General features: G+C 38.5%; 4 protein-coding genes across 8 annotated transcripts in view; 2 read left to right on the forward strand and 2 right to left on the reverse strand.

Moving 5' to 3' along the window:
• SLC5A8 (solute carrier family 5 member 8) overlaps positions 1-45,743 on the reverse strand; it is a 68,762-nt gene extending 23,019 nt beyond the window's left edge. The window contains exons 1-10 of the mRNA XM_032416768.1: positions 45,393-45,743; positions 39,711-39,776; positions 38,133-38,184; positions 32,251-32,318; positions 31,082-31,236; positions 21,872-22,012; positions 18,774-18,903; positions 15,482-15,570; positions 14,498-14,610; positions 10,723-10,790 (exon numbers count right to left, since the gene is read on the reverse strand). Coding sequence (XP_032272659.1) covers positions 10,723-10,790; positions 14,498-14,610; positions 15,482-15,570; positions 18,774-18,903; positions 21,872-22,012; positions 31,082-31,236; positions 32,251-32,318; positions 38,133-38,184; positions 39,711-39,776; positions 45,393-45,743 — 1,233 coding nt within the window. The remainder of the gene's footprint in view (positions 1-10,722; positions 10,791-14,497; positions 14,611-15,481; positions 15,571-18,773; positions 18,904-21,871; positions 22,013-31,081; positions 31,237-32,250; positions 32,319-38,132; positions 38,185-39,710; positions 39,777-45,392) is intronic.
• A 73,694-nt stretch (positions 45,744-119,437) lies between these two features.
• On the forward strand, positions 119,438-219,543 carry UTP20 (UTP20 small subunit processome component). 4 transcript variants are annotated; one of them, XM_032416153.1, is made up of 62 exons: positions 119,438-119,641; positions 120,570-120,650; positions 123,584-123,650; positions 123,775-123,907; positions 124,786-124,974; positions 128,263-128,344; positions 129,022-129,159; positions 129,627-129,782; positions 130,356-130,502; positions 130,586-130,720; positions 131,933-132,010; positions 133,675-133,853; positions 138,677-138,832; positions 138,975-139,063; positions 140,586-140,691; positions 142,611-142,761; positions 143,633-143,695; positions 144,458-144,616; positions 145,702-145,778; positions 148,929-149,008; positions 149,242-149,482; positions 153,326-153,511; positions 157,668-157,758; positions 158,777-158,862; positions 159,435-159,560; positions 162,955-163,121; positions 165,063-165,271; positions 169,895-170,038; positions 170,726-170,805; positions 175,014-175,231; positions 175,742-175,886; positions 177,136-177,223; positions 178,073-178,216; positions 178,413-178,463; positions 178,592-178,744; positions 180,456-180,611; positions 180,958-181,098; positions 181,543-181,680; positions 184,903-185,042; positions 185,281-185,363; positions 187,468-187,757; positions 188,800-188,939; positions 189,168-189,324; positions 199,057-199,155; positions 200,019-200,186; positions 202,330-202,496; positions 203,171-203,312; positions 204,205-204,321; positions 205,929-206,099; positions 206,336-206,467; positions 206,947-207,057; positions 208,986-209,065; positions 209,763-209,832; positions 209,954-210,136; positions 210,849-210,980; positions 211,509-211,641; positions 212,926-213,113; positions 213,865-213,936; positions 215,840-216,139; positions 216,356-216,482; positions 217,922-218,067; positions 218,348-219,543. In XM_032416153.1, exons 1-62 carry the CDS (start codon positions 119,597-119,599, stop codon positions 218,501-218,503), a joined length of 8,379 nt encoding a protein of 2,792 aa, XP_032272044.1. In that variant the 5' UTR covers positions 119,438-119,596; the 3' UTR covers positions 218,504-219,543. The 4 variants fall into 4 exon arrangements, with proteins under 4 accessions (XP_032272044.1, XP_032272042.1, XP_032272043.1 ...); XM_032416152.1 differs by having other exon boundaries at positions 119,445-119,641; positions 187,441-187,757; XM_032416151.1 differs by having other exon boundaries at positions 217,922-218,439.
• A 457-nt stretch (positions 219,544-220,000) lies between these two features.
• Positions 220,001-233,525, reverse strand: ARL1 (ADP ribosylation factor like GTPase 1). 2 transcript variants are annotated; one of them, XR_004300902.1, is made up of 7 exons: positions 233,308-233,525; positions 230,303-230,440; positions 228,311-228,392; positions 227,197-227,308; positions 224,094-224,272; positions 223,267-223,354; positions 220,001-220,817 (listed from the first exon to the last, which is right to left on the reverse strand). XR_004300902.1 is itself a non-coding variant. In XM_032416154.1 (6 exons), exons 1-6 carry the CDS (start codon positions 233,309-233,311, stop codon positions 223,324-223,326), a joined length of 546 nt encoding a protein of 181 aa, XP_032272045.1. In that variant the 5' UTR covers positions 233,312-233,525; the 3' UTR covers positions 222,353-223,323. The 2 variants fall into 2 exon arrangements, 1 of the variants encoding a protein (XP_032272045.1); XM_032416154.1 differs by lacking the exon at positions 220,001-220,817 and having other exon boundaries at positions 222,353-223,354.
• Positions 233,526-272,425: 38,900 nt separating this feature from the next.
• Positions 272,426-282,368, forward strand: SPIC (Spi-C transcription factor). The gene is made up of 6 exons (XM_032416134.1): positions 272,426-272,483; positions 274,090-274,115; positions 275,594-275,690; positions 276,419-276,531; positions 278,141-278,249; positions 281,941-282,368. The coding sequence occupies exons 2-6, from the start codon at positions 274,113-274,115 to the stop codon at positions 282,366-282,368; spliced, it is 750 nt and encodes a 249-aa protein (XP_032272025.1). The 5' UTR covers positions 272,426-272,483; positions 274,090-274,112.
• Positions 282,369-288,358: the final 5,990 nt, after the last annotated feature.

The raw sequence follows: 288,358 nt of genomic DNA on the forward strand, positions 1-288,358 counted from the left end.
CACAAAGTACAACATCCATTCATGATAAAAAAAAAAAAAAAACACAACTCTGAATGAAGTAGGTTTAGAGGGAACATACCTCAACAAAATAAAGGCCATATACAAAAATCCCACAGCTAACATCATACTTCATGGGGAAAAGCTCAGCTTTTCCCTTAAGGTCAAGAACAAGACAAGGATGTCTCACCACTTTTTTTTTTTTAAAGATTTTATTTATTTATTTTAGAGAAAGAGAGAGAGAGTGCACAAGTGGGGGGAGAGGGAGAGAGAGAATCCCAAGCAGACACTGTGCTGAGCATGGAGCCCGACATGGGGCTTGATCCCACGACCCTGAGATCATGACCTGAACTAAAGTCAAGAGTCAAATGTTCAACTGACTGAGCCACCCAGGTGCCCCCACTTTGACCACTTTTATTCAATATAGTTATGGAAATCCTAGCCACAGCAACCAGACAACAAAAAGAAATAAAAGGCACCCAAATCAGTAAGGAAGAAGTAAAACTTTCATTATTTGCAGATGCCATGACACTATATATATAAACCTGAAAGACTCCACCAAAAAAAAAAAAAAAAAATGCTAGAACTGATAAACAAATTCAGTAAAGTCACAGGATACAAAACCAATCTACAGAATGTATTGCATTTCTATACACCAGTAATGAAGCAGCATAAAGAGAAATTAAGACAACAATCTCATTTACAGTTACACCAAAAATAATGAAATAGCTAGGAATAAACTTAACCAAGGAGGTGAAAGACCTGTGCTCTGAAAACTATAAAACACTGATGAAAGAAATTGAAGATGACACAAAGAAATGGAAAGATATTCCATGCTCATGGATTAGAAGAACAAATATTGTTAAAATGTCTATACTACCCAATCTACACATTTAATGCAATCCCTATCAAAATACCAACAACATTTTTCACAGAACTAGAACAAACAATCCTAAAATTTATATGGAACAACAAAAGACCCCAAATAGCCAAAGCAAGCTTGAAAAAGAAAAGCAAAGCTGGGGGCTTCACAATTCCAGAGTTCAAGTTGTATTACAAAGCTGTAGTAATCAAAACAGTATGGTACTGACACAGAAATAGACGTTTAGATCAATGAAACACAATAGAAAATGCAGAAGTAAACCCACAATTATATAGTCAGTCAATTTTTGACAAAGCAGGAAAGACTATCTACTAGGAAAAAGACAGTCTCTTCAACAAATGGTGTTGGGAAAACAGGACAGCAACTTGCAGAAGAATGAAACTGGACCACTTTCTTACATGATACACAAAAATAAACTCAAAATTGATTAAAGTCCTAAATGTGAGAGCTTAAACCATAAAAATCTTAGAAGAAAGCACAGGCAGTAAGTTCTCTGACATGGGCTGTAGCAACTTTTTCTAGGTAGGTCCCCTGAGGCAAGGGAAACAAAAGCAAAAATAAACTATTGGGACTACATCAAAATAAAAAGCTTCTGCACAGTGAAGAAAACAATCCACAAAACTAAAAGGCAACCTACTCAATGGGAGAAGACTTTTGCAAATGACAGATCTGATAAAGGGTTAGTATCTAAAATATTTAAAGAACTTATAAAAGTCAACACCAGAAAAAAAAAAAAAAACTAATAAAAAATGGGCAGAAGACATGAACAGTCACTTCTCCAAAGAAGACATCAGCCAACAGACACATGAAAAGATGCTCATCATCACTTTTCATCAGGGAAATGCAAACCAGAACTACAATGAGATATCACCTCATAACAATCAGAATGGCTAAAATCAACACAAGAAACAATAGGTGTTGGTGAGGATGTGAAGAAAAAGGACCATTGTGCACTGTTGGTGGGAAAGCAAACTGGTGCCACCCTTGATGGTAATACATATTTGGAAACTGTATGGAGATTCTTCAAAAAGTTAAAAATAGAACTATCCTATGATCCAGTAATTGCACTACTGGGTATTTACCCAAAGAACACAAAAACACAAATTCACAGGGATATATTTATCCCTATGTTTATAGCAGCACTATTTACAATAGCCAAGATATGGAAACAGCCCAAGTGTCCACTGATTGGAGATTATATATATATATTAGCCAGCCATAAAAAAGAAAAAAGAATGAAATCTTGCCATTATTAATGACGTGGCTAGAGCTAGAGAATATAATGCTATGAAAAATAAGTCAGAGAAAGACAAATATCATATGATTTCACTCATGTGGAATTTAAGAAACAGAACAAAGGAGCAAAGAAAAAAAGAGAGAAAGAGAGACAAACCAAGAAACAGACTCTTAACTATAGAGAACAAACTGATGGTTACTAGTGGGGAGGTATGGATGGGGGGATGGATTAAATAGGTGATGGGGATTAAGGAGTACACTTGTCATGATGAGTACAATACCAGGTAATGTATGGCATTGTTGAATCACTATCACTATATTGTATACTTGAAACTAATACATGACTGTATGTTAACTAACTGGAATTAAAATTAATACTTTAAAAAAATTATGGGGCACCTGGGTGGCTCACAGTTGGTTAAGCAGCCAACTCATGATTTTGGCTCAGGTCATGATCTGATGAGTCATGGGACTGAGTCCCACTTTGGGCTCCGCACTCAGTGGGGATCTGCTTGAGATTTTCTGCCTCTGCCCCTCCCCCCAATTAAGCTCACTCTCTCTCTCAAATAAATGTCTTTAAAAAAACTTAAAACAAATTTTTAATTATAAGGTATAAATCTCACCAAATATACACAGAACTTGTATTCTGAAAATTACACAATGGTTATGAGAAAAATTAGAGATCTAAATAAATGAAGAGATATACTATATTCATGGATTCAAAGAGTCAACATAGTAAAGATGTCATTTCTCCCCAAATTGATATATAGGTTTAGTGCAATTCTATCAAAATTAAGCATCATTTTTTTTAGATATACAGATTATTCTAAACTTTATATGGAAAGGCAAAGGAGCTAGAATAGCTAAAACAATTTTGAAAAATAAGAATAAAGTGGAAGGAATTAGTTTACCTGAGAGGGGAGAAGCAAGATGGCAGAGGAGTAGGAGACCCAAATTTCATCTGGTCCCAGGAATTCAACTAGAAAGTGATCAAACCATTCTGAACACCTACAAACTCAACAGGAGATCGAAGAAAAGAATAGCAGCAACTCTCTGAACAGAAAAGCGACCACTTTCTGGAAGGTAGGACGTGCAGAGAAGTGAATCTGAGGCGATATTTGGGAAGATGGATGGCAGGGGAGGGGGCCTCCATCAGCTGCTGCCAGCAAGTGATAGAGCAGCAGAGCACAAAATCGGAACTTTTAGAAGTCTGCTCCATTGAGGGATGTCACTCCAGTGGCTAAGCGGGGGGTGGAACACTTGCTGGGACAGTGTGGTCTCAGGACCCTTGGGGTCACAGAAAGACCGGGGGTGCCTGAGTGTGGCAGAGCTCCCAGGTATCGGAGCAGGGAAGCCGGCTGCAGAGATGGAGCCAAGGAGTAGGCTCTCGGCTCAGGGTTGCCATAAACCATGATCCGCGGCACAGTCGGGCCACTGCTCTTCCAGCAGGGACCCAACAAGCAACAGATCCTAGGAGACTCCCCGTCGTCCCCCGGGAGGAGTGGCGTGGGAGTGCACTGCAGGGATCTGCTGGGTTTGGAGACTCCACACGGGGTTGTGAGCCAGAGACAGAAACGCTTGGTCACAGGCCGGGTGAGCACGGAGTGGGGCCGGAGACCGGGGAGATGGGAGTGATTGACTGCTTTTCTCTGGGGGCTCACTGAGGAATGGGGCCCCGAGTTCTCAGCTCCTCCGGGGCGGAGATTGGGAGGCCGCCATTTTCACTCTCGGCCTCCAAAGCTGTAGGGAAAGCTTGCAGGAAACAAGAGCTCCCGAGAGCAAACCCGAGCAGATTACTTAGCCCAGATGGGCAAGGGCGGGGCAATTCTGCCTCCGGCAAAGACATTTGGGAACCACGGCAACAGGCCCCTCCCCCAGAAGATCAGCAAGAACAGCCAGCCAAGACCAAGTTTACCGATCAATGAGAACACCAGAACTCCAGAGCTAGGGGAATACTGCATATAGAATCCATGGCTTTTTTCCCATGATTCTTTAGTCTTTCAAAGTTTTTTTTTTACCTTTTTTTTTTTTTTGAAATTTTCTTTTTCCCTTTTTCAACCAACATCTTATCAATCCCATTTTTAAAAAATCTTTTTATTTTTCATTTTTAGAGTCATATTCTATCCCTTCATAGTAGTTAACCTTATTTTTGGTATATATATATAAGTTCTTCTCTCTTTAAAATTTTGGGATACAGTTTCTTCTAACAGACCAAAATATACCCTAAATCTCTAGTGTATGGCTTTGTTCTAGTCTCCTGCCTGATCACATTCTCTCCCCTGCCTTTTTTTTTAAATCCTCTTCTTTCTTTTTTCAACCAACTTCTTATCTTATCAATTCCTTTTATAAAATCTTTTATAATTTTCATCTTTACAGTCATATTCCATCCCTTCATCATATTACCCCTAATTTTTGTACATATATGTTTTTCTTTCTTTAAAATTTTGAAAGGCACTTTCTTCTAACAGACCAAAATACTCCCAAAATCTAGTGTGTGGCACTGATCTATTCACCAGCCTGATCATATTTGATCATATTCTGTTTTTTTGTTTTGTTTTGTTTTGTTTGTTTTTATCTTTTTCTTTTTCTTTTTTTTTTCTTTCCCTTTCTTTTCCCCCGGTTTCAGGTCTCTTCTGATTTGTTTAGTGTATATTTTTCTGGAGTCATTGTTACCCTGTTAGCATTTTGTCCTCTCATTCATCTATTCTACTCTGGACAAAATGACAAGATGGAAAAAATCACCTCAAAAAAAAGAACAAGAGGCAGTACCGACTGCCAGGGACCTAATTGATATGGACATTAGTAAGATGTCGGAACTAGAGCTCAGAATGATGATTTTAAAGATACTAGCTGGGCTTGAAAAAAGCAGGGAGGATATTAGAGAAACCCTTTCTGGAGAAATAAAAGAACTAAAATCTATCCAGCTTTCACTGCTAGGATAAATGAGGCAGAAGAGAGAATTAGTGATACAGAAGATGAAATGATGGAAAATAAAGAAGCTGAGAAAAAGATAAACAACTACTGGATCACAAGGGCAGAATTTGAGAGATAAGTGATACCATAAGATGAAACAATATTAGAATAATTGGGATCCCAGAAGAAGAAGAAAGAGAGAGAGGGGTAGAAGGTATATTGGAGCAAATTATAGCAGAGAACTTCCCTAATTTGGGGAAGGAAACAGGCATCAAAATCCAGGAGGCACAGAGAACCTCCCTCAAAATCAATAAAAATAGGTCAACACCCTGACATCTAATAGTAAAACTTACGAGACTCAGAGACAAAGAGAAAATCCTGAAAGCAGCTCAGGATAAGAGGTCTGTAACCTACAATGGTAGAAACATTAGATTGGCAACAGACCTATCCACAGAGACCTGGCAGGCCAGAAAGGACTGGCATGATATATTCAGAGCAGTAAATGAGAAAAATATGCAGCCAAAAATACTATATCCAGCTAGGCTGTCATTGAAAATAAGAGAGATAAAAAGCTTCCAGGACAAACAAAAACTAAAGGAATTTGCAAACATGAAACCATCCCTACAAGAAATATTGAAAGGGGTCCTCTAAGCAAAGAGAGAGCCTAAAAGTAACAGAGACCAGAAAGGAACACAGACAAAATACAGTAACAGTCACCTTACAGGCAATACAATGGCACTAAATTCATATCTTTCAATAGTTACTCTGAATGTAAATGGGCTAAATGCCCCAATCAAAAGACACAGGGTATCAGATTGGATTAAAAAAACAAGACGCATCGATATGCTGTCTGCAAGAGACTCATTTTAGACCCAAAGACACCCCCAGATTGAAAGTGAGGGGATGGAAAACCATGTACCATGTTAATGGACACCAAAAGAAAGCTGGGGTGGCAATCCTTATATCAGACAAATTAGATTTTAAACCAAAGACTGTAATAAGAGATGAGGAAGGACACTACATCATACTTAAAGGGTCTATCCAACAAGAAGATCTAACAATTTTAAATATCTATGCCCCTAACATGGGAGCAGCCAATTATATAAGCCAATTAATAACAAAAGCAAAGAAACACATTGACAACAATACAATAATAGTGGGGGACTTTAACACCCTCCTCACTGAAATGGACAGATCATCTAAGCAAAAGATCAACAAGGAAATAAAGACTTTAAATGGCACACTGGACCAAATGGACTTCACAGATATATTCAGAACATTCCATCCCAAAGCAACAGAATACCCATTCTTCTCTAGTGCCCATGGAACAGTCTCCAGAATAGTTCACATCCTAGGTCACAAATCAGGTCTCAACTGGTACCAAAAGATTGGGATCATTCCCTGCATATTTTCGGACCACAATGCTTTGAAACTAGAACTCAATCATAAGAGGAAAGTCGGAAAGAACTCAGATACATGGAGGCTAGAAAGCATCCTACTAAAGAATGAATGGGTCAACCAGGAAATTAAAGAAGAATTAAAAAAATTCATGGAAACACATGAAAATGAAAACACAACTGTTCAAAATCTTTGGGATGCAGCAAAAGCAGTCCTAAGAGGAAAGTATATAGCAATACAAGCCTTTCTCAAGAAACAAGAAAGGTCTCAAATACACAACCTAACCCTACACCTAAAGGAGCTGGAGGAAGAACAGCAGATAAAGCCTAAATCCAGGAGGGGAAGAGAAATAATAAAGATCAGAGCAGAAATCAATGAAATAGAAACCAAAAGAACAGTAGAACAGATCAACGAAACTAGGAGCTGGTTCTTTGAAAGAATTAACAAGATTGATAAACCCCTGGCCAGACTTATCAAAAAGAAAAGAGAAATGACTCAAATAAATAAAATCATGAATGAAAGAGGAGAGATCACAACCAGCACCAAAGAAAAACAAACAATTATAAGAACATATTATGAGCAACTATATGCCAGCAAATTAGATAATCTGGAAGAAATGGATGAATTCCTAGAGATATATCAACGACCAAAACTGAACCAGGAAGAAATAGAAAACCTGGACAGACCTATAACCACTAAAGAAATTGAAGCAATAATAAAAAATCTCCCAACAAACAAAAGCCCAGGGCCAGATGGCTTCCCAGGGGAATTCTACCAAACATTTAAAGAAGAATTAATACCTATTCTTCTGAGACTGTTCCAAAAAATACAAATGGAAGGAAAACTTCCAAACTCGTTTTATGAGGCCACCATTACCTTGATCCCAAAACCAGACAAAGACCCCATCAAAAAGGAGAATTACAGGCCAATATCCTTGATGAACATGGATGCAAAAATTCTCACCAAAATACTAGCCAGTAGGATACAACAGTACATTAAAAGGATTATTCACCACTATCAAGTGGGATTTATCCCTGGGCTGCAAGGTTGGTTCAACAACTGCAAATCAATGTGATACAATACATTAATAAAAGAAAGAACAAGAACCATATGATCCTCTCAATAGATGCAGAAAAAGCATTTGACAAGGTACAGCATCCTTTCTTGCTCAAAACTCTTCAGAGTATAGGGATAGAAGGTATATTCCTCAATATCATAAAAGCCATCTATGAAAAACCCACAGTGAATATCATTCTCAATGGGGAAAAATTGAGAGCTTTTCCCCTAAGGTCAGGAACACGGAGGCATGTCCACTATCACCACTGTTATTCAACATAGTATTAGAAGTCCTAGCCACAGCAATCAGACAACAAAAAGAAATAAAAGGCATCCAAATCGGCAAAGAAGAAGTCAAACTCTCACTCTTTGCAGATGATATGATACTTCATGTGGAAAACCCAAAAGATTCCACCCCAAAACTGCTGGAACTCATACAAGAATTCAGTAAAGTGGCAGGATATAAAATCAATGCACAGAAATCAGTGGCATTCCTATACACCAATAACAAGACAGAAGAAAGAGAAATTAAGGAGTTGATCCGATTTACAATTGCACCCCAAATCATAAGATACCTAGAAATAAATCTAACCAAAGAGGCAAAGAATCTGTACTCAGAAATGTATAAAATACTCATGAAAGAAATTGAGGAAGACACAAAGAAATGGAAAAACGTGCCATGCTCATGGATTGGAAGAACAAATATTGTGAAGATGTCAATGCTACCTAGAGCAATCTACACATTTAATGCAATCCCTATCAAAATACCATCCACTTTTTTCAAAGAAATGGAACAAATAATCCTAAAATTTGTATGGAGCCAGAAAAGACCCCGAAAAGCCAGAGGAATGTTGAAAAAGAAAAGCAAAGCTAGGGGCATCACAATTCCAGACTTCCAGCTCTATTACAAAGCTGTCATCATCAAGACAGTATGGTACTGGCACAAAAACAGACACATAGATCAATGGAACAGAATAGAGAGCCCAGAAATGGACCCTCAACTCTATGGTCAACTAATCTTTGACAAAGCAGGAAAGAATGTCCAATGGAAAAAAGACAGTCTCTTCAACAAATGGTGTTGGGAAAATTGGACAGCCACATGCAGGAGAATGAAACTGGACCATTTCCTTACACCACACACAAAAATAGACTCCAAATGGTTGAAAGACCTAAATGTGAGACAGGAATCCATCAAAATCCTAAAGGAGAACACAGGCAGCAACCTCTTCGACCTCAGCCGCAGCAACTTCTTCCTAGAAACATCGCCAAAGGCAAGGGAAGCAAGGGCAAAAATGAAGTATTGGGACTTCATCAAGATAAAAAGCTTTTGCATAGCGAAAGAAACAGTCAACAAAACCAAAAGATAACCGACAGAATGGGAGAAGATATTTGAAAATGACATATCAGATAAAGGGCTAGTATCCAAAATCTATAAAGAACTTTTTAAACTCAACACCCAAAGAACAAATGATTCAGTCAAGAAATGGGCAGAAGACAGGAACAGACATTTTTCCAAAGAAGACATCCAAATGGCCAACAGACACATGAGAGAGTGCTCAACATCACTCGGCATCAGGGAAATCCAAATCAAAACCTCAGTGAGATACCACCTCACACCAGTCAGAATGGCTAAAATTAACAAGTCAAGAAACGACAGATGTTGGCAGGGATGCAGAGAAAGGGGAACCCTCCTACACTGTTGGTGGGAATGCAAGCTGGTGCAGCCACTCTGGAAAACGGTATGGAGCTTCCCCAAAAAGTTGAAAATAGAGCTACCCTACGACCCAGCAATTGCACTACTGGGTATTTACCCCAAAGATAAAAATGTAGGGACCTGAAGGGGCACATGCACCCCGATGTTTATAGCAGCAATGTCCACAATAGCCAAACTATGGAAAGAGCCAAGATGTCCATCGACAGATGAATGGATAATGAAGATGTGGTATATATACACAATGGAATATTATGCAGCCATCAAAAATATGAAATCTTGCCATTTGCAATGACGTGGATGGAACTGGAGGGTATTATGCTGAGCGAAATAAGTCAATCAGAGAAAGACATGTATCATATGACCTCACTGATACGAGGAATTCTTAATCTCAGGAAACAAAGTGAGGGTTGCTGGAGTGGTGGGGTGTGGGAGGGATGGGGTGGCTGGATGATAGACATTGGGGAGGGTATGTGAGCGCTGTGAATTGTGTAAGACTGTTGAATCACAGACCTGTACCTCTGAAACAAATAATACCATATATGTTAAAAAAAAAAAAAAGAAGAAGAAGAAGAAGATAGCAGGAAGGGAAGAATGAAGGTGGGGAGATCGGAAGGGGAGACGAACCATGGACTCTGAGAAACAAACTGAGGGTTCTAGAGGGGAGGGGTGTGGGGGAATGGGTTAGCCTGGTGATGGGTATTAAAGAGGGCACGTTCTGCATGGAGCACTGGGTGTTATATGCAAACGATGAATCATGGAACACTACATCAAAAACTAAGGATGTAATGTATGGTGATTAACATAAAATAATAAAAAAAATTAAAAAATAAAAAATAGACGGAATTAGTTTACCTGATTCTAGACTTATTATAAAGCTACAAAAATCATGACTATATATTACTGGCAGAGGGACAGACACATAGATTAATAGAACAGAAAAGAGAAACCAGAAATAAGCCCACACAAATATGCCTAACTGATTTTTTTTAAAGATTTTATTTATTTGAGAGAGAGAAAGCACATGTGCAAGTGGGGGAAGGAGCAGAGAGAGAGGAGCAAGCAGACTCTGTGCTCAGGGCAGAGCCTGGCAAGGGGCTCAATCCCATGACCCCAAGATCATGACCTGAGCTGAAATCAAGAGTCACACGCCGAACTGACTGAGCCACCCAGGCAGCCTAACGGATTTTTGATATAGGTGCAACTCAATGGAAGAAAGACAGCCTTTACAATTGTACATCTATAAAGGGGGGAAAAAAGAACATCAATCTAAATCTCACACCATTGAGGAAAATTAGGTAAAGGGTATATGGGATCTTTCTGTATTATTTCTCAAAATTGCATATAAATCTACAATTATATCAAAATAGAAAATTTAATTTAAAAATTTTTAAAGAATTTAGTCAACTGTTCCTTGATATGGCTATGTATAGATGGATAGAGAAGTCTGGAAGGACGGTCACATTAACATTTAAAAAAAGGACGAATTCAGTGTTTATGACTCAAACCCTGCAGAATCAGCTCTTACCTGCAGCAAAGCTCCCATTAGTGATGCCAGTGCAGCCATTCCAATGCACAGAGCTCCAAACAGCACACCTAGATGGATGATGTAGAAGCCAGTGTAAAATTCAGACCCAGAGGATTAGAATTCTCAATAGAATAAGCTACCCACCTTTGATTCAAAGTAATTAATATGATTGTGGTGAAAAATGGCCACATACATCAGAGCCAGCCAAAAAAAGGGAAGGGGTGTTTTCCTACAGGATCAGCAGTGTGCAAAGGGGAAAGAAAACTCTGATATTGTGTCCTGGGATTAGTGACAACATTAAGTTATATAAGTAAAAAAATCCCTAGCATTAACCATAGGGATTTTAAGGCTAAGAACTATTGTGTCATTAATCTAATCCTCCATAAACATTTGTTTATAAAGGAAGGCTCAGGTCTCTGTTTTCAGTTTGCCAGAAACGGGACACAGTCCAGCTCTGCTCTGTATGACATGATGGGGGAGGGGAGTAATAAACTTCAGAAATTAGAGTCATCTGATTTGATGTATTCATTCCTCCTGGGAAGTTACAATCCACACCAAGGGGTGGTTTATGACCTTTAGCCCTTTTGTAATCTCCATCAACATCCCCAAGCCTTTCCTGTTAAATTACAAAGAAAGATAGTATCAAGTATGATATTACCCATTCTACAAATTGTTTTTCCAAACTTTATAGAAATTCTCAAGCCACCACAGCTGGTCAGATTACAAATTATAGAATTTTTTTTCTCTTTTGGCTTTCAGTACTTTCCAGATTTTCTCCAAATACATTTTTTTAATAATTCTTATGACTTGTTTGGTTAGTAATATTTTTTATTATGTTATGTTAATCACCATACATTACATCCTTAGTTTTTGAAGTAATGTCCCATGAGTCATTGTTTGCATATAACACCCAGTGCTCCATTCAGTACGTGCCCTCTTTAATACCCATCACCAGGCTAACCCGTCTCCCTACCCCCCTCCCCTCTAGAACCCTCAGTTTGTTTCTCAGAGTCCATAGTCTCTCATGGCTCGTCTCCCCCTCCGATTTCCCCCCTTCATTTCTCCAAATACATGTTTTACTTTTTAAACTATAGGAAAATTTACACACATGCCCCCAGATTTTTATTTTTGAAGATTTCCATTTAGCACAAATCACCTGAAATCAGTCAATATAATTTCCCACACATAAAAATCAAAACACAAAAAAAGGAATGATAAATTTGCTCATATAATTAGTGCATTCCTTATATCTATCTAATTTACACCAGCACTCACCCCTTTGTTAAGTATATTGGGTAAATAACCTTATTGCACCTGAATGGAAACCTTACACTAAATTTGTACATAGAGCTCATGTCGCAATGATTTTTTTTATGCCTCCAAATCCTAATGTAAATAGTATTTCCAACATATTTATCTTGAGTCTTCTCTATCTGATAGCTCATAAATGGTCACCACTGTGGGTTTTTGGTATTCAAAGTTGATGGAAACACATACAAATTATTTGCCATGTTCTTCTCTATGATGTCCTTACTGTACAGACCTCAAAATAATGACTTTATATAACCCTTCAAAGTAAATGAAAACCTCATCCACACTAGCAGAGTTAATTTGTTATTAATGATCATCAACATCCTTCCTTGAGCACCAGCTAGTGCTTCCTATTTTATATGTATTATCTCTAAACCTCATAGTACCTGCAAGATGAATATTTTTTGTAACATTTTTCATACAAAAAATTCAAGCTGTATTGGGTTATTGGGTTTGTTTGAGATTAGTAAACTGGTAAAGCAAGACTTGGTCTGTCTGGCTTCAAAAGCTTCTATTTAAAACCATATAGCTTCAATAATCCTATAATGAATCAATCTAAATACTCTTTAGGAAGAATTGTATCATTCTGAAATTATGCTCCAGGATTAAAATTGGGCACATAATAAGATGATGCAATGTTATTTAAATTCAAGGGACACTGAAGAATATAAATTAAGTATTTATTCCAGGCTATCATTAAGACAATTACATATAGAATTGTGGTTCAAAATAGAATATTATTCACTGTTTCTTTGACAGTCTAGTGTTACTGGGTTCAAGTTAAACACTCTTTTTCAAAAACAAGTTTGTTAGTCATTCATTCCAGAACACATATAACCAAAATGTCAAACACAAAGAATGAAGTACACTAGCCAGATTTCTTTGAGTCAGATTGTTATATTTGGGATATCTGGGAACTGGGGTCTTTAAACCTTTCCATTCACCTGATATTTAACCCCTAATAAGGTCCTACAATCTATCAATAGAAGTTGAACATTCCTTGTACAATTTAATTGACTATCTCCAGGGCAGTCTACGTGTACAGATAGAATAGACAATAAAGATGGGTCAAAAATCACAACACTCTGTTTCTTTATCTTCAATTCATACATACAGACTATGTATTCTATTTTTTGACTTAGGCTTTTTTTTATTTAATTTTTTAAATTTAAATTCAATTAGCCAACATAGAGTACATCATTAGTTTCAGATGTAGTGTTCAATAATTTATCAGTTGTGTGTAACACCCAGTGTTCTGTACTTTAAACTGACAGTGCCCTCTTATATAATAAAGAAGAAGTGCGGCTCTTGGCTCCAAACTAAGGGTATTTCTTAAAACTGTTGGCTAAAGTTTGAAAAGGAAAAGTGTTGAATTTTTTTCTGTGGCTAAGAATTTTAACATAGATTTGGGAAAGGAAGAAGTGAGAAAAGAAAGACAGCCAAATAAGGACCTCTGAAAAGATGTTCAACATCACTCATCATCAGGTAAACAAATCAAAACCACAATGAGATACCACCTCACACCTGTCAGAATGGCTAAAATCAACAACACAAGAAATAACAGGTGTTGGCAAGGATGCGGAGAAAGGAGAACCCTCCTGCACTGGTGGTGGGGATGCAAACTGGTGCAGCTACTGTGGAAAACAGTATGGAGATTCCTCAAGAAGCTGAAAATAGAGCTACCCTATGACCCAGCAATTGCACTTCTAGGTATTTACCCAAAGAATACAAAAATGCTGATTTGAAGGGATACATGCACCCCAATGTTTATAGCAGCATTGTCTATAATAGCTAAATTATGGAAACGGCCTAAGTGTTCATCAGCTGATGAATGGATAAAGAAGATGTGGTACATATATACAATGGAATATTACTCAGCCATAAAGAATGAAATCTTGTCATTTGTAATGACATGGATGGAGCTAGAGTATATAATGCTAAGTGAAATAAGTCAGTCAGAGAAAGACAAATACTATATGATTTCACTTGTATGTGGAATTTAACAAACAAAACAAATAAGCATGGGGGAAGGAAAGAGAGAGGCAAACCAAGAAACAGACTCTTAACTATAGAGAACAAGCTTTTGGTTACCAGAAGAGAGGTTGGTAGAGGGATGCATGAAATAGGTGATGGCAATTAAGGAGTACACATGTTGTGATGAGCACCAGGTATTGTATGGTAGTGTTGAATCACTGAAACTAATATTACACTGTATGTTAATTAACTGGAATTTAAGTTAAAACTTAAAAAAAAAAAATAAGGACCCCTGAAAATTAATTGCTTGAAGTGTCTCTCAAATCTGGATTGCAAATATGGCATAACTGCATTTAGTCATAGGCATGCATATGTATATGTACATTTACACTTGAAGGTTCTTACTCTGTATCTTCCATGGAAAAGATTTCTGGTATTTCTAAAAATCATCTCCTGGAGGTAAAAAGGAATTGTGAAAATGGAAACTCACTCATTCCTTGGGAAATCCAAGAGAGAGACCTTTCTGAGAGCGATCTGAAGTGAGGTTTAATTAGATCTTCCACAGTTACTGCTGCTAAAGCATTAATACTGGAGGACACTGTGCTGTAAGAGAAAAATCAATCTTTTGATTTATAATATTTTAACTTTAATAATACTTTAAGTAGGAATAAGAAAGGGGGAAACAAACTGTCATTTCTGAAATATAACCAGATTTCTACTATATTTTAATGATCACAACATCCTCTTTCTGGAAGCTGTTATCATCCAAGAATGATTCAGGTAACATCCATAGGCTTAATAGTGAGAAAACAATTTTATGTTGCTTCCGCTTTGCAATAAATCCTCAGTGTCTATGGAAAGAATCTACACAGACTACATAGTACTACTATATAATGACTTCTTTGTGCATAGAAAGGACTGTCATAAATCCTCACAAACATATGCCATTAATATCAATAATATTAATTTCCTGGATCCTTACTAACATACACTGTACATGGTAATAATAAGAATTCCCTGGCACAAACACTGGAAGAAAGTGCAATGAATAAGTTGAAACACAGAACAAGATTCTTTGGACAGTGTATATTACTCAGCACATAATAGGAGATTTTAATTATAATTTTCCATTTGACCATGCTTTAGCTATACATACATTTTAAACCAAGACTATAGGCACCCATTTTTGATAATCAGTGAGAACTACCATCAACTGATCATTATTATGGTGACCCTACAGAGTATGTAATGATGTATTACAGTAGAGACCAAGTTAAAAGTGGAGACTGAGGATAATAGACTGATAGTCCACATGGATAAAAGTGAGACCAACAGAGAGGATACATGGAGTAGATTACCCACTTTGGGCCATTTGTGCTCATGTCCAGAATTCAGCTTTATCCCCAAAAATATCCAATAACAAAAGAAAGATCCCAACAGGGAAACCATGTATTGTTAGAGTCACAGTACATACCTTAATGTTCCACTGTAAGCACAGGCCACAAAAAGTCCAGGAAGTCCCGGAAAATCTTGCAGAATGTCCAGTACCAAATAAGGCATGAGCTGAAAAATTCCAAAATTGACTTCTGAGTGCTATTTGCTATCAAATAAAATTAATTAATGCCTCATTTATCTTGTGTTCTTTAAGAACTAAAGGAACCTATTCCATATAATTGAAATTTCCAAATATGAAAAATCAAACTCTTTTATTGCTAACACTTAAAAGAATAGCAGAGTAGTTAAGGATACAGGGTCTGGATTCAGACAGAAGTGGTTTTTGTTACTTCTCTAAAACTCAGTTCCCTCATCTGTAAAGTAGGGATAATAATACTAACCTCATAGACTTGCTATAAAAGTTAAATTACATCATCTATGTAAAGTTTTTAATATAGTACATGGAATATCGTAAATGCTTGATAAAAGGCAGCTGTTCTCATTCTTTGGAATAATAAATCAATTTAAAGGAAATATTTTACATACCTCTATGCTTACGTAATAAGAAGCATTCACTTAACTTTACTTGATGACTCAAAGTTCACCTCTAAGAACGTTAATCACTACCCAGGACTGAAAGTGTAATTATAGTTGCATATAGTATGAGACATAGTGACAAGTGGAGAGTAACCTTGGGAAGTTCCTGAAACTTGCTTCTTTTTAAAAAGTTCCTGATACCAACTTACCTTTTGATAAGTTACTTTTTAAAAAATAAATATTAAATAAGGATGGGAAGGTGTGTTACTTCCATACTATGTCACGTGACAGTCTTTTGGCAAAACTGATTTTTAAATCAAAAGGGTCCTAAGAGGATAATTTTCTAGAAAAAGTCCCCTCACTTGCACTGAAACAGCCTCGAGTCCTTCTCCGATAGTATAGAGTGGATGTCATGTCCTCTCTTATCAGCCTCTTCTGATTTTATTTGACGATAGTTTGTTATGGGATGTTGAAGAACATCCTCCACTGTGGCAAGGATCTGTGTTGAGTTGTTTTAAGAATGTCTCCACTTTATCCAAAGCTTACTAATTTTTTATTCTCAGAAAGAGAGAATAGAACTTATCTCTATATGAAATCAAGTTCCAGTTTTCCCAAGGTATCTTAAAAGTGTAACTTCAAACAGTATTCCATACATAAGCAAAAGTCAAAGTTTCCATCGTTACTGTGATAACAAGATCTAAAATCCTCTACCATAACATCAACTTTCTCAAAAGTCTTTGGTGTGATATTTCATATTCTGAGTGGCCCCCTCAGGTATAGGTAGAACCAGCAAGGTGAGACTGATAGATAGAAAAATAGTAAAACTCTATCTAGACACTAATCTTGCTTCCCCAGGGTGAGCTCCAGCAGTGTTGCAGAAATATATCTTTGCTCTCCTTGGGTTAAGATTTTGACCTGACTTTCTACTACTGTGCCTTATGTGCACTGTATCCCTAGGGAAATGTTAATTGAATTAACTCCTCAATAATCAACATAATACCAGAATCATCCAATTAGGAGGAAACCTCTTTCTTTTTAAAAAATTTAGCACAGGCTCTCTAAAGGTGCATGCATGCAAGACACCACTGAATGCATTCTATGACAAGAAGTCTCAAGGATAGGAAATTGTAGGTATTTTTTGTTGTTGTCTAGGGATCGGGGAAGATATATGAGAAACATTTTTAACATCCCTATTATCTTCATGATATAAACTATAGACAAAATATTCCTCACTAGAAAGAATATAAGGAAAGAGTGCCTCCATCTTCAGAGTAAACATGATTATTAGATTCTCTGAGCAAATAGGAAAGATCTATTTATTAACAGGAGGACACATGTGAATACAGGGTTAAGATGCACAGCTCAAGGAGGTTCTCATTTTCTAACCCCACAAAGTTGCATTTTTTTCCAGGAGTATGTGATGCATTTATGTCAGCATAAATTTCAATCTATCTTCAATCTAAAGAGTACCCTGGACACTTAATTTGCAAGCCAGTCTTAGACCATAATTTTGGCAAGAACTCAAGCTTCGGAGTCTAACATTGAATTCTAGCTATACTTTCTGAAAGGTGGTATATGGCATAGAGGTTCAAAGTTAGGACTCTGGGGGCGCCTGAATGGCTCAGTCGTTAAGTGTCTGCCTTCGGCTCAGGTCATGATCCCAGGGTCCTGGAATCGAGCCCCGCATCAGGCTCCCTGCTCCATGGGAAGCCTGCTTCTCCCTCTCCCACTCCCCCTGCTTGTGTTCCCTCTTTCGCTGTGTCTCTCTCTGTCAAATAAATAAATAAAATCTTTTAAAAAAACCCAAAAAACAAAAAACAAAGTTAAGACTCCAGTGGCAGACTCCCTGTGCTTGAATTTGGTTCTAGGTTTACTAGCTATTACACAGTTTGTCTGTGTCTCAGTTTCCTCATCTTTGAAAGGGAGAAAATTATAGCACCTACCTCAGTGTGTAGCTGTGGGGATTCAAAGTTGAAGTTTATATAAAGCACTTACGACAGTATGATGAATGCTTGCGGCTATACTTATTTATCAGCTATGTGACCTTGAGCAAGTAATATAACCTCTCTGCAAGTCACTCATTTCCTCAACTCTAAAATCAGAATTACCAGGTTACGAGAATTAAAAGAGATAAAGCACGCAAAGCTCTGGGCACAGAATCTCACCACGTAGTTGGTACTCAATAAATGTTCACTCATTAGATCTGTTTCTCTATCATTTAAAAACTGGAAGGTAGGGACGCCTGGGTGGCTCAGTCAGTTAAGCGTCTGCCTTCGGCTCAGGTCATGATCCCAGCGTCCTGGGATCGAGTCCCGCATCAGGCTCCCTGCTCCGCGGGGACCCTGCTTCTCCCTCTGCCTCTGCCTCTCTCTCTCTCTCTGTCTCTCATGAATAAATAAATAAAATCTTAAAAAAAAAAAAAACAACTGGAAGGTAAGCTGTTGATAAAAAAGTGATCTAAGAATACCCACAAAATATTTTACACTACCATGGTTTACATGTTTTTTTTTTTTCTTTAACCGTGTTTACATTTCTACTCCCAGTCTTGACCTAATTCTATTTAACAATGGGCTTGAAATTTTCCAGGTATTTCAGTATTTTAATCTTGGATACAGCATTCTTCATTCTTGCTATATCTGCTAAAATAAATTTTGCCAAATGCTTTCGAGAAATTAAAGATGATTATATTGTTCTCATTTGCTGTTTCTCTACAAAAACATGAATACTCTTTCCTCCCAACTAATCAGCTTTCTGGATAACATTAATGCACATGTAAGAAAGACATGGTACTGAACCTGGTCTGGTGCAGATATTTTCTTGGCTGTCCAAGGATCACAGTCACGGTACCTGGAATATAGGGCAAGCCCACATAACACTGAGCAGGCGAGGATTGCCCAGAGCCCCAGAAGATTGATGTAGAGAGACCTAAGGAAGTGAAAACAAACCAGCAAATGTCAATTGTAATTTCCATCCCAAAGATTAGGAAACTTGTTACACAAACAGAAGAGACCTTCATGATTACTCAATAAATGCACATTATCTTTTGGTTATCAAAAATGCTATCTGTTTTATTCTAGACTAACCATCTGCTTATGCTGTCAATCAACACTGTATTTGGAAATACTTGGAATAGATGGGGGATTCTCTATTGAATAAATGTATCCTCCTGGTCAGAGTTCCATGGGCATTGTCAGCTTTATAATGGTATCCAATTATACTACTTCAGGTCTTCTTGTCATGAAATAAGGATTTTTTAATGGTCAACAGAGCAGTAACTATTATTCATTTTGCTTTTAGAAGTAATGCAGTTATAGACTGCTAAACATTGTTAGCATCTACATAGAAACTCATTAAACTTGTTTAAATGTGGTTTGTAATATCACCTAATAAGTATGAGAGGCAAACCTGCATTCCTTGAACAGGTATCTTCCCAAACAATGTTCAGCATCATAATACATGGTGTGTGCTCCAGGAGATTGTAAAGGTTTGTATAACAGCACTGGAGTCAGACCTGAACATAAATCTTGGTTCCATCTACCATATGTGACCCCGGGCAAGTAATTTAGCTTATCTGATCTTCAGCTTCTTCATGTACACCTATAGATAATGATGCCTACCTCGCAGAATTTTAAGATTAAGTGAAATAGTATGTATCATATACACAGTGCTTGGCATGTAATAACATTTGTTAAATGGTAATTATTGACATTATGAGTGCTAATGGCATTGAGTTCTATGTCTTAATAATCAGTTGAATAGTAAACATTGTTCTAAGGTGTCTACATTTTTTCCCAGGAGTGCTGTAGTGGATATTGTAACAAGCTGCCCTAGGCTGAAGAGAGGTACAATCCCCAATGTCACGCCTCCTTCTTTGGGGCACCTGTGTCCAATGACTACTGGATTCAGAATCTTAAAACCCAGTCTCCTTACCCTAACCTGGGACAAAACTGGAGTCAGTTCAGCATTAGGGCTTTCCCTAAGGCCTTGGCTGAGAATGCATTACAATCCAACTTCTCTCTCGGGCCAATTCTGCTTCCTTCTCTTCTCTTTCTTCTACAGGTGGTGATTCCCTCACAGACTCTGGAATGCCAACCTCCATCTCAGAGTCTGTTTCAGGAGAACTCACCTTCAACAGCTACCAAACAACAGATTGCTATAGCCTTTTCCCTTGATTGACTAAATTTACTGTATGTTTTGCTATTGACTAAAAATAGTATAAGTAACTACAGCTCATCTCCAAATCATCAGAAAACATACCCAGACACTTTCCTGCTCAAATACCCTTGTTCATATATGAGGTTAATACTTTATTATATAGTTTTATTTAACTTTAGTGCCACTCAAATAGATCACTTATCAATAACATCTGATACTGTCCCCAGTCAATCAATGTCAGTAGGTCTTAACTCTTTGACTGGGATTCATTCTTCCTATGGAGCCAGTGTTAAAAAGTAGGAGAAAATGGTTCCTCTCAGCGCAGGGAGTCTGCTGAGGGCCATTCCAAAGGAAATTGCTTCTTATTAAGAAAGATCTAAAGCTCTAATGCTGGTCTCTTAGTTATAAAATTGGGCCCTTTGAGTTTCATGTTCCCAAAGAAACAGAAGAGCATATGCACAATTAATTTTGGAGAAGCATCAGCTCTAATATAGATTTAAAGTCCAGTGGATTATTGGATGGATAAATTACATTCCTTCAAAGTTCCTTAAAATACCAGAACTCCTAAGCTCACTTTTGGGGATTCTATATCCAGTTACTGTGCTGATATTTGTGTAGATCTTTTACTATGGAATTTTCCAAAGACAGATAATGTCTAAACCAATTTACTCTCAATATATTGAGTTTTAACATGTGACATCACAATATTTTCATGTTCTTCTTTGAATAGAAATAGAATTGCCATTCCTTGTCCTACTCTAATCACCCTGTTACTCTTAATCTATTTATAATTTTTAAGTTCCTAAATGCATGTGGGTCCAGTCAGCTTTATTTATCAGCATAGGGAGTGGTGGTCACCACACTGATCTGAGGCCTCCTGAGAAAGAACCAGCGACCACTCATACTCTTTCCTCAAGCCAAGATGGGCTTGACCATGTCATCCTTCTGACCTCTGGGCTGTGTCCAAATCAATGTATATCTGGAATTCTTTCCCACTATTCTCCACCTGCCCACATATGGTCATTATTCAGGATCTGCTTGGTTGATAGGAATCTCTCACCCATTTTCTGCCCTCACGTCCTATGATTTGAGGTCACATTTATTGGATCCCTACCAAGTATTTGCGAAGCATAATATTTTACAATACCTCTCATGAGATATATAATATTTCTTATGCTCAATTTATAAGTTTAGAAACTGAGATTCAGGGAGACTAAGTAACTAGCCCATTCAAATAGCAGGTATTAGAGCAGAGTTATAAACCCATGACTGTGTCTGAAAATAAAATATACCAGCACATCTGGCAATATAATGTCCTTGACCATTTATTCTATCATTATATTGTTCAATGGGACTGTCATACCTTTCTAGTGTTATTTCACTTTTTGCACACTTGTATATATTTTCCTAACTAGATGTTAAGTTCCTTCATTATAAGAGCCATATAATTCTAATTTTTATCCTCCATAACTCCTTATACAAATAGATATACAATAAATGCCTTTTTATTTAATAAGATTTATTTTACTTAATAAATCATATAAATATTTCAAATATCTGATTTAAAATATAAGTACCACTTTGTTTTACTTGATCTTTTTATAACTAAGTATATCATTTATTTCTTGGAATTTCATGATACAAAAGGCTTAAACCTGAACAAAGCTTGACTAATTAACAAGTTTCAATAAAGACAACTGATGGTTATTAATGATTTCCATACCATAGTTTGGCTTACATTTTTGCCTGGAATCTGCTTTTACAGGAAATATATCTCTGCACTTGGGATTGGTTGACACCATAGATGCTGGTCCATGTGAAGGTCCCTCCTATAATAATTGTCCAGAATGTATGTCTTTGCAAAGGATTGGGATCAAAACTAAATGAAAGGAAACAGAAAACAAATTTTAACTATCAGCAAAAAACTATAGAAAATTCTCCTAGAATATTTTTTGGAAGCAAGCAATGTATATCTATGTAAATATGCATACAGATATAAATATGTACAAATTTATTAAATAATAAAAAAGGCAGAAATATTCCTAACTTAAGTTCAATGAAATAAAAATGGATACTTTCAGAGAATTGGAAATTCTGGATGGGATTGAAGAAAAATTAATGTTCTAATTATTCTGAGCTTTCATAAAAATTGTTCTCCTGTGGCCTTAGGAAACTGTTATTTAAACAAGTCTGCTATGGTGAAATCAGAGAAGAGCATGAAACTAAAAAGAGAGAGAGCAATAAAGACAGTAAAGTTCCTAAGTGCATCAGAGCAATAGATATGGTACTGAAATGAACACAAAATTGACACATTTTGCATATATAATTTCTCTCCTAGCACATGTACAGTCATATTTCTAATTTATATTCAAGCTCAAGAACTCAGTCAATTAATGCAATTTAAAGGCTTTCATCTTCTAAAATTACCATGTCATTATAATCATGCTTTCTTAAAATGCTGTGTGCACAAGTTAAATGCTAATAGTGAAAAGTCACTTTATGACATGTACTTAAATCCAAAATATTGCTACAAAGAAAGTTCAACTTCTGTATTTAATATTTCTTTGACTCTTCTTTTTTTTTTATTGTTATGTTAATCCCCATACATTACATCATTAGTTTTGGATATAGTGTTCCATGATTCATTGTTTGTGCATAACACCCAGTGCTCCATGCAGAACGTGCCCTCCTCAATACCCATCACCAGGCTAACCCATCCTCCCAACCCCCTCCCCTCTAGAACCCTCAGTTTGTTTTTCAGAGTCCATCGTCTCTCATGGTTCTTCTCCCCCTCCGATTTCCCCCCTTCATTCTTCCCCTCCTGCTACATTCTTCTTCTTCTTTTTTTCTTTCTTAACATATATTGCATTATTTGTTTCAGAGGTACAGATCTGAGATTCAACAGTCCTGCACAATTCACAGCGCTTACCAGAACACATACCCTCCCCAGTGTCCATCACCCAGTCACCCCATCCCTCCCACCCCACCCCCCACTCCAGCAACCCTCAGTTTGTTTCCTGAGATTAAGAATTCCTCATATCAGTGAGGTCATATGATACATGTTTCTTTGACTCTTCTTAATGCATTATCTTGGAAGGAATGATTCTGTTCATCCATGATGAGGTTGACAAATTTCTGCAAAATTGGCTTTCATAGAAACTTTCTAAAAATTATGAAATTCTGCAAATCCATTTCAATCTTATATTTAAGATTAGTTGAGTAAAGTGTTCTGATTTCATGTATATCCCAGCATTCCTATGGAAATATAAGAGCCTCTATTCTATTCTTTAACACTTCATATCAAAGTTTAAGTGTTTCAAGGGTGTTGACCATTTAACCCATAGAGAAAACAGCTACTATATTAGCTAATGGAAATCAAGAGACAAAAGGATTCAGGAATCTACTCGAGGGAAGTAAGACAAGATTTAGAACACCCAATTTAGTGGTTTTAGGCCATACAGAATATATAAGACAACTATAGACCATACAGAAAATACCAACACAAAATCCTTCTCTTGGTTTATCACCACCAGAGCAGATATTTTGCCCACCATATTCTCAAACATATCAGACTCACAAGGGATATACAATAAGGCTTTTCATTATTATTTAATGGTTGGCAGCCTCTAAAGTAAAAGTCACAAAAGTGTCTAATCTTTTACTTTTAAGAATCTCTTATTGGTGTACAAGTTGTCACTTCAGTGCAGCAATATGGATTGCCTTTGTACAAAGTGACAGTTATCTTGCAGAAAAATGATTGGTTCCATACCCCCTCCCTTCAGTCTTGCCTACTAGGAAACTTAGGAGTAATCAAGATCTTCTGAGTGGCCACTGGTTGTTTCTGCTTCTTGGTATCCATTCTCCTGTCCTCTAGTAACAACAACCCAATTTACTTTGGGGAAAAGACCATTTCACCATAAAATAGTCTAAATGGTTGTCAATAAAATGTCCTGCTCCACCCCTACTAAGGGATGGAATAATGCCCAAGCTAGGACAACTGGAGGTGCTCTTCCTTGGAATCTGAATCCTGAGGTTAAAAAAAAAAGATTATTGAAAATAGTTGAAGTTGATTCATCATAATTCAACTTTCTCTGCAAATTAACACATTGTCCCAGTCCAATTTCTGAAAAGGCTCTTCTCAAACATTAGCACCATTTTCAGAAAACTAGAAGAGAGTCACCAAGTAAGAAATTTTTTTTCTTTCTTCTTGCCAACGATTTCGGCTTGCCTGTCTCAAAGTAGGACTGCTTAAAGAGGAAATAAGCCAGTCCATGTCAAAATGAGCCCCTCCCCATATTGAACATGATAACAAGAATGACACTACTGATCCACAGTAGAAGGTGTTTTAAATATTCCTCTAAGGGAGAAGGAAAGATGGCGGAGGAGTAGGGGACCCTATTTCAACTGGTCCCCGGAATTGAGCTGGATATCTACCAGACCACTCTGAGCACCCACGAAACCAGCCTGAGATGTAAGAAGATCTGGATCTCTACAAACAGAATATCGCAGGCGGTTGGTTTTGAGGTACGAAGCGGGGAGCCCTGATTCCGCGGGCAGATATCGGAGGATAAACGGCAGTGGGAGGGTGCCTGGCCGTGGGGATCCTACACAGCCGGTGAGTGACAGCCTCGCGCGCTGTGGACGGGGCACAGACTTGCAGACAGGTAGCATGGGGAAAGGACTTTAGGGCAGCCCCAGGGGTGGAAACCTGGACTGGTGGGGTCACGCATGCGTGAACTGGGAGCAGCTGGCGGTTTTAGAAGCACAAAGGGCAGAGACGTGCTCGGACCTGGAGGCAGGACTGGGGGTGCTGTGGAGGGGCAAACAACTCAGGCCGCTGCAGTTTATAGCAGCATGGACAGAAACAGAGACAGTGTGGCCTGGAGAGCTCATTGAAGAACAGACTGCGATCTTTCTGCTCTGAGGCAGAAGGTTGGAAACGGTCTCTTCTGCTCTGACTCGCGGAAGAGATGTGGAAAGCCACCAGGGAAAGCCGCCAGAGAACAAAAGCCCCAAAGACTGATTCCCACTGAGCCCATCCCCCGCCACAGGGGGGCAGGGCAACTCCGCCCAAACAGGGTTGCCTGAGTAACAGCGCGGCAGGCCCCTCCCGCAGAAGACAGGCTGGGAAAACAAGCGGCCAGCAACCCTAAGGTCCCTAGAAAACAGGTGCATCTTGCTTGGGTTCTGGTCAATAATTTGGACTCTATACATTCCCTCAAACACCCATCAACAGAATGACTAGGAGGAGGAACCCCCAAAATAGAAAAGACTCAGAGATTATGACTTATGCTGCAGATTTACAAATGGATGCAGGTATAACCAAGATGTCGGAGATGGAATTCAGGCTAGCAATTGTGAAGACAATGGCTACAATGGAGAAATCAATTAATGACAACATAGAGTCTCTAAGGGCAGAAATGAAAGGTGAATTGGCAGAACTTAAAAATGCTATCAATGAGATCCAATCCAATCTAGATAATCTAACAACTAGGGTAAGTGAGGCAGAAGAACGAATAAGCGACCTGAAAGACAATATAATAGATAAAAAGGGAAAAGAGGAGGCCAGGGAAAAACAACTCAGAATCCATGAAAATAAAATCAGAGAAATAAGTAACACCACGAAGCGTTCCAATGTCAGAATAATTGGAATCCCGGAGGGAGTGGAGAACGAGAGAGGACTAGAAGATGTATTTGAGCAAATTGTAGCTGAGAACTTCCCTAATCTGGGGAATGAAACAAACATTCGCGTCCTAGAGACAGAGAGGACCCCTCCCAAGATCAAGGAAAACAGGCCAACACCCCGGCATGTAATAGTAAAACTTGCAAATCTTAGAACCAAGGAAACCATCTTAAGGGCAGTTAGGGAGAAGAGATTCCTTACGTACAGAGGGAGGAACATCAGAATAATGTCAGACCTATCCACAGAGACCTGGCAAGCCAGAAAGGCCTGGCAAGACATATTCAGGGTACTAAATGAGAAGAACATGCAGCCAAGAATACTTTATCCTGCAAGGTTGTCATTTAGAATGGATGGAGAGATGCAGAACTTCCACAACCGGCAGAAACTGAAAGAATATGTGACCACTAAGCCGGCCCTGCAAGAAATATTAAGGGGGATTCTATAAAAGGAGAAAGACCCCAAGAGTGATATATAACAGAAATTTACAGGGACAATCTATAAAAACAACGTCTTCACAGGCAACATGATGACAATTAATTCATATCTTTCAATAATCACTCTCAACATGAATGGCCTAAATGCTCCCATAAAATGGCACAGGGTTGCAGATTGGATAAAAAGACAGGACCCATCCATATGCTGCCTACAAGAGACTCATTTTGAACCTAAAGATACATCCAGACTGAAAGTGAAGGGATGGAGATCCATCTTTCATGCCAGCGGACCTCAAAAGAAAGCTGGGGTAGCAATTCTTATATCAGACAAATTAGATTTTAAACTAAAGTCTGTAATTAGAGACACAGAAGGACACTATATCATTCTTAAAGGGTCTATCCAACAAGAAGATCTAACAATTGTAAATATCTATGCCCCCAACATGGGAGCAGCCATCTACATAAGCCAACTGTTAACCAAAATAAAGAGTCATATTGATAACAATACGTTAATTGTAGGAGACCTCAGTACTCCACTCTCAGCAATGGACAGATCATCTAAGCAGAAAATCAGCGAGGAAACAAGAGCTTTGAATGATACATTGGACCAGATGGACCTCATAGATATTTACAGAACATTCCACCCTAAAACAACAGAATACTCATTCTTCTCGAGTGTGCATGGAACTTTCTCCAGAATAGACCATATACTGGGTCACAAATCAGGTCTCAACCGATACCAAAAGATTGAGATTATTCCCTGCATATTCTCAGACCACAATGCTTTAAAACTGGAACTCAATCAAGAAAAAATTTGGCAGAAATTCAAACACTTGGAAGCTAAAGACCACTCTGCTCAAGAATGTTTGGGTCAACCAGGAAATCAAAGAAGAACTTAAACAATTCATGGAAACCAATGAGAACAAAAACACATCAGTCCAAAACCTATGGGATACTGCAAAGGCGGTCCTATGGGGGAAATACATAGCCATCCAAGCCTCACTCAAAAAAACAGAAAAATCCCGAATTCACCAACTAACTCTACACCTTAAAGAACTAGAGAAAAAGCAACAAATGATGCCTAAGCCATGCATTAGAAGAGAAATAATTAAAATTAGAGCAGAAATCAGTGAATTACAAACCAGAAACACAGTAGATCAGATCAATGAAACTAGAAGTTGGTTCTTTGGAAGAATTAATAAGATCGATAAACCACTGGCCAGACTTATCCAAAAGAAAAGAGAAAGGACCCAAATTAATAAAATTATGAATGAAAGGGGAGAGATCACAACTAACACCAAGAAATAGAAACAATTATTAGAAATTATTATCAACAACTATATGCCAATAAACTGAGCAATCTGGGTGAAATGGAGGCCTTCCTGGAAACCTTATAAGCTGCCAACACTGAAACAGGAAGAAATTGACAACCTGAATAAGCCAATAACCAGTAATGAGATTGAAGCAGTGATCAAAAACCTCCCAAAAAACAAGAGTCCAGGGCCTGATGGATTCCCTGGGGAATTCTACCAAACATTCAAAGAAGAACTAATACCTATTCTACTGAAGCTGTTTCAAAAAATAGAAACAGAAGGAAAACTTCCAAACTCATTCTATGAGGCCAGCATTACCTTAATCCCCAAACAAGGCAAAGACCCCATCAAAAAGGAGAATTTCAGACCGATATCCCTGATGAATATGGATTCCAAAATCCTCAACAAAATCCTAGCTAATAGGATCCAACAATACATTAAAAGGATCATCCACCACGACCAAGTGGGATTTATCCCCGGGATGCAAGGGTGGTTCAACATTCGCAAATCAATCAATGTGATAGAACACATTAATAAGAGGAGGGAAAAGAACCATATGGTCCTCTCAATTGATGCAGAAAAAGCATTCAACAAAATACAACATCCTTTCCTGATTAAAACTCTTCAGAGTATAGGGATAGAGGGAACATTCCTCAAGTTCATAAAATCCATCTATGAAAAACCCACAGTGAATATCATCCTCAATGGGGAAAAGCTGAGAGCCTTTCCCTTAAGATCAGGAACACGTCAAGGATGCCCACTCTCGCCACTATTGTTCAACATAGTGTACTAGAAGTCCTAGCAACAGCAATCAGAAAACAAAAAGAAATAAAAGGTATTCAGATTGGCAAAGAAGAACTCAAACTCTCTCTTTTCGCAGACGACATGATACTCTATGTGGAAAACCCACCCCCAAATTACTAGAACTCATACAGCAATTCAGTAATGTGGCAGGATACAAAATCAATGCACAGAAATCAGTTGCTTTTTTATACACTAACAACGCAACTGTAGAAAGAGAAATTAGAGAAACGATTCCATTTACAATAGCACCAAAAACCATAAGATACCTCGGAATAAACCTAACCAAAGAGGTAAAGGATCTATACTCTAGGAACTACAAAACACTCATGAAAGAAACTGAAGAAGACAGAAAAAGATGGAAAAATATTCCATGCTCATGGATCGGAAGAATAAACATTGTTAAAATGTCTATGCTTCCCAGAGCAATCTATACCTTCAATGCCATCCCGATCAAAATTCCAATGACATTTTTCAAAGTGCTGGAACAAACAATCCTAAAATTTGTATGGAATCAGAAAAGACCCCGAACCGCCAAGGAAATGTTGAAAAAGAAAAACAAAGCTGGAGGCATCACGTTGCCCGATTTCAAGCTATATTACAAAGCTGTGATCACCAAGACAGCATGGTACTGGCACAAAAACAGACATATAGACCAAGGGAACAGAATAGAGAACCCAGATATGGACCCTCAACTCTATGGTCAAATAATCTTTGACAAAGCAGGAAAAAACATGCAATGGAAAAAAGACAGTCTCTTCAATAAATGGTGCTGGGACAATTGGACAGCCACATGCAGAAGAATGAAACTCGACCATTCTCTAACACCATTCACAAAGATAAACTCAAAATGGATGAAAGACCTTAATGTGAGACAGGAATCCATCAAAATCCTAGAGGAGAACATAGGTAGTAACCTCTTTGACATCACCCACAGCAACTTCTTTCAAGATACATCTCCAAAAGCTAGTGAAACAAAAGCAAAAATGAACTTTTGGGACTTCATCAAGATAAAAAGCTTCTGCACAGCAAAGGAAACAGTCAACAAAACAAAGAGGCAACCCACAGAATAGGAGAAGATATTTGCAAATGACACTACAGATAAAGAGCTGGTATCAAAGATCTATAAAGAACTTCTCAAACTCAACACCCAAAAAACAAATAATCAAGTCAAAAAGTGGGCAGAAGATATGAAAAGACACTTCTCTGAAGAAGACATACAAATGGCTAACAGACACATGAAAAAATGTTCATCATCATTAGTCATCAGGGAAATTCAAATCAAAACCACATTGAGATACCACCTTACACCAGTTAGAATGGCAAAAATGGACAGGGAGAGAAACAACAAATGTTGGAGAGGTTGTGGAGAAAGGGGGGCCCTCTTACACTGTTGGTGGGAATGCAAATTGGTACAGCCACTTTGGAAAACAGTGTGGAGGTTCCTCAAAAATTTAAAAATACAGCTACCCTATGACCCAGCAATTGCACTCCTGGGTATTTACCCCAAAGACACAGATGTAGTGAAACGAAGGGCCATATGTACCTCAATGTTCATAGCAGCAATGGCCGCAATAGCCAAACTGTGGAGAGAGCCGAGATGCCCTTCAACAGATGAATGGATAAAGAAGATGTGGTCCATATATATAATGGAATATTACTCAGCCATCAGAAAAGAAGAATACCCAACTTTTACAGCAACATGGATGGGACTGGAGGAGATTATGCTAAGTGAAATAAGTCAAGCAGAGAAAGTCAATTATCATATGGTTTCACTTATTTGTGGAACATAAGGAATAGCATGGAGGACATTAGGAGAAGAAAGGGAAAAATGAGGTGTGGGGGGGAATTGGAGGGAGAGATGAACCATGAGAGACTATGGACTCTGAGAAACAAACAGGGTTTTAGAGGGGAGGGGGGATTGGTTGGCCCAGTGATGGGTATTAAGGAGGGCATGTACTGCATGGAGCACTGGGTGTTACACGAAAACAATGGATCGTGGATCACCACATCAAAAACCAATGATGATTGTATGGTGACTAACATAACATAATAAAATTTAAAAAAAATAAATAAATAAAAATAAATATTCTTCTAAGTTGTGTGGTATATATGTGATAAAATATCTAGTTTCTCCACTGGTCTTTCTCTAGGAAACCTAAATAGCTGTTTAAGAAATGCTATATCATACAATATACTGACACTTTAGGCATTAGTCATAACTTTCTAGTCAATCTTCTAGAAATAATAGAATATTATAAAATATTTATATATAATACCAATAGAAAAATTCTCTAGGCTACTTGAAACAAAGAACTGTCAAAATGACAGCATGGCCCTTTAGTGTTTTTCTCTTAAGAGGTTTCCTTTTCTTATTTCTCCACTATCTCTTCCCTATTTACCCTACCCCACCCTTTGACCAATTCCAGATTTTAATATCTGAAAGAAAAACACTCTTTTGCTATCAATCCTTTCTCAGGAGGAAGTTACATTCCATGTACCTAAGTAACCATCTGACTGCTTTAACCCCTTAAAGACCTGGTGGAAACCCCTCACACATTAACTTACCAGCTTCAATTTTTTGTACCACATTCTTAGCCATCTATTTGTTTTCTAATGTAAATCTACTACTTCAATAATGAGATTATTTTTACAGAAAAAACAACAACAACAACAAAAGGAGTGATCTATTGACCAGGAGATAAATAGCAACTTACTTCCAGAAGTTTAATCTTCCACCATTATAGCAATCATTTAGAATAGTGCTGATCCCACCTTGAATCACTGTAGCCTGTATAATTACAGATGTAAATCCAGCCACCATGATCCCAACTTGAAAAACATCTGTCCAGATAACAGCTTTAAGACCACCCTTTGAGGAAAAAGTATATTAGGATTAATGCTCTTATCAGACATTATTAATCATCTACATGGTTATATACTATGCTGGACAAAAGTAATGAAAACATAGATCTTGGCTAAGGAATAGACTCAAGGTGGTAGATAGTAAGGTTGGGAGAACCTTCAGGAAAAGGTGTGATTTAAGCCAAGCCTCCAGACAGAAGCAGAGGCAAAGATGGAAGGTCATCCCAGAAGAGAAAACAGCATGGGCAAAAGCATAAAGAAGTCAAAGTCCATGACATGTTGAGTGTGGCCAGATATACCTTTTGGAGCAAAATGAAATGGTAGAGGGAGATTGCTGGGAAGAAAATTCAGAGTAAAATTGCAAAAGGCAAAATAATCATAGATTTTATCCTATTGGCAGGGCTGCTATTCAATCAAGTATGCACATAGAAGGTCATACCAGTTGTTGAAATACTAAAATTGTTTTGTACTTGCCACTGCCAAAAACTTCCCAAGTGTCTCCCTCCAGGTCCTATGTCCTTGGCTGAACCATCCCCTCCCTGAGATCCCCATCTTCTAAAAAATCCACTGAAGTCTTAAGACCTAGTATGTCCCATATGCCATAAGAGTTGTACAACTGCTAGGGACTAGCATCCATAATAATATCATTGTCCATAGTATCTGGTTGTTACATATTTTGACTGTGATTCCTGCTTATAGGCAATGGGAAATTAGGCTTCTAAGCTGAGGAATAATATGAATGCAAATATAATAATTTAGCAATAGTAAGGATTAATTAGGAGACAACACTGAGGACCACTGCAATGGTTCATGTAAAAGAAAAAAGTTTCAGTTATGATCAATGTTCTATAAAGAATCAAATTTTTCCCTAGACGGACTATTTTTTATAAAAAGTTACACCGTGGGAGGTAGGAGTAGGGGAGGACATATGAAAAACCTAGTTTGCAGAACACAACTATTGGAATTTTCAACTTTGGAAAACAGTTGGTAGAGTAAAGAAGAGATAATGTTCTTGACATACCAGTGTGCAGTAGAATGTACAGACCACCCCTGTTGCCACTACTGCGCCCCATAGATCAAATCCTGTGACTGTAAAAAGAAAAAAAGAAAAGAAAATGTCTGCATAACTGCGAAACATGTATAATAAAAATATTTCTCAAAAAATCATCAGTAGGAAGCTATATCATTTATGGGGCACTATCTTTCTACATACCTCTCTACTCTTGCCTAGAACTAGGTCCAAATCTCATAAAATGCCCCCAAACAAATTTACTCAATAAGTTAAATGGAACTGGTTTCTACCCTCAGAGAGCATACCTAGATCCAACATTGCCTAAATTAAATACATGAAAAAGCATTTATATTGTAATGAAGCTAAGAAACAACTTGATACTATGAGGTAGTTATCCAGACTGAATGGGGTCATAGAGTATGTGTCATCATGGTTCAAATAAACACACTATTCTACCAGTGCTTGAAAGACAAGTTATGCATGTAACTAAGATGAGACCAAGAAAGAGAAAAGTTGTATAATTTGCTACCATTTATCTAAGAAGCAGAGGGGCATATTATATTCTTTTTAAATGGAAGGATAACAACTCTACCCACATATGTGATAATCTATATAAAATGGACCAATTCCTTGAAAGACAAAATAGGCCAAGACACTCATGCAAAAAGAAATAGATTATCTAAATAGGCCTATATCTATTAAAGAAATTATAGATAATTAAAAACCTTCCAAAACAGAAAGCTCTAGGCCCAGATGGGTTGACTGGTAATTTCTACCAATTTAAGGAAAAATTATACCAATTCTCTGCAATCTCTTTCAGAGAATAGAAGCAGAGGGAATACTGCCCAACTCATTCTATGAAGCCAGGATTGCTCTAATACCAAAACCAGATAAAGACATTACAAGAAAACTACAAACAAATATTTCTCATGAACACAACTGCAAAAATCCTCAACAAATTGAAGATTAGCAAATTGAATCCAAAAGAGTATAAAATGAATTATACACCATGACCAAGAGGGATTTATCCCAGGTATGCAAGGCTGGTTCAAAATTTAAAAATCAATTAATGGAATCTATCATATTAACACACCAAAAAAGAAATATCACATGATCATATCAAAAGATGCAGAAAAAGCATTTGACAAAAGGCAACATCCATTCATCATAAAAACTTTCAGTAAACTAGGAATAGAGGGGAACTTCCTCAACTTGATAGACTGTCTACAAAAATCCTACAGCTAACATCCTACTTAAGACTGAGAGACTCAAAGCTTTCCCACTGAGATCAGGTCCAAGATAAGGATGTTCCCTCTCACTGCTCCTTCTTAACATTGTACTGGAAGTCTTTGTTAATGCAATAAGGCAAGAAAGGAAATAAAAGGTATACAGATTGGGAAAGAAGAAATAAAATTCTCTTCTGTTGATAGATGACATGATCATTGATGTAAAAAAAAAAAAAACTGGAACTAGTAAGTGATTAGAGCAAGGTTGTAGGATACAAGGTTAGTGTACAAAAGTCAATTGTTTTCCTATAAAATAAATTAGCCCCAAATGTGAGTGACATAATTGGTAACTTTAAGATGTACCTTGATTCAAAGCCAGGGCAGAAGCACAACTGGAGTAACTTGGACATGCATACATTGTGGAGTGGGCATGTAAAATGGTACAACCATTTAGAAAAATTATTTTCCAGTCTCTCTTAAATTTTGTACCTGCATCTGCCCTGTACTGGGCTATAATAGGTGTTATGTTTAAGTACACTGCTTCCAGGTATTCACCCAATAGAGATAAAAATATGTGTCAAAAGCAAATCCTCAGATACATGCTATCAGGATCTACAGGATGATTAAACTTGGTCTTGGTATTGACGAAGATGACACTACTGCTCATGATAACAATGTTGTCATAGCCGAAGAGATGCTGTTCCTCAAAGGGGATAACAACACATCGTGCATGGAAGAAGTAGACTAAGTGCTGTCCCAAGAATTATTTGTACATGTATTCAATACTTTATCTTTATTCCCTCTGGTAATATATTTTCAAGAATGTTTTTCTTTATTTTTGTTAACATTTTAAAAATCTATATGATGTGTCAAGAACTATTTGAGAAGATAAGATTTATTTCTGAGTGTGATGCTGTGGTATTTAGGAACTAAAGCCCAGCTAGTTTTTTGTTCCTAGTTCCACATTGGCTTATTTTAACGGAAGGAGATAACATTTGTTGTAAGATGTATGTAACCTAATGTTAACTGTGTGGTCTAAAGTGTTTAGCAATCAAACAGATTTCTTAGTAAGACCAAATTTTTTTGTCAGTGAAGTGTTCTGAGCTATACCTTGATGTTTAGAAGAAAAGTATTGGTTAAAACAATTTTCACCTTCTAGGATCTACTTTTTAAATCTTCTATCCCCTGTAGTTATCAACTGCATGTACCAGGCATCTAGAAACTAGTATGTTAAACTGAACCAACTTGATGGGAATAACTATCTATAGGGCTTGTTTTCCAAAGAAGAGCATTGTTTAGAGTAGCAAAATTGTAAGCCTATTTACGTGTGTTGTAAAGCTGTTCAAAAAGTAACTCAGCAAGTTTTGTGAGTGGAAATGTAGTGTTCAAGTCACATTCTGCTTTAAAAGGTTGTAAGAAATGCAAATGAATTAAAAAAAAAAAAGCAAAGCAAGACAAAACAAAACCTGTACAAGAATGATCTTAGTAGTCTTAATTCATAATTGCCTAAAACTGGAAACAACCCAATGTTGTTGATGGATAAACAGATGTAGAGATACAGATGATGAAATATTAGCAATAAACAGGAATGAACTACTGAAACATGTAACAACATGAATGAATCTCAGAAACATTTTGTTGAGCAAAACAAACCAGTTACAAAAAAGGCACCATTTGATTCCATTTATATAAAATCTAACAACAGGGAAAACTAATCTATGGTGATAAAAATCGAAGTGGCAGCTTGGGTTGGCAGGGGGGTTTATTACAAAGAAGCATAAGAAAATCTCCTAGGATTAGATGGTGAAAATAGCCTGGGGGCGCCTAGGTGGCTCAGTCGGTTAAGCGGCTGCCTTCGGCTCAGGTCATGATCCCAGGGTCCTGGGATCGAGCCCCCACGTCGGGCTCCCTGCTCAGTGGGGAGTCTGCTTCTCCCTCTCCCTCTGCCTGCCTCTCTGCCTGCTTGTGCTTTCTCTCTATCTCTCTGTCAAATAAATAAATAAATAAAATCTTAAAAAAAAAAAAGAAAACAGTCTGTATCTTGAGTTGTGTGGCGGTCACACAACTATGTACAATTGTTAAAATTCATCCAACTGTACACTTAATTTCTGTACATTTTATTATGTATAAGCTGTATTTCAAGAAAAAAGGGTTTTTAATTTTAAAAAGCAAAAGGGGTGCCTGGATGGCTCAGTTAGTTAAGTATCTGACTCTTTATCTCAGCTCAGGTCTTGATCTCAGGGTTGTGAGTTTAAGCCCTGCACTGGGCTCTATTCTAGGTGTAGAGCAAAAAAAAAAAAAAAAAAAAAAAGTTTTAAAAGCAAGAAAGAGAAATTTAAGAGACAAATCAACTAATTGCAATTACATAAACTTATTTGAATCCTAATTCTAACAAACACTGAAAATGATTTTCAGATCTCCTTCTCTTGCATTTTGGACCACATTAGAAATGGAAATAAGAAAAGCTCTCTCCCTGCCATATTTTACAATGGAACTGAGCTGAGTAACACAGAAGCCTCTTGACTATGGGCTCCAGATTACAGCCACCAAGGAAATCTGAACATTGACTTCATATTGATATTTTTAAAAATAATGTTAATATTTTAGATATGATATAGTATAATTGTGTTTACAAAACACATCCTGGTACAACCTTCCAGTTATAAAATACATAAGTCATGGAGATGTAATGTACAGCATGGTGACTATAATTAATAATCCTGTATTGCATGTTTATTGAAAGTTGCCAAGAGAGTAAATATTTCATCACAAGAAAAAGAACTTTTGTAACTATGTATGGAGACAGATGTTAACTAGACATAGTGGTGGTCATTTTGCAATATATGCAAATCTTGAATCATTATAATAGAATACAATGTTATATGTCAATTATACCTCAGTGAAAAAATTAGCTTATTTTTAAAAGACATTGAATTCAGATGAAATGATGAAATACTTCAGATTTACAGCAAAATAATCTAGTGAGGGAAACAATGAATTGAACCAAGAGTTGATAATCTTTAGCGTAGAGTTAAGGGTACATTAGAGTTCAATATACTGTTCTCTTTTTTTACTAGCATATGTTTGAAGTTTTCTATATATTTATTTTTTTAATTTTATTTTTTTTAATTTTTTTTAAGATTTTTTTTTATTTATTTATTTGACAGAGAGAGAGACAGCGAGAGAGGGAACACAAGCAGGGGGAGTGGGAGAGGGAGAAGCAGGCTTCCTGCTGAGCAGGGAGCCCGACGTGGGGCTCGATCCCAGCTTCCTGGGATCATGACCTGAGCCAAAGGCAGACGCTTAACGACTGAGCCACCCAGGTGCCCCTCTATATATTTTTTTAAAAAGGTAAAAGGAAAACGATTGGACCTAGAGAACGTTAAGATCCATTTCAGTTAAACAAGTTTCTGTGGAGCATCTGTTGCACACCAAGTACTATATTTATCCTTGGTCACAGTAAAATACGCAGTTGATATTCAAGTGGTCAAAATGCAGCAGCCTCTTGGGTTCTAATTTCTAGGGAGTAGTCCAATAAACTGATGAGAGCAGAGTCCTTGAGTTCTTCATAGATAGAAGGCAGTACTCTCTTACTGCCAGAACTGTACTTTAAAACCCTAAAGCCACAATTTTAATTACACTTACATTATACTTACAGCCAATAGGTAACTTATAAAGTTTATAGCTCAGCTCTTTATACACGAAATGACCCATTCATGATGTTGGTAATATTGACATGGAACATGCCTGACATTCAGAATTCAAAAGCATGTTATATAATGGAATTCTTTGTAACGATACTATTGTACTTTATAAACTTAGGTAATAATTACTATCTATTTACCATGAAAGCAGGAAATTAGAGTGTGGGTTTAGCAGGGCTTTTCAATTTTATATGAACTCCAGGAACTACATCACATTTTTCCCATCAGAGTTCACTTGTACATTTCATAAGGAAGCTTTAGAGATAAACTCACATCTAATTGATAAGAATTCAAAGGATATGGGGTTTTCCCAAAGCCTTTTGAGGATATGACTAAAATGCACTTTTGCCGAAGTAAACTATTCCAGTTTCATGGCTTTTATCTGCTCAAAACCAAAGAGTATAGGAATATGTCAATCACACCATCTTCATATATTTGTTTAAAAGGACACCATAGCCATCTTTCATCTTGTCGCTAGGAGCAAGATGATATTTCAAATTACACAGATCTCCTTCTCTTGCATTTTGGACCACATTAGAAATGGAAATAAGAAAAGCTCTCTCCCTGCCATATTTTACAATGGAACTGAGCTGAGTAACACAGAAGCCTCTTGACTATGGGCTCCAGATTACAGCCACCAAGGAAGAAAGTGCAGCCATTCATGTTCGAGGTGATAGACCAAAGGGGCTGTTCATTCTGAACTAATGGAGCATGGCAGGTTGGCACTTCAGAGATTCACTCCTCAGGGAGGTCTGCCCTTCTATTAATCATAGATCTTTTGGAGCTATCGATCCAGGAATGCAAAGAAGCTGCTAAACACTAAGCCCATCTTGTTCCCCTCAAGTTGATGCAGGTTCCTGGAAACATCCCTTCGTTTCCCCATCTCCCCAAAGAGGGAATAAGGTCTATTAAAAGTGATCCCCAAAATGTGAGTGACATAATTAGTAACTCTAAAATGTACCTTGATTCAAAGCCAGGGCAGGGGCATAAATAACAATTCCAGTATACAGAATCTATGGGAAAAAAGAAACCAAATAAACTGTATGAATTATAAAATAAATTATCGATTTTTTCTATAAACTCAACAATGAATTAAAACAGTAGTTTCAATATACTTAATGAAATATGTTTGTAACTTGAAAATGTTATTTAAGTAAAGTTGATTCTCCTTTTCTGTTTGTGGTGTGGTCATAGGTTACAAAAATCTTTTATGACCAATTTTGTTAAAATTATGGACTTTTCACACAGTGCTTAATGCAGATAGTCACTGATCTATCACCTCAAACTTGAAATCAATTCTCCTCAATCTAAACAATTAGAACGAAAGAAAGAATGTAAATTTAAAAGGAGATGGTCCCTCATTCATATACTTTCAAACTATTATTAATCACTGCATAATTAACTGGGAAAACTGAAAATTTTAGAAACTGGTTTTAAAACGTTTGCATGCTCATTTATTAAACAAAAGTATAAATTTGCACTAAAAAAATCCTGAAAGCCAACAAAAACTGTATTCCATCTTTTGTATATGTTATTTTTCACTCATACACCTAACAAATACTTATTAATCCAGGGTACAACAGTATGAAAAATATGATCTTTTTTCTCAGAACATTTTTACTGCATTTGATCTTTCAAATATATCATATATATTCTATGTGATTTGTTCTATAAAAATGTATTATGATTCTATGATTTTATGTTTATTCTATAAAAACATATTATGAAAAAAGCCATATTATATAGTATTTGAATGTCTGATTATATTACATGGGTAGATCAATGGAAGTAAGTCCTGCAAGTGGGAGATGCTTTCCTCTTTTTTGCAAGAATGAACCAGCCTTCCACAGTCATTATCCTGACCAAGTTGAAGATTTGAAAACATGGCCATGTACCATCTTCCTAACACTTGTTCCCCACTTTCCATTTCTGTAAGCATTTCTAAAAATGATCCAAAGAGGGTCTGAACAGTTGATAAATGCAAGCTACGAGGTTCAGTTCTTTGGCAGGATCTTTACCAAACCCCAAAGGGCTCCTTCCTTTTACATTGGAAGTGTTAATGACCAATTTAAGTTATGCAATTTACAGAGACATAAAATGGAGTCAAGTTAAATAATTTACAAAGGTACTCTGCTACGCTTTTGCAAATGCTTAGGTAGCTTGCCATTGGAGAAGAGAATTACAAATAGGGATGAGAAAGAATCGCTTCTCGGCCTTTTGGCTAAGATCAAGTGTAGTACAAATAGGGATGAGAATGAAAACTCCTTCCTGGACCTCCATTATCAAACCCATCCCTAAAGCACTCAGCTGCCAAGAGGAAGATCGATGTAAATGAAGTGACAACCATCATGACAAGCCTCCAGCAACCTGAATGAAGAACGGAAAATAATGACAAGGGTTTTCCCTTTTTGGTTTCCTCCTATTTTCAACACCTCTTTTTTATCTTTCATGCATTTACCAAATAAGCTTAGCCCAGATGCCTTGGCTGAAAACATTTTAGACAACAAAAGGTAAAGGAAATTAATGGAGAGTGACTTACTGTTTGAACAATGAAGAGGACTGTTCCACAGAGACGGACACCTTTGTTAAATCGGAGTTCTAAATACTGTTTCCAAAAAAGGAAGAAATGGTTACTATGTGAAAACTTTATACACGTTTCAAAAATCAGCTGCTTAACAAGTAAAGCGGTTAGAAATTTAAAGCAACTTCAGTCATCAAAAAGAATGAAATCTTGCCGTTTGCAATGACATGGATGTAACTAGAGGGTATTTGCTAAGCAAAATAGGTCAGTCAGAGAAAAACAAATACCATATAATTTCCCTCATGTGGAATTTAAGAAACAAAACAGATGAACATAGGTGAAGGGAAGAAAAAATAAAATAAGATAAAAACAGAAAGGGAGGCAAACCATAAGAGACTCTTAACTACAGGAAACAAACTGAGGGTTGCTGGAGGAGAGGTGGGTGGGGGGATGGGGTAACTGGGTGATGGGCATTAAGGAGGGCACTTGAAGTAATGAGAAGTTATATGCAGCTGGTGAATCACTAAATTCTACCTCTGAAATTAATAATACACTCACTATATGTTAACTAAATTGATTTAAATTTAAAAAAGAAATTTAAAGCAATTTCATAAATGTTTGTATTCTGTATTCCCATGTTGCTACTATTTTTCTTTACATAAAGCAAAATTACTCTTGCTTTAAAGTACAGTTCATTGGGTTTTAACACATACAGGACAGTTCCAAAACCCTCAGAGAACTCTGTTACGTTGTTCCTTTGTGGTCAAACTCTCCCCCAACCCCTAAACCTTGGCAATCATTCATCTGTTCTCCATCCCTAGTTTTGGCTTTTCCAGAATATCATCTAAATGGATTATATTCTGCAATTTTAAAATGAGCAAAGTGCTGTTCTCCCCTTTCTCTTGGCATCTACTTCAGACATTTCCCTGATTCACTTGGGAATCAGCCCTTTCCCACTGAAGGCAATTGTGATAGAATTGTCTATCAAGGTGCCCTGCCTCTTTTGACTAGGGGGTGGTCACCTGACCCAGCTCAGCCAATCAGCTCCTCTCTCCAATGGGTATCTGGATCTTGGAGGTATAATATAAAGACAGAAAATGATTGGAGCAGAAGCAGACTGATCTGACAGTGGCCTGAAGAGGCTTCCCTGGCTTCTGTCCTTTTCACAGCCTATTTGTTCAGCTCTTCACTCTGTTCTATGGGTTACCCCTATATCCTCCCAAATAAATGATTTTTTATGTAAATCGGCCTAAGTCAGTTTCTGTTCAGATCCAAAACCCTGCCAATTTTTCCTACTCTCCTTGGCATCTGCTGTATCTTAAAATATAGTCGACCCATCTCCTATATTATATGTCATAATATAGAGTTAGAATCATAGAATTTTAGAGCTGGAAGGAAGCTGGGGTCTCAAACATTCTTTAACTTGAATATTACTACTCACGTAGGGAGAATTTTAAAGCTGAAAACAGTCTTTATACCAGAAAAAAAAAAAGAGGAAAAACTGACATTAAGTAGTAATCTGGGGAAACAACACTAGATATTTTTGCTCCAAAATCACAGGTAACAGTTATAGAGTACTCGCTGTGTACACTGTCCTCCCAACAACTCCCTGAGGCCAGTACTACCTGTTACGGGGGAGGGCACCGGGGCTCAGGGAGAACACCAAAGCTGCAACCTAATAGCTCTCAGAGCCACAATGCAAGTCTAGGACCATTTAATGCCCAAATCTGGGCAGGGAACAACTACATTATTCCACATAAATAAGTAAGCTAACTGACCATGGCTTTGAGTGAGTAGGTGGCACTGATATATAGTAACACCTTCTGAAACAACTGAAACGTAAAAAATATGCAGCACAGTATAGTTTTGGGGAGGAGTTCCAGCCCTCAACCCAGTCCTACTTGTAACTGCACAAGCTTGGGGCAGTCACTGAAGATCTTAGGCTCCTCCTCTTAAAAATGAAGATCACAGTATTAATTCTTTCCCCTCTTACTTTGCAGGGGTTTGGAGACTACTGAATGATATAAATGGATGGGGAAATATTATAAACTGTTATTCAAAACTAAGACATTAAGAAGGTGGTATTCAAATCCACAGATAAATGTAATTCACAATTATAAGCATACATATATAGGGTGCCTGGGTAGCTCAGCTGGTTAAGTGACTGCCTTCGGCTCAGGTCATGATCCCGGGGTCCTGGGATCGAGTCCCACATAGGGCTTCCCTTGCTCTGCGGGGAGCCTGCTTCTCCCTCTCCCTCTCCCTGCCCCTCTCCCTGCTTGTGCTCTCTCTCTGTCAAATAAATAAATAAAATCTTTAAAAAAAAATAAGCATACATATATATTCATAAATATATATGAATAATATATATACAAATAAATATAATCCACAAATATATATATAAACATATATATTTATATACACACATATACACACGCACACACACACACACACACATATTCTGGACAACTCAGTTCCAATACACAGATTACATAGATCCAGAAAGATCCCGAAAAAGTGGGGAATGAAACTGGATTCCTGCATTATACTTCTTATCTGTGGGTCTGGAAGTGGCTAAACACCTATCAGGCCTATACTTTGAAGGCAGGGATAAATAGATAATAAAAATGCTTCTGAACAGTCAATTCTAGCTTAAGAAATGTAAGTAGGAAGAGATTTCATATTTGAGCAAGAATGCCAGGGTATCACTCAATGCTGGACTTCTTATTCTGTGTAGATGTTTCCACCGCTCAGCATAAAACAAAAATTGCTCACAAGAAAGTGTTTGCTATGGCCAATTGTCAGGGACAAAGCATGTTATCTAACTTCCCTGACCCCCCACTGCTGGGCATCCACCAGTCATGGACATCCCCAGCATGCCCACAACTCTAGGTGTTCTGTTCTACTTCTCTTGTTCTCTCTGCACTCTTCTAAGCCCCGCCTGAGGATATAACAGACTTACCAGAGCCTTCAGAAGCAGCCAGTAGGCACCACCGCCTAGCCTCCAGGCATGTGTCTACTTTGCCTCATACTCTCTTATGTAGCTTAACTTTGTCTGCAACATGGGGTTCTCATAGTACCTCCCTTATAAGGATTGTTTTGAGTATCGAGACAGATAATGTGTGTATGTAAAACATGCAGCCCAGCACCACACATGTATTAAGCATTCGGTAAAAGTTAACTTTTTGCCATTTTTAGCTGGAACCCTGCTAACAGCCTCCACCGCAGGAAATCTGTTTCTGGTTGAGTTAATGTTGCTGCCCCCAAGGAGGAATGGGTCAGTGCTTATTAAGAGGAGCATTCCTCTCTGGGGACTGAAGTCTTCTTGCCAGGTTCTCGAAACCCTTTCTGAGTTCTGGAATTGGTTAACTACAGATCAGAGCTCACAGACTCAAACTGCCTAAGGGCTCATCAGGCAACATACACCAGTGGATCAGCCAGGTGCTCACATATTAAAATGTTGGAATATTCCTCATATCCGCCAAGAAATATGTCCTCTCACATCTCTCTCAAAACCAAGTACTCCCTTCACCCCTGTCCATTTTCTCTTTTGCATTTTTGAGGAAGACAAAAATGCAGATAAAGATTTCTCTATCATAAGAAAGTAACCATGCACCTACAATGATGAGGCCTCAATATAGAAATTAACAGGGGGTGAGAGCAACGGCCTTATAACTGGAGTTCCTGCACCACAGGGAATGTGAGCCTGGTGTCACCAGTCTTATAAATTTTTGTTGTTGGGGGCGCCTGGGTGGCTCAGTCGTTAAGCATCTGCCTTTGGCTCAGGTCATGATCCCAGGGTCCTGGGATCGAGCCCCACATCGGGCTCCCTGCTCAGCGGGAAGCCTGCTTCTCCCTCTCCCCACTCCCCCTGCTTGTGTTCCTGCTGTCGCTATCTCTCTCTGTCAAATAAATAAATTAAAAAAAAAATTGTTGTTGTTGTTTCTTTTTAAGATTTTATTTATTTTTTTGACAGATAGAGTGAGAGAGCACAAGCAGAGAGAGCAGCAGAGGGAGAGGGAGAAGCAGGCTCTCTGCTCATCAGAGAGCCTGACATGGAGCTCAATCCCAGGACCCTGGGATCATGTCCTGAGACGAAGGCAGACGCTTAACTGCTTAACCGACTGAGCCACCCAGGCACCCCCAGGCTTCTAAATTTTCAAAAGAAGCTAGAATCTGGAATTTTATTTGACTTCTCATTATCATAAATGCTAAATTAATTTTCTTTCAAAACACCATAAGGGTCAAAAAAAAAAAAAAAAAAAAGGACAGAAAACAGAGTTTGGTCTGGGATAGCCAGTTTGTTACCTTTCAGCAAAACAGAGAAATTCCATCCTGCTCACTTCTGGGATGATGACTGAACTCTCCCAAACACAATGGCCAGAGTGAGTGGAAGGCACTGTTGCCCCAGGGGTGCCTCGCCCTGGATGGCGTCACTATAGCCCAGGTGTTTGTCACCAACACTTGAGCCATTGAGGCCCTGTAGCCGGCACCAGTTGAACCAGCCTCACTAGGAAGCCACCTTTCCAGTGGCTCTGGAGTAGAGCACACAGTACCTAAACTCAAGGACTGAGGTGGTTGCTGAGAATGAGTGTCAGCACCCTCTGAATCATGCCCTGTGAGAGAGGAAACTTTGCCCGGTTTGTCCATGTTGCTCATGGGTTAGTACCTGGGGAAAGGAGACCAGTGAGGGCACTGAACAGGCCCCCCACTCCCCTGAGCTTTTATTCCCCCATCCCCACCCTGCACTCCCATTCAACAGCTCTTTAACCTAAACCAAACATTCCCCATCTTTGCAAAGCCCTTTCCTGCAGACAACTGAAGAAAATCTATAACCAGTGGAGCTACGCAACAGGAAAGATCATTTTCCTTAATCATCTTTCCACATACAGAGAAGGTAGGCCTGTTTAAGAACCTTGCAGCCAAATCTTCCTAGTGACCCCAAACCACCTCTGCCACTACCACCACAAATCCTTAGGGTCAGCGTCTATCCAGCACTCACCCTGCTCCAGACACTATTCTGAATGCTACACTTGAATCATCTCATTCAATCCTCCCAACAACTGGATGAGGTAGTTGATATCATTTTCATTTTGAGATGAAAAAACAGGCACAAAAGTTAACTGAATCACCCAAGGTTACCCAGCTAGTAAATGGTAGAATCTGGTCTCAAATGCAGGGACTGAGACTAGAGTTACAGCACCTCAACCATTTGGGAATCTGCCTCTCCAGGGAATGTGTGTGTGTGTGTGTGTAGGCACGGAGGGGAGAGTGCAAATTCTTCTCCAACTATCCTGGAAAAGTGAATGGTGCCTGGGGACGTGGGACAGGGGATTCCTTTCAAGGAGGAGGGGCTGAGACTCGAACAACTTGCCCTCCCCCAGATAAAAAGTATTAAAATCTTTCCCTTTGACTCCGAATCAAAGATATTAAAGGAGAAAGGGCCTTTGTGAGCACTAGTCCAAATCATTCCGTTTACTTTGGAAGCCTCTCTTTTTCACTGAGCTCGTGAGAGTAAGCCCCAAGATTCTGTCGCCTTCACCGGACACCTCTCCCCAAAAGGGGGGCGGGGCAGGGGAGGTGATGGACATGGACAGGGAGAGATTTCAACGTGGGGGTGAGTCTGCCCCCAGGAAAATCCCTCCAAGATCCTGAAAAGCTCTGTCCCTTCCACCCCCACCCCCCACCCCCGCCCTTTACCTCGTAGGTGCTGGTAATTCCCAGTTTGTAGAACACGGGGAGGAACACCTCCGCGCTGATGGTCACCACAAAGAAGTAGGTGATGGCAAAGATGCTGAATATGGCCCCAAAACGGTAGACCTCCGAGGGGGTGCCCAGGACGGTGACGGCCGACATGAAGCTGGCGGTGAGGGACAGGGCCACGGGCACGGCAGTCATTCTGCGGCCGCCCATCAAGAAGTCCTTGGAGGTCTGCTGGCCACCCCCCGCGAAGGCGTAGTAGATGCCGATGGCAGCTGAGATGAGCAGCATCCCCGCGAACACCACGTAGTCCCACACCACGAAGGTGCCGATGCCCCGCGTCGCGTCCATGGTCGCTCGGTCTCCTGGGCCCTGCGTACAAACTGTGGCCCCACGACGCTCTGCCGGAGCCCGAGCTTTACCTCTGCGGCTCCGCGCTCTGTTCTTATTCCCGGCGCGGCTGGCGCGGCGGGCGTGGCGCCCGCGGGGATTGGAGGCGTCCTCCAGTTATCCGTCCCCCCACCGGCCCCGAGCAGCCCCGAGCGGCTCCGCGAAGGTGGGAAGGCGGGAAGGCGCCGTCAGTAGCCTCTGCGCCCACCGCAGCCAGCTCAGCTCCTCTAACTGGGACTTCGGGGAGCACCTCCACCACGTTAACCCCCCTCACCTGGTGCCGGACTCGGGGTGGCCGGGATCGCGGAGCGCCGCGGACACCTGGGAGAACTGGAGCCTCCAGCTGCGTCCTGCCGCGAATCCACAAGGAGCTCTCCGCCTAAAGGTTACCAACTGGCACCTGCGGGGACGCACCATTTAAATAAGCAGGCGACCTATGGGGGAGTGTGGGTCGAAGGGTAATTGTCACGCCTGTACTTTCAGCTTTCCAGTTCAACAGTCCGGGTCCTTAGGAGAAGATACACCTAGAGTTTTTAGATTGCCTTATCTGATAAATTAATGGGCGATTCTGGTGACGGTGTGCAGTGAGTTCATTCCAGTCCTTAGGCAGGTAAGCAATTACAAAGGAGAGGAAGAAATCTGTGCTATTGGGGACTGCCTTTTCATTCAATAAACATTTCTGATCCCCAACAGTCTCTCCTAAACATGACAGTTTCTGTAGTATTAATAATACCTACTATTAAGGAGTCTTATCATGTGACATAGAACATGCTTGGCACCTTGCACATTAACTAGTGTGATTCTCCCAATTACCCTTGAAGTAGGAGTCATCTCTATTTTTCAAATGAGGGAACTGGCATAGGAAGATGAAAACACTTGCCCAAGGAAATGGTGGCAATTAAGATTTTTATTCCAGGTCTGATCTCAGAATTTGTTCTTCGAATCACATATTTTGTAGAGTTCAAATGTAGATAGATGTTAAATGTAGGCATAAATATGTACACTTAAATGAAGACACTTGAAAGCATATGGAAAACAAGATCATTTCCAGTCCCCAGGACATATTTTAAGTGGCTTGTCTTGAAATATTACTAACAATACATGAGTCAGCCTTGCAAAGCAATGTGACTCCCAGGTTTTTCCTGTAAAATAGACCCTCCAGTCAAAAGTACCCTGGCATAGGTCTATTTCAGGCCACCCTTGTTCATTGTCATACATCTTTATAATTTATGAGGTGATCCTTGGTAAACAATCCACAGAATGCATTTAGCCCAACCCAGTATGTGAAGGAAGAAAGCGATCTCAGATTTTATTTTTTGTGAGCTGGCATTATTTGTATAACATTTTCATAGGGAACTAAAGAAGGAAATAGAAGCTAAATACAAGCAATTCAATCCTTTAAACAAATATGTGGCTTGGAATTAAGTCCCAGCTGTGTAAAATTTACTATTTTTGCACTTATGACTTTCTTGGACAGAGACAGCATTTTCTCCTGTTCTCACTGCCTGGCACTCAAACTCACCAGGAAACAGCATCTCCTAATCCCACCTGCTTTACAAGCAGCTGTACTCTCTCACCTACCTTAGTCCTCTTAGCATGTTTATACTCATCTGTTGGCCTTCATGGTGGTACAGTATTGCAGTTGTTTTGATCAAGGCTCTTAATGCAGGAGTTATCTTATGGATTCCATGAGTCCAAAAGCAGCAAATGGAAAGCCATTCTACATGCCTGCTTCATTTTCCCCCTCTCTTTCTCCAGATGTGTTCTCTGCATTGCCACAGGTGCATGGTAAAAAAATGCCCTTAATTCAGTGGACCACAGAAACCCAGTAGCAACTTTAAATTCTAATTCTCAATCACTGGGTGCTCCCTTCGGCAGCACATATACTAAATTTCAATCACTGGGAGAAGAAATCCATTTGGTGCAGCTTTGGTCACATGTCCCCAGACCTCTAATCCAATCATCCCTGGCCAGAAGGGCAGGGTTCTCATTGTGGGCTGCACGGATTCACCCTGAGGGTAGGGAAGGGGGACTAGTTCTCCACCTAAGAGGATGGTAAGCTCTGCAAGGTGTCTCCTCAATTAAATGTCTGTCATTTTATTATCTCCTGTGGGTGGAAGATAAGCTCCTTGGGAAAAGGGACTGTGCTTGCCCATCTTTGTAAACCCCCAGAACCTAGCACTGTTTGTTGCCTAAAAAATATGCTAAACCTACTGCATTGATCCTACTTTACAATGCTTGTTGGCATCCAGAATCTCCCCCCAAATTTCTAAAAGTGAAATTTGGAAATCTGAGAGTAAAATCTTATTGGATCCTGAATCTAGATTTACTCATATACTTACCTATGGGCGGTTTCTTCTTGTTTTTGAAAGGAAAAGTAAAGGAAAGTGTACTACCAACATCATTCTCTGCTGTCTGCCTATTCTTTACCTCGAAATCACAATCACAGTTACTGGGGGACTCTAAGAATATCCTTCTGAATTGGCAAAGGAAGATAAGAGCACACGAGTCTTCCTCTACATGGTACTTTCTTAACATCCTTCCACCTAGGAACATTGAGTAAAGTTGGAAATTTCAGGTCAGTACAATTGCCATTTCATCACATGGCTTGAGTTGGGAAAGATGTATATGAATCAGTACTTAGTATCTATACACTCACACTCATCTTCTTTTGTTTCTTTCTTATCTGGGTCTCACTCTAACCAACTCAGTGTAATCAATTCTGAGTTGTAGTACTAGGTACTTTTATTAAGTAATGGGATCAACCAACCCAATAAATTTAGTAGAAGAAGTTTTATCTGATGTTCTGGTATGCTTCCTGCTAAATAATAAGGGCTACGAAACTCATCATATTTCTCCTTCTCGCAAAACTGCCATAGCAGCTTAGTAAGGCCAACTTTTGTACTATCATAGCCCAGACCCTTAGCCTATACAGCCCGGACCCTTAGCCTAGTACAGATATTTCCCTCCTTTTGCTACTTAATTTTTGTTGTTTTCCCCAAGTTTCAACCTTTCCTGCATATTTATCTTCTATTACAAATAATTGCAAATCTTCTTTTGGATACAGAAAGTTATACACAAAGAAGGAAAACCATGTACTAGAATATATTCTTTGTGCATACACCAGTATCTCCTAAATCACCACTAATGTGGCATCAAAGGAGTAAAAAAAGGTGTCAGCACATAGGACAGAGAGAAGGCAAGATGAGATGATCGCCAATAAAAAGTCTGCCACAGTTTGGGAAGAATGAATGTAGACAGACAAGTGGAAAGTGACATAGGTTTCAGCTTTCCTCACTTGTGAAATACCTTAAGGAAAGGAAGCTGACAAAGCAATTCGTACACTAATACCCCTGAGAAAAGTCAGAAATCAGAGAGGCCATATACTTCTAAAGGTAGAGTATGAGGTAGAATGAAAAACCAGCAGACTCATATAAGGAGTGCTTTGGGACTGGCAGTCAGGTAAGTGTCTCTCTTTTTTCCTGGTGGAAAACTACAGATACCTTCTGGAGAGGTTAAAGTAAAAAAAAAACTCTGGCTAAGGATACCTCTCACAGCTAAGCACTAGAGTGAGGCATTTTCCTAGAAGACAGGGATTAGAGAAAGTTTGTCTACTGAGTGGCGAGACACCCTCCCTATCCTTTTCGGGCTAGGCTCCCAGCATGAGGACTTCCAAATTTGTATACTTTCTCAGGCAGGACTGGAGAGGATTTCTTTCTGAAGAAACCAAGCAGCCCAAGAGAATGCTGGCATTTAGGGGTTCTATAAAAAAGGAGGGCCCCCACCTGACCATTCTAAAGTGAGACCCTTCCATTAATGAGCCCAGCCTCCACACACACTTTCCTGCTGGCTTCTATTGCCTCTCTCCTTAATATGAATGGATAGTCAGGGATCAGTATCCATTAGAGAAAAACCTTTTGCATGAAAGACAGAGACAAAAACAAACTAGAAAAGAAACATTACAGGGCGTCTGGGTGGCTCAGTCAGGTTAAGTGTCTGCCTTCGGCTTACATCATGATCCCAGAGTCCTGGGAGGGAGCCCCGAATCAGGCTCCCTGCTCAGCAGGGAGTCTGCTTCTCCCTCTCCTTCTGCCCCTCTCCCCTGCTCCTGCTCTCTCTCTCTCAAATAAATAAAATCTTTAAAATAAAAAAAGAAACCTTAAAAAAACAGAGTCAATGCACGAAGCAAAGGGAAACCCTAGAAATCTAGAGTTACTATTTTCTGAGAAAACAGGAAAATTCTGCATGTTGTGAAATGCAAAGAGTTTGCTATTAATTTCACAGAGGATAAGAAGGTGCTCTTGGAAATCAAAAAATATAGAAGCAGAAATTAACAATTAGTGAAAGGTCAGAAAATAAAATTGAAGAAACCTTCTATAAAGCAGGACAAAAGTACAGAGCGATGAAAAATAGCTAAAAGAAAAGAAATTTAGAAGTTCAATCTTGGGAGTCTAAAACATGACTAAAGGAATTCTAGAGAGAGAATAGAGGAAAGGAAATTATCAAAGGAAAATTCAAGAAAATTTCCCAAAATCTTAAGAACATGATTTTTTCTATTTAAATTCAATTAATTAACATATAATGTATTATTGGTTTCAGAGGTAGAGGTCAGTGATTCATCAGTCTTATATAATACCCAGTGCTCATTACATCACGTGCCCTCCTTAATGTCCATCACCCAGTTACCCCATCCCCCCACCCCCCTCCCCTCTAGTAACCCTCAGTTTGTTTCCTATGATTAAGAGTCTCTTATTGGTTTGTCTCCCTCTCTGGTTTCATCTTGTTTATTTTTTCCTCTCTTCCCCTATGATCCTCTGTTTTATTTCTTAAATTCCACATATGAGTGAGATCATATGGTAATTGTCTTTCTCTGATCGAAATATTTCACTTAGCATAATACTTTCTAGTTCCATCCACGTTGTTGCAAATGGCAAGATTTCATTTTTTTGATGGCTGAGTAGTATTCCATTGTGTATATATACCACATCTTCTTTATCCATTCATCTGTCGATGGACATCTGGGTTCTTTCCATAGTTTGGCTATAGGGGACATTGCTGCTATAAACATTGGAGTACAGGTGCCCCTTTGGATCACTACATTTGTATCTTTGGTGTAAACACCTAGTAGTGGAATTGCTGGGTCATAGGGTAGCTCTATTTTTAACTTCTTGAGGAATCTCCATACTGTTTTCCAAAGTGGCTGCACCAGCTTGCATTCCCACCAACAGTGTAAGAGGGTTCCCCTTTCTCTGCATCCTCACCAACAACTGTCATTTCCTGACTTGTTAATTTTAACCATTCTGACTGGTGTGAGGTGGTATCTCATTGTGGTTTTGATTTGTATTTCCCTGATGCAGAGTGATGTGGAGCATTTTTCCATATGTCTGTCAGCCATTTGTAGGTCTTCTTTGGAGAAATGTCTGTTCATGTCTTCTGCCCATTTCTTGACTGGATTATTTGTTTCTTGGGTGTTGAGTTTGATAAGTTCTTGATAGATCTTGCATACTAGCCCTTTATCTGATATGTCATTGCAAATACCTTCTCCTATTCTGTCAGTTGTCTTTTGGTTTTGTCAATTGTTTCCTTTGCTGTGCAGAAGCTTTTTATCTTGATAAAGTCCCAATAGTTCATTTTTGCCTTTGTTTCCCTTGCCTTTAGAGACCTGTCTAGCAAGAAGTTACTGCGGCTGAGGTCACAGAGGTTGCTGCCTGTGTTCTCCTCTAGGATTTTGATGGATTCCTGTCTCACATTTAGATCTTTCATCCATTTTGAGTTTATCTTTGTGTATGTTGTAAGAAAATGGTCTAGTTTCATTCTTCTGCATGTGGCTGTCCAATTTTCCCAACACCATTTGTTGAAGAGACTCTTTTTTCCATTGGATATTCTTTCCTGCTTTGTCAAAACTTAGTTGACCATAGAGTTGAGGGTCCATTTCTGGGCTCTCTATTCTGTTACATTGATCTATATGTCTGTTTTTGTGCCAGTACCATACTGTCTTGATCACAGCTTTGTAATAGAGCTGGAAGTCCGGAATTGTGTTGCCCCCAGCTTTGCTTTTCTTTTTCAACATTCTTCTGGCTATTCAGGGTCTTTTCTGGTTCCATACAAACTTTAGGATTATTTGTTCTAGCTCTGTGACAAAAGTTGATGGTATTTTGATAGGGATTGCACTGAATGTGTAGATTGCTCTAGGTAGCACAGACATTTTAACAACATTTGTTCTTCTAATTCATGAGCATGGATTGTTTTTCCATGTCTTTGTGTCTTCCTCAATTTCTTTCATGAGTGTTCAATGGTAGATTCTTCAGATTGAAAGTGCTCACCAAGTGCATAGAAAGCGAATTTAAAAAGACCCAGATTAAGGAGCTCCTGGGTGGCTAAGTGGGTTAAGCGACCGACTCTTGATTTCGGCTCAGGTCATGATCTCAGGCTCCTAGGATCGAGCCCCACATTGGGCTCCATGCTCAGTGCAGAGTTGGCTTGCAATTCTCTCTTTCCCTCTTCCTCTGTTCCTCTCCCCACTCATATGTGCATGCTCTCTCTAAAATAAATAGATAAAATCTTTTAAAAGAAAAGACCCACATCAAGACCCAACATTCTGAAACGTCAGAACCCCATACATAAACAATCCTAAATGCTTCCAGAAGTTAAAAAAAAAAAAGGAAGAAATCACATACAAAGATCAGAAATCAGGATGGCATCAGACTTCTCAATAGCAACATTGCAAACTAGAGGACAATAAAGTACCTTCAAAATTCTTTAGAAAATTATTTCCCACCTAAAATTCTAACCCAATCAAACTATCAAGTAAATATGAGAGGTGAAAGAAAGATGTTTTCAAATATGCAATGTCCCCCAAATCGTATTCTCTACACACCATTTCTTATAAAGCTTCTGGAGAATGTGCTCTATGAAAACAGGGATAAAATGCAGAAAGAGGAAGACAGGAAGATCCAGGGAGACTAGGAAGCTCCATGTGGAACATATCCAAAAACAAACAAACAAACAAAAAAACAATGAAATATATAGATTGCCTTACAGTTTGACCTTTATGAGAGAGGAGTTTTAAAAATTCTTTCAAAAAGTGGGGTGATAAAGTGATGCCAGGTACATGGAAAACTAAGCAAAATACAGTTGACTCTCGAAAAATGTAGGAGTTAGGGGCACTGACCTTAACTGCATGGTGGAAATCCACAGATAACTTCTGACTCCCTGAACAATAGCCTACTATTGACAGGAAGCCTTACCAATAATATTAACAGCCAATTAACACATATTTTGTATGGTATATGCATTATATGCTGTATTTTTACAATAGAGTAAATTAGAGAAAAGAAAATGTTATTAAGAAAACCATAAGGAAGAGAAAATACATTTACAGTACTGTTTTGTATTCATTGAAAAAATAGCATATAAGTGGACATGCACAATTCAAAGCCATGTTGTTCAAGGGTCAACTGTATTTCCCGCTAAGTATGTTAGGTTGTATAGCTACCAAATTGGTAAAAACTAAAGTCAGATAATACCAAGTGTTGGTGAGAACGTGGAGCAGTGGGAACATGCATATAATGTTGATACAAATACTTTGGAAAATGATTGGTAATATAAGGATGAAGATATTCATGCACTGTGACCCCAAATTTTCACTTCCTGTTCTATACCAAATGAAATTTACGTATCTGTGTACCAAGGAGTATGCACAAGAATGTCTACATCTATAAGACTTACTTCAAACTGGAAACAACCCAAAAGTATATCCACAGTAACATGGATTAATAGTCTGTGGTATCCTCACACAATCAAAATGGATGTGTGCAACGATATGGTAGAATTTTATAGAGTTAACTAAAAGAAGTCAGACACAAAAGAACATGCACTGTATGACTCTATTTATATAAAATTCCAAAACAGACCAAACTATACTGTGTTGTTTCACAATGATTGTAAATAGTGGTAAAACCATAAGGAAAAAGAAGGAAGCTGTAATCATAAAAGGTAGAATAGTGTTATCTCTGGGGAGAGGTAGCGAGTTGCCATCAGGAAGAGATACATAGAGAGCTTTCAGGGTGCTAGCAATGTTTTATCTCTTGATTTGAGTATTGGTCAATGATTGTTCACTTTATAGTTATTCATTAAACTGTATGCAAATATTTTACAATTTAAAAGAAAACTAGCTTTTAAACAGCATGACAGATTGAACACATATTTACCCTTTGTTCCCTCTCAAACGTCACTGACATGACTGCCATGGAACAAAAATAGTATAAACCATAAAAGATAAACAGAGTGAAAGACAAAAGAAGAATAAAATTTTGGAAGCCGAAAAGCAGATGAGTAAGTAGAAACTTACTTAGAAAACCAGAGGAAGCTCAAATTCAAGCCAACAGTGTAGGAAGCCTGGAAGCAGGCTTAGTTGTGCCTCAGAAGCCCCAAAAGATCAGGAATTGGAGGTAGCAATAATTCCTGAAGGGGAGAGGGTGCTGGGGAGGGGCAGCTGAAAATAGAATTGGTTAAAAATCTATATATGAGGAAATTTTATCCCTACCCTGGGCAGCTGGGCAACAGCCCCTCCCCCACCCCAGCAGAAGACTTAATTTCACTTCCAGAAGAGATTACACCAGAGAGACTCTAGACAGAGGACACTGGATACAACTGTAGCCTAGCTGTTATACTGAAAACTGGGAGACTAAGGGAATATCTATATACGCAATAAAAGAAGACCCTCTGCATCCTTCTCCCAGTCATCTCTTTCCCAAACTCTTCCTCAAGAATGTAAATCTCCACTCAATATGTCTCAGTACATCAGGTCATCACTGTGGACTGTTTGCCCTCTAGAATTGCTACATAGTTGTTGCCCTGGGATCTCAGTTTATCATACTCCAGGGATTTTCCCAGTCTTTTCCCAGTTGATCTCTTATTACCTGAATCTCATGTGTCTTCTTCGGTATACTCCTTTGTCTTGGCTGCACACACCATCCAGTAGCTTCCTGAATGACACTTTAGTCATATATATACATACATATATACATATATATATTTATTAAAATATATTAAAATATATTTTTGTTTTTGTTTCCTACCACTTATCACTACCTGCCATTATTCTATTCAGTCCTGCTGTCCTGGATAGAACTGTGTTTGCAGTGGGGGTGGAGGGAATGTTACAAGAACTAATACCTTCATTTCAGCTTATGAGTCATTCTTCACATTCAGGAAGATGGATTTGGACTTCCTGGGCTAGAAGTCACTGGGCACATTTGGCATAGCACCCATGTGTCATCCTTGCAGCCTTGAAAATGATGTGGATTGCTTTAAGTTTCTCCCTTTAAAATAGTTCCAAATATATGGAAATATTCATTTTGTGCATCGTTTTCATTCATGTCTTTACTCTTTTTTTTTTTTTCATCACCAGGCTAAACCATCCCCCCAACCCCCTTCCCTCTAGAACCCTCAGTTTGTTTCTCAGAGTCCATAGTCTCTCATGGTTCATCTCCCCCTCCGATTCCCCCCACCTTCATTTTTTCCTTCCTACTATCTTTATTCTTTATTGCTCTTTTTTTCTTAAACATTTAATTACATAAACACTGGGTAGCATATAGATGCTTTGTGAGCACAGTCTTATGATAGTTATTTACCTATGATAGAATTGGGTGTATTTTAATGGGGTTGGCTTTGTTTTTAGCATAACTGAGAGTTAATTTAGGGGTTTTTAGAGAAAAATTTTTTTCCAGTTGAATTAATGCTAGTTACAATTTCAGCCTATGAGAAAATGAGCTATATTTCCCCCCACAAGGGCCTTTATTCAGAAACAAATTATCCTCATTGGTTGGAGAATATTGTACATTACTTATTCATTTATGTATTCTATGTCTACCCCACTAGAATGTTAGTTCTGTGGGACAGGGATTGTGTTATTTACAACAGTACACTGATGCATGTAAGCAGTCAATAATAAACATATGATTTCACTCATATGTGGAATTTAAGAAACGAAACAGATGAACATGGGGGGGGGGCGGGAAGAGAGAGAGCCAAACCATAAAACAGGCTCTTAACTACAGAGAACACACTGAAGATTGCTGGAGGGGAGGTGTGTGGGGGCGGGGGGGGGGGGGGGGGGGGGTAGGGGGGAGATTGTTAAATGGGTTATGGGGATTAAAGACCGCACTTGTGATGAACACTGGGGGTTGTATATAAGTGAATTACTAAACCCTACACCTGAAATTAATATTACACTATATGTTAACTGGAACCTAAATAAAAACTTGAAACAAACACACAAAATATAAACAGGAATGAACATATAAGATTCACTAAAATTTTAAGTGAGAAAAGGCTTATTTTTTGGTTTTGAAAAAGAGAAACATGATTAATTATTATAGTTATGTTAAAGACATGAAAATAATGATGTTAGAAGAAAATAAAAATGACAATAGTTATTGGAAAGTTGTGATTATGGGTAATTTTTTTTTTTTTGCTAAACTTTCCATTTTCTGAAATGTTACATTGTTTTATTAAAAAAAAATAATATCTGAAGTAAAACAATGCTGAACTGGAAGTCCAGAAATCTGGATTCCAGTACTGACCGTGCTGTGTGATATTAGGTAAGTCTCTGAATCTCTCTATGCCTCTGTTTCCTCTTTGGGAAATGGAAAGTCTTAGGATTTCCCAGCTTCAAAATTCTGATTGTCCTTTCTGCCAACAATAGCTACTCCTACTTCTTCCCTCTCTAGCGTCTACTCTTGACTCTGGGCCAAAGTGGAGAAATGTTTTAGAATGTCAGTAGGCCAATCTAAATAGGCAGGATTGTTTCTATTGCTAATAGTACTTATGATAGATTCTGTACTTGCAGTGACTGCTCCAGTTTCTGACAGTGGTGGTGTGACCTGTTCTCTCAATTCCATTTGCCCAAAGTTCCAGGAACTACCTCAGGAAGCTCTGAGTCCAGCTGGTGGTTGGCAGAAGGAATTAGCACATTCCATGGCATCAAGCGCCTGCTTTTCTGGTTTGGGTGGGGTGATGGGTTGGCCTTGGGTTAGCACCAACTTCTCTGCTTTCATTACATATGATTTTTGCTTCCCTGGAAACATCAGAGAATCTCAGGTAGCTTCCATTGCCTATCAGATGGGGGGATCCTCAGAGCTAGAAGGTGAACCTCAGAAACTCTCTATGTTACAGGTTATATTTCACTTTAAATAGAATTGTTTCAAGTGCATATGTGGTCACTCCATGCTTCTTAAGATGAATTAGTTAAGCAGAGTGATACTCAGAGAATTGTCATCTGGTGAGCAAGTTCTTGTCATGCCATGAGGCAGTGATATGGGACCCAGTAGACTATCAGTTTCAAAATCTCCAATGATTAGAAATAATTTCTTTAGTTCATTTGCATTTATACTTGTGACATATACAAGTCCCAATTTCACGATGGAGTGAAGGCACACCTTTGTGCCAATATATTGACCATGTCCCTAAAGTCTTTCAGATGAATGTACAGGTGTCACTGTATCATGATGACTAGGATTATAAAGTATGTCAGTCTGCTTGCGTAAAATCAGGAAATAACCCAGTTTTTAAGCACAGGATGTTTCTTAAGACAACGTGAGACATCTGTGATTAGAAGAATCATTTTTAGGATTAAATGAGCTAACACATGTAAAGCACTTAAAGCAGTTCCTGGCATATAATAAGTGCTCAATAAAAGTTAGCTTTGGCTGTTTTTTTTTTTTAATGTATATATGTATATATTTAGTTAGTTAATTTTATGTTCAAATACATTTGTGGCCCCTTTTCCCTCTAGGAGGGAAGAAGGTTGTTGAGGGTAGAGATTCTCTCCCACCCCCAATCATTGTATAAAAATCAGAACACGCAGATAAGGAAAAAGAAGACCTATTATACTCATAGTCTAACCCACATTTTTATGATGGCTATTCTTCAATATTTTGTAAAAACAGAGGAAAGTATTTGTAAATGTCATCATCAACACATAGCATATATTGAGTATCTACACCTTTACCTTTTCTATAAGTTGTGCCAAAACATCTACTTAACTTCTTTCATTTGTACCATTCTTCAAATAAAGTAATTTGGTACCCTCCCCCCAAAAAAGAAACAGATAAAAAAGAAATGCATCACACAATCCTCGACTTCAAGGATCTTATATTCTCAGTGTGGAGATAGGACTTAAGAAGAAAGTAAAGGAGTGCCTGGGTGGCTCAGTCAGTTAAGCGTCTGCCTTTGGCTCACGTCATGATCCTGGGGTCCTGGGATTGAGCCCCACATCCATCAGGCTCCCTGCTCGGCACAGAGCCTGCTTCTCCCTCTCCCCCTCTTCCTTGCTCATGCTCTCTTTCTCTCTCAAAATAAATAAAGTCTTTTTAAAAAAAGAAGTAAAAAAATCTATAATAGCAGAAAATCGTCTATAGGGATCATTGTCTTCTCAGCAACAGAACCAGCACAGAACAATCTACTATAGCAAATGGGCCCAGAGCCTCAGTGATGAGAAGGGCCAATAGCAGAGAACACTCCAAGTTTCCTTTCTTGTAAAGGTAGAAGAGAAGGAATGTTTCCCCACATTGTGAGAGTTCTGCTCACTGGCACTGTGAGTATCCCCTCTGTCCTTTCTTCTTCAAAAGGGCAGCCACCTGGACCAGGTGGTGTGCTGGAACTTTCACTGGTCAAGTGTTGTTTTATGCCAAAGGATAATTGGTTCCTGGGGGAAACTTGGCTTATACAGTTATATGAAATGCTCCCAGCCCAGCCCTGGCTGCTTTTCAAATTCTAGCAGTTGGAGAACTTTGCTAGCCAAGTGGAAAGCACCTGCACCCCAATCTAAACCCAAGTGTAAACGTAGTAGATGAAGAGCTTTCTCTTGTCTCCCCAAATTTGAAGCTTGACTAAAGAATTCTGAAAGTTGTCAAAGTCTCATTAAACTGAATCTATTGTCAATTTTATTTATTTCCCATGGCACCCTATGTGCTTAATCTGGCAAAAGCCTTCCCCCTCAAGTGCCATCACAAGCCCCTTCATCTCCTTGAAAAGAGCAAAGAAAGGAAGGAGGTTTGAATTTCCCAACTCATTCTCAGATCAGAAAAGGGCTCAACAGGCCTCAAAACTTCATTCCCATGCTTATTTCTAGGAAAACTGAGTTGGATGATCCTAGAAACATTAGCTTTGTTAGGCTGGTGCTTTGCAATCCTCCAAAAGGCAATGCTCTTCATCCCCAACGTGTAATGGGAAAGGATTGAACAAGGGAGCAAGGTGGGGGAAGCCAGGCTGTATCTAGAATCTCCTAAGGCAGATCTCATACCATTATTGAGTTTGAAAGGTAGGAAGTCCCATCCTTATGAACAGGTTATGTTCCTAAAATCTATTTTTTGTATGTTTTTTTTTATTGAAGTATAGTTGACACACAATGTTACATTAGTTTCAGGTGTACAACATAGTGATTCAACAAGTCAATATATTATGCTATGTTCATAAGTGTTGCTGCCATCTCTCACCATACAACTCTATTATAATACAAAATTGACTATATTCCCCATGATCCACTTTTTATTGCCATGACTTATTCATTCCATAACTGGAAGCTTATATCTGTCACTCCCCTTCACCCATTTTGCCCATCCCCCTCCCCCTGGCAGCCATCAATTTGTTCTCTATTTATGGGTCTATTTCTGCTTTTTATTGATTTTTTAGATTCCACATATAAATGATAGCATATGGTATTTGTTGTTCTCTGACTTATTTCACTTAGAATAATACCCTCTAGGTCCATCCACCTTGTCACAAATGGTAAGAATTTAGTCTTTTTTATGGCTGAGTAATATTCCTACCTATCTATCTATCTACTCTCTATATATTTGTATATCTCTCTAAATATATTATCTATCCAGATATCAACCTGGATATCTATATCATATCTATCTAATCTAATCTAATCTATTGATGGACCTAAGTCTTATTTATTTACAAAATGTGTTTGGAACTAAGAATATATTTCACGCCCTTCCCTGAAACAGTCCCCTCCTTTTGTTTTATTGTTTTTTAAATTTGATATGTTTTGTTTGGGGGGGGGTCCTGATTTTATTAAAATTTTATTTTAATTAAGCTAATACATGTATATGATAAAAAGTCAAATGGGACTATAAGGCTTATAACCAAAATACCCCCTCCCATTAAGTCCTCATTCCTGAAAAACCACTTTATATTCTTTTAGCTGTTTCTTCTAGTATTGACCCCCAGGTTTCTAAGTAGCTATGTACTATAGCTATTTCTTGATGTTTTAAGGCTTAGGTATTTTCTATTACCTCCCTACCAGAGAAATCAGGTCCCTCTTTTCTTCATCTTCACATACACATACACACACTTTCTGTTCCCAATTTTCCCAGTAGAGATGTATCATAATTTTTTGTTAGAGAAAAATTCAGCATATATTTTTTATGGCTATATAATTATTCATAGCCAAGTCACATAGTGTATTAAAAAGAAACTGACTTTCTTATGTAACCTTTTGCTTTTCCTAGAATTAATAATTGTTTCTTTTTTTATTTGCTTATTTTCTTTGAACCTCTTAACAATTCTTTTATCTTTACTGTCCCAATTACTCTCTGTCCTCAGGCAAGATTTAGACTTGCAAGACTCAGATTTGCAAAAGCAGTAACAATCTTCAACTTTTTCCCAACCTTTAGGCATCTCACTTTGTACTCAGTGAGATACAATTCTTGAGAAAAATAATTGGCTAAACAAAGAAAGTCTAAGTTTTTAAAAGATACTTCCTACTGACAGAATGAGAAAAGACTTCTTATTGCCTTTCCTGCTTTCTGGCAAAATTCTTCTATTGATTGTTGTCCACAGAAGAGTAAATTTTCACTTTTAAAAATAAAACTATAACTACTAAGAGCACAAAGAAATGTAATCAAAGGAAATTCATGTTGAGTATAGAAGGCATATTGTGTCAGGAAAATACTGACTCTATAAAAGGCATTATTAAAATACTTGAAAGGATAAAAAATTCCTGAAGGCATGCCTCATACATCACAGCCCCAGCCCTCTCATTTCTGTAAGTCCTCTGTGTGTTGATGGTGTTTTACTGCTTGGGTTATGTAATAACAAGCTGCTATTACTAGATAATGGTTAAACAAGGAATGAGGCACTAGGGCACTCCCTTACAGATTCTTGTACCTCTCAACCACTAAGTCAGAGGAAACAAAGTTGAAACCAGGAACCGGTCAAGGTTAAGGCAAATCTTCAATGGGGAATTCCCCATTTCATCTGTTGTCATGGTAATACAATTTTCCTATCTGTTTTATTCATTATTCCCTATGATATTTGGATAAAACCAGTTGGTCTACCCAAACTCATTATACATTAAATATGTATGGCTTTTTACATGTCAATCATTCCTCCATAAAGTGGTTTAAAAAAAAACCAGTCAATCTGACTCATTAAATAAGCTGAGGTTGACTTTAGAGAGGTTACAAGGAACTGTTTATTAATTTAAGAGACTGGTCAAGGTGTAATAACAACATATACTAATGAAATCTACATACTTTTTGTGATTCATTACCTCCTGATATGTACTTTTCTTGGCTATAATGTTATAAAGTCTGATAATAAGATAAGGTGATCCCTTTCTATTAAAAAAATCTTATAATTTAGATGCATATTCTAGTTCTGTAATGCCACCATTATACAAAACAGTTTTAAAAATCCTTTTCTTTGAATTATCTTCAACACCTTGGTAGGGATCACAGATAAATTACAAGATGCCCAGTTAAATTTGAATTTAGTATAAGCATGGAACATACTTACATTAAAAAGTATGTGTTATTTATCTGAAATTCAAATTTAAATGGGCATCCTGTATTTTTATTAGCTAACTCTGGCAAGCCTACATCAAGGGCATTTCCATGTAAACAACTTACATGATGACAGTCTTCCATGGAGGTGATTGTGATTTCAGACACAGTCTAAAGTCTTTCAAAGTAAGCGAAGCCAAGAAGGGTTAATGCCAGTTTTGGTTAAAAATAACATTAAAAAGTAAGCAGACAGGTTTTCTGATAGGCCTTGTAAACTGGGTGTCTGCTCACAGTGTTCCAAAATGGCTTTAATCAATAGCAGGCTTTGAAAAAGTAGTTAGCCCTCCAAAATAATCAAGAAAGCCAGGCTCTGAGCAGAAACTAACAAAACAGAGCCACAAATTTGTGTAAGGTATCAAATGTTAGTGTCAGATTGAAGATTTTCATTCAACTGCTGAATCTTTTATATATTTGGTTCTATATTTGGCTTAGTTTTATTACTTGCATGTAACTCTATAAAGTCTTTTGCTATACTTTGGGAAGAAGTATATAAGAAGATTTCTCTAGAGAAATTCAAATGAGTTTATTCCCTGGTAAATTAACTTTCTCCATGAAAAAAATGTAATCATCTTTTTTCCTGAAAAAGCTCAGGGTTTATTGAAATAAGGAGATATTTGAACAGACCTCAACAGAATAGTGAAGGCTGTTGGCAAGCAAAACAAAACAAAATTACTGACCCCTTCCTCTATATAGCTTTTCCTGCTTCTTTTTTTTCTAACATATTTTTTATTATTGAAGCATAATTTACAATTTTATATTAATTTCAAGTGTGCAATATAATTATCAACAATTCCATACATATGATAATTTGCATTTCCAGAATGATTATTGATGTTGAGCATATGGTTTCACTCATATGTGGAATAGATGTTGAGCATCTTTTTATGTGTCTATTGGTCATCTGTACATCTTCTTTGGAAAAATGTCTATTCAGGTCTTCTGGCCATTTTTAATCAGATTATTTTGGTGGTGGTGGGGGCACTGACTTGTATAAGTTCTTTATATATTTTGGATATTAACCCCTTACTAGATATATCATTTGAAAATATCTTCTCCCACTCAGTAGGTTGCCTTTTTGTTTTGTTGATGGTTTCCTTCACTGCACAAAAGCTTTTTTATTTTGGTTTAGTCCCAATAGTTTATTTTTGCTTTTGTTTCCCTTGCCTGAAGGGAGACATATCTATAAATATGTTTCCATGGCCAATGTCAAAAAATACTGCCTATGTTTCCTTCTAGGAATTTTATGGTTTCAGGCTCATATTTAGGTCCTTAATCCATTTTGACTTTATTTTTGTGTATGGCATAAGAAAATGGTCCAGTTTAATTCCTTTGCATATAGTTGTCCAGTTTTACCAGCACAATTTGTGGAAGAGACCATCTTTTCCCCATAATTGCAATCATTTTTGATACTTTCCTGTCACTCCTGGTGGGTAGTAAACCTCCAATTCTGTGTCATACTCACTCTTATTTGCCAAACTCCTTGTCAGTGTGTCTTCCCATGGTAGCTACTCCATAAAGAGTTGATGCATTGCAGGCATTTTATCATCTTATTGTTATTGTTATTATTGCTGCTATTATTTTCATAACAACACTGTGATATTGACATGGCGGGAATTATTCCCCAACATTTGCAGAAGAGGTTACTGTGGCTCAGAGAGAGTGAATGATTCGCTACCAAAAAGCATCTGACAAAAGCTCATTGTAGTAAATGGGTGCTTTTTTCTTTAGGCCAAGCTGTCATAAAGTTAAGTAAACAACATTTTGAGTTTTCTTTCCAATTTGAGAACTAAAAAAGAGAACCTTCCAAAAAATAAGGTGAAAATAATATTTTACTAAAATGTAACATCCCAAAACACATTTGTTTGCTAAATTAGGCTCTACCCTCAAACAAAAAATTCAAGGGCCTTTCAAAAGTAACTGAAATATCAACCTAAACTGATGTCTATTATTAATGAGAAGTCATCTAAATTTGTGGTTCCTAAAATATCACTGAGATATGATAAAACATTGCTGCAATTAAGTGTGAAAAGTTTCTTAAATAGAACATAAAACCCGGGGCGCCTGGGTGGCTCAGTTGGTTAAGCGACTGCCTTTGGCTCAGGTCATGATCCTGGAGTCCCAGGATCGAGTCCCGCATCGGGCTCCCTGCTCGGCAGGGAGTCTGCTTCTCCCTTTGACCCTCCTCCGTCTCATGCTCTTTCTCTCTCTCTATCTCATTCTCTCTCTCAAATAAATAAATAAAATCTTTAAAAAAAAAAAAAGAAAAAAAAAAGAACATAAAACCCACTAAGCACAAAAGGAAAAAATTGATAATTTAGATTGTGTTAAAATTGAGAATTTTGTTCAACAAAAGACCTGGTTAAGAATGAAAAAGCAACCATAAAGTTGGAGAAGATATTTGCAATAATTATATTTGATAAATGACTTATATCCAGAATATATAAAGAACTACAAATTATTAAAGAAAAAGACAATGGGACAATAGCTATAAGACTTACTTAAAAAAAGAAGATATCCACATAGCTAATAAGCATATTAAAAAGTGTTCATCTTCATTAGTCATCAGGGAATTGGAAATTAAAACCATAATGTGATATTACATCTAACCCACCAGAATGGCTAAAATGAAAAAGATGAAAAATACTAAGACTTGGCAAAGATTTGCAGCAACCAGAATCCACATACACCAATATTGGGCATGTAAATCGATACAACCTCTCGGAAAACTGTTTGGCACTAATGTTAATGTATGCAATTCTACTATTTATATACCTAACAAAAATTCATACATGTGTTCACCAAAAGACATGCACTAGCATGTTTGCAGCAGTGCTCTAAATAGTAGCCCCAAAATGGAAATTTCCCAAGTGCCCATCAATAGTAAAATGGATAAATAAACTGTAATATAGTCACACAATGGAATTCTATACAGAAATAGGAATAATTTAGAACTATAATAGCAATATGGATGAATCTTAGAAAAAATGTTGGGCAAAGAAGCCAAACACGAAAGAGAGCATATACTATTGTTCCTTTTATATAAAATATTAAAATAGGCAAAACTAATCAATGTTGTTAGAAGTGGACAGTGGTTCTTTTTTTTTAAGATTTATTTATTTATTTGAGAGAGAGAGAGGGTACACATGAGCAGGTGGGCTGGGGGGATAGAGGGGGAGGGAGAGGAAGAGGGAAAGAATCCCAAGCAGACTCCAAGTGGAGTGAAGCCTGACATGGGCCTCCATGTGGGGAGCTCCACATGGGGCTCTATCACATGACCCATCAGATCATGACCTGAGCCAAAACCAGAAGTCGGTCGCTCAACCAACTGGGCCACCCAGGCAGTGGTTATTCTTGACAGGGGAAGGGGAATGTGAATAATGACTGAAAAAGAGCATGCAGCAGGGCTTTTGTGGTGATGGTAATATTTCTAGATGGGGTGTTGGTTATAAGGGTACACTCAGTTTATGAAAATTCACCCATCTGTACTCTTATGATATGTGCACGTTATAATGCATGTTATAGTTTACTAAAAAGCTTTTTTAAAAAATCACTGAAACTATAGAACTCTAATATTCCATATTTACCAGAATTTCTCTTAGAAATGTTTGCATGTATTTGGAAGCAATATTTTCATAACATGCTGGGTTGAAGGTAGTATGGTAAAAATATCTGCTCTTTTGCCTGCCCTATATACCTTCTTGCTCTTCTAGAAATGAAATTTCAATTTTCCTTTGGATAACTATCTATTATTACATGATGAGGCCTTCAGATGCAATGTCCCTTCCCCACACTTCTCCACTACAGGCATACACATGCAACTCAAGCCACCTACTTAGAGTAACCTATCCATCTAGTCACAGTGATTGGTCCAATATTGGCATATATCCCCAAAAGAGTCAATTATAGTCCTCTTTAGTAGATTTGAGGTTGAGTGTCCTTAGTATACCCTTTGACACTCAGGTATATAAGCCAATAAGTCTCATTTTTACATGGTTTCTGTTGCTGGCAGCCCAAAAAGTTCTGACCAGTACAAGAGGTAATGTCTCTGAAGCATATGTTCAGTTCACACAGTTGATTGTCAAATTATCCTGTAAGAAGGGTGGTTCTAGTTAACACTGGAAGTTTTGGCTAGGTATAGGCAAACTTCCCTGCTCAGTACTTCATTAATCTATTGCTGTGTAACAAATTACCACAAATGTAGTGGCTTAAAATAGCACATGTTTATTATCTCTCTGTTTCTGTGAGTCAGGAATCCAGGCATGACTCTGCTTCATGATTTCACACAAGGCTGCAGTCAAGTGTCAGCCAGGGTTGGGATCTCCTCTGAAAGCTTGACTAGAGAATTGAATACAAATTTAAATAATATCAGTTTGAAGGGGCACCAATACATTAGCTTGCTGGAACCCTCTGTTTGCCCTGGTATGTATTCACAGCTGGCATAAGTATTCATTAAGAATGAATTGATGTAAAAGAAGCATTTGACAAAATACAGCATCTTTTCATGATTAAAACTCTCCACAGTGTAGGGATAGAGGGAACATAACTCAATATCATAAAAGTTATCCACTAAAAGCCCACAGCGAATATCATTCTCAATGAAGAAAAACTGCAAACCTTTTCCCTAAGGTCAGGAACACAACAGGGATGCCCACTCTCACCGCTATTGTTCAACACAGTACTAGAAGTCCTAACCTCAGCAATCAGACAACAAAAAGAAATCAAAGGCATTCAAATTGGCAAAGAAGTAGTCAAACCCTCACTCTTCGCAGATGACATGATACTCTACGTGGAAAACCTGAAAGACTCACCCCAAAATTGCTAGAACTCATATAGGAATTCAGCAATGTGGCAGGATACAAAATCAATGCACAGAAATCAGTTGCATTTCTATACACTAACAATGAGACTGAAGAAAGAGAAATTAAGGAATCAATCCCATTTACAATTGCACCAAAAACCGTAAGATACCTAGGAATAAACCTAACCAAAGAGGTAAAGGATCTATACTCTAAAAACTATAGAACACTTATGAAAGAAATTGAGGAAGACACAAAGAGATAGAAAAACATTCCATGCTCATGGATTGGAGGAATAAATATTGTTAAAATGTCTATGCTACCCAGAGCAATCTACACATTCAGTGCAATCCCTATCAAAATACCATCAACTTTTGTCACAGAGCTAGAACAAATAATCCTAAAATTTGTATGGAACCAGAAAAGACCCTGAACAGCCAGAGGAATGTTGAAAAAGAAAAGCAAAGCTAGGGGCATCACAATTCCGGACTTCAAGCTCTATTACAAAGCTGTAATCATCAAGACAGTATGGTACTGGCACAAAAACAGACACATAGATCAATGGAACAGAATAGAGAGCCCAGAAACGGATCCTCAACTCCATGGTCAACTAAGTTTTGACAAAGCAGGAAAGAATATCCAATGGAAAAAAGACAGTCTCTTCAACAAATGGTGTTGGGAAAATTGGGACAGCCGCATGCAGAAGGATGAAACTAGACCATTTTCTTACAACATACACAAAGATAAACTCAAAATGGATGAAAGACCTAAATGAGAGACAGGAATACATCAAACTCCTAGAGGAGAACACAGGCAGCAACCTCTTCGACCTTGGCCACAGCAACTTCTTGCTAGACAGGTCTCCAAAGGCAAGGGAAACAAGCAAAAATGAACTACTGGGACTTCATCAAGATAAAAAGCTTCTGCACAGCAAAGGAAACAGTCAACAAAACTAAAAGACAACTGACAGAATAGGAGAAGGTATTTGCAATGACATATCAGTTATAGGGCTAGTATCCAAGATCTATCAAGAACTTATCAAACTCAACACCCAAGAAACAAATAATCCAGTCAAGAAATGGGCAGAAGACATGAACAGGCATTTCTCCAAAGAAGGCATACAAATGGCCAACAGACACATGAGAAAATGCTCCACATCACTCAGCAACAGGGAAATACAAATCAAAACCACCATGAGATACCACCCAACACCAGTCAGAATGGCTAAAATTAACAGAGGAAACAACAAATGTTGATGAGGATGTGGAGAAAGGGGAACCCTCTTACACTGTTAGTGGGAATGCAAGCTGGTATAGTCACTCTGGAAAACAGTATGGAGATTCCTCAAGAAGTTAAAAATAGAGCTACCCTATGACTCAGCAACTGCACTACTAGGTATTTACCCCAAAGATACAGAGGTAGTGAAACGAAGAGGCACCTGCACCCCAAATTTCATAGCAGCAATGTCCACAATAGCCAAACTGTGGAAGGAGCTGAGATATCCATCGACAGATGAATGGATAAAGAAGATGTGGTATGTATATATACACACAATGGAATATTACTCAGCCATCAGAAAGGATGAATACCTATCAATTACATCAACATGGATGGAGGGTATTATGCTAAGTGAAATAGGTCAATCAGAGAAAGACAATTATCATATTGTTTCACTCAGGTGAAATATAAGAAACAATGCAGAGTATCATAAGGGAAGAAAGAGAAAACTGAATGGGAAGATATCAGAGAGGGAGACAAACCATGAGAAACTCTTGACTCTGGGAAACAAACTGAGGGTTGCTAAAAGGGAGGTTGGTGGAGGGATGGGGTAACTGGTGATGGGCATTAAGGAGGGCACATGATGTGATGAGCACTAGGTGTTATATGCAAGTGATGAATTATTGCACACTCTATCTGAAACTAATGATATACTATATTTTGGCTAATTGAATTTAAATAAAAAAAGAAAGAATGGCCTAGGGGGTCTAGAAGGTCAAGGAGCTTGGAAATGATGCATAGAAAATTAAAACAAATCTCTAAACCAAAGTGGAAAACTTGGTTTTGATACCTTGTAATTATACCTCTGTAATGATACCTCTGTACTTCTGAAACCTTGAGAAATCAAAGACATATAATAAACCGTAGAGCAAAATTTTGCTCTAAGATACTGACAGTCAAGTACTCCCTGAACTTTATTTTTTTCCATTAAGCACTTTAAATTGACTTTACACTTGTCATCTATTTGGATTCCCCTGTAAGTTCTTAAGACATACATCAGAGAAGGCAAGATAAATTGGTTAAAATCACAGATACACCACAAACTTAAAACTTGGAAAGAAAGAAAGTTATATACAATGTGTGTGTGATTTTTTATATTTTATACAGTACATTATATACCATATGATAAACAGAACACATAATGTTTCCCTTTAGCTTATAAATTCTACCTTTACCTCCATTTTTCCTCCAGTTCAAATGTTACCCTTTTGAGGTTACGTGAAGGAACAGAGAAAGAAGACTTCTGTATCTACAGTTGAGTGGTTTACAGCAAAGGAATTAATGTCAGTCAAACACAGGGATAAGAAAATAAAACCCTATTGGTTTATGACCAAAATAGCATGTCTAGTCAGGTTAATGCTGACACACATTTCCAAATTCACAGGCAATTCCCAGTTTATAAATAGGCAATGTTCCAAAAACTCATTTGTAAGCATTCATTAAATGACAACTACTGTTATTATCAGAGACACACATGACCTATGATAAATATGAAACAACTCTGAAGATATAGTTATTAGCAGTTTTCTCTGTCATAGAGAAAGCATGTGTATGTGCTGGAAGGTTTGAATCAACAGCATGAAGACCCTGGCACTAGGTTCTAGGCACTGGACTCTTTAATAGTGTGACTTACCTGAACTCCCAGTATCAGTATCTCTGTGGAAGTCTGTGCTTTGAGTCCTATCTCTCCTCCATCTATTGAAAACCTATTAAGACCAGAAGCTGAAGAAATAGTCATAGCAGGGAGAGAGGAAGAAGAGCAAAGCACTGCAAAAATCCAGGGTCCCCATTCGCATCATAGCCCAAGTGAATGCTACCCTTGAGGAAGATGCTGAGTTCTCACACAGTTAGAAATACATGAAAACTGAGTCAAGTCACTCTTTGCAGACCTGTCATGAGCATCTGCTGTCATGCCTGCCCAGCATCACTTTCTCACCGTTTGGGCAACAGCTCAGTTTTCATGGGTATCTACTCTCCCATGCTCTCAATTGATGCAGTGCAGGTAAGCTGACCACAACACCCCAGGGGTGCACAAATGAGTGACTCAGGCCTAACAGATAAGAGTGATTGTTTTGTGATTAAAAACAGTGATTGGTTGATGGACAGGTATGTGGGTAATGACCCAATTTGGATCAATGAAGAGTCAGCCCTGGGACTTTTGCCAGAACAATTACAAAAGAGACATTTACTTTTGGGCTCGTAAAATTGTGAGATATAGAGCCAGTCTGGGAATTAAGCTCTCCTGGGACAGGGCTATAGCAACATTTGAATAGCAAATGTGTTGTACCAAAACTATTGCTAGTAATCAATGAATGTCCTAGATACTGCAACTTTCTCCTCACTTGGGGTAGTTTCCAGTGTCTTTTGGATTTCCAAAAGGGTGAGGATGGCCTTCTTCTCACCTGTTGTTGAGTTTGATCTTACTGTCCCTATATCTACCCTCTACTACACAAAGTCCTCTTTAATATTTTCTCCAGATGGCCAGTTATAGTCATACTTTAGAATTCCTGACAACCTGTCTTGATATGCCAGTGTTCAAAGAATGCATATACAGACCAAACTTAATGTAGCAAAATACCATTACATAAGAAAGAAATTTCCAACAAAACTCCCTAAAATGGAATGGGATACCTCATAAAGTTCCATGTCACTGGAGGTATTCTGTATCACTAAGACTCAGCAAGGTGAACAAATCCAAAGCAAAGCAAGGCAAAGCCAAACAATAACCTAACTGAAAAGGCCATGCTCCTTCCACCATGCCAAGCTACATTATTTTTCCAGTCTCTCTGTTATAGATAGATTTGCAATGTGTTTTGGCTTTCCTATGTCTCTCACTGCCCTACAATGATCAGGGGTGTGCATTTTCAAGATGGGTACCTAGTATGTGACCACAGAACAATGTGGAATAAATTACACACAGAAAGACTGATCTAAGGTCATGCCTAGTTCAAAACATAATATCATAGAATCTCAGTTTCTTCATTGGTAAAACCAGTATAATACAGAATCTGATTCCATTTTTTGAAGTTTGACTACTGAGAGCTTTTAAGCCTCACCCTTCTTCCCTACATCTGGGAAGACTGGTAAGAATGCCAAGATGCTCCCTCTTTTGATGTTGATGGGAAGTTCAAAATTCCCTAAACCCTCACCCTAGCCCAATCCCCCAACTACCAAAACAAAACAAAACACCTGAGCCAGTCCCATTTCCATGCTCTCTCTCAAGCCATCTCCTTGGGAGCCACCCAGCTTTCCCGAGAAAGCGTCATTATGTAATAAACTTTTTCATACCCTCTTGGTATATATGTGCCATTATCAGTCTTGACATGCAAACCCAATTTGGGGTTGGGGTCCCTCTTGTTTCTGAGGAGTGGTCACAACATTGGGAATAATACTAAGTACCTTCAAGGATTATTGTGAGAATAAGAATGCAATAAAGTACAGTGCTTTACAATCACATAGTAGGTGCTCACAAGGTTGTGAAAAAGTTGAAATGAGTTATTATAAAGCAATTTATAACAGTGTCTAGGACATATAAGTGCTTTCTAAGTGTTTGATAAATAAAGAGCTTTTATTATTTCTGCTAGTGTGTAATCAATGCTTTAATTTTTGCACATGAAAGGAAATCTATAATTGGTATCTAAAATTGCATCTAGAAAGTATTTACTTAGAATATGATACACTCCTAATGCACTTATAAGCCCATTTAAGAAAAACAAAATTTCTGATTCCTAGATGTCATTTTTATGAGCTCAGGTATAGATAGATAACATACTGATAAGAATGCGCATTTATGTTCTTTCATAATAATAAACTGGAGAATATGTAGGGTAGCTGGCATTGCCAGCACCGGAAGAGTTTTAGTTCACTCAGGAATGGAGACCTCCCACTGGGATTCTGATGATGGTAAAACAATGGAGTTGGAATAAGGTTCAACTCAACCCACCTGGGGAAAAATTCATGACTGAGATTCACACACACACACACACACGCGCACACACACACACCCCTAACAGACTGACCACTCTATGAAACTTAAGAGGAGAAGGGATCTAATAGTAATTTTTTTAAAGCCCCCAAGATTTCCAGAGGTAATAGAACTGAGGGCAGCCTCAGAAGAAGCCATGATAGAGATCAACCATGGCAATTTGGGCATGTTTCCAATTTGTACTCTCTCTCAAGCAAGTTAAATGTACATTTAATACACTCCACTATTAGCATATGGTTGCTGTTAATCTGTAATCCTTCATCGAGTAAATTTCTGCAGCCTCTGACTTGAAGTATCTATGAGCTGCATGGAGAAATGAGATCTGTAATGCATCAAGGAGAACTAGGACCTATTTGGAGAATGCATTGACAGCTATAGATAATAGCCTGGAAGACCTCTAGGAAGAACCCTTAAGTCCAGAAACATCATCAGGTCTGACAGCCAATGTTTGGGACAGGTCAATCTAATCATTATGGCCCTCCTCCCAAGTGATGGTAGATGCTTCTATGAAAGAAGACACCCTCCAGAAACAACAATTGATGCTAGAACTATGATAGGCCATTGGTCCCTTATCCCCATTGACCCTTAAAAAGGTTCTTTCTTTCCTTTTAAGAGGTAAAGGGAAGACAAGACATTGTGGTCAGCGTGCTTTTAACTGGAAAATCTCTATCAGGCACATTAAATTGAAATGCTAAGTAAATGTTAATTCTCTTACCCCACTTTTCCCCTTCCACATGCTCATCCTTAATGCAAAGTGAAAAAGCCCCATGAATTCCTTTTAAATAAAATGAAAAAGAATGCGCTGTAGGAGCCCCTCAGCCCTGCTAATAATGCAAGTGACTTAACAATGTGTACAAAAGATTTAACTAGAATAGAGTCCGAATTTTCCAACTAAATAATTTGTAGCCTCATTATCTCAGCTTTAGACTAGCTGGAGGAAAATTTCTGGAAAGCAGGACAGAGGCCACCCTAGGAGAGGCCAACAGGGCAAATTCCAGGAACTGTGTGTCCCCACACCAAGCCCCATCTTGATGTCACCACACCCTGCCAATGCTGGCAGTGCGGACTACTGTACAGATGCATATTCAGGAAGAGCTGGCATGGAGGACCTCAATACATACCCTGTATTATTCATTCTTGCAAAGTGACAGCGTTCTAAGTTACAGAGCATGGTCACACTCCCAGGATTCCTGCTTTATTTTATTTTTTTTTAAGATTTTATTTATTTGACAGAGAGAGAGTTAGCGAGAGCAGGAACACAAGCAGGGGAGTGGGAGAGGGAGAAGCAGGCTTCCCGCTGAGCAGGGAGCCCGATGTAGGACTCGATCCCAGGACCCTGGGATCATGACCTGAGCCGAAGGCAGACGCTTAACGACTGAGCCACCCGGGCGCCCCGAGGATTCCTGCTTTAGATAAAAGAACCTCTACAACCCAAGCCACAAGTTTTTTTAGATTTGTATGTTTGGGTTGTGCTTTTTTTTTTTTTTTAAGGAAATGGAAAATGGGTATTGTGTTTTGTTGTTGCTCAAAGGCTAGCATAGTACCTGATATATCTAGGCATCCAGGATATTACATGTTGTTTACTCAAACATGAACTAAACATGTCACTTAGAAAACTGCCAGTCCTATTAGGACTCTAAAAGGATGATAATAGCTAACACTTACATAGTTTCTATTATATGCCAGACCCTGTTCTAAGTGCTTGAAGTTACTACATTTTTTCTTTTTTTACTTTTTTCTTACCCTTGCAATAGCCCTATGAGGTAGGTATAATAATTAATATGAACAACTATTATTATACTCACTCTACAGATGGGAATATAGAGACTCATAACAATTAACTAACTTGCCCCAGATTGCCAACTTATAGTTGGAGCAGCTGAGTGAATTTAGCCCAGACAGTCTGGTTCTGGAGTCAGTGCCCCTAACCACTAAGCCATACTGCCTCACAAGAACAGTAGAAGCAAAGTTTCCACTTATACTGGAACTTTCTTACAAAGAGATGCTTGAACCTATGTATAGCCATGTGTGTTTTAATAAATATACATCTACATCCTGTGGAAGAAGCACAATCTGAAATCCTGAACTCTCTTCTATCTAGTGAGGATCCAGAACTTAAATATATACAGCCCCTTTCAATTGGATTAGGAAGAAAAACCTCACAATTCAAACTAAGCAACAGTTTGCAAAAACACACCTTTATATAACAAACCAGACATAAAAATTAATGAGCCAGGTTTGGTTTGAGATCCTACTATGAAAAAAAATCATATTTAAGTTATGGAAGACCCAAGACTGCTTTCCTGAGTACAGTCATTAACTCAAACAGGTCAGGTCTGATGCTGGAACACATAGAAAGAAGTCCAGGCCATTATCATTTCTGGAAGTTCCCAACTCTATAAAATAAAGAAATGCAAACACATGGCTACTTGATATGCAGGTCTTCTTAAATATTTACAAGTTAATAATTTAACAAGTTAATTTTTATTATTTTTTTATTTTAGCTTTTTTTTTTTTTTAGAGGGAGAGGGGGAAAGAGAGAGAAAGCATGAGCAGTGGGGAGGGGCAGAGGGAGAGAGAGAGAGAGAATCCCAAGCAGGCTCCACTCCCAGCACAGAGCCCAACGTGGGGATCTCACAACCCTGAGATCATGACCTGAGCCAAAATCAAGAGTTGGATGCTTAATACAGAAGAATGAAACTCGACCATTCGCTTACACCATACACAAAGATAAACTTTAAATGGATGAAAGACCTCAGTGTGAGGCAGGAATCCATCAAAGTCCCAGAGAAGAACATAGGTAGTAACCTCTTTGACATTGGCCACAGCAACTTCTTTCAAGACACATCTCCAAAGGCAAGGGAAACAAAAGCGAAAATGAACTTTTGGGACTTCATCAAGGTAAAAAGCTTCTGCACAGCAAAGGAAACTTCAGTCAACAAAACAAAGAGGCAACCCACGGAATGCAAGAAGATATTTGCAAATGACACTACAGATAAAGGGCTGATATCCAAGATCTATAAAGAACTCAAATTCAACGCCCAAAAAACAAATAATCAAGTCAAAAAATGGGCAGAAGACAAGAACAGACACTTCTCCAAAGAAGACATACAAATGCTAACAGACACATGAGAAAATGTTCATCATTAGCCATCAGGGAAATTCAAATCAAAACCACAATAAGATACCACATTACACCAGTTAGAATGGCAAAAATTGACAAGGCAAGAAACAACAAATGTTGGAGAGGTTGTGGAGAAAGGGGAACCCTCTTACACTGTTGGTGGGAATGCAAGTTGGTACAGCCACTTTGGAAAACTGTGGAGGTTCCTCAAAAAGTTAAAAATAGGGCTAACCTATGACCCAGCTATTGCACTACTGGGTATTTACCCCAAAGATAGAGATGCAGTGAAACGAAGGGCCATATGCACCCCAATGTTCATAGCAGCAATGTCCACAATAGCCAAACTGTGGAAAGAGCCAAGATGCCCTTCAACAGATGAATGGATAAAGAAGATGTGGTCCATATACACAATGGAATATTACTCGGCCATCAGAAAGGATGAATATCCAACTTTTGCATCAACATGGACGGAACTGAAGGAGATTATGCTAAGTGAAATAAGTCAAGCAGAGAAAGTCAATTATCATATGGTTTCACTTATTTGTGGAACATAAGGAATAGCATGGAGGACATTAGGAGAAGGAAGGGAAAAATGAAGGGGGGGAAAATCAGAGGGGGAGACAACCATGAGAGACTATGGACTCTGAGAAACAAACTGAGGGTTTTAGAGGGGAGGGGGGTGGGGGGATGAGTTAGCCCAGTGATGGACTACTAAGGAGGGCATGTATTGCATGGAGCACTGTGTGTTATATGCAAACAATGGATCATGGAACACTACATCAAAAACTAATGATGTAGGGCGCCTGGGTGGCTCAGTTGGTTGAGCGACTGCCTTCGGCTCAGGTCATGATCCTGGAGTCCCTGGATCGAGTCCCACATCGGGCTCCCTGCTCGGCAGGGAGTCTGCTTCTCCCTCTGACCCTCCCCCCTCTCATGTGCTGTCTCTCTCATTCTCTCTCTCTCAAATAAATAAATAAAATCTTAAAAACAAAAAAAAAAACTAATGATGTAATGTATGGTGACTAACATAACATAATAAAATAAAATTTAAAAAAAAGTGAACCACCAATTTATATTTAAAATGCAAAAAAACCCCACTAATGATGTACTGTATGGTAACTAACATAACATAATAAAAAATATCATAATAAAAATAAGAGTTGGATGCTTAACCAACTGAACCACCCAGGCACCCCTAACAAGTTAATTTTTAAACAAAACATAAATGGTGTACAAATTGTGCTATCTAAAGGGCAACTAAAGTATTTATAAAAACATTACTTCAAAATATACCTGATGATGGGACACAAGTTTAAAGTTGCTGATAAGGGGCGCCTGGGTGGCTCAGTAATCAAGCATCTGCCTTTGGCTCAGGTCATGATCCCAGGGTCCTGGGATCGAGTCCCACATCGGGCTCCCTGCTCAGCAGGGGGCCTGCTTCCTGCTTCTCCCTCTCCAGTTCCTCAGTGCTTGTGTTCCCTCTCTCTCTATCTCTCTGTCAAATAAATAAATAAATAAAATCTATAAAGTTGCTGATAAATGTACTCTTGGTGAATGTGGGTAAAATTTCCTTTGGAGATGTGATTTTGAGACCCTTCCTGAATGTCCTGAGCCAAATGGCCTTCCTAGTACCCTGTGGTAGACCTTGGTGGAATCTAAACATGTCCCTTCCTACCCTCCTTCCCTCCCCTCTTTTTTCCCTCCTTCCTTCCTTCCTTCAGTTTATTTAACATTTCAAATAGATTATATATCATTTTACATTCACCTAATCTAAGATTCTAAGAGTCTAAAAATGATTACAGTTAAAATTTTCTGTCCCACCTCTGCCCCCTCATCTTTTTTTTTAGTTTTCTTTTTTTTTAAGATTTATTTATTTGAAAGAGAGAGAGAGAGAGCACACAGAGGGAGAGGGAGAAGCCGACTCCCCGCTGAGTAGGGAGCTGGACACAGGGACCCTGGGATTATGACCTGAGCCAAAGGCAGACGCTTAACCCACTGAGCCACCCAGGCACCCCTGCCCTCTCATCTAACTAGTTCCTACCTTCCCCCTATAAATGACCACTCGTATACTAGCTCCTTGTATCGCATTCCAGGGACTGTTTTTCTTTATATACAAGTGAATACCAATACGTATTTCCCCTCCTCCCTCCCCTCCTATATTCATAACATACTATAGATGCCCCTCTGTACCTTTCTTTCTTCACTTAACAACATAACATGTCTTTGAGATTCCTCCATATCAGAACACAGAAGCTTCCTTACTCTTTGCACAGCTGCCAGTATTTCTTTTTTTTTTTTTTTTTTAAAGATTTTATTTATTTATTTGACAAAGAGAGACACAGCGAGAGAGGGAACACAAGCAGGGGGAGTGGGAGAGGGAGAAGCAGGCTTCCTGCTGAGCAGGGAGCCTGATGTGGGGCTCGATCCCAGGACCCTGGGATCATGACCTGAGCCGAAGGCAGACACTTAACGACTGAGCCACCCAGGCGCCCAGCTGCCAGTATTTCATTGTATGCTTGTTGTAAAATATATTTGGCCAATGCCCTATTGATGAATATTTAGGTTCTATCCCACTATTTTCTTATTTCATACAATGCACAAACATATCTGTCTATCTTCTTACTTGGTTCATCTACTTCCTAACCATGTCTGTTTTCTTGCTGGATTCTCTCTACTGTTACTTTAAATACTGGTGAAATATTGGTCTTCCACAGGATTTCCTTTTCTTCTAACACTATAATTTCTTTTTAGGAAATCCCAACTACCTTCCTATATCAACTTTCATATCTTAATACATGTTTAAGGTTCTAAATTTATATCTGCAGCCCCTCCATCCTTCCTGAGCATTCCACATGCAACCATCTAAAGGACACCCCAAACCCAAAATGACTAAGTACAAAGATACCACCTTACCCCACAACCTCATTTCCTCCTGTATTAATATCTCCATTGACTGACTTTATTTGGTAGCCCACTTGATGAAACTGGTCATTCAAACAGGCATCAAATACTTTATTCTGCATCCTAATGGTTCTCAAATCCACCCCTCTCCTCTTCATCTCTGTATTTTTGCCTTAGTTCAGTCACTGGTCATCTTCCACCCAACTTTCATCTTCTAACTGGCTTCTATCTCTAAACTAGGTGTTTTAAACTGAAATGCCAACAGGCAACAGACAGGTAACTTAACTGACTAAAACAGGTCAGGTATAGATATTTTGGTGTGATGGCATCCTGGAGAACACATGCTTCATCTAGAACACTTCCAGGTCTTTAAGTGAAGAACGTGGGTTGCTAGATTTAGCAAATACAAATTCAAGTCTCCAATGCAATATTTGGGACATACTTACACTACAAAATTAGCCACTGTTTAGCTGAAATTCAAATTCAGTTGTGTGTCCTGTATTTTATCCAATAACTCTATCCAGACCCTTCTTCAGAGATAAGAGGGAGAGGACAAAAGAGATGACTGATGATGTATGCTAACAGACAGTGGGGTTGAAAAGTCAGGCTGTTGGCACAAGAAGGTCTAGTTCATCCCAGGAGATAGAAAAGTCAAAGAAGGCAGGAACTAATAAAAGTGAATTTTGTGTAGTGGATACCTATTGGATTGCTCATCTATTGTGTTTTGAATTGTGTTCCCCAAAAAGATATGTTCAAGTCCTAAGCCCCAGTACGTGTGTTTGTGACCTTATTTGCAACTAGGGTCTCTGAGAATATAAGTTAAAATGACATCATACTGGATTAGGGTGGGCCCTAATACAATGACTGGTATCCTTATAAAAAGAGAGAAATTTGAACACAGAGACAGAGAGGGGAACACCACGTAAAAACGGAGGCAGAGATTGGAGTGAGGTAGTTACAAACCAAACAATGCCAAGGTTTGCTAGTCACCACAGAAGCTAGGAAGAGGTAAGGAAGAATTCTTCCCTAAGGCCTTCAGAGAGAGCATGACACCTTGATCTTGGACGTCAAGTCTCTAGGACTGCAAGAGAGTAAATTTCTGTTGTTTTAAGCCACCCAGTTTGTAGTAATTTGTTATAGCAGTCCTAATAAATTAAGCCCTTTCCCTCCATAACCCACTTGCAGCAGCAATGCTGGTATGTGACTGGTCTGAAGCAGGGACAAGAGGAATAAAACCAGTGACCACAGCTGAGCTAGTGTCCCTTCCTCTGGTTTGGTACTATGAGATTTTGGTCATTCTCTGGTAACTGGACCTCAACTATGTAAACTTGGGAACCTATCTATCTGTCCTGCTACAAGGTCTGGAAACTCAAAGCCAGTCCCTCTGCAGAGATAGAACCAGCCTTGATAATAAGTGAGCCACTGGTTCTAGTCTGTCCCTGTGGCACAGCCCAGATCTTTGCCTTTCGGTTTCTTTTTTTTTTTTTTTTTATGGAAATTTTTTTTTATTATGTTATGTTAATCCCCAAACCAGACAAAGACCCCATCAAAAAGGAGAATTACAGACCAATATCCTTGACGAACATGGATGCAAAAATTCTCACCAAAATACTAGCCAATAGGATACAACAGTACATTAAAAGGATTATTCACCCCAACCAAGTGGGATTTATCCCTGGGCTGCAAGGTTGGTTCAACATCTGCAAATCAATCAATGTGATACAATACATTAATAAAAGAAAGAACAAGAACCATATGATCCTCTCAATAGGTGCAGAAAAAGCATTTGACAAAGTACAGCATCCTTTCTTGATCAAAACTCTTCAGAGTATAGGGATAGAGGGTACGCACCTCAATATCATAAAAGCCATCTATGAAAAACCCACAGCGAATATCATTCTCAATGGGGAAAAACTGAGAGCATTCCCCCTAAGGTCAGGAACACGGCAGGGATGTCCACTATCACCACTGCTATTCAACATAGTATTAGAAGTCCTAGCCACAACAATCAGACAACAAAAAGAAATAAAAGGCATCCAAATCTGCAAAGAAGAAGTCAAACTCTCACTCTTTGCAGATGATATGATGCCTTTGGTTTTCTAAGAAGACCATCTGCCCTTATAACAAATTCTCACTTTTCACTTAAACTAGCTTGAACTAGATTCACTTATGGTCTCTCTGTTACCTGCTACCAGAAGACCCATCCCATAGTTTATAATTACCTCTGTGACAAATGGAAAAGAGGCATTCAGGTACTAGTTAACTAGTAACAAAATGCCATAAACCGAATGAGACTAGAAGTCCCAAACCAAGGTGTTGGCAAGGATGGTTCCTTCTGAGGGCCTTGAGGGAAGGATCTATTCCAGGCCTCTCTCCTTGGCCTGTAGACAGCCACTTTCATGTTCATTTGGCATTCTCTCCATGTGTCTGTCTCCAAATTTCCAAGATTTTTATAAGGACATCAGTCATATTGGATTAGAGTATCCCCAATGACCTCATTTTAGCTTGATCACCTCAGTAAAGACCCTTTCTCCAAATAAGGTCAGGTTCTGAGGTACTGAGGGTTAGGACTTCGACATATACATTTTTTGTGGGAATATAATTCAACCCATAACAGTAGGAAGCCCATCTGAGACCATAAGTCCTGACATTTGCAAAAACTTACTAAGTTACTTTATAAGCACTGGTCAAACAAAGGGCAGGTTATTCTTGGCAGTGGCCCCACCTTGTTTTCAAAATATGGCTCAGATTCAGAGTCAAAGAAAACTGTGCCAACTCTAATTTCACTAAAGACTTAAGCGACAGAAACTTGGTTTAATCCTCTTTGCTTCTCTCACCATCCACTGAAACTTCAGTGCTCTCAAACTATCCCCTCAGACCTAAGAGGTTGCATTTCCAAATTCACAAAGTTTTACTTGCTTTGGTCATCTTTGGTTTTTAAACCTTTACATTCAAAGAGCGATGTCAATGAAGGAGATATTCAGACAGGACTTTGCTAATTACTTTCAGGGACAAGGGTAGAAGGGGGTCCCTAGTCCAGGATCTATTTTGCATGGGTTGAAACAACAAAACTTATAGTCTCAGGTTTTTTTGTGTGTATTCATTTTAAATTTTCTTGCAGATGAGTATATTTCTAAGAAGTTTCTATTACTCAAGAAATGCCGTATTTATAGAGTGATAGCTAAATGAAGAGGGCTTCCAAATATCTTAGCAGGCTAAGATTCAAAATCTGGTTCTTAAATTTTAGGTTCAGAACCCTACCTGGGCAAAACTCATGCTCACCAAGCTGATAAAAAACTGATGTATAAACCAGAATGTCAAGGTATTTACCCATGTTTGGGTATAGACCTTTTAAGGAAGAGCATACTCATGTTTGCTATTCAGGAAAGCCCCTTTATTGGAAGCATGTGGACTCAAGCAGCACCAGGTGTGAACTATGATGGACACAGGCATGTGCCATCCCATTTCCCTCCCCTTGCACTCCCTCAGTTGCAGAGGCTATAATGGTTAATAGCTCACACAATCCTTAGCTGAAGACAGCCTCTGCATTCAAGATCATGCCCCTTCTCAGTGCAGTCTGCATGTTTTGACTGAAAAGCCTTGGTGAGAAGGCCTGGTCTCTTGCTCCAATTCATGACAACTCAGGACAAGTCTGCAGGGCCATTTCTGCTCCAAAGGGATTAGCCTAGGCCTCTGTTGTGTCAGCCTTATCTCCCAACTTCTTCCTCTGCCACATTCTTGCTTTGTTCATTACTCCAGAGGTATTGATCCTGACAGCTCTCCCCAATTAATTTCCTGCACATAATACCCCATTTCAGAGTCTGCTTCCCAGGGAATCTGATCTGCAAATATGCATAACTGGAGATGCCTGTACTATCATTTTTTACCAAAGATACGAAGGGCAATAAATACAATTGTCATACAGCAACTATTTATTTGGCAGGGCCGAGACTAGATAAAAAGGAATAAAAAGATGAATGTGTCTACCAGTAGATACTCTAACATATTTACATAGCCACAGGGTAGAGATGTATTATGGAAACTCCAGTAGGATCAAGGAACGTTTCCTGGAGATGATGCCCGATCTGACTTTGGAGGGATAAGTAAGAGTTCACCAAGGGAAGGAAGATAAGAAAACATTCCAGGTAGAGGGAAGCATTTGCAGTGTGGTCAGGGTGATCATAATTACTAAATTTACCAAAACATGGAGTTGGCCAGAAGGTTTTATACCACCAAATTTAGCTCATTCAGTAAACCAGTCACAATTACAAACAGAAGTGGTTGGTGGCTGGGTGGGTAGAGTGGCACCATAGTATTCTCAGTGCTTAGATCTTAAATTTTAGAGTTTAAAGAAGGAGAACAGAGTGGAGAAAAAGAGGGTAGTAGTATTACCATCCAATACACGACCTCTTCACTGTGTTCTCTGTTTGAACACTAGAGGGAAGGATGTCTTTCTATCATGCATGCACAGAGATTTTCCCCTGAGCCACCTCTCAGTCCATACCACATCCTCAGCTATCGGGCAATCCCTTCCCTCTGGATGCCTTCTCTCCTCTTTCCTCCAAGTCCTCATCATTCTTCTTGGCCCTCCGTCCTCCCCTAAGGCCTTGCTTATTCTTTCTAGACTATGGCTCAGGTGACTAGTTAATTGGGGTCACCAATATTTTCCTTGGTGGAGCCAGTGGCCGTCTTTGGATGTGGGAGAGAAGAGGTTTCAAGTGCTGTGCTCAGGTCAAGGGGATGAAGAAAACAGCTCTTTTATTCCCAACCTCTGAGTGAAACATTCACAAGACAATCCAATCACCTGCTCATAACTGGCCATTTCCCATAATATAAATCAAATGCTCTGGTAGGCAAACGGACTGAATTTTTCTTCCTCTTTGGAACAAAGATGCTTTCTCTCTTCCCTTTTTTAAATCTTAGTTTGGTATGGGAAAGAACCCTCAAAGAGGAGTAGACAGGCACCTCACCCCAGGAACGGACATCCTGATACATAAAATGACACTCAGAGACACCCCAGCAAATAAGTGATGAGCCAGTGTTCAAACCCTGGTCTCTTTGGCTCCAAAGCCCATGGATGTTTCACAGTGTTCTGTGGAATGAGGGCAGGATAGGGATCTAACATGTATGGAGCATTTTCTACGTGCCAGTTCAGTGTGAGGTGTTTTATACTGGTCATCTCATCTAATTCTCCCAACAATGCTATGAAGGTGATATAAACTCAAGAGCAATTCTTGTCAAACAATACCACCAAAATGCCCTCAACATGCAGAGGAGAGCCAGCTCTAATCCTGTGTGATCCAGGGGTGTAGCTGTGAGCGGATGCTGCAAATAAGAGGGGGGTGGAAGGGATGGGGTGGCTGGGTGATGGACACTGGGGAGGGTATGTGCTATGGTGAGCGCTGTGAATTGTGTAAGACTGATGAATCACAGACCTGTACCCCTGAAACAAATAATACATTATGCTAACTTAAAAAAAAGAAATATTGGTGTGGCCTCATTTCCTATATAATTTCATTAAAAATTTAGTTGAAAATCCATAAAATGTTTAATTTTAAAAAGCTGTGTCCTTGCTATACCTCTGAAACAAAAAAAGAAAAAAAAGAAGATAGCAGGAAGGGAAAAATGAAGGGGGGGAAATCGGAGGGGGAGACGAACCATGAGAGACGATGGACTCTGAGAAACAAACTGAGGGTTCTAGAAGGGAGGGGGGTGGGAGGATGGGTTAGCCTGGTGATGGGTATTAAAGAGGGCACGTTCTGCATGGAGCACTGGGTGTTATACGCAAACAATGAATCATGGAACACTACATCAAAAACTAATGATGTAATGTATGGTGATTAACATAACATAATAAAAAAAAAGTTATGTCCTTGCCCCTTAAATTCTCAAGTGAAATCGACATTTCATAAAAGTCTCCCTGTTCATGTTGTGGCTCCCTTCACCTTGCTTCTGATGCATCACTAAGTGAAAATCTTCAGCAATAAGTTTATCTTACCATACTTTTTGTCAGCAAATAGTAGGATGTAATTTGCATGGGAAGAGAAACTTTGCCTGTCTTGTTTACCACGGTATTCCCAGCACATAAAGCAGTGTGTGGAACATAGTAGGGGCTCATAGCACTTGCTGGAATGACGGTAAGAGGCAATCCCTGGAGTGTAGGCTTTTGTAAATAGTTGGATCATTTTCTTAATCCCTATCTTCATGAGAAACTGAGGAACAATCTATAAAACTGCATAATGTACAAACATTATATGTATGGCAATGGAAGATAGTCAGGATTAGTCTAAAACGTGCCCAAACTAGGGAAACAGCTCCTCTTCTAACAAGACTTTATTTTGATTCTTTTTTCCCTTTCAGTGAGAAGGATATTGTGGACACAAGAGATATCAGAGACAAGTAGTGCCATTCTACCTTGCTCCACTACGTTATAGACCGATGTTAGTACTGCTTCCATCTCTCAGTCAGGGGTAAGATTCCTCAACCATCCAAGCAGTAGACTGGTTGCCTGTTTGAGTCAATCCAGTAATTTTTTTCTAACAAGATGGATCATAAAGGTATTTTGACCCCTCTTATTATCTTCTCTAGGGCAGAAGTTATGGGTTTATAACAACATCTGTTATGATCTGAATGTTTGTATCCCCCTCCAAATTTATATGTTGAAGCCCTAACCCCCAATATAATGGTATGAGAAGGTGGGCCTCTGGAAGTAATTAGGATGAGGTCATAAGGGTAAAGCCCCCAGTGCGATTAAGTCCTTATAAGAAGAAGAAACCAGAGCTCTCTGTTGCCACCACGTAAGGACACACCTAGAAGGTGGCCATCTGCAAACCAGGAACAGAGTTCTTACCAGGAACCAAATCTGCCGGCATCCCTAGTTCAGATTTCAATTCTCCAGAAGTGTGAGAAAATACGTGTGTGCTGTTTACACTGCCCAGTTTATGGTATTTCGTTACAGCAGCCCAAGCTAAGACAGTATCCAATCATAAGTTTCTTTTTGCCTTGCTTTAAATACAACAAGATAAGTTTCTTACTAGTTAAAAGAAAACAAGCATGACTTCCAAATAAAGGGGCTTTAAGATGGGGTTTGTAGATGTTACTTGTTTCCTTTCCTTATAGTAGCTACACAGCCTTTCTCTGGGAAAGGGGCCCCAAAATTTTGGTGTAACTTTCTTAACAACAATAGACAATTGTCATAGTGTGTTAATCTCAACTGCTTCCCCTGATAAAGTAGAACTGTTAACCTGGCCTTGTCATGAGAGAGATTTTCCCAAGGATTTCCCAGAATAATGATCTATTGTATTGAGAAAAGCAGGTTATAAAATTGCATGTATTCTGTAGTTATATCTTTAGTAACATACATATTTATAGGCATAAAAACTATTCTGGGAGGCTAACCCAAGGGTGTTAATAGAAGTTATAGCTATATATTGGAATTGTGTGTAATTTTTAATTTTTTCCTTTTTGCTTACCTATTCTAAATTCTTGTGCCACAAAAATGTACTGTTTTTGCAATACAAAGAAAATGTTTCAACTACTAAAATAATACAAGATTCAGAAAAGCTACCTAAACAGCTTTTGAGAGGACTAAAATTGCACTTAGATTCTACGGCTTTTGGAAGGAGGTAAAGAAACTAACATTTACAGAGTACTTGTTATGTTTCAGCAATCCTGCAAGATGAGTGGTATCATTCCCATTTTACAGATGAGGAAATGTGAGGTTCAAGAAGGTTACATAAATAATTTAAATCACATACTGGTACAAAGCAAAACCAGAATTAAACCAGATTCATCTAATCCAATGGCCATACCCTCTCCACCTGACCAGACAGTTTCCAGCACTGCATGGTAGAAAGCACCAGAGACCTGGTTTTACTCATCACCACTCACAGCACTTGTATACAACAGGCTGTTGATAATGGCTGCACCCAAGTTGCATCTGAGTCAAGTTCCTTTCTTACAGCTCAGGGCAGTAGTACCATGCAAGGCTCACAGGCATCCACTCACCCCTTCACTCACCCTGAGTAAAGACAAATGGCTGTGAGAACCTTATTACAACTGCAGTGTAAAGTGCTGCATCTTTTAAGACTAAATGTGGCTTTCATTCTCTCTGCTTGTGGTCAAAGGCCATTATTAGGGTGACTTAGAGCCCTTTGATAATTCTGAGATATACATGCTCTTAAGGGAAGTGTCTCTACATCATGCTTGACTGACAATTGGCCTCTTTGTTTAACAACTGGCAAAACATCACAGTGTTGCCTCAACTGCCCTTTGTTCCCCAACCTGTTGGATGTTTTGTTAAGCATTAATATGACTTTGATTTCCCATCACACCAAGAAAATTTGGGCAATTTATTATCTCTCCTTGCCGTCACATCACTTCTGTGAAGAGCATAATTGCTAACCATTGTTTTCCCATCGTTAAAATGAACATAGTAGCACAGTGAACGTTGCACTTCATGGAATAAGTTTAGCAAAGTGGCAAGTGATTGGAAAAACCAATGTTATAGATGGAAGAAAGGCAAACTATGAACAGAATGTGGTTGAGTGAGGACACTCCTGGAATGGAGGATAATCATGTGGGATGTGGTGATGGAGGAAAAGTACCTGTGTTACAACGAGGACTATTTATGAAGCTCTCATAATGGGCCCGACCCTGGGCTAAGCGCTTTACATGTGTTATGTGATTTACTCCCACTAGCAGGAGCTGATCCAAGTTGTGTGAGGCTCTGAAGTTCATACACTTTGGGGGGGGGGGGGCTTTTCAATTGTAAAATTAAAAATACAACATGCCTAAAGACTCCCTAAAGGGTCCCATACAAGTGAGGTACCTTGATGCTTAAACTTTCTTAGCTTCACGGTAAACCCATAAACCCTCTCAAATATGTACTATCCATTCTACGCATGAGGAAGCTCAATGAGGTTAAACATAACCCTGTCTCCCAAGTAGCAGAGCACGTATTCTAACCAGGCTTCCAAAATCCTTACCCAAAGCCACCAAATCAACAATTCATGAGGACAAACCCCTGAAATGGCAGCATAACACCCTGATGTGGTTCTGAGAGTTTCCTGGCAGGGCCAGCCCCTGTCAGAACCTGTAGGGCTTGGAGTTGCAGAAACTTGCCTTGTCTCTGCAGGGATTTGCATCTCTTAGATTCACAGAATCTGTCAAGCCACTGCTGAGGGAGAGGGAAAGACAGGTTTTAATGACTCTGCTCACTGTGTCCACAATCCAAACAGCATGGGAGGAAAAAAAAATCTTTTTAAGACATACAATTTAGGAACACCTGGGTGGTTCAGTCAGTTAAGAGCCTGCCTTCAGCTCAGGTCATGATCCCAGCGGCCTGGGATCAAGTTCCCCCATCAGGCTCCTTGCTCAGTGGGGAGGCTGCTTCTCCCTCTGCCTCTCCCCCTTGCTTGTTCTCTCTCTCTCTCTCTCAAATAAATAAAATAAAATCTAAAAAATGAAAGGAAATTCTTAATCCATAGTCCTGGATAAGAAGCTACCAGTGTTCAAAGCTGGATCTAATGATGTGCTGGTGAACCATCTCAAGGGGCCAAGGGAGCCCCAATTTGTTTGTAGTGTTTTCCAATTTCCATGGTGTCAACATTCCTATCATGACTGGTTTCAAGCTGCCTGTGGTTGATTGGCTCGCAAAATTCCTGAATATTCAGCAATCAGCTTTTGCAAGCAGGTATAAGCCATTCCAGCACACTGGAATGTGCTGGAGGTTTGACTTGGCTGTGATGATCATGGCCTCCAGGCATTTGGATATTATAAAGATATTTCTGAACACTTAGAGGCAAGGGGTGCCTGGGTAGCTCTGTCGGTTAAGCATCCAACTCTTGGTTTTGGCTCAGGGCATGATCTCAGGGTCCTGATATGGAGCCCCACGTCTGGCTCCATGCTCACCATGGAATCTGCTTGTCCCTCTCCCTCTGCTCCTCCCCCCCCCGGAATAAATAAAATAATAATTAAAAAATATCTCAGAGGCAAATATTCTTGGCCTGAAATCTTGTCTAGTTGGCACTGTGGACAGAGGACTTGAGATTGCTAAAACTCAAGAATGTTAGGGAAATGAGTTAGGAGTTCTTTTTTTTTTTAATTTTATTTTATTATGTTATGTTAATCACCATACTTTACATCATTAGTTTTTGTTGTAGTGTTCCCTGATTCATTGTTTGCGTATAACACCCAGTGCTCCATGCAGAACGTGCCCTCTTTAATACCCATCACCAGGCTAACCCATTCCCCCATCCCCCTCCCCTCTAGAACCCTCAGTTTGTTTCTCAGAGTCCATCATCTCTCATGGTTCATCTCTGCCTCCGATTCCCCCCCTTCATTTTTCCCTTCTTACTATCTTATTTTTTTTTAACATATAATGTATTATTTGTTTCAGAGGTACAGGTTTGTGATTTCATCAGTCTTACACAATTCACAGTGCACTCCATAGCACATACCCTCCCCAATGTCTATCACCCAGCCACCCCATCCCTCCAATCCTCTACCACTCCAGCAACCCTGTTTGTTTCCTGAGATTAAAAATTCCCCGTATCAGTGAGATCATATGATACATGTCTTTCTCTGATTGACTTATTTCGCTCAGCATAATACCCTCTAGTTCCATCCACATTGTTGCAAATGGCAAGATCTCATTTTTTTGAGGCTGCATAATATTCCATTGTGTGTGTGTGTGTGTGTGTATACACCACATCTTCTTTATCCATTCATCTGTTGATGGACATCTTGGCTCTTTCCATAGTTTGCCTATTGTAGAGATTGCTGCTATAAACATTGGGGTGCATGTACCCCTTCGGATCACTACATTTGTATCTTTGGGGTAAATACCCAGTAGTGCAATTGCTGGGTCGTAGGGTAGCTCTATTTTCAACTTTTTGAGGAACCTCCATACTTTTTTCCAGAGTGGCTGCACCAGCTTGCATTCCCACCAACAGTGTAGGAGGGTTCCCCTTTCTCTGCATCCCTGCCAACATCTGTCGCTTCCTGACTTGTTAATTTTAGCCATTCTGACTGGTGTGAGGTGGTATCTCATTGAGGTTTTGATTTGGATTTCCCTGATGCCGAGTGATGTTGAGCACTTTCTCATGTGTCTGTTGGCCATTTGGATGTCTTCTTTGGAAAAATGTCTGTTCATGTCTTCTGCCCATTTCTTGATTGGATCATTTGTTCTTTGGGTGTTGAGTTTGATAAGTTCTTTATAGATTTTGGATACTAGCCCTTTATCTGATATGTCATTTGCAAATATCTTCTCCCATTCTGTCCATTGTCTTTTGGTTTTGTAAACTGTTTCCTTTGCTGTGCAAAAGCTTTTTATCTTGATGAAGTCCCAATAGTTCATTTTTGCCCTTGCTTCCCTTGCCTTTGGTGATGTTTCTAGGAAGAAGTTGCTGTGGCTGAGGTCGAAGAGGTTGCTGCCTGTGTTCTCCTTTAGGATTTTGATGGATTCCTGTCTCACATTTAGGTCTTTAATCCATTTTGAGTATATTTTGTGTGTGGTGTAAGGAAATGGTCCAGTTTCATTCTTCTTCATGTGGCTGTCCAATTTTCCCAATACTATTTGTTGAAGAGACTGTCTTTTGTCCATTAGACATTCTTTCCTGCTTTGTCAAAGATTAGTTGACCATAGAGTTGAGGGTCCATTTCTGGGCTCTCTCTTCTGTTCTATTGATCTATGTGTCTGTTTTTGTGCCAGTACCATACTGTCTTGATGATGACAGCTTTGTAATAGAACTTGAAGTCCGGAATTGTGATGCCACCAGCTTTGCTTTTCTCTTTCAACATTCCTCTGGCTATTCGGGGTCTTTCCTGGTTCCATACAAATTTTAGGATTATTTGTTCTAGCTCTGTGACAAAAGTTGATGGTATTTTGATAGGGATTGCTTTAAATGTGTAGATTGCTCTAGGTAGCATTAACATCTTCACAATATTTGTTCTTCCAATCCATGAGCATGGAACGTTTTTCCATTTCTTTGTGTCTTCCTCAATTTCTTTCATGAGTATTCTTTAGTTTTCTGAGTACAGATTCTTTGCCTCTTTGGTTAGATTTATTCCTAGGTATCTTATGGTTTTGGCTGCAGTTGTAAATGGGATTGATTCCTTAATTTCTCTTTCTTCTGTCTTGTTGTTGGTGTATAAAAATGCCACTGATTTCTGTGCATTGATTTTATATCCTGCCACTTTACTGAATTTCTGTATGAATTCCAGCAGTTTTGGGGTGGAGTCTTTTGGGTTTTCCACATAAAGTATCATATCATCTGCAAACAGTGAGAGTTTGACTTCTTCTTTGCCAATTCAGATGCCTTTTATTTCTTTTTGTTGTCTGATTGTTGTGGCTAGGATTTCTAGTACTATGTTGAATAACAGTGGTGATAGTGGACATCCCTGCCGTGTTCCTGACCTTAGGGGGAAAGCTCTCAGTTTTTCCCCATTGAGAATGATATTTGCTGTCGGTTTTTCATAGACAGCTTTTATGATATTGAGGTACATACCCTCTATCCCTACACTCTGAAGAATTTTGATCAAGAAAGGATGCTGTACTTTGTCAAATGCTTTTTCTGCATCAATTGAGAGGATCATATGGTTCTTGTTCTTTCTTTTATTAATGTATTGTATCACATTGATTGATTTGCAGATGTTGAACCAACCCTGCAGCCCAGGAATAAATCCACTTGGTCGTAATGAATAATGCTTTTAATGTACTGCTGTATTCTATTGGCTAGTATTTTGGTGAGAATTTTTGCATCCATGTTCATCAAGGATATTGGTCTGTAATTCTCCTTTTTGATGGGGTCTTTGCCTGGTTTTGGGATCAAGGTAATGCTGGCCTCATAAAATGAGCTTGGAAGTTTTCCTTCCATTTCTATTTTTTGGAACAGATTCAGAAGAATAGGTATTAATTCCTCTTTAAGTGTTCAGTAGAATTTCCGTGGGAAGCCATCTGGCCCTGGGCTCTTGTTTGTCTGGAGACTTTTGATTACTGCTTCAATTTCCTTAGTGGGTATGGGTCTGCTCAGGTTTTCTATTTCTTCCTGGTTCAGTTTTGGTAGTTTATACATCTCTAGGAATGCATCCATTTCTTCCAGATTATCTAATTTGCTGGCATATACTTGCTCATAATATGTTCTTATAATTGTTTGTATTTCTTTGGTGTTGGCTGTGATCTTTCCTCTTTCATTCATGATTTTATTTATTTGGGTCATTTCTCTTTTCTTTTTGATAAGTCTGGCCAGGGGTTTATGAATCTTGTTAATTCTTTCAAAGAACCAGCTCCTCATTTTGTTGATCTGTTCTACTGTTCTTCTGGTTTCTATTTCATTGATTTCTGTTCTGATCTTTATTATTTCTCTTCTCCTGCTGGGTTTAGGCTTTATTTGCTGTTCTTTCTCCAGCTCCTTTAGGTGTAGGGTTAGGTTGTGTATTTGAGACCTTTCTTGTTTCTTGAGAAAGGCTTGTATTGCTATATACTTTCCTCTTAGGACCGCCTTTGCTGCATCCCAAAGATTTTGAACAGTTGTGTTTTCATTTTCATTTGTTTCCATGAATTTTTTAAATTCTTCTTTAATTTCCTGGTTGACCCATTCATTCTTTAGTAGGATGCTCTCTAGGCTCCATGTATCTGAGTTCTTTCCGACTTTCCTCTTATGATTGAGTTCTAGTTTCAAAGCATTGTGGTCCAAAAATATGCAGGGAATGATCCCAATCTTTTGGTACCAGTTGAGACCTGATTTGTGACCTAGGATGTGATCTATTCTGGAGAATGTTCCACGGGCACTAGAGAAGAATGTGTATTCTGTTGCTTTGGGATGGAATGTTCTGAATATGTCTATGAAGTCCATTTGGTCCAGTGTGTCATTTAAAGTCTTTATTTCCTTGTTGATCTTTTGCTTAGATGATCTGTCCATTTCAGTGAGGGGGGTGTTAAAGTCCCCCACTATTATTGTATTGTTGTTGATGTGTTTCTTTGCTTTTGTTATTAATTGGCTTATATAATTGGCTGCTCCCATGTTAGGGGCATAGATATTTACAATTGTTAGATCTTCTTGTTGGATAGACACTTTAAGTACGATATAGTGTCCTTCCTCCTCTCTTATTACAGTCTTTGGTTTAAAATCTAATTTGTCTGATATAAGTATTGCCCCCCCAGCTTTCTTTTGATGTCTTTTAGCATGGTAAATGGTTTTCCACCCCCTCACTTTCAATCTGGAGGTGGTCTTTGGGTCTAAAGTGAATCTACTGCAGACAGCATATTGATGGGTCTTGTTTTTTTATCCAATCTGATAGCCTGTGTCTTTTGATTGGGGCATTTAGCCCATTTACATTCAGGGTAACTATTGAAAGATAGGAATTTAGTGCCATTGTATTGCCTGTAAGGTGACTGTTACTGTATATTGTCTCTGTTCCTTTCTGGTCTGTTACTTTTAGGCTCTCTCTTTGCTTAGAGGACCCTTTCAATATTTCTTGTAGGGCTAGTTTCATGTTTGCAAATTCTTTTAGTTTTTGTTTGTCCTGGAAGTTATCTCTCCTTCTATTTTCAATGACAGCCTAGCTGGATATAGTATTATTGGCTACATATTTTTCTCGTTTAGTGCTCTGAATATATCATGCCAGTCCTTTCTGGCCTGCCAGGTCTCTGTGGATAGGTCTGTTGCCAATCTAATGTTTCTACCATTGTAGGTTACATATCTCTTGTCCCGAGCTGCTTTCAGGATTTTCTCTTTGTCTCTGAGACTTGTAAGTTTTAATATTAGATGTTGGGGTTTTGACCTATTTTTATTGATTTTGAGGGGGATTCTCTGTGCCTCCTGGATTTTGATGCCTGTTTCCTTCCCTAAATTAGGGAAGATCTCTGCTATAATTTGCTCCAATATACCTTCTGCCCCTCTCTCTCTTTCTTCTTCTTCTGGGATCCCAATTATTCTAATATTGTTTCATCTTACAGTATCACTTATCTCTCGAATTCTGCCCTAGTAATCCAGTAGTTGTTTATCTCTCTTTTTCTCAGCTTCTTTATTTTCCATCATTTGGTCTTCTATATCACTAATTCTTCTGCCTCATTTATCCTAGCAGTTAGAGCCTCCATTTTTGATTGCACCTCATTAATAGTCTTTTTGATTTCGACTTGCTTAGATTTTAGTTCTTTTATTTCTCCAGAAAGGGTTTCTCTAATATTGTCCATGCTTTCTTCAAGCCCAGCTAGTATCTTTATAATCGTCATTCTGTTCTTTAGTTCCGACATCTTACTAATGTCCTTATTGATTAGGTTCCTGGCAGTTGGTACTGCCTTTTTTTTTTTTTGAGGTGAGTTTTTCCGTCTTGTCATTTTGTCCAGAGGAGAATAGACGAATGAGAGAACAAAATGCTAACAGGGTAACAATGACCCCAGAAAAATACATACTAAACAAATCAGAAGAGACCTGAAACCGGGGGGGAAGAAAGGGAAAGAAAGAAAAAAGAAAAGAAAAGAAGAGAAAAAGAATATGATCAAATATGATCAGGCTGGTGAATAGATCAGTGCCACAAACTAGATTTGGGGCATATTTTGGTCTGGTAGAAGAAAGTGCCTCCCAAAATTTTAAAGAAAGAAAAGCTTATATATGTACAAAAATAAGGGTAAATACGAGGAAGGGATGGAATATGACTGTAAAGATCAAAATTATAAAAGATTTTATAAAAGGAATTGATAAGATAAGAAGTTGGTTGAAAAAAGAAAGAAGCGAAATTAAAAAAAAAAAAAAAAAAAGGGAGAGAATGTGACCAGGTGGGAGACTAGAACAAAGCCATACACTGGAGATTTAGGGTATATTTTGGTCTGTTAGAAGAAACTGTATCCCAAAATTTTAAAGAGAGAACAACTTTATACACCAAAAATAAGGTTAACTATAATGAAGGGATAAAATATGACTCTAAAAATGAAAAATAAAAGAGATTTAAAAAAAAAAAAGATTGATAAGATGTTGGTTGAAAAAGGGAAAAAGAAAAATTCAAAAAAAAGATAGAAAAAGAAAAAAAAGAAAATTAAAAAAAATTAACTTTGAAAGACTAAAGAATCATGGGGAAAAAAGCCATGAATTCTATGTACTGTATTCCCCTAGTGCAGGCGTTCTGCCATTCCCATTGATAGGTAAACTTGGTCTTGGCTGGCTGTTCTTGCTGATCTTCTGGGGGAGGGGCCTGTTGCCCTGGTTCCCAAATGTCTTTGCCGGAGGCTGAATTACCCCACCCTTGCCGGCCTGGGGTAAGTAATCTGCTCGGGTTTGCTCTCAGGAGCTTTTGGTCCCTGCAAGCTTTCCGTACAGCTTTGGAGGATGAGAGTGAAAATGGTGGCCTTCCAATCTCCACCCCAGAGGAGCTGAGACTCGGGGCCCCACTCCTCAGTGAGCCCCAGAGAAAAGCAGTCAATCACTCCCGTCTCCCCGGTCTCCGGCCGCACTCTGCTCACCCAGCCTGTAACCGAGTGTTTCTGTCTCTGGCTCACGACCCCGTGTGGAGTCTCCAAACCCAGCAGATCCCTGCAGTGAGCTCCCGCGCCGCTCCTCCCCGGGGACGAAGGGGAGTCTCCCCGGATCTGCCGCTTGTTGTGTCCCTGATGGAAGAGCAGTGGCCCGACGGTGCCTCAAATCACGGTTTATGGCAACCCCGAGCTGAGAGCCCACTCCTTGGCCCTGTCTCTGCAGCCGGCTTCCCCGCTCCAATACCTGGGAGCTCTGCCACACTCGGGCACACCCAGTCTTTCTGTGACCCTGAGGGCTCTGAGACCACACTGTCCCAGCAAGTGTTCCACCCCCCGCTTAGCCACTGGAGCGACGTCCCTCAGCAGAGCCAACTTCTAAAAGTTCCAATTTTGTGCTCCGCTGCTCTATCACTTGCTGGTAGTGGCTGATGGAGGCCTCCTCCCCCGCTGTCTATCCTCCCAAATATCGCCTTGGATTCACTTCTCCGCACATCCTACCTTCCAGAAAGTGGTTGCTTTTCTGTTCAGAGAGTTGCTGCTCTTCTTTTCTTCAATCTCCTGTTGAGTTCGTAGGTGTTCAGAATAGTTTGATACCTATGTAACTGAATTCCTGGGACCAGATGAAATTTAGGTCTCCTACTCCTCTGCCATCTTGCTCCTCCTCTGAGTTAGGGGTTCTTCACAGTCCACAGGGACCCATTTATAAAATCTTTCTGCCACATGTACTCAACTACTGATATGAGTATGAACCCTCAGCCCCTTTCCCTCCCTAGCCACCAGGCCGGTTGACCTCCCTCAAGCCTCTGCCCTCCCTCCACCCCATGAGTAACTAAAACAGCCAAGGATAGGACCACTGGTAAAGGCAAAAGTGACCAATCCAACCTCCTATTTTACAGATAGGAAACTGAGGCCCAAGGAGAAGAAAAGTGACAAGAGTCATACAGAATTTTAAATACTTTTAGTGGGACTAAAAGCCAAGTCTTCTGCCTGTCTGCAGTTCTTTCTAACACCTTGCTGTTGAAGCAATTAAACCTTATAATAAACATTTCATGATAATATCTTTGAACCACACCATATCTTCTAGATTAATTTTGTGGCAACATCAGGAAAGTGATAATTTGGCTGTTTTTGGGCCGTGACTCATTTCCTCTGCCTCTGCCTTTTTTTAGTTTTCTAGAACTGAAAACGCTCTTCACTGTACAGGTAAGCTCAGGGTTACCCAATTCAGAGGCCAAAAGAAAGCAGAGTCTGAGAAGGGGCTTGCGTGGAGGTAGTTTATTTGGGGCTATAATCTGGGGAAGCAGGGAAGGACCATAAAGGTATGTTATTAAGATCTGGGCAACTGGGATTTGACCTCACTGGGACCCTAGGAGGAACCTTAAAGAATGCCTTTCAGAGTTAGGGGGTTCCTGCAACATGGACTTTCAGTGCAAAAAAACCCAGGAAAGTCCTGGGACAACCAGGAGGAGTTGGTCACCCTATAAGAATTGTTTGCCCAAGAGCCAGGAGAGGGGAACATTTATTCCCTAGCTCCCATCCTTCACTGGTTAAGATGCCCTGTGACATAGATGCCAACTCCCTTGCACTTGCATGTTTGCATATGTGGAAGCCAAAACACATTTCTGCAGGTGTCCAAAGAGGAGTAAGAACAGCCCCAGGGCAGAATGAGATGCAGTGCCTCTGAGGTAAGGGACTATAGGTTCACACCTCTGGTAGCTGGATGCTACAGCACTAGCTGGAGTAAACCTAGGCTGAGAGGATGTGAGGCAGTGTACAGGGGTGTCCAATGCAAGGCATGAAAGTGATGCAAGTAGCCTTAGTCCTGAGCTGGCAGGAGTATCAAGTGACCCCCTGGGACCTGGAATACAGTGACTACTAAAGTTGCTCTGCAGCTTACCAGGCTGACCTTTCATGAATCTACCCATGACAAGGTGTTGATCTTTACAGGGCCGGCCTTCCTTCCTTCCCTCCCTCCTTCCTTCCCTCCTTCCCTTTCTCCCTTCCTTCCTTCTTTCCTTACTAACTTTCTCTTTTCCTCCTTCAATAAATACTTAGTAAGTACCTATATCCAGGGACTACCAGGTACTAGAGATACAAAAATAACTAAACAATCCTTGCCCTCAAGAAGCATGTAGAGGAAGAACCACCAATCATAAAACAGGTATTTACAATACAACGCAACTCTGGTAGAGAAATGGGCAAGAGATGGGGCACCTGGGTGGCTCAGTTGGTTGAGTATCTGACTCTTGGTTTCGACTCAGGTCATGATCTCAGGGTTGTGGGATGGAGCCCCACGTCAGGCTCCATGGTCAGCGTGGAACCTGCTTGTCCCTCTCCCTCCCCCTCTGCCCCTCTCCCACCCTCCTTCCCTCCCTCCCTCTCTCTCTCTAAAATAAATTAATAAATAAAATCTTTAAAAAAAAGAAAAGGGCAAGAGGAAAAAGGGAGAAGAAAAGCTTGACACAGGAAGTAACATCTAAGGATTATAATAATAGCAGATAACTTTGACAGGATGCTGACTCTGTGCCAGACAATGTTCTAAAGTCTTTCCAGTACCAACACATTTCATCCTTACAACTGCCCTAGGAAGGAGGTACAACAATTATCCTCAATTTAGAAATGACAAAGCTGGGGTGCCTGGGTGGCTCAGTTGGTTAAGTGTCTGCCTTTGGCTCAGGTCATGATCCCAGGGTCCTCGGATCAAGCTCCATGTTGGGCTCTCTGCTTAGTGGCAAGCCTGCTTCTCCCTCTCCCTCTGCCTGCCGCTCTGCCTACTTGTGCTCTCTCTCTATCAAAGAAATAAAATCTTTTTAAAAAATTTTAAAAAATAAAGAAGAAATGATAAAGCTGAACTATTGATAAATTAAGTAAGATTTCCAAGGTTTAAGGCACAATGGCACATAATGATAGCTATTCATCAAAACCCATTTTCTTGTCTTCAAGGGCACTCAGCTAGATTACACTGCCCATCCTCCTTTGCAGTGAGGTGTAGCCATGTAACTGAATTCTAACTAAAAGATGTACCATTTCCAGGCCTGACCCATAAAACCTCCCATCTATATCCTCCACATGCTTTCTCCCTTCTGGATGTCTAGAAAGAGTGACCTTGGAAAGCACATGTTGAAAATGGTCCAGTCTCCATCAGTCTGGATCCCTAAGTAGAGGTGCGCTTGCCCCACTGATTATTCACCTGCCCAGCACTGTTATTTGAACAAGAAATGAATTTTATAATTACATAAGAAATTATGTATCTTTGGGTATTTTTATTAACAGCAACAATTCCACTTATTTTATGAGTCTCTTTATTAATGCAGCTAGTCTACTGTAATATTGGCACATATGAGAAAGTGGCAGAAAATTAGGTTGAAAAGGTAAATGAAGGGTGTCATGTACCATATAAAAACACCTTACCCTTCCCCCCCCCCAGAATTACAGAGTAATTCTTTTAAGATGGAGCAGAAGAAAATAAAAGGGTAGATATAGATCCAATTGGGAAGAGAGGATAGTTGACAGAAGTCATACCTAATGTACTCTTTTCTCCTGAGCAGTAAGAAGCAGAGTCATCTTCCCGAGGGCATGCTGGCTGTGCAGGCATGGGGGTGGGTTGTGAGGGAACAGGCTGGGAGCTTGAGAAAGGTGGCAAGGGTTAATAAGGTGAGACACAGCAGTTAACAGAGCAGACTTTGGAGAGAGGGAGGCAAGATGGTAGAAGAGTTGGGAACCTCATTTCATCTGGTCCTTTGAATTTAGCTAGATCACTATCAAATCATTCTGAACACCTATGAATTCAACCTGAGATATAAGAAAAGAATTGCTGGAATTCTACAAATAGAAAAGCAACCACTTTTTGCAAGGTAGGAAGTGTACAGAAGTGAATCAGAGGGGATATATTGGAAGATAAATGGTGGGAGGAGGGAGTCTCCATAATGTGGCTACCAGAAAGTCATACAGCCCCAGAGTGCAAAATCAGGACTTTTAGAAGTCTGTTCCAATGAGAGACGTCTCTGCCTGAAAGGTGCTTAGATGGTGAAATGGAGCAGAATCCTAGGTGGGAGAATGTGGTCTCAGGATCCCTGGAGTCACAGAAAGAATGGGGGTGCCTGAGCTGGCAGAGTTCCCAAGCATTGGAGCGGGGAAACTGGGTACAGTCAGCGAACCCAGGAATCGGCTCTCAGCTGGGTTTGCCATAAACCATGAACTGGGGCAGGATCTGGTGACGGCTTTCCGTGTGGGGGTCCTGCAAGCATCAGGCCTGTGGTGATCCTCTTCCCTCCCCCAGGAGGATTGGTGCCTGTCTGCACCACGGTAGTCTTCAGAGTATGGTGCACACAAAAGTGAAGACTGCTTTTCCCTGAGGGTTTACTGAAGAGAAGGGGCCTTGATCTATCAGCTCTGGGGCTGGAGATCGGGGCATGGCCATTTTTATTTTCATCCTCTAAACTGGCACAGAAAGCCTTCAGGGAACTAAAGCCACACAGAAAAACCTGAAGCAGCTTACACTGAGTCTGGCCCCCTGGTAAGGGGTGGTGCAACTCCACCCAGGCAAAGATACCTGAGAATCAGCACAGCAGGCCCCTCCCCCAGAAGGCCAGCTGGAACAACAGGTAAACACCAAGTTCACCAAGCACACAAAACTACAAAACTCCAGTGCTAGAGGAAAACAGTATATAGAATTTGAGGGTTTTTTCTCATGATTCTTTTGTCTTTCAGCTTAAAATTTTCCTTTTCTTTTTTTACTTTTCAACTAGTTTCTTATTTTACCAACTCTTTGTTTTTAAGGCTTTTTTTAGCTTTCATCTTTACATTTACATTTTATAGATACACTCTTCATTTCTGGCTTCCTTTCACTGTATTCAGTTTTATTTTTATATTTATATAAGTTTTGCTTTCTTTACAATTTTGGGATTTAGTGTCTTTTAACAAATAGACCAAAATACACTCAGGACCAAGTGTATCACCCTGTTTTGTCCACCTGGGAAATTATATTCTCTCTTTTTTTCCATTTTTTTTTTCTTTTTTGGTTCCTGACCCCTTCGGATTTGTCTAGAGTGTATTTCACTTGGGCTGTGGTTGATATCTTTGATTTTATTCTCTTGTTCATGCATTCTTCTCTGGGAAAAATGACTAGGAGGAGGAATTCACAACAAAGGAAAGAACCAGAGGTAATACTGTCTGCCACAGATCTAACTGATATGGATACAAGTAAAATCTCAGAGCTAGAATTCAGGATAATGATTATAAACTTACTAGCTCAGCTTGAAAAAAAGCATAAAAGACACTAGAGAATCTCTTAGTGCAGAAATAAAATCTAATCAGGCCAAAATTAAAAATGCTTTAACTGAGATGCAATCTAAATTGGTTGTCCTAATAGCTAGGGTAAATGAGGCAGAAGAGAGAGTCAGTGACATAGAAGACAAGATGATGGAAAGGAAGGAAGCTGAGGCAAAGAGAGAAAAACAACTAATGGACCATGAAGGGAAGCTTCAAGAAATCAGCAATACCATAAAGCAAAACAATATTAGAATTATTGGGGTCCCAGATGGAGAAGAAAGAGAGAGAGGGACAGAAGGTATATTTGAGCAAATCATAACTGAGACTTCCCTAATCTGGGGAGAAAGTATTCAAGTCCTAGAGGTGGAGAACCCCCCCTCAATATCAATAAACATGATCAACACCCCAACATATAATAGTGAAGCTTGCAATTTCAGAGATAAAGAGAAAAATCCTGAAAGCAGCTTGAGGCAAGAGCTCCTTAACCTAAAATGGTAGAAACATTAGACTGGCAGCAGACCTATCCACAGAGACCTGGCAGGCCAGAAAGGGCTGACATGATATATTCAGGGTACTAAATGAGAAAAACATGCAGCCAAGAATACTTTATCCACCAAGGCTGTCATTCAGAATAAAAGGAGAGATAAAGAGCTGCCAGGACAAACAGAAACTAAAAGAATATGTGACCACTAAACCAGTCCTGCAAGAAATATTAAAGGGGATCCTTTAAGTGAAGAGAGAGCCAGAAGTAACATAGAACAGAAAGATACAGAGACAATCTACAAAAATAGGGACTTTACAGGTAATACAGTGGCACTAAATTCATATCTTCAATAGTTACTCTGAAAGTAAATGGGCTAAATGCTCCAATAAAAAGACAGGGTATCAGATTGGATAAAAAAAAAAGCAAGACCCATTGATATGCTATCTACAAGAGACTCATTTTAGATCTAAAGACACACCAGATTGAAAGTGAGGGGGTGGAGAATCATTTATCACGCTAGTGGATATCAAAAGAAAGCTGGGATAGCAATCATCATATCAGACAAATTAGATTTTTAAACCAAAGACTGTAGTAAGGGATGAAGAGGGAAACTATATACTTAAAGAGTCTATCCAACAAGAAGATCTAATAATTATAAATATCTATGCTCCTAACTTGGAAGCAGCCAATTTTATAAACCAATTAATAACAAAATTAAAGAAACACATTGATAATCATACAATAATAGTAGGGGACTTCAACACCCCACTCACAGCAATGGACAGATTATCTAAGCAGAATATCAACAAGTAAACAAGGTCTTTGACACACTAGACCAGATGGACTTCACAGATATATACAGAGCATTCCATCCTAAAGCAACAGAATACACATTCTTCTCGAGTGCACATGAAACATTCTCCAGAATCAATCACGTCCAAATCATGTCTCAACTGGTACCAAAAGATTGGGATTATTCCCTGATATTTTCAGACCACAATACTTTGAAACTTGAACTTAATCACAGGAGGAAATCTGGAAGGGACTCAAACACTTGGAGGTTAAAGAGCACCCTACTAAAGAATGAATGGATCAATCAGGAAATTAAAGAAGAATTTTAAAAATTCATGGAAACAAATGAAAATGAAAATGAAAACACAACTATTCAAAACCTTTGGGATACAGCAAAGGCAGTCCTAAGAGAGAAGTACATAGCAATACCAGCCTTTCTCAAAAAATTAGAAAAGTCTCAAATACAGAAGCTAACCTTACACCTAAAGGAGCTGGAGAAAGAACAGCAAATAAAGCCTAAACCAAGAAAGTGAAAAGAAATAATAAATATTAGAGCAGAAATCAATGAACTAGAAACCAAAAGAATAGTAGAACAGATCAATGAAACTAGGAGCTGGTTCTTTGAAAGAATTAATAAGATCAATAAACCCCTAGCCAGACTTAGCAAAAAGAAAAGAGAAAGGACCCAAATTAATAAAATCATGAATGAAAGAGGAGAGATCATACCAACACCAAGGAAATACAAACAATTTTAAGAATATATTATGAGTGGGGCACCTGGGTGGCTCAGTCGGTTAAGCATCTGCCTTTGGCTCAGGTCATGATCCCAACATCCTGGGATCGAGCCCTACATCTGGTTCCCTGCTCAGCGGGGAGCCTACTTCTCCCTCTCCCTCTGCCTGCCACTCCCCCTACTTGTATGCTCTCTCTCTTTCTCTCTCTCTGCCAAATAAATAATAAAATCTTTTTTTAAAAAAAGAACATATTATGAGCAACTCTATGCCAACAAATTAGGCAATCTGGAAGAAATGGATGCATTCCTGGAAACTTATAAACTACCAAAACTGAAACAGGAAGAAATAGAACACCTGAACAGACCCATAACCAGCAAGGAAATTGAGGCAGTAATCAAAAATCTCCCAGCAAACAAGAGTCCAGGGCTGGATGGCTTCCCAGGGGAATTCTACCAAACATTTAAAGAAGAAATCATACCTATTCTTCTGAAGTTGTTTCAAAAAATAGAAAAGGAAGGAAAACGTCCAAACTTGTTCTATGAGACCAGCATTACCTTGATCCCAAAACCAGACAAAGAGCCCACCAAAAAGGAGAATTACAGACCAATATCCCTGATAAACATGGATGCCAAAATTCTCACCAAGATACTAGCCAATAGGATCCAACAATACATTAAAAGGATTATTCACTATGACCAAGTGGGATTTATTCCTGGGCTGCAAGCGTGGTTCAACATTCGTAAATCAATCAACGTGATACATCACATTAATAAAAGAACAAGAACCACGTGATCCTCTCAATTGATGAAGAAAAAAAATTTGACAAAATACAGCATCTTTTCTTGATTAAAACTCTCCACAGCGTAGGGATGCATGGAACATACCTCAAAATCATAAAATCCATCTACAAATCCATAAAAGCCCACAGTGAATATCATTCTCAATGGGGAAAAACTGAGAGCTTTTCCCCTAAGCTCAGGAACATGACAGGTATGCCCACTTTCACCACTGTTGTTCAACATAGTACTAGAAGTCATAGCCTCGGGGCGCCTGGGTGGCTCAGTTGGTTAAGCGACTGCCTTCGGCTCAGGTCATGATCCTGGAGTCCCTGGATCGAGTCCCGCATCGGGCTCCCTGCTCGGCAGGGAGTCTGCTTCTCCCTCTGACCCTCCCCCCCCTTCATGTGCTCTCTCTCATTCTCTCTCTCTCAAATAAATAAATAAATAAAATCTTTAAAAAAAAAAAAAAATAGAAGTCCTAGCCTCAGCAATCAAACAACAAAAAGAAATCAAAGGCATTCAAATTGGCAAAGAAGTAGTGAAACTCTCACTCTTTGCAGATGACATGATATTATTCTTTTTATGCATTCTGTAATTTTATTTTTTAATTTTTTAAATTTTATTATGTTATGTTAGTCACCATACAATACCTCATTAGTTTTTGATATGGTGGTCCAGGATCCATTGTTTTCACATAACACCCAGTGCTCCATGCAGTATGTGCCCTCCTTAATACCCATCACCAGGCTAACCCATCTCCCCACCCCCCTACCCTCTAAAACCCCATTTGTTTCTCAGAGTCCATAGTCTCTCCCTCCGATTTCCCCCCCTTCATTTTTCCCTTCCTTCTCCTAATGTCCTCCAAGATCTATAAAGAACTTCTCAAACTCAACACCTAAAAAACAAATAATCAAGTCAAAAAGTGGGCAGAAGATATGAAAAGACACTTCTCTGAAGAAGACATACAAATGGCTAACAGACACATGAAAAAATGTTCATCATCATTAGCCATCAGGGAAATTCAAATGCAGATGACATGATAGTCTATGTGGAAAGCCCAAAAGACTCTACCCCCAAATTGCTAGAACTCATACAGGAATTCAGCAGTGTGGCAGGATACAAAATAAATGCACAGAAATCAGCTGCATTTCTATACACTAACAATGAGACTGAAGAAAGAGAAATTAAGGAATCAATCCCATTTACAATTGTACCAAAAACCATAAGATACCTAGGAAAAAACAACCAAAGAGGTAAAGGATCTGTACTCTAAAAACTACAGAACACTTATGAAAGAAATTGAGGAAGACACAAAGAAATGGAAAAACATTCCATGCTCATGAATTGGAAGAACAAATATTGTGAAAATGTCTTTGCTACCCAGAGCAATCTACACATTCAAAGCAATCCCTATCAAAATACCATCAACTTTTGTCACAGAGCTAGAACAAATAATCCTAAAATTTGTATGGAACCAGAAAAGACCCCGAATAGCCAGAGGAATGTTGAAAAAGAAAAGCAAAGCTGGTGGCATCACAATTCCGGACTTCAAGCTCTCTTACAAAGCGTAATCATCAAGACAGTATGGTACTGGCACAAAAACAGACACATAGATCACTGGAACAGAATAAAGAACCCAGAAATGGACCCTCAACTCTATGATCAACTACGCTTTGACAAAGCAGGAAAGAATATCCAATGGAAAAAGGACAGTCTCTTCAACAAATGGTGTTGGGAAAATTGGACAGCCACATGCAGAAGAATGAAACTACACCATTTTCTTAAACCATACACAAAGATAAACTCAAAATGGATGAAAGACCTAAATGTGAGACAGGAATCCATCAAAATCCTAGAGGAGAACACAGGCAGCAACCTCTTCAACCTTGGCCACAGCAACTTCTTGCTAGGTCTCCAAAGGCAAGGGAAACAAAAGCAAAAATGAACTATTGGGACTTCATCAAGATAAAAAGCTTCTGGGGGCGCCTGGGTGGCTCAGTCATTAAGCATCTGCCTTCGGCTCAGGTCATGATCCCAGGGTCCTGGGATTGAGCACCGCATCGGGCTCCCTGCTCAGCGGGAAGCCTGCTTCTCCCTCTCCCTCTGCCCCTCCCCTGCTTGTGCTCTCTCTCTTGCTGTGTCTGTCAAATAAATAAATAAAATCTTAAAAAAAAAACTTCTGCACAGCAAAGGAAACAGTCAATAAAACTAAAAGGCACCTATGGAATAGAAGATATTTGCAAATGACATATCAGATAAAGGGCTAGTATCCAAGATCTTATCAAACTCAATGCCCAAGAAACAAATAATCCAGTCAAGAAATGGGCAGAAGACATGAACAGGCATTTCTCCAAAGAAGGCATACAAATGGCCAACAGACACATGAGAAAATGCTCCACATCACTCAGCATCAGGGAAATACAAATCAAAACCATCATGAGATACCACCTCACACCAGTCAGAATGGCTAAAATTAACAACAGAGGAAACAACAAATGTTGGCGAGGATGTAGAGAAAGGGGAACCCTCTTACACTGTTAGTGGGAATGCAAGCTGGTATAGTCACTCTGGAAACAGTATGGAGGTTCCTCAAGAAGTTAAAAATAGAGCTACCCTATGATCCAGCAATTGCACTACTAGGTATTTACTCCAAAGATACAAATATAGTGATCTGAAGGGGCACCTGCACCCCAATGTTCATAGCAGCAATGTTCACAGCAGCAATGTTCACAATAGCCAAACTGTGAAAAGAGCCGAGATGTCCATCGACAGATTAATAGATAAAGAAGATGTGGTATATATATATATATATATACATATATATATATATATATATGTATATATATGATGGAATATTACTCAGCTATCAGAAAGGATGAATACTTACCATTTAAATTGACATGAATGGAAATGGAGGGTATTATGCTGAGCATAATAAATCAATCAGAGGACAATTATATTGTTTCACTCATAGGTGGAATAGAAACAGCGCAGAGGATCATAGGGGAAGGGAGAGAAAACTGAATGGGAAGTCATCAGAGAGGGAGAAAAACCATGAGAGACTCTTAACTCTAGAAAACAAACTGAGGATCGCTGGAGGGGAGGTGGATGGGGGGATGGGGTAACTGGTGATGGGCATTAAGGAGGGCATGTGATGTGATAAGCATTGGGTGTTATATGCAACTGATGAATTATTGAACTCTACATCTGAAACTAATAAGTACTATATATGTTGGCTAATTGAATTTAATTTTTGAAAAAAGAGAGAGCAGACTTTGGAGCTTGTATCAGTCATGATGCTGTAAGGAAAACAGATATCACTCTAGGTACCTATTTCAAGTAGAAGGGTACTTAATACAGGAAATAGGTGCTTGCAGAACTGGCAGAAAGGCTTCCAAAGCTAAATTCAGGGAGATCCCCACTAGCTTTCAGCTTTGTTGCCTCAGAGCCAGAGAGCTACTGCCACCCAATTCAGAAGCCTGCAGGAAACCACTGACAACTTCAGATACCTTCACAGTCCCAAGGCAGGTGAAATGGCAAGGAAAATATAGTGACTAAAAAAAAATACAGATTTGGGAAGTCCATTTGGGTGTTTTTAAAATCTAACTACAAAATCTTTGAAACTTTTTCCCTCAAGACATGTGATATATGTCCCTTCCCCTAGAAATAGAGTAGGCTCATGATGGCTTCAGCCAGCAGAATATAATGGAAATGAAGCTATCTAAGATTAGTGCATGAAAGTGCATAAAAGGCATTGAAGATTCCTGTCTTGCTTATGGAGAAGAGTCATTCTAGGAGCTCTGAGCTGCCATGTAAGAAGTCTGATTACTCCAGGCCACCATGCTGTATACAAGCACAAGCCACAGGGAGAGGTTTATGAGAGGAGACAGGAAGGTCAGAGAAGGCAATGAGACCATGGAAACAGAGGAAGAGAAGGAGATGTGATGATAAAAGTAGAGGTTGGAGTGATATGGGCCATGAGCCAAGGAATGCTAGCAGCCTCAAAAAGCTGGAAAAAACAAAGAAGTAGATTGTCCCCTAGAGCCTCCAGAAAGAACACAGCCTGGCTGACCATTTTATTTATTTAATTTTTTTAGATTTTTTAAAAATTAGTTATTTTTAGAGAGAGAGAGAATGCATGGGCAAGTGGGGAAGGGAGCGGGGGGGAGGAGCAGCAGGAAAGGGAGGGAGAGAATCTTAAGCAGGCTCCACACTCAGTGCAGAGCCTGATGCAGGGCTTGATCTCACGATCCTGAGATCATGACCTGAGCCGGAATCAAGAGTTTGATGCTTAACCGACTGAGCAAACCAGGCACCCCTGGCTGACCCATCTTAGACTTCAGGCCTCCAGAACATGCATTGCTTTAAGGTATTATGTTTGTGGTAATATGTTGCACCAATAGCAAACTAATACAATGCCCAACTCTGAGGACACCCTCAGTAAATATCTGTTAGTAAAGAAACAGATGAACTAGGCTATAAGCATCTCTTCTCATAAGAAACATGGAATTGTACTCCCACATAATTTTTAAAAAGTTATTTACTGCCCGAAATCCAAATATTAGGAGTTATGATATTTTCAGTTCCCCTAAACTCCTAAAGCCAGACTAAATGTAGGCCTGAACAAGTCAAATAGAAAAGTGCTGTGTTTTAAGAAACAATGATAGGTAAAATTTATTGAACACTTACTATGTGATTTATTTACCTTCTTTCATTTAATCCCCACAACAGCCCTATGAGGTACGCACTACTAACATCATACCCAGAGGCAAATAATTGGTCCAAGGTCTTGTAGCTCATTAAGTGATGAAACAAGGATTAGAACCAGGCTGGCTGACTCCAAAATTCGAGTATGTAGTCTTCACTCTGTACTGCCTTGGTGTGGGAAGAGAACAGCACAAGATGATGGAGAGCCTGCTGTACTGGAAGTCACCGGATAAGGGCCCAGGCTTGTCTCTGTGTGACTCTGGGTGAGAAGGTGATGTGATAACAGAAATGGAAGTCAGAGTGATGGCCCTAATTTGGGGTCAGGTTTCTTCTTCTGAAAAATGTGGAGGTGGGCCAGATGACCTTTAAAGTCTCTTTCAGAATAGGGTTTCTGTGTTTCCAAGTTAAAGAAAAATCACTCATGATAAATGAGTGAAATAAGGACAGGGTAGCATCGTACCCTGCTGGATACACTGAAGGAATCTGTTTCCCTTGGTGAGCATCTGGTTAAGTTGCAGTGTCCATCTGCTTATGTTACCTCCTTATCACCATGGTTTTATAAAGGAAACAAAGATGAGTGTGGCAGACTGATTACAAAAACAGCTCTAATTCTCCACTCCTCCCTGTAGCTATGCCATTTACAATGGAAATTTGCAACTCTTCTCATTAAGAGATGGAAACTATTTCCCCACCCCTTGAATATGGGCTGCTTTTGTGACTTATTTTGCCCAGCAGAATACAGTGGAAATGATGGTGTGAGAGTCCTGAGCCTGGGCCTTGCACTCTTCCAGGCTCACTCAGGCCTCTAGCTGGCCACAAGGAAAGCCCAGGCTAGCCTGCTAGATGATGAGAGACCACAACAAAGCAGAACAAAGTCATCCAAGTCAGAGCCATGCTAGACTAGTCAGCTGCCGACCAAGCTATCAGCAGACCAGAGATGCTTGACAAGCTCAGCCAAGATCAGCCAAGACCAACCCAGAACAGCAGAACACCCACCCAAATGTAGACTTGTTGCACGCCCCTATGGCTATTTTGTTGTTGTCATTGTTGTTGTTTTCCTGAAGCTTTATTGTGGCGATAGACAACTGACATGGTTAACTTTCAGGCAAAGCAGAAAATATGGTAAATGAACTATGCCTGTATTAATCAGAATAACTCATCATGAAAATTAATCTAGGTTGCAAGTGACAGAAATCTGACCCAGACTTGCTTAAGCACACAAGGAATTTTTTGGATTATGTTATTAAAAAGTGCAAGGGTAGACACAGCTAGATCTAGATGCACCAATTTTGTCATTGGGAACTTGATTCCCTCCATCTTTCAGTTCTACCTTTGTCTGTCTTAGTTTCATACTCATGCATGCTTATCCCACATTGGATAAGATGGCCACCCACAGCTTTCAGCTTAAACTCTGTTGTATTCATCATTAAGCAGAAATAGGACTTCTGTTTCCCAATAATTCAAGTAAATGACTAGGATCACATGCCTACCCCTGTTTTTTCAAGGAGATACCCTGGGTCTAGAGCTATAAAGTGTCAGCTATTAATCATCTGGAGGATGCATGTGGCAACCAGTCCTTTGAATGTCGGGTAAGAAAGTGTGGCACAATAAATCAAAGATGTGTCACCTTGGCTGAGTCACTTACTGTTTCTGAGATTATTTTGTTTCTTCATTTACAATATGATAGAAATTAGATCTACCCTGCTTACCTCATAGGGCTTGCCACAGGATCAGAGATGATGGGTTCTAACTTCTTTGAAAACTCCAAGTCCTTTATTAATACTAATCATCGCTATCCAGATGATCTGATTTGTGTGCTAGCAGGGAAGTTTTCTATTCCACAGTCCTTGAGTAAGGAATCATTAGGAAAGAAAATCTGCTGCTGAAATAAAATAATGGATTCCCCAACCAAACCCAGGTCAAAAGTCATCAGGATTATTTTGTGATCTGAAACACCCACCACCACCTTGATACCTAGCACGAAGTTAAGCTGATTGTAATGGAAACTATTAAATTTAGGGTCAGGACATCTGGATTCTAGTTCCCAGTTCTGCAGTTAACTTACTGTGTCATCTTGGGTGAGTCACTGTATTTCTCTGGGGTGCTCCAATCTGTAAAATGAGGAATGCTTGCAGTACCGTGACTGCATGGCTCTTCAGACAGAGGGTTCTGATCACTTCTAGGTAGAGTATTACCCATCACTTCAGTTAAATCACCACAGAATCTCTGGAAAATACATCTTTCCAGATGGCATTTTATTGTAAATATAGTATTTGATTAAAAGAATACATCCAGGGCACCTGGGTGGCTCAGATGGTTAAGCGTCTGCCTTCAGCTCAGGTCATGATCCCAGGGTCCTGGGATCGAGTCCCACATCGGGCTCCCTGCTCCTTGGGAGCCTGCTTCTCCCTCTGCCTCTCTCTCTCTGTCTCTCATGAATAAATAAATAAAATCTTTAAAAAAAAAAAAAAAAGAATATATCCAAAGGTATGTGTTGACACCACAATGACCACATGTATTTAAGCATAGATCATCTTATAAACCCTCCAGAAGAGGATGGCAGTCTTCCTTTCTTCTAACCTACAAGGCATCTGGCAATGTCCTCTTCCATGGACTCTCTTCCATTGTCCTTGCCTTGAGACTCTCAGGTCTTTCTAAGAGGGTGTTTCAGCAATTTCCTACTATAGTGTATAGGTCCTATGCAATCTGCTCCCCCACACCAACCCTGACTTCCTCTCCTCCTTATTCACTGTATACCAGACAAGCTGGGCTCCTGGCTAGTCCTGGACCAGACCAGAGCTTAATCCTGCCTCAGGGCCTTTGCACTTGCTGTCCTTCTGCCTGGAATTATCATCACCCAAATAGCCCCATGGCTCCCTCCCCCACTCCCTTCCTTCAGATTTCTGCTTCCCTAACCACCTTATATAACATAATGAACCCTCCCCACTTTGCTCTGGTGCTCCCTGAATTAGGTACCAGCTAAGCAGTAATAACCAAGAGATCCAAAAATGAAGTGGCTCATATTAGATATATGTTTATTTCCTTCTCATGCAACAATCAAGAATTGAACAATCTAAAGCTGGGGGCTCTGCCATCTTCCACACTTGGCTTCCAAGGAGGGTTCAGTCCATGCCATGTACCAGCCAGTGGGAAGGAGAAAGAAAGATTCCAACGTAAGTGGCTTTATCCTTCAGCACATGACCTGCAAGTTACATGAAACACCTCCCCTCATAATCCATTGGCCTGACCTTGGTCACAATATACCCAGGTATAAAATGGAGGGGAGAAAATGTATGACCACATTACCAGCTAAAACTTGAGAAAGGGATTCTTCTTCTAAAAGATGAAAAAGAGAACAAATTCTGTGAAACAATTAAGAGTTTTTGCCACACTCTCTCTCCACCTACTATATCTCCATAGCCCTTATTGCAATCTAATGATCTGTAGATTTACATGTTTATTTTTTATCTCCCCACACTAGAATATGAGCCCCATAAGGTTAGAGAATTTTTTTACTGCTGTATCTTCAACCCTTAGATCAGTGCCTAACACACAGTAGGCACTCATAAAGACTTACTGAGTGAGTAAATGAATTTTTTTTCTGGCGTTCGGAGGCACTCATTTCTCTTTCTAATTCACTTTGGATCTCACAGATCCAAATTTTCTTGATTTCTAGTATTGAGATTCTGGTCCAAATTCCTGTCGGCACTCCCAGGATTTAAGAGTAGGGTGTTGTCTTTCTAAACCCCATCTCAGGTAGCCATATTGTTCTCCAAAGGACTTTAGGTTTAGAAGGAGAAGAAGTTAAGAGGAAGTGCGATTTTTAGAAAATTAATTGGCTTTATTCTTGGAGCAGGTTTTTTTTTTTTTTTTTAGGGACAGGGGAGGGGCAGAGAGAGAGAGAACCCCAAGCAGGCTCCACGCCCATGGATCTCACAACCCTGAGATCATGACCTAAGCTGAAATCAAGAGTCAGACACTTAACTGATTGAGCCACCAGATGCCCTTATTCTTGGAGCAGTTTTAAGTTTAGGAAAAACTGAACACAGAATTCCCATATACCCACTTTCCATCTCCATACAACTTCTCCCATTATGAATATCTTACATTAGTATGGTATATTTGTTGCAATGAATGACTCAATATTGATACACCATTATTAACTAAAGTCTAAGTACACCTGAGGGTTCACTGTTTGTGTTGTATAGTTCTATGGGTATGTAGTCACCATTACATTATCATACAGAATAGTTTCATTGCCCTAAAAATCCTGTGTTTCATTGGTTTCGTCTCTCCCTCTCTATCTTTCCCCAAGTCCTTGGCAACCACTGATTTTTTTACTGTCTTTGTAAATTTTGCATTTTCCAGAACATCACATAGTTGGGAGTCATACAGTATGTTGCCTTTTCAAATTGGCTTCTTTCACTTAGCAATACGCATTTACATTCCTCCATGTTTTTTCATAACCTGATGGCTCATTTCTTTTTACTGATGAGTAATATCATATTATATGGATGTACCATGGTTTGTTTATCCATTCATCTAATGAAGGACATCTTAATTCTTCCCAGTTTTGGCAATTATGAATAAAGCTGCTATAAACATTCATGTGCTGATTTTTGTGTGGACATAAGTTTTCAATTCATTAGCTTACCTAAGCGAGTGATTGCTGGACCATATGATAAGCCTTTGTTTAGCTTTGTAAGAAATAGATAATAGGTAACACAGAGGGCACCTGGCTGGCTGAATCGGTAGAGCATGTGACTCTTGATCTTGGGGTTGTGAGTTCGAGCCCCATATTGGGTATAGAGATTACTTTAAATACATACATACATACATACATACATACGTATCTCCAAAATGGCTGTCCCATTTTGCATTCCCACCAGCAATGAATGAGAGTTCCTATTGCTCCAGACCCTCACCAGCACTTGGTGTTGTCACTATTTTGGAATTTAGCCATTCTATAGGTATGTAGGAGTATCTCACTGTTATTTTATTTTACAATTCTTTAATGACATATAACATTGAGCATCTTTCATATGTTTATTTGCCATCTGTGTATCTCCTTTAGTGAGGTGTCTGTTCAGTTCTTTTGCCCATTTCTTTTTAAGATTTTATTTATTTATTTGACAGAGAGAGAGAGCGAGAGCAGGAACACAAGCGGAAGTGGGAGAGGGAGAAGCAGGCCCCCCGCCGAGCAGGGAGCCCGATGCGGGGCTCGATCCCAGGACACTGGGATCATGAACTGAGCTGAAGGCAGACACTTAATGACTGAGCCACCCAGGCACCCGCCCCTCTTTTGCCCATTTTTTAATTGAGTTTTTTATTGTTGAATTTTAAAAGTTCTTTGCATATTTTGGGCACATGTCTTTATTCAGATATGTGTTTTACAAATATTTTTTCCCATTCTGTGGCTTGTCTTTTCATCCTCTTCAGATGCATGTTTAAGTGTATCTTTTAAAGTATTCTATCATGGATCAAAGAGTGGTATATGTAAAACTAAAAAGTGTCCTTTCCTCTGCCTTCTCTTACTAATATTGAAAACTTACCATTTTGTATATGTAAGAAGTTCTGGAAGCAACTCAATTAATTCTTTGACTTCACATAATGCAACATCTAAATCATGAAAATGTACACTACTTCTTTTGACACAGGGTTAATTTTACAAAGTCACACAGCGGAGTAAACCTCCCAAGATTAGAACCCAAGTTTTCTGACTCCTGGCCTGATATTCTTTCCAATTCATCACACTGACTCCTATCATCAAGATTTTATATTTGATTTTTGATTCTTACTCCTTACATAAATATTTGTGTTTAGAGGAAAGTTTAAGTTTCCAGCCTTGTTTATCAGCAACACAAAAATTTTACGTTAGTTGTGTAAATATTATTTTGGTTACAAGTGACAGAACCCAATTAAAACGGGCGTAGTCATGAAAGGGGAATTAATGAAGTAAGGTAACTAAAAAACCCAAGGAATGGATGGATCCAGTGGCTCAAAGTAGTTAATCCCAATCTCTTGATCTCTCTCTCCCTTTCCCTTCCCTCCCTATTTTTCTCTCAGCTCTATTTTCCTTTGCATAAACTTCATTTTCAGGCCAACTTCTCCTTGTAGTGCTAACAATGGTCACCAATAGCTTCAAGCTCCTATTATCTTGGCACATTAAAAAAAAAAAAAAAGGAAGCATCTCTTTCCCTAAAGCTCTACCCAAAGTTCCAGATAGGGCTCTTAGCCCAGTTTGGGACACATGCTCTTCTCTGAACCAACTAGTTAGCCAAAGAAATGCAGTCTCAGACACAGGCCCTCCCTGGTACCTAACCTGAACCTCAGACACCGAGAGTGAGGTATGTGCCAATGTTCTAGATGCTTTAACATACATTAAATCAGTGATTCCCGAATTTAAGCCTGCATCAGAATCATCTGGCAGGCTTGTGAAAACACTCATTACCAGGGGCTGCACCTCCAGAGTTTCTGATTCAGTAGGTTTGCAGTGGGGCCTGAGAATTTGCATTTCTAACAAGTTCCCATAGGGTGCTGATGCTGCTGGTAGGGGGACCACACTTGGAAAACCAACTTACTAGGTTACTGATTCTTCATAACAACCCCATGAGGGGCACTTGAATTGCCTCAGTAAACTGAGACCCACACAGTAGTGGCAGAGCAAGGGATCCTGGGAGACCTGGCAGTGGAGTCCAAGGTCACCCCACCTCTCATTCAAAGAAGCAACTATGATGTAAAACAACCAAGACAAAAACCAATTTGATGCAATGGCATAACCCGAGGGGAGAGTAGGAAAATGGAAAAGGAGAAATATATCCAAATTATGAGACTCCTCATCCTTCCTAAAGAAGACATCAGTAATCTAGTTAAGGATAGAAATAAAGAGTAGAAATCATGAAAATAAGTATGTAAAAACATGTAGATGCTTAAATTGTTCAAAACGCAGGTTAATTTAGGTTAACCTCTCATATCTTTTTTAAAAGATTTTTATTTATTTGAGAGAGAGAGAGAACAAGTCATGGGGAGGGGCAAAGGGAGAGGGAGAAGCACACTCCCCACTGAGCAGGGAACCTGACATGGGACCTGATCCCAGGACCCCAGGATCACCACCCAAGCTGAAGGCAGATGCTTAACCAACTGAGCCTCCTCTTATAGCTTTTAAAAGAAAATAAGGAATTTAATATTCATGACGGAAATGCAAGTGGTGAGTGGAAATGAGGAAGAAACAAGCTGAACATAGAAGGCAATGGTGTGTACACATGAGTGTACGGGTGCATGTATATGCACGTGCATGTGTATGTGCATGTGTTTGTGTGTGTGTTTCAGAGGATGGGGGAGGGTATAACAGATATTTTCACCCCAACTGAGAACCACACCAACGCCCCTGTAAATAGCTGAGCCACTCACTGTATTCAACAAGAAAAGCAGCAGAAGGAACCTATTTGCAAGAGGTTTGTTTAAAACCGAAGATAATAGCCTTCCACTTGGAAGAGTCTAATGCAGAGGCTGCAAACTGAAATGCCTACAGGGCCAGGTGGACACCTTAAACCAGTGTATGGGCCAGGGAAGGACAGCAGGGAGTGGTAGGGACAGGGGCAAGGGAGCTGCCACTATTCAATTCCAGCTGACTGTTGCTTTTCCCTTTTTTTTTTTTTAGAGAGAGAGAGAGCAGAGTGTGGCAGGGGGTAGGGGGGAGGCTCGATGTGGCAGGGGGAGGGGGGAGGCTCAGCAGAGTCTGCTTCTCCCTCTCCCTCTGCCCAACTGCACCCCCCCCGCTTGTGCTTTCTTTCTCTCTGAAATAAATAAATAAAATATTTTTTAAAGAAGAATATTGTAAACAAAACATACTATTGGGCTACACTGGGCTTGTGAAACCCATCAATCTGTAATTTCTGGTCTGATGTCTCTGATGCCTATGTTTTAAACAAGGGAAAGAATAGAAGCTCAGTGTTCCCATGCTAAAATGTGGTCACATAACTGATAAAGATAACTATTAAAATAATAATAATTAATGTTTAAATAGCTCTGTTAGGTTATAGGAGACTCTGACCTGCTTTACAAGAAAGGATCTCCTTACCGACCGGGAAGTAAAAAGGCACATTGGACTACTATGCTTTTTTTAAAGACAAGAAAATTGAGGCTGAGTGGTTAAGTCACTAGTCAGTTATCAACTAAACATGGAAAATCCCAACTGTTCTTCTGGATCTAACCTCCATGCTCTTGATGCCTCCTGATTTCCACACAACTGTGAACAGTACATAGTTCTCTCAAGAACAGAATGACTTCCAGATCAGCTTGCCCTGCTACTTACAAGTCACTAAGAGATCCTCCTTGGTCCACTCTTTCTTCTCTTTCACTTCACTCGCCTCTGTTCATTTGAGACCTCACCTCCTTAGTCCCTTGTTGGGTCGAGATCATCTCTGATTTGACATATTGCACCCCTTGAGCCCCTTTCTAGACAAGACCATGACACCAGGCAGACCCGCCCCCTCCCAGACCATCACATATAATACCTTAGGTAATCTTTCAGCAGCCTTGTATGACCGTTGTCCCCACTTTATAGATCAGGAAACTGAGGCTCTCCCCACCTCTCAGTTTCACCTTGTCCCTTATGTTTTCCATTAGCCCAAGGATGACAGGGATGATGCCAATGCCCAGTGCTACTTTGACAGGGTGTGCCTTAGAATGAGGAATTAAAAATACCAAATTTATACTCAACCATTTTGAACCTTTTCATATACTGTTCCCTTCATTTTATACTTTTCCCTTTACCTAGATAACATCATTCATGTCTGTGTTCCTCTTTTGCCTGGCTAACTTCTATTCATCTCCTGGGTCTCAGCTTAGATGTCACCTGTACCCAGAAACCTTCTCTGGACTCCACTTCCATAAATTCATGTAATCATATGGTCCCATGGGCTTGAAATTGCTGTGTGCTAGGCAATAAGGAAACAAAGATTAAAAGGTAAAACTTCCAAGAATTCACGATCAAGCTTAAGAAGGAAGGAAGGAAGGAAGGAAGGAAGGAAGGAAGGAAGGAAGGAAGGAAGGAACTGTAAGTTTCCTGACTGGAATAAATGGATCAGGCAGAACAACAGTGGGGAAAAACAGAGGATGGCATGAGGTATTCAAGGTCTTGGCACAGAGGAAAAAAGCTGGGGGCAAGGAGATATTCATAAGTAAACAGAGGTGCTTTTCCATGGCTGCTTCAGATATTCCATAGAACCTCAGAAACTTAGCTTTGGGAGAGACCTTAAAAATCACATGGTATAACCCACATCCAATGAGGGAGTTATATTATGCTTGAGGTTTTCCGGGTTAAATAAAGTATTATATGTTTTATTACTTCAACAGACATTCACTAAACAATTCTTAAGTTTAAGAGATACGCTGGTGATGCAGAGTTGAAAAAGTACATGGTTTCTGCCCTGAAAGAACTTGTTACGTAGCTGAAGGCAGATGCTTAACCAACTGAGCCTCCTCTTATAGCTTTTAAAAGAAAATAAGGAATTTAATATTCATGACGGAAATGCAAGTGGTGAGTGGAAATGAGGAAGAAACAAGCTGAACATAGAAGGCAATGGTGTGTACACATGAGTGTACGGGTGCATGTATATGCACGTGCATGTGTTTAGAATAAATGTTTACTTATTTATCCATTCAGCAAATATTTATTCTATTTGCTATGTGCCAACACAATAACTTGAAAGATTGGTATTACTATCATCTCCATTTAATAAATCAGAAAGCTAAGTCTCATATAAGTAATTAATCAAAGGTTGCACAGTCATGGTATCTGACACCGTCCTAAGTGCCACTCATCCATTAGCTTATTTATTCTGCACAACAGCCCCCTATGAAATAGTTGCTTTTGTTAGCTCCATTTTACATTTAAGAAAATCATGCTCAGAGAGGGTAAGTAACTTCCCCAAGGTCACACCACTAATAAATGGCAGAGCTAGAACATAAACCCAGGCAATCTTTTTCCAACATCCATGCTCTTAACCATCATGTTATATAAATAGGTTGTTCAACCAGAGTTGTCAATACAGGCATACCTCAGAGATATTGCAGGTTCGCTTCCAGACCATCACAATAATACAAATATTACAATAAAGTGATTCAAATGAATGAAAAAAAAATCTTGCCATTTGCAATGACATGAATGGAACTAGAGAGTATGATGCTAAGTGAAACAGGTCAGAGAAAGACGAATACCATGTGAATTCACTCATATGTGGAATTTAAGAAACAAAACAAATGAGCAAAGGGGAAAAAATAGAGAGAGGCTAACTAAGAAACAGACTCTTAACTATAGAGAACAAACTGATGGTTACCAGAGGGGAGGTGGGTGGTGGGATGGGTGAAACAGGTGATGGGGATTAAGGGTGCTGTATGGAAGTGCTGAATCACTATTTTGTGTACCTGAAACTAATATTAGACTGTATGTTAACTAACTGGAATTTAAATAAAAACCTTAAAAAATACTTTACTGAAAAAAGATGCTAACCATCATCTAAGCTTTCAGCAAGTCATAATCTCTGATGACAGATAACTCTAACAAATATAATAGTAATGAAACAGTTTGAAAAATTGCAAGAATTACCAAAATGTGACACAGAGGCAGGAAGTGAGCAAATGCTGTTGAGAAAATGGCACCGATAGACTTGTCTGACGCAGAGTTTCCACAAACCTTCAATCTCTAAAAAAGAGTATCTGTGAAGGGCAATAAAGTGAAGCACAATGAAGTAAGGTATGCTTGTATATGAGGATCATATAATGGGTAACCATGCAATACGTAACTTGCAAATGTCAGTTCTTTTAGTGTCCTTGATTTTCATTTTTCTCTCCATTCCTTATTGTCCCATTAACTCCATTACCAAAAATAAATAACAGAGAAAGGAAAGGACACAATTATCTGGGGGGTGATTTTAGCAATAGTTTGGGAATATTGCTTAGAGTGGGGGCTCTTACCTTCAGATGACTGCAGACTTCTAATTTTCTGAAATCATCTATGCACTTTAGTGTGAACGACTTTATTTGCTCTTTTCTGAGGAGAAGATCTACAGCTTTCACAGACTTCCTTAAGAGATCTGTGATGGGGCGCCTGGGTGGCTCAGTTGGTTAAGAGATCTGTGATGCATTAAGGTGAAGAACCACCTAAAGAAAAAAAAAACAGCTTACTGGAAGCCAGCCAACTATTGGGCACTTCTATATTTTATTATTAAAAAAATCCATGAATGCTATGGAGCCACTAAAAATACTTACAACCCCGTGATGACATAGAAAATACTGATGTCGTAATGCCAATAATAATACGAAAGTGTTATACCTACTTCACTTCTTCACCCAATTTCCTCCACAATCCATGCATATTTTGCTTCCTTTCTTCAACACTGGACTGTACTTATCAAGGTCACCAGTGACCTTCACCTTGTCAGATCCAGCAGCTCCTTTCTTAGCCTCACCTTTCAGCATAGTTGACCACGGGTTCTTCTTCCATGCCAAGACTAGTCTGTATCTACCTCACTGGCTCTCTATCCCATTCTCCTTCCAGTCCACTGCTAAATGTTGGAGCACTCCAAGGTCCAACTGGGTCTTCTCTTCTTCATCCTCCTTTTCATCACTCTCTCCCTAAATGATCTCAACCAGTTCCATGGCTTTAAATACCCAACATGGCTCAGCAGTGAAGAGTATTTAAGGCATTTAAGTCACACCTCCAGCCCTGACCTCTACACTGTGCTCTGCGCAGGAATGTATTCAGTTGTCTACTTAACATCTCTCCTGTGTAAGATGTAAGCATCACACTAAATACTTCCAAACAGAATTATATTAATATTATTATTGTCTGTCTTGTTCAGCTCACAGAACAGGGCATGGCCCATAGTAGATCCTCAAGAAATACTTGTTGAGTGAATAAGTGAAAAAAATATACATACAACCGTTTGTACAATTATGTTTCACAACATAAGAGTGGTAGGAAAAACACCGAAATATTAACTGACTGCACATGAAATTATAAGATTTTTTCCCCTAAAATTCCTTTTCTATTTTTCAATTTTATTTGGACAGGTAGTGGTTAAGAGTATCAGACTTTGACGCTCGGAGACTTCTGCTAGACTGCCACTTACCAGCTGCACATCCCTGCTTTCTTCGTATGCCAAAGGGGTTTAAAAACATGCTCCTTAATTATGTTCACGTAGCGTTCACAATGAGTTTTACTATGAAATTATTGATGTAAAGAGCTTTGCAGGGTGCATAGCTGAAGGGTAATGACTGTTTGCTGACAATGCTGACTGGCATGTTTTCTTTTATAATAAAAATACACATTTTTCCTAGAAATCTTTCCTGAAATGAGAGAAAGAAGAACTCCACGCCTGCGCCTACAGCTGCTCTCCGCTGCCCCGCCGGGTTCCCAGGAGGCTGCGCCTGCTCTGTCGCTTCTTCCGCCCACGTGATCCCTCCAGTCCCCTCCCCGTCTTCAACATGGCGGCGCCCAGGGGCACAAGCCGCACGTGATGAAGTCCGAGCACCGGGGAATCGGAGAGTGCAAGCAGTTTCTCTCCGTACCGTCTGTTGCATCCCTTCGACCTCCCAACTAGGTCCTCGCGGCCCCCTGCCTCTCTGCAACCATGAAGACAAAGCCCGTTTCCCACAAGACCGAAAACACGTACCGGGTGAGCAAAGGAACTTGGGCCCAGAACAGTGGTGTGGGTCCCTGCTGCCTCAGCCTTGCTACTAGGTCTGAGCGGGACTCCCGGGGCTGCAGTGTTCTGGGCCGAGCGTGAGTCCGTTATCTGGCAAAGGAGGGAGATTTTCCGGGTGTAGTAAACATGCGGTGGGGAAAGACGTCTGGATAGCCGACTTCGCCTGTAGTTTGTGGGGCCTGACTTCCCTGGGAATTCCCTTAACCCAGAGTGAAATTCATGATCATAGATTAACTGCTCAGGAGATGTTCTCCACTGCTCTTTTATCCATAAAGATCAAATTGGGCGAGCCGGCGGGAGGAGGTGAGTGATTTCCAGCTAATGGCTGTGACATCACTTTTTGTTTGTTACCTGAGAATTCCTTTGTTACTGTACAACCGTTTGTCTGTATGTGTTTAAAACACTATTGTTGCAACGACTTAACCAGATCCCTGGTCTTGTAGCGGGTCATGAAACCTAACATATCTGGCGAGGCCACATCGCCAGCTTTCACCTGGTCCACCACAATCTAGCATGGAAATTTTATTTGAAATGACACAACTGAACTTCTGCAAATACATTCATGGAAGTATTTAATTATTTTCATAAAGTAGTGCAGGGCCTTTAAGACTATGTCTTTGAGTTTGTTTTTACACTTTTGTAATTCATCAGTGATGTCTACTTCTAGTTACAAAACACAATTATATATTTTATGATTGATTGAAAATACAAGTCTGAAATTGCAAGCAAAGCATACCGGTATTTGTCATGATAGTACAGGAGGAAGCTTATTGAAACTTTAAATTTTCTGTTTTCACAAGGAAATTGTCAACATGTGATTATTATACAGCATTCAAAACAGGGATTCAAGATGTGATAAGTATTAAATGATGATTGTATATTAAATATCCCCCAACAGTTCCTTACATTTGCTGAACGACTGGGGAATGTGAATATTGATATTATTCACCGGATTGATAGAACTGCAAGCTATGATGAGGTAAGAGAACATTATATTAGCCAATCTTCAAGTATTCGTAGTTGATTTTTTAGTCTCTCCTCTTAGTAGAAGTGAATTGTTTTTTAGGCCATTCCTTTATGAACATGAAATGCATTAGACCTGTGTGATCTTATACAGTAGCTACACACACCAAATTAAATGTAAATTAAAGCAAGATAAAAATTGAAGGGCTCAATAGCCATATGTGGCTAGTTGCTACGATATTGGACAAGTGCAGATGTGGAACATTTCCATCATTGTAGAAAGTTCTGTTGGGTGATGCTGTGTTAGACAGTTAACGAGACACTTAGGTGGCTTCTGTGATTCTAGCCTCTCCCTTTCCCATGTGCATTCTGAGCTCTGCTGCAGATTCATATGCCTGAAGCTGCAATTTTAAAGAGACTTTGAGCACATCACTTTCCTGGGGCTTAGTTTCCTCCTTTATAAAAAAAAAAGGGGGGCTAAACCACATAATTTTTTCCAGTTCTAAACATGCTCTAACTCAGTCACACCTCTACTTAAAAATCTCGTTTTGCTACATGAAGTCATTATTTCTCTGTTAGCCTTTTAAGGTCCTGTATATCATGCCTTTAACTTAGGGATTCAACTTCAGTTCTTACAGTTCTTCACTTGGCTCTAGTCAGACTCTGCTCACTGTCTCTTTGGCTGCCTTATCTCCAGTTTGTGAATGTAGTGTGTTGACTGAGGTGATCTGGATAAGCGCATAAGCCTTTGGCAACTCATACTGAAGGAACCTAACCTAAATTCCTTGTGGGTATAGGGTGGGGTGTTGAAAAGGTAATGTAGACAAGATGAAAGCTGAATTGAGTCTTGTTATTTGTATAGGTTTTAGCATGGCAAAGAAGACAGAAAATGCTGGTTCAGGCTGAGAGAGAAGCCTGTATAAACAGAGGCTAGAAAATGCATGTCACATTCAAGAAACTGCAAAGCATTTCACTGTGGTTATAATTGTATATGTGATGTTTATGTGTGTTGATGATGACTGGGGTAGTGGAGGGACATAGCTGGTGAGAGATAAAGCTGAAGAAGTAGTCAAGGAGCATAGAGGACTTCATATGTCAAGCTAAGTTTGCATTTTATCCTGAAGCTATGGGATGTCATTCTAGGATTGTAAGGATTGTAGGGCAGTGAGTGACATGATCAGGTCTAAGTTTTAGATCTTTCTGGCTTTAATGTGGAAGAACGAGCAGGACTGGAGTCAGGATAACCAGGTGTGAGGATATGGTAGTCATCTAAGTAGCAGTCAAGAGGGAGAGAAGGAAAGGATTCCAGAGATACTAAAAAAGTAGAATGGATAGGTCTTGTGACCTGCTGGTTATGAAAGGAGGAAGGGGGTTAAGGTTTTTGGTTCTAACAACTGGGTGGTTGAGAACGTAACTTACCAAGATAGATTTATAGGAAGAGAAGCACAGGGTTGGTTCCATTTGGGGCTTGTTAAATTTGATATACCTATGGCCATCCAAATGATGGATCTGGAGAAGTACAGGTAACTTTGGAGGTGGAATTACAGATTTAGCATTCAGTATATGGTTTGTGGGCCACAGGAGAGATAGATGGGTAAGAGATAGAATGTCGAGTTAGTAGAGAAGAGAGCCTAGGATAGGATCTTGGGCTGGATGGTCCACAATGGTCTCAATCACATTTGACTGGGGCATGTTAGTCTTGGTTGTCCTCGTGGTCTCTTACTCTCCAATAGGCTTCTTTTCATGATGGCAGGTTCTTTTCGAGAGAGAGAAAGCAGAAGCTACAAAGCCTCTTAAAGCCTAACTTTGCCGGTTGCAAGATCATTTCCGTTACACATTATGGTCAAAGGAAGTCAGAAAGCGAGGCCAGATTCAAGGAGTGAGGAAGTAGACTCCATCGCTTTGTGGTAGGGGCTGTGAATCACAATGCAAAGGGAAAGTGACATATTTTGAGATTGTAGAAGATTTGGCATGCTGTTTGTGTATATACTAGTTTATATTCTCTCTCCATACACACACACACACACACAGTAATAATTTATTGATTTTACTTTTCCAAAGTACATAATAAGCTAAATAACATGACAATAATAAGCTAAATAACATGACAACATATTGGTGAACTTAGAAAAACCTGTTATCTCACCCCTCCCATTCCTTATTGTCAAAGAAACTAATATTGACAATGTGGTATATATGTATTCTGTACTTTTCTCTCATATAATATGTGCAAACGTGTGTACTTATAAAAAATTGGTTCCTCCTATGTACTTCACTACATTTCTTGCTTTTATCACTGTGGGGGTTTATCATCAACATCCTTCTAATTCAATATAGATGTAACTATTTTAATAGCCATATAATATACCTTAGTATGTGTGGGCCATAGGTTACATTAAACATTTTCCTATTGTTGGATATTTAGGGTGTTTGATGTTTTTCCCCCACTACAGTAGAGCTGAATAAACATCTTTATACTGGTATGTTTGTAAGTTTTATAAGAAATATCTCTAAAATGGGAATTGATGGGTCAGAGGACATACCTGGCTTTTTTTTTTTTTTTCATCTTAATAATTGCCAGAGTACTTCCCCACAAGGTTATAATTCGTATTTCTAAAAGCAGAATGAAAGAACTGTTAAAAGTCAACACATTTTTTTCCTGGGCCTAAAATTGTAGAAAACAGAAAAAAAATTTTCTGTTTAGTGTGACTATTACATAGGTTTTAGAGAATTATTTGCTGCAACCAAATCAATAAAATATTGTTTTTGTAAATCATGTGCCTATATTGTACAGCTGATTGCTTTTTAAGTGTGTTAGTTAATGCCCTTTAAAAGAAATGTTTTTAAACTCTTGACTCTTATCATTGTCTCAAGGTATATCATTATTCTTATTTACTTTGATCATAGTTTTTGAATTGCCTAATTAATGGACTGCTTTAATCTTGGCAGGAAGTTGAAACCTACTTTTTTGAGGGTCTGCTGAAATGGAGAGAATTGAATCTTACAGAACACTTTGGTATATTCCATTTTGTTCCTATTTTATTCTCCCTTCATTTGCACTTTATGTGTTCAAAACAACTAAATAGTGGTATGGTAGAAAAGCAGAACCTATTCTCGCTCTCTTTTTTTTTTTTACCCAGGCAAATTTTACAAAGAAGTTATTGACAAATGCCAGTCCTTCAATCAGTTGGTCTATCATCAAAATGAGATAGTTCAGAGTCTGAAGACTCACCTGCAAATCAAGAACAGTTTTGCCTATCAGCCCCTTTTGGAGTAAGTAGTATGTTGAGAGAAAGCTCAATAACGCTTCCCTGAATTTTAAGAAAGGTTGTGTTTTGGGGCGCCTGGGTGGCTCAGTCTGTTAAGCTTCTGCCTTCAGCTCAGGATCCTGGGATCGAGCCCCACGTCAGGCTCCCTGCTCAGCCAGGAGTCTGCTTCTCCCTCTGCTCCTGCCCACACTTGTGCTCTCTCCCTTTCTCTCTCTCAAATAAATAAATAAAATCTTTAAAAAAAGAGAGAAAGGTGGTTTTAAAGGGCACTGGGATGTCTCAGTCAGTTAAGCGACTGCCTTTGGTGCAGGTCATGATCCCGGGGTCCTGGGATTGAGCCCTGTGTTGGGCTCCCTGCTCAGTGGGGTGTCTGCTTTTCCCTCTCCCCCATCCCCCCCCTGCTGTGCTCGCTCTCTCCCATGCTCTCTTTCTCTTTCTTAAATAAATAAATTGTCTTTAAAAAAAGAAACTAATAAAGGTTGTGTTTTATGGCTACATTTGCCTTATATCTGGTATTTGAATTTAAAAACAAGAATTTACCTTTTCTGTTAGATCAGAACATTAGTGCTTTGCCAAAAAGCAGAATCTTTGAGGTATCCTTTTTTTGCTTTTGTTTTATACATTTAAGAAAACCCTATTTTTCTTTCACACTACAGGAATGACTGAGCATAACTTGTGATGAAATGCACCTTCTTGCTCCAGCCTGATTTCTTTGCTAATCTCTTAAAATGTGAAAAATGTTATATATCTCTTAAGACTCGATTTGAAAGGTTTAATTAATCCTGTGATCACAGGCAATCTATCATTCGTGAAATAGATTTGCAGTGTTTGTTTTTTGATATATATGTCTCAATCAATTACCTCTACTTATTTTTAATCCAGTTTGGTTGTACAGTTGGCACGAGATCTGCAGACGGACTTCTATCCACATTTTCAGGAATTTTTCCTGACTATCACCTCAATCCTGGAGACTCAGGACACAGAGTTACTAGAATGGGCTTTCACCTCACTGTCCTATCTTTACAAGTACCTGTGGAGACTAATGGTGAAGGACATGTCCAATATATACAGGTGACCCTTTTCTCTCTCTAATACGGGTTTGGTTTAGGGGTTTTGTCGTTTTTAAATATTATTTTACCTTATTTACAATTCAGTGCTATTTAGTAAATTTATAAAGTTGTGCAAATTATCACCATAATTAGTTTAAGAACATTTCCATCATCCCCAAAAGATTTCTCAAGTCTGTCTACAGTCAGTCCTGCTGCCCACTTGCATCAGTTTTGAGAGCAAAAGCAATATACACGTGTTAAATACTCAAGATTGCCTCTGTGAAAACAACTGTGTGCTTGTGCTTGAGGCTCCTAAATAGGACAGTCCTCCTCAGTAATGAAATGTTTTAGTGTTTAAGTCTCAAGTTTTTGTTTTTTTGGTCAAGTGCAGTCTTCATCAATACTGACAGCCAGGATTTCCCTCTCCCACCCCGTATTTAGTTAAAATACGCACAATACCCGTCATGTATACCTGCTGACATGGCTGCCTAACTGGGCATGTTTTTTTGATTGTTTTTTCCTTGGGTTCGTTCTGACACCACACTGCCTTTCCAACTCAGTCTCTAATTATACGAAATTGGTTCTGCAGCCAAAGTGGTCCATAGTCTATTCTATTAGTCTGTATTGACCTGATCTTCTCTTTTCTCCAGCTACTAAAATCCTGCCTCTGGCCATCAAAGCCAAGCTTGGTTTTCATAACCTCCACAGGTATTTCTGGGCACCTTAGCCAAAAAGCTTTTTATTCTGAACCCCTCTGGCATTTTATACACTTACATCACACAACTTCTGTTATAATTGTTTGTTCACAGTGTAATGATGTGTTTTACAAACCTGTGAACACTTCAAGAATCCAGTCTTAAATGTCTGCATTTACCCAGCCCCTAACATATTAATTAAGCCCAAAGAGATACTCAGGGAACATTGTGAGCAAATGTGGACAGGGAAAAAGGATGAATTCCATAGTTCCTTTGTGTTTAAGAGAAAGATTGTTTCTAATCAGTTTCAGTCAGGGACTTGATCAAATTTTCCCCTTGGTTTACTGATTATTTCTACATACTTTAATTGCCACAGGAATATGAAGATTAACGCCCTCCTCCCAAATATAGGTGTGGGTGTGGGATAGAACTGTCGATTTTGTTTTTGTACCACCCCCCTTCACCCTACCCTTCATTGAACCACCCTTCCCTCTACTTTGAACAAAGAATGAGAAAGAAATATTTTTCCAGTCTTTACTAGTTCTCTGTGAAACTTGGTAAAATGTATTAGAAACCAAGATTACTTCATTCAAAACCAGCAAGATCTTAGGGCAATGTACAGTAGTCCCCCCTTATGTGTGGGGTTTATGTTCCAAGACCCCCAGTAAATACCTGAAAGCATAGAATAGTATTGAACTCGATATGTGCTATATTTTTTCCTATGCGTACATACCTGTAATAAAGTATCATTCATAAATGCACAGTAAGAGATTAACAGCAATAACTGGTATTAGAACAACCTTTAGTAATAAAAGTTGTGTGAATGTGATCTCTCTTCAAAAATACCTTACTGTACCGTACTCACGCTTTTTCTTGTGATGATGCGAGATGATAAAATGCCTACATGATGAGATGAAGTGAGGGGAACGACGACGTACGTGTTGTCTCGTAATGCTGGGCTCCTGTCGATCTTCTGACCGTAGTCAGTAGGAGGAGCATCTGATTCCAGACTGCAGTTGACCATGGCTCATGGAGAGTGAAACCACAGATAAGGGAGGGGGGACCACTGTATAGCTTATTTGGGATCATGACCTCTGTTGTTACTTTTTTATCTCCTAAGGCGGGCTTTCCAGTTCTAAATATATTTGCTCTCAGTGTGACATCTTCAACAGCCTGGCTATTTCCACTTAGGTATTACTGAAATCAGAGTCAATACATTCCCACTCAAAGTAACTCTTCATCCATTCATGTGTTCAGTAAACATGTACTCTCTGCTAGGCCCTGTTTGGTTGCCCATTTTCCAACAGTGATTCCATTTTTCTTCTCATCAACTGAGGCTTGGTGTCTTAGAGGCATTTTTGACCCAATTGTCTTCAAGGACTCCAAATCCTCTTGATTCTGTTATTCAGGTACTCAATTCAGTGAGTATTTATTGAGCCCTGCCTATGTGTACGACACTTGAGATACAATTGCAAATAAAACAGATAAAAATCCCTCTCTGTGCAAAGTTTACAGTTTAGCAGGAGAACATCTTAGGTGCATGCCTGGCGTGTGCGAGGAACAGCAAGGAGTCATGGTCGTGGGGCAGTGTGTATAAGCGGAGAGTAATTAGATGGTGCTACATTGTACTAGGAGGGTCCAGATCATATAAGGGCCTTGTGGGCACTGTAAGGTCTTTGCTTCCACTGCAAGGACTCTTGAAATGCCTCTTGGGTCCATCTTTCAGCATTTCCCTCTACCATAAGCCTCTTTCGTGCCCTTGTTTGCCCATGCTCACATGACTTGAGCAGCTTTCTAGTTGGACTGCCAGCTCTTCTTTTATTTCATCCTGTATACTGTTACTAAATTACTCTCTCCGAAATATTCATTTCTCATTCAGCCAATATTTATTAGTACCTGCTGTGGGCAAGAAAGTGCTAGGTACTGAGGATATGGTAAAAATAGGAGACCATGCTTAAACCATGTCACCCGTTTAAACAATGTGATTGTACAAGTAATTATTTAGTTATAGCTACGTGTCTATGACCTTGAGAAGGTTGCTTGGCCTTTCTGTCTCAGGCTTATTAGCTGTGGAACCGGGATAACAGTACCTATACTCCATGGGGTTGTGTTGGTTAGAGGAAGTAACACAGTTAGTGCTTACACAGATGTAAGCTAAAGTCTAAATTCCTCTGTTTGGTGTTCAGAGCTACCTGTTTACCTGGGCAGCTTTATCTGCAGCAGCCATCCCAAACCCCAACACCCTTTTTCTCTCAGACGGACTAGCTTCCTTGTCCTTTGACTGTGATCGTTTCTGCCCACCCTGTGTTTGCTCTTGTTTTTATCTCTAGTCAAATGCACTCCAGTACCCACCTGAATTCTTCTCATCATTCAGGAATCCCTACAAGTTTCAGCTAATCATGGAGTCTTTTCTATAAGACCTGCACCACCAACCCTAGGGTTTTTCTTTTCTGTTACCTTCATCTTCTGTCTTGGTAATTGAACAAGATTTAAACCATTTGCTTTATACTTGCCAAGTATTCCTTGCATACCTAGTACAGGGTGGGGCATATAGTTGACTTGGAGTGTATATTTATTAAAATGTGATTAAACATGTCTTGTTTTCTCATTTATAGCATGTATAGTACACTCCTGGCTCATAAAAAACTACATATAAGAAACTTTGCTGCTGAAAGTTTTACTTTTTTGATGAGAAAGGTTGGTCTGATATCTTATATGTTTATTGTTCATTAATCCTCAAGAATCTGATGAACAGAAACATATTTTTTATAATGTGTGTGTGTGTGTATATATGTATATATATGAAAAAACCTTCTACTATTTTGAATTTATCTCATCATTAGGTTGTCTTTGCTCACTAATGTGAAATAATATGAGTCACTCTTTTATTGTCACTTAGGTTTTCGGTTGCTTTCAGTGTATGTATATCAGAAGTGCCCTCTAATTCAAGTCAGTAAATATATGAATGGTGAGAGTAATAGAAACTTTTATGACAATTTCACAGAAGAAACTGATATCATAATGTTGCTTGTATTTCCATAGTAAATTTTAGAGGGTTCTTGTAATGAAACAGAAACACTGGTATTAATTTCTTTTCTACTCATAAGTATATGATTTACTTTAAAAGATAGAATGTTGCCTTGTGTAGTTTTTCTTGGCACAGAGCTTTATGTTATTTCACTGAATCAGTGTTGTGTGTGAAATTAGAAGTGGTATACTATTATAGTAGTTTGAAATCACTCTAAGTGTCTCTTCCTTTTAGAATTTTATCCTAATTACATTTAACTATGAACCTGTGGAACAGTAAATAACATGTCTTCATTTGGATTTGTTGTGTTGTAAATACAATTTTCCATTTGCATTTTGTGTTTTAGGTTTCTGATAAAAATGCACTTTTCAATATAATGTTTCTTGATCTTGATGAACATCCGGAAAAGGTAGAAGGAGTTGGACAGTTGCTCTTTGAAATGTGCAAAGGAGTTAGAAACATGTTTCATTCCTGTACAGGGAAGGTAAATGACCAGGAGGATATTTTGAGTCTGTGTGAAAGAGATTAGAAGAAAAATAAATTAAGATTTATGTAAATGGTATGGAGAGAGGATAGTCTGGAATAAATAAAAAGCACTAAGGGGGGAGCATTAGGGCTTTAATAACAATGCTTACCTAGGCTCTAGGTGATTAGGTATGTTTACTTATAAAATCATTGCTATTTTCTTTATCCTCGATCCTAGAAGGTAACATAAATTGATTAATGAGCGAGGAGTGAGCAGTTGGATGGTAAAATTCTCCATCCTAGTTTGGAAATTCCTTTTGAGACATGTAGTTAACTTAACCATCAAAGCTGCCATATCTTTGATTATTCCAGATCAGATTTTAATATAGCTTAATCAGAGTGGGGAATAATCAGTGGGAAATAACAGTGTAATACTTAAAAATAAGAGTGTACATGTCCATTTTAATGATTATTGGATTCCCACAGGCAGTGAAGCTAATTTTACAAAAACTAGGACCAGTTACTGAAACAGAAACTCAACTACCATGGATTTTAGTTGGAGAAACACTCAAAAACATGGTCAAATCCACTGTGTCCTACATCTACAAGGAACATTTTGGTACATTTTTTGAATGTTTGCAAGTGAGTTCTAATTTTTATGGATTTGTGTGTAATAAGGAGCCCAAGAGTTGATTGTTCTTGCTCTTAGTTTAGCAGACCACTGCTGGAGACTGTATTTTATAATTGTTGTCTTTATACTTTCACACACATAATTAGGATTTCCCTCCCCTTTCTTCCCCCTCTCTATCCCCTGTACTTTTTTGATGTTTTGAGATGTAGTAGACCATTGTGGTTAAGAGTACAGCCTTTGGAGCCAGACTGCCTCTCTTCAAATCTTGGCTTTGTCACTGACTTGGGAAAGTTACTTAAATCTCTGTTCCCTGTTTTTTTAATCTGGTGGGACTATGAGACAGTAATATTCTCTACCTCATGGTTGCTATGAGGATTGTGAGTAAATACTTATAAAGCACTGTATAAACGTGCACTCAAAAATATTAGCTATTATTATCCTTAGTGATTCCTGGTAAATGTGTCTTTCTTTCAAAATAAAAGTGTGAAAATTTGAATTGCTTCACCCAATACTTTTCATTATTGGATTAACAGATGAGTTTGATATTTTATAGTTATTCTTTCTGTTAAATTCCCCATTGGCAGGAATCACTCTTAGATCTACATACAAAAGTAACCACAACTAACTGTGGGGAAAGTTCTGAACAGATAAAAAGGTTGTTAGAAACGTATCTGATACTTGTGAAACATGGGAACGGATCAAAGATAATCAAACCTGTCGATGTTTGTAAGGTGAGTTCCCAGCTTCATTTGCTTAGAGTCTGTTCATTAAAAGCTATTGCTAAGTGTGCATTGTTTTTTCTTTTATTTTACAGGTATTATCTCAAACATTACAAATAGCCAGTCTTTCTACAGCTTGCCGGGAGACCCTCTTGGCTGTAATTTCTGCTTTGATCCTGGGTGAAAATGTTTCCTTGCCAGAGACTCTTATCAAAGAAACCATACAAAAAGTAATTTACTTCAACAGATATTAATTGAGTAGTTAATAAGATAGTTAGCATTGAGTAAGCCTCCTGGGGAATACAAATGAAGTGTGGCAAAGGCTCAGCCTTCAGGGAATTTATAATCTTGTCAAGGAGATGTGAATTGCATGCTATAATAGAAAGAGGCAAAAGAGTGTGATAAAGTAAATGAAAAATATTCAACAAGCATGTATAGCTTACCATGTACTGGGTATGGACTAGGTATTCCAGGGTGGACATTCTGATACCTGTGGTTTTTGATTGTTAGGGAAGTGGGGCCCTGGGAGTGAGTTATTATAATCTGTTGAATTAATCTATTGATGTCATATTGAAACATAATGATTCATTCTGCCTGGGGTTGAGGGACAGAGAATGCTTTCCAAAGGACTTATATTTGGCATAGTCCTTGAAGTTTAAGTATCATTTGCCAGTCAGTGAAGGGGTTAAAAATTCCTGGAGAGGGAACAGCAGAAGATGCATCAAAAAGTCCAGAAATGGAAAAAAAAGAAAAGTCCAAAAATGTATGCCACTGGGTACAAGGACACATGAGGAGGTTTGGTGTATATCAGCGACGCTCTCCTTGGCTTTGCAAAGTTAGGTTGGGTTTTATCCTGCAAGTAGTGAAAAGCCCTGGAGAAATTTTAAGCAGGGTAATGATTTGATAGATTTGCATTTTAATAAGTTTAGAAGATGGCTTGTAGGGAAGTGGGATTGAAAATAAAAGACCAATTAGGTTCCTCCTAGACTCATGCAGTGCAGCAGTATATAGTATGGAAAAAGGTATAAAATAGTGCTGCTTGCCCTTTCATAATTCTCTGTCTCTGGGAAAGAACTGGGCAGCTCTTAGGCAGAGCCCTGCTCAGCACTAGAAACCCAGTGCCCCTAACATTTGTAAGTAAGTTCTTTCAGCTGAAGGGCAAGCATTTTACAGAAAACTGGTTGAAGTGTGCCTGCCACTCCCTTACTCCAGCTACTTTCCCAGGGAGAAGGGTTCAGTGCCAGTCTCACACCTGGATGTGTCCCTCCGCACAGTGGTCAATTCAGCAGTCAAGTTATTTTTGCCTCTATTAGCTTGTATCAAGCGTCCCACCACTTCCTGCTTACAAGTTAGAGGACTTTGAAGGCTTACGATGTTTTTTATTTTCAGGAATGGACAAAGTACTCTCTGTATACTTAATGTTTCTTACCTGTGGTCCACAGATTTTTGAGAGCAGATTTGAAAGACGTTTAATTTTGGATTTTTCTGAAGTTATGTTTGTTATGAAGCAGTTTGAGCAGGTGAGCAATTAAAGTTTTGGATTTGTTTTGTTTTGTTATCAATCTGTCATGATAAAATAATCAAACTTAAAATCCTATGATTTTTCTTTGAGAGGAATAGAATAAGTATTTGATGTTTTAGTCCATAGTTTTTAAAAGAATTACATTTCAGTTTTAGTTTACAAGTAAAACTTTATTCCATATGCTAGGGCATTGAAATGACATTAGATAATCAACTTGTTTTTAAATAATCCTTTAGGAAGTTACAGAACCATGTAGTAAAATTGAAAAAAGACTTTGAGGAACTTTTATGTGAGTTGGAAGCATAGAAAATAGTTTCAGAAACATTTGGATTGCAGGATGGTTAGTAATGCACTTCATTGCTACTAAGTAAATACCTGATGTAATAAGGTAGAAATCTTTCCCATTAAATCCTGCGTTTATTTTATCCCTATCCCCTCCCTTCCATCCAACATTTGCCACTCCTTGTAACTGATCTCCCATAGCATACTTCATGGAAGCCTGTCTCTGTGTCTGTTCTCTGATTTCCCCTTTAGTCATTAATATATTCTCATTTGCTTCGAGAAAAACCTTCTTCATTCATGTCCTAGCCCTTTTCCTTCCTGTCTAATGAGAGCCCTTTACCTTGCTCTGGTTTTCTTAGCAACTGCATCTTTTCCTTCTCCCCTGTTACCTTTGGTCTTTTTATAAACATCTTATTTTTATCAGAGTACTCTTTGTATGTAGTTTTAAAAGTCAAGCAGGACTAAAAGTTAGTCACTTGATTTCCACTCCCATCTTCCTCGCCGAGAACAACCACATCTCTTGGATTTTATCTATTTTTTTCTGTTACTTTATATTTTCTAATCATTCAAATACACTGCTTTTCCTTGATTCGTTAGTTTTAGTACTCTTCTGTAGATTTCCTCCTATGGTGGATGGGTTCTGGTTCTTTTTTACCTCTCATCGTCTCAGTGGAGTTACATCATAAATTTTGGTTGGATTCCTGTTCACCATATAATTGATCCTTCTAAACGAGTATTTTATATTTACGTTTCCTTTTTCATATACTTTTTCATTTTTCCTGAAGTTATAGATTGCCTCATTCTTTAAAAACTGGAAATTATTTTCCTTGAATAGCTGGTCAGTGAGTCTGTCTGCCAACAGCCTTTCACATGTCAGAAAATTTAGCAGCTCAATTTTTTTTTTTTTCTTTCCTCTCCTAGAGCAGTGCAAGTCTGAATGAGTTGCTTTCTCAGCCCACGGCATGGATGTCGTAATAGGACTTCCTTTTGCTTTTCTCCTATTTCCTGGGTCCCACACCTTTCCCTTGTTTTAGTTTACTCTCTTATTTTGATGGTACACTTTTTCCAGAGGTGCTAGAGAAAGGACAAATGGAAGTAAAATTTTGAGATTTAGTACCTTGGAAAATGTCTTTATTCATATTGCTAGCAAGGTAAGTATAGAACTATAGATTTTGTCATTTTCCCTCAGTTTTTTAGGCATTGCTCCATGGTCTTCTAGCTTTCATTGTCTCTGTGGAGAAGAGGTCTCATGCCTTTATGATTTCTGATCCTGTGTTTATGATCTATTTTTCCCTCTGTGGAAGTGTTAGAATCTTCTCTTCCTTAGGTGTTATGAAATGTATATCTGTTAATAAATGTGATTTCCTTTCTTATTTTTAGCTTTTCCTACCAAGCTTTCTCTTGTATATTGAAAATTGCTTCTTGATTGATGAGGCTGCTGTCAAAGATGAAGCTCTGGCCATTTTGGCCAAGCTCATTCTGAACAAAGCAGCACCTCCCACTGCTGGCTCGATGGCAATTGAGAAGTACCCCCTGGTCTTTTCACAACAGACGGTGGGGTAAGTTCTAAGTTTTTATTCCCTGTAATGTTGGTAAGATTATCCACTTTATAATACATAAGAATGCTGTAAAAAATGAAGATCTCTGTATATTAACTGGGGAGATGTCCATGATATATTGTTCTGTGAAAAAAGGAAGTTGTAGAATAGTCGTTTAGTATGATCCCATTTTGCAACGTTAAAACAGAAAGTGTAAGTAAGCATAGGAAAAGACATGGAAGGATACGTAAACAGGTTAACCTGGTTAATGTCAGGAGGATGGTATGTGAAAGAAAGAGGTGACTGATTTTTTTTTAATCTTTTTATTTTAAAATAATTGCACATTCACATGCAGTTGAAAGAAATAGTACAGAGAGGTTCTGTGTACTCTTCACCCAGCTTCCCCTAGTGGTAACATCTTGCATAAGTTAACTGCGATATCACAACCATAAAATTGACATTTTTCAGATTTCATCAGTTTTACATGCACTCATCTCTGGGTGTGTGTGTATCTGGCTGTATGGTTCTATGCAGTTTTATCACATGTGTAGATTCATAACCACCACCAGAGTCAAGATACAGAGCTGTTCCATCACCACAAAGATCTCTTGTGCTTCCTTTTAATAGCCGCAGTCACTCTGATGCTCTGCTCTCCATTCTTAACCCCTGGCAATCATTAATCTGTTCTCTGTTTTTATGATTGTATCATTTTAAGAATATTATATAAATGGAATTAGAGAATACACCTTTTGAGATCAGCTTTCAGTCATGCAGTTCCCTTGATACCCATCCAAGTTGTGTGTGTCAAGAGTCCATCCCTTTGTTGAACATCTTTTCATGTGCTTGTTGTGGAGTCACAGCCCATGGCATGGATGTAGTGTTGTCCATGTAATGATTCATTCGTTGATAGATGTTTAGGTCACTTCTAGTTTTGAGCTAGTATGATGAATAAAGTTGTTACAGACATTCATGTACATAACTTTTTGTTGCTCTGAGATAAATGCCCGAAAGTGGAATTGTTGAGTTATATCCTAAGTACATCTCTCGTTTGATGAGAAACTGCCAGCAGTTTTCCAGAGTAGTTGTGCATTTAATATCCCCACCAGCAGTCTGAATGACCAAGTTTCTCCGCATCCTCTCCAGCATTTGGTATCATCACTGATTTTTATTTTTTGTCAAATCTAGTAGGATGTAGTGAGATCTCATTGTGGTTTTAAATTGCATCTCCTTAGTGGCTAATGGTGTTGACCATCTTTTCCTGGGTTTATTTGCTATTTGTATATCCTCTTTAGTGAAATATCTATTTGTTTCCTTGGCCCATTTTGTAACTAGATTGTTTCTTTACTGTTGAGTTTTGAGAACACGTTATCTATTCTAGACAAAGGTTTTTTTTGTCAGATAAATGGTCTGCAAATATATTCATTTAGTTGATAGCTTGTCTTTGTTCACTTAAGATTTTTCACAGAGCACTGTTTTAGATTTTGGTGAGGTTCAATTGACCAAGTTTTCTTTTATGGATAATGCTTTTGATGTCAAGTCTAAGAACTCTTTGCCTAGCTGTAGGTCCTAGATATTTTCTCCTACTTCTCTAAAAGTATCATAGTTTTATGTTTTACATTTAAGTCCATGGTCCATTTTGAGTTAATTTTTATATAAGGTGTGAGGTTTAGGTCAAGTTTCTTTTTTTGCCTGTGGATGCCCACTGTTCTGGCAACATTTGTTGAAAAGGCTATTCTTCCTCATTGAACTGCTTCTGCACCTTTGTCAAATCAGTTGGGCATATATGTGTGGTTCTATTTCTGGGTTCTCTATTTTCTTCCATCGATCCATGTATCTATCCTCCTCTAATAGAGACTGTCTAAAATAAGTCTTGAAATCTTGAAAAAAAATTCCTCCCATTCTATTTTTCCTTTTTGGATTGTTTCAGCTATTCCTGGTCCTTTGCTGTTCTATATAAATTTTAGAAGAGTCTTGTCTATGTCTACAAAAAAACCATGGTGGGATTTTGTTTGGAATTGCGTTTAATCTATAGATCAATTTGGGGAGAGTTGACATTTCCCTAAGGATACACAAAATTTTAACTTTATGTCAGGAGGATGGGAAGGGGAAGAAAGAAGTGACTGTTAATTTTTAGATTATATACCTTTGCATTGTTTGAATTGTTAAGAGAGCCATGGATTACTTTCTTAATTTCATTAAAAATAATGCATACCCTGGGGCGCCTGGGTGGCTCAGTCGGTTAAGTGTCTGCCTCCAGCTCAGGTCATGATCTCAGGGTCCAAGGATGGAGCCCTGCTTTGGGCTTCCTGTTCAGTGGGAGATAGCTTCTCCCTCTCCTTCTGCCTGCCACTCTGCCTATGCTCTCTTTCTATCTCTCTGTCAAATAAATAAATAAAATCTTAAAAAAAAATAAAAATAATTAATACCCTTTAGAATTGAAAACAGGGTTTATATAAATATGTGAGGATTCTGATTATCATTTTTCCAGTAGTTGTGGATGTGTTTTTAGAAATTATTGATCAGGAAACCAGTTCCCTTATCATTCCTATGTGTTTATACTTAAGTTTCTTATTTCTCTGGGATTTGTTAGACTTGCTGCATTTGGGGTTTGCTTTGGGGCAGTAGGAATAGATGGACATTCCTTGAGTTTTTGCTGAGTACTCCGCTTTGAAGCATCACAGCATCCCTTGAGATGGGTGTCATTGTCCCCACAGTCACACAGCAGAGTTAGTTTTTGATTCTGGGTCAGCTTGAGATTCTGGAGGAGCTCGTCTTCTTCACATGTTGCTCTTCTGCTGACCTTAAAAGTAGCTTTTTCTATCAAAACATGCTAATAGAATCTGTTGGTTTTCCAGTTTACTGAGCTCTGATTCCTGAGGAATGAATAATTAGTAACTCCTGTAGAATTATTCCCTTGGAACTTTCCTCTTGATTGCAACACCAAACCAACTCCCAACAGGTATATTCCTTGCACGTAACTAAAACTGTGGGTTCTAAGCAGTGGGAATGAAGCTGCTTTGTTGGCCTGTGTGAGGCCATCTCAGGCATCTCAGATCCTCCTTGAGATATGTCCTGATAAGAATAAATAAATAAATTGAGGCATATTAGCTTAAGGTAGGTGCCACACCTTCTGTGCTCTTTCTCTGAGAAAACATCCCTCTGCAACTCCCACAGAGATAGGATATATGTGAATGGTTACCTTTGTCTGAATATTCTTAGTAATACTCCATCCACCTGTCTCACAGATTTGTTGTGAGACTAGAAAGAGATAATAGATGTGAAAAGATTCTTTAGAAGGTACATTTATTCTATCAGTTGACAAATGCTAATTGTATCAGGCACTGTTCTAGGCATTGGTATATAATAATAAGAACAAGGTTCCTTCTTTTGGGGGAGATGACATTCTTGGAGTGGAGGGATATGAGACAGATAACAAATAAACAAGATAATTTTAATGATAAAAAGAAAAATAAAACTAGGGTGTTGAGAGGGAGAATGAATGCAGAGGCAGTGTGACTCCTCTCCGGGGAAGGGACCTTTGGGCTGATTGTAATGATGGAAGGATCCAGCCTTGCAAAGATCTAGTTGAAAAGCTTTCCATGTGGAGGGAAGACTTAGTATAAAGGCTCTGGGATAGGAATAAGTTCAGTATGTTTGAGGAACCAAAAGAAAGCCTGTGTGTGTACAGAGCATGGAGCAAGGAAGAAGGTGGAATGAGAGGACATGAGAGGCAGGCCAGCATCAGATCACATGGGGCCTTGTAAGGTTAGATAAGGAGTGTGGATTTTATTGGAGGAGCTCATTGGCAGGTGTGATGAAGCAGGCAAGCAATGACCTGCCTTTTTTTTTTTTTAAAGCATCTCAGTGTTTTCTTGTAAGATTTTTGCAGATTGTTGAGTCTTTACTACTAGAAAGACTATATATCAAGGTATAGTGTCTTTCAGAAATTGTCAGTGAAATTAACTAAACTATCTGTTATAATTTCCAAACATTCAGTATCTTGATAAGTATGAAACAAAAAAGAATAGAACTTTTTAGTTAATTTTCATGATAATAGGGACACAGGACTAAAAACCTGATCTTCCACTTCTATTATGTAACAAGTTAACCAAACTGGACATGGGGGATAAATTATTAAAACAAATCATTTTACTCACTGTTTCTATGACTTTTCTTTCAATTAGATTTCTGTCTTTCAAGTAGAACTGAGGTGTAGTTCATTGGCAAAAGGGAAAAGAGGCAAACAAGAAAAGTGCCAAAGTAACAGATACCTAAAGCCAAATGTCATGTCAGAAAATGTCATCGAGTGAACATTTATGAGATTAAAGAAGCAGAGGCAGTTCTAAATCATAATCACTTTAGTGACATTTGTCAAATTCACCACTATGTGCAACATCATTCTATGTTTGTAAAGTAGTAAAATTTGTGTCAAAAAGGAAAGGGGGAATAGAGGAAGGAAGTCCGTTCATTACAATAAATTACCTCTCCAGTTTTTAAAAATATGTCCATCAGCAGAATGGACAGGAAAGAAGGAATCTGAATGAATCAGAAAATTCAGAAATAATACATAAAACTAGAAGAGACTTGCTTTAAGTTATGAAGCAAATTAAAATAGAAAATAGAAAAAAGTAGAACCAAAGGCATCGAAAAAGCCTCTTACCGAAAATCAGTAAACGACTCGCATTTGTTTTGTTACTTATATTCAACCACCACCACCACCAGTTCCCTCCTCCCCACAAATCTACCACGCGTGGAAAGGAACCAGTTTTATTTTAAACTTCAGAGGTCAAGAGGGATTATGTTCTCTCCTCTTTTAAACATTTGTTTTTCTTCTCTTCCTTCAGATCCTATTTAAGGCAGAAGAAGACCAGATCCAAGGGAGGAAAAGAACAGACCCCAGTATTGGACCACCTCTTATCTATAATTCAGTTACCCCCAAATAAAGATGCTACTTACCTTTCACATTCTTGGGCAGCCCTTGTCGTGTTACCTCATATTAGGTGAGAAAATAAACTGGTTAATTGTGAAAGAGATACATAGCATGCTGATTTAAGCGTTTATTAGCCCTTCCTTGCTATTCCCTGAAAAAGCCACTGAATGCTGGTTTGAACTTTTCCCTTTGTCTCCCGGCTTCTTGGACAGACCTCCTGAGAAAGATAAGGTGATACCACTAGTCACATGCTTCATAGAGTCACTCTTCGTGAATGTTGACAGAGGCAGCTTTGGAAAAGGTCAGTTACAATCCCCATTTGTTTTCTTCTGTCTTTTCTGGCACAGCCAAAGTGACTGTAAACGCATGGAATCCTAGAGAATAGTGCTAACATTGTGCTCTGACACCACCCCCTCTATGGTAAATACAGAAAAAATAGGGTAAGATGGAGATGTGGCACTTGTGCGTCACAGCGTGGCACCCAGGTGAGGGCAGCTTGAGCACAGGCTGAATCTGAGGACGAAGTGTCAGAGGGGGCCATGGTGTCTGAGACCCCTTGTTTTCAAGTCCAGCTTGCGTCTTGTTCTCCGTCTCCCACGCACACTCTCTATATGCCTTATATCCAGGCACTGTCATTGGCTTTACCCTGAGCAAGATACTAGCCTGCCCTGCTCAAAACACCCTTTCCTGTTGTATACTTGAACACCTCCTCACTAGCCTGAGAACAGCAGTTTGAAAGTAGGTATTTTGTTTCATTTTAGTACAGTGTTTCCTTTCTAACATTGTGTATAGTAGTTGTTCGTTCATTTAGATATTACTGCGCTAGGTTCCCTGTTAGATACTAAGCAGACACATTAGAGAATAAAGTAGACTCATCACAGTTCAAGTGCTCAGTAGCCGTATGTGGCTGGTGGCTACCATACTGGACTGCAGCTGCATATCGGCCCAAGTACAGAACGTTTCTGTCACGGCAGAAAGTTGTATTGGACAGCACTTTTCTAGTATCGAGAGCAGGGGTTGGCAAAATTTTTATGTAAAGCACCAGATAATAAATATTTTAGGTTTTCATATTCAGTCTTTGTGGCATATTCTTTATTGTTTGCTTGTTGTTTCAAACAACCCTTTTAAAATATAAAAAGCATTCTTCGCTTGCAGGCCGTATAAAAAACAGGCTACCTACAAATCTGACTTGTGAACCAAAGTTTGCCAGCCTCTGGTCTAAGATTAAATGAATATCTTAATTTATTTTATTTTATTTTTTTAAAGATTTTATTTATTTATTTGACAGAGAGAGACACAATGAGAGAGGGAACACAAGCAGGGGGAGAGGGAGAGGGAGAAGCAGACTTCCCGCAGAGCAGGGAGCCCGATGTGGGGCTCAATCCCAGGACCCTGGGATCATGACCTGAGCCAAAGGCAGACACTTAACAACCGAGCCACCCAGGTGCCCCAAATGAATATCTAATTTAAAAAAATAATTGATTAGCTTTTGAAAAGTATAAGTGCATCTCCTTAAAAATTCTAATTTGGATAATGCCAGTGAGTGGGACCACCAGTTTTTCTTCTCATCTTAACTAATGAAACATACATTTTATTCTCTATTTTTTAATATATTTTTCTCTTAAGAAACCTGAAATACAAGACTTGGGAACCTTCTCTTTTCAGTTCCTTCCTGTTATATTCTGACATTTGATAGATGATAAGGAGGCACAAATTCACTTTAAGAACTTCTATAAATAGCAAATATTAGATAAATGAGATGTCTGGTAGTTATTGTGTCAAAGGAATAAGTTATGTAGTTTCTCCTGTTTTTCTGCCCTTAGGAAACTTATTTGTTCTTTGTCAAGCTGTAAATACTCTGCTAAGTTTGGAAGAATCTTCTGAACTTCTTCATTTGGTTCCTGTGGAACGTGTGAAGAATTTAGTATTGTGAGTAAATATACCTCCCATTTATCTTAATCACAAATAAAATATAAAAGCTTCTGTTTTTGTGAAATCTTGGGCATAATGAAAGTCCTTGTTTTGATCTACTTTATACCTAAGTTGTATTCGTATTAGAAATGTATTATTGATTTGAATCCTTAACATAAGTACAGTTTTTACACAGTCTTTAAATGCAGATTCTTCATCTTTGTGGAGACGTATTTTACCATGTGTGTAAACTAGTGTTATAGGTTGTTTCCAACCCTAACATTGCACTGTGTTGACCTTCTAGAACTTCCTGAGTTGTTCCAACATACATACTTCTACTACATTCATTCTGTCTCAGCTTGACACGATCACCATTTCAGAACACTTTCCTGTGGTCCTTTTACTACATACCAACACAACCCAGTTTTTCCTTTCGTTTTTGTAAGTTGATGTCAGCCTGCTCCCGACTTTGGTATAGCACTGGGCTGTTACCAGAAAGCCATTTTCTACTCAGCTCAGCCCCTTTCTAAAGGTCACACCTTTTGAAAACCTGGTAAAGTAGTTGATGACTTTTTCTGGAGTCTAATCCATTTTATTTATTTTATTTTAAAGATTTTATTTAATCATTTGAGACAGAGAGATACAGAAAGAGCATGAGCAGGGGGAGAGGCAGAAGGAGCGGGAGAAGCAGACTCCCCGCTGAGCAGGAACCGGAGATCATGACCTGAGCCAAAGGCAGACCCTTAACCACCTGAGCCACCCAGGCGCGCCTAGAGTCTAATCCATTTTAGTCCCATTTCTTTTTAAAACAGATTTATTTATTTCCTTCATTCAGTAAATATTCATTTGCTTTTCTCACATACCAGGCCCCTTTTTTTTTTTTTTTAAAGATTTTATTTATTTATTTGACACAAAGAGAGACAGCGAGAGAGGGAACACAAGCAGGGGGAGTGGGAGAGGGAGAAGCAGGCTTCCCACCGAGCAGGGAGCCCGATGCGGGGCTCGATCCCAGGACCCTGGGATCATGACCTGAGCCGAAGGCAGTCGCCCAACCAACTGAGCCACCCAGGCGCCCCCATACCAGGCCCTTTTTTAGGCACTGGGAGACACAGTCAGTGAATGAAACACACAAAAAACCCTGCCTTCATGGAGCTACCATTCTAGCAAGAAGAAACGCTGAGCAAAATAAATAAGTAAAATGTATAGCATGCTAGACAGTGGTAAGAACATTAAAGCAGAGTCGGGATAGTTAGAGTCTGGAGGTTGGGGACAACAGTTTCAAATAGGGAAAGCCTTACCAAGAATGAGAGAGACATTTGAGCAGAAGCACAGAAGCAGCAAGGGAGTAAATCATGAGGGATGTGGGATCTGGGGCTCTCTGCGTTCCTGACCTGGGGAGACTTGAGTGTCACTGCTGTAGCGGGTGCCCGGCAAGGAGCTGTTGTGGAACTTTTTTCTTGATCGCAGCACCAAGCCCACCTCCAACAGGCATATTTCTTGCATGGAACCAAAACTGGGGGTTCCAAGCAGTGGGAATGAAGCTGCTTTGTTGGCCTGTGTGAGGCCATCTCGGACATCTCAGATCATCCTTGAGATATGTCCTGATAAGAATGAATAAATAAATGGAGACATATTAGCTTAAGGTAGGTGCCATAGCTTCTGTGCTCTTTCCCTGAGAAAACATCCCTCTGCAACTCCCACAGAGATAGGATATATGTGAGTGCTTCCACCTAGCTGTCTGTCGTCCTCGAGCAAATTACTCACTGTTGCAAGGCCTCAGATTCTTTATCTCTAAAATGACGCTAAATGTCCGCATAAAACTTTTACCTGGTCCCTTTTACAGTTTCTTCACCAGTTGTAATTTTCTGTAGTTTCTCTTATAGTCCACATACTCGACTGTACGGTGCAGGTTGGGTCTAATAAATATCTTGTTGCAGAACATTTCCTTTGGAGCCATCTGTGTTGCTGTTAGCCGATCTCTATTATCAGAGATTATCCTTATGTGGCTGCAAAGGGCCACTTTCTGAGGAAGCTTTAATGGAATTATTTCCCAAGTTACAAGCAAACATTTCAACTGGCATATCCAAGGTAATGGTGTTTTGTGATGTGTCCTCAGTCTCTCATCTTTTGATTCTGTATGTATTGCCAGTGGTTGTCAGAGCTCCTTCATCAGAAAATGCTTCTGTGGGATGATTTCTGTTTAAAGCAGTGATTCCTAAACACTGACCTACAAATTGATTGCAGCAAGATTCATTGGGGAGCTTAATAAAAATACAAATTCTGGGTTCTCACAGGCCAGAATTCTGACTCAGTAGGGCTGAAACTGAAAAAATCTGCATAGTTTTTTAAAGCCCCCTAGGTGATTATGCTGTTTGGTCAGGTGTACAGAACTATCTAAATACATTACATACGAATAAAAATCACTAATTGCAACAGAATTGTATACTTAATCAGATTCTTTGCATTTATTTGCAGAGATGCTTATAGTGTCATAGTTGAAAGAAAAACATGGTTCTATGGGCAACTTTATCTTCTAGTCTTATCTGGTCATTAAATTATTCCATATACTATTTGAATAAGGTGTTGGTTGGTGTCTAATATGAAATAAGGGATAGAATAACATGTATCTCTCTGATAGTGGTATATTTTTCTTAATTCTATAACACTTAGATCTCACTGGCTGTAAATCAGTTTCTTTTTTTTTTTTTTAAAGATTTTATTTATTTATTTGACAGAGAGAGAGATGGCGAGAGAGGGAACACAAGCAGGGGGAGTGGGAGAGGGAGAAGCAGGCTTCCTGCGGAGCAGGGAGCCCGATGCAGGGCTTGATCCCAGGACCCTGGGATCATGACCTGAGCCGAAGGCAGACGCTTAACGACTGAGCCACCCAGGCGCCCCTGTAAATCAGTTTCTTACGTGTAAACTTTGGAATTTGAAACATGCCTTTTACTTTCTCTAGATTCGGCTTTTGACAATAAGGATCCTAAACCATTTTGAGCTTCGACTTCCAGAATTGATGGAGGTATTTTAACTGTTAATTTGGATAACTTTTTAAAAACATAATTCATTTTTTAATTTCCAAAATGACACTTTTGCAGAAAATTCAAACACTGTTGTATAAATATCTATCTTAAAAACTGAAATTTTTGTTGTAATTCTTATTCCTGCCCACACTGAAAATTCACAGGTAATTGGTGAATATTCTTTCAGATTTTTTGTATCCACATGTATAGTTTGAACAAATGGCATCATGGAGGTTTTGCCATATCAGCACCTCGAGGCTTACCTCATTTCTTCAGAAGTTTAAACAGTATACCACAGTTTAAAATATCTTACATAACCAGTTCTCTGTTGATGGATGCTTAGGTGGGTTGTTTGTAATTTTTCAGCTTTTCCAGTAAAAGGGTAGTGAACATCCTTATGCTGATATCTTTGAATAGGGAAATATTCCCATAATGCAAAGTACTACTTCTAAAAGTAGAATTGTAGAGTGGTATATATACACATTTTTATTTCAACAAATGTGGCCAGTCGATTTTAGTCATTTTGAGAATTAGTTTCCTGTTTTCTACTTATTTCTGTGCTAAACATTAATCTTAAATTATCTACCAAAAAGTAAATACTATGAGGAGAAATGAATCATTTACCCAAAAAAATGTTGCTTATTTAATTTAAAACATTAACATAGCCCTGTTTTTCTTTTTTAGATCTTTGGCCACATTTCATGGTCTTTTTGGGAAATTAAAATACTGACCTGCCTCCTTTGTTTTCTCCGTTCACTCAGGATGATGGGCTCTCAGAGCGTCAGTCTGCCTTTGCTATATTACGCCAGGCAGAACTCGTCCCAGCAACTGTGAGCGATTACAGAGAGAAGCTTCTTCATCTGAGAAAACTAAGACATGATGTGGTACAGGCTGCAGTCCCTGATGGGCCGTTACAGGAGGTATAAAACAGTGTCCCTGTTTTTTAAACTTAATTTATGCTTTATGATCTGTTTTGCTGGCTTTTGAAAAGAGAAACATATCAAGTAGTTAAAAAAAAATTTTTTTTTCAACTAGATAAATCTCCAGTTTTCTTAGATGCTTTGAATTAAATGGCTCTGCCAGCTTTTTCGAAGTGGAAATAGTTTACTCTCCTCTGTTCTCCTGACTAGGTGCATGATATGTGAAGGTAGGTAGGAAGTGGCAACAGGAGTACTCAACGTCAAGTTTAAAACTTGATATTCTTCCTCAGTTTTGTTCATTACCTCAGGATGTCAGGCCTCTACTTTTGGTATTGGGGATTTTTCATCCATGACCCTTGAAGATGGATCACAGATCCCTTTGGCAGGAAGGCCGAGTAGAGTCATTCCCTTTAGATCAGAGTGGTTCCACTCTTAACCTGTTTTATATATTACTGGTCTGTATTGTTTCGTTTTGGAAAAGGGCTCTGCTGCGAAAATAGTAACAAACACCTCACCTCCAAATATTATTAGAACTACCATTCTATATGATGCCTCCCTAGCACATGGGGATGTGAGTAATAATGATGGTTGTTCTCAAGGCGACTGAGAAAACTTCAGACCCTCTGAACTGAATACCTTTGATGCCTAGTTTTGAAAACTCAGCCACTGCTTGCAAAGCCCCAGCTGCCATTCACAGTGTACTGTCTTGGGTTCCTCGGTATCTGTGCTTTACTGCTTACTCCTCAGGTTTTGTCCTACATGGTAACAGTAAGAGCAGTATTTGGTAGGTGGGAATTTAATCATGAGTCAGGTCTGTTGATTCAAATGCTGTACCCTTTGTGAACATCTAGAGTGAGTTTGAGTACATTTGCTTTAATGATTCTTCTCTGTTAAATAGCGAGTGACGTTTTGGGGAGAGTTGGAAAATTATTATACACTGAATTTTGGATTGGTACCTACAACTTGTTCCTTAAAGCACACGCTTCTTTCCAACCTCTGGTTGTCTGAGTTACGATATTTGTATTTTTGGGTGTTCTATTGTAGTTTTATTACCCATTTACTAAACTTGCCTCCTATCATCGCAGGTGCCGCTTCGTTATTTATTAGGCATGTTATATGTTAACTTCAGTGCCCTCTGGGATCCTGTCATTGAACTCATAAGGTAAGCATGGGTTAAACGGATGAAGCCGTTATATTTTTAACTATTACTGCGGAGTGATCAGGCCATTATTCTACTCCTTCTAGGCATGACTTAAATGAATGGGTGTGTATAGTATCTGTAGCTCCAAGTCCTTTGTGGGACAAAGTAAAGAAAAAGGAAACATCAATTATTCTCTCTAATGCCAAGTTTTTCAACAGTTTGAATGTTCTGTGTATGTTTCTTTGTGCAGTGAAATGACTTTGGAGGACTTTCTCTTTTTACTTTATATGATTCATCTGCATTGTTGATTTTTTTTACAGTGACAAGATATTATGTAATAACTGCAAAATTTTATTTTATATATGAGTCAGTGAGCCACACTTCAGTTTAAATTTTTATTTATATTTATATATTTATTAATGTATATTTATATTTGTATTATATATTATGTATCTGTATATAGAAAAGAAAATATATATTATAAATATATTCATATTTTTATATAAATTAATATTTATACTTTACATATTTTATTAATATTTTATGTATGTTGAGTCAGTGAGCCACACTTTAGTTTAAAAATAAGGACTTTTTAAAACCCTAGTTGTCGGGCGCCTGGGTGGCTCAGTCGTTAAGCGTCTGCCTTCGGCTCAGGTCATGATCCCGGGGTCCTGGGATCGAGTCCCGCATCGGGCTCCCTGCTTGGCGGGAAGCCTGCTTCTCCCTCTCCCACTCCCCCTGCTTGTGTTCCTGCTCTCGCTATCTCTCTCTCTCTCTGTCAAATAAATAAATAAAATCTTAAAAAAAAAAAAAAACCCTAGTTGTCTAAGGCAAAATTCCCTTAGCTCTAAAAAGGACCTTAATAATCATATAGAAAATACATATATTGTGTCTCATATGTAGTCTGTCCTTTTGCAGACATTTGTCTTCAGATGGTCTACTCTGGCTTTTTGTCAGATTAGAAATATATCATGTGTGACTTCTCAGAACCCTAACCATTGGTTTTTATCTGACAGAAGTAGAATAAACAAATCTCTTTCCAATTTGGAACCAATTTGTCTGCCTTTTACTGCCCTTTAGAACCATCAGACCATTATGCTGAAAATCAAGGCCTTCCTAACATCAACTTCATAATTTTGTTTATTGCGCTTAAGGAAGAATCTGATATATGTGTTACCAATAGCCCACTATTAAAAATGTTGGTTTCTCAGTTACTGAATGCCTTTAATGGTTCTCCATGGCTGGTAGGCTGTCTCCTGTTGGGTACATTTATCTGTCTGAAAACTGGTTTATTTGTCACGTATATAGTCAACAACATATATAGTTCATGTCTTATGTAATGGTTATCCACCTTTGCTTAACAATCTGTATTTTGCCCACGGACATCCCTGTGGTCAGAGGCAGTGATGCCTAGGAACTGGAGACTGATCTTTGCTAAGAAGCACTTTAATCTGGGCTGACACAGGCCTCAGAATGCATGAAAAGTAGCCAGGAAAAAGGGAGGCAGGAGTCTAACCTGTGTCACTATGGAGACTGTCTTCAGGTTGCTGCTCAGTAGAGCTGTTGGCTGAGACCTGCTTAAGAGTCTCTACTGGCCCGTCATCTGTTTAGGAACACAAACACATACTCTACACACACACACTTAATCACAACCAGCTATAGCAATAAAAAGGGTGTTGGGCTGTGGCATTATTAATTAAAGATGATAGATGATATCCAATCTCCAAATTTAAAAAAAAAAAAAAAATGCTCTTGGTCCTCACCTGGCCAGGTGCCCTGTGCTGTTCAGGAAAGGCCAGACCTGCTCCTTCAAACTCCATAGTCTGTGACCCCTAAGAGCTAGGCCAAGGCCTTCTCATGCTCCCATCTGGGAGCTGGTGAATGTTGACCCCCTCCTTGGAGTCCATGTGGTCATGCACAGGCCTAGGGGTGATCAGTAAAATATTAGGAACAGAAAAAAAAAATCATATTCTTGGAAAATTAATGACAGAAAGAATATAAACATTTTGAGACTATTGTTGCTAAGATACCAGATTATATAAACACATGATTCATCTTTTCAAATTCTGAAAGGTATGTTTCATATAGTTTTTATTTTGCCTTTTTGTTAACAAAAGTATATTTTAATTTGGTGGAAGAAAAATCAACACTTAACGTTAGCTTTCAACAAACAGTTTTCTCTTAAGTCCTCTCCTTTCTTTACTGTGCTATATTGCCTCATACCTGATGCGTGTTCCTATTATTGTGCCTTTAAAAATAGTCTTCTTATAGGCATCTGCTTAGGTTTTTAAAAATATCCTTTAGTATTTTGTGATTATAAAAATAATTCCTCTTCAAAAAGTTAAAAAAAGAAATACCATATGATTCAGTAATTCCACTGCTGGGAATTTACCAAAGAAAACAAAAACGCTAGTTCAAAAAGATATATGTTTACTGCAGCATTATTTACAATAGCCAAGATATGGAAGCAACCTAAGTGTCCATCAGTAAACGAATGGATAAAAAAGATGTGGTGTATGTATACTATGGAATATTACACAGCCACAGAAAAGGGTGAGGTCATGCCATTTGAGATAATGTGGGTGGACCTAGAGAGTATTACGCTAAGTGAAATAAGTCAGACTGAAAAGATAAATATCATATTATTCCACTTGTAAATGGAATCTTAAAAAAAGGGAATAAACAAAAAGCAGAATCAGACCTACAAATACAAAGAACAAACTGATGGTTCCCAGAGGGCAGGGGATGGGAGGGTTGGGCAAAATGGGTGAACAGGAGTGGGAGATACAGTCTTCTAGTTATGGAATGAATAAGTAACGGAAGGCAGAGCATAAGGAATACAGTCTGTGATATTGTAATAGCAATGTAATAGGGCAGATGGTAGCTAGGATTTGTGGTGAGCATAGCATAATATAATAATTTGTCAAATCACTAAGTTGTACACCTGAAACTAATATTGTGTGTCAACTATACTCAAATTAATTAATTAATAATAATTCCAGCTCAGTGCAGGCATTTTGAAAAATATAAAGAAGTACAAATGTTGTTTAAGCCCTATATTCAGGGATAACCTAATTAAATTTTAGTTATATCCTTTCACTTTTTTTTTCCTATGTGAGATCTTTTAAAAGGATTATACCACATATTTTGTTTTGTGATCTTTTCTCTTAGTTCTCATGCGCACGAAATGGAAAATAAGCAATTTTGGAAAGTCTACTATGAACATCTAGAAAAAGCAGCTGTACACGCTGGTATGTAAGGGAAGTGAAGGGGAGACTGGGAAGAAAAGATGTTGTTTATTTAATTTTTTACTGCTTTATTGCACATGAATGGGGAAGCAAATGAAAAATGAATTATCTTGATAACCTTTGGATATAATTTATTGTTTCCTCATATATTGAGAAAGAAACGCCCTCACTTGAGGAAACACATAGGACAAATGCCAACATTTCTTTAGTGGTTCTGACGACTTTTCACGTTGCAGAGAAAGAGCTACAAAATGATGTCAGAGACGAGGAGTCCATTGGAGATGAAAGTTGGGAGCAAACTCAGGAAGGAGATGTTGGAGCTCTTTATCATGAACAGTTAGCATTGAAAACTGACTGTCAGGAAAGACTGGACCACACCAACTTTCGTTTTTTGCTCTGGCGAGCTCTGGCAAAATTCCCAGAGAGGGTAGAGCCACGGTCCAGGGAGCTCTCCCCACTTTTCTTGAGATTTATCAAGTAAGTATTCTTTTCTAGGAACGTCTCTGGTGGGGTGTGAAGAAGAGAAGATGCAAAGTTCTTAAGCTCCCAAGTAGCCTGAGTGTTTTTATATGTCAGTATGTCTGTATAGCACTGGCTCTCTCAGAAAACAACTAGTTTTTGTCACCACTTAATTTTACACAAGTCAAAATCTCACCAGCCTATAAATGATGTTAATAAAAATTCCAGGTTAAATTAAAAAAATCTAAAAATAAAAATTCCAGGTTTCAAAATAAGAAAGGCCATATTGAATTCGATCAATGTACAAAGCCCTTGTTGTTTCTTGCCCTGTTGTTTGTTGTTTTATTTCCTGCCTGGGGCATTATTTTCCAGTAACCCAAGCCCAGCCACTCTGTTGTGAGCCTCCTGATGTTTCCCAGGATGCTGAGGATATATACTCTCAAAGAATAACAAGAACTTTCTGAAGCATCGTTTTGTTGTGACTAAGTAGGCTGTGTGAGAGTTGGGTTACTTTAAAACTCTGAAGATAAGGGATATGATGTACAGAACAGTACTAATCATTCAATAAAAAGTATGTTTTCCAGTAATACTTCATTATATGGGAAATTGCCATCGGTATAGGTGAAGCAGGCTGCAAACCACAACATGCTTGGTTTGTTCATGGAACAGCCAGGAAGTGCCAGTGGCCGGAGCAGTGACCCTAGGAGAAAGTAGTTGGAAATGAGGGCAAAAACTTAACAGGGGACCAAATTGTGTAGGGCCTTTAAGTGATAGTAAAGGACTTTGGTTTTTTTCTCTTAGTGAAATGGAAAGCCATTAGAAGGTTTAAACAGAGGGATGGCATGACTTCAATTTCTTGAGGATTTTTCTAACTATCATGTTGAGAATAGACTGTAGGTTGGCCAGAACAGAGAGACCAGTTTCAGAGATTATGAAAGTCCAGGCAAGAAATGATGGTGACTTGACCAAGGTACTAGTATTATCTTGTACAGAGTACAACTGATGAAAGGTGGTTGAATTCTGAATATTCTTGGATTTGAATTCAGTAAAAAATATTTTTGAAGGATTACAACCAGATCAGCCTGTGGGGTTTGGTCAGCCAACAGATCAGACGTATGGGTGTTTGGGGGGCAGAGGGGCCATCCAGGAGGGTGAAAGGGAGGAATTGGGGATGTCTCTAAAGTTTTGATCTGAGCGACTGGAAGAAGAGAGTCACCATTTACTGAGATTGGGAGGATTGAAGAGGTTTGCAGATTTGTGGGGAAGATCCGGAGTTCATTTTTAGACATGTTCAGTTTGGGATACCGAATAAACATCTAAGTAGGAGTGTTAAGTAGGCAGTTGAATTTGGAGTTTAAAGCTCAAGGGAAAGGTTTGGCCTAAAGGTTATAAATTTGAGGATCATCAGTATACAGATGACTTTTTTAAATTAAGTGACCAGGAATGAGGCCACACCTAAAGTGCAGATGTAGAGAGAAAACACTTCCAAGGACTGATACTGCTATTTATAGAGGTTGGAGATAAGGAACCAGCAAAGGAAGCCAGGAAAGAGTGACAGAGGAAGAACCAAGACCTCGTAGTATCCCAGGAGCCAAGTGAAGAAAGTATCTCAAAGAGGAAGTAATCAGTTGGATCAAACGTATCTGAGGCATCAGTCAGATGAAGCATAAGGCTTGACCATTGGCTTTAGAAGTGACCTTAACAAGAGTTGTTTTGGTTAACCTAATAGGGATGAAAGCCTGATTAAAATGAGCTTAAAAGGAAATGAAGAAGAAAAATGAAAACGAGTATGGACAGTTCTTATAAAAAAGAAGCAGACAGGTGGAGGGAGATGTGGGAGCAGAGAGAGCTGTTGTTGCTAGGTAGCTATGAAAGATTTAAACAGCATATATTTGTATAACGCTGGTTTGAATGAAGGGGGGGGGGAATTTGTAATGCAAGAGCAGGAATAAAATTGCTGGAGTCATGTTTTTGAACAGTTAAGAGAAGATAGGATCCAATGCATAAGTAGAAAAGTTTACGTGAATAATTCATTCTGGCAAAGGTTATAAGCGAAAATTCAGGCAGGTCACTAGATACCATGGTGGAAGAGTAATGATTTTTTCACCTGATTCTTCAGGCTTTAATTTACTTAGAGAATGAAAACAGTGATATTTAGCTTCCTTGCTTTGTTTTGAAGATCATATAATGTTTATCACTTGTTTTGTGGAGTGCAAAAAGCTATACACATGCAAGCTAGGACTAATGGTGTTAATAGGAAATAAATTTCTTACCATGTTAAGTTTCCAAATTTTTCCCTAAAGAAAGAAGTAGATTACAAATGGATTACTAGAGATGGAGAGAGGAGCCGGTAAAGAGAAGTGGTTTCTGAATTTAAAAAGACTTAGAGACTAAAGATACACAATTTTTTTAAATATTTAAAATTAGTTGGCAATGATTACCTGTAGCAAGTACTTTTATATAGATGATCCAAACTAATGGAAAACTCAAATGTCACCTTTAATTCCAACTTTGAAACATATTATGGGCTTTTTATTTTATTTTATCTTATTTTATTCTTTAGTTTTTGACTAGAAATTTGTATTTCGAAACCTGTTTCAAACCATTCAGTATTAGAATTAATTTGTGAGTCTCTTATAACCATTCTTTGAGCAAACCAAACCAGAAGCAGGAATCACTAATGATGACAACAGTATCCCGATAATAGGTGACATCTAATGAGTACTTGCCGCGTACTGGGAGCACTCTTGTAAGCGCTCTGTGTGAGTTCTCTCAGTTAATGTATGGAGAAAAGGTTTAAACAAATATGTCCTATATGGCTAACTGAGTGTTGAGAATATACTAGGGTGTCATGAAGTGGATGATGGTATGGTGTATAAGTGACACAGCACCTTGGCTCATTTTAATCCTCACTCATCCGTTTTTAATGTGTTAAGTGCTAGATCCTGCTGGGTGACAATACAAAATCGAATATGGTGTAGCATCTCAACTCTCCAGGTGTCGTCTAATGTGTATTAACCTGGAGTTTCTTCTGTGTGTTGATCGGGTGCTGTCCTCACACATGTTACTTTATCAGTATATTTTTAAGTGCAGACTTTAAAGTCTGTCTGATCAGTTTCCTTACATCCATAGCCCAGTGCCTTGCACAAAACAGACAACAAATGAATAACTGTTGGATGAGTAAATTAAAGTGACACAAAACCAGTGCACTATATGACAGCCTTCAAGATGATATTAGTTACTTAAAACAATGGGCCACAATTAAAGGGATGGAATTTAATAAAAATAAATGTGAATACCAATGTGAATACCACAAGCTTAGTTTAAAGAGACAGAGGGAAAGACTTACTGATTTTCATTGCTTGGACATTCAGTTTGAGTCAGTGTCATGTTGTGACTGCCCCCTAAAGCAACAGAGTTGACCGTTCCATCTGTCTTACCAGACCACGTCCAGAGGACTGAATTTCATTGCGGCACTGTATTTGCAAAAGGACGTTGGCAGAGTAGAATGTGTCTGGTGGAAAGTGACCAGCATGCTCTTAATGCTATGCTTTAATTAATTATTTAATATAATCCAACCCTACACTGCCTTCCCCAGTTATGGTTCCAGAAACAGGGAGACTGATTCCAACTCCGTCCAAAAGGGACTTTTCAACAGTGCGATTTTAAAAGTGCAACTGCAGTTACTGGTAGTTTGTCAGATAGGGTACTTCAGCGGGGCTGAATGAAAAAGAATAATGTGAGGAGGCTCGGCTGAGGTGCCGCTGAAGACTGCTCAGTGCGTGACTCTGAACCGTGGCCGTGCATCCGTCTGTCCTAAACAGAATGAGGACATTTCGGCTTCATCTCTTTCCACTGTAGCAATGAGTATTACCCGGCAGACCTTCAAGTCGCTCCAACCCAGGATCTGCGAAGGAAAGCCAAAGGGGGGGCAGCAGAGGAAGTAGAAGAGGAACCTGCTGCTGGAGACGCCGAAGAGCTGGAGGAAGAAGCGGTGCCCATGGACGAACCCTCACAGAAGAAAAAGACAAGAAGAGCTGCAGCAAAGTAAGTTCAGCGTTGCTGAAAGATCACAGATCCAGGGTTCTAGGAGAAATGGGATGAGACCTCTGGTGGCCTGAGTGTGACAGAGCCTTGGACAAGATGAACCACCCAGATGATTACTTACATAAGTGCTGTATATCCCCCGGGGATTTTCTTAACTTCCTGTCTTCAGAGTTTTTTGTTTGTTTGTTATTACTAATTTTTTCTTAGTTAGCCTCAGACTGTTAGAGTTGGAGGGACTTTGGGGTCATCTAATCATGTCTTTTTTACAGATAGAGTATTGGGCCTGGAGTGGTTGAATGCTCTTGGACCTTTCCCCTTCACTTTGATGGCACCGGGTGTTATGTTTCTTTGCTAGGGGACCACGTAATGGAACATCTCTTCTCTTGTAAATAAACTGTGTCAGCACTTTTACTTTGCCTTTTGACTTCTTGCCTGGTTGCCTTTTTTTCCCCATGCTTTTACATTCTCTTTACTGTCCTGTGGGTTGTTCATTTACCTAACTTGTTAAGAAATCTTAGAAAAAGTAGAAGTGATCAGGCTTTCAGAAGTTCCTGCAGCTTACTTGAAGACTGTCTGAATTGGGGCAGCAAGGATCCAGTGTATTGGTGCTTCCATGTTATTTTAAAACTTTAGATCTCAATCTGATACGCCCCTTTGTTGAGTCTTCCCACGAACCATTTATTGGTTCATTCAGCAACTGTATTGAGTGCCTTCTAAGTGTTGGGCTGCAGGGGCTCCTGGGTGGCTCAGATGGTTAAGCGTCTGCCTTTGGCTCAGGTCATGATCCCAGGGTCCTGGGATCGAGCCCCACATCGGGCTCCTGGCTCAGCGAGGAGCCTGCTTCTCCCTCTCCCTCTGCCTCTCTCCCTGCTCATGCTTTCTCTCTCTCTCTCTGTAGCTCTGTGTCTCAAATGAATGAGTGTTGGGCTGCAAAGATGAAGGGTACTTAGCTTCCACTACGCAGGAAGCAGTCTGATGCCTGGTTGAATTTTTTTATAGAAGTATTTTTAAAGGAGTTCAAGGATAAGACAAATAAAAAAACAACAAAAAAACCAACGTGTTACAGGAACATACTAAAAAATGACTTAATTCTACCACAAAGAGAAGACTGCTACCGAGGGCCCCACTGAAGCTGAAAGATGAAAGTCGGCCAGGCAGCTGGGGCAGGGAAGGACTCTGCAGCTGATGGAAATAGTGTGTAAGGCAGAGGGGCAAGAAAGAGCATGGCCGCGCATCCTGGAACTGTAGTTCTTTCTCGGTTTCTACCTGACAGATCTCTGAGCGTTCTGTCCCCTGCTATCCCTCTCAGACAAAGATCACGGTTTTCTTCTTCATGTCCTCAGCAAATAGCTAGCAAAAGATTAGTCCTTGTCTTCGGTGAATAAATGAATAAACTATTTATCCAGTCATGCCTCATCTTTCTCACCCCTGGACCTTTTCTGTGTCCTTCCCTCTTTCTGCTGTGCCCTTGCCTCATTTCTACCAACTGAAATTCTACTCATACTTCCAGAAACAGTTCCTGTACTACTTCTTCACTGAAGCTTTTCCTCTCTTCTAAACTGAAAGTTCTCTTAACTTGGCTTCAGACTTTCAGAAGAGCCATCCATGCTTCTATCATGGTGCCTCTCCTTGCCTTGGATATTAATTTTTTATAGATCTGCTGTGTAAATCAGAATGTCTTTAAGGATAAGGTCCACGTCTGTAGCCAAACTTAGAATATTGCTAACATACACCATTGAAAATGTGAGTAAATTGGTAATCACATTCCTCGTGCCACCTCAATACATTCATAATCCCAGATTTATAATCCGTCATGGAACATGCTTCTCGCTGGCAAGTATTTATTGAAAACATGTAAATTGGCTCCTGTTCTTTTTGGCTCTTTTTTCTTTTTTTTTTTTTTTTAAATAGGCTCCACGCTGGGCATGGAGCCCAGCTTGGGGCTTGAACTCACAACCCTGAGATCAAGATCTAAGCTGAGATCATGGGTCAGATGCTTAACCGACTGAGCCACCCAGGTGCCCCTCTCTCTGGCTCTTTAAGGCTACCTGGCTCATAAAAATATAATAAATATTGGGGGGAAAGAATGGATGTTTCAAAAGAAAGTCTTAAAAGTTTATTTGTAAAACTGCAAGGACTCAGTGATAAGTATGTAGGGACATCCTATCAGTCAGAGCTCTCCAGAGAAGCAGACCAAGAGGATGAAGGAGTGTGTGTATGTGTGTGTGTGTGTGTGTATAAACAGATTTAAGGAACTGGCTCACGTGATTATGGGAGCCAGCAGGTCCAGAATTTGTAGGACAAGACAGCAGGCCGGAAAGTTAGGCAGGATTTGATGCTGCAGTCTTGAGTCCAGAATTCACAGACTAGGATTTCTATGTCATGGTCCTGTGGCAGAATTCTTTATTCTCTGGGAAACACCAGTTTTTTCTCTTCAGACCTCATGGATGAGGCCGATCCACATTATTGAGGGTAATCCCCTTTATTTAAAGTCAACTGATTGTAAATGTGAATATCTACAAAATACTTTAATTGCAACACATAGATTAGTATTTCATTACATGTAATTTAATGTTATAATTAAATATTGTAATTTAGACAGATTGACACATAAGACTAACCATCACAGGCATTTAAGCTAAATATAAGCAGAAGTGCTACCTTACTTATTTCTCTATCATATGTAAGAAGGTCATAACTTCCAGATTATTTTCTCTCCATTAACCAGTAAGACTTTTACAGTTTTGCATTTTTTTGCCCAGGAGCAGAGAGGCACATTGTTTACTAAATTCTTAGGAGCAGAGGCCCCATAACTCTTGTTTTTTCGTTCAATCCTTGCACAAAGTCCAGATCTTGTCTTTGTCAAGATGAGGAAAATCAGACTCTGAAGCGTTCAGTCACTTTCCCCAAAGTCAGTACCACACACGCAGCTTGGTTTCTGTCTCTCTTCACTTGTCCCTGCTTTTGTTCTTGAAACAGGCAAATAAAATCTCTCCAAGTTGTAACCACTTATTCATTCAGGGTTTTTTTTTAAAGCCCTAATACATCTTATCAGTTATACACAGAGAGAAAACAGCTTGTTTGCCAAGTATTTTTAAAGCTCCCTGGAGCCTATGGATTAAGAAGTCAAGCGAGTAATTGTCGTGGAAGCTCTCTTCTTGACCTCTTGCAGTGGATGATGTCATTAGCTTGGAGTCACATCTCCATATTTAACTTCTGACCACAGGGTGTTCTTTCTTCTTCCTTCTTGGTAAGCAAGAGCTATGGTTATGCAAATATGGACCTCTCTTTCCTGACATCAGTGTTTATGTTGTATGAAAGTGAGGAAGAATGTATTTTACCATCTTTCTGTCTACTGCATAGAAACCAGACAAGGAATCATTCCAAAAATTATCTGTGTTCAGCTTTGCAAATATATCGCTGTTCTGATTACTTTCTTTCTGTGTCTGGTTTAATTTAAACCATTCTATGCACATCCTGAATGATTTTCTGGGGTGGGGAAGCCTGGACTTTAGGGGAAGGCCTGCCTGAGATACAGAATTTCTGGAGAATAATTTCTGAAATGCAAATAACTAAAACTTGTTTGTGTAATTCACAGTGAAACTATAGTCAAGGTGTTTGGCATACTTGTCAGAAAGACTAAAATTGGTGGGTACTGTGATCGTAAGAAAATCTCTGGGGATGGAATGCCTGGGTGGCTCAGTCGGTTAAGTGTCTGCCTTCAGTTCAGGTCATGATCTCAGGGTCCTGGGATCGAGCCCTGCATTGGGTTCCCTGCTCAGCAGAGTCTGTTTCTCCCTCCCCCTCTGCCCCTCCTCCCCCTCTCATGCTCTCTCTCTCATGCTCTCTCTCTCTCAAATAAATAAATAAAATCTTCAAAAAAAAGAAAAGACCTCTGGGGGTGACTGGGTGGCTCAGTTGCTTGAGTGTCCAACTCTTCATTTCAGCTCAGGTCATGATCTCAGGCTTGTGAGATCGAGCCCTGCATTGGGCTCCACACTGGGTGTCATGCCTCCTTGGGATTCTCTCTCTCCCTCTCCCTGTGCCCCCCCACCCACCCACATGCATGTGCTCGCTGTCTCTAAAAAGAAAAAAAGAAAATCTCTATTCTTTAATTCTGTAATACCCTATGGTTTTTGTTTTTTGTTTTTTTTAGGCAGTTAATTGCTCATTTGCAAGTTTTCTCTAAGTTTTCAAATCCACGAGCCTTATATCTGGAATCTAAATTATATGAGCTGTATCTTCAGGTAAGTAAAATAAATTCTTGCCACTGCAGTTCTTTGTGAGTTTTCTCTGTTGTTCACCAAAATAACTTTTAGGTTTTTAATAATTGTTGATGAATAGGGCCCATGTCTACATTTTAAGTACAGTGTTTTAAAAATTTAATAATTATTTTCTGTGTCCTGAGAAACAGATTTAGACTGTACTAATATTGTTAATTTTAAAGACATTTTGAGTGACTAAACATTGATCAGCTGTATTAACAGTGGGGGTTGTGCCAAAAAAAAAGGTAACTACTTTTTACTTCTAGGTAAGTTAGCCTTACAGAGTGCTGGGATTTCAGGATCTATTACACTGAGTGAAAGCTGGATAGTTGGAATAAGAATCTATCTCAGTCACAATATATGATCTTCAGTTACAGAAAAGATGGCAGAAAAAATTTGATGTCAGAAGCAGAATAAGCACTGGATGTCATTCTAAGCCATCTGGGGATACAAAATTTCCTTTTTTCATTTGGATGTTTTTTAGGTGGAACTTCTATGATTTCAGCAGAATTTATCCTCATTCTGCCCCGTAATTCAGATACAGTTTGTTTATAAAGCAAGAGCTCAAAACTGCAGGAAGCAAAATTCTTAACTAACTGATCTGAGAGGCTCTGTGCCAGGTCTTCTTTCCTGGAATCTTATGATTGCCATTACTTTCACAGCGTTGTGGGAGCTTTCCCTCATCATGGGACCAGCCCCGCTGGTATAAACCCAAATTTATGAAGGGATTTGGCCTTGACCAAAAGACTGACAGACCCGAGGGTCTGGCATGTGGGATTCAGGGGTCAGAGTTTTGTTTCCACTTTGTTCATTGCACGTATTCTATTTGTGCTATACCTCCAGGAAGATGTAAGGCTGTTGTCAGCAACCAGCTTTAACCCACATCTAAAAATTTAGATTGTAAGAAATCTAATGTAGCAAATTAACACAGGTAAATTACTATCCCATGGTGTGTGTATATGTAACTTCATTAACTTATTTTATAAAATATTATTCTTAGTTGTTGCTACATCAAGATCAAATGGTGCAAAAAATAACCCTGGATTGTATAATGACATACAGACATCCACATATCCTCCCTTACAGGTAAGTTATTTGAAGCTAAAGAAATGTGCTTTCTTTGGCTGGTTTTTAACTTTCTACATGAGAGCCTCTTCTAAAATAAATTTATGAAGGCCTGGAAATTTCCCTTTTCTTCTATAATCATAATGCTATTTTCAGGTAAGAAATGAAAATTGAAAGTATATTTGTGTATTAAGAATGCTTCTCCATAGATAATAAGGTAGGAAAGAGACAACTAATTGATAAGTATATGTTGAGAAGGTTATATCATTTCTTGTTGCTTCAGTAATGTCAAAATCTTGGTGGTTACTTAGGGAATCATAATGATCACTCTCTGTGAGAACTGAAGAAAGCTTTTATATTAATCTCTTTTAAACAGCTGAATTGTTGACTAAGTCTTTATTCCTCATAATCACTTTTACCTTTTAAAATTTGAAAACCTGTCATTTTGTGAAAATTTTCCTTTATGGATGTCAACCACAACGTAGATATTCTTAGTTCCTAGTTCAGTTATACAAATTACTGTACTATATTGCACTTTTTTAAAGTACCATTGATTTTTAAGTGATGATTTGTGCTATATTCCATTTTTAAAGGGAAAACTTACAAAGATTGCTTGAAGACAGAAGCTTTAAGGAAGAGATAGTGCATTTTAGCATTTCTGAAGATAATACAGTAGTGAAAACAGCCCACCGAGCAGATCTGTTTCCTATTCTGATGAGGTATTTACACTGTTTAAAATTGATTTTTTTAAAAGTTGATCACAAAAACAATTATGAATATACTATTACGATTCTTTCAGTGATTATAATGGAGTATTTCATTTTTTATTTTATTTTGATTTTTTTTCTTAATTGAACGTTTTGGGGAAATCAAATTGTTATAGAGACTTATTTTAAAATATTTTGTCCCTGGGGCACCTGGGTGGCTCAGTTGTTAAGCGTCTGCCTTCGGCTCGGGTCATGATCCCAAGGTCCTGGGATCGAGTCCCGCATCGGGCTCCCTGCTCCACGGGAAGCCTGCTTCCTCTCCCACTCCCCTTGCTTGTGTTCCTTCTCTCGCTGTGTCTCTCTCTGTCAAATAAATAAATAAAATCTAAAAAAAAAAAATTTTGTCCCTAACATAAGGAAAGATCTTGCCATGGAGTTATTTTAATAATAATGTTAAAATTGAATCCTCTATTCCTCTAAGTTTTATTATTGAGAAATAGTACAAATAATTCATTGGGTATATAACTATGAGATATAAAAGCTATTGATTCTTGGTGTTGATTATTTAACCATCCACATTACAAACCTTTCTTACTAGTTTTAATTGTTTTTATTGGATTTTCTTAGTTGAAAAAGTAGTAGTCAATAACAGTCATCAAAGTGTTAGTCTCCTGCTTAAAAAAACCCTTTGAGGGAGCGCCTGGGTGGCTCAGTTGGTTAAGCTTCTGCCTTCGGCTCGGGTCATCATCCCAGGATCCTGGGATCGAGTCCCGAGTCGGACTCCCTGCTCAATGGGGAGCCTGCTTCTCCCTCTCCCTCTGCCCCTCCCCCGTGCTCTCTCTCCCTCTCTCTTTCTCTCAAGTAAATAAAATCTTTAAAAAAAAAAAAAAGGAAAGGAAAAAAACCCTTGAGGTTCCATTTTACTGGGAATAAAGTAGAAAGTCCTTATTCCTCCTGCAAGGGCCTGGTATGACCTAGCTGCAGACTGCCTGTCCAACCCACCACCCATTCACCGCCCCGCGCAGAGCCCACTTCCATGTCAGTGGACCTGCTCTTCCCTGTGCTTTGAACACATGACCACTAGCTCTTCTTTTTCACTCAGTCTCCTCTCAAATGTCATATTGTCAGGATGCCTTCCTTGATCACCTTATGTAAAATCACACCTTCTTCTCATCACCTGGTAGTCTCCTACCTTGCTTTATTTTTCCTCACAATCGTCCGACATAGCCTCCTACTTACCACTCTTCTCCCCTGCTGGAAGGTAAACTTCATGGCCTGTAGAAAATGTTAGTCAAATTAATTTTGCGTTCTTTTATGGTTAAAAAAACCCTCTTTTTTTCTGTTTTTTAATTTACGTATTACCTACACAGCATAGAAGAATTAACGGTGGTGGTAGTGTTTGTGATTATCCCTGTCTTGCTAGTGGATTTAACAGTAATGCTTGTAGAGCAGCCCTTTTTAAAATTTGGTCTGCTCCTTCTTGGCAGGGGCTGTCACTGAGATGCTTTCGGGGGGTCCCCGAGGTTAGAACTTTTTTAATACTACTACTAAGACATTACCTTTTAGCACCGTGCCCAGATTTGTGTTGACAACACAAAAAACAACGGTGGGTAAAACTGCGGGTGCCTTAGCACTAACCAGGACAGTGGCTCCGAACTGTACAGGGCATTCTTCATTGTCGCACACCTGGAGTTTAAAAAAAGAAAAAAAGCTAGTTTCGTTTAATGTTCTTGGTAAGTCTTAAGCCTCGAGTACTTGTCTTTTTATTGTTTTATATGATGAAGTGGGAAGTGCGCATAAAGCACTCCAGCTGAATCCGAGTTCTCTCATGGAGTGGCGTGTTTTCCAAATAATGGATGCAAGTTACAGAATCATTCATGGCTAAAGATCCATTCAACGTGCAAGACAGACAGATGGACTTTAATGTAACAGAGATCACAAAGCTTATTAATAAGGCTTCAGATTCTGCATTGCAACTAGCCTTTAACTTGTTGGGGTTTGCTGTAGTATCAAAGTGGGATATCCACAAGGATCTCCAAAGAATTACCTGAAGGCTTACAAAATACTTTTTCCTTTCTCCAGCTCCGTATCTGTTTAAGGCTGGATTTTCTTCAACTATAATATACTGCAAATGATTGAATGCAGAAGCAGATGGGAAAATCCAGTTATCTTCTAATAAGCAAGACAATAAAGAAATGTGAAAAAAAGAAAGTAAAACATGCCTCTAGACTCACTATTTTTTGGTGGGGGAGAGATTTGGAAAATAAAATTATTTTTCATTAAAACTGTTATTTACATTAACTCATTTTAATTTCTGCCAAGATAAATATCAATAGATAAAACTCACATGCACAAAAGCTCTTTGGGGACCTCAAAAATGTTTAAGAATATAAAGGGTCCTAATATCGAAAAGTTTAAAAACCACTGTGTTTCAATTTCGAATGTTAAAGCACTAACATTTATTATAAATTAACATTTGCCATACTAAGAAAGTAAGTCCTATCACTAGATTGTTTAGTATTTTATCAGCAATGGATATTGAATTTTATTAGAATGCCTGTTAAGCATGTATTAAAATGATTATATTAACTTTTCCTATGAGCCGTTGATCTATATCAGTCCAATAGGCTTTACTAGTGATTCTTTCTTGCATTCCTGGGATAAATCCTTATTTGGCTTTAATATTGTTTTAATGCAGCACTGGATACTATATTTAGAAATGGGTTTTATGTTTATAAGCAAGATTGGTATATAATTTTATAATTTTATTTTTGTTCCTCAACCCATCTCAACCTTCATAAATGAGAAAGGACTGTTCCTTCTTTCTCTTAGCTATGAAACTTTATAGCATGGGAATTAGTTTTCCTTGAAATTTAAAAAATTCATCTGAAGAACTGTATGGGTTCCATGTTTACTCATGATTACTGTTCTATTCAAGTTTTCTTCTTAAGTTTCCTTTTGCTTATTTGTTTTGTTCTGTTTCCTTTTCCAGAGAATTACCCATTTAATTGAAGTCTTTCCAGTTTCCTTATTTTACTTAGAGTTGTATTCACTTACTTGCTTTTAATCTATGTATTCTCATTTTCAATTTTATTTGGCTTGCGTATTTTACTGTTTTCTTCCTCCTACAAAGAGCCACCTTTCTGCTTTTATCGTTATTATTTCTTTGTTCCTGCTTCCCTCAGCCTTGTTTTTTTTTGTTTTGTTTTGTTGTTGTTGTTGTTTTTTGTTTTGTTCTAAATTTTCTATGTTAAATATCTAATTTCTATTTTCATCCTTCCTTGTTTTATAATATAACCTTTTAAGTCTGTTGAATTGCTATTCTAGCCTCTTAGGAAAACAAAATGACTAATATTATGTTTTAGGATTAATGTGCAAACAAAATAATATTCTTTTGACTTATTAGAATTTTGTATGGCCGAATGAAGAATAAGACTGGCAGTAAAACTCAGGGGAAAGCCGCTTCAGGCACCCGCATGTCCATTGTCCTGAGGTTCCTCGCTGGGACCCAACCGGAGGAGATCCAGATATTCTTAGACCTGCTGTTTGAACCTGTGAAGCACTTCAAGAACGGTAGCTCTCAACTTCCTGCTACTCTGAATGTGTATTGTCTGCTGTAGACTTCAGATGTCTCAGGCTAGGTTTCCCATGCTCTTGGACATCTTTCTAATGGGATTGTTCCTTCCAATCTCATTGGTGGCCTTTAAAGTTTGATTGAATTAGGTGAAGCTCACAGTTGATCCTGGCGATTATCATCATCCATGGGTCAGTAAGCCCCTGATTAGAAAATGTGTATTTTTGGGGGTGCCTGGGTGGTTCAGTTGGTGGAGCATATGACTCTTGAGCTTGAGGTTGTAAGTTTGAGGCCCACATTAAGTGTAGAGATTACTTAAAAAAAATAAAATAAGAGGGCGCCTGGGTGGCTCAGTTGGTTAAGCGACTGCCTTCGGCTCAGGTCATGATCCTGGAGTCCCGGGATCGAGTCCCACATCGGGCTCCCTGCTCAGCAGGGAGTCTGCTTCTCCCTCTCCCGCTCCCCCCTCTTGTGCTCTTTCTCTCTCTCACTCACTCAAATAAATAAATAAAATCTTTAAAAAAATAAAATAAAATAAAATAAGAAAGAAAAGAAAAGTGTATTTTTGCTGTTGTTGTGCATTTAGGCCATTTGAAAAATGGTACTTACCCAGATACAATGAATAGGTTTCTCCTTAGAAACTTAGGGCATGCTGAGAAATTAATTTTAATTGTCTTAGTATTTATTCATTCACTGAGTCATTCATCTATTGAGTAAAGACTTGTTGAATACCTCCTGTGCCCTGGATACTTTTGAAAATAGAAAAGTAAATATTTATGCTCTCAACGTCACCATCTAAACTAAGTGGATATAATAGGTATATCCAGTGAGCTGAAGTGCTGTATGGTCTGTTCTCTGGTATATAATGTTAGTAATTAATAATAATAATAATAGCTAACATTTACTCCATGCCAGATGTTATGATGGGCCCTTTTACATACAGCTCAGTTGATCCTTAAAACAACCACCTGAGGTATCATTACTTGACTATTCCCATTTTACCAATGAGGAAACTGAGGCCTAGAGAGTTTACTGTTTTACTTATGACCACTCAGCTAGAAAATAGTAGATCTTTCTGACGGTAGAATCTCTGCTCTCACCCCATAATCGCTTTGCTTTAGGCAACACAGGTATTTATTTGCATGGTAATGTGTTGTATGAAATTTTGTATTGTTTCTATGATAATGGATTCATCTGTTAAAATGTTTTCATTCAGTGTAATATTGCCCTGCAAAGGAAGTTGGCTCTGATGAAGGAAGACAAAGGCTTTTGTTTAGTGAAACAGCTTCCATTGTAAGAGGATAGCTATAAATGATACTCTTTTTGGATAGACCATTTAGGTGTATGAATTAGCAAGTTCATGATTTCATACCAGTTGGTTTGAAGTAAAGCTCATGCAATAACAATTCAAGTCTTTTAAGTAAATTATGAAATCAATTTGGTGCCTGTTTATAAAAGACTGTTCTTTTATTTATTCACCAGGGGTGGCAAGAGAAAACATTTGATCCTCAGCATTCAAGAAGCTTCTAATGTAGCAGGCAGGACACTTCTATGAAACTGCTCAAGTCAACATAGACAGTGAAAGCTGAGAGTGAGAAAAATGTATGGGAAGTTGTTAGGTGGAACAAAAGACTATTACTATTTCAGGTTTTGGGGAGTAGTCTAAGTAGGATGAGAATGGGGCTTAGAGACTTAATTCTGGCACAAGTTTCTCCTTTATTCTCAGTTTCCTCATCTATAGTGTCATAATACTAAAACCTGTCATGCCTAGTTCATTGAATATTTGGTAAGAGAATCAGGAGAAAATACATTAGGAAAGTACATTATCATCTGTAAATCATTGGAACAGTAGAAAATATTCTATAATTGAGGGAATTGACAAAAGGAAGCTGTAATTAGAGAGTAATATTTCCTTTTACATGATATCTCTGTTTCACTAGGAGAATGTCATTCTGCAGTCATTCAAGCAGTAGAAGATTTGGATCTGTCTAAAGTTCTTCCTTTAGGTCGTCAGCATGGTATCTTAAATAGCCTTGAAATAGTATTGAAGAACATCAGTCATCTGATCAGTGCATACTTACCAAAGATTTTGCAGATATTGCTGTGCATGACAGCGACTGCATCACACATCCTTGACCAGCGAGAAAAGGTGAGAGACATTCACTGTAGTTGCTTTCTTCTTGGGCTAAAGCATTTTACTTGGAAAATTGGTTGGGACCTGAATATCTAACAGTCTTCACTGTCTTCAATATTTATGTGTAGTTGGAGGATGCAAATTACAGGTGATCCTTGAATAACATGGGTTTAAACTGTGTGGGTCCACTTACAAATGGGATTTTTTTCCCGATAAATACAGTGTAGCACCATAAAGTACTTTCTCTTCCTAATGATTTTCTTAATAACCTTTTCTCTAGCTGACCTTATTATAAAGTAAGAGTACATTATATAATACATAAAACATACAAACTACGTGTTATTTGACTGTTTATGGTATCGGTAAGGCTTCCAGTCAACAGTAAGCTATTAGTAGTTAAGATTTTGGGAAGTCAAAAGTTATACAGGGATTTTTGACTGTGCAGGGGATCAATGCCCCTGACCCCTGTGTTGTTCAAGGGTCAGCTGTATGTCACTTGTATATTTTAAAGAGGTTTTAAATAATAGGGTGTGAGTTAGTTCTATATACATCTCAAACTAGAATCAGGGTTAGTTGAGCTGATTTCAAGAGCCTCGAGGTATAGGACATCTTCCAACTCTATCAAGAATGGTTGGAGAATGAACAGAATACGGTTAGCATCATCCTTGTTATTTTGAGATAAGAGTTGCCCAGAGGTCTTTTACAAGTAAATTCTTGCCTACTATGAGTGCAATGTTTTGAATAAGGATAAGTAGCAAGACCCAGCATTGAGCTAACTGCCAGAGGCTTTACAAGATGGTGCTCAGTAAATATTTTCTGAATTGTATTAAAGACTATATATTTATGTTCTGTTGAAACAAGTATGTGGGCATGAGTACACTCTTTGGAAAGCTTAGGGAAACTTAATGTCTTTATGGACTAAAGGCTTCTTAGTGGGACTTGAAGTGAAGATCTAGACTCAGATTTCTGCTGTTGATTCTCAGTAAATGATAAATGGGCACAGTTTTAATTGGGCTAAAAGCTGTTTCCTTTGATTTGTGGATATGCCTGGTAAACTGCCTCTCAGATATGGTCATGATAACTAAAAATTGACAGCCAGAATTTTATGCTGTTTTTTGGGCTACACATGGATATAAGTCTGCTTTAGTGATGACATAATATTCTCTGATTACCAAGCTCCAGGGATTTAGAACACACCTTCTATTTTGTTAGACACCATTTTCTTTATTCTTTCATTCATTCCTTCAACAAATATTAATTGAGCCCCTGCTATGTGACAGGCACTGTTGTAAGCACCAGAGATGGAGCAGTGTGAACAAGGCAAACAAAAATTGCTGTCCATTTATTGATTCAGTAAATACTTATTTCACATCTACCATCTACCAGATATCATTCTAGGTAGGGAATGAGACAGGTAAGGACTCAGTATCATGGGAGAAAAAGAATAAATAAATAAATACACAAATAATTAGAATAATGTCAGTTGGTGGTGAGACCTGAGAGGGAAGTAAATGAGAACCTCTGCAGATGTCTGTGTAGCTTTCTCCCCTCCAGTACTCTGCCTGTTCGTTCTCCCCAAGCCACGCTACTCTGTCTCCTCATCCTGGGAGGATGACTGGCCTGTGCCTGGACTCTTCCTTCTCCCACTAATCGCTGAAACTCCAAGCAGGAATCTGGGGAACGTATAGGACTCACCTCATCTGTTTACCCTCTCAGGGCTTACTGCCCTTTGCTGCCCACTGTCTAGTATCTGAAAATCATTGTCTCACAGATTCTCTTCAGTTTTTTAGTTGCTTGAGAAGGAAGGCCAAATCAAGTCCCTGTTGATCCATCTTGAACAGACGTGGAAGAACCATGAGAAAGGAACAGGCAGAGAACAGTCCTCTTGACTAGCACAAGGCTAGGAACAGCTCATGTTCCCAAAAGCCAGAGCAGAAACTTCATAATAGCCAAGGCACCAGGAAGAGTCCTAGGCAGGGGAGTGCCTCAGTAGTAGTGGAACCAGATTAGCTCTGGAATAAAGGCTGCCCTAGCAACACCTAAGAAAGCTTACAAAGCTCATGCTTTTCCCAAGTAAATTAATTACATCTGAGAACAAGACTCAAAAGCTTTCAAATGATTTAAATGAAAACAAAATTCAGTGTCTGATATCCAGTCAAGTTTTACCAGGCATGCCAAGAAGGATGAAAATTTTACTCATAATAAGGAAAAAAACCAATCAATAGAAGCAGATGCAGCAGTGGCACAGATGATAGAATTAGCCAAAAACTTAAAACAGCTATTAGGAATACACTCCATATATTCACAAAAGTAGAGGAAAGCATGAGCATGTTGAGGAGAGACATGAAGCCATGAAGAGTTTAAAATAAATTGAGGGGATGTGATAGGAAGTGACCACACTGTTAGGATGGCCAGTGTCCTAAGGAGGTAATATTTGAACTCCTCTATCTACCCAGCTGTGGGAAGAACATTTCAGGCAGAGAAAATGGCTAGTAGTGCAAAGTCCCTGAGGTAGAACAATTTTGACATATGTCTGTCTAAGAACAGACAGAAGGGCAAGATGGCTAGAGCACAAGGAGGGAGAAGAATCATAAGGTCGAGAGGTAGGTAGGGCCTCATGGGCTCTGAGATGGATGCACTTGGAAGTGTACTGGGAAAACTGGAGAAGTTTGAAGCCAGGGAGTGAGTGATAAGGTCTGTTTGATGTTTTTAAAATTTCACTCTGATTACTTTGTGAAAAAGAGGCTTATGGAGGGCCAACAGTGGAAGCTGAAAACAGGTCTTGGAAAATTCTTTATGTTATATGAGAGCTTCATGGCCATAGGGAGAATTCTGTGAGAATTTTCATTTATGCCTTATAGTGAGTGATAGTGACTTTATCTATACTTGTATATATTAAATCATGAAAGGTTAGAGATTTTATAAACTCTGTAAAAGTTCTCTGACTTTTTGGTTAACTTAGAAGTTACTCAGTAATGCAGCCTTACTCCTGAGTCAATAATCAGTAACTCAAAAGATCATTTATGCAATTTCATAGATCATTAGTGAGGTGCTAAGCTTTTTGATAGTTTGGAGTTTTTTAAAAAATTCTTGGACAAGTTCAAAGAATGCCTTGAGGTACTATAGTGAATTACTGCACAGTAATACTGCTTAAGTAAGTTAAACTTCTACATTTGTGTATTTGAGCTAAGTTATACATTTACAAGGCATTGACTGAAGTGTATATCATGAGGTTTGTTTTAGTTTGATTTTATTATTTTGGAACATTTAAACAACAGGGTGACTTTTAAATATACATGAAATTCAGTCAAATGGACTATTCCTCTAGGAACTAAAGCCTACAATTTTCTTCATGATGTTGTGGCCATAAAACTTGATGTTCATTATATTAGAGTATTGTGTTGTCTTCATAAATTTCAGGGTGGTTTTTGGATTTTGATGTAGGTCACTAAGGTCACATGTAAAAATAAGTTGCCACTTACATATCCAGAGACCACAGTATATTAATCAAATGGAAAAACAATTAGGGGTTGCACCTTACCTCATTTGTTTGGTTTTTACAACATTCCTTTAAGATCCACTAGAAATTCTGCCTCTTCCATGAAGCTTTTCCCTTTTCAAATTTATAATTCCTCCCATATTGGATATCTTTGGCATTTTCAGTCTATCATGTAATTTAATACATTTTCCTTCAGTGAGATTTTAAGCTGAGGTCAGACCTATGGCTGTCATGCCATTGGACTCATTGGTGGCGGCTCAATAAATTATTCTGCTCTGAGCCTGAAGAAACTGGCCACATATTTGTGATTTTGTAACCCGCAGGGAAGGAGATGCCAGTAGAAGTAGCAGAGTCTGTTATGAAAGAAGTTTGCTGTTAATTCAGACATCCACCCACTCCAGCCTTTATGCCTCTAAACAGACAAATTTTTATTTTTTTCCAAATTGCATTTTTCTTTGAGCTATATATTTTGAGATGTTCTCATGCCTTGATTCAGTCGCCTCATTCTCTTATACTGTGTGAGGTATTCTACTGTATAGAGACCCCATAAATTCTTTAACTAGGGTCCTAGACTAATTTAATAAGAGTAATTGAAAACTCCTGGTTTTAGGAAAAGTAAAAAATAATAGTACAAGTTATGAAAACAAAAGAGAAAGTAACTTTCATTTGAAATAAATGTTTGATTTTTTCCTCCTAATGTAAGGCATTGTGATGGCAAAGGAAAAAAAAAGTTTGTTTTATTTAGAATGTTCTGTTCATAGGAAGAAATTAGGATTTTATTTGAGACAATTACTTGGATAAAGAAATACAACAATGTAGGACACAAAACAGCTGTTCCACTTGTGATTCCCCCCCCCCCCATAAGGACACTTCAAAATGAATTTACTGGGCAGTGATAATGGAGCACATCTCACCATTTGATTTTTTAAGTCTTCTGCTTTCCCATCTTGTTCGATTCGAAAAGCAGTATGATATGATGAGTTGAATTTCCATGTGAATCAGAGCCACAGTCAACAGACTTAATAACAGGATTTCCAGTTTGATTCTTAGCCATCTGAGGAATAGTGCCTCCTTGAGGAATCAAGGATAAGAATGAAATACATTTTTTTTTTTTTTAACAGAAGATCTTTGTTTTATAGATACACCTCAGGTTTATTAACCCACTGAAAAATTTAAGACGTCTTGGAATCAAAATGGTAACTGACATCTTTCTGGATTGGGAGTCTTACCAATTCAGAACTGAAGAAATTGATGCTGTATTTCATGGTGCAGTTTGGCCCCAGGTAAACTTCATTACTACATTCTGCTTGGATACCATATGCTACTTCCTTTGTTATTACTTTAACCAGCACAGTCTATGAATGCATGTCCTGGTCTTTTACATCGAGTCTTCCTTTGGTTCTGGAAGTTTAAGAACACTTTTCTTTGCCTCCACTGTCACCTAAAGCTCAAGAGCTGGTTTCTGTAATACCGTGACATTTATACTTAAGGTTATTTTGAATATGATTGTGTCTCTTAAGCAAATGGAATCTAATTGTTGTAGCACCTCAGTGATGTGTCTCTGGATTTTGACAAGCATAAGAGAAAATACACAGATATTCTCGTTACATATTTCCTTGTTTGTAACCATTTTGTAATGACACCTGGTATAACTATAGCTAAAAAGACTATAGAGGAGACTTGATTTTAGGAATTCTAGCTGCTTGAGCTCTGTCGTTTCTTAACCAGTTGAAACCTAAAGTACCTCATTCCTTTTAAGTGTCTAGCACTTCCTTTCTCCATCTTTGCCATTTTTCCCGTGTAGATATTATTTAGGATTCCTTTATTTTTTCTTCAGTCTGTCCTTTAAATGTTAATCTCTGTCCCTTGGCTCTTTATCCTCTGGTGTGGTTTCTATATTTGTTCTGCTTTTTAGTTGTCCCCCCCATACACACACACAATTCTGTATGTGTTTTTATTTTGTGTCCTAGATCAGAAGGCTTGGATCTGAGAGTCAGTATTCTCCTACTCCTCTGCTGAAACTAATTAGTATCTGGAGCAGAAATGCAAGGTATGACCCTTTTTCTCCCATCTTTAAAAAGGACAGTGTTTTAGACCAATCTAGTCAAAATGAGTCAGGGTTACTAATAATATAATTTATGGTGAAATACCACAGGTGCCGTTAAAGAGAATAAGGTAACTGAATTTCAAAGTACACAGGTTTAAAGAAAAATACAAGTTGCTGAACAGTGTAATCCAAGAAAAATACCTGTGCATGGATATAAATATAAAATGAAGTAGAAAATGTCTAGAAGGATACATGAGAAACTGTTAATGTTACTGTAGCATGTGGAGGTTTGGGTACCCCAGAGCAGGGAAGAGGTACTTTTTATGATATCCTTGGAGTGTTCACTTATAAAAAGTAGGTAAAATAACATTTTGCAATGTAAGTTAAAATTGTAGAGTATGTATTCTAGCAAAACTTAAACATTTTTGCTAGTTTTACAGTTTCATTAATACTTAAAAATCAGAAGTATTGGAATTGATAGGGATGTTCTTCTAATCTGTAGTAATTGTTTCAGTAGTTTGATTTGGCCTGGGAAAGGGAAAAACAGAATGTGAAACATGGCAGATACAGGTTTCCCCTGCTGTCTGAAAGTAGAGGATTCCTGTGAAACCTTTTGTAAGCCGAGATGGCATAAAGCAAAGAAGTAATTCCTATTAATTTATATGGAAGAATGTTTTAGTGTTTCTAGATCCAAAAAATAACTTCTCTTAGGCTCTTCCGATACCTTTAGGTCACATCTTGCTAAGGGATGCACAAAATAAATCGAGATAAAGTGCAGGTGCTTCCCAGACACTGTTCACAGCTCTGGCGGCTGGATGCTGAGCTGCTGAGTATAGTTTCCAGGGAAGGAGCCTGACGGGGCCGTTGTCACTGCTCAAGAGGTGCATGCTGCCCCTGTAACGTCTCGCTGCAAAACAAATGGTGAAGGCTCTTTTCGCTTACCACCTTCTTTCATAAAAGCAAAGTGGTATAACATGAACTTTCGAAAAGCCAGGGATACCTGTAGTTATGCCAACTATAAATATTCCTATTTTTTGCATGCTTGCTTAAAAATAAAAGCTGATTTGTCATTGGCATTCTATGTCTTTTTCCCAGTTACCACTTAAAATCAGGGAAATTTCGTAGGCTTTTTTAGATTTTCTAGATGTCCTCCATTCTTGTAAAACTATCTAAATATACATAGAGTTCTCATGGTCATAAATCAACATCCTTTTACAGACATTATGAGCTGTTTACAAGATCTTTATCTACAGATGGTTCAGAGATGCTTGTGTCACAGACCAAATGCATATTTACTGAGGAGTGTAGAAACCTATGTTGTTTATTTCAGTGACGGAAACAGACTTAAGTTTGTCCTGATCTGTTTTGAAGAATGAAAGGTAGAATTAAAAAAAAAAAAATTTTTTTTTTTTTTACTACTGATTCAGTAAATGTCAAGATTTTAATATTTTGGCATCAGTTTTTACAAAATTGGTATCATATTGTATAACCAACTTTTGATTTTATTTTTTTTCTTGTACCATTATATCATGAACATTTCCCCATCATTAAATAGTCATCAAAAACAAACCAAAGAGCTTGACATTGTCTTCCTCGGGAAAACCTGTTTAAAATATTTTTACTGGTAATAAGGCCTCTTTTCATTTATTTCCCAACTTGAGAAAGCTGTTTCATATCTTGTCTTATAACTGGACATTTATAAGCAGCACTTCATAGGCATCCTTGAGAAATGTTTTATAGCTGTATAATTCGCATGTCCTATGAAGGACTCTTCATCCAAGAAGACTTGGCAGTAGTGACTCCCTGTTATATTAGTTGGGTTCTTACTTAAGGTACAGAACCCCATCATTGGATGCCACTTCATCGTACGTTCTGCAGTTTCTTTCTCATTATGGGTTGGAGAAAAATAGAAGCCACAGAGCAATAGAGGACGTAGGCTGCAGAACTAATTTTCTATGTAACTCTTACCTGAAAGAAATCTTTAGAAGTATTGCCTTCCCTTGAAATCTCCATAACAACAGATATGCATGTATATTGTTGTGTGTGGAAGAATTAAAGAATGCATATTTCAGAACCACTTAATGGGAATGTGTCTCTTCAGTAAAAGAAAATTCTATTTTGAAGTATGGTTACCGTTTATATAGTGTCAGACATTCAAACAGGTTTTCATCTACAGAGAAGTCTAGCATTTTACTTTGTATTTGGACAGATGCAAGTAGAGCTGAACTATAGCCAGTATTTTCAAGCTCACAACTAAGGTTAAATTGTCTCAGAAATTAAGTGAACTCAGGACAACAAAAACTTGCTCACTAACTAGAGTGATCATATCATCCCGACTATATTCCTGAGGGTGAAAAGAGATGCTATAAATAATTAAGCCAGGATAACCAAGATAAACTGGGACTGTCCCTGGCCACTCTCTCTGATAGCTGCTCTGGTTCTGACTGCCATGACCCCCGCGTGGCTCCATTTCTTCTTCCCCTGAGCTTCCCAGTCCCGGAAGGGCCTGTGATTACATGCTGCCTTTAGTGCACTCATCTCTTAATAGCTGACCTACCTAAAGCTCCCTGAGGGCAGAGACCATTTCTCATTTATTACTGTACCTTCCTCCACAGGGGGTTTGTGTCCCTCTTAATCCATGGTTAGTCAGTATTCATTACGTTTTGAAAGAGTGACTGAAATTTCTGACAGAGCTGTACACTTAAGCATGGAGCATGTCCAGGATACCCTGGCTTCAAGTTCTACTGCTGTTCAAGAAACACAGTTTGGTCACTTAGAAGTTGCACTGAATTTGAATGGGTTCTTGCCAGGACCTTGGCAGCAACTGAAAGCAGTCCTCTCACCTTTTGTGCTTGAAAAAATGTTAAGACAACATACAACATAGTGGTTAAGAGAACAGTCTCCAAAGCCACACAGACCTAGCTTCAAATCCTAGCACCACTGCATGTTCTTTGACAAAGTTGGCCTCCCCTCTCTGAGCCTCCATTTTACCACCTGTAGCGTAGAAATAATGGCAGTACCTACCTCATTGATAATAGAGATGGTAACGTGTAATACCATCTGCACTTTCTGTGTATACGCATCCAGTTACTGGCAAGCTCAAAAGTGTTTCTGTGGGCGCCTGGGTGGCTCAGCTGGTTAGGCGACTGCCTTCGGCTCAGGTCATGATCCTGGAGTCCCAGGATCGAGTCCCGCATCGGGCTCCCTGCTCAGCGGGGGGTCTACTTCTCCCTCTGACCCTCTTGCCTCTCGTGCTCTCTGTCTCTCATTCTCTCTCTCAAATAAATAAAATCTTTAAAAAAAAAAAAAAGTGTTTCTGTGGGTTCAAAATCTGGAAGGTTAAGAAGGTCATCAGCTTGGTACCTGCCCATGCCATGCCCAGTATCTGTTGGACAAAGATGTATGAAAACAACCACTTAGAACTTTTCCTCAGTTTGTTAGTACTAAGTAAATTAAAAGTGCTTGAGCTCTTTTTCAAAGGATGATAAATTAGTAAAACTATCTGAATTTTTTCGGTTTTACCTTCCTGCTGATTGTTAAGAGGACTACATCCCTGACATAAAACAATTGTTGGTTTGCCACTGGCTGGAAAGCCTCTGTGCTCTCTACCCTTGTTGGTGTGTTTCCTCTGGGTGGGATGCTTCTATCATTTGTGTGAGTCTTTCATCTTTCATACTTGGGGATGGATTCACCCACCTCTCCCAAAAAATGATCATGATCTCTGAATGTTGCATATCCTGATACAGCAAATATTTCTTTGGTCTGTACTCCTGATTCCCATGTTGTAGTGCATTGGTTTTTATGTGAGTGTATAAACGTTCACATTCTAGAAGGCTTATAATTGAAAAATAGCCTGTCTTCAATACACTTCTTTTAGAAAAGGCTTAGACTGTGGTTCAGAGCTCAGCTTTACTACTTATTAACTCAGGCTTTGGACACGTCTTAGTTTTTTTTATCTGTAATGTGGGGACAATGTTACCACATTCTAGAGATGTTATGAGGATTAAATGAGAGATACATAAAGTGCCTAAATAACATAATCTTTTGAGGTGCCTGGAATTACCCATCAAATTTTAGATTTTAAAGTAATTTCCCTTTTGATGTTCATACACATATATATTTGAACTCAATATGAAAATTCATATGGAGCATGTTTTCAGAAATAAATATATTGAGAAATAAGATGACAATTTCAATGTTTTTCCTTGCAGATATTTTCCTTTCCTGGCTAAACAGAAACCTGGGTACCCAGAGTGTGATATTCTGACCAACGTTTTTGCAATTCTCTCAGCAAAGAATCTCTCTGAAGCCACAGCCTCTATTGTGATGGATATAGCCGATGACCTTCTTAACCTTCCAGATTTTGAACCCACAGAAACACTTTTGAGCTTGCCAGTAACTGGATGCGTATACACACAAAGTGCAGATGGTATGTTTGCTGTACAAAGCAAATGATTCTTAGATTTCTGAACTAGCATTTGTGTCCTCAAAAAGGAAGAAGTCAATACAAGTTGATTCTTTTAATTACTTATATTATTAAAAGACTTTCTTTTCTCTATAAATTGAATTTTCTTTCCAGTGGTAGAAATTCATAATTATGCTCCAGAGAGCTCAACTATCCATCAGGAAATTATTAAATGACTTCCACTGTCAGTCTCTGAATTCTTCCTGTCAAATTATCCTAACAGTTCTTTTACTACCAAAAATGGCTTACATAAAGCCCCAGGGGTCTCTGATATAAATTTTTAATTTAGCTAATAATACAGCTATTGTGACTAAGAAAAAAGTGATTTAATCTTTAGAGTTGAAATTTATTAAATTTTTATGAAAATTGAGTGCTCTCCTTGTCTGTCATTATGAAGATAGTGTATGATTATCCTTTAAGAAAATAGTTAATTAAAATAAAAACATTTATCACTGTTTTTTTTTTTTTTTTCAGAGTCTATCACGATGGGAGGACAATTAATTCTACCTCATGTTCCTGCAATTCTCCAGTATCTCAGCAAAACCACAATAAGTGCAGAAAAGGTGAAAAAGAAGAAGAATAGGGCACAAGTCAGTAAGGAACTTGGCATTCTGTCAAAGTAAGTGATATATTGGTCCTTAAAAGATAACAATACTATCCGTGGTTTTATTTTTTGCTAAATTATATCTAGTTTTTCAATTATTTTAATGTGGTAGTAAGCTGAAAAGATTTTCAGTAGTTTTAAATGCCCTCCATTTTTAAGTTAATGTAGAATTCTGTTTCTCTGCTGGAATATTCATTAGAAAACTTTTATGGCATCTGCCTTCATTTTATTATGAGAGAACAGTCTTCAAAATTCCAAACTTGACTAATAGATTTATATATTTTGTTCAGTTATAATTTTGAGTTACATGAGATCACATATTTTTCCTATTTTTTTTAGTTTAATTGATAAAAAAATAATTCATTTAAAAGAGCAGGTTGTGTTTGTTTTGTTTATTTGTTTTTTAAGGTGAAGATCTTGCAAGGATTTTTAAAGATTCTTTTTGGCAGTAGACCTAGTAATATATAATTGAGATTTCTGTAGCAAGGTTGATAAACCAGAGTGTAAAAAATGTTTCCATTTTAAACTCTTAAATTGTTACAGGACTTAGCTGTTTAAAGTTTATTTTTTCTGTGACCTCAACAACAACAAAAAATGATATATTAGAATCTTTCAGGAACTTCTTTGAAGTGTTTTATTTATACTATTGTATTTCTAAGTTATGCAGAATGGGAAACCACACAGAATACACTCATTAAATTTTATCACAGGCTGTGTGGTAGTGGAAAGTGGATGAGAGATTAGGCACCAGAAAGACCAGGGTTTGAAAGGTCTGCTCTACCATTTCTTAGCTGTGTGACGTCAGCTTCTCTGAGTCTCAGTTTTCTTTGGGCAAAATGGGGCTAAAAATAATTCCTACATTGAAGGCTATCGTGGGAGTTAAATTGAAATACTGTACATAAAGCCTTAAACAAGTCTTGGCACTAAAAAATGTTATTTTCTTTGTAAAATAAGAAATTACTAATTGTCACAAAAATAATAATTAAAAAAATTTTTTAAAAATTACTAATTGTTAGATTATAGCATCGGAGTTTACTATAACCCACCTACAAAATCAGATGTTAAGAGAAATAGAATAGTAGCCATGAGCCTGAAGTTGGAGAGAAATAAAAGTGGACACTGCTATAAATAAGTCAGTTAAACTTTTCCTACATGAACACATAAAAGCCACCTGTGTCTGTAACATGTTTTTCTACAAAAAGTTTAACTTTTTAGAGTACTCTTGTGTTATCTTCCTTACATATCAGTATTTCCCCTTCTCTAGGATCAGCAAGTTCATGAGAGACAAGGAACAAAGTTCTCTACTCATTACACTTCTTCTTCCTTTCCTCCACCGTGGCAATATTGCTCAGGTACAAAGTCACAGGACATTGGCTTTGTCTTTGAAGTGGCACTTCATTATTAAGGTTTATCCATGAGCGGTAATTTCATTGGTTTGATTCTGTGATGTATTTGCAAAAAGACTTTATACAGAAATATAAAATTAAAAATAGAGAAGAAACATTGGGACAGAGGTAGGAATGAGGGTGAGCAAGAAGGTAGAAGCACCATCATCAGTCCTAAAAGTCACTTTCATTTCTTTAGCTTCCAGTCCATTTCAGGATTTTTTTTTTTTTTTCCTTTCTCACTTTGATCAATAACAAATCTGGAACCCAAGAAATGTATTGTGTAATCTTAAATATGGATCACAGTTGCAGAACTGAATGAAAAGTCAGTCTATATTAATATTACATGCAGCTAAGAGTTTCTAAAATGATTTTCAAACCTTAGTTCAGTCTCAAGTCAGAGTCTTCCCATGGCTCAAACTCAACAAGACCTTAGTAGCTATACTGAACATCTCTTACCACATAGTAATTCAGTATAGAAGACCACAGATCTGTAGACAACCAGAAGTGTGTATTTTTCTTCAACAAGCTCATTTTTCTTGGCCCTTTTTGAACTAGACATAGAAGAAATTATGTTCCAAAACCATGTGTCTTTTTCTATTAGAATTAAAGGAAGAAACTGTTAATGGATATTATTGTGGATTTTATGTTAAGTTAAAATGCTGAGAACTTTTAAAGGCCTGTGAAATAACTTTTCTAATTACTACTTCTGCTTCTTATTGATAATTATTTGTTTTTTGTGCTGTAATATTAAAGCCAAGTTGACCAGTTTTCTAAATTACTGAAATGTGATTTCTCTTAATATTTCTTCTTAAGGATACAGAGGTTGATATTTTGGTGACAGTGCAAAACCTGTTGAAACATTGTCTGGAGCCTACAAGCTTCCTCAAGCCTCTAGCAAAACTCTTTTCGGTTATTAAGAATAAGTTGTCAAGACAATTGCTTTGTACAGTTTTCCAGGTCTGTAATACTCATTTCTACCCCCAAACCACCCCTTTTTAAAAAGATAACTATGACATGTAACACATCTTAACAGCTTTCTTGGTGTCAACATGATGTTTCATATAAATTTGAGTGGAAAGGGGGAGTTGAAGGGAGGGGGGCAGAAAAGTTAAGGTTTTATTCAATAATAATACACTGTTTTCATTCCTTTTAGACTCTTTCTGATTTTGAGAGTGGATTAAAATATATTACTGATGTTGTCAAGGTAAGAGAGAAAGTCTTATATTTCTCTTTTGCTTCAAAAGTATTATCATTTTTGTTTATTTAAGATTTATATACCTTCATCTCTGTTTTCAGTGTTTCACAGTGTTTCAATGCTTTCATTTCTTGTAGCTTAACGCCTTTGATCAAAGACATCTTGATGATATCAACTTTGATGTTCGCTTCTCAACATTCCAGACCATCACCTCTTATATTAAAGAGATGCAAACTGTGGATGTTAACTACCTAGTTCCAGTTATGCATAATTGTTTCTATAATATGGAGGTAGGTTTTTATAGCAAAAATTTATGGATTGTTTTTCATTGTTTTGATAATACAACTACATGACCTGATTTCTTAATTTGTATTTTGAGCAAGACAAAGATTTTTGTGTAAAATTGCTTTTAGCTGCAGACTATTTTGTTTGGTGAAGACCATATTGTTATTGTCGTGATTTAAAAGACAAATATTTTGAATAAAATAATACATGTGGAAGCACTTTGAAAAATCTATAAGCTGTGTATTAGAATAGGAAAATTTATAGAGACAGAAAGTAAATTAGTAGTTAACTAGGGCTGCCAGGTGAGGGAGGAATGGAAACCGGGGGGGAGGACTTCTGATTGATACAGGGTTTTATTTTGGGGGTGATGAAAATGTTCTGAAGTTAGATAGTGGTAGTGGTTGCACAACCTTGTGAATATACTAAAAACCATTGAATTGTACACTTTAAAAGGGTGAATTTTATAGTATTTCAATTATATCTTTTTTGTTGAAGTTTTGTCACTATATTATTTTGTTACTATATTATATATATGTAATATATAATATATATATTATATTACTTTTATTGATACAGAAATATAAAGGGTTTGGACTATATTAAGTACCATGTTGCTGAACTGAATTAAAACCCAAAACTGGGGAGAATGAAACCCTTGATTTATAGTTAACCATGTAATGGCATCAGTAATCTCTTTGTGGCGTTTTATAATTATTCATCTGATATTAATGATTATGTAATATATGAAAAAGTAATCTCCCCATTTGGGGCTAATTCTTCATATTTTATGTCAAATTCTAGCACAAAGAATTCCAAATCACTGCCTGGTTGGCTGAGTTGACAATACTTCTTTCTCCGCGTTCACTGCCTACCTTGTTCAAACCGGGAACTGGAGCACAACTAACCAGAATTATACCATCCAAATCTGTCATTTTCAGTTACACATTACACTGAATATTGAAAACTGGCTTTAGTGAACCTTCCGTTCTGTTTGAGAAATAAAACTAATCAAAAAGTCTATTTCACAGTATTTTCCGAATCAGAGTGTCACTTCTCAATAAGCATGGGTTTTCAAAGTTATTTAGTACAGGCATACCTCATTTTATCATGCTTTGCAGATACTGTGTTTTTTGGGTTTTGGGTTCTTTTTTTTTCTTTTTTTTTTTACAAAGGTTTGTGGCAACCCTGCTTTGAACAAGTCTTATCAGTGCCATTTTTCCAACAGCATTTGCTTATTTTATATCTCTGTGTCACGTTGTGTTGATTCTCACAGTATTTCAGACTTTTTCATTATGATTATATTTGTCACGATGATCTGTGATCAGTGATTATGATGCACTGAAATCACAGATCATGGTAAGTGTTTTTTAATTAAGGTATGTACCTTGTTTTTTTAGACATAGTGTAAACATAACTTTTATATGCACTGGGAGACCAAAAAATTCATTTATTTATTTCACTTTATTATGATTTTCACTTTGCTGTCGTGGTCTGGAACCAAACTCACAATATCCTTGAGGTATACCTGCATATTCCTCACAGCCCTACATTTGGTTCTTCTTTAGGTATGATGTACTTGGGGGCCATTTCTTAGGAGGGATCTTCACGTAGAGGAGTGGTAACATTTTGTAAACTCTTCCATTGGGAAATAATATTCCATATTACAGTTATGGCACAGAATAATTTGTTTTGTTTTGTTTCTTCTCCTGTTTCCAGTTAGGAGACATGTCTTTAAGTGATAATGCCAGCATGTGCCTGATGAGTATCATCAAAAAACTAGCTGCCCTGAACGTCACAGAGAAAGAATATAGGGAAATCATTCATCGTTCACTCCTGGAGAAGTTGAGGAAAGGATTGAAGAGCCAGACAGAGGTATTGAGGTTTGCAATTGTATCTTTGTCTTTTACGTGCTACTGTTGTGGGTTTTGGTTTTTTTATTTTTCCCTACTTAGGCTGTTGTTGAAAAGCAGTCAGGCTTAGTACATTTAATTAAAATACTTGATTGCATAAATACTCACCAAACTCTTAAAAGGACAGTAGGAATAGAAAGGAGAGTGATCACTTCTGATCTTACAGTTTGTGTTTACAGTAGGAATGTTTTACTTTAAAAAAAAAATTAAAAAATAATTATACAGGCTTTTTTGTGTGTCTTTTTATATTATCTAGAAAGCAAATTCTTAAAAAAATTTTTTTTTTTTCCTCAACTTGGCATTTGCAGAATATACAACAGGATTATACCACAGTGCTTTCCTGTTTAATTCAAACCTTTCCAGATCAACCAGAATTTAAAGACTTGGTACAGCTTACTGATTGCCATGATCCAGAAATGGACTTCTTTGAGAATATGAAGCACATTCAGGTAGAAGACACATCCGTGTTGTTGTTGTTTTTTTCTGCCTATAAAATAAGGATTTCAAACTGTTCTATCTCATTTAAAAAGATATATTAATTTTCCAAAATGTTTTGAGCCTCTCATTCCTTGGTCTTCATGATCATCAGTCAAATTAGCACAGGAAATGATCGTTTTCCTGGGGTCTTTTCATGGTATCATAAACCACAATAATAGTGTCACATTTCTCTGCCATTTCCTAAGAAGTACATAAATGTTTTAGGATCCATTGTTAAACAAATGCTATGGATTATAGCTCTGGAAACAAATCAAGGCACAGGTGTTTGTTCATATAACACATGGACTGTATTTCACTCCTTTAATCTTTTCATGGAAAAGGAACATGATACTGAAATGGAGCTGGTTGTAGGTGAGTGTATTCAGTAACTAATTCTTATTTTATCTAACTCATAGATCCACAGAAGAGCAAGAGCCTTGAAGAAACTGGCAAAACAACTAATGGAAGGCAAAGTTGTGCTCTCTTCTAAAGCTCTTCAGAATTACATCATGCCTTATGCCATGACTCCAATTTTTGATGAGAAAATGCTCAAGGTAGGACATTAGATCTAGAAACCGTTAAACCTCTACCCATGCCATGACACTTTTCCAAAGTGCCTGTGGGGTTGGTAACATCCATATTGATGTTGTCACAATAATTAGAGACTTAAAATAGTTCTCATGCCCTTAGAATGGTACTTGGCACATAGTAAATGCTCTATAAATGGTAGCTGTAATTTTTATTTTCGCTATTATTAGCCCGCAGAGGCCAACCACAAAATATTTCCCCTCTTAGAAATAAATGATCACATTCCTAACATAGTATACTTTTATTTTTGTATCATAGGACTTAATTCTGGTAAATGCCATTAATCAGCAGAATCATTGTTTTCCCAAATGGCTCATAAGAAATGAAGTTAAATAATAGCTACCTTTTCATTAGCATTGTACCAGATACAGGAACTATTCTAAGTACTTTATATAATCTTACTTCATCATCACCACAGCTTAACCCTATAGGGACTGTTGTCACTATTTTACAGGAAAGTAAACTGGGAATAAGTGAGGTATTTTAACTTTCTTAGAGACATACAGAATGAGAATCAGTATTTGAACTTAGGACTGTCTTCACTATTATACTACATAGTGCCAAAAACAGTGCCTGGCACATTGTAAGGCCTTGATAGATTATTGTTTAGAATAATGAAAGACAGTACCCAGAAATTTAAGTCTAATTGAGGTGATATCAGGAGTTGTGACTTGAATTTATGCTGTGTTGATCACATGGTGTTGTGCAAAGTTAGGTTTCCCCTGTTGTTTCAAAAATTTTTGAAGAATTACCTAAGTAAATAAAAGAATACTCCCCAAAATTCCAGTTTAAAGAGTCAGTAAGCACAACCAACTTATACTTTGATGGCAGTAAAATAGGAAAGAGGTATAGATGGAAAAAATAAGTTATATTTAGTTTTGGTTGATGTTAACATGGTATATCCTTTTAGTTTTATTTTTAACCATATTGTGACTTTATATTTACAGTTGGTTTCTGGTAGATAGCATATAACTGGGTCTTGGCGGTTTTATCAAATCTGACAATCTCTGCCTTTTAATTGGTTTTAGGCCATTTACATTTAATATCATTATTAATATGTTAGGTTTAAATTGTTGATGTTGTTATTTATTTTCCATTTGTCCCTCTTTTTTCTTTCCTTGTATTGGATTACTTGGATTTTTTAAATGATTTTATTTTGTCTCTGTTGGCTTACTAGTTATCATGGAGCTTTTTTTTTTTTTGTAGATTTTACCTCTGTATCAGTTTTAAACCACACCATACATTGTTGTTATTTTTGCTTTAAACAATCAATTATTGGGGCACCTAGGAGGCTCAGTCAGTTAAGTGTCTGCCTTCAGCTCAGGCCATGATCCTAGGGTCCTGGGATCGAGTCCCACATCTCCCTCCTTGCTCGGTGGGGAGCCTGCCTCTCCCTCTGCCCTTCCCCCTGCTTGTGCTTTCTCTCTCTTTCTATATCTCAAATAAATAAATAAAATCTTAAAAAAAAAATAAACAATTATCTTTTGAAGAAATCTTCCAAAGTAAGGAAAGATCTCTTATATTTGCTTACATATTTATAATTTCTGGTCACTTCCAATTAATTACAATTTTCCAATCATTCCTTTGGGTAGATCCAGACATACTCCTGTATCATTTTACTCCTTATAGGAAGGAAGACCTCCTTCAGATTTTTTGTAGCACAACTGGTGATGAATTCTTTCAGTTCTTATTTGTCTTTTCTCATTTTTGCTTTTATAGGTAATGTTTCTAGGTATGGAATTCTAGATTAACAGGTTTTTTTTCTTTCTGGTCTTTAAAGATAATTGCTCTTTTGTCTTCTGGTTTATATCATTTCCAAAAAGAAGTCATTCCTATCTTTATTACTCTGAGTGTAATGTATCTTTTTTTTTTTTTTTCTGACTGCCTTGAAGATTTTCTCTATCACTGGTTTTAAGCCATTTGATTACAGTGTGCCTTAGTGTAGTTTTCTTCATGTTTCTTATGTTTGGGGTTTGTTGCGCTTCTTGGATCTATTGAGTTGTAGTGTTCTTCAAATTTGTAAATTTTTGGCCATTATTTTTTCAAGGATACTTTTGGGTCCCCTTCTTGCTTTTGGAGACCCCAGTATATATTAGGCCACTCAAAGTTGTTTCAAACACACTGAGACTCTCTTTTTTTTTTTTTTCCATTACTTTTTTTTTCTGGGTTTCATTTTGTTTCATTTTTGTATTACTGTGTCTTCAAGTACTACTTTTCTTCTTCAGAGTCTGATCTGCTTTTAATCCCATCCAGTGTGTCTTCCCTCCCAGAACTGTCTTTTCCATTTCTAGACGTTCAGTTTGGGCCTTTTTTATATCTTACCTCTCTCTCCTTAACATGTTCTTGCTTTCCTCTCCCTTCTTGACCTTATGGAATGTAATTTTATCATTCGTCTTACTGCCTTTGTCTACTATAAGTCTATCATCTGTGTCATTTTGGGGTCTCTTTCAACTGGTTGATTTTTCTTCTTGTGAGAGGTATTTTTCTGCTTCTTTGTATGCCTGTGCAGCTTACCTCTCTGTATAGCTCTCTCCTGTCTGGTGCTTTGCCCTGTGGACTCTAGCTGCCATAGCCTCAACTCTGTCTCCTTACATCAGGGAGACCACTGGGCCCTTTTTGGGTTTCTCCTCCTGTGCTGTGACACTGTGAATTAGGGCAATTATAAGACACACTTCATTTGTTGCCATACTCTCAGGGAGCACTGAACTGTACTGTTTGATGTCCAGAGTCTGAAAACTGCTATTTCATATATTTTTGTCTACTTGTCTAGTTTAAGGTATGAGGGTAAATCCAATCCCTGTTCTCTATAATGGCATGAAAGAGATGTCTCCAACACAGTGTACTGTTGAATGCTGAACTGTGTGTTAAAGTTAACTTTAGTGTTTGTCAACTTTTACATATGAATTTACTTCATTCACAGTCTGTAGGCTTGAACCCATCAGAGAGGTCTGAGTGGAAAAAAAGCCCAAAGTGTATTAATACCATTTAATGAAAGTACAGTTTCATTCCTTTAATTGACAGTGTCTTTTCTTAGAGCTAGGTGGGGGGGGAATGGAGTATAGCTTGCTCATTCCTTCCTTTCTGTAATTGCTGATCACCTACTGTCTAAGCTTTTTAATGTGTGAAATTAGCTCTGTATTTTGTTAGTAAATGTAATTCTATGTTGATGCTCTTGATTTGTTTTACAGCATGAAAATATAACCATTGCTGCCACAGAAGTTATTGGAGCTATTTGCAGACATCTCTCTTGGTCAGCATATATCTATTACTTGAAACATTTCATTCATGTTTTACAGACAGGACAGATCAATCAAAAGTTGGGTGTCAGGTATGTATGGTCAAACTTCTTTGTTTTTAAAATGTCAGTTTTGGATTATTTCTTGAAGTAGTCTCACTCATCTCAGTTTACTTTTGCCTTGTATTGAGGTTATGTTAATGTTTGTTAACATCAAAAATAACTAAAACTAGTAAAAATAATGTTTGTAAGTCTTTAAATGTTTACTTTTAATCATCAAATGATGTTGTGAATCAAGCAAACATTTCTGTGTACCTTCTTTTTTTAACAGTTTGCTAGTAATAGTGTTAGAAGCATTCCACTTTGACCATAAAACTCTTGAAGAACAAGTGAGAAAAATCCAGAATGATGAAAGTAAGTTTTTGAAACTTTCTTAAACTAAATTTCCATTCCGTTCTTGGATAATTGATGATGATGAATTAAAGATGGCAAAATTCAGCTTACCACCCTTTTCTGCTCCTAGAGCAGTGACCAGTGAATAAGTCAGGAGGAAGTTAAAGAAGATGGTTTGAGTATTTGTGTAAAAACTTATTTAACAATAGAGAAGGCCAGTCTAAATTATATGGGTAAAAAATCTGAGCTGTAGATTATTTATATAGAAATCCAATTTTACCACCTGCATGTATGGAAAGAACATTAAGCAACGAATGCAAAGAAAGTATAAGGAAATAATTAAAAAGTAGAGCAACAATTGATGAAATATAAAGTAGATACAATAAGAAAGGATCATAAAAGGTAAAAATAATTTTAGATATTTGAAAAGATTATAAATTGGCAAAGCTCTGTCAAAATTGGTCAGTAAAAATAGAAGGCATAATAAACATTACGAATTTTAAAAGGTCACAATTAAATGAAAAAGGTAAAATAATGTTATGATCTTTGTACTTATAAATTTGAATACTTGAGTGAGACATACAAATTCTTAGAAAAATAAAATACAAAAGCTGGCTTTAGAAGAAATAGAAAATCTGGGTGTATCTCTAACCACTAAAGAAATTGACTATAGTTTAAAAACCTTCTCTTGATGAAAATACCAGGTTCACACTGTTTTATAGGCAAGTTCTACAAATATTTAAGGAATTTTAACCTTATGCCTGCCATTTCAGATGATTGATAGAGGAAGCTTCCACTAACTCATGAAGTTGGTATACTTGGTTAATGGAATTTAACATATTAGCATGCAAAAAACATGTGGTCATCTAAAGAGACACAAGGGAAACATTTGATTAAATTCAGTATCTATTGATATCAAATAAAGAATAATTAGAAATTTCCTTAACCTATTAAAAGAAAAGAATGAACACTTAAATGGGCCAATAGGCTAATTGTTTTTGCTAAAGACATTGAAATATTCTGGCCCTCAGTTTGCACTACTCCAACATTCCTTCCTATTCAAAATTTTCTAATTCTTTGATTCACAGTAAAATCACTGTAGAGCCACACTAATAGCAAAGACTGGCTTGAATTTGTAGGAACTATGTATGTTTTAAACTATTAATGTACTACAGCCCCTCAACAGTTTATCTTCAGGCAGTGGAATCTGCATTTTGCAATTTTGCATAAACAGAAACATTAAAAATTAAGATACTTAATTTGCTTAACTATCTCGTTTCTTCTTAGATATGACTGAAGTTTGAAACATTTATTGAGCACCTTCTATGACCTGGGCCTTTATATAGACATTATCTTATTTGTTCTCATAAGAATCTTACAAGAACCTTAGTTGTTAGTTACCCCATTATTTTTGATATGAGAAATTACAGTTCAGAAGTGTAAAGTAACTTTCCCAAAGCTACATGGCCAGTAAACAAAATAAAGACTAATAGCTACCATTTTTGAAAGTCAGTGAAGTGTCAGAAACATATTTTGGGTACATTATAGACTTTATCTCATTTAATCCTCACAATAGCCTTGCAAAGTAGGTGCCATCTCCAGCTTACCGATAAAGAATCCAGAGCCTACTCTGGTCACATGGCTTATGAGCAGAGCCAAGCCTGGACTTTCCCCACAGTACTGTACTGCCTGATTTTCTTTTATAAACTGGACCCTATAGTAAGGGACATTTCTACATGACAACTGTTGGCTGCCATTATGATTTTCATGCTCATGAGTATAGGTTTTTGTTTTTGGAAACCTCCAACCACAGTACTTTAGAAGCTTTCTTTTGGTTAAGACCCTCCTCCCGGCCTAGCCTCCTAGTATATTCCCAAAGTACCCTGTACTCGCTCTCCCACCCTCATAATTGTGAGTTTACTTGTCTGTATTCGTCGTTAGGCTCCAAACTGTAAGACAGCAAAAAACCATAACCCTCTCATTTAGTGCTGTTTCCTCAGCACTTACCTTGCCTACCCATAGTGATGACTAGTTTTTATTGGATGTTGGTGGGAAAGACTACGTAATACAACTGTGTTGTTTCCTTATTTGATTTAAGGTGACTTTTGTTGTTTACTAAACATAGACACAATAGAAGTGATTGAGTTGCCAGAGCATGAAACCATGGAATTAGAGCAAATGGATGAGGAAGAGAAGGAAAACAAATGTAAGAGCTTGTCAGACAAGAGCCAAGAATTGGGAAATCCTGATCCAGCTGATTGTGAAGGGACACCAGCTAGAGAACCTGAGTGTATCACGGAGTCCATCTCTTTCCTTCCTCGGAATAAGGAAGAATTGGAGAGAACAATTAAAAATATCCAAGGAACCATAACTGGGGATATCCTTCCCCGGCTACATAAATGCCTGGCATCTACGGTAATCATTCTGTTTGGGGCGCAGGATGTCTGTGTGAACCCGGGTGTTTGTGTGGCCCTGTCAGACTGAGGCTCCTAACTATCATTGATTGACTTCAGCTTTTGGATTTTCTTTTACCTCAACATTTCACAGTTTTACCTCCCTTCATTTGTCTCATCATCTTTAGGTTCATCTCCTGCTGCAGCTAATGTTTCTTCATTATGGTTTTTATATGATAGACATATGCTTTCTATCTCCAAAGCAGTTAATTAGATGACTCTTATTTCCAAAAAAGAAAAAGTTTTAAAAAATTAGAGTATGTTTTCCTTTTCAACATTTGGCCACTTCTCTGCTGTTCAAAATTCATCTTCTTCCTGGTTAACAGGGATAATATTTAGCAGTGGATTCTCATGAAGTCAGAGCCTTTCCTTCTCAGTGTAAAACATTGATTGGCAAACTGTGGTCCATGGGCGGGATCTAGCCTGCAGCCTGTTGTTATAAATGAAGTTTTATTGGAACACAGTCACACTCATTGTTTTACATACTGTCTAATTCAGCTTTTATGTTACCACAGCAGTGTTGAGTAGCTTCAAGAGAGATCATAAAGCCAAAAATACTTACTATCTGACCCTCTACAGAAGTTTGCCAGCCCCTGGTGTAAAATACTGACTTGATCATTTGGTATATTTGTAAATATAACTTCTTATTTGAGGCACTGTATTTCTTATATACCAACAGTGTCACTCAAAGTCTTGAAAATCCCAATTGATAGAGATTTCTTACGATTTTTATATATTTCACAGCAGTCTTAATCTACATCAGTGAAAATTTGGCTTTATTTTTTTCTGGTTTCTCCTTTGGAAAAAACCTTATTCCTACTAGTTTTATGATTTTTAGAGGGTTATTCTCAAATTGCATAATTTAGTTTCATTTTAAGACAGTAAACTTGGAAATGGTCATAAGATGTATCAAAAGAGCTTACCTTTCAAATGCAAGGTTGCAATGTTTGTAGGTCCCTGATCCATTTATTTTTGTTTTAGTTTAACCTAAATTTTTCTTACAGACTAAAAGGGAAGAAGAACACAAGCTCATAAAATCCAAGGTTGTGAATGATGAGGAAGTAGTTCGAGTTCCTTTAGCTTTTGCCATGGTTAAACTAATGCAGTCCCTTCCACAAGAAGTTATGGAAGCTAATCTGCCAAGGTATATTGTGTGACAAATTAGAAAAGTTCAGTGAAACTCAAAAATCAGTTCTTTCTTCCTGACTCTTGAATCTCTTTTGTGAGGAAGAGAAGTACTGTCACAATATGCTGTGATTTCGAATCTTAACTGGGAAATTTGGGTTACTGAATAATTAACAGACAAAAGGATGTTTGTATTTTTATTTGCTTCTGTATTTTGATTAGTCCTTTTTAACTTTTCATTTTCTAGTATTTTGTTGAAAGTGTGTGCCCTCCTCAAGAACAGAGCACAGGAAATCAGAGACATTGCACGCAGCACTCTAGCAAAAATAATAGAAGATCTAGGTGTGCACTACCTACAGTATATTTTAAAAGAGTTACAGACTACCCTTGTCCGCGGATATCAGGTAAATTGCATTATGTGCCTTATATTCACGGAGGTCAGATTGAAATTCAAATATTTGCAATTTGAACTCTATAAGTGAAGGTGCTATGGGTTTGTCTACAGTAAAGTTGATCCACTGCAGTAGCAATCAAGAATATTCACAGGTTTCTAATCAGCATTTTAAAAATCTACTTTAAAAAAAAAACAAAAAGCTCTTATATTTGATTTTTATAAAGTCACTTACAGGCCTGGGTTATATAACCTGTCTTTTTTTCCCAAATCATTTGATACCAAGTTTTGTATTTTCTGAGTTTTTAAAAATATTCTTGTTGAATGCATGTTGAATGTATTATCACAAATGTGAATAATAAAGAACATACACATTTGTTTTAAGAGTTGAACCATATGATAGAAGTAATAAAATAGGAACCCCAGATGGAGTACAAAGCTCTTTAAGTAGTGACATGACTGGCTAGCTCCTAACTACTCCACAAGTGTGGATCTTGGATAAGCACCATCAGCAATACCTGGGAGCTTGTTAGAAATGCACAATTAAGGAGGAAAAGATTGAGGAGGAGTAGGGGACCCTACTCTAACCAGTCCCTGGAATTGAGCTTGGTATCTACCAGACCACTGTGAACACCCACGAAATCAGCCTGAGATGTAAGAAGATAGATCTGGAACTTTACAAACAGAGTATTGCAGGTGGTTGGTTTCGAGGTATGAAGCAGGGAGCCGTGATTCCGCGGGCAGATATTGGAAGATAAATGGAAGGGAGAGGGAGCTACCATAAGCGCTGGCGCCGGGAAGGTGAAATAACACAGGAGCACAAAAGCCTCCGCACTGGGGATGGGGTACAGACTCACAGACTGGTAGCAATGGGGAAAGGACTTTAGGGCAGTCCCCCAAACGGAAACCCAGAGCGGCGGGGCCGCGCATGTGCAAACTGGTGGCAGCTGGCGGTTGTAGAAGCACAAAGGGCAGAGACGTGTCCTGACCTGGAGGTGAGGACTAGGAGTCCTGCTGAGGGGTGCACAACCCAGGATGCTGCAGTTTATAGCAGCACAGACAGAAACGGAGATAGTGTGGCCTGGAGAGCTCACTGAAGAACAGACTGCGATCTCTCCGCTCTGAGGCAGAGGGTTGGAAACGATCACTTCTGCTCTGACTCTCGGAAGAGATGCAGAAAACCGCCAGGGAAAGCCGTCAGAGAACAAAAGCCCCAAAAAACCGGTTTTCACTGAGCCCATCCCCTCCCCCGCAACAGCGGGCGGGCAACTCTGCCCAAACAGCGCAGCAGGCCTCTCCCCCAGAAGACAGGCTGGGAGAACAAGAGGCTTGCAACCCTAAGGTCCCTATAAAACAGGTGCATCTTGCTTGGGTTGTGGTCAATAATTTGGACTCTGTACATTCCCTCAACCACCCCTCAACAAAATGACTAGGAGGAGGAACCCCCAAAATAGGAAAGACTCACAGACTGTGACTTCTGTCACAGATTTACAAATGGATACAGATATAACCAAGGTGTCGGAAATGGAATTCAGGGTAGCATTTGTGAAGACAATAGCTAGAATGGAGAAATTGATTAATGGCAACAGAGTCTCTAAGGGCAGAAATGAAAGCTGAACTGGCAGAACTTAAAAATGCTATCAATGAGATCCAATTTAATCTAGATGATGTAACAGCTAGGGTAAGCTAGGCAGAAGAACGAATTGGTGATCTAGAAGACCAGTTGATTGAAAAGGATAAAGAGGAGGCAAGGGAAAAACAACTCAAAATTCATGAAAAAAGGATCAGAGAAATAAGTGATACCATGAAACGTTCCAATGTCAGAATTATTGGGATCCCTGAGGGGGTGGAGAGAGAGAGAGGACTAGAAGATATATTTGAGCAAATTGTAGATGAGAACTTCCCTAATCTGGGGAATGAAACAAACATTTGTGTCCTAGAGGCAGAGAGGACCCCTCCTAAGATCAAGGAAAATAGGCCAACGCCCCGGCATGTAATAGTAAAACTCACAAATCTTAGAACCAAGGAAACACATCTTAAGGGCAGTTAAGGGGAAGAGATTCCTTACATACAGAGGGAGGAACATCAGAATAACGTCAGACCTATCCACAGAGACCTGGCAAGCCAGAAAGGCCTGGCAAGGCATATTCAGGATACTAAACGAGAAGAACATGCAGCCAAGAATACATTATCCAGCAAGGTTGTCATTTAGAATGGATGGAGAGATGCAGAGCTTCCAAGAACAGCAGAAACTGAAAGAATATGTGACCACTAAGCCGGCCCTGCAAGAAATATTAAGGGGGGTTCTATAAAAGGAGAAAGACCCCAAGAGTAATATAGAACAGAAATTTAGAGACAGTCTATAGAAACAAGGACTTCACAGGCAACATGATGACAATAAATTCATATCTTTCAATAATCACGCTCAATGTGAACGACTTAAATGCTCCCATAAAACGGCAACCCATTCATATGCTGTCTACAAGAGACTCATTTTGAACCTAAAGATACATCCAGACTGAAAGTGAAGGGATAGAGATCCATCTTCCATGCCAACAGACCTCAAAAGAAAGCTGGGGTAGCAATTCTTATATCAGACAAATTAGATTTTAAGCTAAAGACTGTAGTTAGAGACACAGGACACTATAACATTCTTAAAGGGTCTATCCAACAAGAAGATCTAACAATTGTAAATATCTATGCCCCCAACATGGGAGCAGCCATCTACATAAGCCAACTGTAAACCAAAATAAAGAGTCATATTGATAATAATACGTTAATTGTAGGAGACCTCAATACTCCACTCTCAGCAATGGACAGATCATCTAAGCAGAAGATCAACAAGGAAACAAGAGCATTGAATGATACACTGGACCAGGTGGACTTCATAGATATATACAGAACATTCCACCCTAAAACAACAGAATACTCATTCTTCTCGAGTGTGCATGGAACTTTCTCCAGAATAGACCACATACTGTGTCACAAATCAGGTCTCAGCTGATACCAAAAGATTGAGATTATTCCCTGCATATTCTCAGACCACAGTGCTTTAAAATTGGAACTCAATCGCAAGAAAAAATTTGGCAGAAATTCAAACACTTGGAAGCTAAAGACCACTCTGCTCAAGAATGTTTGGGTCAACCAGGAAATCAAAGAAGAACTTAAACAATTCATGGAAACCAATGAGAACAAAAACACATCGGTCCAAAACCTATGGGATACTGCAAAGGCGGTCCTATGGGGGAAATACATAGCCATCCAAGCCTCACTCAAAAAAACAGAAAAATCCCGAATTCACCAACTAACTTTACACCTTAAAGAACTAGAGAAAAAGCAACAAACGATGCCTAAGCCATGCATTAGAAGAGAAATAATTAAGGTTAGAGCAGAGATCAATGAATTACAAACCAGAAACACAGTAGATCAGATCAATGAAACTAGAAGCTGGTTCTTTGAAAGAACTAATAAGATCAATAAATCACTGGCCAGACTTATCCAAAAGAAAATAGAAAGGACCCAAATTAATAAAATTATGAATGAAAGGGGAGAGATCACGACTAACACCGAGGAAATAGAAAGTTATTAGAAATTATTATCAACAACTATATGCCAATAAATTGGGCAACCTGGAAGAAATGGATGTCTTCCTGGAAACCTATAAACTGCCAAGACTGAAACAGGAAGAAATTGACAACCTGAATAGGCCAATAACCAGTAATGAGATTGAAGCAGTGATCAAAAACCTCTCAAAAAACAAGAGTCCAGGGCTGATGGATTCCCTGGGGAATTCTACCAAACATTCAAAGAAGAAATAATACCTATTCTCCTGAAGCTGTTTCAAAAAATAAAAACAGAAGGAAAGCTTCCAGACTCATTCTACGAAGCCAGCATTATCTTAATCCCCAAACCAGGCAAAGACCCCATCAAAAAGGAGAATTTCAGTGATATCCCTGATGGATATGGATTCCAAAATCCTCAACAAAATCCTGGCTAATAGGATCCAACAATACATTAAAAGGATCATCCACCACGACCAAGTGGGATTTATCCCCGGGATGCAAGGGTGGTTCAACATTCGCAAATCAATCAATGTGATAGAACACATTAATAAGAGGAGAGAGAAGAACCATATGGTCCTCTCAATTGATGCAGAAAAAGCACTTGACAAAATACAGCATTCTTTCCTAATTAAAACTCTTCAGAGTATAGGGATAGAGGGAACATTCCTCAAGTTCATAAAATCCATCTATGAAAAACCCACAGTGAATATCATCCTCAATGGGGAAAAGATGAGAGCCTTTCCCTTAAGATCAGGAACACATCAAGGATGCCCACTCTCGCCACTATTGTTCAACATAGTACTAGAAGTCCTGGCAACAGCAATCAGACAACAACAACAAAAAAATAAAAGGTATTCAGATTGGCAAAGAAGAACTCAAACTCTCTCTCTTCGCAGATGACATGATACTTTATGTGGAAAACCCAAAAGACTCCACCCCCAAATTACTAGAACTCATACAGCAATTTCAGTAATGTGGCAGGATACAAAATCAATGCACAGAAGTCAGTTGCTTTCTTAAACACTAAGAATGCAACCGTAGAAAGAGAAATTAGAGAAACGATTCCATTTATAATAGCACCAAAAACCGTAAGATACCTCGGAATAAACCTAACCAAAGAGGTAAAGGATCTATACTCTAGGAACTACAGAACACTCATGAAAGAAATTGAAGACACAAAAAGATGGAAAAATATTCCATGCTCATGGATCGGAAGAATAAACATTGTTAAAATTTCTATGCTACCCAGAGCAATGTATACCTTCAACGCCATCCCGATCAAAGTTCCTATGACATTTTTCAAAGTGCTGGAACAAACAATCCTAAAAATTTGTATGGAATCAGAAAAGACCCTGAATCACCAAGGAAATGTTAAAAAAAATAAAGCTGGGGGCATCACGTTGCCAGATTTCAAGATATATTACAAAGCAGTGATCACCAAGACAGCATGGTATTGGCACAAAAACAGACATATAGACCAATGTCTATATTCTCTGTTAGAGAGAGCCCAGATATGGACCCTCAACTCTATGGTCAAATAATTTTTGACAAAGCAGGAAAAAGTAAGCAATGGAAAAAAGTCTCTTCAATAAATGGTGCTGGGAAAATTGGACAGCTATATACAGAAGAATGAAACTCGACCATTCTCTAACACCATACACAAAGATAAACTCAAAATGGATGAAAGACTTCAATGTGAGACAGGAATCCATCAAAATCCTAGAGGGGAACATAGCAGTAACCTCTTTGACATCGGCCACAGCAACTTCTTTCAAGACACATCTCCAAAGGCTAGTGAAACAAAAGCAAAAATGAACTATTGGGACTTCATCAAGATAAAAAGCTTCTGCACAGCAAAGGAAACAGTCAACAAAACAAAGAGGCAACCCACAGAATAGGAGAAGATATTTGCAAATGACACTACAGACGAAGAGCTGATATCCAAGATCTATAAAGAACTTCTCAAACTCAACACCCAAGAAACAAATAATCAAGTCAAAAAATGGGCAGAAGACATGAACAGACACTTCTCTGAAGAAGACATACAAATGGCTAACAGACACATGAAAAAATGTTCATCATCATTAGCCATCAGAGAAATTCAAAACCACATTTGAGATACCACCTTACACCAGTTAGAATGGCAAAAATTGACAAGGCAAGAAACAACAAATGTTGGAGAGGTTGTGGAGAAAGGGGAACCTTCTTATACTGTTGGTGGGAATGAAAGTTGGTACAGCCACTTTGGAAAACAGTGTGGAGGTTCCTCAAAAAATTAAAAATAGAGCTACCCTATGACCCAGCAATTGCAGTACTGGGTATTTACCCCAAAGACACAGATGTAGTGAAAAGAAGGGCCATATGCACCCCAATGTTCATAGCAGCAATGTCCACAATAGCCAAACTGTGGAAAGAGCCAAGATGCCCTTCAACAGATGAATGGATAAAGAAGATGTGGTCCATATATACAATGGAATATTACTCAGCCATCAGAAAGGATGAATACCCAGATTTTCACTTAGATTATGCCAAGTGAAATAAGTCAAGCAGAGAAAGTCAATTATCATATGGTTTCACTTATTTGTGGAACATAAGGAAGGACATTAGGAGAAGGAAGGGAAAAATGAAGGGGGGGAAGCAGAAGGGGAGACGAACCATGAGAGACTATGGACTCCGAGTAACAAACTGAGGGTTTTAGAGGGGAAGGGGGTGGGGGGATGGGTTAGCCGGGTGATGGGTATTAAGGAGGGCATGTACTGCATGGAGCACTGGGTGTTATACGAAAACAATGAATTGTGGATCATTACATCAAGAACCAGTGATGTATGGTGACTAACATAACATAATGAAATAAAATAAAATTAAAAAAGAAATGCCCAGTTTAGGGCCCTACACCTAACCTACACTATCTGCATTTCAGTAAGATCCCTGAGTGATATCAAGTTTGAGAAAAACTGTAGCTTGTTTTTTTCAAGTATCCAGTCAAGACTTCTGGTAGTTAGCTTTACTTTCTGTATCTGAATTTGCTCAAAGGTAAAGCTTCCTATTCTATAGGTTATAAATCTAACACATTAAAATATCAGTATTCATTTTAACTGTCTCTCTTTGAATAGTTTTTTGATGGTTGCTCTAGGAATTACCATATACATACTTACTTTTAATATTCTACTTAGAATCAGTATTTTATGACTTCAAGTGGAATATAGAAACCTTACCCCCATATGGATCCCTTCATCCTTTATTTTATAGTTGTTTATCTATTATATCTCCATATATTGAAAACTTCATCAGGCAGTGGTACAGTTTTTGCTTGTAATTGTCAAACATATTTTAAAGAACTCAAGAAGAAAAAAATAGTCTGTTAGTTTGCCCAGATATTTATCATTTTTGCTGCCCTTCTTTAATTTCTGAATTTCCAAGTTTCTGGTAATTGTTTCCCTTCCGCCTAAGAACTTCTGTCAGCAGTCTTGTAGGGCAAGTATGGTGGCAGCAAATGCTCTTAGTTTTCTGTCATCATTAATAGTACTTTTCTTTCAGCACTTTAAAAATGTTGAATCAGGGCGCCTGGGTGGCTCAGTTGGTTAAGCGACTGCCTTCGGCTCAGGTCATGGTCCTGGAGTCCCGGGATCGAGTCCCACATCAGGCTTCCTGCTCGGTGGGGAGTCTGCTTCTCCCTCTGACCCTCCTCCCTCTCATGCTCTCTGTCTCTCGTTCTCTCTCAAATAAATAAATAAAATCTTTAAAAAAATAAATAAATAAAAATAAAAATAAAAATGTTGAATCACTTCCTTCTGGCCTTTCTGATGAATAATCCAGTTACTCAGATCATTTTCCCCCTCTAAGTAATGCATCGTTTTCTCCTCTGGCTGCTTTAGACTTTTTCTTTGCCTTTATTTTTCAGTAGTTTGATTATGATGTATTTGAGTTTGCTTTTTGCGGTTAGGGGGGTTACGGGGGGGTAGCCTATTTGAGATTTGCTCCCCAAATTTGGGAAGTTTTGAGCCATTATTTCTCCAAATACTTTTTCTGCACTGTACTCTGTCCTCTCCTGGAACTCCAGTGAAATGAATATTAGACTTTCTGTTTTTGTCCCACTGGTTCCTGAGGCTCTCTTCATGTTTTTTATTTTTTCAGTTCTTCCTTTCTGTTGTTTGGATGTGAATAGTTTTTATTGATCTGTCTTCGAGTTCACTTACTCCTTCCTTTTTCATCTCCATCCTGATGCTGGGCTCATCCAATGAATTTCTTACTTTGGTTGTTGGGTTTTTCAGTTCTAAAATTTCCATTTAATTCTTTGTATCTTCAGTTTCTTTGCTAGCACTGTAGTTTTCCGTTTGTTTCAGTCCTCCAGGTAGAAAGCTGGGGCTTTATTGCTCCCATTTTGCTGTCACTTCCCATGGCTGTGCCCACAGGAGGGGCCTAGTGGTGGCGAAACAGAAAGAGAAGAGTAGCTAGCATTGGCCTACCCTCTCAGCATGCAGTTCCACTAAAGCAGAGGAAGGTCCCCTCCCACAGAGTTGTGGCTCCTGCCAATTCCCATTTCTAGGCCATTGCCACCACCATCACTGCAGGATTGTAGGGGGCTGGGGTGTGGGAGAACAGAAAATAGAAAGAAAGAAAACCAGGGATTTCCTCCCTCACTTAGAGCATTATATGTTCCTGTTCCTACTCAGAAGCCATGGGGCTTCTCCCAGAGTTCCCTTCGTCCTGGCATCCACTTGCATGTTAGCTGGGGGATACTGAACAGAAAACAGTGGTAAACTCCTTGGAAGTTTGGTGGTACTTGCATTCTGGTGTTCTTCCCCAATAGCTGTTCCGTGCATCCTTTCCAGGTGTTAACAGCTGCTTTCAGTGGGAGAGACAGAGTAGAGTGTGCTTTCTTCATCTTACCTGGGATCAGAGCCCCTGTCAGTATTCATTTTTATTCTGTTCTTCCAACCAGCATTTATTCCATGGCTGCTTTATGTGACGTGCGGTGTTAGGCCTGGGCATAGAAGGATAAATACAGTATATCTCTATCTTTTGGATTCATCTATATTTTAATGGAGCACTTGAGATACTTAAATGAGTAGCCCTTTTTTCTCTAACCACCTGTTCTTTAAGTCCATTCCATGATTTGTTAAAATAATTAAAATAGGGATGAGAGAAGAACTAGTTTGGCTTTTAGTGTTAACTGTATAGACACTATGCAAAATTGTACTCCTCAAATGTCATTCTTCATCCCCCCCGCCAAAAGGACTTTTAAGTATAAAGCCCACAGCAAACATTTTAAGTATATAAAAGTACATAAAGATCTCCAGTAGATACATATGAAATTATGCCTTTAGAATCCAATCGAAGAGCGCCTGGCTATCTCAGTCAGTAGAGCATGCAACTCTTGATCTTGGGGTTGAGTTTGAGCCCCACACTGGGTGTAGAGATTACTTAAAAAATAAAATCCAATCTATATATTGATAACCAATTATGTTTCCTTAGTCTGTGATCATTATCTGATGTTCACTGTGATAATTTTATAGCATTAGAAGCAGCATAAAGAATGCAAAAAGCTTGAGAGGCAAGATAGTATAGTGATACAGAGCAGGGGCTCTGGCACCGGTCCATATGGTTTCAAGTCCTGACTCTACCACCGCTACCCATGCAACCTATGGCAAGTTACTTGATCTCTTTGTGCCTCAGCTTCCTCATCTGAAAAGTGCTGATAATATAGCACCTACGCCATAGATACAGTGGGTGAGGATTAAATGATTTAATACATGTATGTGGTATTAATACAATAGTACTAATAGCCCATAGTAAGCTCTTAGGAATGTTAGCTATGGTTAGTATTAAGGGCAAAAATTTGTCTGTTTCCTTCAGAACAGCTTTGATTGCACTCAACATTGGCAAGCCCCTTAATTCACAGGTTGGTTTTTAAAATTCAAGGCTCTTATGCCTTTCTTTATAAATCTGGCCTGGTTTAGTCATAGTCAGTAATAGATCCCAAGCATGGAAATGTGTTTCTGAGCATCTTGCTCAAAGTGATCATTTGGTTAGTCTTTTACACGGTGATATTTGTCAAAGCTTCTCCCTATAGTAATGCCAGATACTACTTCGAGTGCTCTCTGCAGTACTTCCTAGATCTTATTTTTTTCCTAATGTGGTATTCTTTACCATTCATATTCTCACTGTGCATTTCATTTTAGGTCCATGTGCTAACTTTCACTGTTTACATGTTGCTGCAAGGCCTCACGAACAAGCTACAAGTTGGGGATTTGGACTCTTGTTTAGATATAATGATGGAGGTAAGATTTAGAAAAAGGAAGTTTCACTGTTTTTTTTTCACTGGGCAAAGGACACAGGAAATCAGTTCACAAATTAAGGAATAATTATAGCCTATAGAAATGAAAATAATGTACTGTCTTATCTCTTAGATTAGCAGAGGTTTAAAAAGCTGATCAAGTGACGTGAGATGGGCACCTGCCACTGCCAGTAGGTCGTGAGTTTTGGTGTAACCTTTCTGGAAAGAAAGCTGATGTTGTGTATCAAGAACTTTAAAATAAGCAAAAATTTCAACTACTTCCAAGAATCTGTTTTAAAGGAATAATCAGAGATATATTTAGTCTGCGGTTTATATAAAAGTTATAAAGCTTTACCTAGAACAATGAAAAGTAGAATAATGAAAAATTAATAATCAATTTTTAAAATTGGATAATGTGATAATTTGGGGGGTGGGATTAAGTGCTACACAGTCTTTGTTTATAAAAAAATGTAGACACTTAAACATTTTGAATTAAACACATCAATTTTGGTAATTAAGTTGCAAATATCATATCATATAGTTTTTTAAAGAGAAATTAAGCTGCTTTTGGGTAATATCAAAGAAGTAGTACCTGTCTGTATATTCCGTAATTATATATGTAAATCTATATAGTATTCTTCTTTTGTTTCCCCTTAGAAAAAACCTTTAGGTGTTTCTGTATTTGCTTGTCTTTCAGTAATTGGTCCCTGAACTACCTTGAAAAAGTGAAATCTAATAGGAATTCTTACCATCTAATTTCAGTCCTGTCTGACTTGCTTTCCCCTGATGTGGATGTATCAGAGACTACCTATGTTGATGTATCTTGCTGATTGCATATAATTGCCATTTGGCTTTTTTCTCTCAAAGATTTTTAACCATGAGTTGTTTGGTGCCATTGCTGAAGAGAAGGAAGTGAAGCAGATCCTCTCCAAAGTCATGGAGGCACGAAGAAGCAAAAGTTACGATTCTTATGAAATCCTGGGCAAGTTTGTAGGAAAAGATCAGGTTACAAAACTTATCCTTCCATTAAAAGAGGTAAGGACTTGAATGCAATACAGGAGATCCCCATGTTACGGTATCATGAGTTCTTGAGAGCCATGCAGGATAAGCCTTAATGCTGCACCTGACCACCAGGATTTCCTTTGGAGCTAAGGGCACCTGTACTACGTAGCCACTAGCTGGCAGCCCTAGTTGGGCATTCTAAACCAGGAACCAGTCCTGGGTGTAAACCATGTGATGCAGAAGCAAAAAATTTGAAATGCAGGTGAATTTTATAGCTGGGTCAAGTGAGCAGCTAAGAACATAGCTTTTGTGGAGTCAGATTGCTACTCCCAGATTGCCAAGCGGGAGAAAAGTGGCATTTATTGAACATGTATTATGTTCTAAGCATTGTGTTTCATTATCACTTCTAATCCGCACAGCCACTCTGAGATCAATGGTACTTCCATCTAACAGATAAGAAAATGCAGGTTCAGAAAAGTCATGGTTAAAGAGGAAAGTAAGGATTTAGTTGTAGATATTTCTGTTCCAAAGCTCACATTTCTCTGCACTGCTTTCGCCTTTCTTTTCTTTTTTTTTTATTATTATGTTATGTTAATCACCATACATTACATCATTAGTTTTTGATGTAGTGTTCCATGATTCATTGTTTGTGTATAACACCCAGTGCTCCATGCAGAACGTGCCCTCTTTAATACCCATCACCAGGCTAACCCATCCTCCCACCCCCCTCCCCTCTAGAACCCTCAGTTTGTTTCTCAGAGTCCATAGTCTCTAATGGTTCGTCTCCCCCTCTGACTTCCCCCCTTCATTATTCCCCTCCTGCTATCTTCTTCTTCTTCTTCCTTTTTTTAACATATAATGTATTATTTGTTTCAGAGGTACAGGTCTGTGATTCAACAGTCTTACACAATTCACAGTGTTCACCATAGCACATACCCTCCCCAATGTCTATCACCCAGCCGCCCCCCACCCCCCCCCCCCCCCCCCACTCCAGCACCCCTCAGTTTGTTTCCTGAGATTAAGAATTCCTCATATCAGTGAGGTCATATGATACATGTCTTTCTCTGATTGACTTATTTCGCTCACCATAACACCCTCCAGTTCCATCCACGTCGTTGCAAATGGCAAGATTTTATTCCTTTTGATGGCTGCATAATATTCCATTGCATATATACACCACATCTTCTTTATCCATTCATCTGTCGGTGGACATCTTGGCTCTTTCCACAGTTTGGCTCTTGTGGACATTGCTGCTATAAACATCGGGGTGCATGTACCCCTTCAGATCCCTACATTTGTATCTTTGGGGTTCTGCACTGTTTACATTCTGCCTCCTATTGGGCAGGGACTGTAGTTTACTTACCTTTATAATGTTCTCTGTGCCTACTGCAGGAGTGAACATTCAATAAATGTTAATAATTCCTTTTATTATAATTTTATGTACTAAAACCAGCACTATTTAATGACAAGAATTAACCATAATTCCAAATGTTTTGGTGTTAGATTAACTCTGTAATTGTTCCTACCATGCATTAATCTTACCTAACTAAGAATGTTAGATATGTTTTGATGATGAAAAAACATGTGAATTTTCCATGTATATTATCAAGTTCCTCCAAAGTAATGAAAGTTATTAATACCATGTCCTGTGCAAGGGAAGGGAATAGCTTTATAGTGCTGAGGTTTGTGTTGGGGTTGGTGGTCTTGGATTCCCATTAAGTTCCTCTGATTTGGCCCAATGACTAATATCAAACCCTGAGGCTTGGCCATCACAGCACTTTATTAGCATGGTTTCAGATGAGTAGTGACTGCATTTTGTTGATGTCTATGTGTGTGTGCTTTCCTCTAATGCGCTTAGAGGGTTGACATCTTCCAAGTGTCACATCATATCTCCAGCCCTGTGCCCCGAATTCTCACCAACAGAGAGCACAAGAGGGAGTACAAGATATCCAGAGGTGCACTTCCTGCTGATAATGGTTGTCTCTGGAATTGAGGTTATGTGTAGATAATACTTTATATGTTCTGTTTGAAATTTTATTAAGAATGTTTCTTTTTTAATTAGAAAACAAAACCAAACATATATTAAAAAGCAAATATATATTTTAAAAACTACCATTACAACAAATGAAAATGCAGTTCTGTGTTACCTCAGCATGATATTTATGTTTGCCTTTAGATCTTACAAAATACCACAAGTTTAAAACTGGCCCGGAAAGTTCATGAAACCTTGCGCCGAATCATAGCAGGATTAATTGTAAATCAGGAAATGACTGCAGAATCCATTCTATTGCTCAGTTATGGTTTGGTCAGTGAAAATCTCCCCCTGTTAACAGAAAAAGAAAAGTAAGTTTGAAAAAAAACAAAAAACAAAAAACCTATCCTTAGGTGCTTGCTTCTGATAAGCCATTTAGTTCTTACTCGTAAGTGGATTAATTTAATAATTTACCTTAGTAGTGTATATATATGTATATATATATGTATTTGCCTGAGTTATAAGATGGTACTACTTAGTGGTGTTTGAGCTAATGTCCTTCCAAGTGATAAATTTCACCTTGAGATTATTTTTACAATAAATGAATGAGTTAGCAGCCAGGTATTTTGGCATTTCTCTGAGACCATTTTTGTTTTATTTATTGAATCAAAGTTAGGGTAGATTTTAAATATATACTGATTAAACAGATATTTAGACCTTAAAAGGTTTTAAAATACCTTCCTTTGGATTTTGCTTCTGGGTTCTAAAAGAAACTCCTTGGCATATGTTTTCAAAATTCAGATGGAGTGTCTCCTTACTATTCATCTTAACTGTGTGTTCATCAATCTCATATCTCTTTCTGGGGTTGTGTACAACCTTGATGAACAACCTAAGAATCTCTTGTTTCTCACGGTTAAAGGAGAGAAAATGCCCACAGTGAGCAGCACATTACTTAGCGCTGGGCTCCAGTCACCAGGCAGGGCCACAATAACTTGGAATGCAGCGTACAGTGTTCTTCTCCCTGTTTCTCCTTCATGATTGACAGAAATCGAGGAGCCCCTGCACTAGATCCACGTCTCCCACCCGAGAGCTGTCTTCTGCTCCCCCCAACTCCAGTTCGAGGTGGGCAGAAAGCTGTTGTGAGCAGGAAAACCAACATGCACATATTTATTGAGTCCGGGCTTCGGGTAAGAATTAACCTTAAAATGCAATTTGCTACCCACAGTGAGTGTGCCTATTTTAATCCTCTGCTAGATTTCCAGTACTGCTCATTTCCACTGTAAATGCCTTACTATAAGTAAATTATGGGATTTTTTTTTTTAAAAGGTGAATTGGTCCATTTACCATTTCTCTCTTCCAGTACTTATTTTGATGATATAACTATCTCAGAATTAATGATTCTGACCTCTAACATTATTATTATGGGTTCACTATTGTTTTGTATGGACTTCTCTAAATTTATTTTGAATTTTTTTAAAAAAGATGTGAGCTTCTAAAAACAAAAAATTGATCATTTATTTCCTTTTAAAACCCTTCATTGGCTCCCTTTTTTCCTGAGAGCCCAGTCCTTCATCTGGGCTATGAGGCCTAGCTTCCTTTTGTACCACTGCAACACACATCCCAGCCCCCAGGCTTCTGTTCTTTAGTCCCCACACTCTTCCCACTCCAGGACCTCACCACATGCTCCTCCCTTTGCCTGGGTCCCCACAGAAGTCTCAAAGCACACTGCATTTACAATTAATTATTTGCTAGTCTGTCTTCCTGGCTAAGATCCATCATGCAGGACCGTGTTCATCTTGATCACTGCTATGTCCTATGTGCAGAGCCAGCATCTGAATCACAGTAAATGCTGAGTAATCACTTGGTAAATGAACTTAGCATCTCAGCTCCACCCTGAGCTCCCACTTTCGTCACTTACAAGAGAGTCTCCCAGGCCCTTTCCCATTCCTTCAAAATTTTGTCACATTAGGACAGAAGCATCTTAACATTTCATGTTTGTCTCTTAAAATCACTTCACCTTTACCTAACTCATTTGGTCTTGTGGGCAACTGGTGTGAAATATCGTTTTGAATCTTTTAGCTGCTACATCTGAGTCTGAAGACTTCCAAGATCAAGTCTTCAAGTGAACCTATTCTGGAAATGTTGGATCCTTTTGTCTCTCTCCTCATAGACTGCCTGGTTTCCATGGATGTGAAGGTGAGTTCTGTTCCTTCACAAGAGCCATGTTGTGCAAAATATCCAGAACTTCAAGGCTTGTGCTTCACAAGATGATTGAGTTTTTAAGTGGATTTATGATATTATAAACTACCTCTCTTCCCTGCATTACATTGCTTTCCAATGTAATAATCCCATGTATTTGGATAGCCTTTAATAGTTTTACAAGCCCTGGGACGTACGTTACTTATTTCATTCGATCCTCACAACAGTGTTATGAGGGTGAGTAGTGGGGTCCCCGTGTCAGCACTAATCCTCTTCATCAACCTTGATACTACTATCCCCCACTGGTATGAATCCTCATAATGACCCATGAGGCACATACTATTAATGCTTCTGTTTTATGGATGAGAAAACTAGGCCTTGGGCTAAGTGACTTGGCCCAGATCACAGATCTAGTATATGAGCCTCAGTCTGTCAGACTCCAGAGCCTACACTTCTCCCATTTTCTGATTGCCTTTCTTACAGTGAAGGTGCCAGGAGGTTAAGTAACATCTCTGTAGTCAAATAGGTAATAAACTACAGAGCTGGGATATGATCCCTGGCCTTTGTGACTCCCAAGGCCTTTCCTTTGTCTTCATCTAATTCAGTCCAAAAAGACCATTACAGCAACCAGAATAGCATGGGTCTGTTAGGTAGAGCTGAACAGCAATCTCTAAGGTTTAGCCCAGAGGTTCATGGATTCTCATGTAATTGCTTGGTTCCAGCATCTGTTTTTCATATCTTTTGCACAGCACTTAACTATATTAAATTCTATAGTGTATTGTTCCCATGCTTAATTTCTGAGCCAGCTGTCTGTTCCTTAAATAGAGGAAGGGTGTGGGGCGCCTGTCTCAGTTGGTAGAGCATGCAACTCTTGAACTGAGGGTCATGAGTTCAAGCCCCACACTGGGCATGGAGCCTACTTAATAAAATTAAAAATTAAAAAACAGAATGAAAATAGGGGGACCATGTTCTCTTTATCTTTGTATTTCTAATATATAGAATACCTTATACACATATGCTTAGAATGGATAAAGTACCATTCTAGAAAATAGAAGTCATTTATAATGTATTTTTCCACCCACAAAACAAAGGTGCTAAAATTGGCCAACCCATCCAATCATTTATTCATACAGGTTAAGAATACAGTGACCAGGGACGCCTGGGTGGCTCAGTCGTTAAGCGTCTGCCTTTGGCTCAGGTCATGATCCCAGGGTCCTGGGATCGAGTCCCACATCGGGCTCCCTGCTCTGCAGGAAGCCTGCTTCTCCCTCTCCCATTCTCCCTGCTTGTATTCCCTCTCTCGCTGTGTCTCTGTCAAATAAATAAATAAAATCTTTAAAAAAAAAAAAAAAGAATACAGTGACCACTTTTTCTTACTTGCTTGCAATATATCTTTACTTGCCACGGAGAAACAATAAGTTCTACCATAGAGAATAGGAAACCTTCCTATCTTCTTAGGCTTTTGGTATAGTGCTTCCAGACTGCGCTGGGCAGAGTATTTCACTCTTTCAACTTGATTGCTTTTAGAGTCTACCCAGCCTTGGGTGCTGGGTTATTACGTTTGGTCACTACACAGGTTGATCGGTTTTATTTTTGTTTTTCAGGTGATCACAGGTGCTTTACAATGCCTGATCTGGGTCTTGAGGTTCCCTCTGCCTTCCATAGAAACAAAAGCAGAACAGCTGACCAAACACCTTTTCCTTTTGCTGAAGGACTATGCAAAACTTGGAGCTGCCAGAGGCCAGAACTTCCACCTGGTGGTAAATTGTTTCAAGGTGAGGTGTTTTCAGTTGTACTTAAAATAGCCAGGACCAGAATTAACATCAAAAGTATAGTTTTCTCCATCGTCGTTTGTAGTCTTGGCCAGAATTTTTTCCAGATTAATTTGCTAAGGCCAGAGGATTGGTATCCTGTGTAAAAAAGCATTGATGTTGTATGAAGTCCATACCATTTCAGTGGATCTTCATTTGTAGGATGTCCTGGTTATTAACCTCACTATTGTAATTTGCAGTGTATGACCATACTTGTGAAGAAAGTGAAGTCTTACCAGATAACCGAGAAGCAGCTTCAAGTTCTACTAGCATATGCTGAGGAAGACATTTATGATACTTCAAGACAGGCTACTGCATTTGGTCTTCTGAAGGTACAGTGTCACCAGAATGTTGGATTTGAGTCTCGGGTTAGATACTTAGAATAATGTGGAACATAGTGTTTTGACTAGCTGTAGATTTCCAAAATTAATTATAAACATTGTTATGATGATTTTGGTGGATTAATTGTAAGTTAATATATCTACTTACTGAGATGTTTGAATGTGAACTCTCTATTAACACTTCCAGAGACTTCTATAAAAATATAGGAAAATAAATATAGGTTAAAAAATACCATGCTTGTATTTATTGTATTGGACATTGGAGTTTTTTTCCTTTTTTTTTAAAAATTGTAAAATCTATATAAAACCTAAAATTCACCATTTTAAATATTTTTAAGTGTATGTTCTTTTTCTTTTGGAGATTACTTCCATTATTTTTGAAATTGCCTATGACTGCTTTAACATCAGGTCAGCTTACACCCATCTGCAGTAGAACATGAAATTAGATGTCTTTTCCTTTTGTATCTTAGGCCATTTTATCAAGAAAGTTGTTGGTCCCGGAAATTGATGATGTCATGCGGAAAGTATCCAAGTTGGCAATTTCTGCACAAAGCGAACCTGTCAGAGTCCAGTGCAGACAGGTTTGTAGAGAGACCTTATTCCCATAGCAAGGATTGGGTCCTGTCTTCTCAGTTTGGTTTTTAGATAGAGACATGTCAACATTGGCTGAATTCTGAAGATGATTTTGTGTCACATTGTTGTTGCTTTATTTTAAGACTCAGGAACCCATTTACTTACCAAGTCTGAGGAGCAACTCTGCTTTGTCTTAAGGGCATTTTCAGTTAACATAGAGCCCTTTGAGTGATAGCCCATAACATGTGGAATGTTTCACATGGGTGAAGACATTTTCCTTCTGCAGCATAGTAACCTGCACCAAAGGTTTCCATCCATTGGTCCAGTCATCAACTGACTGTGCATATCACTGGGTGCCAGGTGCTGCTGGAAAGGCAGTCAACAAAATTTTTACAGTCCCTATCAATGAAATTTTTACAGTAGACAGGCACAAAGCAAAAATTCCAGTTCTTTAATTACAGACCATCGTAAGTGCCAGGAGGGGGAAAGCGCTGTCCTATTTAATCTTTTACAAGACACACCATTATTTATATACCTCAAAGAAAGAAAAAAAATCTATGACACGGTAAGATGCCATCAATTTTAAGACATAGCCCAATTTCAGAGATGTTAAAATGTGAAAAACTGTGCCTCTTAGAATTGAGAAAATATGGAAAAGCATATGATCAGGTTGAGGACCACCCTGGTGTTAGAATCAGGGAGGACTTTCCTGAGGATTGGCTTATAAGCCAAAATGTGAGGGAAGAATAAGGATTAGCTTTCCAGGTGAAAGGAGGTAGCCAAAGCCTGAGGAAGGTAAACCTTGAGGTCGGTAAGGGCCTCACATTTTAGAGGAGCTAGATGAAGATGGGGAAGGAGCCAGTTCAGGCAAGACCTTATGGTCTTGTTAAAGATTTTAGGGCTTTATTCTAATAGCAGAAAGCTATTGAAATAAGGGAGGAGAGTGACGTGAGAAGATCTGTATTTATACATTTGTTCATCCGTGATTATATGAGTGCATATCACATCCAGGATAGAAGGGTTTGAACTGGAAATATGAACTTGGGGTTGAAGGAAGCTGTGGGCTGCTGAGGAGGCCCTGTTGGAAAGGGAGGAAGCAGGTCTTTAGAAAAAGTCTCCTTGAGTATTGTTAGGAAGAAGGAGGAGAGGGCCAGCTATTATTTATTAAGCACTAGCTGTGTGTCCAGAACTTTACGTACTGATTTCTATTTGAGTTACCCTTCAGAAGAAATACCCCCATTTTATGGCTGGGAAAAAAATAGGCCTTAAGAAGTATAATGATGTGCCTTAGCTTTTGCAGTTTATTAGTAAAAGAGGCTGACTAGTATAATCGCTTGAAAACAGAGCTTTTGGATGCAGACAGACGAGGCATGGAATTCTGGCATTGTCATCTGAGCAAGTTAACTTACCTCTCTGTGCCAATGTCATTCTCTTCATCTGTAAAATGGAGTTAATATCCCCTACCTTCCAAGGGACTGATGACAGTTAACTGAAAAACACTTAGTACAGTGTTTGGCATATAGAAGATGTTTAATAAATAGTTAACTATTACCAGTATTAATATTATCACCACTGTCATTCTTATTCAGGGGGAAATACAGGGTTGAACCACAGTCCATACTGAGTCCACCACAGCATACCAACTATGGAAGAGAGGTGCTTCCTACATGTGAGCTTAGATTTGGAGCCCAAAACAACCATGCCAGTAGTAGGCCAGGACTTGAGTATTAATCAGGCATATGGGGCAGGACCTGAGTAAGTGAGGTCAGAGGAGAAAGGAAAGTGCATTGTTGACTCAGAAGGCAGGCTTCACCTGATTGATTACTCTTTTGCAAGGTCTTTATAACTTACCAGTGTGTGTCAGAAAGCAGGTTAGGAAGCAGGAATCCTGGAGAGACAGGACCCAAATAATCATCTGTATGACTTCTGTTCCTAGGTTTTTCTGAAATATATTCTTGACTATCCCCTGGGTGACAAATTGAGACCAAACTTGGAATTCATGCTTGCTCAACTGAAGTAAGTTTAAGCCATAAACTACACAGGGGTAGAGGGTTAGTATCCTCTCTCATTTTAATGTGGCAGCTGTCTTAAAAATGACAAAACCTAAACCTAATGGCACCTTCTCTAAGGGTCTTATCATATGAATCATTGACTTGGTTATCAAACAATGTGCATGGCTTCCTGTGATGGTTCTGTACGTTGCTTTTCGAATTCAGTCTGGGCATTGATTTTCATTAGAGTCTACTTAAGGAGAATGGTAAAAAATCTAACAAAATTACATTTAAAGCTGTATGGTAGCATGATATATATATATATATATATATATATATATATATGTATATATATATATATATATATATAAGCATTAAAATTGGGAAAATGGAGGTTTTTCCACTTTTTAAGAAATAGACAAACACCTTTTTTTTTTTTTAAGATTTTATTTATTTATTTGACAGAGAGACACAGCGAGAGAGGGAACACAAGCAGGGGGAGTGGGAGAAGGAGAAACAGACTCCCCACTGAGTGGGGAGCCCAACACGGGGCTCGATCCCAGTACCCTGGGATCATGACCTGAGCTGAAGGCAGACGCTTAATGACTGAGTCACCCAGGCGCCCCGAAACAAACAGCTTAAAACAATGTTTAAAGTTTTTAAAAACAATTATTGGTAAATTTAAAAGATACTAACAAGTCTATCTAATCTTCTTGCCCTAGTTACGAACATGAGACTGGGAGAGAGTCTGCTCTGGAAATGATCTCCTACCTCTTTGACACATTCCCTCAGGTACCTTGAATCACAAACTGTAGCTGTGTTCCCCTTGACCCCTGGGAGCCACAATCCTCCCATATGGGCACCTGTGAGAATTCCAATCTGAGTGTGCTCATAACTGCCTGTTTTCTTTTAGGGACTGCTCCATGAGAACTGCGGAATGTTCTTTATTCCTCTTTGTCTAATGATGGTGAATGATGCCTCTGCCATGTGTAAAAAGATGGCATCCATGACAATCAAATCTTTACTCAGTAAAATCAACCTTGAGAAAAAAGATTGGCTCTTTGAAATGGTTACCACCTGGTTTGGAGCAAAAAAGGTTAGGGTTGCTTTTAGTCATATTTCAATGAAAAGTCTGTTTTTGGTGTTCACTTTAAGTAAGAATACATATGTAGTCCCACTGCATGGCTGTCTGCCAATTACACTACTACATGAATGTATCACTTACGTGCTTAACCAGTCCCCATTGAGTATCTTTGTTTTCAGTTTTGCTTATTCAGCTAATGAAATGTAATTTTTGTCAATGATTGTATCTCATTGCTGACTCTACCACCATCATCAGTGGCCCGTGTTTGTGGAATATAAACAACATATGTCATAATACTGGCTTTAAGTATTAAAGTCAGAATGGGGAATGGGGGTACTGTATGAATATTTCAATTTTTTAATTAAAATTTTTTATTTAAGTATAATTGACATACAATGTTACATTAGCTTCAAGTATACAACACTGATTTGACAATTCTGTATATTATTTGGTACTCACCATGATTTTTTTTTTTTTTAATTTAAAATGGAAAAAGTATTAATCAATGGATAATGATGAGTTCCATTTTTTTTTTTAATGTTATTCTTGGGCATGAAGATTTCGCCATATTTTTCATGTTAGCCACCAGAGGTCCATGTTCTGTTGACTTCTGGCATCATAAAGAAATACTGAGGATAGAGTAATGCCCACCTTCATTTTATGATTTTGGAAATGGCCTCCCAAGTTGTGTTAACATTGTCTTCTGGTGGTTTATTTTTGGTAGAGCTTAAATAGACAACTGGCTGCCCTCATCTGTGGCTTGTTTGTGGAAAGTGAAGGAGTCTCTTTTGAGAGAAGACTTGGAACTATTCTTCCTGTGATTGAAAAGGAAATTGATCCTGAAAACTTTAAAGATGTAAGTAATTTGCCAGAGAATAAAACTTTTGCTCATTTTTGTAGTTTTACTTAAGGTGGCTTAGCTAATAGATTAAATACTATTTGTGTTCAAAAAAATGTTTACTAATGAAAGGAAGAATTTAGTGTAGTTGGAAAAAAAAAAAGAATTGTGTAGTTGGATCTTTTTTTTTTTAATGAGGTTTTTAAAGTAAGTTATCTTCCATAGTATATGAAGATCGAAATTTCTCCAGCAGGTGATTTCACCAGCCCACCACCACCTACTCTGGACATTTAGCAACATCTGGAGACATTTTTTTGTTTGTCACAAGTGGAGGGTGGAGGGTGCTGCTAGCACCTAGTGGGCAGAGGCCAGGAATGCTGTAGTTCATTCCACAGTGCACAGGGCAGCTCCCCACAACAGAGAATTAATCTGACCCCAAATGTCAGTTGAGATGAGAAACCCTGGTACAGATTTACATGCTGGAGTAAAAACATCCATCAGAGACTTTGAAATTGTCTTAATTGATTTACATCCATCCTGTTCTAGATTATGGAAGAGACTGAAGAAAAAGCTGCAGATCGCCTTCTGTTTAGTTTTCTTACACTGATTAGTAAACTCATCAAGGAATGTAATATTATTCAGTTTACCAAGCCCTCTGAGACGTTGAATAAAATCTGGAGTAAGTGTTTCCTTTTTATTTAAATCTAAAAACAAACACATTAGTTGTAATAGAATTACTGAAAACAGATTTGGGAAATTAGAGTATGAACACTTAGAAAGTATATAATGTTAGGGAAAAAGTCCATGAGAAAAAGATTTTAAAAGGCCCTTTCAAACTGATTACAGTGAAAACATTTCTAAGTACTATATATTTATGATTTCACAAGTAATACATTTCGTTATCTTGTTTGTACCTAAATAAGAATATTATTATACCATAACACACTCAGTAAATGATTTTTTAAAATAGCTATAAATAGTCCACCATGCAAATGTGCCATGATTTAGTAAACCATTTAATTTCTATGGGACATTTATTATATATCACTCTTTAAATGAAAAATAAGATCCTAGAATTTTTAATTTAACATATTCAATTTTGATTAGTCTGTAGGAAATAGACATTGAAGTGAAAGCTTTAAGTACAGTTACTAAGTTACTATATAGCCCACTCTGGTATGACTTCACTGAGGCATGGCCAGATTGTTACAAAATAGAATACACAGAGAACAAAAGTAAAACCTTGTTAATAAAATAAAGCATCATAGACTAAAACTCAGATATGACATGGTTCATCCAGAATTTTAATCCTGTTCCCTAAAACCCACAAGGCTTTTCAGAGTGGCCAGGTAACATAGGCGTATAAGCTTTGGGGCCAGATGAAGCTGGGGCCCAGGCCTGGTTTTGCCTATTACAGTTTGGCACTTCAGCTAGCCTGTCTGAAACCTTTCCTCAGCTGTAAAATGGAACTGACAATTCTAATGTCACAGAACTCTTGTGAGGTCTAAACAAGATAAAACATGTAACACACTTAGTCCTGTGCCTGGCACACAGAAAGCCTCAAGAAATGATAACTTTCCACTGATTTCAAGAATTATTAGAAATAAATGTGTGCCTGTATATATTACTTATGTTACTTAATTTAGAAATTGTTAAGTGTTACAGCCACCTTATCTCCCTTGAACCTAAAACTAATTCTAATGGAACCGGTCTGTTTCTAGGCTTACTCCTACCTCTTTTGTCATTCACCATGTTAGGAGTTGGTTTTCTAGTTGTTTCCAGTGTTTTACCACCTCACTTCTCCCTAGCTCCTTGAGAGTTTCCGGGAAGCGGGAACTATTTTGTCCCTTTTTGGTTCCTAAATCCAAGCACATAATAGATAATGAATGCATACCCTAATCATATTTACCACCGAAGAGTCAGGAAAGTTGAGACATCTGAAAATGCATTTTGGTTTCCTTAGGTTATGTGCACTGTCACCTGAGACATCCACACAGCTGGGTGTGGCTCACTGCAGCCCAGATTTTTGGATTACTCTTTGCCTCTTGCCAACCAGAGGAACTTATTAGAAGACAGAAGGCCAAAAAAACTAAAAAAAAACTCTCAGTACCTGTAGCAATAAGGTTCCTAACAAATGACCTTGAACAAAAGGTAAGGTTTCCCTAAAACCTTTTTCTTTCTTTGTGATCTTTCATTCTGCTTCATGTAACTATCTTGGGGTTGGCCCTAGGGAGAAACTCTTTAACAGCTGACTTTGTTGCACATGTGATTCTATAGGAGTAGTGGGAACTAGAGAAGGGTCAACCTCAAGGCCAGGGTTTTCCAAAATAATTTATATCAGTCTAGTCAGACTTTTGCTTATTTAGCAAATTCATCCTCTATTATTTGTTCAAATTCTTTTTTTTTTTACCACCCTCAAATTCTTTATCAACATTGGAAAATACTTTTTTAAATGATATCAATACTGTCGGTCCTGCCTTCTAAATGAGATCATGTTCATGAAAATATTAGTTAGAGATCATGTTATATCCATCTCTGATTTCCTAGGGCCTAAAACAATGCATGACTCATAGTGGGAACTCCATAAATACTGAATGAGTAGAAGATGGAAGGGAAGGAAAGAAGGAAAATATTGGAATGTTGTCAAGTTTTCTACTAATAATCTGAGGGATTATATCGCCCCAGAGCTTGAAAGTATCCCATTTTTTGCGGCTGAAGTGCTTGGGGCAGGTAGGCATGACACAATTTCTGGTCATGGACCTTCCCTCTCCAGACCTATACAAGTCATTCAGAGCAAAATCTAGCACCTCCGTTGTTCTATTACAGTTAGTTACTTGGAGTTTTTAAAAACAGTGAGAAATATCCTGCATTGTGTCTGCCAATGTCCATTTTCTTTCCACAGATGAAAAGTATCTCCCTAGCCTCTTGCCATCAACTGCATTCCAAATTCTTAGATCAGTCCCTAGGAGAGCAGGTAAGTATTGTCATCCTTCTGGTTTAATAGAAGGATCTAGTCCGCCAAGTCTAGCAGTAGGCTTGCATTTGGTATTTGTGTTTGTTTTCCTATTTTAATGCTTGGGGAATTAAATATAGACATACACGGAAATATATGTTCAGTTCTGATCAGCTCTGGGATCCATCTTGGGGATGGATCCATTAAAAATTCCAATTTAAAATTCCCAATAAAGATGATGCAGTGGGAGGCTATTTATCTTTTCATGTTTAATTTTAAGATCTATTCCACATTGTGACCAAAGCTTTGAAGGGCATTAGTTGGTTGACTGGATTGATTGTGATTGTTCTGCAATAAACTGTATTACTGAATTTCCTTCCCTTACTCCTGGAAGCTGAAGAGAAAGTAATAATGGTCATGTTACAGTGTGGTCTGAGAATTGTCTGTCCTTAACAGAAGGCAGATAAATCACGAAAAAGTTTTATGGATTTCCATATTATAAAATGTAACTATAAGTAAAATGGAAGCATTTATAAATATGTAAATTACTTTTGAATAGGGTCTATTGTTTATTTTTTATCTCCTTTGGTAAAGCCGTTGGGTTGGTAGATGATGACACAGATGTCTTATCTGGATATGAGCAAGGCACTGGATCATGACTCTTGTCATTATGGACAAGATAGAGCAGCAATGTAGATTAAGTTATAGGACAACTGGAAACTGAATGCTGTATCCAAAGAGTGATCTCAAGTAGCATGCCATAAACCCTGATACTTCCATCCCTTTTTCATGAAAATATAGCATGCTTCATTATATGGCAGGGCCAGAGAAAGAATGGAAAGCTATTTGGTGGATAGCAAAGTGAGACGAGAGAAATCCTGCCAGGGTAGTAGCAGGTAGGGTCTTACATAATATCAATCTGAACAGAGGTTGACAGATACAACCATAGGAACTTGGGACAGGAAGGGATTTACTAGTACTGACCCAGGATGAAAGAAATTATAGAATTTAGTTCACTGTAATCTTAGGGTGAAGTGGCTGCCACAAGGGGAAAAGGCCTCCAAAACTGGGACTATCTTCAGGAAGGCCAACGTTCTAGAAGAAGGAAATTAGAATCTTGGCATGAATTCTTGATGGCCAGGCTAGCCTTGGACAGTGTGTACGGTTCTGAGTCCTTCATTTGGGGGAAACTTTTGGCACACAGCACCTCTAATAGAGCATCCAGGAAGGTAAAGAAACCCAAAACCAACTTAGCATCCTCCTTCACATAATTAGTGTGAAACATCTATGTCCGAGATTTCATGGATGTCAGAGTTAGGGACTCAATATATGGGTCTATTATTATTAAGTCTAAAATTGGTCCCTGGGCTGTTTAACTGGATGAGATGGGATTTAAGGAGAAAGAGCTCAGTGCTTTAGAACTTAGGCTTGAATTCTAAAGACTTAAATCCTGGCTGACCACTTTCTTTGTCTTTGGGTGAGTCACTTAATAATTCTGAGCCTTGCTTTTCTCTCCTGATAATAGTACCTAACAGTGATATTTTAGAGTTGAATTAGAATTGCTGGGTATAAAGTCATTGCTCAATAAATGGAAACTTATTTGTATGAAGAGATTTAATGGAGGAGAAATGAAAGCTCTCTTAAAAATGTAAATGGATAGTCTGGAATGAAATCATTTCCTTAGTATTCTTTGTGACCTTGGAGGGTAGAACTAGGCCAAGTAGATGAGTTACATGAAAATGGGTTTGGATACACTATAAAGTAGAACTGAAGATTATCAAAATATGGAACAGTCATCAGTTTAATAGTACAATACCCAGTGATGGTTTTTTTTTTTTCCTAATTGTAGAATACCTATTTTTCACTAAGCTGTATTTCAAAATCAAAGTCCCAATTCCTCCCTTTCTCTCCCCCCCGCCTTAAGGTTGTTAAGAATTTGTTATTTGTAGCCAAAGTCTTATATTTACTGGAACCTGAATCTGAGGATAAGCAAGGTAAGATAAAAGAAGACATGGAAGAACAAGAAGCTTTAGGAGATGGTATGGCCAGAGGGGAAGTAAAAGAACACAAGTCCTGTGCAGATGTGAAGATGGACTCTGACAAAGAAGAGAACGAGGAGGCAAAGGAAGAACACAGCAAGCCAGCCACGCTGCTGTGGCTGATCCAGAAGTTGTCCCGGATCGCAAAACTGGAGGCTGCCTATTCACCTAGAAACCCCTTAAAGGTGCGATGAATGTATAGAATGAAAGTAGTCACTTAAAAAAATACATGAAAAAAGCATTGTAGTGGTATTAGTAATCCTCCCAAGTCTCTAGAACTTTTTAACCCAAAACTGCAGCAGTAATATCTGCCCCAAAAGAGACCTTGTTTTCTAAGTTAACTGTTTGTAGGGCTGCAAGAGAAACACTTCAAACGAACAATGAATGATCTATACTTTCAGAGATCGTGCATCTTTAAGTTTCTCGGAGCTGTAGCACTGGATCTTGGAATAGACAAGGTGAAGCCGTATCTTCCAGTGATCATAGCTCCTTTGTTCCGAGAAATGAACAGCACCTACTCGGACCAGGGTAACTGCACCTGTCTTCTGAATCTTCACTTCTTTCCTGAATGCTTCCTTCTTCCTTTCTGTCTTCCCTCCCTTCCTGCCAGAGTTTAAGAAAACTTGGTAGGGATCAAAACAATTAGTAGCAAACAAAAAAGGCATATTTGTTATACTTGACTGCCTTCTATGTGCTTTCTTGTGTCGAAGAGTGAATGTTTCTTTCCTAAAAGATGTTTTACTCCTAAGCATAGGTTAAATATGCAAAGAAATCCATAACTTGAGGTGGTTCTAAACCTCATGGTGCTATGGACAATAATGAATAAAATGTCCTGATATTCTTATTGTTAATTATAAGGCTAAAGTGTGAAATATTTTTTTTAAAAGATTTTCTTTGAGAGAGAGAGAGCACAAGCAGGGAGGAGGGGCAGAGGGAGAAGCAGACTCCCTGCTGAGCAAGGAGCCCAATTTGGGGCTCCATCCCAGGACCCTGAGATCATGACCTGAGTCAAAAGCAGACACTTAACTCAGAAGCTAACCGACTGAGCCACTCAGGTGCCCCAAAAGTGTGAAATACTTTTAAAATATTTTTACTTTTCCTATTTTTCATTTTTCTTGCCTGGGCATTTGGTACATTGCCCTCACTGATCCTAAGCAGTCTCTTTTGATAATAGGAAAAGAAGGAATTGGGAGTTGGAAAGAGAGGAGGTAAAGTGGATATTAAGTTTTAAAATAAAATAAAACAAAGTGAATGTCAAAGCAGGAACTATTCTTAGTCTTACAACCTTGAGAAAGTTTCCTTCCTCTCAGAGGAAAAGCAATGGTCAAGGCCAGGTCTGCTTTGGTTCTCATCACCCAGCATTTATTGAGACCCTAATATTTGCCAGGCACTGGGGGTTCAGTGGTAGAAAAGACCCTACTATTCCCCATCTTCAAGAAATTTGTAACCTAGAACAGCTCCTGAAATTGAATACAAAAACCTGTGGGTTATTTGCATTTGGGAGACAGAAGGCAGGGAAGGGTGGGGAAGCAAAGACTTTTGTCAGCTTCTCAGTCTTTATCCCCCCTTGAAAAAAGGTTATGGCCAGAGCTAAACATCTATGACCCATGAATTAGGAGGGCCTAGAGACACACTTACCTTTCCCCTGTCTGCACAGAGTTGAGGTTAATAAAGTAACCCCAAATGTTTGTCGGGTTCTCAAATTAGTGTCTTCTGAGCCAGGATTCCAAAAGAAAGTGGGCTTCTTGGTGCATCCCAGAGGAGTGGTGGCTGGGAGTGTCATGCCCAACACTTCCTTGCCCCATCTCAGAAACGTAAAGGCTGGATTTAGATCAGTGTTTAATGTTCAAGTAATAAAAGTGATAATGCTGTAGGAGTTTATATTTTGCATGTTGTTGATCTTATAGATGTTCAAATGTGTCCTTTCCTACATGCCTATCTCTGATTACTACTCTGTGTATGATTAGATCCTATGCTGAAGAATCTATCCCAGGAAATCATAGAATTACTCAAAAAGCTGGTTGGACTTGAGAGCTTCTCCTTAGCCTTTGCCTCAGTACAGAAACAGGCTAATGAGAAAAGGGCACTCCGGAAAAAGAGGAAGGCTTTAGAGGTACGTTTGCTGTTTGAAAATATGGTGTGTTCATTAGATTCAATATTTTTAATCAGGGGTGTGTGCATGCGTGTGTGTCACACTTACTCGGGGAGGAAAGAGGAACTGGCTGTGTTTGAGAAGTGGCGACTTTACAGCTGGGGCTCCAGATTCTCCTTAATGGGAATGTGTTGCATGTGTGATATTTAAAGGTGAACAGAATGGCCCATTTCTGCATTTGATTTTTATTGGTTTAAGATTTACTTTAAAAGTTATATAAAATTTCTATTTTTTTTTCAAGTTCGTAACTAATCCTGATATTGCTGCCAAGAAAAAGCTGAAGAAACACAAAAATAAAAGTGAAGCGAAGAAGAGAAAGATAGAGTTCCTACGTCCAGGCTATAAGACCAAGAGACAAAAGAGCCACAGCCTGAAAGATTTAGCAATGGTGGAGTAATATGCTCCCTCTGCTGATAAAGTATCTCAATTTACCCCAAAGCATGAACTTCTCAGTGTATCTGCTGGTCTGAAATCACAGCAGGTTTTATTATTTAAGTTAAACTGGCAAAGATTGTATATTACACAGTTTAATATAATCATGCTCATATTTTAAATTAAAACATTTTCATAATACTACTGTATCTTCACAGTCTAAAAAATGTGACACTAGTGATAATTTTTTTTAAGACACATTTTAAAATAGCAAGACAATGTAGAAGTTAGGAATAAAACAAGTGATGTGCAATACTTTTATGGAGAAAATTATAAAACTTTATCAAAAGTCATTAAAAGAAATCTGCACAAATGGAGAAATAACCATGTTCATGAACAGCAAGATTTAGTATCATAAGATACTAAAGTTCTTCCCGAATTGGATTCCATTGGTTAAAGGCATATCTGTGTAAAATCCCAAGAATTCTTCATATTATCCTAACAAGCTGATTCTAAAATTTATATGGAAGATAAGCTGAAAAGGGTGAGTAGTTTTCCCTGTCAGATACCAAAAGTAAGTCACAAGAAGTGCTATCCATAGTGAACATGTAATAAATTCTACATGAAAATTAAAAAATTTCTACTTGTGCAGACACAACCGGGATATGGTATGTAGCATATATGGATAATGAATGTAGTAGTACCCAGGTTACATAATGAGTAATTATGAATCAACAAAGACAATCCAGTAGAAAAAGTGTCAAAAGGGAGAAACAGTCATTGCAGAGAAGAAAAAGAAATGGCCCTTAAACATGAACACTTACCTGATGTGGCTATACTGGTTCCTAAACATTCAAGTACTTATGTACTAGTTGGTAAGTAGTCACTGCCTTGAGACACACAAGTGCCTTGGCTATGTGAGTCCCTAGAATCCCTATCTCCCCACATGAAAAATTACAGGATTAACACCTGGACGAGTAGGGGTCCTCCTACATCAGCTATGTCTGGTTATTTAAATACTTTGAATCACTCCTATATTCAACCTCAATAATTAAAAAATGCAAATTAACATCAGAATGAAATTCCATTTTGAACCCTTTAGGTTGATAAGGTTGACAATGCCAAGTGTTGGCAAGCGTGGTGGAGCAAAGGGAACTCTTATAAACCACTTTGGAAAACAATGTGGTGTTATCTTGTTCACCTATACGGTATCTTTGTCTCAATCTATACCTGATGTGGAAGCAACATTCTTTAGTGTTCAATATATTTGGGGGGGGCGGGGAAGAATCCATCCTATGTGCCAGATACTTTGCTAACATTTTGTTTAGTCCTCATAGTATTCCTGAGAGCCACTAAAATTGGTTCTTATTTAACTGATAAAGAAACTGAGACTTGGGCGCCTGGGTCGCTCAGTCGTTAAGCATCTGCCTTCGGCTCAGGTCATGATCCCAGGGTCCTGGGATCGAGTCCCACATCGGGCTCCCTGCTCGGCAGGAAGCCTGCTTCTCCCTCTCCCACTCTCCTTGTTTGTGTTCCCTCACTGTCTGTCTCTGTTAAAAAATAAATAAAATCTTAAAAAAAAAGAAACTGAGACTCAGGTTAGGTAATTTACCTAAGGGTAACACAGGTTGCAGGTGGCATAATCAGGATTCACACCCAGGATTGAAAGCCTATGCTTTTTGTAATTTCTAATTATGGAGTCAGAATATAGCATATGGCATAGAAATCAAATGTTCAAACATTCTTGAACTTCAGCATCTGTGTTTTGATGTAGTTTTGTCTCAAACAGGAGTTCTCACACTTCCAAGGGGTTTGTAATGTGCCAAAAGCATAAACATGGGGCATCACAGAAGGCTGACTGCAATTAATTCTAAGTGATTTAAAGTGCATGTACAGCTTTTATAAAAATTCTTAAAATAAAAAATCAGAAGTTAACACTAAGGCAAAAATCAGAAAGAACAAATATCTCAGGGATATTGCACACAATTTAGTAAATACTTATTGAGTGCCTACTGTATGCCAAGTGCACCACACTATATGCAAGGGAGACAACAATAAGGTATGGTCCCTACCCTCAAGGAGCTTACATTTCTACAACTTAAAGTGCATCTCAAGTATTCTAATAACAAAATTCCACCACTCTTTAAATGTTAACACATGACACACACAATTACCAACCAGAGTTATAAAACAGAATATTAGAGCTAAAAGAAGCCTTTGATACGATCTGTCCAAGTTTCTTGTTTTATGGAAAACAAACAAACTGAAGGAATGGCCATTTGTGCCTAGAACTCATGTGTTCAGATTTTAAGTTTGGTGCTTTTCCCATTTTCAGGGTTCTGCAAAATAATATTCAGTAGATTTTTATAAGTAACATTCAAACTCCTGTAACTTACCTGTATAGTTGTTTCCTACTAGACAAGGACCTCATAATTTATACCATATTAAAATTAGTGTATGCTCTGTTTATCATTCTAGCCTTTGTGATAAAACAGATCACAATCATTCAAGTGCTAGTGTTTGCTACTACTTCAGGTGTGTTCAGTATTCAAGATGGCAAGAGTTATGTGCTGCCCAGCATCTGCCTGCCAGGGCCTCTCTCCGCCCACACTTCTCACAATGTTCCTAAAGTGCTGGGGTGGGGGGTGGGGGGCACCTAGCTACTTAGGTACAAACACTGCCACTGACCAGAAGGAAACCCAAGTAGAAGTTGAAGCAGTACTATTTTCCTAGCTGGCAAACATAAAACCTATCTATTTCAACCATGCATATAACTCTAAGATGCCATAATGTGCCAGGCACCACACAGGATTCCAAGGATATATATGACAAAGTCTGTCCATCAGGAGTGATTTGGAAAGTATGAAACAATGTTAATTACATTCTCAGTAATATCAGATGCAGCACTGAGAACACTTGGGCCTGGAAGAAGGTCTCCAAAAAAGACTTCAGAGACCAAATTAAGAACGGTACTGGGGAATGGGTAAAAAGATTAAAGTCCCCCCCCCATAAAAAGGGGGTGCCTGGGTGGCACAGTCGTTAAGCGTCTGCCTTCAGCTCAGGTCATGGTCCCAGGGTCCTGGGATCGAGCCCCACATCGGGCTCCCTGCTCAGCGGGAAGCCTGCTTCTCCCTCTCCCACTCCCCCTGCTTGTGTTCCCTCTCTCACTGTCTGTCAAATAAGTAAATAAAATCTTAAAAAAAAAAAGATTAAAGTCCCACAGGTAAAAAGAGAAAGCCACATTCATTTGACCTAAATGACCAAAAGTATGAAGGAAAGAGGCTACAGGCCTCTGGAAAGGCATTGGCAGGAATAGGGAATGGACCACTAGTGTTCACAAGAACACCAGTGGGCATCAAGTTTTTTTTTTTCTTAAAGATTTTTATTTATTTATTTGACAGAGAGAGACACAGCGAGAGAGGGAACACAAGCAGGGGGAGTGGGAGAGGGAGAAGCAGGCTTCCTGCGGAGCAGGGAACCTGATGCGGGGCTCGATCCCAGGTCGCTGGGATCATGACCTGAGACGAAGGCAGACGCTCAATGACTGAGCCACCCAGGTGCCCCGGGCATCAAGTTTTTTAAATGCTGGTTGTCCAACTTAAAGATTCCCCCAAGTTTAAGTAAATACAAGGGACCATATTCTGTCACCACTATAGACAATCCTGTGGTAGACTGGGTAGTCTGAAAAGTTCCTCTGAACATAATTGTTTTTGATACCCTAGCAATAAGTCTACTTTTTAAAACCAAGAATGCTCCATTTCTCCCTGTACAACCAGTAATGGTTTTGACTTTTCACCAAATTTACATGTCCAATTACAGATAAAAGAAATGAAAGACAGTAAAGACATCTCTTACAATGCTTCTTAAAACAGATTTTTTTAAATTTCCTTTAATACATTGTGGATTCCATCAAATATAACCATTTAGGATTGTTTTTACTACCTCTACTAGTATAGACAAATTTATAGAAATTATTTTGAATGTACCGTGTCTACTTCAATTAGCATCATTTTATTTAAGCAATTGAGGTTGTCTGTGTTACCAGTGTTGACATTTTCAGGAATTTATGGTATAGTTTATGGGATGAGCTTGACAATGAAATCTTACTTTCAGCCCTGTTCTGACTTCACTAGCAGGTGGCCCTGAGCAAGCCAACTTATCAGAACCTTGGGTCCATGTCCATAAAATAAAGACATTACAACCTGTCCTACCTACATCACAGGGTTCCTGTATATATGAAAAATTTTTTGGCTACTATAAAGTACTATAAAATGACAATTATAGACGTCAGTGAGGTTAACCACCAAAATAATTTTTCAGCTTCATGCCTATACCCAAAAGCTTTTAAACAAAACAGCTTAAATAAAGTGGTCATTAAACAAATGAAGACTGTATTACCCACACTGTGTTCCTACTCTACTAAGTCTAATCTTTGGAAGAACTTAATTCATTTTAGGGGAAAAAAATCTGAGTTAAGATATTTATTAGTGTTTATACAAACAAGCGGCAACCACTAATTCAAAAATAGGAGGGTTTTTCCTCAATAAGAGTACATTCTTTAATAGGACTCTATTTGAATAAGAATTCCATACAAATAGAATATATACTTAAGAAAGCAAGGAAAGATTTTACATTACACAGAACAGACATTCAGTTGGTTCAATCATGGGTGAACTACCCTTCCAACCAAATACTTATTTTTTATATTTATTACAAATATTGCAGTCAGTTCAGTATATGCCAACAATCACACAGTTTTAACATTTAGTAGCATGAAGCACACTTAACTGTTTCCAAAGGGATATGTGATGTAGTCTTCATTTCACAGGGATAGAAGTGATTGAATTACTGTCTGCTCTTTAATGTTTCAACTAACCTGTGAAGAGAAAATGACAGTTTCATAACATTAACTTCAAACTTTCAGGTATACAGCATGATCATTTATGGTAAGTTTTATACTGAAAGTGGATTCCAAAGCACTTTAAATGACGAAGGCTAAGACAGTTACACTGCAGAATGATGTTATGAACCCAATTTCCATGAAAGCCTTTTAGCTTTCACTTTTGTCTATGCTCTGAATGAATAATCAAAAAGACCAAATATCTTCTTTCCGGGCTGTAACTACTGCAGCATGGCTAGATGTGGATAACTCAGAGGTGAAAACTAGTCTCAGTCCTCATGGAGCTTAAAATCTAATGAGTAGATGCACTAATCAATTACAGGATAGTGTAACTACTGTATCACTGGTCTGTGACAAGGATATCCAACTATGTGTGTGGTAAGGCAGTGGGCATGGAGACATGCAAGGGAAGGTTCTTGAGAAGAAGACAGTCTTAACCTAAGTCCTGAAGGATAAGGAATGGAGGATGTGGTGAGGAAGGGAGAAGTTAAAAAAAAGGCAGAAGACTGGCTTATCTAACTATAATCAGGTAGGCGTGATTGAAATAATAGCTGATGTATATGGAAGACCAGTGGAAGAAAAGGCTGGAAGAACTTAATATGATAAGCTGCTAAGTAATCTGAATTTCATCCTTAAGACTAAGAGGAAATCACACGTGTGCAAACAGCTGCACACACGAACAAATGCACAAATGACTTCTGGAAATATACTTAACCATTCCATTGCCTCATCAAGGCCAGTGCCTTTGGTTGCTGAAGTTTTGAATATTTGCCATTTTCGGTCCTTCAACACAGGTAACCCAAGTGAATTTGCCATCTCTGAGGGAGTCATGGCCTGTTCCATGTCCTGCTTATTTGCAAACACCACTAAAATGGCTTTTCTCAGTTCTTCTTCCTAAATAAAATAGAAGGTATTTAATTTTCTCTAATCAATTTGCTTCCTTGAGTTTAGAAAGAAATGCCAACAAATACATTATTTTAAGAGTATATTCCCGGGGCGCCTGGGTGGTTCAGTCGTTAAGCGTCTGCCTTCGGCTCAGGTCATGATCCCAGGGTTCTGGGATCGAGCCCCACATCGGGCTCCCTGCTCGGCCAGGAGCCTGCTTCTCCCTCTCCCACTCCACCTGCTTGTGTTCCCTCTCTAGCTGTCTCTCTCTCTCTCTCTGTCAAATAAATAAAATAAAATCTTTAAAAAAAAAAAAAAAAAGAATATATTCCCTAATTATGAATCTATAATGTTCATTATAAATCATTTGAAATTATAGAAAAGTATGAAGAAAAGAAGCTTCGTCCATAATCCTACCTCCCAAACATGATCACTCTTAACATTCTGGGTATTTTCTACTGCTTTGTAATTCAGATACTTATAGTTTATTAATAAATACATTTATACATTTGAGATCACATTTACATACAGTTCTATACCCTGCTCTAAAAAATGAACATTAAATCATGGATATTTTCCCAATCAAAATTTTCAAAAAAAATTTAATGGTTAAATATACTCTATACTATGAATGCATACACCATAAACTATGTAACTACTGTTCTCCAGTATTAGACTCTTACTAGATTCTTTTTACTTGACTATTACAGAAACTCAAGGAACACAGTCATTACACAGAACTCTGTGTGAATCTCTATTTCCTTAATAAATTCTCCAAAAATAGAATCAAAGTATGAACTTTTTTTGGGTTATTGTTATATATATGTTAATAAACCGCTTTCCAGAAAGGTTATAACACTTTAGACTCCATCAACAGTGTATGACAGTACTGTTCTTCAATGCAGCCTTGGAAGAATTAGAAATTACATATTTTTCCAAACATAGCATCTCATTACTTATTTATCAGAGTATTAGAAATGCAAATGTTACCAGCAATACAGTTTTCTCGAGTGCACTGTAAGTTCATGCCTTTTGCTCAGTTTTCTATTTATTTGCAAAGGGTCTTGATATGATTAAGAACACTAATCTTTAGTCACTGGTTGTAAAACTATGTCCTGGTTCCCTGTTTTACGCTAATTTGTATTTGCAGGGTTTTTGTTTGTATTAATATAATTAAATCTATCTTTTCTTTTGTAATTCCTTCCAATCCTTTGATTTAGAAAGACCTTCCCTATCCAGAAATGTTAACCATATTCACTTACATATTCTTGGAGTTAACAATTTCTATTTTTTACATTTAATTCTTTACTCCAGGAAGAATTTATTTTTGTGTACAAAAATGGGATCACTTACAGTGGTTTTGTCTAAGTTTGAATGTAACAGATAACAGACCTGATCATATGCTACATGTACTTTACATTATATATTTATTGACTGGATCAATTAAAAATTACTTCCTAAAGAATGAATACAATTTTTAGTTCTCATACAATTATACAAGTCAAATCCTAATATCACAAATAATCCAGCACAACTCAAGAACTGTAAACTGAAGCTAATAACGCATTTCTTTTACGCAGTACTTTTTATGATAAAAATCCATACCATTTGAATTACATCTAACTAAAGGTTTTATTTTAAAAAACCCATTACACTGATGGGTTAAACAGTCCCTTAAAATTCCTTATACTTAAATTTGGTCTAAGAAGCTCTTATGATAAATATGATGCTATGTTGTGAAAAAAATTAAGCAGAAGTTTAAAACTATTAGGTCTGCAATTTATTAAGTCAGTAGTCAAGAAATCAGAAGTCCAAAGTATTCCAAAAATGTTTCTACCTAGGTAATCAAATGGCCTAGAAAACTTGTATTTAAGCATTCAATGATTGGCTAATTCAGAATCATAGTTCTCATAGGAAAGGGAACTTACTCATCTAATTTTCTCAAGCAAAGGTAATTTCATTATTAAATTAACCATAAGTACATTTGAAAAGCTTATTTAACAACTGGAGATTTTTTAAACTTTTGATTATTTAATGCATCCTCTGAATTTAGTTAGCCAATAAATTATCTTCAGTGACTACAATGTTTTGAGTTTTTAAGTTGTTGTACACTGTTCCACACATCAGGAATATTAGGGTAAACTCAACTTACATTTTAGGGTGGGAGACATATATAAGCAAACAAATATATTTTAAAATAACAAAGAAACAGTAAGTGGTACAAAAAATAAGGTAGAATAAGGTGTTAGAAAATAACTGAGGCTGCTCTCTGAGGCAGAAACGGGAGATAAAACATGCCAAGAAGGTAGCCATGCAAAGATCTGGAGGAAGAGCATTACAAGCAGAAAGATGAGGAGGTGCAAAAAGCCCTAAGCCAGGTGATCAGTGTACAAGCTTAGTGTATCCAAAGAACAGAAAGGTCAGTATGGCTAAAGGACTGTAAACACAAGGAAGAATAAAGAATGAAAAAGCTGGAAGAGATAAATAAACAAGGGCCAGAGGTGTGCCAGAAACCCAGAAATTCTAAAACAAACAAATAGGCTTTCTTATTATTTATACCCTTATCTGCTTCCATAAACTAACTTATACAACTAGAAATAGATTTTATAAAAAAGCACTTCATAGGAGTAACTTAAAATAATTTTCAGTTTAGAAAGAGTTCAGCTCTGAGCTTCCTAGAAATCAAGAAATCTAGTTTAAAGGAAGTTACATGGCTGGATTTGATTTGATTTTTTTTTTTGTCTTTTTGTCTCCTTCTCTCTTCCCAACCGAATTTCTGGAATAGGAAATAATTTGTATAAAAGAAAATTATACTAACGACAAGGGGGGAAAAAAATCCCTGCTTTCCTTTTAATTATTCCTACATGTGGTAACAATGAAAACTAGCAAGCAAACGTAAAAGATTTCCCCACATTCGAATAAAGTTTTCTTACCTCCAACATGGCAACTAACTCTGATTTGGAAATGCCGATTCGGTCTCGGTCACAACTGTCTACTACATAAATGACTGCATCTGTGTTTGAATAATAACATCTCCAATATGGCCTAAAGAAAATTCAGAAAGGGAGAATATATTATTATTTGAAAGAAAAACAACCTGCTATGTTAATTTATATGCTAGGACTTGGCAATGATGGGGACTGGAGGGTTTACATGCCAATCTTGCCACCCCCCCCATGTTAGAATCAATGCCATGATTCATTGTTTCTGATGGTATGTATCATATCCTTCAGATGTGATGGGGGTGGAATGATAAACATTAAATCACAGGATCAAGAAGTTTCAAAATGAGTTCAGACTTTAGGCTAAGAAAGTACTTTATAATCAATCTATAAAATCACTAACTGTACTGAGATCAAGTTATACACGGACCTTACTGTTAACATCTAATAAATCTGTAACTAGGAACTCCTTAAGGAATGGGTTCTTAAAAAACTTTTAATATGATTTTATATAGCAGACATTAAATTGACTACTGAAGACTTCATGAAGTAGAAATGACTAAAATTAAAGAGGGACTCAAAAGCAGTTCAAAAAATAAAACAAGTTAAAAGGCAGCAGGATGTTTGGAGAATGTACTACTTACGTTTTAAGATGGTAGGTACCATAGTGAGCAACACTGACAGTCACCAAACATCCACAGTTGCCATGCCAAGCACAGAATGCTGGGCAGGAGACCTAAGTTCTAGAGGGCATCTATGTTCACATTAGCCCTAAATGGTGGATTGAAAGTTATTTTTATAAAATCCAAAACAGTCTGTTTCACAAAGTGACAAGAACTAAATGGAAGACCCTTTTCAGTTAAAAACTACTGAAGTAGATCTTGAGATTTTCATGAAAAAATTTGTCATTAAGGTGATATCTGAAGAACTGGCTTCCTTAAATTTTATTTTAATTCAACTGAGCAAATAAGCAGTTTTACCTCATTTTAAATTAAGTGGCTTCCCTTTAAATTACAAAAGAAAACATACTTGGTTTATTGCTCTTAACCTTAAAAGGGCCAATAAATGTTCAATACTACAAAGTAATCTGGTCTCTGTACCATACCTGATACTTGTCTGTCCTCCTAAATCCCAGACTTGGAATTTAAGGTTCTTGTATGTTACCGTCTCAACATTAAATCCAATAGCTAGAAGAGAAATCAAAATCAGTAGTATACGTAGACTAACGCGTTCTACCTTCAAAGTATCCAATCCAATTTTAGCAATTAATGAAATTACTACTGAATCACATTATTGGTTAAAATATTATTCCATTTAAGACAAAACAGTTGCTGTGCTATACACACACACACCATCAATTAGCAAGTTCAGCACCACTTTCAGGTTATATAAGAATCCCCAATCACCTCTGCAAATACAGAATTTTTAGCTCAATAGAAATCCTACTATGTTAAACCCCCTGTATAATACAATCCTGGCATACAAGTGTTTAGAAGGTTATGTTTAGAAAGAACAGCCGTAGATATATTACCAAAAATGGAATTTTCATAGGCAGCAAGGAAACAGGGAACAAAACCAAGAAAGCCCAAATTCTAAACTTTAGTGGGTTAAGGATTCAGTAACAGCTATATACCACTTTATGGAAACTGGGTTCTCTAAGTGTGGCAATCTCACAGACCCTCTGCAGACTTCCTCAAGAGCTCATTTGTAATAAGGTCATGGCTGGATGATCAAAGGGGAGATGTCCCATCTCTTCCCTGACATCCTTTTTAGGTGGAGCTCTAGCATCACACAGCTGAGGCAGAATACTATTTTCATTGAAAAGAATCTAAGGAAGGATACAGAGGATGCTGAAAAAACTGATTACTAAGATTTTAGAAGCTTAAAAAAAAGTAAGAAATGACTTATAGCTATAACTGGACAATTAATTTTTGTTTTAAATTTAAATCTATATTGGTAAATGATGCTAATGAGTATATGGTAAGCATTCCCTATCACAACTAAAAAATAGCTATAATAAACCTGAGTGAAAAACTAAAAAGCAAGTTCATGATGTCTCCCTTAGAATTAAGTAGGAGTGTAATCACCATCTTACCTCGATTACAAACACTGTTTATATGCACAGGACAAGAGTATGCTGTAAAGTGAATTCACTGAAATGCAATCCACTGGGCTATGTGCACTGCAGGGGCCAAGACTTAACCATAATAGAGATGGGTGATTTTGAGAAACAAAAACCAAGGGAACTGAAATTTTTTGAAGGTGGCACAAAGAAATAACAGAAGCCACAGGGTTTAAAAAGTTCTTCTTTCATAAAACCTAGACTTTTTTTTTTAATCTGGAAATTTAAATACTACTAAATAAAGAAATACCTTGCGTGACAGAGTGATTTTAGAGGCATAATTTAATACTCTTGAGCAAATGCTACAAACTCTTAAACTTAGTTTAAATATATTAATCTTCTCTAAGTAAATTCACGTCAACAAATTTAAAAAGTATAAATAACAGTATTCTCATGTAGTCAAACAGGACTGTTTAAGAATATCCTTCTAAAATATCAACAACTGATTTAAAGTTGAGGTATTTCTTCTCTTGATACTTTTAGGCACCAGATTAATTCAAGAGTCAGTCTCTTCCCCTCAGTTCTTTACAAGCAATCAATAGAATTACTTAAGAGAAACAAATCTTAATTAAAATAGTAACAAATACAGGGGGAAAAAAGCACATCAGATGCAATAATACCACTTAACACCTATATAATTCTTTAAACAGGTTTACAAAGTATTTTATGTACTTCATTTATTTCCCCCTTAAAGTCAGTGGGTTATCTTCATTTTATCAATAAAGATACTGGCTCTCAATGAGATTAAGTGGCTTAACTCTAGCCAACTTTAAAAACAGCAAAACCCAGCCATGCACAGGGGTTTACAAATTGCCTCTAAATTTATAAAAAATGTTATCAATATTATGTCCACACTAGAAGTTTACAAACCTTACTATATTAAAATTACATTATATGAATTACTTAATCAGAAATAAAGTTACATTAGATGGAAAACAAAAACCCCTACAATTAGTTTATCATACCAACACTTACTAGGAATAGTAGTAACGACTTCTCCAACCTGTAATCTGTATAAAATTGTAGTTTTTCCTGCTCCATCTAATCCCAAAATTAAAATCCTCATTTCCCGGGTTCCAAACAGACTGGAAAAAATACTTGAGAAAAAGCCACCTGAAAAAATAATAAAAGAAAAAAATTCATTCAATAACATTTTGTGAACTAAGTCCACAAAACATTTAATCTTGCCTTTTGAAAGCTATACCAAATTAAATAATACTGTAATATTCTCCTCAATTCTTAGGTGCATAACTTTGCTCCCAATGATATACATTAACCAACATCAATCAAGTAATTACTGATTGTCACCATGTCCTAGATACTGTGTCAGGAAGGCACAAGAAGATATACGGCAGAATAAGAGAAACAAGAACCACTGTCCTCATGGAGCTCATTTTTTTTTAATAAAATTTTTTTTTAAAGATTTTATTTCTTTGAGAGAAAAAGAGAGAACGAGAGCACAAGCAGGGGGAGCAGCAGAGGGAGAGGGAAAGGAGCCTGATGCAGAGCGATGCAGGGCTCGATCCCAGGAACCTTAGATCATGACCTGAGCCAAAGGCAGCTGCTTAACCTCCTGAGCCACTCAGGAACGCCCTGGAGCTCACTTTCTAATCATGAGAATATAGATACCTTAGCATGATCTCATAACCCCTAAACACCAAGGGACAAATCAGAATGACAGTGGGACAATGAGGTTCTCACATGTGAAAAGCAATTATTATCACTGTACACGAGCACCATCATAACTACCTTCAATCACTGAGATTTCTCTGTAAGCAATATAACTTGCAAAATAAAGTGAGACACAGAAGCCCAAAATAACAAAACCTATTTTTGAGAGAAAACTCACTTAAAAAAATAATAAAGCTACATTCACTGTACCATGAAATATTTCCAGAAAGTTTCTTGTACATAAGGTAATGTGTAATATAAAAGCACTTGTGAACAGAGTGGTGATTATCAGAATCACCACTGGTGATTGAATGATAGAATGACTGAATGATAGAATGGTGGTTATCAGATGCTTGGGGAGTGGAGGAAATGGGAGAGATGTCAGTCAAGGGTACTAACTTTCCTTATAAAATGAGTAAGTTCTGGAGACCCAGTGAACAGCATGGTAACCACAGCAAACCAATGTATTGTACACTTGAAATTTGCTAAGAGAGTAGATCTGAAAGTGTTCTTACCAAACACACAAAAAAGCTAATGTAAAGTGACAGAGGTATTAATTAGCTTGATTGTGGTAATCATTTCACAATGTATATCAAAACATCACATTGTACCCCTTATATATATGCAGTTTTGTCATTCATACCTCAAGAAACCTGGAAAAAAATTAAAATTAAAAAATTATCCTTTGTCTCAGCAGGGCCTCCTGGTAACAGATTAAGGCGTTGATTCATTTGGATTGCATTTAAATAAGAAATCCCTAAGAGTAGGGGAGGTGGTGATTTAGTCTTTATTACTCTTTTTACAACAAAAGAAAGGGTTTTGTTTTTGTTTTTAAGAGAGAGAGAGCGCACGGAAAGCATGGTGGGAGACAGAGGGAGAGGGAGAGAGAATTCCAAGCAGGCTCCACACCCAGCACAGAGCCAACACAGGGCTGGATCTCTCCACCCTGAGATCATGACCTGAGCCGAAATCAAGAGCGGGAGGCTCAACTGAGCCACCCAGGCACCACAGAAGCTTTTTTAAAATACATTTTTTCTTTAATGATTACCAGAAAAAAAACACTTTGGCCCTTCCCCACCAAAAGCCATTAGAGAAGGTTAAAAGAAAGTTACATTAACAATAAATAAAAAAAAAAACAGCTAACAACTGAAGTGATGTCATATGCAATACATGGTTATCTGACAAAGAAATGGCACAATTAAGAGCCGCAAATTTGGAAAAACGAAGACACCATGGGCCAGAGAACCTTGGGAAAGTGTAACAGAAGGTGTGTAACTTGACAAAATCCTTTCTACCTTTTACACCTTAAAAACAACAACAACAAAAAAAAACTGGGGCACCTGGCTGGCTCAGTCTGTAGAGGATGCTACTCTTAATCTCGCAGCTGTAAATCTGAGCCCCACCTTGAGTGTAGAGATTACTTAAAAATAAAATCTTTAAGGAAAAAAAAAAAACTAAAGGGAGGTACGGAAAAAGACAGGAAAGCACTTATGATCCAGGGCAAGAAGTAAATCCCCCAGAAAATGGTAGAGGAATTAAAATAATCCAAAGAATTTGCATTATTTGGACAGTTGTAAACCAGTTTAAAAATCTGCACCTTCATTTGGGTTCCAGCGGGGAGGGAAGCTAGCTTGTGCTTGTGATGACAATGTAGTGCCCTCAATTAGCACTCCAAATATCGATATTAAAATTTCACTCACTGACCAGTAATGACCAGTACCCTCCCCATTTCCTTCTCCACCTTACTCTATCATCTACATGAAAAGCTACAGATAAGCAGGCAAATGCCAAGTTGGCTATAAAACACTGTGAGCAACAATTCCTTTTGGATTTTTTAAATTGACGCAATCCCAGGGGCCAGGAAGAGAGAATCAAGCTTCCACTGTGGGGTCAGATCTCATTTTTCACGCAAGAAACCTCAGCGCACCTGCGACTGACAAATTGCCAAGCTTCTCAAGGCCAACTCTGCCCCCCAAGTCGAGCTGGGTCTGAGGAGGTGAGGGAAAAGTTCATGGTCAGGGGAAAGGGCTCAGGGCCGGGTTCCCAGGCCGCAGCGCTCTCCGGGCCCGCGCTACCCCCACCCCCTGACCCTTCTGGGGTGAAAGTAACAAGAGTGAGGGCAGCGGCAAAAGCTCGAGGCAGGGTCCACCCCCACAGGTGAAGAGCCAAGGTAAGTTAAGTCCTCAGCGACCCGCGCCTGAAAAGCTGGCTACTCTGGGCTTCCCAGGCGGGGCCCTCTCCTCCTCCTGACCCCAGCCGTCGGCCGCAGCCCCTCCAGCGCGTCCGGGAGCCCTTCTCGGATCCCTCACCCATGATGAACCGCCTGTCCGCCCTTATCGGTGGTGAGAGGCCCCCGGCCTTGGCAGCGACTCCTATTCGAGCCTCGGCGCCGCCACCTCTGCTCGCCTTGGCCTACGGCTCCGGCTCCCAGGCGGATCCCTTGGAAGTCCGGTCGGCCACCAACTTCCACGTCGGACTCCCGGCGTGGGCGGGAGCGACGGGCCGCGGCGACTATGCGCCAGGAACGGCGACCTGAGCGTCCGCGTCGTCACTTTCGACGAAACTTCCCGGCCCGCTGGGTGGAAGCCAGAGGATAAAAATATTCAAGGACCCCAAATCTCTCTTGCTTCTGTTTTCTTGTACTGAAAGGGTCTCCAAAATAGAGAAATTCGAATTTTCATTTTAAATTCTGACACCCAACAGTGGCGAATCTGCCAACCAAGAATTCGAGTCGGGCCTCGATGCTGTAGCCCGACTGGACGCCGGCTCAGGGTGCAGCGTCGTGGAAGTTGCAGGTCCTAAAGCGCCGTGCGGGGGGACGCACCTTTGCCTGGGTGCTTTCTCCCACACGGAAATAGAACTACGTAATAATAGGAACAGCCCCGCGCGGCCAATGCTAATCAACCTTACACCTGAGGCCGCTAACTGGAGGTTTTTGGAGTCGCAATAGCCTGTAGGGTCAGCGTTAGAGCCCTTCACCCCTTTCTTCCACCTAACTGGCCACCTTTCTGGGATAGGCAGTACGGAGGAACTGGTTCAGCTCACAAGGACTGAGGACCTGTTCCCTCAAGGGGCGTCGAGAGTATTGCCGGTCTTGACAGGAAATTGTATTGCGAGAAAGGAAGAGATACTTGGAGGATGGGAAGAAGGGATTCTCCTAGACTCTAATCTTTCTAAGGTTGAGCGTGCGTGTCTTAAAAATTCGTAAAGGTACATAGAAAAGTAAACCTATCCCTAGCCCCCAATCCCACAGTTCTTCATAGAAGTCACCTTTGTAAACTCTTAGGCCTCCTTCCAAATATAATTTTTGCATATTATGTTTTTATTTAGAGATGTTCATCCATTCAACAGAGTTTATGGACTGTTTTGGTTTTTCCTTCAATTTTCAGACCTTCCCAGCTGCCTAGGCATTGAACCAGATTTGCCTGTTGCTCTCGCCTCCCTTCCCCACTTCTAAATCATAAATTCACAGAAATTTTCCTCACAAGGAAAAGTTTGGTTTTATTTGTTTTTTATTTTATTTTATTTATCTATTTATTTATTTATTTATGGAGAGAGTTGAGTGACTCTTTAAACACCTGGACCTTTACGTTGTCCCAGCTGTTGGACTTAAGTGGGCTGAGATTCCACTGACCTTTTTCACCTGTTCTTCACCCACCTGCAGTCCATATCTTCACCAAGATTAGCTGCTGCCACTTGTCATATCTTGACCATTGCCACTTCAAATTTTGTCCATGTCAGATTTATGTTTCCAGTATAATGCACATAGGTGTCTGAAAATACAAATTCCCTTAATGGGAGAACTAAAAGGAAAGATAGCTGTAAAGTTTATATTTGCACCGCATATTCTGAACCAAATAAACAAATGAAACCTATATGAGGACGCTGTGTAAACTGAAGTGCTATATGCAGATTAAAAAGCATTGTTAATACTATTAGGTGGCATTTCAGCCTTTCATAATGTGTATTAAGCACCTAATTACAAGTCACTATGGAAACAGTGTAATAAAAACTCTTTAGGCGATTTGATCAAAAACTTTATTTTTCTTTAAAGATGTATTTATTCATGGGGGGCAGGGAGCAGAGGAAGAGACTCTTCACACTTGCTAAGGGCAGGGCTGGATCTCAGGGCCCATGAGATCATGACCTGAGCCAAACCGAGTCAGACGCTTAACGACTGAGCCATCCAGGTGCCCTGAAACACTTTATTTTTAAATTTTACCCATTTAACTCTTTGCTTTGTCTGTTAAGATTTGATCTCATTTCCTGGTTGCATCAAAAATTCTTCTCCATTCAGAAACCTTTGATCTAAAGAAAAATCCCCAAATATTAAGATATTACCTTTAAATTTTTTTCTAATGTAGATTTAGGACAACTAAAATAACTTTCCTGACCACTTACTATGTTCAAGGCCTTATGCTATGCCTATTAAATTGTCTAAAACCCTACTCTCAAGGGTGCACTCATTAACCCAAGGGTGTTTAAGACAGAAAATTTAAATTGTTTCATAAAATGCTGAGACATAAAAGCAAAGCCATAAACTGCTTAGAGAAACTTAGTTAATCTTTATTGGTGATAACATCGCACCTCTACTTTCTCCTCCCTTCTCTCAATCTCAATTCCTAAGACTAGAGCAGTTCCTACTTTAATGGGAACATAGTTTTCAATGTGTAAAGGAAAATTTAAGGTTGTGAAAAGTAAGATAACAAAAATTCCACTTCCTGTATCTTTTCTGGTACTAAAGACAGTCATTACCTAGGAAAGATACTTATCTTTAGGGCAATATCATTTTTCAAAATGTAGTCATTCTTATTAATATTGGCCTGGTATTACAGTTCCTGCTTACTAAAAAGAAATACTTGAGGAAACAGAATTATAGTGGCAGGCTAGAATTAAAACTAAATATTTAGATTGTAAGTCTGTGGAATTTTATTATTCAGACAAGCACATAGAATTGACCTCACCTTTCAAGTCTTTGCTCAAATGTCATTCTATTTAAAATTGCAACCTACCCAACATCCTCCTTGTCCTGTTTTTTTAGAACTTGCCACTAAACATAATGTGCTTATTTACTATATCTATTATATATTGACTTTGAATGGCAATATTTTTGTGGTTTTTTTTCACTGTTTTGTTCTTGTACTTGGGCACTAAAATATTTGTTGACAGAATTTGTTGAATTATAAAATAAGTTGTTAAGGCGAATGCTATAAGCGTTAGTTAACTTAAACATATATTGTGCAATATAATTAAACGTGTTTCCTAAAATAGATACATCCGAACCACCTGTCATAGTTTGATAGCGGCCGAACTATCATTTTCGAGGAGGTTGTCTTATTTGAGGAGAGGCCACCAGGTGGTGGTATTGCTTCAAACTAATTCTCCATAGACTGAGATCAATTGGTCCAATTAAAAGCTGAGTGGATAATTTAATCCTTTTCAAATCTCATGGTCCAATAATAATTTACTAAATTTTAAAATGTGAATGTTTTAATGCAGTCTAAGCAAGTAAAACAAGTTCAAAAGTCCTTTGACTATAAAGTCACAATAAGATCAAATAAGTTCAGAATTTTAAAGCTAAAAGGAACCTCAATTCCTGCCACCTCAATTATAGATGAAGTAGAAACAAGCTAAGAAACAGAGCCAGGACAGCAACCCTGATCATTTAATTTCCAGAGCTGGAGTAACTAGGTTATGATGCTTTCTGTAACTGAGCCATGATCTATACATTTGGTAAATTGATTTTCAAACACATGACCATGACTCAAGAATCTGTAGTTTCCAAAGTTGAAAACTTAACATTTCTGTATGTTTCATTACCTAGTGGAAGTTACATTCTTTTGCTCAGATTATATTCCATGAAGCGGAAACCTATGAAATATAATAAATATAAATATATAATAAATATAAGCTTCAGAAGGGCTTATCATACTGTGTATTTATAATTGTAAACTAAGGAGCATTTTGAAATCATAACTAGGCGTGTGATTTTCACAAAGCAAGATGTCTATTTATATTTCAAATGTTTCCTTTCAATGACATGTATTTTGCCAACAGAGAAGAAGTTCTCTTTAAAGGTTTTTTTGTGTTTTTTTTTTTCTTGGAGTGCCTGGGTGGCTTAGCCGGTTAAGCGCCCAACTCTTGATTTCGGCTCAGGTCATGATCTCAGGGTCATGAAATGGAGCCCCATGTTGGGTTCTGTGGTCAGCAGGGAGTCTGCTTGAAGATTCTCTCCTTCACTCTCCCTTGCCCCTCCTGCCCCCACCCCTCTGCTCTCTCAAAATAAATAAATCTTTTTTAAAAAGTAAATAAAAATAAAGGTCTTTTTTTCTTATTGAGTTGTAATTCACATACAATAAAATTCCCAATTTTAAATGTACAATTAAGTGACTTTTAGTATATTCACAAGGTTTGCAATGATCACCCAAATTTCAGAACATTTTCTTCACCCCAGACAAAAACCCTGTACCCATTAAGCAATAATTCCCCAGCTGATCCCTCCCCTAGTGTCTTGTAACCTCTATAATCTATTTTCTATCACTATGAATTTGCCTATTCTAGATATTTCAGATAAGTGGGACCACACAATATTTGTCCAATTTTTGTCTGGCTTATTTTACTTAGCATAATGTTTTCAGGGTTCATTCATTTACAGCATTTATCAAACACTTCATTCCTTTCTATGGCTGAATAATATTCTATTAAATGGATATACCATGTTTTGTTTATTCATCAGTTGATGGACATTTGGGTTGTCCTCGCTTTTGTCTATTTGAATAATGATGCTATGAACATTTGTGTACAAGTTTTTGTAGGAATAAGTGTTTTCAGTTTTGTGGGGTATATACCTACAAATGGAATTGCTAAATTATATGGTAACTCTTATGTTTAACTTTTTTTTTCTATGTTTAACTTTTTGAGGAACTACCAAACTGTCTTCCAGCTGCATTGTTTGCTAAAACTATTTCGCACCATTTTACATTTGCACCAACAAAGTTTGAGGGATCTTATTTTTCACATCCTCACCTACACTTATTTTCCACTTTTTAAAATCTGGCCATCACAGTAGGTGTAGAGTGGTATCTCATTGTGTTTTTTATTTTAATATTCCTGATAAATAATAATTCCTGATAACTAACAACCTTTTCACGTGCTTATTGGCTATATGTATATTTTCTTTGGAGAAATGTCTATTCAAATCTATTGCCTATTTTTTCATTATTTATCTTTTTATTGTTGAGTGTAAAAGTTTTCTATACGTATTCTGGATACCAAATCTATATCAAATATATGATTACAAATACTTTTCCAGGGGTGCCTGGATGGCTCAGTCAGTTAAGCAGCTGCCTTCAGCTCAGGTCATGATCCCAGGGTCCTGGGATCGAGCCCACCATCGGGCTCTCTGTTCAGCGGGGAGCCTGCTTCTCCCTCTCTCTCTGCCCCTGCTTGTGTTCCTGCTCTCGCTGTCTCTCTCTCTGTTGAATAAATAAATAAAATCTTTAAAAAAAACAAAACAAAACAAATACTTTTCCAATTCTGTGAGTTGTCTTTTCACTTTGTTGATAGAGTCCTTTGACGCACTGCTTTTAATTTTTTTTTAAAGATTTTTATTTTATTTATTTGACAGAGAGAGATACAGCGAGAGAGGGAACACAAGCAGGGGGAGTGGGAGAGGGAGAAGCAGGCTTCCCGCAGAGCAGGGAGCCCAGTGCGGGGCTCCATCCTAGGACCCTGGGATCATGACCTGAGCTGAAGGCAGACGCTTAACAACTGAGCCACCCAGGAGCCTGCACAGCTTTTAATTTTGATGAAGTCCATTTTACCTATTTTTTCTTTTGTAGCATGTGCTTTTGGTGTCATATCTAAGAAATTATTGCCTAATCCAAGCTCATGAAGATTTACACCTATATTTTCTTCTAAAAGAAGAGTAAAACAAACAAAACCCCCCAAATCTGGTTCACTCTCCCAGCTTCCCTATTTCTCTGCTCAGTGATCCAAATGCTATCTTGCCTTACCACCTCTGGTTAATGCAAACTTGCTCCTTTCTCTGACCCTCCATCAGCCTCACAGTGACCAAACCCTATTCATTCTTCCTTTACTTCCTACTCCTAGGCAGTAGCCACTTAACTGATTCATCTGTTTCTCCCCACTCTCAAATACCCCTGAACACCACCATTTTGCTTCTAATGAAAGTCTAGCATGTACTAGGTACTAAATAAATGTTAACTGAATAAAGCTCATGTTAATTTCTCTATCATAAGCCTTTAAAACTCATTTTCCAAAGATGTTTATAATTGTTGGTTACTTACTTTTCCAGAAGACTGTGAGGATTTTAAGGGCAGGGCCTTTCTTATTCTTCTCTGCATCCCCACTGCTACTACATTGGAGTTGAGTAAATGGTTGTTAAATACATGAATGGATGAGGCCTGAGCTTCTTAACTTGGCGATCAAATACTTCCACAGTCAGGTCCAACTTACTAGCTACCCCTCTCTAGTTTAGGCAAACATTGTGAACTGGGGGGAAACTCAGTGTTTCCAGGACTCTCTAGATTTTGGTTCTGAAGTGAAGTTTACTGCTATTAACAGGGAAGCCACCCACTGCTCTGTGGTTCAGATTCTTCTGCAAAAGGAAGGATTGGACTAGATTAGAGCTTTTCAGCCTTTAATGTATATATACAAAGCACCCACAGACCCTGAACATGTGGGATCGGATTCTGATCCTGTGTTTCTTCAAGGTCCCAGGGATGTTAATGCTACTGGTCCACAGACCACCCTTCAAGGAATTATAAAACTGTCCTCTATAACCTTTTTATGTCTTCTGGACATGCCTTCTGTGTGACTAACACTATAACATTTTGTATATTGCTTCTCCTCTCTGGGTGCTTTCTCCATTTATTTCCTCCTGTATGAATCCAACACATCTTTTCAGGCACTTACTCCTGAGCAAAGCTTTCTCTGACTGCCCTAGTGCCCCTACTCCATCTTTTTTCACTCTATTAAAGTATCTATTGTTGGTGCTTGTTGTTTGACCCATCATCTACAGATAATTATTGGTTATTGTGTATATGCAACTACCCAGTTAGTTTTCTTTACTATAAGGCTTAATACAATGCCTCACATATAGGAAGTACTCAACAAATCATTGTTGAATGAATGAATGAATGAATGAATGACTCACTTCAGCATTACCACTCCAGAGAGAAATCAAATGTTTTACTGTACTCTATTGTTTTCTAGAATATGAAGGAAAGATCCAATATGGAATTTCCCCAGTCCACTTATATGAGGCAGTTCAATCTAAACAATGTGATCTTTTCAAAAATAAGTGATATCAAAATACCTAAAATGAGTTTATATTAAAATTCAAATTTCTCTCTGCAGTTTCTGAAACAATGAAAATTGCTACCACTGTTTCTGTCCCAATTTCTAAACACCAAATACACATAATATATTACATGTGAGAACTTGGCATTATATAGGATAAGAGATTGGTCCTATAGAATAAAAATTAGTATTGTATCATGATTTCAATAGCTTGGTTAAACAAACTGCCTTACACCCAATACCATGTTGCATATCAAACAATGAAGTGAACTCTGGTGAAAAACAAAGTCTTTATTATTGATATAGAGAAGTTGTTTTAAATTTTAAAGTTAAAATAAGGAAGTTCTTTGACTATTGCCTAACTCACTATTGTGGGAAAAAAGTTAGAAGCATTTCAGAACATAGTACCCTATTTTGCATTTCCATTAAAGTTTTTTTTTAAACTTGCAGTATTTGTTTTATAAGATAGACTTTAACTCAAATATCAATTTATTGTTTTTGACAAGAGAAAAGAGCTATATTGTATATTATCAAATTCTTGACCAGATAGATGTTCTGGTTGTAAGTTATCAAACTAAAAATTTCTTGGTAGACTGTGAAGTTCCAGCTCCACAAATGTAAAGCACTTTAATCATGATTATGCATAAAGTATAACATTTCTGCAAAATGCTGGAAAATATGAGCTAAATGAATACACCTAGTAGAAGTACTGTATCACTTGAATGGAGATATTAATCACAATGAATCTCCTTGTTAGTAGGTTTTAGTGATCTAAATCAGTTTGTTTTATTTAAACTCCAAATGATTTCCATTCTTAATTTAGTTTACCCACCTCTGATGGAAACTTCTCCTCACAAAATAAATAATGAAGTGAAAAGTCTCAGCAGACTTAAAAAAAAAATTTAATTGTCTTTATTTGCTTCTCTAGCTCTGATAAAATATTTATGGAAAGAGGTTATTTTTAGTTCAGACTTTGCAAAGCTCTGTCACCTCCCAATCTGAGTTCAACAGAATGGAGCAACACAGGATATACAATTGATGGAGACCACTAGGACTAAGAAGGGGCTTTTGTTATTCTTAAAAATTGTCATCTCTCTTGAGGGACCTGGCTGGCTCAGTTGGTAGAGCATGCAACTCTTGATCTCAGGGTTGTGGGTTCGAGCCCCATGTTGGGTGTAGAGATTACTTAAAATGAAATTTTGGGGGGGGAAATGTCATCTCTATAGAATCTGGAAGAACACTGGAGATCACTAGGGCCAGTCTCCTCATTTTATAAGTGGGGATATCGCAGCCCCGCGGTTACCCAGCTTGTAGTTAGATTCAGGCTTGAACTCTTCTTCTCTTCAATCCATGGCCCTTTCCACCTTTTTAAATGAGACGTGGAAAAACTATGAATGGTGAAAGCATCAAGAAACACACATAGATGAAAGAGGTAGCCTAGTCTCTTCTAGGCTGGCTGGGGAGTCCTGCCATTTTACCCACACCCCACTCAGCTCTCAATGGTCGGCCATCCTTGAGAGACTCAAACTTTAACCACTGGCTGGAAATGACTTGATGGCAATTACACAAATGGAACTTCTCTAAATGTGTCCTATTATCTATATTTGTCACTGGATGTCCACATTTTTCAAAAAGGGAAACAAATATTGACTTTCCCCATGAATTTTTCCCATTTTTGTCCTTCATTTTCATCATATGCACTTTCTAATACCATCTATCAAATGCTTACTTTGGGTCAGTCAGTGTCAACTACTTTACTTCATTCCATCTTCATAAACAACCCTATAAAATGCATACTGTTATTCTCCCACATTTTTTAAAAGATTTTATTTATTTATTTGAGAGAGAGAGCATGAGCAGGGGAAGGGGCAGAGGGAGAAGCAGACTCCCCACTGAGCAGGGAGCCAGATGTGGGGCTAGATCCCAGGACCCCGGGATCATGATCTGAGCGGAAGGCAGACACTTAACTGACTGAGCCACCCCAGCATCCCTTCCACATTTTAAAGAAAAAAAAAAAAGAACAAAAAACTGAAGGTTAGATGGGTTAAGTAGTTTACCCAAGGTGCAGAGCTAGTATTTGGTAGCCCTAAGATTGGACCCAAGTATGAGAACCAGACTTTTTAAGCAGAATTGCTAGGTTCTGCTACTGGGAAAGAAACCAACCTACCCAAAATGAGAAATTTCCTTATTATTTATAAATAGATATGTATATGAAAATATTTACATATTATTTTCTTTTTTAAAGATTTTATTTATTTGAGAGAGAGACAGAGATCATGAGCAGGGGGGGAAGGGTAGAGGGAGAAGAAGACTCCCTGATGAGCAGGGAGCCCAATGCAGGACTCGATCCCAGGACCCTGGGATCATGACCTGAGCTGAAGGCAGATGCTTAAACAACTGAGCCAACCAGGCACCCTACATATTATTTTCTAAGTGATGTGTTCTTTTCCTTTTATTTGGGATAGATAGTAATAATCAATATGAGGAAGTTCAGACAAATTTATCAGTCATTTTCAATTTTAATTTTATTTTTTGCAGTGCATAGTTTTTTAAAAGTTACATATGTTTATATATATAAAAAAAAAATAAGTTCAAGCAGTACAAAAGGATAAAGGATGAAAAGTCTCTCTCCTACACTGACTTCCATACCCAGGGTCACCTTCTCAGAATTAATCACTATAAATAGTTTCGTGTATCCTTCAAAATGTATTCTATGCATATACACATACATAGGCAATCTCAGTTTATTGTGCTTCACTTTCCTGCACTTGGCAGATATTTCTGTTTTTTACTAATCGAAGGTGTGTGGCAACCCTGCATAGTGCAGCACCATTTTTCCAACAGCATTTGTTCACTTCATGTTTCTGTGTCACATTTTGGTATTTCTCATAATACTTCACACTTTTTCATTATTGTTATATTTGTTATGGTGATCTGTGATCTATGATGTTGCTATTGTAATTTTGGGGGGCCCCATGAACAGCATCCTTACAAGACAGGAAACTTAATTGATAAATGTGTCTGTTCTGGGTGCCTGGGTGGCTCAGTTGGTTAAGCGACTGCCTTCGGCTCAGGTCATGATCCTGGAGTTCCGGGATCGAGTCCCACATCGGGCTCCCTGCTCAGCGGGGGGTCTGCTTCTCCCTCCGACCCTCTTCCCTCTTGTGCTCTCTGTCTCTCATTCTCTCTCTCTCAAATAAATAAATAAAATCTTTAAAAAAAATAAATAAATGTGTGTGTTCTGACGGCTCCATCAACCAGCTGTTCCCACATGTCTCTTCCTCTCCTTGGACCTTCCTAGTCCCTGAGACAACAATATTGAAATTAAGCCAGTTAATAACCCTACAATGGTCTCTTATGTATTCAAGTGAAAGGAAGAGTCGTATGTGTCTCACTTTAAATCAAAAACTAGAAATGATTAAGCTTAGTGAGAATGGCATGTCAAAAGCCAAGATAGGCCAAAAGTGAGGCCTCTTGTACCAAATAGTAAGCAAGTTGTGAATGCAACAGAAAAGTTCATGAAGGAAATGAAAAGTGCTACTCCATTGAACACACAAATGATAAGAAAGTGGAACAGCCTTATTGCTAATATGGAGAAAGTTTTAGTGATCTGGATCAATCAAGCCAGCCACAACATTCCCTTAAGCTAAAGCCTACTGCAGAGCAAGGCCCTAACTCTCTCCAATTCTATGAAGGCTCACAGAGGTGAGGAAGCTGTAGGAGAAAATTTGAAGCTAGAAGAGGTTAGTTCATGAGGTTTAAGGAAAGAAGCCATCTCCATAACATAAAATTGCAAGGTGAACAGCAAGTGCTGACATAGAAGCTGCAGCAAGTTATCCGGAAGATCTAGCTAAGACAATTAATGAAGGTGACTACACTAAACAACAGATTTTCAATGTAGACAAAACAGTTTTCTATTGAAAGAACATGCCATCTAGGACTTTCATAGCTAGAGAGAAGAAATCAATGCCTGGCTTCAATGTTTCAAACAGGCTGACTCTCTTGGTAGGGGCTAACGCAGCTAACTTTAGGTTGAAGCCAATACTCATTTACTATTCCAAAAATCCAAGAGCTCTTAACAATTATGCTAGATCTACTATGTCTGTGCTCTATCAATGGAACAACAAAGTCTGGATGATAGCACATCTGTTTACAGCATGGTTTTCCGAGCATGGTTTTCTGAGTATTTTTTTTTTTAAGATTTTATTTATTTATCTGTCAGAGAGAGAGAGAGCAAGCACAAGCAGGGAGAACAGCAGGCAGAGTGAGAGGAAGAAGCGGACTCCCGGCTGAGCAGGGAGCCTGATGTGGGACTCAATCCTGGGACCCTGGGATCATGACCCAAGCCGAAGGCAGATATTTAACGGATTGAGCCACCCAGGTGTCCCAGTTTTATGAATATTTTAAGCCCACTATTGAGACCTACTGCTCAGAAAAAAGGATTCCTTTCAAAATAGTACTGCTCATTGACAATGCACCTGGTCACCCAAGATCACTGATGGAGATGGACAATGAGATTAATGTTTTCATGCCTGTTAACACAACATCCATTCTGCAGCCCATAGATCAGGGAATAATTTAGACTTTCAAGCCTTATTATTTAAGAAATAAATTTTGCAAGGCTATAGTTACCATAGTGATTCCTCTGATGGATCAGGGCAAAGTAAAGAATTCACCATTCTAGATGCCATTAAGAACATTTGGAATTCATGAGAAGAGATCAGAATATCAACATTAACTGAAGTTTGGAAGAAGTTGATTCCAACCCTCATGGATGACTTTGAGGAGTTCAAGACTTCAGTGGAGGAAGTAACTGCAGATGGAGTAGAAATAACAAGAGAACTAGAATTAGAAGTGGAGCCTAAAGATGTGACTGAATTGCAATCTCATGGTAAAACTTTAATGGATGAGGAGTTGTCTCTTATGGTTGAGCAAAGAAAGTGGTTTCTTGAAGTGTAATCTGTTCCTGGTGAAGATGCTGTGAAGATTGTTGACATTACAAAAAAGGATTTAGAACATTACATAAACTTAGTTGATAAAGCAATGGCAGGGTTTGAGAGGATTGACTCCAGTTTTGTAAGAAGTTCTACGGTGGGTAAAATGCTATCAAACAGCATCACATGCTACAGAGAAATCATTTGCAAATGAGAGAGTCAATCATTATGACAAACTTCATTGTCATCTTATTTTAAGAAACTGCCACAGCCACCCTGTCTTTCTACAACCACTAGCCTGATCAGTCAGCAGTCATCAATATTAAGGCAAGACCTCCACCAATAAAAAGATTATGACTTGCTGAAACTCAGATGATAGGATTTTTTAGCAATAAAATATTTATTCATAAAGATGTACAGTTGACCCTTGAACAACATGATTTTGAACTACACAGGTACATTTACATGTGGGTTGTTTTCGATAAATACATACAGTACTGTAAACATATTTTCTCTTCCTTGTGATTATTTATTTATTTATTTATTTTGAGAGAGAGAGAGAGAGAGAGAGAAGGGTAGAGGGAGAGGGAGAGAGAAAATCTTAAGCAGGCTCCATGCCCAGCATGTGAGCCTGACGCATGGCTCAATCTCACAACCCTGAGATCATGACCTGAGCCAAAATCAAGAGTTGACGCTTAACCAACTGAGCCACCCAGGAACCCCTCCTTGTGGTTTTCTTAATAACGTTTTCTTTTCTCTAGCTCACTTTATTGTAATACAGTATATAATATATATAACATTCAAAATATGTGTTAATTGACTGTTGTTGTCAGTAAATTTTCTGGTCAATAATAGGTTATTAGGAGTTAAATTTTGGAGGAGCCAAGTTATATGTGGATTTTTGACTGTATGGAGGTTGGTGCCCCTAAACCCTGCCTTGTTTGTGGCAACTATACATTATTTTTTAGGACATAATGCTATTGCACGCTTAGTTGACTATAGTATAGTTAAACACAACTTTTATATGGACTGGGAAATCAAAACTTCATTTTACTTGCTTTATTATGATATTTGCTTTATTGTAGTGGTCTGGAACTAAATCTGCAATATCTCCGAGGTATTCTTGTATATGTATGCTTCCCTTAATCTAGTTAGTAGCATAATATTCACACTGTTCTGTATCTTTTCACACTTAACAATAATGTATCTTGACAAATGTTCTATATCAATACACATAATTTTACCTTATTCTTTTAAAACAGTGGTAAAATGTTCTATTGGGGAAAAACAGGGGAAGAAAGTGAAATGAAAAGGTAGAAATTCATTAACATCAATAAACAATGTTTCTTGGGCTCTATCCTGTATATGTGACTGGAAGATTTCTAGCCCCTCGCCCTGAAAATCCCACAGATATGCCCTCTCAGACTCCAAGTGATGAGAGATATAGGTGAACCCTTTGGTGCCATCACACAGAGAAGTTCATACCATGGGATACTCTGCACAACAAAGGACAACATGACGTCTCTTCTCCTACCAAGCTCCACTAAAACTTTTGGGTCAGAACGTCTTGTCCAGTTCTTGGCTTTGACATGATGCACAAGCCCTTCAAATCTGAGTGATAAACAACATGCAACACTCAAAATTGGCTTTCTTCTCCAGTAATTCCCTTGGAATAAGTCTTCCTATGAAGCTCAGGGGTTTTTCATGCAAATAGATCTCTGGTAGACCCTCTTCAGCTGAAGTCCAAATATTCCCAGTTGGGTCTCACTCCATTTAATGAAACTATATTCATTAGCTCAAGATGAGTCACACATACCACCCCACTCCCACTGCTAAACACACACAATGAAGTGCTCCTGTAGAGTCCTCTTTCCTCACATGAGCCTTTTTGGCATGCATGGCAAAATGGGACTTTAATTAATGGACATCAAAATGGACTTGTTTTGTTTTATTTTGTTTTTAATTTTTATTTATTTATTTACTTAAATAGGCTCCACACTGGGTTTGGAGCCCAGTGTGGGGCTTGAACTCACGACACTGAGATCAAGACCTGAGCTGAGATCAAGAGTCAGATGCTTAACCAACTGAGCCACCCAGGTGCCCCTGTTTTGTTCTGTTTTTAAAGTTTATTTTTTAAGGTAATCTCTAAACCCACTATGGGGCTCAAACTCACAACCCTAAGATCAAGAGACACATGCCAGCCAGGCACCCCCAAGTTGACTTTTATTAATGGACTTCAAAATTGATGTTATTGTTGTCATTTACAACTGAGAAAAGTGAGGATAAGTATCAAAGATGGAAAAAAGTGGGTCTGTGGTGTTCAAGCAGGGAGCTGATACTAACTGATTTTAAACTCTTCTATTTCTCCAGATTGCCTCTCCAGGGTTGGGGAACCCCTCCATTCACAGCCATTTCAAGCACAACCTGAACTCAAACTCCTTTTAAATTCTCTTTCCTTCTTTTTTCTATGTAATCTATACACCCAATGTGGGGCTTGAACTCACGACCTGAGATCAAGAGTCACATGTTCTATCAACTGAGCCAGCCAAGTGCCCCTCCTTTTAAATTCTAAGTTCATCACAGGCAGGTGTGTGCTCTTGGGCACTACACATGTTTATTTATTTATCCATTCATTGAACAAATATCATTGAGCCCTGGTGATAGGCCAACCACTATGCTTAGTCCTGGGGACTTCCCTGCAAAGGAGGACGTGTTGCATTTAACATGTAAACAAATAAACAAGCTATGTGTAGATTGCAATAAATGCTATGGAGGAAATGGGTAGGGTAATGTGATCAAATGTAATTAACTGGGGAGAAGGGGCTATTTTAGATAGAAGGGTCAGGGAAGGTCTTGAAGAAGGTGACATTTCAGCTGAAGCCTGAAGGGTGAAAGATGAGAAGGAGCCAGTCATACAAGGACTGGGGAACAGTGTCTGGGCAAAGTGGACAGCAGCTACTTTATCCTTCCAGTTCACTTCAGCACGGCACACTGTTGAACTCAAAATATACTTCTCAAATGAAAATGAATTAACATTGCTTTGCCAAGTACTAAAATGTATTTTAAGGACAACTATTACCTGGCCAATTGCTATTAAAAATAATACACTAAATAATAGCTTCCATTATTAGTTATTTATTTTTATAAATTTTCTAATGTGTATTATAAGGGATAGCCTCTATTTGATATTGACTGAGGCAGCATAATATATTCCTTCAACAAATATATATCAAGGCCCTACTATATGCCAGATCTTCTGCTGGACTCTGGTGATAAAGTAATAAAGCAAAGAAAGTTTATTTGAAATGAGTACTGGATTGAAATTGGGTTGGGGTCTTCAGTCCCCTCTCCCACCAGAGTAGTTTTCATGTGTTTTATATGTTGACCTTCCAGATGAGAGTTTATTATAGAAATCAGTTCCACTGCTAAAAAAAAAAAAAGAAAGAAAGAAAAAGAAAAAGATTGGAAAATCACTGGGTCCTCAAAGTCCCTTCTGTAAAACTAGACAAGTGTATTATTATGGAGAAATTTTTTCTTTTTCCTTAAATTCCTTACAAGCTACATGTGGACCTTTTGTTTGAGACAACTCAAGAATCATATGAAATAAAGTGAATTACTATGCTTCAATGAATGAAATATGAAAAAATCATATTTACTTTTAACACAAACACAACATTTTTCCCTAAGGATATAGAACATTAACCAGAGTTCCTTGTCCTCTCAAAACACAAAAACAAAATCAAAACACCCTTATATTCAATTGTTTCTGATTTTTAAAATTCTCCTTGTCCTACCAGAATTCTTAAAGAACAGTTTACATGCATTTTAATTGAATTCTTTTCTCCTTTCAAATTTTCTAACAATCTTTTAAGCAATAAGGAAGGAAATACCAAACTGGCAAAATGTGGGATGTGAAAATGGTGCTTTGGGCATGAGAAAACTGCTCCTATTATGTTAGCAAGTTTCGAGTCCTTTACAAAAAGAAGAACTGGCTTATTAATACCAGTTTTGCTTAGTCATGTATTTTTTTTTAAGTTATTTTGCAGTTATGTATTGGCTTTTTCGCTGGCATCAACGTGGGAAACAAAGTCACATGAATTGAAGTTAGTGCTAATTTTTTTCTGTCCTTTTCCTCTTTGACACCTTTCTAGGGTATACAGATGTTATGAAATTCATAGCAAAGACCTCCAGTCATTTCAGGGAAAAAGATCATACCCCTTTCTTCTCTGCCTTAAAGTGCTTAGACTATATTTCTTTCCTCAGACTATGTGAGACCACTATTCCACATTATTGTGGTGCTTGGCATTAGGTAATGAATTTATTTGGTAATGAACATGCCAGGTATTGATTGTCAGCCCCTGGCAACATTGCCAAGTAAAGTTATTGTTCCTTGATCCTTCATTTGGGTTGTCTCTTCTGCGTTGCAGCAAGGGCCCTCCTAGAGCATACTAACTTCTGCACTCAGACCCAAGTCTCTGGCCAAGTCTCTCAAGTTCTAGATCTTTCTGAGCTCTTTCCCTTGTTTATCCCTTAGTGACTTCCAGTTACTACAAGACATTCACACTCAAGTATCAGGAAAAAAGAAATTATTAGTAAGTGTTCTCCCCAGTTAACACTTTCATTGTCATTCAAACATTTTCTGAAGTCATGAATAACATACAGTTTCAGGTAGCTAGCAGGGAAGATATTTCCCCCTCTCGCAGCTTTCTATGGGTACTTTTCAACTTCTACCCCAGAGAGAGTCATCTTTGCTAAATGGATGTAAACCTCCTGCCTTTCTTACTCAATGAAACTTGCTTACTCATAGTTCACAAAGTTCCCCTGAAGATGATTAATAAGCATTATTCCAAAGTTTCAGCAAAAACATTGAGAGAGGCTGCCTAACAGTATTAGATTTAAATTAGTGGTTTGAAAAGAAGTCATGTTGCCTTTTCTGCTAGCCAGTGTTTCTGCTAAATTAGTTTTTTTCTCACTTAAAAAGTGTTCACACAGGGCACCTGTGTGGCTAAGTCAGTTAAGTCAGGTCCTGGGATTGAGTCCCCTGTTGGGATCTGCGCTCAGTGGGGAGTCTGCTTCTTCCTCTCCCTTTGCCCCTCCCCCCACTCATGTGCAGGCGTGCTCTCCTTTCTCTCTCAAATAAATAAATAAAATCTTAAAAAAAAATTCTCACACAAACAAGGGAAAAGGGAAGAATTGACAAAGAAATATAAGATAACAGAGCCGGAAGGGATCTTTAAGATAAGCAAGGCCAATGGACTCATATTATAGAGGAAACTGAGGCTGCCAAGCCAAGTTACCCAAGCAACCCAGCTAGTGATAGACCACATTTCTCAGTTACAGACTCTCATATCCCTCTGGTCCTCTCCCTTCCTCCAAGCAGAACACTTTGCAACTACTTATGTCATTATTCAATGAATGCCTGTCTCTCCCATTAGACTATTCCTATCACGATTACAGGAACTCTGGTTTCACTTGCCACTTACCAGAACAATCAGGCTTATAGTCAGAGCTCAATAAATATTTGTTGAATATCAGTAAACATAGACTCAACTATCAGTAAAGATAAAATTGAAAGTATATTTAGTCTTTTAAATAATTGTCAAGTCATTGTTCACACATTACGTGGACGTTACTTAAATTAATCAAGGAAATGTTAGATCCTGTATAGTAAAATATAAACTTTGAAATCTCAGTGGCTTAAGGGAAAAAGGTTTACTTCTTATTCATTTAAATTCTATATCTGATAAGAGACCCATCTCCATCTTGTAGCTACTCTACCTAGAACATACAGCCTCCAAGGTCATGACGGCAGGGTGAGAGAGCAAGATGGGGGCAGCACACTGTCTTGCGAGGACCTTAGTCCAGAAGTGGCACATGGCACTTCCACTTGTAGTCCTGTGGCCAGAATTGGTCACATGGCCCCACCTCCATGACAAAAGAGGTTGAGAAAGTTTTAAGGGCCCGTGTCCTTTGTAGCCTTTCTGACCCCCACTTCCAGGACCCAATTCAAGATCACACATTGCACTTTGTGGTTCTCTTAATCCCCTTACGTCTGGAGGAGTTCCTCAGTCTTTCTTTGTCCGTTATAGCACTGGCATTTTTGAAGAGTGCTGGCCAGTTATTTCATAGACTGTCCCTCAATTCGGGTTTCTCTCAATTAGATTCAGATCATGAACTTTGGGCAAAAATGCTACACGTGTTGTGTTCTCAGTGTCTCATCAGGATGCACGTGGTCTCAGTTTTCTCCACTACTGGTGACATTAACAATAGACACTCAACTGAATAGCTAAATTGAGGTTATCTATCATCACACAAATGGATTTTATAATTCTTATTATTAAAAACCAATCGGTTGTTTTTCGAAGTCTTACTCTGATGAATCATATAGGTGAGATTAAGTCAGAGTGGCTAGGAGCACAGGCTTTAGCACCTGACATATTGGTTCAAATCTCTGATCCCACTTAGCAATTGTGACCTTGAGCAAATTAACGAATCCCTTAGTTTCTTCCTTTGGAAACTGATCATAATGAGAATGTCAGCTGTTCATTTGCCTGTAATGAGGATTAAAGGAAGCAGTGAATGTAATAAAGCACTTCTTAGCTCTTGACCTAGAACAAAGTAAGTGCTCAATAAAAATTAGTGATTGTTATTATTATAATTAACCCCTACAATGGCAATCAGAGACAGCTGTTTTAAGGTAATTATACCATGGTTATTGAAAGGAAAAACCTCAGTTTTCCACCTGTGTGTTTCTTCCCTGGGAGTCTCCTTTACTGCTCATACAAAACACTTCTGGCCATAAGATGTGTGGAGATTTTTCCCCCACACCGAGTAATTCTTTGTGACACCAACTGAGTGTCCTACAATTTAACTCAATTCTGACACTATTTACCTCGAGATAGTGTCAGATCCCACACCTATGGGTTCAGTCCAGATGCCAATCATAATCTCAGGTTGTCACCTGTGTTTCTGACCAACCAGTTATACATTGGAGGTCCTAGTGACCCCCTCCTTGGATTTGATTAATGTGCTAGAGAGGTTCACAGAACTCAGGGAAACACTTAACATTTATGAGTCTATTCAAGGATATGATAAAGGATACAGATGAACAGCCAGATGAAGAGATACACAAGGAGAGGTCTAGGAGTATCCTGAGTATGGGAGCTTCTGTCCCCATGGCATTGGGGTGTGTCACCCTCCTGGTGTGGATATGTTCACCAATCTGGAAGCTCACCAAACCCCATACTATTGGGATTTTTATGGAGGCTTCCTCACATGGACATGATCAAATATTAACTCCATTTCTAGCCCCTCTCCCCTCTCTGGAGAATTGGGGGTTGGGGCCAAAGATGCCAAGCTTCTAATCAAGGCTAGGTCTTTCTGGTGACTACCCCTATCCAGAGCCATCCAGGAGCCTACCCAGAGTCACTTCAACAGAACAAAAGATGCTTCTACTGCTCTTATCACTTAGGAATTTATAAGAGTTTCAGGAGCTCTGTGTCAGGAACCAGGGGCAGAGACCAATATATATTTTCTATTATCTCACAGTTATATAAGAGAATGTCCTTGTTTTTAGGACGTGTACATTCAGCTATCTAGACATAAAGGGGCATGATGTCTAAAACTTGCTTTCAAAGGATTTGTAAATATATGTATAAATAAAAAATATAAGCAAATATAGCATGTCATTAACAATTGACAAATCTGTACTATTCTTAAAATTGTTTAAATTTTGACTTATTTCAAAATAGAAAGTTAAAAAAAAAAAAAAAGAAGCATTTATTCGTGGCCTGGTTGGCACCAGGCACTACTCTGGCCACAGAAAAGTAAGTTTTTGGCAAGGATATGTACAGAATGCTACATAATTCACTGTAGAGAATTTACTGTAGATAAGACTGGTAGAATCCAAACTATAATTGCCTTTATCATAAAGGCTTTTGATTCACTAGGCTTGCTCTTCAAAGCAAAGTTATGGTTTCCCCCTCCTTGGAGGTTTTGAAGGAGGAAAAAAGTGAAGTTTCTGAGTGGGGTGGTTGGAAGGGGACATGAATTTTTGTGACCATTAGTTCCATGGCAATATAAAAACTGAGGAGAAATGGAAATCCCCTTTGAAAGCAAAGGCATTCTGGCAACAGAAATCCAAGGCTCTGGTGGAGTGGTTGAGATGTAGAAAAACCACCCCTTCCATTCAAATTCATTCTTGCTCAAAGCACTGATGCACTAAATCAATCACTCAACAAAAAACGCAGATACTGGTGGCTTCCCATCCTCCCCTAAAGCATGGGGGCAGATAAACTACCCAAGAAAAACAAGCAAACAAATGGCAAAGTTTCCCAATCTCCTTTCCCCCAGGTCAGAAGAGTTTCTGAATCACCAAGAATAGTTCTATAGAGGACCTTAAACTGGGAGAGTAAAACTGTATTTAAAAGGGATACAAATAGATTATAAATCAGAATATTGCAAAGCAGAGATAAGCTGTGAGAAATACTTACCGGAGCATTATTTCCCATTTCCCACAGATTTGTCCTATCTAACCAGCCATCATCATTTCTGAAAGAGGATAAAAAGCTTTTGAATGTCTTTTTTTCTGCATACATGCTTCTGATTAATACAAGAAGTACAGAATAAATGATTTAACATTGGCAAAGTGCTCAGAACAATGCTAGGCACATGCTACATTCCTAATAACTTATATTTTAAAAGAGATAAAAACTATTAGCTGAACAGAGTTGAGATTGACTCCCACTTAAACCATAGTTATATGGGAATAAGTCAGGCCCCATTGCAATGTCCTGGGGACCTAGCACTTCTTCTGAAGACAATTCTGAATAGCACGTTTTAAAGTGCCTTTCCAAGGTCCCTTCTCTCTGTGGCTTTTCCTGATTCATGCAGACCTTCATCTCATATCCATGCATAACTAAGGTTTCAAAATTCTTTTCCTGTGTCTATTTCTCTTGCACAACTACTCCAGCTGTTTCCTCATATAACTCCCTAAAGACTTTCAGGGCCCAAAGGACAGAAGTCTTGTCCTGTTTTTGTACAGGCTCAATCAATGGGTTAAACTGAATTTTGCTGGATTCCAGGTTTTAAATAGGAGGGTGAGGATTAATTTCCCTCTGCATAGTATCACCATAGGTGATACTCATACCAAGGTGAGTCTTTTCCTCAGGTAGATAGTGCTATGTGACCTTGGGCAAGTTATTTAACCCCTCTGCGCCCTATCATAAGTAATGTCAGTGATGTCATTGTTAGTGTTACTGATATTAGGCACAGGAAAAATTGAATTTGGAAATGGCAGAGCTGGGATTTCAACCCAAGGAGTCTGTTTCCAACCTTAAGAGTCTGAGCTCTTAACCATTTCTCTTGATTTCTTAAATTGAGAAAAAGATCCTAGATAACTATTGATCTGGTCTGTAACATTATAATTTTACTTGTTCTAGAATTTCATATAAATTGAATCTTACAGTATGGTGTCTTTTGTATCTGAATTCTTTTACTAAGCAAAATGCTTTTGAAATTCATCCATGTTGAGTGGGTGTGTAAAATAGTTTGTTCCTTTTTCTCCTCAGTAAAATTCCATTGTATGGCCATACCGCAATTTGTTTATTCATTCAAGAGTTGATGGAAATTTGGATTATTTCCAGTTTGGGCATATTATGAATAAAGCTGCTATGATCATTTTTATACAAGTCTTTGTGTAGACATGTTTTCATTCCTCTTGAGCATATACCTAGGAGTGGAATGACTGGGTCAAAAAGTAGGTGCATGTTCAACTTTATAAGAAACAAACAGACTATTTCACAAATGCCTATATCATTTCATATTCCCACCAGCAATGTATGAGAGTTCCAATTGCTTCATATCCTTGCTAACACTTAGTAATTATCAATCTTTTAATTATACCCATTCTAGCATGTGTGTAGATGTAGCTCATTGTGATTTCTATTTGAATTTCCCCAATGATGAATGATGCTGAGCATCTTTTCATGTGTTTATCATTCATATATTTCTCTTTAGTGAAGTGTCTGTTCAAATCTTTTGTCCTCTTTTTAAACTTGAGTTTTAGTCTTATTATTGAGTTTTAAAGGTTTTTTTTTTTTAATGTTCTGGATACAAGTCCTTTATCAGAAATAAGTTTTGCACATATATTCTCCCAGTTTGTGGCTTGGCCTTTAATTATCTTCTCAGGATCTCTTGAAGAGCCAAGGTATAAATTTATATGAAGTTCAACTTATCAATTCTTCCCGTTTTAGGTTCTGTGTATTTTGTATCCTATTTTAGAAATCTTTCCAAATATAAGGGCATAAAATCTTTTTCTTATGTTTTCACATTGAAGTTTTCGAGTTTTATTTCTTTACTTTAAATCTTCGAGTTATTTTGAGTTAATTTTTATATATGTTATAAGGTAAAAGTTGGGGTTTATTTTTTTTTCATCTGTATATCAAATTATTCCAGATCCACTTTAAAAAATTAATCAATCATACATGTGTAAGTCTATTTCTGGACTCTCTATTCTTTTCCATTGATCTACATGTCTATCCTTATGCCAGTATCATACTATGATATCGATTACTGTGACTTTATGGTAAGTCTCCAACATTGTTCTTCTTTTATATAATTGTTTGGCTATTTTACATTCTTTGAACTTCTATATAAATTTTATAATCAGCTTGTCAATTTCTACAAGTCATGTGCTGCATTTGATTGGCATCATCTAGAATCTATAAATTTGAGAGGATTTGACTTCATAACAATATTGAGCTTTCTAATCCATGAACATTGTATAACTCTCCACTTATTCAGATCTCTTTAATATCTCTCAACAATGCTTTCAGTGTTCATGCCTTACACCTATTTATCCTTAAGTATTTTGTGCTTTTAAAATGCTATTATAAATGATACTGTTTTCGGGCACCTGGATGGCTCAGTCAGTTAAGTGTCTGCCTTTGGCTCAGGTCATGATCCCAGGGTCCTGGGATGGAGTCCCGCATCAGGCTCCCTGCTCTGCGGGGAGACTGCTTCTCCCTCTCCTCCCCACTTGTGCTCTCTCTCACTATCTCTGTCTCTCTCTCTCAAATAAATAAATAAAATCTAAAAAAAAAATTTAAAAAAATGATCCTGTTTTCAAATTTCAATGTCCAATTGTTTGTTGCCAATATATAGAAATACAATCGGTTTTTTTTATATTAACCTTATATTCTGCCACCTTGTTAAATTCATTTATTAGTAGCAGTAGCATTTTTGTGGATTTCTTAGTATTGTATACATAGCTAATCATATCATCTTTACATAAAGACAATTTTACAGCTTCTTTTCCAGTCTGTATGCTTTTTATTCCTTTCTCTTGCCTTATTACACTGGTTAGGACCTCCAGTACAATATTAAATAGAGCCAACTGAACACACTTGAAATGTACACAGTTGAAGTGGGTACATTTTATTGAATGTAAATTGTATCAGTTAAAGCAATTAAACAAAGAGACTATTAGACTGAGGTGACTCTCATGCCTGATAGCCTACATAAGCAAACCAAAACCTAGGACATAGTCAATTGTAAATGCACTCATATCCAAGAGGATGAAATTTAAGAACAACCGGGACGCCTGGGTGGCTCAGTCGGTTAAGCGTCTGCCTTCGGCTCGGGTCACAATCCCAGGGTCCTGGGATGGAGTCCCACATAGGGCTCCTTGCTCAGTGGGGAGCCTGCTTCTCTCTCTGCCCTGCTGCTCCCCCTGCTTGTGTGCACTCTCTGCCAAATAAATAAATAAAATCTTAAAAAAAAAGAAAGAAAGAAAGAAAGAAATTTAAGAACAACCAATCACAAACAGTAAACTAGGCTTTCTCACATAAAACAACTGCTTAAGCTGTAGCCTGTCAAACAATTTCCCTGCTTTGCTTCTATATCTGCTCTATAGGCGCCTAAGAACATTTCCCCTAGCTTCTGTCAGGGGAGTGCTTTTAACCACTTTTGGTTTGGTGCTGCCCAACTCAAATCAATATTTTGTATACTATTTTAGAAATCTAAATTCAAATCAATATTTGCTCATATAAACTCTTGTAAACTTTAATGTGCCTCAGTTTATCTTTTAATGAATCCTAATAACACTGATTTTTTTTTAAAAGTAGCCTCTGTGTTCAATGTGGGGCTCATGAGTCACATGCTCTACCTACTGAATGAGCCAGGCACCCCAACACTGAATTTTTTCTTTATTTTTAAAAAAAAATTTTTTTTTTAAATTTTTTAAAATGTTTTATTTATTCATGAGAGTCAGAGAGAGAGAGAGGCAGAGGCAGAGGGAGAAGCAGGCTTCCCGCTGAGCAGGGAGCCCGATGCGGGACTCGATCCCAGGACCCTGGGACCATGACCTGAGCCGAAGGCAGACGATTAACCATCTGAGCCACCCAGGCGCCCAACACTGAATTTTTTCTTAATTGAACTGAATATATCATAAAAGTCAAACGTTAAAGAGGCCTTTTCTTATGTGATGGGTTTTGAATCACAGATGCAGAAGAGTTGAAAATTGCAATTCCTGATCTTGATCAGAAAAAAAATAATAAAAGGAAAACAATGATGGCTAAAATTAAGAAAGAAATTAATGGGACAATTGACTAGGAAATTTTTTCTTACTATGTTAAGTGTGGAAATGATTGAAAAATATGAAGGAAAAAATATTGAAGGTTTTCAAAATATTTATAATGGTGGTACAGGAAACACAAAGAATTAAGGTAATTTAACTTCTGATAAACTTTAGAAAATGTTTGAAGTGGGGCGCCTGGGTGGCTCAGTCGTTAAGTGTCTGCCTTTGGCTTGGGTCATGATCCCAGGGTACTGGGATTGAGCCCAACATAGGGCTCCCTGCTCCGCGGGAAGCCTGCTTCTCCCTCTCCTACTCCCCCTGCTTATGTTCCTGCTCTCGCTATCTCTCTCTGTCAAGTAAATAAATAAAATATTTAAAAAAATGTTTGTGTTTGAAGAAACTGTCTGTAATGGGGTTAGAGCAATAAATAAGAAGGAATTATTGAGAATGATTAAAAAAAAAAACCCTATTCTTTATCAATACAGGTAAACTGTTATCTTTTGGGAAAGTTGCTAATTTCTTGGGCTTTTTAAAAAAATATTATTTCTATAATTTAATCTCCAAGTGTATACTTCCATAATATTTACCTAAATATATAGATTAAATTCTGACTTTTATGTTTTTCAAAAATTTATTCATTTATTTGAGAGAGAGAGAGAGTGCACGTACATGTGAGTGGGGGGAGGGGCAGAAGGAGAGAATCTTCAAGCAGACTCCCCGCCAAGCACTGAGTCTGACCTCAGGCTTGATCTCAGGACCCTGACCCCATGAGATCATGACCTGAGCCAAAACCAAGAGTCAGCCGCTTAACCAACTGAGCCACCCAGGCGCCCCTGACTTTTGGTTTCTAAACCACATTGGCACATGATTTTTTTTTTCCTATTAATATATTGTTAGTCTACAGCATGTAGAAGGAAAAATAAAGTTGGCTTCCTCGAATTGTGCACTAAGAACAATAGCAATCCCACTCAGTGCTCATCACGGTAAGTATACTCTTACTCATCCCCTCTTTCATCCCTAATTGTGAAAAATTTCTTCTGAACGAAGAAGGAAGGTATATATTAAACATGTGTTATATGATAAAATGCCAACCTCTCATTTTTGAAAAGGTTTTATATTTTTTTAACTAGGTAATACATATGATAAAAAAGAAATTCAAAGAGTATCAAACAGTATATAGTGAAAAGCAAGTCTTCCATCTCTGGCACCCAACCACTAGTGTTCCCCGACACACTCATTTTTTTAACAGTTTCTTATGTATCCTTCCAGGCTATTCTATGTATATGTAAGCACACATAATATTTAATATAGCCTTATAAATACAATCAAATTCCTCTATATACACTAGTATCGTGCATCTTTTAATTTTATAATATATCTTAGAATTCCACATTGATATAAAAAAGTACTTCATTGCCGTAGCTACATAACATTTCATTGAACAATATGCAACAGAAACCATAAATTGTTCCCAAAGCCTAAAATATTTACTACTTGGTTCTTCACAGAAAAAAATTTGCTAGGTTCTGTTTTTGCTACTAATTTTTCTCAACAGTGAGTGATTGGAGAGCATGATCTAATCACTCACTATTGAGTTACTAGTTAATAACAAAGAAGTTATCCTAAAAGACCTTGAGATACTGTATTTAGAAATTAAAAACATACTTATAAATAACTCCTGGGTCAAGGAAGAAATCATAATGAAAGTTAACAAATAATTAGAACAGCATGATGGTAAACATATTCTGTATCAGAATTTGTGAGATAGAGCAAAAGCGATGTTTTTAGTCTTACATAGGCTCATAGTGGTTAAAAAACAAAACAAGCACAAACAAATATTAAAGACAAGTATCCCAAATAAGAGATTAGAAAGGAAATACAGAACAAATCCAAAGAGAATAAAGGAAGGATGTATTAAATGTGAGAATGAATCAAAGAAGCAAACAATAAAAGCAACAGTCGAAATTTTTTGAAAAGGTCAACAAAATTACTTTGTTTTGTTTTGTAAAATAGAGAAAGCATGAATGGATGTATTGAGTTCTTATTTGTGGTTTTTGCATTTTTCTGTTCTAAAATTTCTATTTGGTCCTTCATATTTGTCATGCCCCCCAACTCTGCTTTTTTTTTTTTTAAAAGATTTTATTTATTTATCTGACAGAGAGAGACATAGCGAGAGAGAACACAAGCAGGGGGAGTGGGAGAGGGAGAAGCAGGCTTTCCACTGAGCAGGGAGCCCGATGTGGGGCTCGATCCCAGGACCCTGGGATCATGACCTGAGCCGAAGGCAGACGCTTAACAACTGAGCCACCCAGGCGCCCCCCAACTCTGCTTTTAACAAAAAATAATAATTGCCATTTATCTGCTGAGACTTTCAATCTTCTGTTTTATCTCCTTAAACACTATAAATACAATTATTTTTAAGCCTGGGCTGACAAGCCCAGTGTCAGAAGCCCTTGTGTGGTTATCTCTAATTTTTTTTGTCATGAACTACTGGTTCTCCTTCAATTTGCCTAATCTATGTGCCTGATGATTCTTTATTGTCTGCTGAACATTGTATTTGAAACAACGTAGAAGTAATTTGAGGCTATGGTGTAATCTTCTACTGAAAAGTGCCTAAGGACATTAACAACAGGGATTGCCTTAATCCAATTTCAGGGATTGAAATGACAGGTACAAAATCAGGCTAAAATTCCTAGTAGGGCAAATCTACCTTTTGTTTTGATGTACTCCTAGTGTAAAGGCTTGAAGGCTCTCAACTCAAATTGCTAGAGGGGGAATTTAAATGCCTCTCCTCCCCAGAGCAAGCCCCGGTGAATGTTTAACAGCATCAGAAAAGACGGAAACAAAACAGGCATCCTAGGCAGGCTCCTAATTTGGTGCACGCTCAAATCCATATCCCTAAAATATCTGATATTTGAAGTACTTAGAAGTGAGTTCTGACTGCAGGAAAGGTCAGATAAAGATCACTTTCTTCAGTGCCTCCAAGCCAGCAATATAATCCTGTAATTAAACAGGACTCTCCTTCCTAAGAAGCCCACGGCCCCATTGCTTCTTTCAGCCCTTGACCTGCTCTCTCCCTGGTAGCTTCTTCTGCCTGGACTGTTTTCCCACCGATGTCCATGTGTTTCACTTCCCCAAACTGCCCCACAGTTGATCAAACAATTTTTTTCCAATGATTTATTATAGCACTGTCCTCAAGAGGAATTCGGGTAAATATATTTCCTTTACCGCTATACATTTATGGTAATAGATTAGGGTTAGATATTGTAGATTGTTATTCCTGGAACCTACCAGCCCAGCCCTTATCTGTCTCTGCATCCCACCGTGAGGATGGTCTCCTAAGAGATTCTCGAGTATTCTACCACACCCAGCATCCATCTCCACAATAGAGATGGTTTTCCCCAGAAGCGGTTTACCTCTCCTTCTGGATACTTCTTGGATAGTTCTAGAATAGACTTCTTTCTCTGAGGATTAGTAGCATTCCCTCCTGAATGACTCATCCTCTTTTTGGATATTCCGGCTCACCCATTTCTTTCAGGAGGTTTTGAGCTTGTTTTTATTCTTCTTGCTGTTTCATCTAATGGGAACAATATTATGTTTCCTCTGTCCAGGTTCCTGAGAGACTCTCACTTTGAACCTATTTGATGGTGATCCTTGCAAACGCCTGAACATTTAGGCACATTAGCACAAATCAGTACCACAAATCTGACGATTGAATCTCTAACTTCTTCTTTTCCACAGAAACCGTGGGAATTGGCACCATGAATGCAAAAGAAAAATAACTGGGCTTTTTGGTTTCTCATTAAACAAAATAAGAAAACATAGATGCCTTACCAAATATATTTAAAATCAGGTGGGTCTGCTCTTATATTTTTCCAAAGTAGCATGCCAAGAAACACGAATCTAGAGTCCATATGTAAAGTGCAGTGTTATCTGATGGCAAAAGTTATTCCCATTTAGTGTAGGTCTTCAAACAAGAAATTGCACTTAGAATTGATTGGAGGCTGAGGTGAGCAGGACAAAATCGGCTTTCTAAACAGTCATATTTCTAAATTTCTGTCATAAATGTACACAGATTATATTTGAACCATGAAGGACTTTTAATAGAATAAAAAACGTAATTTTGCAACACTGACTAAAGAGTATTTTCATATTCAAAGCAAAATAGCTTCCTTAGAATTTTCTTTTTTGGAACTTACTTTGTTAGATGACTTTCTTATATTGCTTGTTCCCTTTGTATATATGCTTTCATTGTAATAAGATGAACATATATGAAGCCATCTCCTGGTCCTGAAACTAAAACATTTTTGAAGATTTATTTATTGGGCACCTGGGTGGCTCAGTTGGTTAAGCGTCTCCCAGGTCCTGGGATCGAGTCCCACATTGGGCTCCCTGATCAGTGGAGAGTCTACTTCTCCTTCTACCCTTCCCCTGCTCGTGATCTCTCTCTCTCTCTCTCACTCTCTCTCTCTCTCAAATAAACAAAATCTTAAAGAGATATATAAAGATGTATTTATTTATTTTAGAGACAGAGAGAGCACGAGCAGGAGGGGCAGAGGGAGTGGCAGAGAATCTCCATCAGACCTCACACTGAGCACAGAGCCTGATGAGATCATGATCTGAGCCAAAACCAAGAGTTGGACGCTCAACCTACTGCACCACCCAAATGCCCCCCACCCCAAAACTAAAACATTTTTAATAAATTATGTGCTACTTTCTTGAATCTCCCTGCTTTTCCATTCCTAGGAGTATCCACTGCTCTAAACTTTGTGCTTATTACTCCCTTGGTTTACAAACACCCCCGCCCCCCCACACACACACACCATGGAAAGATGATAGGCTAGATGATAGGTAGCTAGCTAGATAGATGATAGATAAAAGAAAAAAATAAGAAAGAAAGAAAAAAGAAAGAAAAGCTGATTAAAATATATTGTTTAGTTGTTTTTGAACTCTAAAAATCTTGCCATATTTTAAGTGGTTTTCTAGGTTTTCTTTTTTTAAAAAAAAGATTTTATTTATTTATTTGAGAGAGAGAGAGAGTGAGAACATGAGCAGGGTGAGGGGCAGAGGGAGAAACAGACTACCTGCTGAGTGGGGAACCCAATGCAGGGCTCTATCCCAGGACTCCAGGATCATGAATTGAGCTGAAGGAGGATGCTTAACCAACTGAGCCACCCAGGCGCCCCTAGGTTTAACTTTTTTCACTGAATATTGTAGTCAAGATTCTTCTTTGTCATTGCATTTAGCTGGAGTTTATTCATTTTCACTCTTCTATATGATTCCATTATGCGAACATACCACAATTTATTCATTCTCTCGCCAATGTATATATACGTGTATCTGTGTAGATATCTATCTTTGTGTGTGTGTGTGTGTATATAAATACCTCTTTCTTTCCCTCTCCATAGAGATATGAGTTGTTTGCAGATCTTTTCTATTATAGACATGGCTGCTAACACCATCTTTGTACAGATATCCTGGCACTCATGTACCAGTGTATATACTTACAGCCATTCATAGAATGAAAAGAAGTTTTCCTGAGACTGTAATAACATATTGAGATGGATATAATTAAAACAGAAGCAGACTGACACCCTGAATCAAATGCAAACCATAAACCAGGATACCTGAGCGTTGTACCTTATATATTTGCTTGAAGAGGGCAGTTAGCCCAATATGCAAATAAAAAGACATTGATGAAAAACATTAAAATAAAGACAAAATAAAAAAATAAAAGACAATGTTGGTATCTGCCAACATTTTCCAGAGATGATATCTGCAAAGCTGAATTGCAAATGAGGAGACCTGAATTCTAAGTAACACTAACTCACTGAGTGATTTCTGACCTATCTGAGCATCAGTTTCCTCACCAGCAATATGGTAAGAAGACTTGCCTTGCCAGCCTCATGGGCTTTTGTGAGTATAGATGATGCACGGCCCTCATTTATTCATCTGACCTTCACTGAGATCCCATGTTGGGTTACAGTGTTTTGCCACCTGCTTCAGGAAAGCAAAAGCTATATGAGAACTACTTTTTTCCTCTCTGGAGTTGTCAAAGTACTACAGCAGAGATAATGCTGAAAATGACAGAATCCTTTTTTTTTTTTTAAGAGTTTATTTATTTATTTGTCAGAGAGAGAGAGAGCGCACAAGCAGGGAGAGAGCCAGGCAGAGGGAGAAGCAGGCTCCCCGCTGAGCAAGGAGCCCAATGCGGGACTCAACCCCAGGACCTTGGGACCATAACCTGAGCCGAAGGCAGATGCTTAAGCAACTGAGCCACCGAGGCGTCTCCCTGAAAACGACAGAATCCTATGGAAGTAGAAGGTTATATGATCATGGTGGTGGTGGTGGTTATCATGAAGAATATGTGAAAGTAATAAAAATTATAAAAGTGAAAAACTGGAGCAAAAAGTACTGAGAATCCCCTGAAGAAGATCTTTGAGCGATTTCTCTCTTTCTCTCTCTCTTTTTTAAAGATTTTATTTATTTACTTGAGGGAAAGAGAGAGAGAGAGAGAAACATAGAGGGAGAGGGAGAAGTAGACCCCTGCTGAGCAAGGAGCCTGATGCAGGGCTCAATCCCAGGGCCCTGGGATCATGACCTGAGCTGAAGGCAGATGCTTAACCAACTGAGCCACCCAGGCGCCCTGCAATTCCTCTCTTTTCTAACCATACCAAAGGCACTCGATAGATTTTTAAAAATGAGTATTTCCATTGTTAATTTCAGTTACCTGATAAAAGTTCAATATAAAGATATTATATATTTCATAATGCATGCCAGCTGGCTCTAGAAACTTAGAGCCAGTTATAGACACATACCTTAGCTGTAACTTGGGGTCTCATTAAGTGTCAGTTTCCCAAACTGCTTTGAGCTCAGAGTATCCCACCCCCCACCTCCACCCCACTTTCCCTACCAGTTTCTTACCAGTTAACCAGTTAACTTCTGTAGCAATGGGTTGCTGCTTCTCCATAACCAAGGACACTGTAGCCTTGTTAATGGATTTTGTTAAAACATAGGGTTACCACTTATAAACTGCTAGGAAAAAAAAAATCCTAACCAAAAGGACCTAGAGATGAAGCAGAACCCATTGTAAGCCTGTCTTCCTGGTGAACTAGAAAGTGAAATAGGCATGACGACCCCAGTAAGAGGAGGAGGGAGGTCATTCCTCTTCCCTTTCCCAGGCCAGTGAGTAGTTTGAGTTCAGAAGCTTCTGAGGCCAGAAGGGCTGAAGGGAAGAGGGATACTTGCTCTCTAGATTGAAGATAAGGATGTATTAAGAATTCAGCTATGGTTTAGCACACCTCTCCCTGCCTAAAATGCAGTCAGGTATACCAGTAGGTTGTCAGAGAGTGTCCCTGCACAGGATCAGTCATGGTTTAGAACACAGGATAACTACCATTTACATAGGGGGTGCCTGGGTGGATCAGTCAGTTAAGCGTCTGCCTTCGGCTCAGGTCATGATCTCAGGGTCCTGGGATGGAGCCCTGCATCCGGCTCCCTGCTCAGCGGGGAGTCTGCTTCTCCCTCTCTGCCCCTCCTCCTGCTCATGCGCGCTCTCTCTCTCTCAAATAAATAAATAAAATCTTTTTAAAAAATACCATTTACATCGACATGGATGGAACTGTAGGGTATTATGCTAAGTGAAATAAGTCGATCAGAGAAAGACAACTATCATATGGTTTCACTTATGTGGAATATAAGGAATAGCACAGAAAATCATAGGGACAGGGAGGGAAAAATTGAATGGGAAGAAATCAGAGAGGGAGACAAACCATGAGAGACTCTCAAACTGAGGGTTGCAGAAAGGGAGGTGGGGGGGATGGGGTAACTGGGTGATGGGTATTAACAAGGGCACGTGATGTGATGAGCACTGGGTGTTATAAGCAACTAATGAATCACTGAACATTACATCAAAAACTAATGACGTATTCTATGTTGGCTAATTTAATTAAAAAAAAAAAAAGAACACAGGATAACAAATTGCCACCCTTGCAGCACCCCACAGAGACCATGAGAATAGATCTGTTGTCTCCCCTTCTCTATGGAGCCTTCACTAGTCTTTTTTTTTATTTTTAAATTTTATTTATTTACTTGAGAGAGAGAGCGAGCAGGAGTGGTGGAGAGGCAGAGGAAGAAGCAAACTCCCCGCTGAGCGGGGAGCCCGAGGTGGCTCTATCCCAGGACTCTGGGATCATGACCCAAGCAGAAGGCAGACACTTAACTGACTGAGCCACCCAGACGCCTGGTTTTTCACTAGTCTTATGTCAAAGGAGTTTCCTCCATTGGTATGAACACTGATAGGAGCTATTAATTACAGTAAATACATAGAGACTGTGGAGAATATTTGTGCAACCTGGTTATTGGAAAGAGGCACCAGATACGGCAAGGGAAGATCTGGGTTTGAGTCCTGACTCTGCTGCTTGCCAGCTAGGCTGCAGGTCCCAATTGTGGTAGAAGATGCACAGTTTTGGTGATGGCACAGCTACTACAGTATATGTTTACTACTATTCCGCACTATCTCAATAAAACCTCTCTAGAGCCATTATCAAATTCTTATTCTCATTCTCATTTTGTCTCAGTTTCACTCCAAAGATAAGGAAGCAAAGTCTGGTTGAATGGTTAAAAGTCTTCAGTTGGAGTCAGATAGAACTGGTTTGAAAAACCTTCACCTCTACCACTCACTGGCCATGTGACCTTGAGAAAGGCACTTAGCTTCCTGGAACCTCTGTTGCTTCATCAGTGAAGGGGGATAATTATAAAGCAGTACTTAACACTTGTTGAGCATTTATTAAATGTCAGGACAGTCGAAAGTACGTTACATGGATTCCCTCAGATTTTCAAAACTCTATGTGTAAGTAAAATCATTATCCGCATTTTACAGAGAGGAAACAGAAAGTTTAAGTAAGCTGCCCCAGTTTACACAGATAGGAGATATGGAATCAGAATCAGAACTCACAGAGAGGACGCCTGGGTGGCTAAGTCGTTTAAGCGTCTGCCTTCGGCTTAGGTCATGATCCCAGGGTCCTGGGATGGAGCCCCACATCGGGCTCCCTGCGCAGCGGGAAGCCTGCTTCTCCCTCTCCTGCTCCCCCTGCTTGTGTTCTGTCTCTCGCTGTGTTTATCTCTGTCAAATAAATAAAATCTTTAAAAAAAAGAGAAGAAAATCATAAGGAAGAGAAAATACATTTACAGCACTGTACTGTATTTATAAAAAAAAAAATCTGTATATAGGTGGACCTGCACAGTTCAAACCTGTGTTGTTCAAGGGTCAACTGTGTACTGTGATAAGGTTCTTACGTGATACATGAAGTGGTATAATGGTAACTCAAAAATTACAGAAGTATATCATATCATAACATAATCAAAATATAAAAAGCTAATGGAGGAAATAAAATGAAATAATAGAAATGCTTGTTTTATCCAAAAGAAAGCAAGAAAGAAAAGAACAAAGGAACAAAAATAAATAGGACAAATGGAAAACAAATAGGAAGATAGCAGACTTAAATTTCTTTTTTTTTTTTTTAAGATTTATTTATTTATTTTAGAGAGAGAGAGAGAGCAAGCCGGGGGAGGGGCACACAGATGGGGGGCGGGGCACACAGATGGGGGGCGGGGAGGGGAGGGTGGGGAGAGAGCAGCAGACTCCCCACTGAGCAAGGAGCCTGACACCTGGCTTGATCTCATGACCCTGAGATCTCGACCCTGAGATCACAAAAAGCTGAAATCAAGAGTTGGATGTTTAAGCCACTGAACCCAAAAGACATACTTTAAATACAAAGACACAGCAGATTGGACATGTCAAAAGTAAAAAGGATAAGAGAGCTAGTGTGGTTAATATCAAAGTAGACTTCAAGGATTACCAGAAAGGATTACCAAAAAGAAATACAGAAATTTTATGATGATGGAAGACTCAATTTATCAAGAACACATAACAATTCCAAATGAATATGCATCTAATAATAGAGCTTCAAAATACGTGAAGCAAAAATGAACAGAACTAAAGACAGAAATAGACAAATCCACAATTGTTGTTGGACATTACTCCTTGTAATCTCTGTAATCTTCTGTAATCTTTATAACTGATAAAATATGCAGGCCAAAAAGAGTCAGTAAGAATATGGAAAATTTGAACAGTATTATCAGTGAACTAGATCTAACTGACATTTATCAGGCACTATGTACAATAACTGTAAAATATACATTCTTCCAAATACAAATGGAACCTTCATTAATATAGGCCCTATGTTGGGTCATAAAACAAGTCTCAATAAATTTCGAAGAATCATCTAGTGTAAGTAATTATTGAAATGAGAAGGCTAGTTATTTGTCTTATAATCTGTGATTCTATGAATTCTCCTACTCTGATATAAGAAATTTTCTAGCACCTTTTTCCAAATCTAGCAATATTATTTGCTTGCTAGGTTTTCAGAAACTTACTAAGTTTTTCTTTCCTTTTTTTTTTTTTTTTTGAAGATTTTATTTATTTATTTGACAGACAGAGAGAGAGAAAGCACAAGCAGGGGGAGCAGCAGGCCGAGGAAGAGGGAGAAGCAGGCCTCCTGCTGAAGACCCTGGGATCATGACCCGAGCTGAAGGCAGATGCTTAACTGACTGAGCGCCCCAAACGCCCAAAGATCTTACTAAGTTTAAGACTCAGTTCTTTAATCCCTTAAATAGTGGAGTTATTTCTTTATTATTTTTATTATTTTATTATTATTATTATTTTAAACTTCCTGTATAGTTAACATGTAGTGTTATATTGGTTTCAGGTGTACAATATAGTGATTCAACAATTATATATACTACTCAGTGCTCATCATGATAAGTGTACTCTTAATCCCCTTCACCTATTTCACCCCTTACCTTACCTTACCTCTCCTCTGGTAACCATCAGTTTGTTCTCTAGAGTTAAGAGTCCGTTTTTTGGTTTGTCTCTTTTTTCCTTTGTTCATTTGTTTTGTTTCTTAAATTCCACATATCAGTGAAATCATATGGCATTTATCTTTCTCTGATTATTTCACTTAGTTATACCTTTTATATCCATTCATGCTGGTGCATATGGCAAGATTTCTTTCTTTTTATGGCTGAGTAATATTCCATTGTATATATGCACCACATTCTTTTTTTTTTTTTTTTTTAGAAAGACTGAGTGTACATGTGAGCTGGGGGGCTGGTGGTTGGGCTGAAGGAGAGGGAGAGAGATAATCTTAAGCAGGCTCCACGCCCAGCATGGAGCCCAACAGAAGACTTCACTCTCTCTCTCTCAAAAAAAAAAAAAAAAAAAATATATATATATATATATATGAAGCTCTCTATTCTCAGAAAATGCAGTCTTCCACCTGAAGCTTGGCACCAGATGATATAAAATCCAGAACATCTGTTGCTTAAGATTTTCTAAAATAATCTCAGTTACCACTGAGGACAATGAACTTCTGCAAAAGAGACTTCATCAGGAATCCTCTCTTTAGAGCCCCTGTTACTCAGCTCACTTCTCGTGTTGAGGGAATCGTTGATGTCTACCTCGATAAAGATGTTCTGTGTATGTGTTTGTCTATTGGGTATAAATGTCTTAAGAAGAAGTACTTAGGGATGCCTGGGTGGCTCAGTCGGTTGCGAGTCTGCCTTCCACTCAAGTCATGATCCCAGGGTCCTGGGATCGAGTCCCACATCGGGCTTCTTGCCCAGTGGGGAGCCTGCTTCTCCCTTTGCCTGCTTCTCCCCCTTTCTGCCACTCTCCCTAATTGTGTTCTCTCTCTCTCTCCCTGACAGATGGATAAATAAAATCTTAAAAAAAAAAAAAGTACTTAGACCCTAAATAAGAAGGCTTTGAAAATACAATATAGCAGGAGTTCCTAAACTGGAGTCTATTGGCCCTACTTGGAGAGTCGCCTGATAATGTGTGCTGATAGCATTTTCCTAGGGACAGAACTCAACAGCTTTCAGTAGATTCTCAAGGAATAGAAGCTTTGACCTCTAAAATGCTAGAAGGACTTGCATCATCTTTTCAGGTTGCTGAAAGCGTTTTTACATCTTAGCCCTACAAAGAACACCAAACTATGTTTCTGTTTTCTCATCTATAATATTGGGTTGTGTCAAAAAACATCAGTGTGCTCATTGCTTTGGCTGAAGAAGTTCTTAAAGATTTTTTTTTAAGATTTATTTTATTTATTTATTTTAGGCAGAGGGAGAGGGAGAATGTCAAGCAGACTCCACACTGAGTGCACGGGGCTCGATCTCACAATCCTGAGATCATGACCTGAGCCGAACTAAGAGCTTAATGGACTGAACTACCCAGGTGCCCAGATTTTTTTTAAGTACAATCTACCCCCCAATGTGGGGCTCGAACTCAACTCTAAGATCAAGAGTCACCTACTCTACAAACTGAGCTTGACTGAAGAAGTTCTACATAGCAACCCTGGCTGCCACTCAAGGGTCCATTTATTAATATCTTGCAGAATAAAACTCTGGAGACACCAGCTGGGAAAATACTGGCTTAGCAAGTTCACTTATTTTTCCATTCATTTCAAATATGTACCAAGCCGGCACTCCTATAAGTATCTGTTGAGTGTTACAGAGGCTGCCATGTGGACTGAGAACCCTGGTCAAATGGAACCTAACCTGCAGACACAGGGCTCCAGCATGTTGGTTGAGATTATGTTCATGAAATTACCCAAATCTAGACCCAGCCCAGCCTATCTCCCACATCTAGACCCAAATCTAGATCCAGCCCAACCTATCTCTCACTTGCAATTGGACCTTAGGAAAAATCATGAAGCCTTTTTGAGCCTAGGTTTATATTTCTCATCTGTAAAATGGGGCTAAGCAGGCAAATACTATCACATGCAATTTTTTGATTCTTCTGAAATATTTTTTTTGGTTCTTCTGGCTTGATGTATGGGTTGTTCTGGATCCTCCCTCCTACTTTCTAACTTTGCCTCTCAGCCCCTAGGCTCATTTTACTTGAGCCCCCCATGGCTTTCTTCCTATGCCTTGACTAAACCACACTCATTTCTATTTAAGGTTCTTTACACCTGTTGCTTCCTCTGCCAGGAGCTACTTCCCTGGTTCTTTGCATCTCTGCATTTCTTTTGCTCACTCTTTCTTATTGTTAGATTTCAGCTCACACACACATTCTCTCCTCAGAGAATTTTCGTGACCATTCATCATGACTCCATACTCTCTCCCTATCACCTTTCTCTTATCGTTTTCTTAGTACTCATAATCTAACACTTGAGTAGTTTGCTTTAAAAAAAAAAAAAAATCATTTCTCCTCATTAGAACTTGTTCAGGGTTATAGTCCCAGGACACTGGACAGTGTCCAGTAGAGAAAAAAGCTCAGAAATACATACTTGTTAAATAAATGAATCAAACGGAACAAAGCGGAGGGCGTAGACATGGAAATGGTACAGATTAAAACCTCATCAACATTAGTGATTACAGTTTTATATGGTCGTTACTATAACATCTACATTTCAGAAGAGGGGATGTGTGTTTACATTTGCATAACAAATTGGGTCCAAAAAGTAGATGGTTTAGAACAATAGTCCCGTATCAAAGGTCAGCTCAGATTCCAACAATGCAAAACAGAAAATCTCTCTCCCCACCCAAAAGGTTTACAAAAAATTCTTAGGTGGTTTTCCCCCTGGCGAAATGTGGTATCTTTTAAAATGGTAGAAGTTTGCAGTTAGGTAAGGGTGGTTCAGACACGTGTTTCAGAAGGGAAAGTTATTTCTGCTTGGTACATGTGGATACTAGATCAGAAAGACAGGTAAAATGGAATGGGTAACGGGGCAGATGGATGGACTGGGAAGGAAGCATTATAGGTGGAGGGTACACCCCATGATTTCCATCAGAGCCACCAAAATCCATCTCCAGTAGAACTTCTAGCTAAATAAGAGAACTGGACCTCTCTGCAGATCAGCAACTTCAAGTGTATCCTGGATCACCACGCATGAGCCATTCTTGACTGTTCGGGAAGCTCTGCTGGATTTAGGTATGGAGGGAAGACCATAGCAATGGATTCCATTTCCTGCTCCTAAATGAATGGTGGTAAATAAGGCTAAGGTTGGGATGAGGAGCCTCAAATGCCAGGACAAGAGCCTGCGCCTTTAAGATCTCTAAGTAAGGCGATAAGTAGGAGCGAAGTGGTTTGAGAGGAAAGAGGCCAATTTGGGAAGGCCAGAGTGAAGGTTGTTTACAGTCCAGGCAAGAAAGGCAATATACGGTCTAGGTTGTTTACAGTCCAGGCAAGAAAGGCAATATAGGGTCTAGGCAATATAGGGGAAAAACAGGAACAAAAAAGGGATGAACGAGAGTTGTGCAGGTCAGAGGTTTCCAGTGTGTCTGTGGGGGGCCAGAGGCTCTGCAATTTAGGCTGGGCCGGGGAATCATGGGGTTTGTTTGGATGCTTTTGGCCCACGGGATATAAACTTCAACATGTCTCTTCAAAATAATAGCCCCTGTTGTCTATTGGCTGTATCGTGAAATAGACATCATGAGTACACTGTATCTTTTAAAAAAAATCCCCTTTTGTAGCACTTCCTTAAAAACAGCTATTTAATGCAACTCTGCCAGTGAGTTCTTGACAGTTCTGTCTTAACGATTCTGATATTAATGAAACATCTTTGTAAAGGGTTGAAGTGTCTTCCTGGTAAGTGTTTAGCCTCTGTTTTTCAAAATACCTTGTGATAATTTTCTCCTTTGCCCTAAAGAATGTTTCTCATATTGATTGTTCAGATACAAGAAATATTAAGCAATTGAAGTGATCAATAGCGTTTTTGAGCTTTTTTCTTCCCTTTGGGTTTGCTACTTTTAAGAGTTGTGATTGTTGTGATAATTTTGTGGAGTATTTTAGTTAAAGGCATTTAAGTATTCGATTCAAACTACAACACTCATTTGTTTTGGTGCTTATGAGTTGAGGCATAGTTAATTGAAAGTCATTGACATGGCTTTTTAAAAATACATATACTGATGATAATCATTAGGGATCATAGCCCAGGCGTGATTTATGGGTTTTCTTTCTTTTTTTCCCTTAAGTTTTTGCTAAAATGTTCAACATCTCTCACATTGGAAAGTTGTCTTCCAGCTTTTTTGAGATACAAGTTTAGGTGGAAAATGTGATGATTTGACATACGAATATATTACGAAATTATAACCACAATAAGATTAGTTAACACTTGCATCACCTTACATAGTTACCTACCTTTTTTAGGGATTTTTTTTCTCATATTTTCTTTGAACTGACATGGCATAGTGATTTTGAAGAGCAGAATAGAATTTCAGTGTCTGCTGACATATTATATTGATGTAATTATTATATTGATGGATATGTATAGTAATAGTGTGTTAGATTATATCATCTCTTTGTATTCTACAGTATTAACGAGTAAACTCACTGTTTGCAGGGTAAATGATAACTTGTGTAAACAGTTGCTTGTGCTAAATAAAATGATAAGCAGTGTTGGACCCCCCACATGCTCTTTCGTGTTATGTAGATTTGTTTTTAGTTCTATAGAACTTACATCTTTTAAAAACCATTTAATGTTTGTTTTGTTTTTATCACTGTTTATTTAAAACAATATCTAACTTACATGGATAAGAAAGTAGACCAGGGTTCTTATCCTAGGATTTTAAAAAGTCAATGGCTGGGTTTTATAGGGTAAATTTTATTTGTAATGTAGATTCACATTTCAAGAGAGAAAAAGCCTATCTTTCACCAGATTCTCAGTAGGTTGACACCAGAAAGATTGGGGGGGAAAAAAAAGGAAATCACCAATATAAATGGAGAACTATGCTAAGGTAAAAAGGATTCTGATTTTCAGAATTTTTATTAAGATTTTATTTTTAAGTAATCTTTACACCCAATGTGGTGTTCAAACTCACAACCCCAAGATCAAGAGTCGCATGCTCTACTGACTCAGCCAGCCAGGCACCCCTTAAATACTTTAATTCTTAAAAGAATTTTGAAATACTTAAGTGTTCTCCTGAGTTACTTTTATATTCTCTTGTAAGTTAAGCAGTTTAGGTAATTAACTCTATTTAGCTATTTTAACATTTAAAAAGTTTTGTAATAATAGAAAAGCAAAAAAAAAAGTTTGTAGGCAATTTTATAAGAAGAAAAATGTGTACTCATTAAAGAGACTTCAGATGGTACTTTTGGTTCCTACAAGGTATTTTCAGAAAATACTTTGAGTAAGATCTTTTAATTCATAGGCAAATTAAATACACTATTAATTTTGTTTATTAATCTTTTTCAGAATTGTCAATATATTCATGAAGCATGGTAAGTTGGCATTTTAATCTTCTTTGGAGGATGAGCATCCTCTTTGAAGGATGAATGTCCTCCATTTTGAAAATAAAATATATGGATTAGATTATAAGGGCATGAAATGGTTTGCAAAACAGTTCAATTTGGGGGCGCCTGGGTGGCTCAGTCTGTTAAGGGTCCGACTCCTGGTTTTAGCTTGGGTCATGGTCTCAACGGTGGTGGGATCCAGCCCCGCTTCAGGCTCCATGCTCAGTATGGAGTCTGCTTCAGATTCTTCCTCCCTCCCCCTTTGTCCCTCCCCGCTCACACACACTTTCTCTGGGTCTCAAATACATTAAAATCTTAAAAAAAAAAAAAGTTTAATTTTACATCTTGGGGACATGCTTTTGAAATTAAGAGCATTCCATTTTAAGCAGTGATTCAGATTGTTTCATTAAAGGTATTTTCTTGATCCCTCTTTCAAATCAGTCTCCTGCTATAAAACTCCTTACTAAAATTTTATGAGAATGTTAAATACTATACCCTAGAATGAATACTGTTCTCTAAATATTGTATATTATAGAGCAGTGGATCTCAACCAGGGTTGAGAGAGTGCTGCTGGCATCCAGTGAGTGGGTAGAGACCAGGGATGCTGTTAGATTTTCTTTTCTTTTTTTTTTTTTTAATGTTCTACTTCTTTTTTTTTTAATTATATAATTTTTTATTGTTATGTTAATCCCCATACATTACATCATTAGTTTTAGATATAGTGTTCCATGATTCATTGTTTGTGCATAACACCCAGTGCTCCATGCAGAACGTGCCCTCCTCAATACCCATCACCAGGCTAACCCATCCTCCCACCCCTCTCCCCTCTAGAACCCTCAGTTTGTTTTTCAGAGTCCATCGTCTCTCATGGTTCTTCTCCCCCTCCGATTTCCCCCCCTTCATTCTTCCCCTCCTGCTACATTCTTCTTCTTCTTTTTTTCTTTCTTAACATATATTGCATTATTTGTTTCAGAGGTACAGATCTGAGATTCAACAGTCTTGCACAATTCACAGCGCTTACCAGAACACATACCCTCCCCAGTGTCCATCACCCAGTCACCCCATCCCTCCCACCCCACCCCCCACTCCAGCAACCCTCAGTTTGTTTCCTGAGATTAAGAATTCCTCATATCAGTGAGGTCATATGATACATGTCTTTCTCTGTTTGACTTATTTCGTTCAGCATAATACTCTCCAGTTCCATCCACGTCGTTGCAAATGGCAAGATCTCATTCCTTTTGATGGCTGCATAATATTCCATTGTATATATATATACCACATCTTCTTTATCCATTCATCTGTTGATGGCTGTTAGATTTTCTACAATGCACAGGACAGCCCTTCGCAGCAAAGACTTACCTAATCTTACGTGTCAATAGTGTCGTGGGTGAGAAACCCTCCTTTATATCAGAAAGATTAAGTTCAATTGATAATTTCATAACTTGAGGGTTCTGCCATTGTTGCAGCAGTCCTGTGTTGAACAAGACAAGCTGGGACAAGCCTTTGAGGATGCTTTTGAGGTGCTGAGGCAACATTCAACCGGAGATCTTCAGTACTCCCCAGGTAAAGATGTCGTCAGTCCCTTCTTTTAGTGGTAATCAAATGGCTTCTTGGGCACACAGACGTATTAGAACAGAGAAGACCATTTTAATGTAGTGCATCTAGGGTTTATTCTAACAAAGGCAAAAAGCTTCCAGGGTTACCTAGCCTACATAAATTTAAAGTGTCACATATGAAAATGCAAGAATATAGAGAATGACATTCCACATAGGAATACTAGCACATAAAATTATTTGCTGTTAAGCATACTGGTTGATATTTATCTAATAGATAATTTTAACTGTTCAGAGTGGGCTTTTTGGTTATTCTACTTTATCTTATAGACCTTCCATACAAGAGATATTCTACTCAGAAGAACATTCTTTTCTTTTGAGAGTAAATATTCTTATTATTCCTCACCCATTGCCCTATAGACTGTGAAAGATAGTGTAGGTGAAATACAGGTATCTTGCCTATTGAGTTTACACAGGGTGTTTCAGGAAGTTCCAAGATAAAAGAAATCATGGGATCTCTGCTTGCAAGGAACATGTGCTCCAGTAAGGGAAATGGGATATGTAAAAGATAACCAGTATAATGCAATAAATGTAGGGAAATGCAAAGTGATAGAGAACACATGATGAAGCAACCACATATATAAGCATATATGCATATGTAAACATCATACACATTGCACACACACATGCAATTGTAAACTTTGACTTTTGGAGTTTCTTTTTCTGTTTTTAAATTAGATTACAAAAATTACCTGGCTTTCATCAACCACTGCTCTCATGTCAGAGGATATTCCAACTGCTATGGTGTGCTGCCTACAGAGGAACCTGTCTATAATTGGAGAACAGTGATAGTGAGTACATGTACCAGTAGACCAATCTCCCAGTAACAGGCAAATTCCCTATTCACACCTGCCTTCCACTTGGTGTAAGCTTGCTGAAACCCAGCTTAGAGGCAGCGGTGACTGTGAGAACACTCACAGACATCAGTGCTGTGAATTTGACAGTCAACATGGGTGATCCTCAGCAAGGCTGTCAAGAAGGAAACTGCTCTCTGTCATTGCTCTCCATCCAGCATCAGAGGGTTTGAATGACTTCTAGAAAGATGTGTTTTTAGGGTTCTCACATTACTGCTTCTCGTCCACCTGGAAAATTGCAAAAAAGTATGGTTCCCCTATAAGCCATAGGGCAGAGTCCAAACTTCCCCTGCACTGGCTTTACCTACAATCTTGTATTAACCTGCTGTTTCCCTTCCCAAGCTCAGAGCTAGCTACACGTCTTGGACCAACTCATGGATATTGTTATAGCTCCCTGCAAACAAAGTGTCCCCACCATCTTTGTATTATTTTCTTTTGCTTTTTTTAAAGATTTATTTCTTTATTTGAGAGAGAGAGAGTGAGTGAGTTGGGCAAGGGGCAGAGGGAGAGGGAGAGAGAAACTCAAGCAGACTCTGCACTCAGCACAGAGCCTGATGCAGGGCTCAATCCCATGATCCTGAGATCATGACCTGAGCCAAAACCAAGAGTAAGACGCTTAATGGACTGCACCACCCAGGCGCCCTTGTATTTTATTTCTTAATGCCATGTGGTGTGGTGTAAATTTGAAATGCTTTTTCTTTTTTCTTTTTTTTTTTTCTTCAGTCATTACCTTCAACCATGCTATGTCAAATGTCCTTTCCCTGACCCTCTAAATTGTTCTGTTAAGGCCTCTCCACAGGACATTTCTTTGAACAGGGAATTTGGGTTCCAGCTTAACCTCTTCTACCTTACTTAGGGTTGCCAGGTAAAATACAGCATGCGGATATTTTTATTTGCTAAATCTGGCAACCCTGCTTCCCCTTCAACTCCCACTCCCCAGTATATATCACAGCCTCTTGTGGCTGGGGGGGACTCCTTGCCTGCTGGGAAGTCTCTTAGGGGGTATGGTAAGGTGGCTCAAGTCCATCTTTGTCGAATTAACCCATGGAGACCTACATATCCTTGCCATATGTAATGGTAACAGCTCAGGCTGCTTCCTCCTGTCCCATCTCTTGGCTCTGCCCTCCCTTGACTGTCATCTTTCTCTTGTCTCCTCTTGCCCAGATGGGCATCCAACAGAGGAATGGAAGCCCATCTTCTTCCCCTTTTTGCTGGCACTTCAATTTTGTACTGATAATTCTTTAAAATTTTCTTCCTGGTATTTTTAGGGAGAAGGAAGGAAGCAACCCCCTCTTCTTTCTTACAGGGAAGGGATGATATGAAAGTCTTCACAAAGCCAAAGAGTACCTTCCATCCCTTGGTCCTCTCTCTATGTGGGTTTGAGGCTAGTTCTGCCCTGGGAGATATCTGGCTACAGTTGAGGATTATGCTTTTTAGAATTTGGGAGACGCTTAGCACTCTTTTTGTCCTCAGCTTTTGACTTTAGCCATCAACTGGGGGCCACATGGAAAGTCCCACTTAACATCCTGCTGCATTATTTATATAGAACAGTGCTGCGGACCTCTATTTTGAAGGAAATACTCATCAATCTCTGCCAAATATCCCTGAAAACCAACTGGTACAACCTGCTGTTCTCCATCAAAAGGGAGGAAAAGGTATGTGGATCCATCACTCTCTTTACAGGTAAAAGAACCAAATCTTCTTCAAATCAACTTTAAAGGGATTTCATATCTGAGTTTAGAACTGCATTTGCAAAATATTATAGTATTGTGATTAAGAATAATTTACCTCTGACAGACTGAACCACTCCAAGTCATTCATCTTGGGTGAGCCTTCCTATTGCTTCATAAAAATGTGAAGCTGCAAAGTATCACTTCACTCAAATAAATCTATATTCAAGAATAATGTGTCTATATTTGGGGTATAGAAAGGGGAACTTTTCCATAAGTTGTTTTAGCAGTCTTAACCCTAATCATGAAGGCCTTAGTATAGAAGTTGTCTTCTCCATTAAGTTTCCTGCAAATGAAGTTTCATAATAATTTCAATATTTCATAAATTTGAAACCTTGATTTCATAAATTGAAGATGGTGGTGATCTCACCTAACAGTGAGCAAAGTGATAAAGAAGGATAGTAGCCTCTGATGGCTGTGTTGTGGGCCACACACGGGCACATGTGCTATTGGAGGGAGTGTAAATTGGTACAAAGTTTTGTAAGGCAATTTGGCAATAACTACCAAAGACTTAAATTTATCTTTCGACTCTTAGGGACTATATAACTGAGTGACTGAGTGTGAACTCTGGATTAATTGTGCGAGCCTGGGAAGATCACTTAACTTTTTGTACCACAGTGTCCTCATTCAAAGAACAAATAATGATAATTGTACAAACATTGTAAGATTGCTGTAAAAATTAAATGAGAAAGTCCATGTAAAGCATTACACTCATAGCCTGGCACTGGATAATTTCTCAAGAGACCATAGGGGGTGTGTGTGTGTGTGTGTACTATACACATTAGGATGTTCCTTGCAATGTTGTTTGTTGAAGGAAAAGAATGGAACTTACCTACTGCATCTGTCTGTGTATAAGGTACAGAGCTGTGTAAGATGCATCATAATTTTACAATGAAATTTTTTTCATATCATAATTTCTAAATTATTTTCAATGAATATTTTTTTTGAAAATTAGTTTTGTTCCTATATCTGCATCCTAGAATACTGTATCCTAGAACAAAATTCTAAATATTCAGCAATAATCTAATCCAGCAAAGAATAATGCATAAAATCACACACGTAAAATAAATCTGTATCACTGAATATTGGTATTGAATATTGAACTGTTACTAGTAGTAATTTAATATAAGAAGAATAACACTTCTACCTCAGTCCAAGTGTTTAGCTTGTCACTATTACTATTATTTTTTTAACTAACTATAAACTCCAGGATGTAAAGTCTATCTTTTCATTGATGTTTTATGTTGTAAAGCTTTGCCAGTATGGGCCATATCACCCACCATTTTCTGTTTTTAAAGTTTCATCTTCCACCTGAAACAGGGATACATTTGAAACAGAATGAAATTTCAAAATTATTTGGGGATTCATTATCCAGAGAAAAATAGTACATGCATAAAACAGAACACATAGTTGTTAAAAGGCAAGAAGGCATATCTTAATGCGTTGATAAAGAAAGAACTCTAGGGTGCCTGCGTGGCTCGGTCGATTAAGCGGCTGCCTTCAGCTCCGGTCACGATCCTGGGGTCCTGGGATCGAGTCCCGCATTAGGCTCCTGTTTGGCGAGGAGCCTGCTTCCCCCTCTCCCTCTGCTTGCCGCTCCCCCTGCTTGTGCTTTCTCTCTCTGTCAAATAAATAAAAATCTTAAACAAAAAAAACCCCTCTAAAGTAAATTGTTTGTTTTAATTCTTTTTAATTCCATGATTTAAAAGTAATAATGCACATTATTTAAAGTTGAAGTGTTCCTTCTTTCTTCCCAAGTTAAGTCCCGGAAGTAACTGTTGTTACTTCAACAGCTGGGTATTTTACCCATCTATAGCTAATTTCTGTATTGTTCTCTGATTTAAGATATATTAATTACTGAAAAAAACTGCAAAATAATATGATACCACTGGTATTTTTATTTATTTTTTTAAAGATTTTATTTATTTGACAGAGAGCACAAGCAGAGGGAGAGAGAGGGAGAAGCAGGCTCCGTGCTAAGCAAGGAGCCTGATGTGGGACTCGATCCCAGGACTCTGGGATCATTACCTGAACCGAAGGCAGGCGCTTAACCGACTGAGCCACCCAGGTGTCCCACCACTGGTATTTTTAAAGGATGTGTGTATGTTTATATTCAAATTTTTTAAATTTTTTAAAATATGTAGTAGAATAGACTGGAATTTTACTTTCACTTTGTGCTTTTGTTTGAATCTTTTACTCTGAGCACATCATACTTTTTTTTTTTTTTTAAGATTTTATTTATTTGACAGACAGCGAGAGAGGGAACACAAGCAAGGGGAGTGGGAGAGGGAGAAGCAGGCTTCCTGAGGAGCAGGGAGCCCAATGTGTGGCTCAATCCCAGGACCCTGGGATCATGACCTGAGCTGAAGGCAGATGCTTAACAACTAAGCCACCCAGGAGCCCCACATCATATTTTAATAAAAATTGAAATATTTTTTCAAAACTGAGAACAAATTTTAAAAGGTGAGGATCCATTATCATTGGTTTGACCACTGGATAAGAGACAAAGTTTAAGGCTGTGACTTTTAATTGATGATGTGTTTTTTGGTAAGTCCCTTTCATTTCTCAATTTGTAATTTCGAGATAATACAACCACAAAAAGATAATCTTAAAAACCTTTGAGGTTTTAGGATGAATGATGACTGATGCAAGAGTATTACTCCCCAGAGACTGTTCAAAGCAGTTTGGGAATCCACTATTCCACTCTCTCTAGGGGAAAAGGGAATTTGGCCATGAATGTGTTAGCTACTGATAGATCTGGTAAGGCATCATATTTACAGGCCAATTCAGAAGTCACAAAATGGGCTGTCCCCTTTGTTCTATGTTAGGCCAAAGACATCCAATCAACTTAACAAAAATCACAACAAATCCTCTTGAAGTTTTCTGTCTAGACATTCTGAAATATAGGGCTGTATTCCTAAAGAGATAAACTCTGGTGGTACCCTTTTATTTCACAGCAATGAAAAATAACCACAATGCCCGTTGTCATTGCTCATAAATGATGTCAAAATGTCATGAAGATGGCAATGAAGGTGGCATTTCCACTCCAGTTTTTTCTATTCTTTATTTTTTGCATAACTATGTAGACCAGTTTTTTTTTTTTACCTAAGTCTTTGTTATTAATTTTACTCATATTACTTTATATTTGAATACTATTTTGCATTTTATAAAATACTTTCACATTCCTTACCTCATTTGACTTGACTATTTGAATAAAGCCTTTTCAAATGATTTGCTTTCTGAAAATGGCTTTTGAGGCTTCTCTTTATTTAAAACCACTAAACTTTGCAGTTCATTTTGCTCAGTTTCGTTGTTCTAACATACGACATAGAACTAGTAGTTCAAGATTTAATGGTGAAGAAAGACCACCTGACAGATGGCAGACTTGGATAAAAAGGCACCAGGCTTTCCTTTTCCAGTGAAGGACAGTACAAAAATTTTTACAACATCCCCAACAAAGCAAGGTCCAACTGAAACTTCAGTTAGGCCAAACAGAGCTCTGACTTTCAAGTCCCAATGCAGCTTTGAATTTAGTAGGCACTCAACAAACCCTTCTTGAGGCTGTTTCCTTGTGCATAGCCATGGTGGAGTATGACATTGTTTTTCTCAATTTTAGGCAGGAAGAAGCTCCGACTGTTCGAATACCTTCATGAATCCCTGTGTAATCCTGAGATGGCATCTTGTATTCAGTGGGTAGATAAAACCAAAGGCATCTTTCAGTTTGTGTCAAAAAACAAAGAAAAACTTGCCCAACTTTGGGGGAAAAGAAAAGGCAACCGGAAGACCATGACTTACCAGAAAATGGCCAGAGCACTGAGGAATTATGGAAGAACTGGGGAAATCACCAAAATCCGAAGAAAGCTAACTTACCAATTCAGTGAAGCCATTCTCCAAAGACTCTCTCCATCTTATTTCTTAGAAAAAGAGATCTTCTACTCACCGTATGTTCAACCTGAGCAAGGCTTTCTCAGCTTCAGTAACTGGAATGCAAATTATAATTGTCCATATGCTGATTATCATGAGCTAAGCCACCCTGATTGCTAAATATTCTCTTACATTTCATGATTCCCTGGCATCAGAAATCCCTACCAATTTCAAGATTTTTCTCTTAAAGCAAATGCTGGAGAGGAAAAAACAATTAACTTCATTGTTTCTAATCTTTTATTAAATAGATTATAATCTGTACAGACTTGGTGAAAAAAAGCTGCCAGTGAACGACTTGTAAATGATCGAGCCCCATTTGAAAGTACAGACGAAATGTCCTTGCTCTTACTATTGTTTATGCAACACTTTTAGATAAACAATGCTAGTAGAGATTATTTGACCTATATTGATTTAAATATTGTTTTCCTGTCATACACTAAGGCAAAAAAAAATACCACTCTAACATATCTGATGGCTTTAGTGACAACAAAATTGCATATGATAGTCTTCATGCTAAAATACATTCATGATTTAAAAAAAACTATTTTCTTTGCACTTCAGACCTCATGGTCTGAAACCCTGTGGTGCTAAAGAAATGATCTAAGGAAAAAAAGACCTACCTTAATGATAAGAGAACTCCAAAGCTTATACTTCACAAAGCATTTCCTGGCATTTCTCCCCTGGGGTAGGTCCAGGAGCTAACGTTTCTTGCTACCTGCTACTCAGCCACAAGAAGGTGCTCTTGCCTTGTTACCACTCTCTGGCCCAACTTCGAAACAAGACTTCCTCTTCCCTTGAACTAGCCCAGCTAACACCAGGCTGGAACAATTGGAGAAAAAGAAAAGAAAAAGATTTTGATAAAGGATAGAGACTAGCAAATAAATCCAGAGAGGAACCAGGACTTGAAAGCTATGGTTTGTTCTCAACATTCCATCAGGAATGAAGAAGGAAACCCTGTTTCTTAACTTCCTGCTTGGCAGGTTCATACATATCCCATCTGTATTACCATGACACAGGAGAGCTTCCTAGACTACATGGGCTATCTTCAGTCGAGGCCGAGAGCTTCCTGGAGCCTACCCTATTTGATTTGTACCATGGCCCTTTTTGTGTCCTCCTGGTGTCCTTCATCCCTCAGGGATTCTTAAAAACATGGCAGACTAAGTGAAGGTAATGTTATTGGCCATCTGCAAATGTAGTCTGGCCTTCTGGCATAAACAATGTTTGCATCCTCCCCAAAATCATATGTTGAAACGTAATCCCCAGTGTGATGGTATTTGGAGGCAGGTTCTTTGGAAGGAAGAGCTCTCCCAAATGGGCTTCGTGCCTTATAAAAGAGACCCAGAGAGCTTCCTTACCCCTTCTGCTTGAGGACACAAGACGGCCTCCTGTGAACCAGGAAGCAGGCTCTTACCATTGAATGTGCTGGCGCCTTGATCTTGGACTTCCCAGCTTCCTGAACTGTGAGAAATTTCTGTTTGAGACACCCAGTTTACAGTATTCTGTTACAGCCGCCCAAAAGGAGCAAGACAGTTCCAATCAGTGCTCACCTTAAAAGTAGGACCCAGCATTTATGTTCATTTTCCTACAAAGAAATATGCTGTGTAAATGAACAACATAAATTTTACCAGACTTTGCAAAGAGGAAATGAAGAGGTTTTACTACACAGATCATTCAGCCAACAATAAAATTCCATTAACATTTTACTTCTCTCCATAGTCCCTCTTAAACCCAATGCCAGCCTGAGGGGTTCATCTTGACAATTCTCCCAAAAGCCCCCAGTCAGCCCCCAGTCCGTTTCGTACTGTTCTACAGAGTAGCTTTGTCTTGGGCAGAAATCTGGGCTCTGCCTTTTACCCAAAGTGGGCTGACCAAAGGCCATTTTCACGAGCATGTCAGTCCTTAAAGACCAAAACCTCCATATATTGTGTGCCATGTGGCCCTACTTCAAACAGGGTGTTACTCCCTGCCACCACCAAAGGACAGGGAAGAGAGACTTGTTAGACTCTTATCATGGCCCTTCATTTCCTAGTATATGGTACCCCAACCTCTATCTTGTCACTGTCACATGGCTGAATGACTCAAACTCTTCTCCAGTGAGGTGTCCAGTGCTAAGTGAAACAGACATGGTTTCTTCTGTTAGGAAATTTCAATTCTGTCAATATAGATTTGTAAGTTTTATTAGTATTTAACCAAAGTTTACCTAATGCCTTACCAAAGAGCAATTTATTGGTTGATTGGGCACACATATATTGTGAAGTATGTAAAGTGCATCAATGTGGCAGCATTAATTATATCTAACCTGTACAGACTGATACATACACCCACTTAACCATCATCTAGATGAGGATACTCAGCATCTCATAAGGTTCTCTCTTTCCCAATGCCCACCTTGAACGTATAAATGGAATCATACAGTTTGTATTCTTTTGCATCTGCTTTTGTTTCCCTCAATACAATATGAAGTTCATCAGTGTTGCTGGATATAAGAGGAATTTATTCTTACTGCTTTTCAGCTCCTGATTTTTAAAAGACAGTGCCTGAAATCTCTTCTTCAATCTCCAGACTTTATAAATATAAAATGGACCCAGAATATTCTCATTTCACATGGATAGTGTTCCTTTATTATCAACATTATTGATGCCTGTCCTCCACAGAGTTGGAGTGATGTACACATTCATATAACCACAATTTATATTTAGATATTTTGGTTAATATATTTTTATCCAACTCATGTAATCTGGATGGAATTTGAGTTTGTATTTTGATCATACAAATTCTGATGATATTAATGTAAAATAGGCTTAAAGCAATTTACTCCTTTCTCATGGATTGATGAAAGTTAATGAAAACATTTTTAACAACTAAAATGAACCATATTTCTTCAAGTTTCCTGCCCCCCATTTCAAAGCTGAAGATACTCTATGTTTGCCTTTGCAATATGGTGAAAAATTAGCTTGAATTTAATAGATGGCTGCCTCTTTAAGCCTGGATGGATTTTAAGAGCAGTGGATAGTTACTAGAAAGAAAAGGGTCTGCAGGTAGGGATTGTGTGGCTTTGTCAGGCAAGCACAGTGAGGCATCCCATAAATGTGTGAAATAGACTACCTCAAGGATTGTCTGTCAGGAACAGCCCTGACTTAGCTTGGCCACGAACTAGTTAAATAAAGAACTAAATGTGGAAGAAGAATCTAGAGCATCTAGGTTTTTTTGTTTTGTTTTGTTTTGGTTTGGTTTTTGGTAGTGGGCCCCAGAATCAGAAATCCAAATGAAGAGAGCACATGAATGTTTCAGTGGTGATCTGATGAGTCAACAGTCAGTGTCAAAGAAGTAGATGTGGTTCAAATATGAGAAATTTGCAAATTGTGCAGGAATAAACCTTTATACAATGTTTGGATCTGCTATCAGATAGTTTAATTCCCGACAGCTGTGGAAGCTAGTGAAGATTCTCCTTGATAAGCACACTCACCCAGGATTTGTAGTGGAGGATTAATCAACAAAAGGCCAGTGAGTTCATATGCAGCTTAAGTGAACAAACAATTTCCTGTAATCAAAAATTTATGATATAGGTGAACAAATAAAATTTTATTTAATAATCATGCTTTACATAAGCAATGAAATTATAGCAAGTTACGTGACAAAAGATCACATTTACAAGTTTCAGATAAGTCAGACTGATAACTCTTGGAACACTTCGTTTCTTATTAACTCTTAGTAAAAGCAGGGAAGTTCATTGGGATGCTCTGGGCTGCAAGTAACAAAAGACCCTGACTCAAACTGGTTTAAATGATAAGAAAATTTACTATTTCACAGATCAAGAAGTCCAAAGGAAGAGTACACTACTACCATGATACATTATTGTTCTGGCTTCGTTATCTGGTGAGTCTTTTGTTACACTTCTTGCCATTGGCCTTTTCCTCAGGTTTGCTAGGAGTAAAATGACTACTGCAGTTCCAACTCTTATCAGCACAGCAGTGTCCAAAAGAAAGAGCCACTTCTTCCAGTGTCCTCTTTTCAGTCGGGGAAATTTTCCAGAACCCCCCAGAACATCTCATGTCCTATTGTCCATACCTGGGATCCCTGCTCAGGCCTAAATCATTCACTGACAAGGGGAAAGAGACCACTGTGACTGGCTCAGAGCAAATGGAATTCAATCCTGGAGGAGGAAAAGGGTCATGATCCCTTGGGTCAGTGAAGAGAGAGATGAATACCTGAATGAAACTAGTGTTTTGCCTGAAAGGAGAGAGTAATGGATGTTGAGTGGAAAACCAACAATGTTTGCTATAGTCCACCACTTTGAGTGCCCAATATCTCTACATACTTAAAAGGTGTTCATGCCTTTATTGAAATTATTCACGTATTCCCTAAGAGGAAGTAACTTATCAGGTTACTACATCCAAGTCCAGAATTGCTGGATAATGTAGTTTTAATACTATTATTATTTAGACATGGTAAGAGTGCCATCAAAGAAATCATTTATTGCACTCACAATTCCAAGAAAGAGAGTACACATCATGCCAAGATGGCTACATGGAGAAGCACTTGGGTCACGCATGAGGCAGATGGAAAGGGAAACTGGGCAAGAGGTTTTATCGTGGTTTCTGCAAGAAGAAATGGGTGAGGCAGGTGAACAGGTTTAGGATTGGCTAGTTTAAATAATTTAGTGGGGCAAAAAGGCTTCCCCTAGTCGCCTGGTACCTGGCCCTGGGGTGTTTAGGATGGGTATATAGTGGCCCAGAGCATGAGAACCCCACAAGGGAAGTGGTTGGGGTGTAGACTCTGGATTGATTGACTTGTATTTAAAAATCACACCCTAGGGAGGATTCCTCCTGGAGGGGGATGGAGAAGGTGACAAGGGAGGCAGTTGGCTAAGGCAAGGTAACTCAGGCATATTACTGGGCTGTCCAGAACCAGGTGTGTCTGGCATATGCATGCAGGGCAGACGTTAAAGCATCAAGTTTACAGAAGCTAGAAACATAATTCATACAAATGTTCATTTGTCTCCTCTGATCCATAACTGTGTTTGCTCTTCATGGTTCAGCAATAAACTACAATATAAAGTCTGACTGGAAAAGGGCAAGAGCAGAAAACCACTCCCAGTCACTTCCCCATAACGCATATCTTACCCAAACTACACAGGGATGGTGAGATTCCCACCCGGGAGAGGAGTAAATTCCCGTCAGTCAATGAGGCTGACCCTATTTACATTCTCTTCAGGGAATGCCCTTCATCATGTCTTTCATGATCCCTGGTTCTGCCTCTTGGAATAATCTCCCAGTTTATTTTTTGTATGGTCATATCTGAAATAGGCATTTGAAAGATTTCTTTCCTCAGTACTGAGTAGCAGTATGTTAATTCAAGTTCAGAAGTCTGAGATTGCTAATTCCACATTTTAGCATTTGCTACTGACAACACCCTACTTCCTGGTAATGAATTTTGAGCTCTTTTGGTTGTAGCTAACTGGAATCAGCTTTGAAGGTTTACCTCACTGAGGTATTCACTGGGATGTATTAAAAAATATTGCTTACAGAATTTCTGAGGAAGCTGGAGAATAAGCAGCCAGACGTAAAGCCCTAAACCACATCAAAGTTCTGGCCAAGTTAGGACATCACATAACACTGCCAGTGTTACCAATTACTAGATGCCTCAACTTAACGTCATCTCACGTATCACTGAAAAGAGCTACCATAGCATCACCATTGCCCCCAGAAACTATCTTGCTGCAACTGCCATTGCATTCACAGATGGTTGTCTACCATCCCTGCTTCTATAAATCACTAGATCCCCGTTCAAATTTTGGGAAGGGAACTTCTAGTTGGCTCATGCTTGGTCATATGCCCATACTTGACTGCAAAGAAAGCTAGAAAAGTGATTATCTGGAACTTTCAATTCTTATAGTGGGAGACTGTTTCTGCATCCTATCAAGACTTATAAGGTCAAAAATTCCCCAAACATAGAATGGGGTTCAGATGGTGGGCAGCCAAAAGAATGACAAAAGTTCATTAGAATTTTTAACTACAGTAACAAGGATCATAGCATGTATAGTTTAATTTTAAAGACCTTTGCCCTACCCGGCTAATCTCCAAAAATGCTCTTTGTTCTTGGTACTTTTG

The sequence above is a fragment of the Phoca vitulina genome, unplaced genomic scaffold, assembly GCF_004348235.1.
Source record: "Phoca vitulina isolate PV1807 unplaced genomic scaffold, GSC_HSeal_1.0 scaffold19, whole genome shotgun sequence".
NCBI lineage: Eukaryota > Metazoa > Chordata > Mammalia > Carnivora > Phocidae > Phoca > Phoca vitulina.

Excerpts from the sequence above, each read along its gene's own strand:
- SPIC (XM_032416134.1), top strand. Across the intron at positions 275,691-276,418 it reads AGATCTTCAGTACTCCCCAG|ATTACAAAAATTACCTGGCT; the intron begins GTAAAGATGTCG and ends TTTTTAAATTAG. Across the intron at positions 278,250-281,940 it reads CCATCAAAAGGGAGGAAAAG|GCAGGAAGAAGCTCCGACTG; the intron begins GTATGTGGATCC and ends TCTCAATTTTAG.
- ARL1 (XM_032416154.1), bottom strand. Across the intron at positions 227,309-228,310 it reads GGAGGACAGACAAGTATCAG|GCCATATTGGAGATGTTATT; the intron begins GTATGGTACAGA and ends AATTTTCTTTAG. Across the intron at positions 224,273-227,196 it reads AGTTAGTTGCCATGTTGGAG|GAAGAAGAACTGAGAAAAGC; the intron begins GTAAGAAAACTT and ends TATTTTATTTAG.
- UTP20 (XM_032416150.1), top strand. The coding sequence starts at position 119,597 with ATGAAGACAAAGCCCGTTTCCCACAAGACCGAAAACACGTACCGG. Across the intron at positions 138,833-138,974 it reads GTCGTGTTACCTCATATTAG|ACCTCCTGAGAAAGATAAGG; the intron begins GTGAGAAAATAA and ends CTTCTTGGACAG. Across the intron at positions 159,561-162,954 it reads CTGTTTCCTATTCTGATGAG|AATTTTGTATGGCCGAATGA; the intron begins GTATTTACACTG and ends TTGACTTATTAG.